General features: G+C 51.0%; 3 protein-coding genes across 3 annotated transcripts; 1 reads left to right on the forward strand and 2 right to left on the reverse strand.

Moving 5' to 3' along the window:
- CEBPA (CCAAT/enhancer binding protein alpha) lies at nt 30,475-33,097 on the reverse strand. Its single transcript, XM_018062278.1, has one exon. It carries the CDS (start codon nt 32,928-32,930, stop codon nt 31,869-31,871), a length of 1,062 nt encoding a protein of 353 aa, XP_017917767.1. The 5' UTR covers nt 32,931-33,097; the 3' UTR covers nt 30,475-31,868.
- CEBPG (CCAAT/enhancer binding protein gamma) lies at nt 104,683-114,218 on the forward strand. Its single transcript, XM_018062279.1, has 2 exons — nt 104,683-104,898; nt 110,699-114,218. The coding sequence occupies exon 2, from the start codon at nt 110,794-110,796 to the stop codon at nt 111,241-111,243; it is 450 nt and encodes a 149-aa protein (XP_017917768.1). The 5' UTR covers nt 104,683-104,898; nt 110,699-110,793; the 3' UTR covers nt 111,244-114,218.
- PEPD (peptidase D) lies at nt 117,557-235,857 on the reverse strand. The gene is made up of 15 exons (XM_018062280.1): nt 235,775-235,857; nt 227,388-227,571; nt 225,399-225,526; nt 217,792-217,855; nt 212,243-212,290; nt 210,847-210,908; nt 202,342-202,386; nt 192,106-192,181; nt 190,988-191,034; nt 142,438-142,506; nt 140,856-140,933; nt 130,151-130,299; nt 121,945-122,129; nt 118,524-118,715; nt 117,557-118,080 (listed from the first exon to the last, which is right to left on the reverse strand). The coding sequence occupies exons 1-15, from the start codon at nt 235,789-235,791 to the stop codon at nt 117,943-117,945; spliced, it is 1,482 nt and encodes a 493-aa protein (XP_017917769.1). The 5' UTR covers nt 235,792-235,857; the 3' UTR covers nt 117,557-117,942.

The raw sequence follows: 288,358 nt of genomic DNA on the forward strand, positions 1-288,358 counted from the left end.
CTTTTCAGGGAGTGATTCCTTGTGTCTCATCCACCTTTCACCAGACTGGGTGTGATGAGGTAGGGACTGAGTCTTCCACCCCCCATCCAGGACTTGGCCCAGGACCGGGCCCATTAGACAGTGGTTGCATGAGCAGAGAGGTGGATGCTTGCAGGCGCACACAGAAAATGACACAAACACACCCACAGGCAATGCCCAAGAACTGCCACATAGACAAACACCCAGGCAAATTCATAGACATGGGCCTGCAAACCCAAGTACAGAGAGACAAGAGGGATGGAGACACATATCTGTCCCCAGTGTCCCCTATGCATCTCATCAGCTGGTGGGCACCCCAGCCACCTGGCTCATGGGCACCCCCAACCTTGCCCCTCAGGTGGGACCCCCTGTCTGTGGGGACCTCCTGGATTCTGTTGCTGCCCTGGCCTTGGCTTTAGGGAACCCAGGTCACAGGCTCCCCAGGCAGGATTCTCTGGGCTCTGCCAGTGGACTGGAGGTATTAGTTCTTACATCAGGCAGCTTTCAGATCCTACACGTACTCCCACAGCCAGTATGACCTAGCATGGAGATGAACACTGGGAGCATGGCATCAGTTAACCTCTTATGTGGCGTTTTAAAGAGAGGTGAGAGTTCAGGGAGAGATCGGAGTAGCACGCACGAAGCTAAAGCTCATTCTTCTCAGCAATGTTTTGCTTTTGGAAATCACTGCTGAAGTTAATCCGGTTAGAGTTTCTGTCCCAGACTCAAGGAGGTTCCAGCTGGAAACAGGCGGCCGTGATGGCAGACAGGGGTGAAGGGTGGCAGGCCGTGTGGAGGGCAGGCCCTCGGGCAGGGGGTTGCTGGCAGCAGGAGGGGGGCAGTGGCACAGGGTGGGGTGGGGCCTCACCTGGCTTCCTCTGTGAGTGGGGGCGGGGTTGGGGTGGGGGCATCTGGCCCCAGGAAGGCAGCCGAGGTGGGGTGCAGAGACTAGCCTGCCTTCCTGCAGCAGGGACTGGGGCCTTGAGGCTTCGAGGCAGCCGTCTTCCAAAGCAGCTGCAGGGAGCTTCTCTCTCTCAGCTGGCTTTTGCCACCATCCCCACCCAGCAGAGAAAAGCAGGAAGGCCTTCTTGGGGTTCTGATGACTTCTGAGGGTCCCCATGTCAGTCTTTGCCTGACGAGAGGCTACTTCTCTGCTGTCACAGCCCCGACGAGAAAGAACTAGAACCATGTGCTCTGGGCCCCTGGTGGAGGAGGAAGACAGCAGGGGACACCGCTGGGACCTTCCTTCAGATAGAAGGGCATCTTCCCAGGTACCCACCGGCTAACCCTCTGCCAGCCAGACCCCTCCACCGTCCCCCACACTTAAGAGAAGGGTGCTCTCAAATTCTCTGTCCCTGGCAGCCTCTAGCAGCTTCAAGATGCCTCTGTCCGGATTTCCAGTCTCTTGCACCAGGCCCAGCCCTTGCCCCCAGCCCGGACCTCACGTTTCCAGACATACTGGCCGGAACGGAACAGTGCCCTGTGGGGAAGGGTGGAGGGGCTTCCGCAGCACCCTAGTCTCTTGCGCCCCGTTTCCTCGTCGCCCCCCTGGGGGCTGGCGGCTGGCCTGGCGTCTCTCGGATGGAAACACTGAAGACTCCTAGGCTGATCTGAGAAACGTGAGAACAGGGCTGGGAAAATCGGCCGTTTTTGTGGTTTGGGGGTTTGAAGCAAGTTTCACAACTGATCTCCCAAGAACACGGTCCAGTCAGAAGGGTTCCCTGCCCGGGGGCCCGTTTCCCTGCTGGCTCCGGTGCTGACCGCCTGCCCGGCTGGGCTGCGAGCAAGGGGAGGGCCGAGGCTGAGGCAGGGGGCTTTGCGCGCCCACCCCACCTGCTCCCCACGTTCCCTCTTTGGGGGATGAGCACGAAGAGCTGAGATGATGGAGCCAACTGGAGGGGGCTCATGTGGCTTCCACTTGGTCCTTTGGCGTGGGGAGAGGCATCCACGTGGCACCCACCCCTCTCCCATCCTGGAACTCTTTCTAGATGCCTCTGGGGGCAGGTGTGCCCTTTATAACCTTCATCTGTGGGGACAAGAAGGCCAATAATTTCCTTTGTTGCCAGGATCTTGGGTTGGAGCTGACCGGCATGGGGTACCAGAGGGACCTGCTCTGGCAGATCAGGGAGAGAGTGGGGACCCCAGGGAGCTCCACTCAGCCCACCCTGGATCCCCAGCACTTCCATCACTTCCTTTGCAGACGGTGCCCAGCTGGGGCGAGGAAGGGGTCCCCCTGCATCCAAGTGGCCTGGCCCCCCAGCTTGTCCTTCCACTCTGGGAAGTCCCAGGCTGCCTCAGGCTGGCCGGGGCAGAACTGAAATTGGTGACATCTGCCTTTCGGGGCCCCTGGGCTCCCGCCCCCGCCCACTCGCCCCAGAGTCTGCAGGCGCTCCCTCCAAAGCCGGGAGGAGGAGCAGCCGTGTGGTCCCTGAGTGAGCGCACCCTCCTGCTCTCCACACCCCCACCCCTGCCTGGGCCCTGGGAGAGCTGGGCACTCCCCAGGTCTGGAGGTTGGCACGTGATTCCGCACACTGCTGTGCCTCCATCAGGGGCACGGTGTTCTCAGACAGGCCTTCTCCCACCCCACATAGTGGAGGGGAGATGAAGGCCCCAGGCCCTCCCACTCAGGATGTAGGGTGAGGCAGGGGTGTTTGGGCGGCAGAAGCCCAGCTTCTCCCATTCTGCTGAGGAGGGGTCAGGACAGTGCTGTGCCCTGTTACCAAGTGAGGGTGTGGCTGGAGACTTGCCACGTCCCGCAAGGCAGCTGAGAAAACAGGCTGGGGCTGAGAGTCATCAGATCCATGGCCAGGAGACGGCAAGTCGCGTGCTTGGTCAGGGGAGTGGTCAGGTGGCCACACAGACGTGGTGGGCCAGCCCGGTGGAGAGTCCCACATGGCCACGAGCCGGGGCCAGGGAGAGATGGTGTGGCTAGACACAGAGCCTGGCTGGACAGGAAGCTTTGAGCAGACCCACGGAATCCTCTCGATCAGGACCAGATGAGCCTGAATGATTGAACACGCCCGGGTGGACAACTGGCCAGCATCTGAGGACCCCTCAGGGAGCCTGGCTCTGGGGTGGGGGCAGCCGGGCAGGTGAGCCCCATGGCCTTGCGATCAGGTGGAGACACCCAGACACGGCAGCTGGGCTGGGCCCAGGAAGGCTGGGGCTGTCCGTGTGCACCAGCAGAGTGCCCGTGTCCCCCTTCCCCGTTCCCTATCCATACACCCCCTCCCAGCTTCCTGTTCCTGTTTTGGGGCCTCAGGAACTTCCTCTTCTCATTATGGTTCAAAATGGCTGGCTGGTCTCAGCTGGAGGCCCAGCGGGAGGCTGGTCGCCCCAGACCAAGGCAAACGGACAGAGAGAGGGAGCAGGGGCTCTGTGCCGCTAGGGGTGGCGGTGCCCGCAGAGGCCAGCCCCCCAGCCCTGACAAGGCTCCATCCCCAGTTCCACGGGGTGTCTGCAGTGAGCCCTGCTCAAGGCCACAGTGGCCCGGGACATTGCATAGTCACTGCCGTCCCCTTCTTGCCTCAGACAGGGCACCAGAGGGCTTCTTGCCCTCCTCATCTTCCTGCTTCCTCCCAGGCACGCTTGCACTCGACACAGAAGCTTCATGGGCAGCACCACATCGGCCCACGCGCACACACGCACACACAGGCGCACACACACATGCAGATGGCCCCGCCAGGAGCTGAGCTGCTAAGGCCTGGCCTGGGGGATGTCCTCGTGTGTGCACGCCTTGGTGGGTGTGTAGGTATGTGGTGGGGATCACGTGTATGTGTGTGCAGGTCTCCCCGGGTGAACATGTGGGGGGTGCCATCTCCTCCCAAACGCATCCTTCATACTGAGCAGAGCCTCTCCCTCAAATGAGGCTGAGATGCATCCTGCCAAGTCCCCAAGCTTTCCCTCAAGGGGCACAGGGTGGGCTTCCCTCCCTGGGTGACTCCTAGGGGGTACCTAAGGTGAGGGTGGGGGGCATGGTACTGCACAGGGTATGGGGGGAGGGTGCCAGGAAGGGTACCCAGGGCAGGCCTCAAGTTGCCACCTTGGACCACCTTGATCCACTGGCGGTGTGAAATCACGGGCACCTGATGGGCACCTGGGCCTAGGGTGGGGCTTGGGGATAAGTGTGGGCAGAGCTGCTGGGGGCCGGGCTCACATCCACCTCCCTGTTCGTCCAACTGAGCGGGGATGGAGCTGAGAATTCAGAGGCTTCCTCCCAGGGGCTGTGGCAGGGGTCAATGTCAGGACAGTGCCTCTCCACTGCAGGTTCTGTCCAACATTTCCTGAGCACTTGCTGTGGGCCAGGGGTCTCCTTCACTGTCTGATGACTGTCACTGTCACTTACGGATGGGCAGGCTAAGGCCATGTAGTCAGGAGGCTGTGGCTCTGGGACCCAAAGCCGGTGGCCACCGTGCAGGGACGTGCATCATGCTCAGGGCCTGGCCACCCAGCTCCCTGGGGACAGCCCCACAGGGAGGCAGCATAGAGAACTCAGGAGCCCGGGGTCACCCGGTTCCTGCTTGGCACCTGGCTTGTGCTCCCCTGAGCACTGAGGGGAGGCAGAGAACAAGCTCTGGCTGATTGTTTATGCAGAGGTCTCGGGGCCATAATTAAGACTCCGAGAATCAGGCCTTTATCGGCCAGGTTATCTCGAGCAGCCTCCGAAGGGGAAACATCCCGGAGCATCTAATGAAGGAAAGTTGGACAGGTTTTAAGGCTTTTTTAAAGCATGAAGAATAGGCCTTTGTTGCCAGCTCCCCTCCTGTGGCAGCCTGCCTGGTCCCTGGACTTCAGCGTCTGCCCCGGGCCAGGGGCAGGGCCAGGCAGCTCCTGCAGCCCCCACCCTGCCGGGCTGAGCCCCCAGGCCCCAACCACTAGTGGTTCCTGTTCCAGTGGCGCTGCTGGCCGTGGGCAGGGCCCCAGGAGTGCAGTCCTGAGGATGCCCCTCCCTTGTCCGATCCTATGCACTGCCAGCCTGAAGCCAAACCCAGGTTGGGATGGGGTGGGGCTGGCGATGAGGGGTGACCTCTGATGGCCCAAAGCCCTGCATGACCTGGCTTCGTGCCACCTCCACCAGGTCTCGGCCTGCCCCTTTCGCAGCCTCTGTACCTTTGCTAAAGCTGTTCCCTCCACCCTCGATGCTTTTCCCTGCTCCTTTCCCCCTAGGAAATTTCTACCTGTATGTGAAGACTTAGCCTGAGCATCACCCCCCAGGAGCCTTCTCTGCACTCCGGGCCAGGTTCCCTTACCCTCCTCTGAACCTCCAGCTACATCGTCTCCGTGCCCCACGGTGTGTGTCCCTTGAGGGCAGGTCTTGGGTGTCAGACCAGCCCTGTGTCCGACTCGGAATTTTAAGCCCTCAGTTCCTTAAAGGGAAAAAGGAAAGGAAAAGTAAGGAGGGGCAGTGGCAGGCTGTAAACCCCCCAGTGCTCACTGCAACTGCCTGAGGGAAGAAGCTTCACCGCATGGAACAGAGAGGGAATCCGAGAGCTGGGCACAGAGCTGGCCTGCCCACGGCCCTTCGGATGGTGGGTGGGGAGTCTGGGCAGTGAACAGCAAACCTGTTTGGTAAAAGGTCAGATGGGAAACTCTTAGGCTCTGTGGCCTGTTTGGCTCCTATTCTGCTGCCACTGCAGGGCAAGAGCAGCCACAGACGGGGGGTTTGAGAAAGGCTGTGCTGTGCTTCAGTAAAATTTTCCTTATGCATTTCACATCATGTTCATATGTCGCAGAATAAGAGTTTTTTCTGTTGATTTTTTCCTACCTTTTAAAAAGTGTAAAAATCATTCGCCCACAGATTGTATTATGGGCTGGGGCTGATGCAAGACTAATCCAGGGTCCAGGGCGAGAACCAAGCCTCCCCACACTGAGACTGACCTGGTCGGTGGTCCCCGGGGGTCCCCGCTCAAACATGGTGTGTGCTCAACAAATGGAGGGCCAAACGAATGAGGGAGCTAACTAACCAACTAGCCAACTAACCAGTTAGCTAAGCCCTTATATTCTGGGTTCAGAGTAACCCCCTTCCTGAGTCTGGGCTTCATTAGACTTGACGGATCCCTTGTCCTCTGACCTGTCCCACTGACCTGTTGCCCAACCCTCATCTTTCTGACCTCTGACCAGGCCTCTCATCTACCTTCAAGCTGCCCAAGACGGTGGAGAGAAGCCTAGCAAATGTCCAGAAGCTTCTAATGGACACTCAGCACTGCTGGGCCAAGGGAGCCGCGTGGCAGAGGAGGACAGAGTGGCTGTGTGTGGGTGAAGGGTTTGGGGCTGAGAGGGGGTTCTGGCTGCACCTGGGGGTGGGGTAGGGTTGTCTGGGCAAGCAGGGGACAAAGGTTCCGGGAGCCGGACCTGCCAGAGTACACCACAGTAAACCCAGGGGGAGCTGATTTGAGGGGCTCCTCACCCACTCGGCTGGACCCGCCCGTGGGGTGTGAGTAAGCCAGGAGGCTCCCAGGAGGCCCCTCCTGTAAGCCTGCCTCCACACCTGACGCGAGGCTCTCCCTATTCCACACTCCTGAGTTTAGGTTCAGTATTGCCCTGTGTCCATCACTCATTCACTCAACAACCATTGGCACACCTCCCACCAACTACCTGCCAGACAGATCCCCTTCAGGTTTCAAGGCTCTTACTTCACGGGGCTGACAATCCAGCAGAGAAGACAGATACGGACAAGTGAGGCCAAGGACAGGGCCATTGCTAAGGGCACCAGGAACTGGGAGTCCAGCACGGTGGAGGCATGGCCAGTGTGTCCCTGGACAGTGACTGGGGGTCACTTCAGGAGGGGGTCCCTGGAGTGGGAGGCAGTAGAGCCTGAACCTGAGTGAGGAGAAGGGCCAGCCGAGCAAAGACCCAGAGGGAACCCCGGGGCAGGAGCAAGCTGCTTGAGAGACAGCCCAGAGAGATGGGCAGAGCAACAAGTATGGGGGCAGGGAGGCGGCCTTGCCACCTTGAACCCAACAGGACACTGGGGAGGAGGGCAGCAGATACAAGGGCCTGGAGCACCTTTGGGGGCCAGGCCAGGAACAGGGCCACACTGACATTTGCAAAGATCCCTGGGCGCTGTTGAGGGTGGGACCTGCAGAGGAAGATACCTGTCCCCAGGTACATGGTGGAGCTAGTGTGTGGATAGGACGCTGGGCTCTGGGGGGTCAGGGCTGTGTCTCGCGCTGGAGCAGGCGCAGAAGGCTGGGCGGGACGTGGGCGGTGGGCAGGCCCCGAGACTCTTGCTCTTGGCCTGGCTCTGGCGTTGGCTTGGCGTGCGGCCGCCAGGGAGCCGTGTGTGGGCATGTCCCAGGGCTGCCCGCCCGCCGCTCCGGAGACAGAAACCGTGGGCAAGATCTCAGTGCTGTGGAGTAAGCCGGGCGGTGGGAGGCAGGGGCCAGCCCAGGGGACAGAGAGCTTCTCCACCTTCACCCAGCTGTTGTCTGTCTGTCCAGCCAGTCCACGTCGAGGGCTCACTGCCAGGCACAGCCAGGCACAGCCCTGTCCCAGGGTCTGTCTAGCCAGGCAGACCTGCAGGAAGCGAGTGTCTGGTCTGATGAGAGTGCCATCTGCATCTGATGGGTGCCTCTCCCATGAAAGTGTCGCGGGCACCTCGAGCCCCAGTCTGGCCCCAGCTGCCTCTCCTCCTCTCTGTCCCTGTTTCTGCAGAGGTGCCAGGATGTCCTGGGCGGTATCTGCCCCCTAAGACAGAACCCTGAGTGAGATTCAGGTACTCGGTCCTGGTCTCAGACTTCCTAGGCTGCCAGGAGCAGGCTCCTGGGCACTGTGTGGCTAGCGGCTTCAAGCGAGGGCACCAAACAGTGTGAAGGCTGCCAGGCAAGCAGAATGGAATGGGGGGGTCTGGGTGTGTGGGCGTGTGTGGGAGCTCAGGGACAGGAAGGCCCGGGCATGTGTGTGCGTCTGTGTGTACATGTGTGACTCTGAGTGTGCGTGGGTGTGTGGGAGTGAATGATGAGGAAGTATGGGTGTGTCTGTGCGTGTGTGCCTATGTGTGCGTGGTGTCTTCATGTGTACAGGTGACTGAGCGTATGAGGAGGATCTGTGTGCACCTGTGTGCACATCTCTGTGAGTGTGTGTGCGTGTGTGTGCGCACGTGTGTGTGTGGTCTGCACTCCTGGGGCTGGTGTGGCTCAAAGCGCGTCCCCTGGCCTGTTTCCCTTCTCCCCCACCCTCCTTCTTAGCGAGTGTTGACTCAGGGAGGGACGGGCAGCCTTGGTTCAGGATTTCCTGGTTGGGCAGAAGTGGTGTCTCAAAAAGGGAACAATTGTATCCTGAAGTGGACGCTGAAGGGTCTGGGCTGGCAGTGCTCCTTGGGGCTCAAGGCCGTCTGGGCTGAGCTTCTAGAGGCAGCTACAGAAATGCTTTGCCCAGAGCTGGCCTGAAGGACTTGCCCAAAAGCCCTTCCAGATGCTCTGCACATGCTCAGGGGGCCACACAGGCTGGGGCTCTGGGCCTGGTTGCCCCCTTTACAGCCTGGAGGGAAGAGCACAGCCCGAGAGAAGGGGGACCTCCAGTGCCCCCAGGAACCCGCTGGCCCAGGGGCCCCACCGGGTGGGGCCAGGACGTCTGTGTTTCCCTGCCCATTTCTCCCTCCACAGGCCCCATCCACCACAGCCTCCGGAGACAAAAACGAAAATCTTCCAAGGCTGATGGTCCCAATCTAGGAGGGAGTAAAAAATCCCAGGAGAGTTCTGCCTCTTGGGGGCCCCTTCTGAAGCATTGCCTCTCTCGGGGGGGCCAGGAGCTCTGACCCCTCCATCATTACTGAGACAGGCAGAGTCCTGGGCTATGAATCTGCTGAGTCAGTCCCTGGTTCAACAAGGTCCCCTCCAGGTGTTGCTGCCCACCTTCCAAGAGGGGCCCTGGGGATGCTGATCTGCCCCACCACGCCCCATCACTCTAGTTCCCCTGTGAAACCTGTGTCTTGGGTTGGATGAGGGCAAGGCTGCCTGGGGTTGGGGTTGGGGAGGGCAGGCAAGATGCTGAGGGAGTGGGCTCTGGGAGGGAGGCTGGGCTGAGGCTGGAGAGGTGGGCGGCCAGCCCTGGCCCCTCAGGCTCCCTTCTTCAGCCCCGTAGAAGAGCCTAATCTGCAGGACAAAGCGGGGATTTGCAGCCCCAAAGCCGCTAATTTGGCCTCTGTCAGCACCTGCTCCGTGGGGAGGGAGGAAGCGTCCTCAGCACTCAGGGAGCCGCCTGTCCTGGCTCGTTTAGGATGGTCCGTACAACCAAGACTTCAGCTATCCCCGCTCAGGATCAACACAGGTGATGGCCCCTTTGGGGGTCCCCGGAGCACCTTCAATCCACCCCCACCCCCATGAGCTCAGGCTTGCGGTGCCTGTTCCCCCACAGATACTAGCACCACGGCTCTCCCCTGCCAGAAAAACAGGCCTCCCTCTGGCCAGAGTTGGGAAGGAGGGTGTCTGAACGACTCGGGGTGCGTTTGGAAGCCGAGGGAAGGAGAGCGCTCCGGGGCCCCTCTTTCACAGGGTGACCTGGGGGCGCGGTTCTGGGCCTCCAGTGTCCGGCCTCCACCACACCGGGCAGCCACAAGCCGGGTGGCTGTTAATAATTAACCCCGGGCTCGGGCCTTGACCTCGTGGGCCTCTGAGTAAACAGGCCTTTCTGGCCAAGCGTCCTCAACCTGCTGCAGCCCGCTGGGCCCATCACGGCCTCTCCACCCCTTGAGCTCTTCTGTCCTCGTGGTCCAGGCCTCCCTCCCCTCCTCAGCTGCGGCCTGGGGCAGTGGTTAGTGACCTGGATGTCTGGGTCTCTCTGACCCCCACACCTCTGCCTACCACCTATTCCTGCCCCAGCACTCAGGCTCTCAGCACCGTTCCCCGCTGCTCCTGGCCTTTGAGGTGGGGGGCCTCTTCCTGGACTAGGGTTTGCTGACGGATGTCTCGGGCCCAGCCTCAGCCCCCTGCATCAGCACTGCCAGGGCTCGTTGAGCTTGGAACCCCCAGCACAACCTGGGGGTTCAGTGCTAACTTTCTGTGATGTGATGCTTGTGGACACTGGCATTCGGGACCCGCATCCCAGGTCTGACCGGTTAATCTGGGATGGACATCCCAGGCCAATAAGTCAGACTCTCCCAGGCACACAGCAAGCAGCTTGGGCTGCATTGAATGCTCCCTGTGTAGACAGTTAGGGTCAGCTGTCAAAAGGCTCATGTTCTAGCTCTGGCTCCGCCCTAACTGATGGTGTGACCCTGACCCTCTGGGCCTCAGTTTCCCCATATGCACTGCAAGCAATGGCATACCGATCCCAGGCTTGCCAGCTCCAGGATTTTAGACTGTATCCTGGCTTGGAGTGAGACCCAGGGCAGGAATATTGCATGTCCGTCCCTGCCCCAGATCATCACTCGTGGATACAGTCACCTGAGCCCCAGTGTCTCTGGCTGCCAGCGTCAACTTCCTTCCTCTAGGGCTGTTCTGGGGAACCAGCTCTCTCCTGCTCTCCGACCATGTGGTTCAGGCAGGGCTGCCCCAGTCCTGGCCTCCGGAAGTTGGTCACGTGCCCTGGGCTTGCCCAATGGGTGTCAGCCCTGAGACTTCTGTTGGAAATACTGGGGAAAATCATTTCCTTTTCCCTAGGTGGCAAAGCAGGGGAATATGAGCCTGGAGGCTGTCCTGCTGGGAGCCTGTATTGGGGGTGGTGGGTGTGGGTGTGTGGGGATGGATGTGGAAGAGCACAGTGGGAAGTAGGGCTGGGAGAGGGACGTGGGTCTGCACAGCTGAGAACCAGCTGTGCCTGAAGTCAGTACCATCCTGGGCTTTTTCATCACAAGAGCTGAAGAATTTCCTTTCTGCTCAAAGCAGTGCAAATCAGGTTTCTTCCCCACTTTGCACATTCTCACACCAGACTCAGACCATGCAGAGGAGATGCCACACACACACGCTAGCTGCAAATATACATGCTGCTATACTTCTGCATAGAAAAAGTGAATGAAGACGAGGGTCACTGAGGGAACCAGCCTGGGTAGCCAGGGCTTGGAGGGAGGAATTAGCATGAAAGGAAGGGCCAGGCCAAGTTAGTGACAGAGAGCTTGGTACCCTGGGGTCTCGGGAGCCACTGGAGGTTCTGGGTGAGGAGATGATGGGCAAATGGGTGAGGCTAACCGGCTGGAGCTCACCAACAAGGGGACGAATATGAACGTTTGTCCCTGATGTCTGTGTGGAAGCATACACACACACGCACACACACACACACACACTCACACACACATTGATCCTCGCATGCAGCAAACATTCTGTGGCCCACTCTGGGAGTCTCTGAGTCTCTGTCCCTTGCAGAGGCCTGGAGCTGACTCTGCACCTGAGTCAGTCAGAGGCCTCTGGTCAGTAAGGCCCCCTCCACTTGGGGCTGCATGGCTCACAAGGACCTCTTGTGTAGAGGGAACCCAAGGAGAAGGGGCTGCTTCCTCTGTGTCCCTCACAGGGCAATTGAGACACCTGGGTGGGCCTCTGGAGGGGCAGAGACTCAGCCCCACCAAGGAGGCTGAACTCAGAGGGAGGCCTTGTCCTGGTGCTTAGGCTGTCCCCAAGACTCTGGGCAGGTAAGCGTCTTAGAGGCAGAGGGCTTCAGACACATGGTACGCACCATTCACATACACCACATACATGCCTATGACAGACACAGCACATGGATGACACACTTACAGATGGCCATCAAGTGTGAGCCTTGCAGGGCAGGGGGAGGTGTGGGGCTCTGTGGAAGGGAGCAAGGACTATAAACAGGGAGCCCCGCCTCCAAGGCTCCTGCCTGACCCCTGGGCTCTGGCCTGGAGAAGATCTCCTTACTAGCGCTGGGACTCCTGGCTGGGGGCCTCCTCTTTAAGCTGCTCCTCTGATACTCTTTTTCTGTTCCTTTTCCTTTCGCTACCTTAGTCTTGGCCTATTTCAGCCCCTTCCCCATTTTTGGCTTTCCTCCTCTGTCTCCCAGGCGGGCACCCAGGGGAGGAACCGAGCCTAGAACTTGGGCTCAGGCCCCTCGGCCACTCCGCCCAGCTCTCATCTTCATGCTGCTCCCTGCCCTGCTCCCTTACTCCAGCCAGAGCGTCTTGCCCTTTGTCCTGGAACTGCCAGCACCCGTGGGGGCCACTAGCCTCGCCTCCTCCCCCAGCCTCTGCAGCCCCTGCTCCTCCCCTGGGAGGTTGGCCAGCGGGCTGGACCGCGGGGAGGCCGCAGAACCTGGACACGTGTCCTGGCCCCAGGCAGAAGCCAAGCGCTGGCCACAGAGCCACACTGGCCAGGCCCAGCTCTGTCCCCTGAGGTTCCCGGAGCAAGTAGAGGGCAAGGCTCCTGCCTAGGCAGTGGACCCCCCACTCCACTCCAGGTTGGGAAACTGAGCCCAGTTGGTGAAGCAAGATGTGGGGTGACCTCCAGCAGAATCGAGGTCAGCCAGTGATGGCCCTGTCACCCCTCTCAGTGGGATCTCAGGGAAGAGCCTTTCCTGGGAGGGGCAGTGAGAAACAAGGACCCTCTCTCAGCTGTGGATCTTTCCAGGGTGGGAGCTGACTAGGGGATCTCCTTCGGGAGGATAGGGAGGAGCATCTTCCAGCCTGGGCAATCACTGTCCTGGAGGCCCTTATTGTGATCAGTGTTGTCATTCAGTTCAGAGCCTGCTGGCACCCACCTCCAGGAAGCCCACCGGGGCTGAACCAGAAGTGGGAGGACCTCAGATCAACTGGCCTTCTTCCTCACTAAGCACCTGGACCATGATGAGCACCTTGTCCTCATAATGTTCGTTAGGCTAGAAGTTGCAGGAACAGGGCTGGGCCCTCTGCTCTGGGAAGATCTTAGCAGTCACCTCCCATTCTTGGGCCTCAAGACTGGGCTGGTCACTGAGAGCCAGGGCTCCGCTGGAGATGCTCCTACCTGACATCTCAGAATCCAGGGCAAGGCCCAGCTTCTGATCGTTGATGGGCTGGAGTTTGAGCAGGACCCTTGCTGGGAAGCCCTCAGCCCTGACTGGGCCCAGAGCTGCAGGTTGCTATGGCAGATGAGCCTGGAAAATGTCAGGAGACACCAGCAGCTGGAGGAAGGGCAGGTGGGGGTGGTGATCAGTGTCTACTATGGCTGCCTGGGTTTGCATCTGACTCTGCTTTTCCATCCAGGAGTGGGTTGTGCCTCTATAACATGCACATGTGTCCAGCCTGCTGCCTGGCACAAACTTAGCCTTCAATCCACGGAGCCATTAGTCCTGTTCAGGTCAACACGTTCTGAGGGCTGGAAAATTCATCATTTCTGGAGACCTGGCCAAGACCTGTCTCTAGGCAAAGGGAAAAACTCCTGACTAGATCTCTTTCTGGGCCCCAGTGTCCTCAAGGCACAAACATGCAGTTGTGTATACACACACACACACACACACACACTCACACACACACTCACACACACACACACACACACACACACACACACACACACACACACACCTGGCTTCACTCCCCAGGACCCAACCACCTGCTGGAAAACCAAAAGCTGCTTTTTCAAAATAATGATTAAGAATCAGCATTGACTATTCAAATCGAAACTCCCTAAGCCCCTCTCTGGGGTATCAGCTCCTCTGGAGCCTGTGGGTAAAAAGCTCTTACCATAGTGGAAAAAGTAGTCTGCCGAAACGGAAATCTTCCTCAATTTAGCTGAGTCATTATCTTGTGGTTAAGGAAGTCCAGGTCGCCTCTGGCCCTTCCCCTGATGCTCAGGGCCCAGTCAGCCTGGAGGACCCCAATCCACTCCCCCATGCCTGCCTCTGGTTAACCCCAGGGTCTTCTCCGCAGAGCCCTTGACGGTAAGATACTCAGGCCCCCTGCTGCTTCCCACGGCTTGTTCCTGCTCCTGGGTGGGGACCCAGAGCCCTGGAGAACCAGGAACTCCGGTGGCACCCCAGTGTGGACTGTGGGCTACAATGGATGAGAAGTGGGCAGCTCTGGCGGGGAGTGTGCTCTGGGTGCCCTCTGGCCCACAGCCTCAGGCCCCAAGGAGGCTTGCTGCAGAGGGGCGGGAATGGGTGGCTCTGTCTCATCCTGAATCTGAGGAGCCTGAGCCCATGGGCTGAGATGCTCGGCCCAAGAGTGGCGGGTTCTTGCCCGGCTTGGGCTACTTGTTCAATGGAATCTCAGGCTGGTGGGTGCCCCTGCCTGGCTACAGGCTGCTGCCCATCCCTTGGAGACCCTTAGGAAGCTTCCAGAGGCCACCCTCTGGGAAGATCAGGAAGGTGTGGGCGGCCACCTGAGTGCTGTGTGGAGGGCCTTGAATGCACTAGTTGCCTGGCAAAGAGGGGAGGCTGGCTCTTGGGGTGGGTGTTCTCTAAGTACATCTGTGCCACATGCCGGAAACCAGGGGCCTTCCACCCAGCCCTGGCCTTTCGACCCTGGTGCACTTCCTTGGCTATCTGGGAGTCAGCAGGAACCATGAGGCTGCCCACTCGTCTGCCCTCAGGCTTTCCTCATCTGACAAGGGTCACGTGCTGTCTGGGGCTCTGTTTCCTGCCTGAGACATGGAGATACCGATGCCCACGGCTCGAGGTCATTGGGAAGTTAAAGCAATGGCAGGGTAAGAGGGAGCCGGGAGGCCAAGCCCCAGGGCGCCTGTGGGGTAATGGAAAGCCCTGATGTAGCTGGGGGAACAGAGGGCCCCGTGCTTCAGTTTTGGGGCCTCAGGGGCAGTCGGGCTCAGCACCACTCTTTGCTGGCTGCGGGAGGAGCCACATAGCAGAGAGGGCTGGGGCGAGTCCCCAGCTGGGTGTCTGAGATCACCTGGGAGCAACCCTTGGCCTAGAGATTCAGGGAAGGGAGGAACCAGCCAGACATTACCTGCGTCCCAGGAACTCTGGAGAGGGGCCCGGGCCTGGAGATACAGTAGGGCTGGAGTGGGTATTGGGGCCCACGGGGGACCCTAAACCAGAAGGATTGGGGCACCGCAGCAGATGCCAGGGAGGCCCGCCTCCCTGGAGGGCCCCTCGGCCCATCTCCATGCCCAGCAGACATTCTCTGGCCTGGACCTGGGGGCTGTGTTGCCCAGAGTCACCCACACCCACTTGGACCGGATCCTCCCGAGGCTCTGGAAGCCAGTGTTTGGGAAATTAGGTGAGGGGGGTCTGGGACGGGGGTGAGGAAGGGAACGATTTATGTCTAAAAGTCATCTTGAAATTTTCAACATATTTTTTAATTTTTCAAAACAAAAGCTCTACACGTGGTGGGGTGGCGGGGATGGGGGTTGAACCTAGCTTTGTGGGAAATGAGTCAGATGGCCATAAAACGTGTTTTTCTGAGCCGAGGGGATTATTTTACATCTTGCGGCATGAAGACACTGAGAGGAAGCCCTCCTCCTGGTCCCTGGAGGGGCTTCCCATGAGCCAGCCTGGGCTGCAGGGCCCCAATCTTCCTGAGCTGGGGGCTCTCACCCTCCCAGAGGAGATGAGTGCGTGCCCCTTCTGACGGCCTGCCTTCTCATCCCCCAGGCCTCAGCCTCTACCTCCCTGACCTCACACCCCATTCTTTTTGGCAGGAGGGAGGCTGGGAAGAGGGTGGCCGCATGGTGGGTACCGGTTTCACCGTGTACGGTCAGAGAATCTGGTTGAAGTCCAGTGGACCTCCGGAGCCTCCTACCCCCTCATCCCTTGGACAGGCTGGTGTGGGACCATCCCCAGAGCAGCCGAGGAACTTACAAAAGGACCTGCAGGTCATTGGTGCTCATTGAAAAAGACCTTCCTTCCCCACCATCAAGCAGCATCCAAGAATACAGGTGACAAGGGGCATGAGGGGCAACCTGTTCCTTTGGAGGTTCTTAAGGCCAGAAGGGCAGAAGTCCTCTCCTAACCTCCCCTACACAGTCAGCATCCCCACCTCACCGTGCTCCTCTGGCGTCCTCCAACTCTGGTCCCAGGGGCTGGAAGCAGAATTCCTGCCCACGGGTTGGAGGTCTCAGAAAGGCTTGCTGTTGTTGTGGTTAAGTCGCTCAGTCCTGTCCGACTCTTTGTGGCCTCATGGACTGTAGCCCACCAGGCTCCTCGGTCCATGGGATTCTCCAGGCAAGAAGACTGGTGTGGGTTGCTGTTTCCTTCTCCAGGGGATCCTCCTGACCCAGGGATTGAACCCATGTTTCTCCTGCCTTGGATGGTGGATTCTTTACCACTGAGCCACCTGGGAAGCCCTCAGAAAGGCTAGGATCAAGGTATTCCAGGTCAGGAAGATCCCTTGGAGAAGGGCTGGAGGGCAACCCACTCCAGTATTCTTGCTTGGAGAATCCCTTGGACAGAGGAGCCTGGTGAGCTATAGTCCATGGAGTCGCAAAGAGTCGGATACGACTGAGCGACTAACCCATGGGGGAATAGGACTGGGTGGCTCCAGAGGACTCAGGTTACAGCTTCCAATCCCAGGTAGGTGTTGAGTGGGAGCAGGAGGTGAGGCCGCTGCCTGGAGCCTCTGCTGGGGCAGCTGCCCATCACCATGTGTGCACCTTGCAGCCCCGCCTCCACTAGAGTCACAGGTCTCATGGATGGCCTGGGGCCCAGAGGATCTCTGCTGCCTGTGGGAAGAGGCTGCTGGCAGCCTGAGGTGGGGCAGAAGTCAGGAGTGGATCTGGGGCCCAAGTCGCAAGAGCTGATGCCAGAAGCCACCCCTACCCCCATCTTCCGCCCCCAGGGAAGGTGAATTTGCTTTTTGTTTGGAAGCAAGGAGTCACTCTCAGTTGTCCTCTCTCTCCATGGGCTCTGTTCTACCGGGGACAACACGGCAGTGGGCACGAGCTGGTTTGCTTGCCTCATTTTCTCTCATTCCAAACCCCTGGATTTTCCCTGGAGCACCTCCCACTCTGCCACTCTCAATCCATGCAGCGTGAGTGGGGCTGACCCCCTCCCAAAGGGTCTGTGGCAGGGGTCAGAACAGGACTCAGGATTGGCCAGTTAGGGTCGTCCATCTTCCTGGAGATAGTAACTGGTTCAGGAGCCTATGGTCCAAGAGAACCCAATTCTAGGACTTTTGACAGAACTAATAAAAAAAAATCAAAGCTCTCTTCTGGGTGGCTGGGTGGCTGTTTAGAAGTTTTGGGTCACTGGGAACTTCTTAAGGGAAACTGAAGGCAGCACGAAGGATGGCGAATCAGGAGACACAGTGAGAGAGGACTCTTGATGACCCAATCCAGCTGCTGGATCCAGCTGTGCCCGAAGACACATCTGCCCAAGTTTTCTCTTCCTCATTGGCTCCATGCCTGGCACAGAGGCAGGATTTGGGGTGAGGGGTACCAGTATCAAATGGTCCTTTCTGCTTAGACCACTCAAGCTAGGGTTCTGTAAGCGTTTATAAGCCTATTACCTAGAGCCAAGGACCAGCCTGGAGTGAGAGCCCTGTCAGAGCAAACCACACACAGCCAGGCTCACCAACCATGGAAACCTAGGTGTGTGGGTGAAAGGGGAGTCAAGGGCAAGCCATATTACAAGTGGCTCCCCATGGAAACCTCCCTCAGGGGCCAATTTGGGAGCAGACTTCATGGAAAGTAGCTTAGGATTTTCCAATGATTACATGTAGAAAACCAACCATCAGGACACTCATTTGGCTTCATCTTTCCATCTGTCCAATGGGCACCTCCAATTGTGGAGGGCATTGAGGGTGGAGAGTTAGTTCCTCTTGTTGGAAGTGTGTTGGCATTTCTAACAGTGGAATGTAAACTCCGTGAGGGCAGGTCTGCCAAGTGGAGCTCAGTGCTGTGCCCCAGAGCCGAGGAGGACAACTCGGTAAACATTTGGTGAATGAAGGAAAAAGCTTGGATTCTGTCCCTCCTCTGCTTGAAATCCTCTGGTGGCTTCCCATGGCCATTAAAATATGAAAAACCTAGATTTCTTTGCTCTATCCTGTAAGGAAGACCACCATGTCATTTCTTGAATAAGCAGGGGTACTTTGTGAGTCAAAGGGGTGGCATAAACAATTGTGTTGGAACAGCAGCTGGGATGTGGGGCAGCTCCACTCCAAAGCTACCAGCGGGCTGGTCTCTGCCTGGCTCTCCGGCTTTATCTTCTGCCCCTCCCCCCTCCCCACCACCACCCCAGCTCACTGGCCTTTCCCCAGACCTTTGCTCTGTTTCTCTACTTCTCAGAGGAGAAGTCCTCTGAGCGCCTGGATCTTTCTCATCACTTTGGTGTCCCCTGAACACTGCCTCCTCAGGGGTAGGGGGGGCCTTCCCTGACCACCCACCTCCACCCAGGCAACCTCTGCCATGAGGTTGAGTTTCATCTTTTCTCTTCTTGCCCTAGGCTCTCTGCCCTCAGCATAGACGGGGAGAGGGTGGGAATGAACCCACGATGTTTGGGAACACAGTTCTGATCAACCTCTGAGTGGAGGCTGGTGCTCCAAGCACACATCTCCAAAGTGAAAGTAAAGAGAGGGAGCTTCAGCTTGGGAGGGAGGCGGGCAAGCGGGAAGTGGAGAAGAGTGAGGAAGAGAGCAGGGAGCCAGGGAGCGGGGTCAGGATTCTTCCAGAACTAAGCTCAGCAGTAGGCCCATCACATTCACCCCAGAAATCAGATGCACCCTGACCCCAGCCGCTCGGACACTTCTTTTAAGAAGTGTCTGGAACCTGAATGTGACTGCGGATTGGGAAGCAACATCTTTGGAGCTCCCAGCAGCCGGACGGAAGACACCAGAAATGTTTATGATTTTCCTAATTGCTTCTGTCCTCTCTGATATGGGGGCTCTATAAAATTGTCACAGCCGTGGTTGTCACTGGGCTCTGGCTCGCCCTGCACGCACGCGGGTGTTTGTTTACGGAATGCAGATGGCGGCGGGGCCTTCATGTCGCTCTGACACCACCCTTTTGGCTGCCACGAGGGACTGGCCCTTCTCCAGGATTGCCAGACAGATTCGCTTCTCCAGATTCTTTAAAGCGAAAAAACCTGAGTCTTGGTGGTCACTCAAGGGTCCTTGGCAGAAAACCAAATTCAACCTTGCTACTTCCAGCAGAGGGATGTTAACAATGGGGGACCATTGTGGGGTGTGACCCAGGTTGAAGAAATCAAGGAGGCCCCCAGGCCGCAGCAGCAATAGGCACCCACACAGGCTCCAGAGGTGAGGCAAGCATTCGTGCTGCCAGAGCCCCAGGAGAACTGGACCCATGGGGCACAGAGCACTGGCCACCTGAGGGGGGCTGTAGTCTCCTCGATTTGCAGATGGGGTGCTGCAGCAGGAAGAGAACGGAGATAAAACGCCCCCCGTCTCTCTCTCCTTCCTCCATCTCATTTCTGGCTGGTACCTACCATTGGCCAAACCCGACAGGAAGCCAGAGGCCCAGGAGGCCCTTGGTGCAGCCCACCTAGGCCAGACTCACAGGGCAGACAGCAGACAGAGCAGGTATCAAGTTGATCTGAGGGCAAATGAAGAAAACCCAGCAGGACTGGGGAAGGCATTCTGGGATAACAAAATGGTCAAGCTTGGAGGAAATCCTTCTTCTCTTGTTCCCCTAACCATCCTTTGAATTTGTCCACCTCTGGGCTACCAAGCTCCCTCAGTGGCCTGACTGATGCCCGGTGCCCACCCCCCGCACTTCAGCAGAGGCACGGTAATAAGCAAGCCTGATCCTGATGTTCTCCATGACTCCTGCAGCTTTTGGCTTATTGACCAAATCCTTGCTTTCGAGAGCCTGATTGTCTGACCCAGCTGACCTCCGGCCTCACCTCTCATCCTCCAGCCCCTGTGCCAGGCCCTGTGGCTGCCACAGTGGATGATCTTCAGGACCTAGAAGGCCATGCTCCCTCCTACTGCAGCGACTGGTACATGCGTTTCCCTCCGTCTGGATGCTGTCCATCCAGCCCCCGACTATTTATAAATCCCACCAATTCTTCAGATCTCAGCTTAAAAACCGCATCCCTAGGAATGACTTCCCTGAGCCCACAGAGCCAGCAAGGGCTCCTTCTCGTCACTCCCAAATCTCCTTTCTTCGCAATATGCCTTACAACTATAGTTAACTAACCAATTGAGTAACTTTTTGTTTATTGTCTGTCTCCCTAGAGAGACAGTCGGTGAGTACCGCAAGAGCCCACTCTGTCTGTCTAGTTTTCTGCTCTGCCCGGCACGTGCTGGGCACACAGCGGACACTCACAACTGCTTGCTAAAGGACCGAAGGAGAACTTCCGGCTTCTAGTAATGTCAGGTTAGGTGATTTGGGCCCATCCTTGCACTGAAAACAACTAAACATGCTGGATAACATTTTGAAATGTATCAAAGGCACTGAAGCATTGGCAGTATCAAAGGGAATTGCCAGGCCAAAACCGGGTGAGAAAGGAATCCAGACAGGTAAGCAAGAGGAGAAGCCACTTTTTTCCCTTGAGGCCTTGTCTGATCCCAACCAATTTGAATTTTATTTTGACAGCCTCATGAATGAGAGAGACAGAAATCAAATCTCAGAGCTCACACAGGTGGGCCCAGATAATAAGACACCCCACCCCCATGCTGATATGGAACTCCAAGAGCTACACTCTCAGGATAAGGGTGAACCAGAAGTAGACCAGCCCTCACGCGAGTTTGCAATCTAAGTCTCTTCTCCTAGGTGAGCTAGGCTTACAGATGGAATAAGGTGGCCTTGAACTAGGCGTATTCCTCACTGTTTGGCAGGAGCAAATAAAAACGCTCTCTAGCAGAAGGGATTGTTGTGCTAAATCCAAGATTTTTCTTGCGAACAATTTTCTAAAACAATGATAGGCACGTGGTCAAAGAAGATTAGACACACAAGAAAATGAAGCACTAGAGCAAAAACCAGAAGACTCAACAGGAAACAGAAATAGACCCTTAAGACTTCAAATTATCGTCTATGAAAAAAGCTGTGCATGCGATGTTTAAAGAAATATGAGATGCTTACAGATAAATGCAGGGAATGAGAATCTATGAAAAGTAACATAGTTGATCTGCAAAAGAATCAAGTTGAGTCTCTAGGAGTAAAAACTGCAATAACTAAAATTAAGAACTCCATGGTCTAATAGCTGAGGAAACACCATTGAGAAGAGAATTGGGGAATTAGAAGAGAAGTCCAAAGAAATGATCACAAATGGGGCACGCAGAGACAAAAGGAAGGACCCATGGAGGAGATGATATGACGTAAAGAGGAAGAGAAGGTGCAGCATATGATTGATACTGTTCCCTAAGGAGAGGAGAGAAGTGGGGAAGAAGCAATGCTTTAAGGATTAATGGGCAAGGATTTTCTGGAACCAGTGAATGGACATGTGAGAAAGGCACTGACCCATTGAATGGTTAGTTGTGCTTTGGTGATATAGCTCCGTGTTTCAGACGAGCTCAGAGAATACTCATGAGAGATTCTGGACGCAGTTTGCTCTTGGCCAAGGGCCATGATGTTGTACAATGCCAAGTTCAATGCAGTAAAAGACACGAAAAAAGTGAAAAATCGACTCCTGCCTGTCCCTTGCCTCTGCAGTTCACCCCTGCCTTCTTAGGAACAATTGGGAAAGGCCTGAGATGACCCTAGCTTCAGCCTCCTGTCCCTTCTGCCCTCCTGCAGGCCTTGCTGACCCGTCACTGGGAGATGACAGAATGCCAGTCCCTAGGGTCCCTCCACGGTCACCTGGAGGTGCAGTGGCATGGGTGGGGGGCATTCTCATTCAGCGCTTATGCTGGCCTCCTTCTCCTAGACGCTGCGCCTCTTCTCTCCTCTGACCTGGGTCTCCTTGTGGCTGGACTCCCATCTTGGCTCTCAGAGGTGCTTGCTGGAGACTTACTGACTCGTTGGCTGATTTGATCTGATCCTGGCTGGGGAGGGGTGAAGGGGGCCTGGATCTAAAAGAGGAGGTGATGCTAGAGTGTTCTCTTGCCATAGCAAAGAAGCCTTGATGACGCCAGCCCCACTTGAGGGTCTTCAACCCCGGGTCCCACCAGGAGCCGTGGAGCACTGCTGTCTTCATTGTCACCAGGATCCTGAAGCTGGGCTGCAGAGGCAGGAGGGGAAATGCCCAACCCTTGATCCTGCCTCCCTCTGGCTTCTTAGCAAAGTGGGAAAGTGACCTGGCTGGCAGGCGGAGAGTTTGTTTCTTTCTTTTATTGTTAATTGGAGGATAATTGCTTTACAATGTTGTGTTAGATTCTGCTGTACAACAAGGTGAATGAGCTATAAGCATACACAGACCTCCTTCCTACTGAGCCTCCCTCCCACCCCACCATCCCACCCCTCTAGGTCATCACAGAGCCGAGCTGAGCACCCTGTTTTGCACAGCAGCTCCCCACTAGCTGTCTATTTCACACCTGGTAGTGCTTCTATGTCGATGCTAGTTTGTTTCTGACTCACCCTCTTGGCTGCCAGGTGGCCTGGTCCTTGTCCTCCTCAGTGTGACTCGTCCTGGGATCAGGTTCTTGTGGTTGCTCTGTTCTGCAGGGACACCCATTCATCATCTTGCCTCTGGGAATCCGGCACACCTCTTAGGCACGCTCAAACAGAGAGGCTGCCAAACCTGTGCTCGGTCACACAGCCGGTGTGTGATCAGGCAAGGACACTCACAGTCTCACGCCCCCGGTTGGGTGGCGACGCAGGCCCAGCCCTTGTGTAACCATCTCCCCACCCCCAGCAGCAGGTCTCTCCAAACCACTGTGCTTTTGGGGGTACCATCCCAGTGGCTTGTCTCATGGGGAAAGCCTATGATGCGTGAAGATGGTCGGGGAGGGGCGGGTGTGCCTGTGCAGGCCCCCACACCTGGCTCTGCGGTGTCTCAGACATGCCCTTCCAATTTCTGAAATCCTCAAAGATATTCCAAGCAACGTGCAGTTAATTTAATTTTTAAAATGAAAAACTCAAGTAGATTAAGTTGAGGAATGTTGGGCCGAGGCAGGGGAGGGAGAGGGTGTCATGGAGTATGGCCCGTAAGGAGAGACTTAGGAATACATGAGCATTTCACTCCCCTGGGTGGATCTGGGGGTGGAGAGGGTGAAACTCTCCCACTGGATGCAGAGCATAGGGGCCCCGGTGGTGATACTGCCTCTGCCCTGGGTCTCATCGCCGGTCCTGGCAGATCGGGCTCCTTGGCGAGCATCTGGGGCCCCGGGGAGACTGGGATACAGCTCCGCTGGTGAGTAGAGGACCCGAGAGCGCTGCTGCCCTTTCCAGCTCGCCTCACACACACCCTGGGCAGCGCTGCCCACATAATTACATAAACCACACATCACTCAAGATGCTCATCTCGCCTCTGACATACTTCAGGCTCGGAGCCATTGTCCCCACCTCCCCTCCTCGGCTCAGGGGCCTGGCCCATGACTCACATACCCTCCCAGGTGAGATCGTTCCCCGAATAGAGGTCAGGCCTTGGTGAACTTGGGAATTGCTCTTGGGAGTACCCGCCACTCCTCCTGGGCCTGAAAGTGCCTCCAGCCGGAGGTTCGGAATCAGCCGAATCTATGTGTCCACAGCATGCTCTTGCACCCCTGCCTGCACCCCACGGCCACGCTCACCCCAGGGAATTGCCCGCTCTCCTTTCCAGCCTGAGCCGGCTGTGGAGGAGCCAATGGTTGAGGGCCTCCCGGCCCCTCTGCTTCCCTGCTGCCCTCCCTTGACAAAGTGAAAGTCACTCAGTCGTGTCTGACTCTTTGTGACTCCATGGACTATTGCAGACCATGGCATTCTCCAGGCCAGAATACTGGAGGGGGTAGCCTTTCCCTTCTCCAGGGGACCTTCTCAACCCAGGGATCGAACCCAGGTCTCCCACGTTGCAGGCGGATTCTTTACCAACTGAGCCACAAGTGAAGCCCAAGGATACTGGAGTGGGCAGCCTAGCCCTTCCCCAGCCCTCCCTTGACAAGCGGCAGCCAACTGCTTCCTGTGTGGAGGTGCCCCAGAGGAAGGCCACCTGCCTCCCTCTCCTGAGGAGTTTGCTCATTAACTCAAGTTACTCTTACGGTGGCATTCCCAGGAGCCAAGGGAGAAGCAGGGTCAGTTCCAGAGCTCTTTCCTGTTGGGGGCCCCAGCTCTGGGGAAGGACTTCTCAGCCTCCTTGGACCCCAGGGGCTGCCTTGGTCGTGTGAGCCCAGCCTGGCCACCTCATAGGGCCCAGGGCAGCTTTTTCCCCTTACTTCCTGGGCTTGAGCTGGGTTGGCAAATGGGAACCAGCTGGTTGGCCAAGGGCTGCTGTGACCCAGTGGGGAGCTGAGGGAGGCAAAGGCGTGGGAGGTGTCCCCCCAACCCTGTGTCCCCGACACACTGGTGTACCCTCCACTCCCATCCAGCAGTAACGGAGGAGGCAAGGCCACCCTCCTAGCTGGGGTCTCAGCCCCCTAGATGGAAAGGAGTTAGTGAGGGAAGGACCAGGGGAGTGGGGAGGGAGTGTCTTTCAGGACTTGGGGAGGCTGACACCCCCCTAGTGTGAGAATGCTTGTCCTCACTAACCAGGAGTCATCCCGTGGGATTTTACACTAGTATCAAGAAACTTCTACTACGACACACACCGGGTGTTCTCATCCCGTGGAGGTGAGAGCAGTGGAGGAGGGTGTGACCTCTGCTCACCCTTCAAGATCACAGGGAAGAGGGTTCTGCATCCAGGAGGAACTCATTAAATGCTTCGTGAGCAAATGGAAGGTCTCCTGGGGAAAAAAAAATCTAAGTGACACTAAAGTGACTTCAGGAACTTGGTTATTCTGGGTACAAGGATTTCTGCCCTAAATTATTCAGATGACTGTCTCCTTCCAGGAGAGTTTTCAGGGACCGGGCGTGGCCTTTGCGCCCACTCTGCCTCCTGCCCTAACTCTCAGAGATGGCAATCTCATCAGCTTGAGCCAAGTGTCTCACAAGCTTTGCCTGCTTACCTTTCACAACAGCTCCATGATGTGGGACTTGTTTTGCATACATTTTGCATAAAAGGAAACTGAAGCCCAGAGAAATGAAAAGACTTGGTGAGGCCCCCACAGACATTAAGAGGCAAAGCCAGGAGTCCAGTGGTGCCAGTGCCTCAGACCCACCTCCACTGGCCCATTCCAACCCTAGGGAGTTGGGAGTTGGGAGCAAGACGAAACTGCTGTTCATCAAGTGTGAACAAAGTGCTTTCCTCTAGCACCCAGCTCAGCGGTGGGCGTATCATGCCAGGTCATCTGGGCTGGGTGCATCCACTCAACAAGGACTGTTGACCTACCGTGTGCCAGGGCTCTGCAGGAGAGTGGCAGCGACCTCCAGCCCACACTCGCTGGCCCCAGGTGAGAGGCACCTGCAAGGCTGAACTAGACGTAGAGTTAAGCAGCACAGACTCCTGTGCCTTCGAATTGTCCCAGGATACATCCTTCATCCTGTGGACTCTTGGATAAAGGCCAGTTAAACTGCTGCCAGGTAGGGCTTATTCCCTATAAATCAGTGGGAATGTGGTCACACGAATTTTAAATATCAGATTAAAATCAAATTAGTGGGAAAATTTGGAGCAAATTGCCTTCAAGTGCAGTGAGTGAGTCTATTTTTAAAATGTTGCCGCACCAGGCAAAATAGTGAAGGAAATGCATTTCCTAACAGTGCGTAGACACCGTGTTGGGAGTGATTTGTCATGCTGAGTCACTGTAATTGCTCTAGCAAAACTGAGGAATCAAATAAAACGTGTTTGCAAATTGTAAATCACTTGAGGAGGCTACCTGAGACGGGTCCGAACCTGATGTGGAAGGCCACAGCGGCTCCCTCTGGGGCAGGCACCCCAGCCCTGACACCTCTCCTCCCCGTTCTCGGGGACAGGGGCTGTCACATCCAGCTGAGACGAATGCCCAGTGTGCGAGCCGGAAGGGCAGCCATAAATCAGCCATGTTTCCTCACCAGCCGGAGCGGCCCGGATTCCCAGGGGCTCCAGGGAAAACACTTGTGTTGGCTGGGGGAAGGGGGTGGACTTGCTGAGCCCTCCCTGGCCAGGTAGGGTAGGGCCAGGGGCTGCTCCAGAAGGACAAGCTTACTTCCTGGTGAAAGCTTGGCTGCCACCTGCCAAGAAGCAAGAATATTTTCTTGCCACCCGCCAAGAAGTAGGCTTGGGTCAGGCTCTGATGATTCCCTTTCAACCCTGTCTTGGGTGACATGTTCTGACTCTAGGCCACCATATTTGGTCACTGATGCTTTCTGCTCCTGGGTCATAGTCTCTCAATAACGACTTTGCCAGTCACCCTAGAGAGACACAAAAGGGGAGATACAGGGCTGAAAGATCTTTCCTTCAGAAACACCATGACCCCAGCTGCCCCGGTGTCTCTGAGCAGCCCCCGCAGGCTTGGTGCATGCTGCCCCTCTCCAACCCTCTCCCCTTTCTCCTGGAATCCCACCTCCTCCCTGTATACTCCCCACCAGTATAACCATCTTGCTGGGGCCCAGCTAGACTTGGAGGTGAGCTAATCACACAGACGTGTTGAAGATTATCTAGAACTGGATAGGTTACCTTTCGTAGGATTCTTGCTTTTAAAAATTAACTTGGTAGAAGCAACAACTCACCTAGAGTGGGCCAGCCCGGTGGAGCCTTATCTCTGGTGCCCTTTTGTTGCCTCCCGACCCTCCAACCCCTGCTTGGTGAACCTCAGGCCAACTCCCCCTGCCCCAGACCCTGCATGGAGTGGAGAGGGTGTGGATGTTTTTTTTAAGGGTGAGAGATGAGTTGCGGAGAGATCCGTGCATTCAGACACACATGTTGAAGACCTGTTGTGGGCCAGACACTGGACGTCCATGGGGGCCAGATTCAGCCAGGGGCCAAGAAAGGCAGGATCCCAGGCAAGCTCGCGTGCTTTAGCTCTAGTGACCTGGAGGAGAACGGTTTCCAGGGAGGGTGACATTGGAGGGTAAGGATGGGGAAGGAGAAGATGAAGTTCAGAAAGTGGCTCTCTGGGTATGTAAGAATCACAAAGGATGCTTTTAATAACACCGATTCCCATCCCAACTTGATGGCTATAAGAAAACTACATCTTTAAGTTCACCCTGGGTAAAGCTCCAAACTATGGTCTGGAAAATGGGGCTACGGAAGTGTCTGCCTTGGCTCAGCCTAGAAAAGGCTTCAGAGCAGCGAAAATTTCTTTGCCTGTGGGGTTCATTCAGCCCCTTCTAGGCCCCACAAGGCAGCCAGGCAGCACAGACCCCCTGTGCTCTGCTGCTCTCCTAGCAATCATGCCAGCCTCTGAGAGCTTAGCTGGCCCTTCCAGGACCGCCTGCTGCTCTGCAATCTAAGGGGAGTGCCTGGGGTTCAGGCCCCATGGGGGTCCCCAACACCACCTCCTGCTGTCCTCAAGAATGGGCAGTAGGTTTGGACACAGCTAATGAAGAGAAAGGAAATCTTTGGGCGACACGCACCCAGGGAGGCCTGTTTCAGATGGGTGGGGCCAGAAGGCTAGAAAAATAATAAACAAAAACAAAAGTGAAGAGAAGCACAGCTCTTGGGTGCCAGAAAGGGGCTGGCCGAGGCTGTGGCTGCCTGAGTAATGGGTTCCACATTTGCCTGGCTCTCAGCGACCAGGATCCAGAATGCACAGTGGGCCCTGCAGGGGCCAGAGGGGACAGCACAGCTGTGGCCAGACCTAGGCCTAGACATATCCTTTGTGAAGGCCTCTTCCCCAGTTGGCCACAGCGAGCGGAGTCCTTGCTCTGAGCTCACACTCCAGCACCCAGCCTCTCCCCGCCCCCGCTCGCAGCTCCTGGGTCCCTGCCGGCCTGCACAGATTGTTCGTGTTATTAATGCCGTTTTCCCAGAGATTCCATCTGGCTTTTTAATTGCTCTGGGATGGGGCTAGGATGCTTTGATAGTGAATTGGTATCTTTCCTATGTCTCTGCTTGCGTCAAATCCTCCATCCGCAGAAAGGCGTTTGGGGGAGGGGGAGGGGCAGGGGGTGTCCTGAGAAGGGAGACAGCGAGAGACTTGCAGAGAAGCAAGAAAGACCTTGCGAAGGCAAGGCGTCTGTGGTTTAGCTTCATTTGAAGAAAAGTAAAGCCCTGCCCTTCCCGCCAGCGTAGGAAGGAACAGAAGGAACACTGCCTCGGCCCAGGCACGGACGCAGCCCCGTGTCCGTGGAAGGCCTGTGGGTGCCTGGAAGGTGAGCTTTGTGGCTGAGCAATGCCAGGGTTTCTGCTCCCCCTGGACCTGCTCCACGATCGGCCTCCTGCTTCCTCCCCGCTCCCCATTTCCTCCCAGGAGATAGGCAGCTTTCTGAGAGGAGATGCGGCAGGTTCCTGCCTGGGAAGGTGGAGCCGGGAGACCTGGGAGCGGCAGACACTCCTCAGCAGTCCCAGTGGCTCATCACAGGTGTAAGGGCCAAACCCCTGTTCACAGATTCCCAGGAGATCCAGGAGATAAGGGCCGCACGGTGACACTGCTCAACCGTCAGGAGGCGTCCAGTGCCAAGGGGCACCTCCCTTCTGCCTTCTGCCCTTGCTCCTTCCCTGGAGGCTGGCTCCCCCGAACAGCGCTCTCAGGGGACCTTGGGCTCCAGTGGCCTACTGCGGGGCCGAGGTCCCTGTCGCCCCTCATAGGAGAGGCAGCCAGGCATAGTGGACGTGGCCCATGGCCGGGTCTTGGTCAAAACTGCTGCCTCCGAGAAGCCTTCCCTGGGGGCCTCTGCTCCACTTTGAACTTCCCCTTATTGCCCTGTCGCCCTTGAAGCACATCTCGGGCCTACAGGACTGTGCGTGCCTCCCCCACCCCACCCCCCGCCAGCATACAGTAGGCATCCAATAAATACTTGGGGTGTGTTCTCGTGCCAGACTCTTGAAGTAAGTCTTCATGAAGGCGGCAGTCAGGAGGGGAACCATGAGGGCCCCTTCAGGAAGCAGTGGGTGGTAAGGACCAGCTCTCCGTGGGGTCCCCTCTGCCTTGGCACAGGGCATGTGCCAGGCAGGTTCACCCCATGCTCCCCCTCCCCCTAAGTGGGTTGCTCTGTCTACTAGGGACCCTACTGGGGGCCTCGTGGGACCCACCCTTTTCCTGGGGCTGTCTTGTTCCCAACAAACCTGCCTTGGACCTCAGGGTCTGTGACAGGAAGGGTGCCCTTTCGTGAGCAGACAGCTTTGAAAGAGGAAACCCCTGGAGTTGGGACAGTGGAACCGGAGAGAGAGGTGTGAGGCAGGAGGGGTGCCCCTCCCCCATTTGTCTTGGGATCTGTTCTGGGGGCAAAGGGGGAAGCCGAGGCTTGGCCCCCTCAAACAAGAAAAACTGGAATTAGCACTGAACTCAGAGAGGGTTTGCTGGGGCCTAGCAAGCTGTGGCCTGCCCCAGGCCTCTAGGCAGGCGGTGGGGCTCTGCCTCCTTGGTTCCCAGGCAGTGCGGCAGGCTGCCGCCTCCTCACCGGGGCTCCCGGCCTTTCCTCCACCAAGGGCGGCCAAGGGTGAGGAGGAGGCAAGACAGGGACCGAGAGATAGGGCTGCGGAGGGGGTGGGGGAGTGGGGTGGGAGGTGGCTAAGTCACCCCATTAACCACACAGGCAGGTGAAACGAAAATTTTCAGAATTTAAAAAGAATGTGTAATTTCTTGAAATGGTCACATCCCACGTTGGCATACGGCGTCAGCTGCTCAAGTGAACAGTCTCGGGGTGAAAACAGAAGGCAAAGAGTTTTGCCTTTTACCCTCAGAGAGAGTCAACTCTGAAAGCCCTGCTGGTCTCCTGGGTTACTTCCTGCTGGGCCCACTTCTTGCAGGCATGAGTGTGTGCCCTCCCTTGGTAGGCCAGCACTGCTGCCGGGGGTTCCTGAATACCTGTCCTCATGGGGCAGCTGTTGGAGTCAGGGGCTTGGTCCAGGGTGGGCGCAGTGGGGAGGCAAATGCTGGGCCTGTTCCTTGCCTTTCCCGCAGTGTGTGGGGAAGGGCCAGACATCCAGTGTAGGCCTGCTGTGGGTCCCTCTTCCTGGGTGGGCTGGGGCGGGGCAGGTGAGGAGGACTGGTGAAGGGCTCCTGTCAGGGCCCCCCGCTGGGAGAGGCAGCAGTCACGTGGGCCTGAGCAAGCGGGGAGGGGTGGAGGGTCCTTACCACTTGTGGCCTCTCCCTGCCCGCCCACGGTCCCGCCGGAGGGCTGGGGCAAAGGCAGGTGTGAGCAAGGCTTCCAGAGCTGGGGCTGTGAGTGATCTGGAAGTCAGTGTGGCCAAAGGGCCTCTGGAGCCTGGAGCTCCTGGGCTAGGCCTGCCCGCGTTCAGAGAGGCTGTGGCAACTTGAGGCAGAGGGCCCTCTCTCCAAGTCCCTCTTCTTCTCCCAGGGGCTGAGAGGCCACACCAAGGCCCCATGATACCTCGGCACACCCCTCTTCCCACCACATATTACCCAGATCCTCTCCAGGCTTTGGCCTTCTCAGCTTGGAGCCTTGTCTACCTTCTGCCACTTATTTGCCTTGGTTGGGAGAAGTCACCCCCTTAATGTAAAGAGGGGCACAGGATGGGTGGAGAGCTAATGAAAGTCAGGCTCTCAGCCAAAGAATATGCTGTGATTATTCACAAATGTGACCTGGCCCACAGAAAACCTTGGAAGTAGATTTTCTAGTTTTAAAAAGACACCAAAACTGACTTTGATATGTTTATATTATAGATATAATACATAAAACACCTAGCATGAAACTCTATGTCCTCCCCAAAGAAGGGAACCAAAGCCGCCCTCCCCGCTCCCAGGCCCAGCGATCGCATCGGTGAGTGAACGCTGGCTGAGGCCGCCTCCCTCCCAGACCCGGAGCCAGGGCCTCTTGGGGGACCAGGCTGTGGGCAGCCCAGGCCGGAGGGGACCGAGGCCCACAGCCACCCCCCCAGGGAGAGCTGAGGGGAAAGGGGAAGCCCACCTCGCCTCTTTGGTTCCCCTGGGAGCAAAACAATCCCAAAACCAAAAGGAAAGACAGCCGCAGACCCTCCCTGCAGCTGCTGACGAAGAGCCTCATTCTGGCAAGTTTCTGAGCAAAACCAAAACAAAACAAAAACCAAATAAAATGGTGGTTTAGCAGAGACGTGCACATTCACATTGCACAAGGCACCGCAGGGACACAGAGAGGCCAGATGCAAGTGTTGATGTCGGCTGATAAAGCAAAATATTTGGAAAGCTTCTCATAGCTCCGGTCCCTCTGGGATGGACTGATTGTGCTCCGTGTGCATATGGCAATGCTGGCGACATACAGTACAGACAAGGCTGATGGTCCCGGTGTCCCTTCACCACCCCCTCCTGACCCCCAGACCAGATCTCTAGGTTCCCCTCTTCCACCAGGCCACCAGTCCCATGAACATGTGTCCTCCTAGCTAACCCTCGACCTAGCTTTCTGATCTGCCTAGGGGTCGCAGGCTCCCACTGGTCACCTGGTGACATCCATCTCAGCGAGTTCTGCCTGGGAGAGCCCAGCCTCTTGCAGGCTGGGAGTTCAGAGGCAAGGAACTAGGGACCCTCCACCTTCACGTAGAACAAGGGGAACAACCTTAGGTTCAAAGCCCCAAGTCCCTGTGTTTCCTCCCCTCCAAGGACAGGCGCTCAGGAGCCGCCGCCAGGGCTGGCTTATCGGGATCTCAGCTCCCTGAACCTTGCTCCTGTCGGGGGCCTGCACCCCTCCTCTCGTGGGGGCAGGAACCCTCCAGATAAATTGACAAGGCACATATTTGCTCCCCCTACTCGGTAGGAATCGGAGCGGTGAGTTTGCGTTTCCAAGGCACAGGGTTATTCCTTTAATACTAGAGTTGCCGGGCTCCCGGCTCAGCCCCATGGCGCTTCTCCTCTCGGCCTGACCCCTCATCTTAGACGCACCGTGTTGGGCGCAGAGGAAGGCAAGGGGCACGCGCAGCAGGCCAGGCTCTCAGGCGGCACCGGAATCTCCTGGTCCTGGCTTACGCTGTTCTGTTCGGGCAGTCTTGAGATCCGGAGACCCGAAGCCACTCCCTGGGTCCCAGCCGGCGGCCAGCCCAGGGCGGTCCCGCCGCTTTGAGCCTCACGCGCAGTTGCCCATGGCCTTGACCAGGGAGCTCTCGGGCAGCTGACGGAAGATGCCCCGCAGTGTGTCCAGTTCGCGGCTCAGTTGTTCCACCCGCTTGCGCAGGCGGTCATTGTCACTGGTCAGCTCCAGCACCTTCTGTTGCGTCTCCACGTTGCGCTGCTTGGCCTTGTCCCGGCTCTTGCGCACCGCGATGTTGTTGCGCTCGCGCCGCACCCGGTATTCGTTGCTGTTCTTGTCCACGGACTTCTTGGCTTTGCCGCCGCCGCCGCCGCCCGCACGGAGGTCGGGGTGCGCGGCGGCCAGCCCCTTGAGCGCGCCGCCGGGGCCTGGCAGGCCAGCGGCGCCGAGCGCGGGCGCTGGGTGCGGGCTGGGCACGGGCGTGGGCGGCGGCGTGGGGTGGCCGGGCTGCAGGTGCATGGTGGTCTGGCCGCAGTGTGCGATCTGGAACTGCAGGTGCGGGGCGGCCAGGTGAGCGGGCGGCGGGTGCGAGTGCGGCGGCGGCGGCGGCGGCGGCGGCTGGTAGGGAAAGAGGCCGGCCAGCGCCAGCTGCTTCGCTTCGTCCTCCTCGCGCGGCTCCTGCTTGATCACCAGCGGCCGCAGCGCCGGCGCCCCGACCCGCTCGTACAGAGGCTCCAGCCTGCTGTCCAGGTAGCCGGCCGCCGCGCAGCCGTAGCCGGGAGGGGGACCGTGCGTCCCCCCGGGCATGACGGCGCCTCCGGGGCCCACGGGGGCGCCCGGGTAGTCAAAGTCGTTGCCGCCTCCTGCGGGGGCCGCGGCCGCCTTGGCCTTCTCCTGCTGCCGGCTGTGTTGGAACAGGTCGGCCAGGAACTCGTCGTTGAAGGCGGCCGGGTCGATGTAGGCGCTGATGTCGATGGACGTCTCGTGTTCGCAGATGCCCCCCAGAGGCTCCGGGGCGGCAGGTGGGGCGGGGGGCTGCGAGGGGCCCGCGCCCCGGGGAAAGCCGAAAGCGGCGCTGCTGGGCGCGTGTGCGGGGCTCTGGAGGTGGCTGCTCATCGGGGGCCGCGGCTCCGCCTCGTAGAAGTCGGCCGACTCCATGGGGGAGCTAAAGTCCTCCCGGCATGGCGAGCCTCGGCGGCCTCCAGCCTGCGCGGGGCGCCGCTGCTGCCGCCGCCCACCCAGAGCCCCTACTCGCTCGCGCCCGCTCAGCTCCCGGTCGCGAATGGCCAGGCCCGCGCGGGGCCCGCATTTATACCGGGGCGTTTGTCGCCCTCTAGTGTGCGAACGGTGACAACGGCGCAGCGCCTCCTGGGTCTTAGCGCCTGCGGGCTGCAGAGGGCGGTGAGTGGGGCTGGAGGTCAGAGCTGGCGGGGAGGGGCTGCGGGGCAACGCCTACTACCTCCCGCGTCGCCCGCCGAACCGAGACCGGCGCGCGGTGCCCCACCCTCGGTAGAGTTGTCGCCCCCGCGCACGAGTGGTCGACGGCAGGGCCCCCTCCTGTAGCCTCTCCAGGGGACCCACCTCCAACCAAAGACCGGGGAGCCCGGGAACACCCGACGCCACACAGGGGGTTAGGGTTGGTTGGGGTGGGCGGAGAGGCAGGTCTTGGTCTCTGAGCTTTCTTGGCGCGGACCCACTTTAAAAGCTGGAACCGGTTCCGTCCGGGTCCGGGTACTCTGCAAGGAGGTTGCGTAAAGAAGGGGTCAGGGGTAGGGGGCAGGGAACAGTTTCGGACGTGCGGCCCAGTGCACGCTGCCACTTGGAGAAGCCAAGGAGAACCGGGATTTTGCTTCTCTGATACCCAGGCACCCGCACAGATTCCGCGCAAAAGTACCTCTCCGCTCCGCTTGCCGCGTGCAAGTACTCCAGGGTCATACGGCCAGCAGTTTCAGGCGCTAGGACCCCGCGGGGAGCAGAGGAAAGGGGAGGCGGCCGCAGTCCGGGAGTCTAGAGGACTCGATTTGTCCACCCGCCCGGGCTGGGAAACTTTCTTGTAATTTACTTCTCCTTGCCCGAGCTCTAGGTGTTGCTAGGTGCACGGAGTTGGCGCTGCTACCCGGCGCGGGGCCGCCAGTTTTTTTCCCAGCGGGACGGGCCCAGCTGGATTCCGGGGCTGGGGTACCCGGGCGAGGGGAGACGCATAGGGGGAGGAGGCGAATTTGACTCCGAGACGGGGATCCCGAAGCGGGGCCGGCGATCAAAGGCCCACAACCTTCTCCCCTACTCCCCATTCAGGTGCTCTCCAAGGCGGGAGCGGGGCTGTGGAGAAAGCCGGGGCCTCCGAATCTCTGCGGCTCAGGGTCCGAGCACCTAATGAGAGAGCCCTGCGGGCTTGTTCACAGGGCGCTGGGTCCCTGGAATTCTGAGGAACAAGGTGGCCGGGCCCCGGTGACCCCTGGGCGCCGCGCCGCCTCCGCACTGGCTGCTGCTGGGGGAAGGGGTTTAAGGCAGCGCGTTTCCCCAGCCACGTGGCGCCTCGCGCGTTCTACTTAGGGATCGCGGGGACAGCCTACTCCCTTGGGGCTTTGAGAGCCGGCAAGTTGCTCCCGCTTCTAGTCCCCATTGCCCCTTATCGACTAAGTGCCCGGCTCTATTTGGAAGTTTGAGAATCCCTGGGGCTGAGCCGGTGACCACCCCTCCCTGACAGCGGGGTTCCAAATGCTGGCAAGACGCCACCACTCGTCCAGGAGCCCTCAAGGAGGCGCAGCGTGAAAGCAAGGCCGGGGAAGGCTAAACTTCCACTGTGGTCACAGCAAAGAAGCAGCTTCGTCTGGGGAACGCAGACTGTGCTTTAATCAAGTTCCTATTCAACATATTACCCATGATTAATAACCCAGTTGCTTCATGTTTTGGTCCAGAGCTCATACATAAGATATTTTCAGCTTGATACTTTTGGCCTGGGAGTAAAAGTGGATGTATTCAATAAATGCCTATATGAGGAGCTGCTGTCTGCCCCAGCGTTCAGGACCATTTATACACCATGCACCTCTGGAGACCTGGAGGGAAAACATGGAATGGGATTTTCATTTTTGCTGAGATGCTAAAAATAAGTCTGCCCCAGTGCAGGAACAAAGAGAGGGCTACTAACAATGACCTGTTCTAGCTTGTACATCTGCTGCCCTGTGTATACAGCAGACAAGTCTCCTCTTAGGATCCAGGAAAATTGCAGAGGCTCCTGGGCTGGGGGAGCATTGGAATAAGACCTTGTTAGTAAGACCTCACTGTGGGAGTGAGGGATACCAGGTGGGGCTCAGAGGCAGGGCTGTAGGTCTTCCCATAGCAGAAGCAGAAAGCTCCCCACCAGGCCAGCTCTGTGCAAGGTGTTTAGTGCCCAGAGGTGAGGGAGAAGCAGCTCCTGCCCTCTCAGAGCTCTGGTCACAGGTGGGGAGACAGACACATTGTCATATAAAGTCTGCTGAAAGACAGGGGGCTCCTCACAGAGGAAGCAGTGCTGAAGGAGCAGGAAATGGGACTGGGTAGACGCAACAAATCCATGACTTTGTCAGATGTATGTTGGGAGACATGGATTCAGAGGAAGGATGAGTGTGTTGTGGTAAAGGAACATCCTGCTCTGGCAGATATGGCTTTGGAGGAGGGTGCAACCAACTGAGGAGGTGCTACAGGCTAAATTGTGAAAGTGTTTGACATTCAGTCGTAAGTCCCACTCTTTGCAACCCCAGGGACATAGCCCACCAGGCTCCTCTGTCCATGAAAGTCTCCAGGCAAGAGTACTGCAGTGGGTTACCATTATATTTGCCTCAAATTCATATGCTGAAACCACAACCCCCAATGTAATTACATTTGGAGATGGATTTCTCAGGAGGTAGTTACAGTTCAGTTCAGTCGCTCAGTCGTGTCTGGCTCTTTGCGACCCCATGAATTGCAGCACGCCAGGCCTCCCTGTCCATCACCAGCTCCCGGAGTTCACTCAAACTCATGTCCATCAAGTCGGTGATGCTATCCAGCCTTCTCATCCTCTGTCATCCCCTACTCCTCCTGCCCCCAATCCCTCCCAGCATCAGAGTCTTTTCCAGTGAGTCAATTCTTCACATGAGGTGGCCAAAGTACTGGAGTTTCAGCTTTAGCATCAGTCCTTCCAAAGAATACCCAGGACTGATCTCCTTTAGAATAGACTGGTTGGATCTCCTTGCAGTCCAAGGGACTCTCAAGAGTCTTCTCCAACACCACACTTCAAAAGCATCAATTCTTTGGCGCTCAGCTTTCTTCACAGTCCAACTCTCACATCCATACATGACCACAGCCTTGACTAGACGGACCTTTGTTGGCAAAGTAATGTCTCTGCTTTTCAATATGCTATCTAGGTTGGTCGTAACTAGTTACAGTTCAATGAGGTCATAAATGTGGGGTCTTGGTCTGATAGGATTAGTGGCTTATTAAAAAAAAGGAAAAAAGGAAGTGTCTCCCCACCACTCATCACCCCGCATGTGAGGACCCAGGGAGAAGGTGGCATCAGTAAGCCAGGAGGAGAGCCCTCACCAGAGCCTGACCATGCTGGCACCCTGATCAAAGACTTCCAGTCTCCTGATCTGGGAGAAAACTCATTTTTGTGATTTAAGTCCTCAGTCTGTGGTTTTTGTTATGGTGGCTCAAGCTGACCTGGATGGGAGAGGGCTTCCTGTAGGAGTGGACCTTTGAGCTCCAACTTGAAGGATGAGCAGGAGTTTGCTAGAAGAGAGGTGCAGTTTGCAGGACAGCATGTTCAAAGGTGGAGCAGCTGCGAGTGCATGTCATGTTCTGGTGACAAAGGACAAGACGTTGGATGGACTGGAGTGCAGGTATTGCGGGGGAGGGGCCTAGATAAGGCTGGATCCACAGACGGGGCTGAGTCCATGGCCAGAGAGACTGCGGGGAAGGAGAGAGCCTCTCTTACAGGAGTTTTCTGTCCATTTTTTAGCAGTGGAGGGCCGTGATCCAATCTGGCTTTCTGAAAAGCCACTCTACCAGGGGCTGGAGAGGGGATGGTGGACCAGATGAGAGGTAAAGGAGGCCCGAGGCCCTGGAGGTGGGATAGAGGGCAGGGACTATCCGTTGATATGAATTAGATGAGATTTGAATGAGATGTCAGAACTTGGAGTCTGGGTGGATCTGAATGGCTGGCTTCTGGCTGGGGTCACCATCCCCCAAGATATGTAATGCAGGGAAAATAGAAGGTCTCCCCCCAAGCCCCGGGGGTTGTGGGGTCTCACCACCCACAGGACAACCCCTGCCTGATTTGCCAGGACCATGACCCAGGAACAGCCGCCAAGATCCACCTCCAGAGTCCAGTTTTTCCTTCGAGAGCCAAGAGAACACCCTGGGACGAAGAGGAAGGAGTTTAGAGGGCAGGTAGTGGCTTTGTGGGGGCTTCTCAGGTGGTGCTAGTGGTAAGGAACCTGCCTGCGAATGCAGAAGATGCAGGAGACCTGGGTTTAATCCCTGTGTTGGGAAGATCCCTTGGAGGAGGGTGTGGTCACTCACTCCAGCATTCATGTCTGTAGAATCTCCATGGACAGTGGAGCCTGGTGGGCTACAGTTCATAGGGTCACAAAGAGTCGGACATGACTGAAGCAACTGAGCGTGCATGCACGCACAGTGGATTGTGGCTAGGCAGCCCAGAGGTGAGGGGGAGTCGTGGGGCCATCTAAGACATGAAACAAGAAGTGGCTGCTGTACCTGGGGGAGAGCCCAGGGTCACTGGAGCCTCTTTCTAGGAGAGGCGCCCACAGATGGAAGGGGGCGTGGCCTGATGGGACATGTGGGCAGCCAGTGTTTGGTTGGAGTCACCTGGGAGGGAGATAGCCCTGTGGCTCACACTCAGTTGAGACAGGGCCAGTAATAAGAGAGGCTCATAAATCTGACCACCTTTACAATCCTTCTGCTTCATCTTAATTGATGGCACTTGGCTGTCCTCGAGGAGCGAGTGGAGGGAGGGCTTTCTGATGAGCCCTGACTGCAGTGTGCTTAGCCAGGGGACGTGGGGCAGGGACCCCGCGTCGACGCCACCAGCTCCTGGGACCTGACTTCTGCCACCACAGGGGTCCTGGGAGAGAAGAAGCATGCGCTGGCTCTGGTTCTACTTTTTACAAATTAGCAATAGAAGTGAAAATGCAGTTTGTAGGTGTGAATTATGCTCCAGACAGCTCAGGGGAGGAGGCTGTTGAGCTGGGGGCAGGCAGGCTGGGTGGGGAGAGGGTGGGTGAGAGCCAAACCCTCCCTTGAATCGTGGTCCTGAGTTTTGGGTGCTCTGTGAGTTTCAGAGTCACTCATAACACTGATCATTTTGAAAAGACAGAGTAAGGAAGTTCTTGCTTTACTTTGATTCAACCTTCCTAATGCAACGCCTACAAGAGAATTAGTACCTATGTTTGAAAATCAATCGAATTCTGAAGAACAAAGCCAGAATGAACCCTCCTGATTTAGTTTCTCACTTTGTGCTGTGCTGTGCTTAGGTGGTCAGTTGTGTCCGACTCTCGGCCACCCCATGGACTGTAGCCCACCAGGCTCCTCTGTCCATGGGATTCTTCAGGCAAGAATACTGGAGTGGGTTGCCATGCCCTCCTCCAGGGGATCTTCCCAACTCAGGGGTTGAACCCAGGTCTCCCGCACTGTGGGTGGACTCTTTACCAGCTGAGCCACCAACTTTATCTACGGCTAAACAGATGTAGGATTTATCACTCCAAAGCAGTACTGCTGCTGCTGCTAAGTTGCTTCAGTCGTGTCCGCCTCTGTGCGACCCCATAGACGGCAGCCCACCAGGCTCCCCCATCCCTGGGATTCTCCAGGCAAGAACACTGGAGTGGGTTGTCATTTCCTTCTCCAGTGCATGAAAGTGAAAAGTGAAAGTGAAGTTGCTCAGTCATGTCCGACTCTTAGCGACCCCATGGACTGCAGCCCACCAGGCTCCTCCGTCCATGGGATTTTCCAGGCAAGAGTACTGGAGTGGGGTGCCATTGCCTTCTCCGCCAAAGCAGTACTAGTTAAGATAATTAGTAAGCTCTAATTAAGATAGAAGACAAGAACTATAATTTTCCATCATGGTTTGCCCTCTGGCTAGTTTAGTATATCCAATATGACAATTCAATAAAATACTCTCAAAGACCTTCCTAAAATGGAGACAAACAAAACAAAATGCCAATTACTTTTTAATACAAGTGCATATGGTAAAACATATGAACTCAATGGACAGTCAACCTAAAGTCTAGTGTTTCTTTTTGTTTCTTTTTTAAAAAATTATTATTATTATTTTGCTTTATAATATTGTATTGGTTTTGCCATACATCAACATGAATCTGCCACGGGTGTACATGTGTTCCCAATCCTGAAACCCCCTCCCAGCTCCCCCTCAACTCCATCCCTCCAGGTCATCCCAGTGCACCAGCCCCAAGCATCCTGCACCCTGCATCGAACCTAGACTGGCGACTCATTTCTTATATGATATTATACATGTTTCAATGCCATTCTCCCAAATCATCCCACCCTCTCCCTCTCCCACAGAGTCCAAAAGACTGTTCTATACGTCTGTGTCTCTTTTGCTATCTCACATACAGGGTTATCGTTACCATCTTTCTAAATTCCATTTATATGCATTAGTATACTGTATTGGTATTTTTCTTTCTGGCTTACTTCACTCTGTATAGTAGGCTCCAGTTTCATCCACCTCATTAGAACTGATTCAAATGTATTCTTTTTAATGGCTGAGTAATACTCCATTGTGTATATGTACCACAGCTTTCTTATCCATTCATCTGCTGATGGACATCTAGGTTGCTTCCATGTCCTGGCTATTATAAACAGCGCTGCGATTATGAACAGAACCTGGGCACTTGGAGAAGACATTCATTTTTTTTTTAAGGCTCTGGTTTTTTTTTTTCCTTTTCTTTTTATTTATTTTTAATTTTTGCTGTGCTGGGTCTTTGTTGAAGCATGTGAGCTCTTCAGTTGCAGCATGAAGGCATAGTTGCCTCATGGCATGTGGGATCTTAGTTCCCAGACCAGGGATTGAACCCATGTTCCCTGCATTGGATCCCTGATAGCTCAGTTGGTAAAGAATCCTCCTGCAATGCAGGAGACCCCAGTTTGATTCCTGGGTCGGGAAGATCCCCTGGAGAAGGGATAGGCTACCCACTCCAGTATTCTTGGGCTTCCCTGGTGGCTCAGCTGGTAAAGAATCTGCCTGCAATGTGGGAGACTGGGTTCGACCCCTGGGTCGGGAACATCTCCTGGAGAAGGCAATATCCCCTGGAGAAGGGAACGGCTACCCACTCCAGTATTCTGGCCGAGAGAACTCCAGGGACAGTATAGTCCATGGTGTCTCAAAGAGTTGGACATGAGCGACTTTCACTTTCCCCTGCATTGGAAGGTGTATTCTTAACCACTAGGCCACCAGGGAAGTTCAGGAGAAGACATTCTTATTACCCTTAGACAAGGTGTTCTATCTCATCAAGAGGTCAGGTGGTGTGGAGGATTCCTCAGGCCTGTTACAACTCCTACTTCATCATTTATTAATACTAGGGTGACCTCAGGAAAGTTACTGAATTTCTCTTGGCCTTTTCTGTAAACTGAGGGCAGTAATTCACTAGAGCGCATTCTCAGCCTGTTCTAGGATAGAGCACTGAGAAGTCACACAGAATATGATAAGGCATAATTAATTCTGTCACCATGAGCTAGAAATGATTTAACTGTTAGGAAAGATGGCTATATTGACCATACAAAATCAAAACCATGAGTTACTCAGGTCCATAGAAGACCCACACTGTCAGGCTCAGCTGTTTCTAGTTTTCTCTCAATTTCTATCCCCTCTAATGTGTGTGTATGTTTTTTGTTATGTTTCCTGTTTAGGTGCTTGCAACTGCCAGCAGATAGGCAAAGATTGAAGAAAAAGAAAATTGAGTTAAAATTAAAAATTCAGAAAGTTCTCCATTATCTTAATTTTGTTTAGTAAATTAGGAAAAGTCCTTTATTTCGGTACAAAATTTCTTTGGTAGATAATGGGCCCCAGAACTGCCCATCCAGCATTTGGGGAACACTCCAGAAAGCAAGCTGTTGGATGTGGGTGGGGGGAGCCCACCCCACATTTTTGTGAGATCAGGGACAAGATTACAAGTAGCAGCCCCCACACCATCTGTTTAAACATTAGACGTTATCAATCCAATGAAGAAACTGTTAGATAAAATACGTTCTACCTTCCTGCCTTGACAAATAAATCTTCACAGGGTCCTAGAAGGTTAGATTTCAATTTAGAACTGGGACTCTGGAACATGGTTGTATCAGGACACCCCCTTCTCTTCCCACCCCTCGTGCCATCCCCCACCAGAGGGGTCCTTAGTCAGGTGGGTGTAGATACCCAGTGCAGGGCTCCAGCGTTATCCACCCCCCTTGAAAACTGCTCCCCTCCCGTCACCCCTTAATCTCGGTGTGTGCACACTGCAAGTGCCTGGTAAAGTGGTCCATGGCTGGGCTGTTTGGGCAGAAAATTGCTTGGCCTGTAGGGTCCTCACCCTGAGGGAAGGGAGCAGCCAGAGGAGGGTGTGAGTGGGGCCTTCTAATGTGGGGGGGGATCCCACTTGGGGGTCCAGCTCGGGGAGCCTGAGCTGAAGGACGCTATGCAGGATCCGCGAGGCAGGGTCTCAGCACTCTGGTGGGGCCAGCACCCTTCCGTACAAACAAGAGGGCGGTGATCCCACTGCTTCCGGCCCTGCTTCTGTGCAAGGACACGTCAGTCAGCAGTAATCCCAAGCCTGTAGCCCAGTTTATGTCTTCCCTCCAGCTCACCCTGCAGATATCCTGGTCCCACACTCCCATCTGGGCCATGCAGCAGTGTCTGAGTGTTTCCCCGCTGCCCTCCTTGCCCACTAACTGTCCCCAGGGAACGGCCTGAGTTACCCTCGGATCATGACGCTCACCTGCTTCACCCTCCTGGGACTGCCCATTGCCTGTGGAAGAGGACGGGCAGCGTCTCGGCCTGACCACACGGTCTCGCACGGTTTGGCCCTCACCTCTCCTCTCTTTACAGCTCAGACTCTCCTCGTCTGCCCCCTGGGCTCCCAGCCTTGGGCGCTGCACTGCCAGCTCCCTGGGGTTTCTTCCCAGATGTTGGCATGGCTCTTTCCTTCCTGTCGTTGGAGCCTCACCTTCTCCGTGAGGGTCCGCTCAGGGACGTGTTGTTCACGAGCCACCTCTCCCATCGCTCCTTTGGCCACTGTGCATTTTCTCTTCCTCACAGCGCTCTCTGGAAAATGATCTTGTTTACTCATTTGACTTGTTCCCTGTCTGGCATCCCCCACTTGGAATGCCAGCCCCACAAAGACAGGACCTCGTCTGTCCTGTTCTGCCTATTTTCAGAGCTACAACAGGCCTTGGCATATGGTAGGGCCTCAAATATTTGTTGAATGAACACAGAATGGATTCTATTCAAGAAAACTGCTACCCGGCCACCCTCCCAGAACTCAAGTTTCTTCCCAAGTAGGAGAGCAGCTCAAGGGTGGCCCCAAAGGATGCTGGGGAAGACCCAACCTCCTGGGTCAGGGCTGTCCCAGGCAGACCATCCGGAGCCTCCTGAAGCTGTGCCAGGCAAGACTGCCAGGGCCTGGAGCGTCTGGGCTGACTCGGAAGAAGGCCCCCCCCCCAACCCTAGGCACATGCAGCCCCCGGGGGCTTGGCTGAGCAGAAAGTGCCTTTGTTGGGAAGAAAAAGGGCCCCTTTCTCCGGAGAGAAGCAGCCCGGCCAGGACACAAGGCTCGGTGAGTGGAGGCCTTCTGCATTGGGCATGTTTGTATAAAGCAGACTTCTCCGCCCTGCATGACAACCCTGGAGCAGCCCCTCTACCTTCACTTCAGAGCACCCCCTACCTGTAGGCACCCCTTCCGGCTGGGGCCCTGGGAGAGCAGGACTCAGTCCTTGGAGGCGATGCACAGCAGATCCACCTGGGGGAACAGGCCAGCCTTCTGCAGGCGGAGCTGCTCCAGCGTGCAGAGCAGACAACCCCACTTCTGGAGAGATAGGGTGAGTCTCCTTGAAATCGACTTTTTAAATTAATTAATTTTTTAAATTGGAGGATAATTGCTTTACAATGTAGTGTTGGTTTCTGCCATACAACAATGTGAATCAGCCGTAAGTATGTCTATGTCCCCTTTCTCTTGAACCTCCTTCCCCCAACCCCATCCCACCCTCTAGGTTGTCGCAGAGCACTGGGTGGAGCTTCCTGTGTTATACAGCAACTTCCCACTAGCTAGCTGTTTCCCACATGGTAACGTACAGGTTTTAGCGCTGCTCTCTCAGTTCATCCCCGCCTCTCCTGCCCCCACTGTGTCTACACGCCTGCTCTCTATGTCTAAGCCTCTATTCCTGCCCTGCAAACAGAGGAACCCACTTCTGTCCACCCGCTGTTTTGACTCCACTCCTCTTTGCAGATTTATTCAAGGTTGCATCTTAAAAACAAAACAACAACAAAAAAAAACACCTTTAATTAGGTGAGAAGACAAATCTTTTGAAAGTCAAAATGAGTTTTCAGGTGCTGGCTCCTTTAAGGCCTCAATGTGAGCCCTCTTTCCTTGGGATTATTCTCAGCAACCTCCCCTTCAGTCGTAAGCTCCTCCAACTATGTATAAAACGTCCCCCAAGTGCAAGACCCTGGAGCTGCAGGAGAAATGATCTGCACAGAGTGAGCTACTTGATATGTCTCTAAAGGCCTTATCTGTTCTAGCCCATTAGTTGGGCCTGGATTACTCCCAAAGGAAGCCGTATCTATGGTGATATACTGTCAACTTACAGAGGTTAAAAAAACTGATTTGCAAAAGTTACCATTCTTAACAGCCAAGATTAATCCGTAACTGACAAAAATCAAGTTACAGAACAGTATGTAGCTTCCACTTTGGGGGGAAACATTATTTAAATACCTATTGTTGCTGTAGAGAAAGACGTTAGGAAGAATACACACCAAAACTGTTAACGGGGCTGCTGCTTTGGTAGAAACACAAGTAACTTGTACTTAAAATTTATGCACATATGCATTGGGTTGGCCAAAAGTTTGTCTGAGTTTCCCATAGGAGCTTACAGGAAAATCCGAATGAACTTTTTGGCCAACCCATATATTGGCCTTAAAACAGATGAGTGTATATTTATTGCTTTTCTAATTTTATAAACTATAAAAATGTTTTAGGCCGTGTACATTTTATAGTTTTATAATTTTTATAGTTTCATAAACTATACAATGTTTTAAAGTCACTTTGATTTACTCTGCAAATGTGTGATGCCAGAATGGATTGCATATTTCAGTAAATTACTTCAAAATGCTCTTTAATGACCACATTTTCCGAATAAAAAAATTTGGAAGCATGCTGTAAGAATGAATTGTTTCTGATTTATGAATTTGTTCATCTGCAGAGCCACACCTAGTTATAGACACTGAATCACATTTAATTCTACATTTGAGAAGCCATCTTTACTCTTTTTTTGCAGAGAATTCAACTTTTATTCTTTTTTAACTTTGTATTTTATATTGGAATATAGTTGATTAACAATGTTGTGATAGTTCAGGTATACAATAAAGTGATTCAGTACAGTGATTTGTTTGTACAGTAAAGTGATTTATGTGTACATTATACACATGTATTTTTTCTTCTTGAAATTCTTTTCCCATTTAGGTTGTTACATAATAAAGCCATCTTTACTTTAAAAGAGAAAAGCTCATTTGCATTAGAAATGCTAATTTATATGTAAGAAAATTCTACAAATCAATATGAAAAAGAATCACAGTCCAAAAAAAAATTAAGCATGGTTAGAGAGTTTATTAAACAAAAAAATGATAAGTACAAATGAATTTTAAACATGCTTGAAAGTGCTAATAATACTCTGAATAAAAGATACACAAATTAAAGCTATACCAGTTGGACAGGTGTAATGTGCCATACTGATAAGTGGGTAGGGCAAACAGGTAGGACTGTATATTGATACAATCTCTTTGGAGGCCAGTTTAGCAATACCTATCGAATTTGAAAGTGTTTTAACCTTTCACCTCGTAATTCCGCTTACAGAGATTCAATCCCATAAACTCTTCTATGTGCACAAAGAGGTAGGTACATGGATATTGACCCAAACACTGTATTGTTGCAAAAGACAGGAAACAATGGAATGTCTGTCTATGAATGGAAGACTAGTTAGATAACCATGGGATAGCTGGTTAGTGTCCTCTGTAGCTCTGTTAAGAAAAAGAAGGAAAATCTGCTCATGAACACAGAGAGCTCTGATATATTCATTCATATATGTATGCCTGCTCACTCAGTTGTGTCTGACTCATACGACCCCATGGACTGTAGCCTGCCAGGCTCCTCTGTCCATATGATTTTCCAGGCAAGAATACTGGAGTGGGTTGCCATTTCCTCTTCCAGGGGATCTTCCTGACCCAAGGATCAAACTTGCATCTCCTGCTTGGCAGGCAGATTCTTTACCACTGAGCCATCTAGGAAGCCCTCATTTACATATCCACATGTGTAAAACACAATTGTAAAAATGAATGCATGTGTGATCAGTTGCTCAGTCATGTCCAACTGTGTGACCCCATGGCTCCTCTGCCCATGGAATTTTCCAGGCAAGAATACTGGAGTGGGTTGCCATTTCCTTCTCCAGGGGATATACATGAATATATACAAATACATACACACACGGTACAGTAAATGTGCTTCCATTAGTGCAAAAGTAGGAGGGTCTACACTTATGCTATCTCTGTCTGGAACATCTCAGGAAGAGCACATACAGTCTCTTTGGAGGCCAGTTTAGCAGGGAAAGTAGAGAGGGAATTGCAAGTGCATGACAATTTTTAATACACATACAGATATATGAAAGATTCAAACAGTTACTAAATAATAAGGAATTGGGACTGCTCCCAAAATCCCAAATCATATGACTGCTGAATATACCCTGAAAACACTAGCCTTAGGATGATGAGACAGGGTTTTAGTTTAGTTTTCATATAGTTGAACAGAACTAAATGACTGTAAAAGCACAAACAATACTTTATTTTCACTGGTGTCCCAACGAAAATCTATGAACCAGTCAGTTACAGTAAAACTTTTATACCACCCGAGCCCATTTCCCCTAAATGTGGAACTGAACTTCCTGTCTGTATTGATTTAGCAGTTGAGGGACAGCAGGCAGCACAGGGTTATCCCTTCCCATCCTTCCAACTGCTTCTGTCTCTACCATTTTCAGTCAAAATTCCAAAGGTCACTTGAAAAGTACATAACCCACTAAGCTTTCCAGACACTCCCTTTTGGCTAGATAACTGCCCCCCACCCCCACCCCCGAGGCTCAGATCCCAGTGCAGAGTCCTGGGAACCGAAGCGACACTGTTAACAATCCTTGTCTACTTGACCAACAACTGGAGATGACACTGAGCAAATCAAGAGTTTCCACAGGTATACGTTTAGAATCCAATTTTTATTCTAATAGCTAGAAGATCTAGCTTACATTCCAAATGCAGTTAGTTTATCATCATCAAGGTGCAATAACAGTTAAACGAAAACCAGTATGAGTCATGCTCCCATAAAACCATCTGCTTGCAGAGTTTGGCTTTCGAGTTGGAGAGAAACTCAGAGTTGGGCAGCATAGAAAGGGGTTGCTCTAAGGCCTCTTACTGGGAGAAATTAATGTAAGAAAAGCAGGTCACACAGAATCTGCCCAGGGGCCCACTGACATGGAATGTGCACACCAATTGAACTCTTTGGTTGCCCAGCAGCATCTGAACACCCTTCTAGCGTTCAGGGATGGCCCATCTCCCCACACAGAAGCCAGAAATGCCTTCTCTCTGCCTCCTTCACAGTGAGGACGAAGTATGCAGGAAGAACCTGACAACAAGCACACTGCTGATAGTCGTCTGGGCTTAAGGAGTTTCACCTTCGCGGGGAGCTAAGAGACAGCCAGCGTCCCGGATGCCGTGGGCAGTATAAGTGGCTGCACGGCCCCCGTACTCTGTCCCCTGGCTCTTCTAGAGGTGTTGCCAACTTCCTAACATCCTCTTGAACTCTTCTTGGACTTCATTCCCGTTAACGAGAGTGGATGCTGTTGGTTGTGCCCTGCTGGGATGAGCCTTTGACTGGATGACTAACAAGGACTGGGCCAAGATCAAAGTCATAGATGACTCCTCCCACCTTCTCCCTCCAGCTATGGCCTTGGTCCTGAAAACTTGCCCTCTGTGTAAGCTGTGTCTCATAGCCGGATTGAGAAAGAAAACGGGCTGTAGAGTGAGCAGCCCATTTGGATATTCATGCACAGCGACTTTAATGAGCAACTAAATCTCTCTTGCTCAATGTTCTCATCTGTAAAATGGGGATAATAAAGTCATCTTCCCTATAGAGGAGTTGTGAGAATTAAATAAAATAACCCAAGCATTTCAAAGCACTTGGATAAATGTTGAGGACTAGCAGTCCCAGTAAGGAAATAAAATGAGATTAAATATGGGGAGTTAGAAAGCCATATTATATAGGATAAAAATAACTGTCCCTTTAACAATGAGATCAGGGATTCTGAGCCATATTTTTTTCTGCCCATAGACTTCTTAAGAATCAGTCAAGAACATCCAATGACATCCAGCTATGCACTCTAGACAAAATCTAAACATCAACTATCTGAAGATACTGGAGAATGAAGAAAGCAGGCAGATGCTGGAAAGAAGTTGGCACTTGGAAGAAAAGGACACCACAGAGTTTCTGTTTCAGTAGCCTGAAGGCAGGCCCCAGTGTGTGCATGAAAGAGAAAGTCATTCAGTTGTGTCCGACTCTTTGTGACCCCATGGACTATACATACAGTCCATGGAATTCTCCAGGCCAGAATACTGGAGTGGATGGCTGTTCCCTTCTCAACCTGGGTCTCCCACATTGCAGGTGGATTCTTTACCAGCTGAGCCACCAGGGAAGCCCAAGAATACTGGAGTGGGTAGCTTATCCCTTCTCTAGCAGATCTTTCCCACCCAGGAATCAAACCAGGGTCTCCTGCATTGCAGGTGGATTCTTTACCAGCTGAGCTACCAGGGAAACCCAGTGTGTGCATGAAGGGTAGCTAAAAGTCTGCCAGAAGAACCTGGATTATTATTGGCTTGATGAACCAGAGGACACATTTTAGGGCTCCACAGTCACTGGAGAGTGAGGAGACAGGAATCCGAGAAAGGGGAGAGAGAGTCTAAATCTCCAGTTGACCCTTAAGCTGCACAGAAATGGGGCAGACACCGAGCAGCCAGCTAAGGCTAAGAGAATTGCACTTGAATTTGAGCTGCCACTCACTACAGAGGGGAGACAAAATTTACAGTTTGAATTTAGTCAAGTTAATTGCAAGCGCAAATCTAAACCAATTTTCTTAAGAGAAACATAACAGAAGCCAGAGACTCTACAGTGTATCATTCGTAACATCCAGGATACACTCAAGATTCCCTGATACATCAAAACAAACACAAGAAAACAAAACAGTCTAAGAAAAAAGATAGCCAATGAAGACCAGCTCCAAGATGATTCAGATATGAGAACAGCAGACAAGGATATAAAAGCAGCTATTACAACTACGCCCAAAAGGACATAAAAAAATGTTTTTGCCATAAATAATAGAAAATCTCAGCAGAATAGTAACTATAAAAAGAGAATGAAACGGAAATTCTCAAAATTTCTCTGAAAATTCAGTATCAGAAATGAAAATTTCAGTATCATAAATTTTAAAATATCACTAGGAGGTTTTAAGAGCAGAAGAAATATTACAGAAGAGTCAGTGAAGTTGAAGGTAAATCAATAGAAATTATCCATTCCGAAGAACATACGCATTGAAAAAACTGAACAGTACTTCAAGGACGAGTGGGACAATATCAAAATGTCTGCATGCATGCTAAGTTGCTTCAGTCGTGTCTAACTCTTAGCGACCCTAAGGACTGTAGCCACCAGGCTCCTCTGTCCATAGGATTCTCCAAGCAAGAATACCGAAGTGGGTTGCCATGCCCTCCTCCAGGGATCTTCCTGAGCCAGGGATCGAACCCACGTCCCTTATGTCTCCTGCATTGGCAGGTAGGTATCTAACCACTGCTGCCACCTGGGAAGCCCATCAAAATGTCTAGCATACTTGTAATCAGAGTCTTAGAAGGAAAAGAGAGGAAAAAAGGGACAGAAAATGTTCGAAAAAAAGAGTTTTAAGAAAATGGCTACCTAGTGAATATAGCCTTCAAGAAGGGCTTCCCTGGTGGCTCGTTGTAAAGAATCCGCCTGCCAGTGTAGGAGACTCGAGTTCGATCCCTAGGTCAGGAAGATCCCCTGGAAGAGGAAATGGCAATCCACTCCAGTATTCTTGCCCTGGGAAATCCCACAGACAGAGGGGCCTGGCAGGCTACAGTCCACAGGATGTCAAAGAGCCCGGCATAACTGAGCAACTAACGCAACAACTGAAGAGAATCTGTCAGCAGCAGCTTTGCATTACAAGAAATGCTAAAGGAAGTTCTTCAGGTAGAAGGAAAATGAAACCAGATCAAAACTCAACTCTACAGGATGGAATGAAGATCACTGAAAATGGTAAATAGGTGGCTAACTAAAAGAGTTTATTTTTGTCATCTTTATTTCTTTAAAATACAAATAATGTTGAAAATGATAACATTATATTATGGGGTTTATAATGTGTGTGGATATAATAATTATAACAACTATACATGAAGGACAGGGATGTAAATGGACCTCCATGGTTGCAAACTTTCCTACATTTCGTGTGAAGTGTGATATAAAACAAACTCTGAGCAGATTGTGAAAAGTTAAGGATGCACCTTGTAACTTTAGAGCAGAGATGGAGAAGGAAGCATGGTTTTGAAAGCTATGTAGGAAACTATACGGTGAGAATTTGGCAACTCTAGACCAAGATGATGACACACACTGACATTTATTAACTCCCTTATGTCGAGTCTCATGAAACCTCTTAGTCAAATGCGACTTTATTCTTCTTTCTTGTAAAATAATAACATAACGATATCTACCACTTTAAAAGTTCATTTTATTCAATGCCCTCCCTAGCAGAATCTCAGGGACTTCCCTGGTGGTCCAGTGGTGAAGACTTCAGCTTCCAGTGCAGAGGGTGTGGGTTCGATCCCTGGGATCCCAGCTAAGATCCCACAGGCCTCGTGGTCAAAGACCAATACATAAAAGAAAAAACAATATCATAACAAATTCAATAAAGACTTAACGATGGTCCACATCAGAAAAATCTTTTAAAGAATAAAGAATCTCAAATGAACTTACTTATAAAAGAGTCATAGACTTAGAGAAAGAACTTATGGTTGCTGGGGGAAGGGTTGGGGAAGGATACGTGCATGTGTGTGGCTGAGTCTCCTTCACCGTTCACCTGAAACTATCACAGTATTGTTCATCGGTTATAACCCAATACGAGCTTATTTGTTCTTTGGTCGCTAAGTCGTGTCCAGCTCTTTGCAACCCATGGACTGCAGCATACCAGGCTCCCCTGTCCTTCACTATCTCCCAGACTTTGCTCAGATTCACGTCCACTGAGTCACTCATGCAGTCTAACTATGTCGTCCTCTGCCACCCCCTTGTTTAACAAAAACCCCAAACCAAAGAACCTCAGCTGGTTTCTTTGTAGAAATTGATGCACTGATCATAAAAATCACATGAAACCCAAGGAACCCAGAATAGCCAAAGTAATCCTGAAAAGAAGAACAATGTTTAGAGAACTTACCGCTTTTTGATTTCAAAACTCACTACAAAGCAAAAGTAATCAAGACAGTGTGATATTGGCATGCAATATTTAGATCGAAAGAACAGAAGTGAGAGTCCAAAAATAAACCCATATCTTTATGGTAAATCAATTTTTGATAATGATGTCAAGACTATTCAGTTGGGGAAAAATTTCTCTTCAATGAATGAAGCTGAGACAACTGGATATCTATACGCCAACGAATGAACCTGGACCCCTCTCTCACATCATGTGCAAAGATTAACTCAAAATGGATCAAAGACCTAAATATAAGAGGAAAAACTAGAAAACTCTTAGAAGATAACACAGGAGTAAATCTTTGTGACCTTAGACAAGGCAATGGTTTCTTAGATATGACACCAAAAGTACAAGCAGCAAGATGAATTTTGACTTCATCAAAATTAAAAACCTTGTGTTTCACATGGCACTATTTAGAAAGTAAAAATCTAATCTACGCAATGAAAGAAAATATGTGCAAATCATACATCTGATAAAGGACTTGTATCTGGAATGTATGAAAAACTCTCAACAACTCAACAATAAAACTAATCTAATTGTATTAACTAGATTAATATTAATGGGCAATTGTTAACTGTTATTCAGATTAAACATTTCTCCAGAGAAGATATACAAAGGGCCAAGAAGTACATGAAAAGAGGCTCAACATATTAGTCATCGGGGAAAACAAATCAAAACCACAATGAGATATTACATCATACCCACTAGAAATCAGAAGACAAATAACTCAAGTGTTACTGAGAATGTGGAGAAATTGGAACCCTTATACACTGCTGGGAGGAGTGTAAAATGGTACAGCCACTTTTTCTGGCAGTTACTCAACTAGTTGAGCATAGGTCTCCCATCTGACCCAACCTACCTGGATTTATACCTAAGAGAAATGAAAATATATGTACACACAAAAACTTATGCACGCATGTGTATAGTTTAGTAGCATTATTGATAACAGCCAAAATGTAGAACCAAGGTGGCAACAGTGGCTGCCAACCCGCCTGCCAATGCAGGAGGTGTAAGAGATGCAGGTTCGATCCCTGGGTCGGGAAGATGCCCTGGAGAAGGGCATGGCAACCCACTCCACTGTTCTTGCCTGGAGAATCCCACGGACAGGGAAGCCTGGCAGGCTACAGTCCGCAGCGTCGCACAGAGTTGAACACAACTGAAGCGACTGACCGTGCACGCACACATGCAGAAGCAACTTAAATGCCCACCACCTGCTGAATGGATAGAGCAAACAGGGCGCATATATCCGTCCAGTGGTATATTACTGGGCTATAACAAGGAATGAAGTATTGAAACACACTACAACACAGATAAACCTTGGAAACATTATGCTCAGTGAAAGAAGCCAGTTACAAACGATAACGTATTTCATGGTTCTGTTTATATGAAGTGTCCTAAAAGGCAACTCTGTGGAAACAGAGAATGGATTAGTGGTTGCTTAGGACTGAGGGGGATGGGAAGATTGGAGGGCAGGTGTAGATAAAGGGTATTTTTGAGGCTGAAGAAAATGTTCTAAAATTGATTATAATGATGGCTGCACAACTCTGTGAATATACTAAAAACCAATAAATTGCACACTGTGAGTGAACTGTATGGCAAATTATAAACATTTTTAAAAGCTCATTTTGTGTCTAATTTTTAAAGTTATACAGTTAGTACATGTATATTTTATGTTTAAGAAATCCAAAATACAGCAGGATATAAAGGAAAAAAATTTTAATTACCTTTAAAAATGTTTTTTATGTTGGAGTAGAGTTGATTAACAATATTGTATTAATTTCAATATGATTGAAAATGATTGTTTTTAATTACCTTCTTATTCCAGACTTTTAACACTACTTTTAACCCAGAGAGGAAGCCTCTGTTACCAGTTTAATACAAATCTTTCTTTACACTTTTCTTTGTGTTTGCGTATTATGGACATAAATTGTAGATATATTTAGTTCTGTAATTTGAAAAATAAGAAGTCTTGAGCTCTATATATTCTGCTGCTTGCTTTTTTCACTTAATGTTGTGTTTTGTAAATCTTCATATTATTACATACAGATATTACTTTTAAAAAATACTGCATAGTATTTACATAGCGCTGCATCAGTAAAAATGTATGTAGGCTGAATATTTAAGAGTAAAATTGTTGGGTCAAAGGGTGTGGGGCTTAAAATGAATAGATACTGCAAATAGTCCCCCCAAAAGGGTGTACAGTTTCACATACCTAACAATAGAGAATAAATACATCCCCCTATATCCCCTGGAGAAGGACATGGCAACCCACTCCAGTATCCTTGCCTGGAAAATCTCATGGACAGAGAAACCTGGTGGGCTGCAGTCCATGGGGTCGCAAAGAGTCGGGCATGACTGAGTGACTAACACTATACCCTGGCAAGCAGTGGACATTATTAGTACTTTAAAAATTTGATATCTCATTGTTGTTTTAACTTCTATTTTCTTGGCTACTTATAAGTTTAGTGAATATGAAATTCCCTAACATTTTCACCCTGAATTATTTTTTTAGGCTATCTGGTATATTTGTTACATCCATTTTAAAAGTTTTAAAATATCATTTATTTTGATTTTTATTTTGTTTTGTCCATGTGTCAAATAGCTAGGTTTTCTTGATGGTAAATCTAATAGAATTTACCTGATCTGAGTTGAAAAAAGGGAACTTGAAAAACCCAAAGAGTTTATTGACAAATCGCCAAGACTAATGTTCTTTAAGAGTCTGTCTGTGTAGCTGTATATTATCTTTGATAAGTACATCATCATATTTTGCTGTTGAATCGAAGTTTTAAAGTTTGTTTATATAGTGCATTCTTGGTTTTATCACGAAGAATTCCACTTGGTTATTATGATGGCTTTAAAACATGCCCACAAATTCTTGGACCCTTCTCTCATGAGAGGTGGAGCCTGATTTCTCCTCCCCTGGAGTATGCGCTGGCCTTTGTGACTCACCTCTAGCAAACAGAATGGAGTGAGGCTGTGAGACTTCCAGCTCCCACTTGGTTCCTTTTCTGTTGGGATGCTTGCCCTTGGCACCCAGCCACCATGTTGTGAGGAAGCCCAGGCCACAAGGAGAGGCCCAGGCAACAGCCAGCTCCAACTGCCAGACGTGAGTGAAAAACTTTCAGCTGAGGCTCCAAACATCGGGAGCAAAGACAGGCCACCTCCCTCCACTGTACCCGGCCCCGATTCCTGCTCCACAGAATCCACGAGCAAAAGAAATCACTGTTTCGTGCCAGCCTGTTTTGGGTAACATCACCTTCTAGTTGGGGTGGAAAAGAGAAGATAGTCTTGATCAGACATTTAATCTTTTTTCTAATAACTCATTCTTCAATTTCTCAGTGAGATACATTTAGCACTGTTCACCCCATCTTTGTTTAGATTTTCTGTTTCTGCACAGAAGGATTTCTTTTCTGTTGCCTTTCTCCCCCTCTCCTCTTTTAAGAAAGTTGTCTTTTCTTTGAATTACCAGGTTTTGTTGTTGTTCCATTCTTTCCTTCTGGGGATTAGAATATATAGGCTGTATACATCTTCTGTTCTTTTTAGGATTATGATTACAGTAACTAGAGCTAATAACTAGATTTAACTAGATTTCAGTAACTAGAGGTAATCAGTATCTATTTCCTCCTCTGAAGGAGAGGAAGAACTTAGTGGACTTTCACTTCCCTCCTCTCTCTCTCTGCCACCTCCTCTTATGTTGATAAGCAGCTGAACTTGAGTTTCAGATGGCCCTAAAAAAAAACAAAACAAAACAAAAAAAAACAGCCAGCAATTAGTTATACTTAATTATAAGCACATCCTCTACTCTCATTTCTTTGCTTGGCATTGTTTTTAGTATCCCATATATTTCTCATGGATTTATTGTCTGACTTGCTGCGAGATTTTCAGGGATGTGTCTGGGAGTGTAAACTTTATGAATCTTCGGGTGACTGAAAATATCTTTATTTTGTCCTTTCTATTCGAATGTTGGTATAGAGCTCTGAGTTCAAAAGTTAAACTTCTCTCGAAACTCTCTTTATGGCATTCCGTTGTTTTCTAGCTTTCGGGTTACCAATGATAGATATGGTGCTAACAGGCTCAACATTTCCTCGTGTGTGATCTGGTTCTCTCTCTCTCGGATAATTTTCTCTTTATTTTTGGTATTCTGAAATTTCATAAAATGGGCCTTTTCTTCACTCTTCTTAGCAATCTAAGGGCTGGTTTCTTTTTTCGGCTCTGTAAATATTTCTGTTTCTCCATTCCCCTCCTGCTTCGCTTTCTGCCAGCACCCTCCACCCCCACTCCACTCTCACCAAACAGGATCCCTTCCTATGTCTAATCTACAGGCTTCTCACATTCTCATCTTCTCCTTCACCTCCTTCTATTGTGTGGGGGAGGTGACCTCCTCCTGCCCTAAGTCAAGACTTTTCTCATGCTCTGGACCCATTCCTCTCCCCTTTTCAGCACCTCCCTGATCTGATCCTTGTTCAGCACTCAGCCAAGCTCTCATATCCTCCACTTAAGAAAACAAAACACCTCCCCTTTAAAATTTTTTAAAAATATTTTTTCTATGTAGACCATTTTTAAAAAGTCTTTATAGAATTTGTTATAATATTGTTTCTATTTTCTGTTCTGGGTTTTATTTATTTATTTATTTTTGGCCACAGAGCATGTGAGATCTTAGTTCCCCAGCCAGGGATTGAACTGGCACCTCCTGCTTTGGATGATGAAGCTTGGACCCACCAGGGAAGTCCCAACCCTGTTCTTAACTCCACACCCTTTCTACCCACCTCCCCATTTCTCAACTCTTTATCCACAACTGAGCTCCTTGACAGAGTTGTCTCCATATGCCATTTCTACTTGCTCACCTTTTATGAATTTTCCAACTCAGTCCAATATACTTACCACGTCCCACCTACTTACTGAAACCACTTTTGGTCATGTGCCTTCCAGGCTCCCAGATTTGGTAGTCTCCTTTATTGGCACCTCCTTTCCCTGGCTTTAAATACCATCTATTTGCTGCTTATTTCCAAATCTATATCTCCAACCCAAACACCAAGTCTGAGCTCCATCTTCCAACATCTCACCTCTTCATCGGGTTTCACAGGTGGCTCTGAGTTGACAAACTAAGACTGAATCTCATTTTCCTTCTGAACTCCCCTCCCAATCAGAGCCTCCTACCCAGTGATTTAAGCCAGAATCTCAAGAGTTAATCTCTACATCTCTATCTCATGCTTCGTGTCTTAGCATAATCTATTGACCACATTAACCCTTCATTATGTGCCTATCAACCTCTGCTACAACCATAGCCAGTACCCTAGTCCAAACCACCACTGCCTCTCGCCTGGACCACAATCATATCCTCCTAACTGGGCTCCTTGCTTTTAGTCTTGCTCCTTTAGTGCATTTTCCACCCAGCAACTACAGGCATCCTTTCAAAAACATAACCTAGCTCATATCTTCCCTTCGCACTTGAATCTTACAAGGCCTGTGTGACCCGTGTCTGCTTCATCTCTCCAATCACGTTTTACATCATTCCTCAACCCCACCTCCATCCCTATTCAGTCAAGGACTCTGGCCTTTCCTTTCCAGCCTTTCACACTAACAAAGACAATTATACATCACTCTATTTTGAAGGGAATTAGCCTGTTGGGGAGGAGGTGAACGGTGAGGCAAAGTGCCCAAGGAGGCAGCAAATTGGATGCATTCTCCTGTGACATGACAAATGACATTTCATTTTCTGATTCAGGACTAAGAGGGTGGGGCTGAGAGATCTATAATGGGAAAGAACTTGCAGTACACATGGCAGATGAAGGGTTAAAGTCTTCAATACACAAATACCCTCAACTTGGGAAGAAAAATAATCCAACAGATAAATAGCGAAGGGATTTAACAGACTTTTCAGAGGAAGAGAAATTCAAAGAGAGAATAAACGTGAAGAAACTGAAGTACATTTCTTTGATAGAAAACAGCTCATCAGATTGTCAAAAATGAGAAAGAGTAACTGGTAAGAATACATGAAATTAGATATTCTTACACATTGTTAGTAGAAATGTGAATTGCAGCAATGCTTTGGGGAAATGATCTGGCAACATTACTAACAAAATAGAAAATTACTCCCTACATCATGTTATGTAAAATCAGATAGAAAATTCCATCAACATTACTGCAAGTCTGTAAACATGGACTGAGTATATGGACAAGGACCAGAGGATACCATTAAGTCAAGTGAAAGCTGCTCAGTCATGTCGGACTCTGCAATCCTATGGACTGTAGCCCACCAGGCTCCTCTGTTCATGGGATTCTCCAAGCAAGAATACTTGAGTGGGTGGCTGTTCCTTTCTTCAGGGGGTCTTCCTGACCCAGGGATCAAATCCAGGTCTCCTGCATTGCAGGCATATTCTTTACCATCTGCAACACCAGGGAACCCTGAGGATACCATGGATGTATGCAAACTGATGAGACTGGGAAATTTTGTCTGGAATTTTTGCTGTTAAAATAATATTATTTTTCCAATATTGTAACTTTTTAAAAACTTTTTATTTTATATTGAAGTATATATGATTTACAATGTGGTAATACTGTAGCTTAAAAAACCACATGTGGTGAATCCAGGAAGCAGTGATTGTTTATAGGGTGGAGGTTAATTTGCCTTGAAGGTCATTTAAAAATTTTCAGGCTATTCTTATGGGAAACCAGGAGTCAAGGATGGGTTGGGGCTTGACCAGCTGTAGAGCAGTGTATGGTGGGGTGGCCTTGGGCTTTGAGAGTGCTGGATAAATGGGGGATGGAGACTAGAGGTGAGCTGGGAAGTTGTTGGCATGCTCTGTGGATAAGCCTGCTCAATGGATAAGCCATGATCTATACATAACCTGCGATCAGGGCTGGGGCAGTGGAGAATGATGCAAGTTCAGAACGCAAGTCAGAAGAAACCCCTGACTGGGTCAGTGAAGGAAGGAGGCATGACGGTGATTCCAAAGCGCAAGAGGGGTGGCAGGGGAAACTGTGGTGTCAGGGGAATTCTTCAAAGAGGTGGAGTGGGAAAGAAGGAAGAATATAAACTGGATTTCAGACGCGCTGGATTTGAATTTTGAGAGTTTTCTGACATCAACTGGGAAGAGGGAAATGGGAACCTGACCAAGCTTTAAAAATATACATATATATCAGAGAATCCAGAGACTGAACATTCTTCTGCTACTTGATTGATCTGTGGAAAGATAGAACTTTCCCTCCAATAAGACACATGCTTTCAGCAGGAGTTCCAAAAATAGCACTTCCTCACTTTGTGGTGAAACCATTCCTCATTTTGTATAACTTTATCTTAATTTTTTTTTTTTTTTGGTCTAATATTGAACTCAAATTCTCCTTTTTAAGTCTTTGTCGTATTGCTAGTACATTTCCCCTGTTTTAAACATCCTTTTCCTTAAAAAAATTTTCCCTTGCTGCTTTTGCCCATCACATACGTGTAAAAAGTGGACGCTGATGACCCAAGCTACCCCCTTGGAGCTTTAGCCTTTGTTCTGGACCAATTCCTCCATTCTTTTAATAGCTTTGGTTCCTCTTTGTCCGCTGCCAGCCTTTGCTCTACACACTTGTGGTGGAAAGCAGCCCTAAGTGAGCACAGTTTTCTGGGTGTGGCTCCACTGTTCTTCCCTCATCTGGGCGGCCTGGCCTCCTGCTGCTTTCACGTTCTCTGATATTAGCTGGTCGGTGACCTTCTCCCGCTGAGACCTCTTTGATTCCTACCACCAACTGTGGTTACTATCATTACCCTCTGCCACAGGTTACAGGTCTATATGCTCCAAATCAGATGCGAGCATTAAAACCTCCAAGTTTACCTATTGGGATAGCTTTAATATTAAAGGAAAATATGAAGCATTCTTGAGGATGTGGAGGAGTTGGAACACTCATGCATTGCTGATGGGACAGAAAACTGGCGCAGCTACTGTGAAAAATAGGATGGTAGTCTCTCAAAAACGTGAAAATAGGGCTTCCGTGATGGCTCAGTGGTAAGGAATCCACCTGCCAGTGCAGGAGATACGGGTTCAATCCCTGGTCTGGGAGGACCCCACAGGCCATGGAAAAACTAAGCCCACGCGACACAGCGACTGAGACTGGGCTCTAGAGCCTGTGCGTGCGCGCTAAGTCGCTTCAGTCGTGTCCCACTCTTTGAGACCCTATGGAGCCCTTCCAGCTCCTCTGTCCATGAGGATTCTCCAGGCAAGAATACTGGAGTGGGTTGGATGCCCTCCTCCAGGGGATCTTCCCAACCCAGGGATCGAACCTGCATCTCTTAAGTCTCCTGCATTGGCAGGCAGGTTCTTTATCAGTAGCTCCACCTGGGAAATCCCAAGCCTGGGGGCCATAGCTACTGAGCCCAAGTGCTGCCCCCACTGAAGCCAGTACGCCCTAAAGCCCATGCTCTGCCACAAGAGAAGCCACCGCAGTGAGAAGTCCATGCAACACAGCTGGAGAGCGGCCCCCCACTTGCCTCAAGTAGATAAAAGCCTGTGCAGCAACGAAGACCCAACACAGCCAAGAAAGAAAGAAAACAAAAAAATTTAAAAAGAGAACTGCTATACGATCCAGCAATTCCACTTAGGGGTATATAATTGAAAGAGCTGAAAGCAGGGTCTCAAAGAGATAGTTCTACACCCATGTTTATAGCAACGTTATTCATAATAGCCAAAAGGTGGAAACAACCCAAGTATCCATCCATGGATGAATGGGCAACAATGTGGATGAATGTGGCGTCTCCATACAATGGAATATTAACTCAGCCTTGAAAAAGGAGGAAATTCTGACACATGTTAACCTTGGATGAACCCTGAGGATGTTATGCTAAATGAAATAAGCCCGTCATAAAAAGACAAATGATGTATGATTCCACCTATGTGAGTTACCTAATAATAGAGTAGTCAAATTTAGAGAAACAGAAAGTAGAAAGGTGGTTGCCAGGGCCTGGGAGGAAGAGGGAGTCAGGAGTTATTTAATGGGCACAGAGTTTCAGTTTTGCAAGATGAAAGACTTCTGGAGATAGATTGCACAACAGCGTGAATGTACCACCGAACTGTACACTTAAAAATAGTAAAAATAGCACATTTTACATTATGTGTATTTTACCAAAAAAAAAAAAAGTTTTGAAAATTTTTAAAAAGAAAAAAAAGAAGTAGTGAAGCCAAGATCTGAATCCAGATTGTCTGATGACAATGCCTGCTTTCAAACACTAGGCTACGCCAGTCCTGCAGGTAATGGGATCCATGTGCCTTAGAGGGCAGACTATCCGTCACCCACTCGTGCCAGAGCATGCCCCATGGAGGTCTCAATCCCCAACCCAAGCAGTTTATCAGTGGATTCTTTATATGTACATTCGGAGCACCTCCCCTACCCCACCCCTGCCTGGAGGTGTTCTGGCAAACATGTTTCTCTATTTGTCTTCTCGTGATTGGTGCCCCAGCAGCCAGCTGGCTGGGCCACTCAATCAGATGTCTTAAAAGTAGCACCAGTACTGCCTGGAAAATTCCATGGACAGAGGAGCTTGGTGGGCTACAGTCCAAGGGGTCATAAAGAGTCAGAAACGACTGAGCAACTGAGTGCATACACACACTCACACACACACACAGCACATCCTCTAACAGTCTTAAAGTTGAAGCTTTGCAAGTGGCTAGGACTCACCTTGGTGCCCACCTCATGGAGTTCACACATCTTTACCACTCTGTGCTCATTTCGCTCCCTGATGTCAGTATAAGTTTATCTGCATCTGAGGGATCTTTGTTCCACATTTGTGCTCACAAAAGCTTTTCTACATGGACCGAGAGTTCTGTATTTTCGTTCTTTTACCGAATACACTCCATAAAAGTAGAACTTTGTCTTGTATTCCCATAGTATTGCTACCCTGTTATACATATGCTGCTGCTGCTGAGTCGCTTCAGTCCTGTCTGACTCTGTGCAACCCCATAGACGGCAGCCCACCAGGCTCCCCCATCCATGGGATTTGCCAGGCAAGAGTACTGGAGTGGGGTGCCATTGCCTTTCCGGTTATACATGTGAGAGGTATTTTAAAAAGAGAGCGGGAACTAACTGGCCATCTTAAACATGAGAGATATTTTTTTCAAACTTTACAAAAGTAGAGAAAAGAGTATAATGAATGCCCTTGTAGTTATCCCTCTGCATTGACATGTTGCCATTCTTGTTACCTAATAAACATGTAATAAATCCATAATTAAATAATAGCATTAAATGGATATAGTTGAGAATTGAGAATTTAAAATTAGATGTAAGGAAGAACTTCTTGGGAGAACTTCTTAGTAGACACTCAGTTTTTTAGTAGGTGACATTACGGAATATACTATTTCTGTTTAGCTAAGCCGGATTTGACCCTTTCTGAGATCATTTCTGCCTAATGATGGTCTACAGATGGGCTAAATTACCTCCTAATGTATTTTCGCATTGTGTTAAGTCCAGAATGCAGCAAGGTCTTTGTTTATAAGCAACGGAAACTAAGTCTGGTTAACTTAAACGTTTGGTTGGAAGGATTTGGGGCTCACGGAATCCAAGGAAAAAGAGAACAGCATTGTAAAGGAGACCATCCAGGGGAAGTCCAGAACTCCAGAGAGCAGGAGCTGACGACCGTCCGTTCCAGGTGCCGCTGCTGCTAAGGTGAATCAGTTCCAGCCACTTTCTGACCTTCTCACTCCTGTCGCCACTCTAATTCCCAACAGATGACGCTAATTGCTCTAGCCTGGGTCACGTGATCATGGCATATGTTCACCCAATCACTATGGCTCTGATTTGGCCAGGCCACGCTGGTCTTTCAAAAAAGAATCTTGTACTAATACCAAAAGAATAAACAAGTAATAGGGGCTTCTCTTGCGGTCCAGTGGTTACGAATCTGCCTGCTAATGCAGGGACAGGGGTTCGATCCCTGATCTGGGAAGATTCCACATGCCACAGGGCAACTAAGCTCCTGTGCCGCAACTCCTAAAGACAGCATGTCGAAAGCCTGCGCTCCAGAACAAGAGAAGCCACTGCAATGAGAAGCCTGGGCACCGCAACTAGAGAAAAGCCTGCACGGCAATAAAGACCCAGCACAGCTCAAAACAATAAAGATTAAACAAGGGATAACAAAGATGAGCAAAGTCCACCCCAAATACCCACTAGCACTTCTGCTTGGCAGCACCTTCCAGCTCAGTGTCTTGTGAACTTGTCTTATGTAACTTCAGATGTGGCTTTAATTTTTTTTAATGATAAGTAGTTTTAAATTAATCCCTAAACACTATCACCTTCTGTGATATTGCCTCTCTGTCTACCTGGACCTCTTAGAGAATGAAGTGTTCAAAAGAGTAAAAATACACTTCACCCATGTTAACCCCAGCTTCAGTTTAAATGGTAAAGGATCTGCCTGTAATGTGGGAGACCTGGATTGGGAAGATCCCCTGGAGAAGGTAAACTTGTGGGCTTCCCTAGTGGCTCAGTTAGTAAAGAATCTGCCTGCAATGCAGGAGACCTGGGTTCGATCCCTGGGTAAGGAAGATCCCCTGGAGAAAGAAGTGGCAACCCACTCCAGTATTCTTGCCTGGAGAATTCCATAGACAGAGGAGCCAGGCAGGCTAGAGTCCGTGGGATTGCAAAGAGTCAGACACAACTGAACAACTTTCACTTTTCAGTTTATTTATGCTTCCCAGGTGGCGTTAGTAGTAAAGAATCCACCTGCCAATGCAGGTAGGTGTAAGAGATGCAGGTCTGATCCCTGGGTGGGGAAAATCCCCTGGAGGAGGGCATGGCAACCCACTCAAGTATTCTTTCCTGGAGAATCCCACGGGCAGAGGAGCCTGATGGGCTACGGTTCATAGGGTTACAAAGAGTCAGGCATGACTGCAGTGACTTAGCACATGTGCATGTATTGATAAATGGATTCCATATCAAATAAGTTTCTTTTGGGCGAATCAAGTTATATTTTCCTATTATCTTATTTATAATATCAAAGTTTTGTCATCTTCGTATTCTTTAGTTATGAGGATGACAAAACTTTGGTGGTCATGACAATGGGATTTTCTTTACGAGTTAAGTGATGCTCTATTCAAAAACTACTCTGTGTGAGATCCTAAGATAAATACTTAGCAAAGAAAATTTCTGTAAAGTGAAACATTTTTCACACTCTTTTTCCAAAAAAAGTATTTATTTGAGCTTAATGCATGGACAGAGGAGCCTGGTGGGCTGCAGTCCATGGGGTCACAAAAGTGGGACATGACGGTGACTCAGCATGCACGCAAGCATGCATGTTTAAAAAGAACATAAATAGTTCTTTTAGGGACAGGAAGCAGAGGAAACTCAATTAGCAGCATAATTATAAATAATTTCCATTTTCTTTTTCTATGTCATTACTCAATTTAAATTTAGTCCTCTGGTTTCTGAACTTAGATGGTCTTCAAGTCAGACGTTTGTGGGCTGGCTTAAACACACACCTCCGATTATGACAGACATGCATTTATCCCATCAGTTAAAGGGCTGTCCCAAAGAAGATTCCAGGTTGCTGGTAGAATCTGTTCCTCAGCATCCCCTCCTGCTGTTTCTTTTCCTTTTCATGCTTTTATTTTTTTCTTCTTTGCTTATAGATGTTTACTTTCAAAGTTTTTCAAATCTTCTGATTGAAGAACGTTCTCAATGAACATTTTCTCTATTCTCCTGGCTTCAGGCAAGGCATCTAAACTCACCTGATCCTTCATTACGTTATTCAGCACTCACTAGGCTCAGTATTTCCAGGATGGTCTAGACTGACTCATTACACGAAAAAAGACTACACTGAAATGCACAGCATTAAAGCATCTGTTCCATGAAGGGCGAGAATACTGCGCCTCTGGTGAGAACGATGGATTCTGGAGCGAAGGGGTACAGAGTTCCTTACCCACCCAAGAATCTCGGGAAAAATGCATAATTTTTCAACAAATTGTTAAATTCTTTACCTTTTCCATGAGCTAGCTTCTCTTGTGCCTCCCACACCCTGGCTGATAAAACCTGGTTCCTTTGCCTGACGCATGCATTCAGAAACACAGGCCTCGGCCACTCTAGACCAGTGCTGTCCTACAGAAAGAGAACATGAGCCATGTATGTAATGTAAAGTTTTCGGATAGCTGGATGAAAAAAGTGAAAGGAAGTAATTATTCATTTAAGTTTAACCAAATATATTAACATATTTTGGCATATAATCAATATAAAAAGTTATAAGACTGTACTTTACAGTCTTTCCTTCCTAGTTTTATTGAGATGTAACTGACATAAAACTCTGGATACATGTAAGGTGAGCAATATAATGATTTGATATATGAATATGTTGCAAAATTTTACAGTCTTTTTTCATACAAAGTATTCAAAATCTAGTGTCCATTTTACACTTAGATCACACCTCAATTAGGACACTAAATTTTTATTGGAAATAATTGATATGTATTTAAATTTCACAAAATTAAGAATAGAGTCCACATACCAACGTATTTAAGATTTCTAGTCGCTAAATCAAGTATTAGCTTTAAATTTTAAATACAAATTAATTGAATGAAATAAAACAAAAAACATAGTTCTTTAGTTGCACTAGCCACATTGCAAGTGTTAGTTTTTTGAACAGTGCAGCTCTAGAGCCTTGTTACTCAGAGTATGGTCCAGGGATCAGCAGCATTCCTTGGGATCTTGTTAGAGCTGTAGCCCCACTCTAGATCTCAGAAGCTCGTTTCCAGGATTCAAATGCACATCAAAGCTAAAATATGATGCTCTAGACCCGCGGTCAGGAAACTTTTCCCATAATGGGCCATATAGTAAATATTTACGCTTTGTGGGTCACAGACGGTCTCAGCTGCACGTTCATCTCTGATTTTTTTTAACAAATCCTTAAAAATGTCAGTCATTCTTAGCTCATGGACCATATAAGAACAGTCTGTAGGCCATGTGTGGCAAAAGCAGGCTACAGGCCACATTTGACCCACAGGCCATAGTTTGCTAATCCATGTCCTGACCACATGTTTTAAAAGAACAAAAGAATCCTTAGCCCTTTCTGGTGGCCTAGTTACCTGGAATATTCTCATTAGAACAAACAAATATAATTTAAAAAATATCATGGGAATCTCTGGTGGTCCAGTGGTTAAGACTTCAGCTTCCAATGCAAGGTTCATGGGTTCAATCCCTGGTCCAAGGACTAGGATCCCACATGCTGACATCACAGCCAAAAAAACATATTGTGAATTTTACAAAGCATATTTGCCACTGTCCACTTAAATGAAGGACACACACACCCTCTGACCCACACATTTTCACTTCTAGACATCTATTCTACAGAAACATATAATTACACACATACACAGAAAACATAGAAATTGTATATAATCAAAGATACCGCAGCATTGTTTGTAAAAGGAAAATACTGGGAATACTGTAAATGTCCATTAGTAAATGTTCTAATAAATTGTGATGTCTCCTTTACCACAAAACACTGTAAAGTTGTTGAAAGAAATAAGTAGATCTACCTACAATGACATGGATGTATGTTCAGGATATGTTGCTAATTGAAAATAAAACGAGTTGCAGGGATTTCCTTGGTGGTTCAATGGTTAAGAATCCACTGTGCAATCCAGGGGAAGTGGGTTCGATCTCTGGTCAGAGAACTAGGCTCCCACAAGCTGTGGAAAAACTAACCCCCCACCTCGAAACTAGTGAGCCACAACCAGAGTCCACATGCCACCAATGAAAGTTCCTACATGCCACAACCAAGACCTGATAGTAGCCAAATAAATAAATATTTTAAAAAAGAACTGCAAAACAGTGTTCTTATTTTAAAAATTGAAAACACACCTGTGCACACACAGCCCAGATTAATTCAGTGATTATCCCTGTGGAGGGAAGAGTTGGGAGAAGGAGGTAGAAGGGACAGTGAACTTTCACTTTTTGCTTTAAATCTTTCTGTATTATGATGATATTCAATAGGCATGTACTATCTCTGTAAAGCTCCTATGTGTGCCCTGAAGGAGGACCTTAACTCCTGTACCTGCAGGTCTGAGGTTGAAAATCAAACTCCAAATCTTATCCTGTGATTGGCCGGATTACCACTGTGATTGGCTGAACTCTCAGCCTGCACCTATGGCCTCAAGGGAAGATCCCTATCCTCAGCTGAGAGAAGACTTAGGCTTGGTTTATGGAAGGTTCTCCATGATATGCTGGTACCACCCGGAAGTGGCCAGCTGCAGTGCTAAGGCCCCTCGCTGCGACATCCTGACGAAATAGTGAAAAGAATTTTTCCCAGTGGACAGAACTTTCACCTGTGCACCTGATTCACTGTTCATGGAAGGAGAAATGGCCAGACATGTGGTTTTATACTGATTCATGAGCCATGGCCATGGCTATATGGATGGGAACTTGGAAGGAACATAATAAGAAAAATTGGTAACAAGGATATTTGGGGCAGAGCTGTGTGGACAGACCTCTCCAAATGGGTAAAAAATATGAAGATTTTTTTTTATCGCATGTGAATGTTCACCAAAGGATGACCTCAGAGGAGATTTTAATAATTAAGTAGATAAGATGATGGGTTCTTTGGGGACCACTCAGCCTCTGTGGAGACCCCTAGCCACTCCTGTCATCACCCAATGGCCTTACAAACAAAGCAGCCATACTGGCAGGGATGGAGTTATACATGGGCTTCCACTCACCAAGGCTAGACTAGGTACGGTTGCCACTGATCGCAACTCTCTGGTTGCAACTCACTGGTTGCAACTCACTGGTTGCAACTGAGACCAACTCTCAGTCCTGGGTATGGCCCTGTTCCACGAGGTGATCAGTCAGCTACCTGATGGCAGGTTGATTGCACTGACCAGCTTCTGTTGTGTAAGGGGTGATGTTTTGTTCCTACTATAATAGACACTTTATGTTTATTTCATTCCCTGCACACAATACTTGGGCCCAAACTCCCATCTGTGGACTGAATATCTTATTCATCATTCATGCAGTGTTTCTTCTTTTTTGTTTCAGATACACTGTACAGCAGGTGGGATCTTAGTTCCCTGACCAGGGATTGAACCTGCACCCCCAGCATGGAGCATGGAGTCTTAACCACTGGACTGCCAGGGAAATCCCAGGAACACATTTCACAGCAAAAGTGTAGCAATGGGTTCACGGTCCTGGATTTCTCTGGTCTTACCATGCTTTTCACCATCCTGAAGCAACTGGTTGGTAGAATGGTGGAACAGCCTTTTGTAGATTTAATGACAGCATTGGCTAGGTAGCAGTTATCTTGCTGTATTGAGCCCAGGTTCGCAAGAAGGGTATATATGCTCTGAAACAACATCCAAAACGTCATGCTGTTTCCCCCAGAGCCAGGATTCACAGGTCTAGGAATCAAGAGGCAGAAATGGGAGTGGCACCACTCACTATTACCCCTGCTGACCCACCAGCACAATGCGTGCTTCCTGTTCCTACATGGGTATGCTCTGCTGGCCTGGAGGTCTTAATTCCATGGGAGGAATGCTTCTCCCAGAAGTCACAACAATGATTCTATTGAGCTGGAAGTTAGGACTGCCACCTGGTCATTTTGGACTCCTCATGCCTCTGAATCAACAGGCAAAGAAAGAAGTTGCTGTGCTGGCGATGACAGGGGTGACTGATCCTGACTACCAAGGGGAAACTGAAGCTGCTACTCCACAACAGAGGCAAGGAAGAGTAGGTCTGGAATACAGGAGATGCCCGAAGGCATCTCTTAGCATTACCATGCCCTGTGATTAAGGCCAATGGAAAATGACAATGACCCAGTCCAGATAGGACTGCTAATGGTCCAGACCCTTCAGGAATAAAGCTTTGGGCCATCCTACCAGCTAGAGAACTACGACCAGCTGAGCTGATTCCCGAAGGCAGAAGGAATATCAAAAGAGCAGTTCAGTTCAGTTCAGTCGCTCAGTCGTGTCCGACTCTTTGCGACCCCATGAATCGCAGCACGCCAGGCCTCCCTGTCCATCACCAACTCCCGGAGTTCACTCAGACTCACGTCCATCGAGTCGGTGATGCCATCCAGCCATCTCATCCTCTGTCGTCCCCTTCTCCTCCTGCCCCCAATCCCTCCCAGCATCAGAGTCTTTTCCAATGAGTCAACTCTTCGCATCAGGTGGCCAAAGTATTGGAGTTTCAGCTTTAGCATCATTCCTTCCAAAGAACACCCAGGGCTGATCTCCTTTAGAATGGACTGGTTGGATCTCCTTGCAGTCCAAGGGACTCTCAAGAGTCTTCTCCAACACCACACTTCAAAAGCATCAATTCTTTGGCGCTCAGCTTTCTTCACAATCCAACTCTCACATCCATACATGACCACTGGAAAAACCATAGCCTTGACTAGACGGACCTTTGTTGGCAAAGTAATGTCTCTGCTTTTCAATATGCTATCTAGTTTGGTCTTAACTTTTCTTCCAAGGAGTAAGCGTCTTTTAATTTCATGGCTGCAGTCACCATCTGCAGTGATTTTGGAGCCCCCCAAAATAAAGTCTGACACTGTTTCCACTGTTTCCCCATCTATTTGCCATGAAGTGATGGGACAAGATGCCATGATCTTCGTTTTCATGAGTATTTCCTTATATTATTATGAATATATTTGTCTCTGTGGGTATAACAAATGTCTTTATTTTCTTCCCTCTCTTATTCTTTTATTGTGCAACACAAGTATTGACTTTACATTATAGGATTTAAGTATTGTTAGTTTTTAAATCGTATTTTCAAGTTAAAGGTTATCAGGAAAAGAGTAAACATCACTCAAGGACTTCACCTCTTCTCAGGAAGGAGTTAGTGTATTTTTCATTGTTTGCAGAATTGTTGTACCATATTTGGTGGAATTATGGCCCTGATATTGTCTTTATTTGGAGATTAAGCATGGTTTAAGAGATACTTTGGGGTGTCAAGTTGACAAAGGGTGTACTTGTGATTGTTGATTTTATGTGTATGGGAAAAGGGAAACACAGAAAATACTGAAAAAGACATTTTGTTTAAAGTGTTTAACATTATATAATTGGGGTCCCAAAACAAGAGGAGAGAGAGAATGAATCCCAAGCTAGACGTAGACAAAGAAAGCCATAGCTAGGCAAATCATAGCGAAGATGTTAAAAATTTAAAACAAAGAGAAATCTTAAAAGTACCCAGAGGAAAAAGACTCATTTTCTCCAAAAGAAACAAAGAAATTGATGACTGAGTTTTTGCTCGAAAGGATAGAAGACTGAAGGAAACAGAATAAGACCTTTAATGGGATGAAAGAAAATAATTGCCAGCTTGGAATTCCACAACCAGTGAAAGTATGCTTCAGAAAAGATGGTGAAATGAAGAACTATTTAGACAATGAATAAGAAATGTTTGGGCAAACAAACATTTAGAGAGAATTAGCTACTCTATAGTCGCTCTAGGAGAATGGCTAAAAGGAGTTCTTTAACCATCAGAAAAATAATTCCAGAGTTAAGGGTGGAAATTCAGGAAGGATTAAAGAATGGCCGAGAGACATGTGTGTGTAAATCTCAAGTGAAGACTGATTCCATAAAACAAAAATAACAATGACTTACGAGTTTTACAGACACACAAAATTAAAAAATAATGGCACAGTATCACGTGTCATTGGTGATGGTGGAAGGGGAGATTACCAGAGCAGATCCTGGAACAAAGATCAAATAATTCATCTGGGGAGTTAACACAGGTTGTATCAGTATGGGGCTGGGGAAGTGAGGTCTGGAAGGGAGGGGACCAATGAAAAGCGTATAATCTAACAAACTCTCACTAGGGGTAAGTGGAGCTTAATCCTGCCTGGAACCTTTGGGACCAGAGGAGATCAGGCACCTCAGAGCTAATCTCACCTGAAGGGCAAAGAAGCTGGGATGTTTATGCACCATTTTTGATAGGCAATTCATTGAGGACTACTTCAGGCAGTTTTACATTTCTAGGCACTCTTCTCACCTGCCTGACACACAGCATCCGAAGAAGCCCTCAGGCCAATCGAGTCACAGATGCTGGGAGTTGTAAACTGGGTCAACATGCATGGAAATGGTGCCAAGGAGGTTTAAGTGGGGCACAGAAAGCACCCACCATGGGAAAAAAGGGGGAGTTAAAAAATTAAAAATTTAGTTTTAATCAACGAGGAAGAAATAAATGTACTAATTTATATTAGGCTCTAAAAAATAGAAGACACATATTGTAATCTCCAGATTTTTAAGAGTGAAATAATGTGTATTTGACAAATCAGTAGAGGGAGGAAAAAAATTGGTAAAAATGACTCATTAATCCAAAAAAATGTTAAAAAGTTTAAAAAAATGAACACGAGATGAAATCAGTGGAAGAGAAATACTAAGATGGTAGATTTTAATCTTGATGTATCATTAATTGTGGGCTTCCAAGATGGTGCTAGTGGTAAAGAACCCGCCTGCCAACACAGGAGACGTAAGAGACGTGAGTTTGATCCCTGGATTGGAAAGATCCCCTAGAAGAGGAAATGACAACCCACTCCACTATTTTTGCCTGGAGAATCCCATGGACAGAGGAGTCTGGCGGACTACGGTCCACAGGGTCGCAAAGAGTCGGACACAGCTGAAGCGACTTAGCACACATCATTAATTGTGCAAATGTAAAAGGAAGAAATATTCCAATTAAAGGACAAAGATTAGCAGATTGAATAATAAAACACAGTACAACTCAATGTTGCTAATAAGACATTTTCAATATAGGATATAGAAAAACAAAAATAAAAAGATGGGAAACATAGATAAGACAAAGCAAAACAAAGTGGAGGCAGTTATATAAATGTCATACAAAAATATGTTAAGATAGGAAGCATTACTAGGGCTAAAGAAAGATTAATGAGAAAGGTGTCAATAGCCAAGAAGGTATGACAATTTAAATTTATATGTATTTAATAACACAGCCTCACTATGGATAAAGCCAATGAGTAGAACTAAAATGTGAAACAGACAAACTCACATTCATCGAGAAGGGCTTAGCAGATTTCTTTCAGTAACTGATAAGACTTACAGAACAATAAGGACATATCAATATAAGATGTAAATAAGATTAACGAACTAAACAGATATAAACATTGTTTTTAACATCTGCAGAATACACATTCTTTTCAAGAATACTGCAACATTCATGAAAATTGGCCAGTTCTTGGGCCATAAAGCAAGTCTGGGCACATTTTTAAGGATTGAAATTGTACAGAATATGTTTTCTTATTATAATAGAATTAAGCTAGAAATCAATACTTAGAACCAAATCCTCAAATGCTAAAAATTAAGAAACACTTTTAAAAAATCTAATGAGTGAAAGAAGAAGTTGCAATAAAAGTTAGAGAGTATTTTGAACTAAATGATAATAAATACATGATGATGAAAGTATGGATGCAGATAAAAATGTTTATGTTAGAAAAGAAGGCTGAAAATTAATGACACCAGTATCCATTTTAAATGCTAGGAAAAGAAAAGCAAGTGAGTATACCCAAAGAAAATAAAGATTAGAATAGAAACCAGTAAAAACAGATGTATATTAAAGAAACAGACGCCTTCCTGGCAGTCCAGCGGTTGAGACTCTGCACTTCCAATGCAGGGGCCTTGGGTTCAATCCCAGGTTGGGGAACTAAGATCCCACATGCAATATGGTACAGCCAAAAAGGAAAAAAAAACAAACAAACACAACAACAAGAAACAAAGACAAAGATTATTTCTTTGAAAACAATATTGAAGTCTATAAACACCTGGTAAGACAAATCGAGAAAAGAGAGAAAAATCACAAGGTACCAGTATGAGACTGACAAAGAGGACATCATAGTCAATCTTCATATGTTAAAAAGATAAGATGATAATAAATTTTTTATGCTAATGAATTTGGAAATTTAGGGGGTAAAAACCCCTCAACCTATCAAAACTGAAAAGCAGAAACAGAAAAATCTGAGTAATCTTATACCTATTTAATGAATTGAATCCATGATTAAAAATCATACCACAAATGAAACTCCAAGTATAGATGGTTTCACTAGTGAATTTAACTGAACATTTATGGAGAATAAATATTTATTTGGTCGGGGGGGACTACTTAAAGAGGGAGCACTCCCCAACTTGTTTTATGAGGCCAGAATAACCTGGATCCCAAAACTGACAAGGATAGTATAGGAAAAGAAAAAGCCAATCTTTCCCATGAATTTAGATGTAACATTATTAAACTAAATCAAGGATCATAGAAAAAGGATAATATACAAAGACCAAGAAATGAAAGGTTGGTGTGATCAACTAATGTAATTGCATACCATCAGCACTCCCTGGTGGTCCAGTGGTTAAGACTCCAAGCTCCCAATTCAGGGACCCACGTTCAATCCCTGGTCAGGGAACTAGATCCACATGCTCCAAGGAAGAGCCCAAGAGCTCCAGCTAAGACCGGGTGCAGTCAAATTAGAAAAAGAAAGAGAAAAAAAATCAATCAAAATAAAGAGTGAAAAAATGATTTCATGCAATCATTAAAGGAGAACACCATGGAATCATACCAATAGATGCAGAAGAATCATATAATGAAATTGAACACACTCATTGTAAAAATTCTCAGCACACTAAGAAGAAATGGAAACTTCCTTCTGCAGGGTATTTGAAAACACCAGAAGAAAAGTGAAATACTGAAACCCCTATCAGGAGGTGGTAACAAGAAAAATACAGACCTTCCTTGATTTATGAAGGGGTTATATCCCAGTAAACTCATTGTAAGTTGAAAATGAATTTAATATAGCTCACCTACCAAACATTGTAGCTTTAGCTGAATCTGCCTAAAACACACTCAGAATGCTTAGATCAGGCTACAGTTGGGCAAAATCATCTAACACATTTAAAAATAGAATTGGGAGTATCTCATGTAATTTATTGACTTCTTGTACTGAAAGTGGGGCTCCTCCATGGCTCAGCAGTAAAGAATCTGCCTACCAACCAATGCAGGAGATATGAGTTCGATCCCTGAGTCAGAAAGATCCCTTGAAGAAGGAAATGACAACCCATCAACCCATTCCAGTATCTTTGCCTGAGAAATCGCATGGACAGAGGAGCCTGGCAGGAGTCAGACACGACTTAGCTACTAAACAGCAACAAAGTGATAAACATAGAATGGTTGTAAGCATGTTGTTATTTACCCTTGTGATTGCGTGGCTGATGGGGATAACTCCTGTGGTTACGCTAATACTGCCCAGCATAACAAAATAGTGTGCATATCGCTAGCCTGGAAAAAGACAAAAATTCAAAATACAGTTCCCACTAAGTGTGTATCACTTTCACACCTTCATAAAGTATAAAAATCATAAGCGGGGCCATAGTAAGTCAGGGGCCATCTGTGTATTGGTTATTACCACTTACATTCACCATTGTACCAGAGGGCATAAGCAATGCAAAAAGGCAAGAAAGGAAAACAAAAGGCATATGGATTCAAAAGGAAGAAATAAAACTGCTATTATTGACAAACAATATGACTGTATACCCAAAGGAAACCCAAAGAATAGGAAGCTCAAAGCATCACAGACAAATTGTTGAAATCAATGTCTGACAAAGTTATGGAATATGAAGTCAGCAAACAAAACTTAATTATATTTCTATGTTCGGCAACAGACAATTAGACAATAAAATTGTAACAGATAAGTAACATTTATAATGGTATAAAATAGCCAATAATTGGGTATAAATCAAAAGAAAGAGAAGACCTCTGCAGTGACAGCAAAAAAAATCATAATTGAGATTTAAAAAAAATATCTCAAGTACATTTAGGGGATATGCCATGTTCATGAACTGGAAAACTCAATTTTGTAAATGTCGATTCTTTCCAAATTCAATGCAATCCAAATAAAAATCCCAGTAGATGTATAGGAACTTGGCAAGCTGATTTTAAATTTATGTAATGCAAAGTGCTAAAAATAGTAGAGCACGCCTTGAAGAAGAATGAATGAATTTGGAGGATTTATACTGCCAGATATGAAGACTTACTATAAGGTTAAAATAATATGACAGTGTGATATTAGCTCAAGGATAGACCAGTGAACAGTACAAAGAGTCTGGAAATAAATCCACACGCATATAGATATCTAATTTATGATAGAGATGACAAATGCAGAGCAGGAAGGGGAAAAAATGGCTTTTTCAATAAATGGTGCCAATCAACTGGATGTCTTCAGGTGGAAAAGGAATCTTGACCACTACCTCAGATCACTCATAAAAATGAAGTCCTGTCATATCAGTGATCTAGGTGTCAAAGTCAGAACAGATAAAGAAAAAGATTGACAGATTGGATTATATTAAAGTTAGAAACTTCTTCTCATCAAAAGACACTATGAAAAGAATACTAAGACAAGCCACAGAATGGGAGAAGATGTTTGCTGACATATGTCTGACAAAGGACTTATACACAGAATATGAAAGAACTCTTGCAAATCAAAAAAATAGATATCCCAATAGGAAAAGACTTGAATTGGCAGTTCACCGAAAAGAACGTCCAAACGTTCAGTTTGTTGTGGTGCAGTCCCTCAGTCATGTCCGACTCTTTGCGAGCCCATGGACTGCGGGCTTCCCTGTCCTTCACTGTCTCCCAGAGTTTGCTCAGATTCATTTCCATTGAGCTGATGATGCCATCCAACTGTCTCATCCTCAGGCATCCCCTTCGCCTCTTGCCCTCAGTCTTTCCCAGCATCAGGGCCTTTTCCAATGAGTCGGTTCTTTGCATCAGGTGGCCAATAAATATAGGAAAATGTGCTCTATTTCATTAGGTCTCAGGGAAATGCAGATTAATAGAACAATACAATATCACTGCACCCTTGAACCAGAATGGTTAACACAAAAATGACTGATAATACCATGTGTTGGTGACGGGATGGAGTGGAGTGTTTTCTAGGGCTGCCATAACAACGTAGCAGAGTCTGGGTGGCTTAAACAACAGAAATTCATTTCCCCACAGTCCTGGAGACTAGAAGTCCAAGATCAAGGAGTCAGCAGGTTGGTTTCTCCTGAAGGCGTCTCTCCTTGGCTTGTAGTTAACCATCTTCTCCCTCAGTCTTCACATGCTCCTTCTTCTGTGTGTATTTGTGTCCCAATTGCTTCTTCTTATAAGGACACCAATCATATTGAATTATAGACCACCCTCCTTACTACTTTAAAAAATTAATTTATTTTAATTATAAATTACTTTGCAAGATTGTAGTGGGTTTTGCCATACACCAACATGAATCAGCCATGCGTGTACATGTATCCCCCATCCTGAACCCCCCTCCCACCTCCCTCCCCATCCCATCCCTCAGGGTCATCCCAGTGCACCAGCCCTGAGCACCCTGTCTCATGTATCGAAGCTGCACTGGTGGTCTATTTCACATATGGTAATATACATGTTTCAATGCTAATCTCTCAAATCATCTCACCCTCGCCTTCTCCCATAGAGTCCAAAAGTCTTTTCTTTACATCTGTGTCTCTTTTGCTGTCTTGCATATAGGGTCATTGTTACCATCTTTCTAAATTCCATGTATATGCGTTAATATACTGTATTGGACACTCTGTATAATAGGTTCCAGTTTCATCCACCTCATTAGAACTGATTCAAATGCATTCTTTTTAATAGCTGAGCAATAGTCCATTGTGTGTGTGTACCACAGCTTTCTCGTCTGCTGATGGACATCTAGGTTGCTTCCACGTCCTAGCTATTGTAAACAGTACTGCAATGAACACTGGGGTACATGGACTCTAACTACTTTTTAAAGACCTTGTCTCCAAATATAGTCCCATTCTGAAGTACTGGAGTTAGGACCTCAACATATTAATTTTAGGAAGATACAATTCAGCTCATAATCTGGGGAAACTAGACCTCTCATATACCAGAAGTGTGTGTGTGTGTGTGTGCGTGTGTGCTAAATCACTTTAGTTGTGTCCGACTCTTTTTTGACCTCAGAGACTGTAGCCCGCCAGGCTCCTCTGTCCATGGGATTCTCTAGGCAAGAATACTGGAGTGGGTTGCTGTGCCCTCCTCCAGGGGATCTTTCTGACCCAGCAATGGAACTCATGTCTCTTTATGTCTCCTGCATTGGCAGGTGGGTTCCTTACCACTAGTGCCACCTGGGAAGCCCATCCCGCAAGTATAAATTAACATAACTGCTTTGGAAAGTGGTGGACAACATTGAGTACAGTCGAGCAGACACACCTCTTGTGCCCCAGAGATGACTCATTTCTAGGTGGATATACAGCAGAAACACAGACATTCACACATCAAAAGGCATGTACCAGAATGTTCATGGAGGGCTTCCTTGGTTGCCCAATGGTTAAGAATCTGCCTTGCAATGCAGGGGACAACAGTTCAATCCCTGGTCCAGGAAGATCCCACATGCTGTGGGGCAACTAAGCCTGTTCACCAGAATTACTGAAGTCTGTACACCCTGAGCCCTTGCTCTGCAACAGAAGAAGCCCACACCCTGCAACTGGAAAGTAGCCCCAACTCACTGCAGCTAGAGAAAGCCATTGGCAGCAACAAAGCCCAGCAGGGCCCGAATAAAATTAAAAAGAGAGAGAGAGAGAATGTTCATGAGGTTTTCATAATCACCCCAACCGGAAACAAACCAAATATCCCGTGGATAACTGGATAGATAAACTTTGGTATATTATTCCTTGTTGTTTAGCCTCTAAGTCACGTCTGACTTTCTGCAACCCCTTGGACTGTAGCCCACCAGGCTCCTCTGATCATAGGATTTCCCAGGCAAAAATACTGGAGTGGGCTGCCATTTTCTTCTCCAGGGGATCTTCCCAACTCAGAGATCAAACCTGCGTCTTCTGCATTGGCAGGCAGATTCTTCACCACAGAGCCACTAGGGAAGTGCCAAATTTTGGTGTGGGCATGCAACAGAATTCTATAGAAAAATAAAAACCAACTGTCTCTTGCTACTCCCAACATGCGTGGATCTCATGAACGCAATGTTGAGTGAAAGGAGCCAGATATGAAAATGTACATTCTGTGTAATCTGTAGAATTGCATTAACTTCAAAACTAGGCAAACTACTCCATGGCATTTAGAGGAAGAATTAGGACAGTGACTGTGGGGAGGGAACCATGAAGGGGGGCTTCTGTTCCTTGACCTGGGTCCTTACTTTGTGCAACCTTTCTTAGTATCTCAGTTTATCAAAGAAAGCAAAGCAGGGACTCCCTTGGTAGTCGAGTGGTTAAGACTTCACCTTCTATTACAGGGAATGCAGGTTCAATCCCTGGTCAGGGAGCTAAGATCCCTGCACCTAAGGCAGGTAACTAAGCCTGCACCCCTCAACTAGGAAACCTGGGGGCCACAATAAAGATCCAGCAGAGCCAAAATAAAACGTTTTAAAAGTAAGGAAGGCAAAGCACCTTGAGCGAGTCTGACACAGGTCTGCAATTGATTTTTAAATCACTACTTAGGCCAGGAAAATTGCAGTGTCCCTATTGTCTGTCCACACCAGGTAGGAGGTAACAAATAACAAATCTGGGTTAGGCTCTCCAAGCTGCTGACAGCATTTGTAATCCAGCTCCTCAGCAACAGTTTGGAAAATGTTTCCCCCAAAGACTGAACTTCCCATGGTCAAAAGAACAATTACATTGATTATTCTTAGAAAGAGGAGTTCAGATAAAGGACTGCTTTTTATTATAGAACTGAGGAGGAATTCGGGAAAGAAAACAACTTGCTTAAACAGAACAAGAATAGAGTCCAGCACATTTTACCCAGACACTGTCTTGATCCCAGCAGGATCAAAAATGAATTTTCAGAACAGATCCCTCTTAAGGACTTAATTTCTTTATTCCCAACTGATTATTTAGCTGCACTGGGGCATTCAGTGTCCCAAAGCTAGTTGAGCCTGCAGTCACCATTCCCAAACCCCTCTCTTTCTCCTCTCTCCTCCTGGATACCATGGAGACTCAAAAGCCAGGTGGCCCCTCCTCTTCCGTATCCCAAGGGACAGAGTTGAGCACTCAGAGCTGCAGCTTTAGATTTCTCTAGTTTTGATGTAACAGGACAAAAAAATTGAGCCAACTGAAGAGTTATCCTTGGAACTCTGAAGATCTGGCATCTGTGTGCCTCATGTGATTCTGGGAGAACTCTGCACCAAAAACAGAATTTTTTTCATGACAATCTCAGTTTTATGAATATCCCAGTAATTGCAAGTGGGGATTTCCTCCTAGTCTGGTGCTTTGGTGCCTTGTTGGCCCAATGCCATGACTCTTTTTGCTCTTCCAGGCTCAGGAGAGCAAAATCCTGGCAAGTCTCAAGGGAGCTTTTGGAAAGAGGAGTGGTGGTTACTAAATCCATACACAGGAGTACAAACTCTATTCCCAGGTGTGTCCCACTAGCTCTTGTTTGGATCTGTTTTGGATCGATAGGCTCCTTTAAGAAAAATAATTCACTTGGTATATAGCTTGGGTGGGTTTTGCTTAAATTTCAAATTAAAAAATATCTCCCTGTTAAAAGAAAGGAACTTACTTTTTCTCCCAGCATACATATGGCTGCCTCTCTGAAATCCTATATATAATCCTTAAAAAGAAAGGTGGGGAAGAGGGGCGAAGACATTTCCCAAAAGAATGACTATGATCATGTCTACAATAGCATGCCCTAAGAGAAAAGAAATGAACCTGGCAGTTTTCAGAGTAATATGACACCTGTAGAAAACTATTCTAGATAATTCTGTCCTCAAGGCATATTTTGGGGGCTTTTAGAGTCTGATCCCCCACGGAGCTCCTCACCCAGGTCTACGCTGACCATCCTATTTGATTAACTTTTGAGAATATTTATTTATTTGGCTGCACTGGGTATTAGGTGCAGGATGTAGGATCTAGTTCCCTGACCAGGGACCAAACCAAGGTCCCCTGCACTGGGAGTGCACAGTGTTAGCCACTGGACTACAGGGAAGTCCCCTGACCATGCTATTTAAATATACTCAATCCTACGCCCAGGGCTTTCCAGATGGCTCTGTGGTAAAGAATCTGCCTGCCACTGCAGGGTTTGATCTCTGAATTTGGAGAATCCTCTGGAGGAGGGCATGGTAACCCACTCCAGTATTCTTGTCTGGAAATTCCATGGACAGAGGAGCCTGGCAGGCTACAGTCCGTGGGGTCTCAAAACAGCTGAACACGACTAAGCACGCAGGCAATCCTGTGCCCAGTCACCCTTTTACTCCTCCACTTCCCCCCGCCCACAATGCTTAGCACCTTTTAATACAGTGTTCAGTTTATCTCTGTTTTCCATTGTTGGTAGCCTGTCTCCCCCTGCTAGAAGATGATCCCAAGAAAGGAGAGCTCTCCCTCTGGTTTGTTCCCTGGTACATACTAAATGCTGAGGACTGTCTCTTGTACCCAGTGAGCACTCAATGCTTGCTGACAACTTGAAACTTTACCACCTTAATTAACCAAGTGCCAAGGTTTTTCACCTTCTTGCCTCAAATCAAACTAAAAACTTTGAATACAAGATCTTTGCTGTTATCCAAAATGTTAACATATTTTCCAGACACAGGACTGGGTTGCCCTATCTCTTTTCATCATACTATTTAAAACAAGTTATTAACGAATGTTGATCTTCTAATATCAAGGTCCAAAAATTCCAGAAATTTTTAAAAAGTGTGCATGTAATATATACATATTCTATAATGTAAAGCAAATTGGCAATTAATCTAAGATTCTCTAAAGAAGAACTTAAAGGCACAACACATTTGTCTTTAATCAAGGCATGAAATATCAGTGTAAGGAACAGCCCATGACAAATCCATGTCCAATTACAATTAGTTAAAACTTGTATGTTAGAGCCTGCTATGTGCCAGGCACAAAGCTTTGCCTGCACTATCTCTGATTATCCCAACAATCCTTCAAGGTAGGTGTTATCATCCATACCCATAGATGAGGAAACTGAAGCCTGGAAAGGAGAAAAACACTAGCTCAAGGTCACACGGATCTCAGATGAGAACATGGGTTTGCTCAGCCCCAGGGTTTATCCCGACACTTGGCTATTTCTCCAGAAAACAGTGTAATACGACTTCATGTGATACTCACATATGTCATTGGTTTCAATATTCTTAGTCAACACATATGTTTCGAGTAATTGTTATGTTCATAGCACTGTGCAGGCTTCCTGGGAGACGGCTGTGAGAAGCTTGCCGTCTCGCTGGGAGGTACTCATGAACCTGGACATGGGATGTGACGTCACCAGTGAGTGGAATCCACGGAGATGCTGTGGGAGCTTGGAAGAGGGAGAAGCCCTCCTGGGTCAGGCTCCCGCAGCCCAAGCACACGCTGGTCCTCTACTTTTTCAGCCAGGCTGGGATTCGGCCCAACTCCTATTTGTACTGTTCTCAGTTGTCGCGAGAAGTGACTTTCCCCCTACCGCGTGATCTATGCACAGGGATATAACTATAGGTTGCTGCCTCGCTCTGCGTCCCAGTCCCCATGGTAGCTGAAGAGGTGAGTGCTTCTTTGCTTGAAATGATGGGGGGAAGCAGGGAGGTGTGGGACCCACACGCTGGCCAATTGCAGGCCTGTTGCTGTGACCTTGGCTATTGAATAAATGACGCAAGGATGGTGGACTATCTGCTGGCAGCAAAGACCATGGTGGACAGAGGCCAAACTGAAGCAGCCACATCTTGATTGGGCTGCTCCAGGGTTGAGGAAGTGACACACATCCCTGAGAGCAGGTCTGTCTTCCATCAGAGCTGGGACCCCACAAGAGCTTCCCATTAGAGCTTCTCATTAAACCTCATACTTGATACAGTCCTAAGTTTATTGTCTGGCCTTTACTGGAAAAAAAAAAAAAAACTTTTACTTTACCCTTTTCCCCCTGCATTTCACATTGTTGGATATAGTTTGTGAGAAAAATGGAAACAAACAAAAGGTCCTAGGGCCAATCATCAATGAATCAGAAAGTGAAATCTACTTTCGGTAAATTGTTTACATGCTCTGATGGTCTCTCTGCAGGCTGAAGAGTGTCTGTGTGCATGCTCAGTGGTGTCCAACTCTTTGCGACCCCATGGGCTATATAGCCTGCCAGGCTCCTCTGTTCATGAAATTTTCCAGGCAAGAATACTGGAGTGGGTTGCCATTTCCCATTGTCCCAGAGTGTCTGATGCTTACCTAATAAAGTTGAAACATTTCAGTGTTTTCTTCATTACTCTGAAGTTATCTGAAGCTTAGTAATCCCACAAGAAGCCACCTGGAATCATGGAGGCCTGGGAGACATGGAGCCGTCCGGGTAGAGGGGGCTCTGGCTGAGGTGTGGAGGAGGGTGATGCCAGGGCATTGGGTGCCCTGCTGGCTTTGCTCTGCGGGATGGTGCAGGGAGAGGCTATATTTTGGCTCAGAACACAGGCAAGATCTCATCTGCAAAACCACAACACTGTGCCTGGTCCAGAAACCATGAAAGAATGAAGCCTGGAATGACCCACTCACTGGGTGAATGCTATACATCTCAGCACTGTTCATTACCTTCCATAGTGCAATGCACTAATTCACAGAGCATATTTTCAGAGCACATCTGCCCCTTTAAACTCTGCACCCAGAGTTACAGTGCAGAACTGGAACTTGAATCCATCAAAGCCAATTATCCCAGTTCCTTTTTTTTTCAGCTTGGAGTTTTTCATTTAAAAGTTGTCATGGGAAAATAACTCTTAATAAATCCCTTTAAGCACAGGGAACTAGGGCAATTACTGACATTTTAAGAATTATTGAAACATTTTAAAGTTTTTTTGATTTATGTTCTGAAGGACATAAGTAATCCTTTTTTCTTTTTGGAAGACCTTCAATTAATTTCAAGGACAGACATTGGCACTCAGACTGTTCAAATCTAATTAATTATCTGGCTGTGCCCACAACAGTCACACCTTCAAAACACTGTGGTTGTAGCTAATCATCTTGAGATTCTCCCACACTGAAATAATTGCACACACCCTTCTAGTCCATGACAGATATATGTATGGGGTGAATTACAAGAAGGGACGGTGCATTCCCAGAGGGAAATCAAGTTTTGTGTGTTTATTAGTGACTCATCTATTTAGTCATGCATTAAATATTCAACATCTGATGTAAAACATTTAAAATCCTGAGGTAATTTCTTAAAGCAAAACTATACAGGTCAGGTTAACTAATCACATGAGTAGCTTTGTACCATAAATTAAATCAGAAAATCCCACAGCTGGGAAAAGCAATGAGGGAAAGATCCCAGGGATGATGTGGCTCAGACATCTATGGGTGAACAAACCCAGTGAGGCTGGGTGGTGAGTTTTCTTTCAGTTCGTGATCAACAGGAAGCTGAAGGCCAGTCACCTTCGGGCACTGGAGACAACCACCCTTACCCAGTGGCGTTCACCTGGAGTTGATTTACTGCTTCAGGGTGAGCATCCAAAAAGGAGCAGAGAGCTTAAAATTCATTCTCACATTTAACCTAAAAACTTAATTTTTCCACACATTGCTAAACTTTAAAAAGTAGGAGAAGAGAAAAAAAATACTTGATTCTGAAACTTCTCTTGGAAAAGTTACTCAGGTTACTTGTAGTGAAGCAAAAGATAAAATGTGGCAGCCACATGTCCCTCACTGCTGAGACCAAACTCTTTTCTTTTTCCCCATAAAAAGACATATTACACTATGTCTTTATTATTTTTCTTTTAAAATATTTTATAATTAAAAAAATTACTTCTCTGTGTATTTCTGGTTGCACTGGGTCTTCACTGTTACACACAGGCTTTCTTTAGTTGTGGTATGCCAGCTTCTCATTATGGTGGCTTCTCTTGTGGAGCAGGGGCTTTAAGCTCTCGGGCTCAGTAGTTGTCCGGCATGGGCTTAGTTGCCCCTTCACATGTGGGATCTTCCCAGACCAGAGATCAGACCTGTGTGCCCTTCACTGGCAGGTGGATTCTCAACCACTGGACCTACAAGGAAGTCAAACACCACGTTTAAAAAAGAAAAAATACCATAAGCTTTATCAGAGTCACGGTTGAGTAGTGGTATGTAGGTCTGGCATATGAATACAAAAGTAAGTGCTAGAACACGCCACGACATGCCACCTGCCCCATCAGAAGCTCGTTTTGTTGCCTACAGAAGTTTGGAATTCACCACTCCAGGGAATTTGTCTGGACACCTATACCCGGGGCCAGCTGAATGATAAGTTCCACTTGTGACTCGAGTGGTTTCTAAAAGACGAGGGAGCATCCCTGTGAGGCTCAGGTGCTGTTGCCCTGTACAGGTATTGGCAATGATCAAGAGAAGCTGGTTTCTTCAGAGGAGTACGCCCTTTGTGAGGCCAGAGAGAGGCGAGTGGCTGAACAGAGCAGGCCAAAAGATGGACCTCCATACGGTTTTTGTTGACGATTCAAGGGAAATTGGTGTTTGGGCCCGAATGTCTGAGAATTAGTGCTCTTCTGTCAACACAGCCTGTGTCTTGTTGAGGGCCCATCTTCTGTTTTCCAGTACCTGATGCACCAGGCAAAACTGAAGTTGACAGTGTGTGCTCCCTACCTGGAGGACTCCTCCAGCACCAACTCCATCTCTGAGTTGTTCTAGTTAGTTCCAAAATGCTCCCCCCTGTTTTTTTTTTTTTCCTTCACATTTTCAGCCATCAGAAAAAGATATTCACACTAAAGAACTAACTGCTAATGAAATGTTAATTTGGGGGAAGAGGGAGGCCACATTATCCTAGGGAAAAAATAGCACCAAAAGTTAACGGAGGGGAACTGGAGTGAATCCATTTAAAACAGGAGCCAAAATTTCATAGTACAGTGAAAAAAAATATGATTAGGGCTTTGCCTTGAAAATTGAATAAGCATTACAAAAAGTTTTGTGTTTCAGAAAATGGGCTTAACTGCAATCATGGGCAATCCTTAAATATGAACAAAGAATGCATCAGGTGATGTTGGGGGAGGTTTTGTTTACTGTGTGTGCAAATCCTCTGTGGATTTCCCTTTAGACTGTCACAGTGAGAGGACAAAGAAGGTGACTTTATTAATTATCCCAAGAGCCTCCCTTTGCTATTCAGCTCATTCTTTTTCATGTCAGTATCCTTTAGCCATCGATTTCCCCTCCTCGGTTGTTGACCTGTCTGAATCGTGCCCCATCCACCTCTAACAATGGCTTTGCTTGTGATACAAGAAATCAATATGTCTTACACAGACTGTGAGGAATCTGGGCTGTTTTTTTTTTTTTTTCTCACTTTGTGGTGATCTGTGGTATGTGTATCCCATTCATTTGCCACAAAGAGACTGATCCCTCAAAATGGTAACATGAAGGGCAAAATGGCTCTGCTGTTGGGTCGGGAAATTTGAGTTTATTTTAACCATAGGCAATCCTTTTACCATGGCCATAAATATTTCCATGTTATGATTACCTAGGATTCCCTGAGCAACTTCCTAAATATTGGATTTCGGATAAAGAAATCCCCCGTCTACTTCCCCAAACTACGTGATTGCTCCTTTATTCTTTTCCAATAATACAAGCCTTTAGGGACTTCCTCGGCAGTCCGGAAGATAAGACTCCAAGCCTCCAAAGCAAGGGGTGCAGGTTTGATCCCTGATGGGGGAACAAAGACCTCTTGTAGCCAAAAAAAAATCCAAAAACAAAGCCTTTAAAACTGAATTTTCTTGAGTAGATAAATCCCCTCAAAAGTTAATATATACTGTTTTCATAATATTTTTTTTAAACATAAGGAAATTGCCATTTTTATTATTCCAAAGATTTATTCAAAATATTTTAAAGATTATTTTATTTTGATTTATACATTTATTATGTTGATCCTTTTTATCATCTAGCTTTATTGCATTATGGATAAGTGAAAGTTCTGCTTTTGGGGAATATATTCACATTGTTTTTATTGCTTAATGTAAACTTCTTTTGTGTGTGTGACTATTCCATGGGTATTTGGAAAGACTCCATGTACTTTGGCCAGCAGAGCATTGATATGTTTTATCTATTAGATTGCAGTTCTATGTTATTATTCAGATCTTCCATGTCTTTTTAAATGACACATTTATTGAGGTATAATTTTACATACCATACAATTCACAGATTTAAGGTAGACAATTCAGTATTTCTTGATATATTCAGAGCTGTACAGAAACCCCTGTACTCTTAAATTTTAGCTTACCTTATCAAAATATACTTCAGATTTATAATGACTTAGTTACAGGGAAACATAGGAACTTTACTCCTAAAAAGCTCCATTCCACCTGTTCTGTATGCTATTATTGTTATAAAGTTTATGTCTTTTGTTGACCTGAAACAAACAGGCTACTAGAAATTTCTTCAGCAAAGATGGATTTATTTGAGATTGGCAGAGAATTGTAATTTGGGGTCTGTAGCCATGGGAAGCCACATGCAAGTCCCCACACAGCAAGGAAAGGAGAACCTTTTTATGGGGGGAGGGTCGAGGGGTGGAGGAAGTTGGCAGGGCGCTTGTAATAGAGTCCATGCCTTTCTGTTGTCTGAGTCCTTGCCAGGAAAGAAGAGGAGTCTTACTTCTTCCTGTTGGCTTCTGCTATTGTCACAGGACATGAGAGCTCCCCCTTCTGGTCTCCTGACTCTATGTAACTGAGTTTTCTGAATATTAATTTTTTACATTTTATATGTTAAAACCCAGCAATACATGATTATAATTGATCTTATGTAGTATCACGTGTTTTAAAGAAACAGAGAAGAAAGGAAAGCAAATATATATTTATAGAGTTTTTCTATTACCTTCTTACCTGTTCTTTTCTCTTCATCTATTACTGTAGATTTGAGTTATCACCTTTATGCCTTCCTTGCCCCGATATAGGTTTGCTCCCACCTTCCTTCTAGGTAATGTCATTGTCAAATATAGTGTATGTCTATATGTTATAAACTCAACAATACAACAATATACCATAGTTTTATAATTCAGTTTAGGGAATACAGGAGGAGAAATACACACTTAAGTATTATTTTACAACTGCCCCGTACTTGCTTTTACCAATGCTCTCTGAGTGTGTGTGTGTGTGTATGTGTGTGTTTTCAAATGACTGTCTGCAGTTACTTGCTTTCTGCCCGAATATTTCTTGTCATACAGGTGTGCTATCAATAAATTCTTTCAGGCTTTGTTTACCTGGGGATGTCTGTATTTTATTTTCATTTTTGTAGAGATAATCTTACTGGGTATAAGACTCGTGTTTGAGAATATTTTACTCAGCACTTTGAATATATCATCCCAGTGCCTTTTGTTCTCCATTGTTTCTTACGAAAAGTCTGCTGTTGATCCTACCAGGGAGTCTGCGTGTGATGAGTTGTTTTCTTTTGGTACTTTCATGATTTTATCTTTGTCTTTGCCTCAAAACATTTTAACTCTGATATGTCTGGATGTGAATCTCTTTTTATATCATGCTTGGAGTTGGTTCAGTTTCTTGGCAATATAGGTTAATGTTTTTCATCAAATCTGGAAAATTTTAGCCATTGTTTCTTTGAGTACTTTTAATGCTCCTTTCTCTCTCCTTTATTTCTGCAAATTCCTTTATGTATGTGTATATATGCTTATAAAGGTGGCTCACATTTTTCTGAGGCTCTGTCAATTTTTTCTTCTTTATTTTATTTCTACTTTGTATTTCTGTTGGATAGTCAATACTGACCCATCTTAAGTTTCACTGATTTTAATTCTCCCAGCTTCCATCTTTTGTTGAATCCTTCTAGTGAAATTTGTACTTTTGATTATTGTACTTTTCAACTCCAGAATTTCTGTGTTGCTGTTTGAGTAATGTTATCTCTTTGTCAGTGTTCTCTATTTGATGAAACAATATTATCTTTCTCTTTAATTTTTACAGCATGATTTTTTTTCATTCTTTGAACATATTTATACTAGCTGTTTTGGAGTTTTTGTTTGCTGTTTTACCATCTGTGCCCCTTCAATTCCATGTATTTTTCCTTGGTCTGTCAAAGAATAAAGGTATATTAAATTATTCTACAAAAATGTGGTTTTTTACATTTTTCCCTTTTGTTTTTAATTTTTGACTCTATAAAATTTAATGCTATTACTATAAGCACATAAAAGGTTTTTTATTAAGTGTTATGAAGTATTAAGCAGCTATAAATTAATATTTGTAAAATATGAGTTATAAGTAACAACTACTATAACGAGTATCAGAGTGTGTACCCATCAAATTTAAGAAGAAGAATATTGTCACCAATTTTTCAGTTTGTATTTTGAAGAATGATTTTGGAGAATTTATACTATTAGATGTAAAAACTGATTATTTTACCATAATATGACAGTGATCACATTAGCGCAAGGGTAGACAAACAGACTAATGGAAGAGAACAGAGAGTTTGAAAATAAACCAATACATATGTAGATACAATTTGTGATAAATGTCACAAATGCAGAGAGTACATTTTGATCTATAGAAACTCATATAGTCACAAATATTTCCTCCCAGTTTGTAGCTTATCCTTTAATCATTTAAAATTTTCCTTTTTTTCTTTTCTGGTTTTTTTTTTTCTGTCATACAAGATATTTTATGTTTTGCTTTTTAATTTGTAACTAGTCAAATCTGTTTATATTTTCTCCTCTGGATTTCAGGTCTTATCAATTATTTAGGAAACTTCTGCAGTCCAAGTGCATAGAAATATTTTCCTTTAATGATTTGGAAATATAGATATGTGTGTGTGTTTGTATGTGAGTGTGTGTGTGTCTGACTTTTTGTGACCCCATGAACTGTAGCTCACCAGGCTCCTCTATCCTTGGAATTATCCAGGCAAGAATACTGGAGTGGGTTGCCATTCCCTTGTCCAGGATATCTTCCTAACCCAGGGATTGAGCTCAGCTCTGCCTCATTGCAGGCAGATTAATTCATCCAGAACTCCATATATATATATATAACCCCTAATTCATCCAGAAATTATTTTCATGTGTAGTATATGATAAACATCTAATGGATAGTTACTTGTCACTTTCCTATTTGTTGACTGATCTTTTCTTTCCCCAGTAATTTAAAGGGCCACATTTTATATCTTCTAAATTTCTGCTTTGGGGTTCTTTGTCTAATCTTGGGCCAGTATCACACTGTTCTAATAGCTATAACTTAATAGGATATTTTGATTTCTGGTAAGACAAGTATCTCTTCAGTGTTTTTCCCCAAGCCTGTAGTGAATTCGGAGGGTACCATTTAAGGTCCTCTGAGTCTAGATAGACAGGCTGAGGTCAGGCAGAGCATACAGATCAGATTCTAGAGAAATATCTTTAGTTTCATGCTCTATAGAAACAACCATAAAACACAATGAACAGAATTATGATCTTCAGCACCTACTGGGCCCCATGTTGTTCTGAAGTCTCACTTTTCCAGAGTCAATTCTCTTTCCTATTCTTCTTAGCTCCAGTTGTACACCTAAACCATCCCTGCATTTATTCCTCCAGGATGAACTTCCCATCTTTGTTCCAAAATAAAAACAAACCGTAACATGGGATATTAAAATGGAGAGAGAGCCCCACCCTCTTTCTACCAAGCTCTATTTAGTGAGATCTGGTCCCATGCCCTCCCATGCCCTTAGGGAATAGCTCCTTTTTGCCCTGTGTTTAAACATGCCTATCTGCGCACGCGCATGCACACACACACACACACGCACGCCCCCTTTCACTCCACATTTCCTTGCAGCTGCTTTGCTATCTCTTCTTGTTCAAAGCCACATTTCTAGAAAAAGTTGTGCCAACTCATCATTTCTTCTCCTCCCACTCATTTCTCATTCTACTCAAAGGTCACCTGTCACTTCCTTATTGTTAAATCTTTGCTAATATTCTTGCTTCTGGTCTTGTTCCTCATCAATCTGTTTCTCACTGCAGCTGCCAGAATAATCCTTTTAAGATGCCAATTTGAACACATGATTCCCCTCCTCAAAAAGCTTTCCTGGCTTCTTACTGATCTCAAGATGAGATCCAAACTCCTTCAGGAGGCCACCATTTTCAGTCTCCTCAGCCTTCTCCAACCCTAAACTCCGGTCACACCATGCTTCTCACTGTCCCTGGCTTCCTCACTATGCCTTCACCTATTCTTTCCTTCTGCACATTTGCATGGCTGATGCATACTTACCTTCATTACTCCATTATTTCATTACTCAGGAAAGAAGATGGGAAGGCTTTCCTGACCACCACACCTAGGCCAGAGGAAGCTCCCTTACTTTGTGTTTCCTTGGCACCTGTACTATGTGGAGCCCATATCACACTGTTTATTTCTCTCTGTCTCCAACTGGGCTGAAAACTCTTGAGAGCAGAGATCATTTCTTAATCACCGTCTAACCCCAACATTAAGCAAAGTGCCTGGCACATAGCAGATAAGATGTAGATATTGAAATCAATGAATACATATCTCCTCTATTAGCTCGAGAGCTCAACATCATCTTTTTTTTTTTTAACTAAAGAGTGTTGTTTGTTTATATTATGGTAAAAAATCACATGGGGCTTCCCAGGTGTCACAATCATAAAGAATCCACCTGCCAATGTAAGAGACACAGGTTTCATCCCTGGGTTGGGAAGATCCCCTGGAGTAGGAAGTGGTAACCCACTCCAGTATTCTTGCCTGAAAAACTCCATGGACAGAGGAGTCTGTCAGGCTGTGTCCATGGGGTCACAAAGAGTTGGACACAACTGAACAATAAAGCACAAAAAACCACATATCATTTAATGTATCCTCTTAACTGTTTTTTAAATGTACAGTTCAGTAATGTTAAGTGTATTTATATTGTTGTGAAACAGATCTCTGGAATGTTTTCTCTTGCAAAACTGGAACTCTATATCCATTAAACAATAGTTCCTCTTGGCTTCTTATCCCTAGCTCCTGGTAACCACCATTCTACTTCCCATAGCTATAAATTTGACTACTTTAGATACCTCATATAGTGGAATTGTATACTACCTGTCCTTTATATAGTATTGTATAGTATTTGTCCTTGACTGGCTAATTTCACTTGGCATAATGTCTTCAATGTTTATGCATGTAAGAGGAAGGAACACTTCTGAGCTCATTCTAGAGATCACAATCACTCTGATAACAAAACTAGACAAAGCTATCACACGCACAAAAAAATTACAGGCCAGTAGAGCCAGTATCACTGATGAACATAGATCCAAAAATTCTCAGCAAAATATTAACAAACCAAATCCAGCAGCATATTAAGAAGGATCATATACCATGATTAAGTGGGATTTATTCCAGGGATTCAATATCTGCAAATCAGTCAATCAGTGTGTTATACCATAATAACAAATTGAAGAATAAAACCCTTATGATCATATCAATAGATACAGAAAAAACTATTGATAACCATTTAACATCCATTTATGATGAAAACTCTCCAGAAAATGGACATGGAGGGAACATACCTCAACATAATAAAGGCCATATATGATAAACCCATAGCTAATGTCATACTCTCTGATAAACCCAAAGCTAATGTCATACTCAATTGTGAAAAGCTGAAAGCATTCCCTCAAGATTAGGAGCAAGACAAGAGTGCCCACTCTCACCCACTTTTTTCAATATGGTTTTGGAAGTCCTAGTCACAACATTCAGAGAAGAAAAACAAATAGAAAGAATCCAACTTGAAAAGAAAGAAGTAAAACTGTTACTATTTGTAGATGTCATGATATCATACACAGAAAATCCTAAAGATGCCACCAGAAAACTACTAGAGATCATCAATGAATTTGGTAAAGCCTCAGGATACAAAGTTCATATACAGAAATCTATTGCATTTCTATGCACTAACAATGAAATATCAGAAAGAAATTAAGGAAACAATCCCATTTATCACCACCTCAAAAAGAATAAAATAGCTAGGTATAAACCTACCTACAGAGGCAAAAGATGTGTACTCTGAAAACTATAAAGACACTGATGAAAAACATTGAAGAGAACATAAACAGATGGAAATATACACTGTGTTTTTGGATTGGAATAACCAATATTGTTAAAATGACCCTGCTACCCAAGGCCCTGGTGGCTCAGTTGGTAAAGAATCCACCTGCAATGCAGTTGACCTGGGTTTGATCCCTGGGTTGGGAAGATCCACTGGAGAAGGAAATGGCAACCCACTCCAGGATTCTTGCGTGGGAAAATTCCATGGACAGAGGAGCCTGGTGGGCTACAGTCCATGGGGTCACAAAGAGTTGGACACAACTTAGCAACTAACCCACCACCACCACCACTCCCCAAGGCAATCTACAGATTCAGTGCAATCGCTATCGAAATACCTATGGCATTTTTCACAGAGCTAGAACAAGTAATTTCAAAATTTGTATGGAAACACAAAAGACTCCAAATAGCAGAAACAATCTTCAGAAAGAAGAATCGAGCTGGAGGAATCATGTTTCCCGACCTCAGATTGTACTGCAAAGCTATAGTGATCAAAACAGTATGGTACTGGCATGAAAACAGACACATAGATCAATGCAACAAGATAGAAAGCCCAGAAATAAACCCACACTGTTACAGTCAATTTATCTACAACACAAGAGGCAAGAATATGTAATGGGTAAAAGACAGTATCTTCTATTTAAGTGGTGCTGGGAAAACTGAAAAGTTACATGTAAAAGAATGAAATTAGAATATGATCTAACATTGTACACAAAAATAAGCTTAAAATGGCTTAAAGACCTAAATGTAAGACCAGATACTATAACACTCCTAGAAGAACACTTAGGCAGGACATTCTTTGACATAAATTAAACCAGTCTTTTTTGTGTCCATCTCCTAAAGTCAAAGAAATAAAAATGAAAATAAATGGGATATAATTAAACTTGAAAGTTTTTGCACAGCAAAGGAAACCACCAACAAAATGAAAAGAAATATACTGAATGAGAGAAAATATTTGCAAATGATATGGCTGAAAAGCAATGAATATCAAATATATATAAACAGCTTGTACAACTCAACATCAAAAAATGACCCAATTTAAATAAAGGCAGAAGAACTGAATAGACATTTTTCTAAAGAGGAAATGCAAATGACCAACAGGCACAGGAAATATGTCTAACATTACTGTCAGGAAGATGCATATCAAAAGTATACAATTTCAGCTCATACTTGTCAGAATGGCTAAGAGCAACAAATATCAGTGAGGATGTGGAGAAAGGAAAGAAAGGGAATACATTGTCGGTGGGAATGTAAATTAGGATAGCCACTGTGGAAAACAGTATGGAGACTTCTCAAAGAACTAAAAATAGAACTACCATATGACCCAGTGATTCCACTCCCTGGGTATGTATATATGTGAAAAAACCCCACTAATTCAAAAAGATACATGCACCCAGTGTCCATAGAAGCATTATTTTTAATTGCCAAGACACAAAAACAACCTAAATGTCCATTAAAGGTGAATGGATAAAGAAGCTGTGGAATATATATACATGTATACATTTTAATATGTATTCCACTGTATAAATCCTCATTAAAAATAAGAAATGCTTATGCATAATTTGGTATCAGTTTATACAGAAGAATGACTCGAATGACACTGATCTTTCTAAGGTCAATTTTTAAACTTGTGTGTTTGTTGCTTAGTCATGTCTGATTCTTTGTGACCCCAGGGACTGTGCCCGCCAGGTTCCTCTATCCATGGGATTCTCTAGGCAAGAATACTGGAGTGGGTTGCCATTTCCTTCTCCAGGGGATCTTCCCGACCCAGGGGTCGAACCCAGGTCTCCCTCATTGAGGGCAGATTCTTTACCATCTGAGCCACCAGGGAAGCCCAACTTAGAAGTGTACAAATCTTGAGAGTCTGAGAATGAATATATATATTCATGAATGAATATTCACATATATATAGATATAGATATATATTCCAAAGCTAAGTTTGCTTAAGATAAGCAAACTTCTAAAAGAGAGAACACAAGTCATTAATCTTGGTTCTCTTCAACCACCAGGCAGCCCACAGGAGTACATTTTTAATCAACACCTGAGATCAGGTGGGATGGATATAATTCTCTGCCCTAATGGTCAAATTACAGTGCAATCCATAAAAACAGGCATTCAGTTCCTCAAGGGATAAGAAGACAAAAGAAAGAAAGGTTACCAAAAAAATCCAATAATAGTGCCAGTTATAATCCTGTTATTTTAAGTCAATAACCCATGTTAGACATATCTTTTCTTCCATTTCTTCATTCCTTTTTGCTGATTTTGAGAATTGGGGTCACCACTCACTGGGACTCATTCAGATGTACATTTAGATAAATTCTCTCTCTTTCTCTGCTTATTGTAAATAATGATACAATGTAACTCCTTGTGTTTTCGCATGCACATATGATGATCTTTTTGGAATAAATGACTAAATTGGAATGGCTGGGTCAAACAGTATACCACACACTTCTAGGAGAATATACGTATATATGTATATCACATGATGTGATCACTCACCTAGAGCCAGATATCCTGGAGTGTGAAGTCAAGAGGGCCTTAGGAAGCATCACTATGAACAAAGGTAGTGGAGGTGATGGAATTCCAGCTGGGCTATTTCAAGTCCTAAAAGATAATGCTGTGAAAGTGCTGCACTCAATATGCCAGAAAATTTGGAAAACTCAACAGTGGCCAGAAGCCTGGAAAAGGTCAGTTTTCATTCCGATTTCAAAGAAAGGCAATACCAAAGAATGTTTAAACTACTGCAAAATTGCTCTCGTTTCACACGTTAGCAAAGTAATGCTCAAAAGTCTCAAAACTAGGTTTCAACAGTACGTGAACCGAGAACTTCCAGATTGCAGAAAAAGCAAGAGAATTCCAGAAATATCAATAACCTCAGATATGCAGATGACACCACCCTTATGGCCAAAAATAAAGTACCTCTTGATGAAAGTGAAAGAGGGGAATGAAAAAGCTGGCTTAGAACTCAACATTCAAAAAACGAAGATCACGGCATCTGGTCCCATCACTTCATGGCAAATGATGGGAAACAATGGAAACAGTGACAGACTTTATTTTCTTGGGCTCCAAAATCACTGCAGATGGTGACTGCAGCCATGAAATTAAAAGATGCTTGCTCCTTGAAAGAAAAGCTATGACGAACCTAGGCAGCATATTAAAAAGTAGAGATATTACTTGGCCAACAAAGGTCTGTATAGTCAAAGCAATGGTTTTTCCAGTTTTCACATATGGATGTGAGAGTTCGACCATAAAGAAAGCTGAGCGCCAAAGAATTGATGCTTTTGGACTGTGGTGTTGGAGAAAACTCTTGAGGTCCCTTGGACTGCAAGGAAACCAATCAATCGTAAAGGAAATCAGTCCTGAATATTCATTGGAAGGACTGATGCTGAAGCTGAAACTCCAACATTTTGGCCACCTGATGCAAAGAACTGACTCATTCGAAAAGATCCTGATGCTGGGCAAGAATGAAGGCAGGGGAGAAGGGGACGACAGAGGATGAGATGATTGGATGGCATCACTGACTCGATGGACATGAGGTTGAGCAAGCTCCAGGAGTTGGTGATGACAGGGAAGCCTGGCATGCTGCAGTCCATGGGGTCACAAAGAGTTGGATGCAACTGAGTGACTGAACAACAACGGATAGGGAGAGAGAGAATATATATATTCTCTCACACATGCCTACACATATATGTGTATTTATTTCTAGATCTATCAGTCGATGAATATACAGCAAATCATGAGTTCATTCTGCTAATCTCTGATTCCAGTCCAAAAACACAGGGTTCATTCTAGCCTTGCTCTTTTCCTATTTGTAACTCCTTTCTCCAAAGTGAGAAACTTGCTTTCATTCTCCAAATGTATTTACTTAATTGCTCAATCCTAGCACTTACTTTGGGCTTCCCTGGTGGCTCAGAGGTTAAAGCGTCTGCCTCCAATGCGGGAGACCCGGGTCCGATCCCTGGGTCGGGAAGGTCCCCTGGAAAAGGAAATGGTAACCCACTCCAGTATTCTTGCCTGGAGAATCCCATGGACAGAGGAGCCTGGTGGGCTGCTGTCCATGGGGCACAGAGTCAGACACGACTGAAGCGACTTAGCATGCTTGCATGCATTGTAGAAGGAAATGGCAACCCACTCCAGTATTTTTGCCTGGAGAATCCCAGGGACAGAGGAGCCTGGTGGGCTGCCATCTATGGGGTAGCACAGAGTCGGACATGACTGAAATGACTTAGCAGCGGCAGCAGCACTTACACAGGGCTTCCTTGGTGGCTCAGATGGTAAAGAATCTGCCTGCAATTCAGGAGACAAGAGATGCAGGGATCCCAAGATGTATGGGATCACAAACAGTCAGACACGACTGAGCAACTAACACACAGCACATACATAAAATAGATTCAGAACTGCTAACCTATACTCCTTTGAATAACCTAGTAACTAGTGCATATTGTTTGTGTACAGTTCTTTTTGTATTTTGCCTATCCATTCAAAATATTATGTTCTGAAGCTACTCAGGTTAGTTCCTTTCTTTGCCACAGTGTGGTTATATTGTTCGTTTGTAGTACGGTTAGGTTATTGGTTATTATTTGTGTTTCATTTTGGGTTCCCCCCACATCCTGGTTCGTGTTAACTATTTGTTCCTGGGGTTTGTGAAACCACACCTCAGTTCTCAGAGTCAGAGCTGTACAAAAAGGATACTCACGGATCAAACCAGTCAATCGTAAAGGAAATCAATACTGACTATTCATTGAAAGGGCTGATGCTGAAGTTGAAGCTCCAATACTTTGGCCACCTGATGAAGAGCCAACTCATTGGAAAAGACCCTGATGCTGGGGAAGACTGAGGGCAGGAGAAGCAGGGGGCGACAGAGGATGAGACTGTTGGATGACATCATCGACTCAATGGACGTGAGTTTGAGCAAGCTCCAGGAGATAGTGAAGGACAGGGCAGCCTGGCTTGTTGCAGTCCGTGGGACTGCAAAGAGTTGACACAGCCGAGCGGCTGACAACAACAGCGTACTCACAGAGGTCTCAGCCCCTCCCTTATCCGTTCTACCCACTTCCCACTCTCCCATTCTGTCTCTCTCTGTCCCATCGACCCCTCATAAGTAATTTGTACTGTTCGTTTCTGGTTTATCGTACTGTGTTTCCTTTACGTGACCGACTACCCTGCTGGTCTTGATGATAAATGGACAAGTGCTGTGTTGTGTTTGTCGCTCAGTCGTCTCTGACTCTGCGACCCATGGACTGCAGCCTGCCAGGCTCCTCTGTCCATGGGGTTGTGGATTGCCATGCCCTCCTCCAGGGGATCTTCCCAACCCAGGGATTAAACCCAGGTCTCCCACATCGCAGACAGATTCATACTGACCGAGCCACCTGGGAAGACCTAAATGGACAAAAACAGCAGTCAAAGCCTTAGAAGGACGTGGAAATAAAGGGTATAGATTTCTTAAGGTTGGTGCTTACCCTACCAAGTAAGTCTTTTAGGCCAGGAGATAGGCTGGCCAAGGCTAAGGAGACTTTAGAAGAGGTACTGATAAATTTGATACAATATCAAATAAAGTCCATACTCTATTCTTGTTTCCGTAGTTTTTACCCAATGTCCTCTCTCTGTTCCAGGATCCTCCCAAGGAACCACGTTACATTTGGCTGTCATGTCTCCTTAGGATTCTCCAGACTGTGACACTTCATCTGACTTTCCTTGTTTCAATGACCTTGACCGTTTTGAGGAGTACCGTTCAGACACTTTGCAGCATGCATATCTACTGGGATTTGTCTGGTGTTTTTAGTTCCTAGGCTTCCCTGATAGCTCAGCTGGTAAAGAATCTGCCTGCAATGCAGGAGACCCCGGTTCGATTCCTGGGTCGAGAAGACCCACTAGAGAAGGGATAGGTGCCCACTCCAGGACTCTGGCCTGCAGAATTCCATGGAATGTACAGTCATGGGATCGCAAAGAGTAGGACATGACTGAGTGACTTTCACTCTTAATTCCTAAGTGATCAATGCAAAGAAACAGAGGAAAACAATAAAATGGGAAAGAGAAGAGATCTCTTCAAGAAAATTAGAGATACCAAGGGAACGTTTCCTGCAGAGATGGGCACAATAAAGGACAGAAATGGTATGGACCGAACAGAAACAGAGGATATTAAGAAGAGGTGGCAAGAATACACAGAACTGTACAAAGAAGATCTTAATGACCCAGATAACCACGATGGTGTGACCACTCACCTAGAGCCAGACTTCCTGAAGGGCAAAGTCAAGCAGGCCTTAGGAAGCATCACTACGAACAAAGCTAGTGGAGGTGACGGAATTCCAGCTGAGCTATTTTAAATCTTAAAAGATCATGCTGTTAAAGTGCTGCACTCAATGTGCCAGCAAATTTGGAAAACTCAGCAGTGGCCTGAGAACTGGAAAAGGTCAGTTTTCATTCCAATTCCAAAGGGCAATGCCAAAGAATGTTCAAACTATCACATAATTGCACTCATCTCACACACTAGCAAAGAAATGCTCAAAATTCTCCAAGCCAGGCTTCAACAGTAGGTGAACTGAGAACTTCCAGATGTTCAAGCTGAATTTAGAAAAGGCAGAGGAACCAGAGATCAAATTGCCATCATCCATTGGATCATAGAAAAAGCAAGAGAATTCCAGAAAAACATCTGCTTCGTTGACTATGCTAAAGCCTTTGACTTTGTGGATCACAATAAACTGTGAAAAATTCTTAAAGAGAGGGGAATATCAGACCACCTTACCTGCCTCCTGAGAAATCTGTATGCAGGCCAAGAAGCAACAGTTAGAACTGGACATGAAACAACGGACTGGTTCCAAATTGGGTTAGAACATCAAGTACAATATACTCTGTATATTGTCACCTTACTTATTTAACTTATGTGGAGAGTACATCATGTGAAATGCCAGACTGGAAGAAGTACAAGCTGGAAGCAAGACTGCAGGGACAAATATCAATAACCTCATATATGCAGATGACACCACCCTATGGCAGAAAGCAAAGAGGAACTAAAGAGCCTCTTTGATGACAGTGAAAGAGGAGAGTAAAAAAGCTGGCTTTAAACTCAATATTCGAAAAATGAGATCATGGCATCTGGTCTCATCACTTCATGGCAAACAGATGGGGAAACAATGGAAATAGTGACAGACTTTATTTTGGGGGGGTCCAAAATCACTGCAGATGGCGACTGCAACCGTGAAATTAAAAAACGCTTGCTCCTTGGAAGAAAAGCTATGGCAAACCTAGATAGCATATTAAAGAGCAGAGACATTGCTTTACTGGCAAAGGTCTGTATAGTCAAAGCTATGGTTTTTCCAGTACTCATGTATGGATGTGAGAGTCGGACCGTAAAGAAAGCTGAGTGCTGAAGAATTGATGCTTTTGAACTGTGGTGTTGGAGAAGACTCTTGAGAGTCCCTTGGACAGCAAGGAGATCAAACCAGTCAATCCTAAAGGAAATCAGTCCTGGATATTCATTGGAAGGACTGATGCTGAAGCTGAAACTCCAATACTTTGCTCACCTGACAGGATGAACTGACCCATTAGAAAAGACCCTGAAGCTGGGAAAAATTGAAGGCGGGAAGAGAAAGGGACAACAGAGGATAAGATGGTTGGGTGGCATCACTGACTCAACGGACATGAGTTTGAGCAAGCTCTGGGAGTTGGAGATGGACAGGGAAGACTGTTGTACTGCAGTCGATGGGGTCCCAAAGAGTTGGACACGATTCAGCAATTGAACAGAACTTTCTCATAGTTAGACTACCATGAATTCTCGGGCGTCAAGTGGCATTTTCAATTCCTTATAGCAATGAGATGCTAAGGTTGGATGGCATCATTAACTCAGTGGACATGAATTTTAGCAAACTCAGGGAGACAGTGAAGGACAGGGAGGCATAGCATGTTTCAGTTCATGGGGCCGCAGAGAGTTGGACATGATTGGTGACTGAGCAACAGCAACATAGCAGCATGGTTTATGTCTGATTTATGTTGACCTGAATCGACTGAGGTCGTGTCATCAGGTTTCTCCGCTATAAAGCTTCTCTTTATTTTTCCCTTTCAGGCTCTGCTCTTCAGAAGAAAGTCTCTTTGTGCAGTTTTTCAATAAGGAGTGAAGAATTATGATCCCCCATCTGAGGGCAGAGTATCTACATAAATTCTTCATGGGAGACCCATCTCTTTTCTGACATTTATTTATTTACATCAACATGGACTCTTGGGACTTTCCTGTGGTCCAGTGGTTTAATCTCTACCCTTCCAATGCAAGGGGCACAGGTTTGATCCCTGGCTGGGGAACTAAGGTCGCATATGTCTCATGGGGTGGCCAAAATTAAAAAAAAAAGATAACATGAACTCTTGGGCATTTGTTTTATATCCTGGGTTATAATTCAACTCTACGTTACTTATTTTGCTACTCACATTGGCATTGGGGTTCTTTGGTTCCTGTGCCCTCTTGACACATTATTTTGGACTAAATGTTTGTGTCTCACAGTTGCCCCTCCATATTCACGTGTTGAAGCCTTAATCACAAACATGTTGGTATTTAGAGATGGGCATTTGGACATTAGGGTTAGATGAGGCCATGAGGGCCCTCAGAATAGGATCAGTGCCTTTATAAGAAGAGACACTGGAGAGCATGTTTCTCTCCTGTATCCCATACACGGATCACATGAGCACACAGTGAGCCGATGTCTGACTTCATACTAAGAAAAGAGGCCTTGGAATAAAATCGACCTTGTTGGCACTTTGATCTTGGATTTGCCAGCCTCCAGGGCTGTGAGAGAAAAACCTCTGTTGTTTAAGCCACGCAGTCTATGATGCTTCATTATGGCAGCCTGAGCGAAGACACACACCTCATTGTTTTGCTTTTTGAGTACTTCCTCTCTTTCTGGCATTGCAAGATGCTCCAGGCTCATCTTGTGTATTTCCTGCCTCAGTCCTAGAATCAGCCATTTTTCCAAGGCGCCTCATTGCTGTTACTGGAGAATGTTATTAGACACCAGGAACCGGATCTTAGGTAGCAAATTCTCTGTGGATGGACAGGTTATTTTGCGCCTGCCATGTTGCATGCTAGGTCTATGCTAGCTTCTTTTCATGGCAGTTTACTTGATTCTCATAACAGCTCTATGAGGAATTTACTGTTAACCCTCTCTCTAAACCCTAGATTTAGCTAGGTAAATGCTAGCCAACATCACCTTGTTCTGTTTCCCAAACCCATCATACCACTATGATGGAGACTGGTGTCACATATCCCACAAATGAACAAATCCCAAACAACCCTCTGTTTATCTGCAGTTTTGTACTTCATAGGCTCTAGAGTAATTTGCATTACAATCAACATGTAACAGGTAATCAGTGCTTTTTCAGAGGAGTGAAGATATAAGACACTCCCGGATCCACAAGTAGATACAAGTTACCTCTCCTGGTATGTACAGATGTCACACCCCTCTTATGAACACAGCTCTCATGTATGCACACAGTCTGACCTATTTTCATGTGTTTACACAGTACACACCACAGCACACACCAATCCTTGTGTGCACAGATAATATGTACTATTCTAAAATGCATGGATGACATGTCCTTTTTAAATATTTATTTTTAATTGAAGGATAATTGCTTTACAGAATTTTGCTGTTTTCTGCCAAATATCAACATGAATCAGGCATAGGTATACACATGTCCCCTCCCTCCCATCTCCCTCTCCACTCTACCCCTCGAGGTTGTTACAGAGCCCCTGTTTGAGTTCCCCGAGTTATACAGCAAATTCTCATTGGCTGTCTATTTTACATACGGCAATGTGAGTTTCCCTGTTAGTCTCTCCATACATCTCACTCTCTCCATCCACCTCCCCTGCCTACTCCGTGTCCATAAGTCTTCTATGTCTGTTTATCCATCGCTGCCCTGGAGATAGATTCATCAGTTCCATCTTTCTAGATTCCACGTATATGCATTCAGTTCAGTTCAGTTCAGACTCTTTGTGACCCCATGAATCGCAGCACACCAGGCCTCCCTGTCCATCACCATCTCCCGGAGCTCACTCAGACTCACGTCCATCGAGTCCGTGATGCCATCCAGCCATCTCATCCTGGGTCATCCCCTTCTCCTCCTGCCCCCAATCCCTCCCAGCATCAGAGTCTTTTCTAATGAGTCAACTCTTCGCATGAGGTGGCCAAAGTACTGGAGTTTCAGCTTTAGCATCATTCCTTCCAAAGAAATCCCAGGGCTGATCTCCTTCAGAATGGACTGGTTGGATCTCCTTGCAGTCCAAGGGACTCTTAAGAGTCTTCTCCAACACCACAGTTTAAAAGCATGTCTGACTTACTTCATTCTGTATAATAGGTTCTAGGTATGGATGACATCTTAACTGACAGAATAATGAAATCTCACATGTGGAAAAGTGCTTTATAACAGACATTGACACTATTCTAGTTTAAACTATGTCAGATTTTTCTCTTTCACACTTAGGGCCAACTTATGAAATTTGGGGATGTCCTAAGACAATCATTGAGCATCTTAGCTGTTATTCCAAATAGTGCTTCTGAAGGTAAAATTGGAGGTTTAAATCTTGTCCTCAAGGATAGGGATCATATGATACAGGAAAGAACAAATCAGACAATCAGAGTGATTAAGGCTCCATCAGAATGGCCATGGTGTGAGCTGGCATTTGAAGTGGACATCAGTGGATTCATCTGCTCAGCGTCCCCTTTCCCTCTGGGAGCTGCCTCTGCCTTATCATCCACAGCTGCCATGTTAGTACAAGGTGACCTGCTCCAAGCCATTTGATCATTCCAGGGAAGAGCACGTGACCCAGCTGGACCAGCCCCCAAGTCCTTATCTAGGACTTTTATAACAGGAACTGGTAAGGTGAGTGGGCCTTTCTTTGTGAACTTTGAGGCTGTCAGTGGCTGTGTGAAGAAGGAATAATGTGGGCAGTGCCCTAAAATCTTTGACCAAATCCTTGTTTGTGCTAAGCATACTCAGGATTGGGTTTTAGTTATTTCCTATCAAAAGAGCCCCAACCAATGAGGAATAATTGCCAGTCACTGTCATGTGAAAACCATCTATTGAGACTCAAACCTGTGACAGACATTATCTCAATCCTCAGAATATTATAGCTGTGGTCCAGATCTGTTAAAGGTGGTTAATTTGGTATATTAATTTTCCAGAAACTTTACAGATACACATTTATCATACTTAAATATTATTCTGAGTACTTAAGATACATTTATGGTAAATACTTGTTTCCATGGCAAACTTCTATTGATCTGGCTTTCAAATTCTAAGAGATTTCAAATTACTAAACTTTTTTCCACTCTGTGGAAGAAATGATAAAATGTGGTAACTAAGGGAATTATCCTTTAAAAAATGCCTTTTGAGGTACACTATCGGGTCAACATCATCTTCAATATTGTGAATATTTCAGTGCTCGAATCATCAAAGTAATATTAAGCACAGTGTGACCTTGTTTTGAAGTGTTTACTATAATTCTGTGGATATAATTGTTTTATAATTCAGTTATGAGCATCATGGTAATAATAGCTGATACTTCTGAGCTCCTACCATGTATCAGGGGTTTCCCTGGTGACTCAGTGGTAAAGAATCCACCTGCCAGTGTAGGAGATGCAGGCTCAATCTCTGGGTTGGGAAGATCCCTTGGAGAAGGAAATGGCACCCACTCCAGTATTCTTGCCTGGGAAATCCCATAGACAGAGGAGCTTGGTGGGCTAAAGTCTTTGTGGCTGCAAAAGTCGGACATGACTTAGCAACTAAACAACACTAACAACAACGTTGTATCATCCAGGCTGTTCTAGGGCCCTAACTTTTATCAACTCTAATTCTCACAGCAGTTCTATTGGATAGACATCGTTGGTCTTCCCCTTTGCAGATGAGACAGAGGTTAAGTAATTGGCCTGAGGTCACACAACCAGTAAGAGGTGCAGCTGTGAACAGAACAGCCTGACACCAGAGTCCATACCTGTTAGGTAACTAAGTAGTTAATCGCAGTTGCTCTCAGGTAATTAGCCTATTCAATTATAGGAGGTCTTACTTCTCAAGTCCTTTGGAGGGGATTTTAAGGTACTACTTGTTTACAAGTTCTCTGGATTTGTAGACTGTGTATTGAGTATCAGTGAGGCAGAGATCTATGCAGGAAAATTTTCTCTGATTGTAGTGGCTTGGGTCCCTGTGACATGCAAGAAATAGTATGGTGGATCTCCTCAAACTAAAGATAGCTCCACCAGGCTCTCCTCATTTCCTTACGATGAGAGCAAGTCTTTCAGAGGATTCCCATCTCTTTTAGGGTAAGAATCAGATCCCTTCCCAGGCCACAAGGTCCTGTCCATCTCATCACTCTTCTCTAGGGCACTGTGCCTTAGCCACTCTGGCTTTAAATTTCTCCCATCTCAAGACCTTTGGGGCTTCCTTGGTGGCTCAGAGGGTAAAGAGTCTGCTAGCAATACGAGAGACCAGGGTTTCATCCCTGGGTCAGGAAGATCCCCTGGAGAAGGATATGACAACCCACTCTAGCATTTTAGCCTGAAGAATTACATGGACAGAGGAGCCTGGCGGGTACAGTCCATGGGGTCTCAAAGAGTCAGACACGACTGAGCGAATTCATAAGACCTTTCAAATAAGCGAGATCCTCTAACTTGAAGACACATTCTCTTTATCTGCACCAGTTGGCAAATCCTACTCATCATACAGGGTTTCCCTAACCCATAGACCAGGTTTGATTCCCTTCTCATAATCTCTTGCAGCATCATGTACTTCTTTCTTAAAATAACAGTGAAAACAGTCATTAGAAAATTGTGTGATTACTGAATGTTTCTAAGTGTAAGCTTCGTGTAGACAGGGATTGTTTGTTGCTGATTCCCGACAGCTTAGCACATAGTTGGCACCAAATAAATATGTGTAAACTGAGTAGAAGAAAGCATTACCAGCTACCAGCTGAGGAGGAAATAAATAGTCTCCTTGGCATTGACTAGATCTGCTGAATGTGGAAGAAGGCCTGCCCAGACAGACACGTAGAATGCTGGAGCAGCTTGGCAGAGAGGTTAGCAAACCAGAGACTACATGAACCTACCTATACTTTATTTTTTATACAGTTTTTTAAGTGATTAGGACCGAGTGGGTGCCAAGTTATGATTTTGTGAGCAACAAAATCGAATCCAGTTTTAACAGTGCTAAACTCTTGATCAAAGAAATTTCAACTCAGAACACTAAGGGCCAAAGTGAAAGAACACAGTGTTTTTGATGATTCTGTGTCATTCTACCAAGTGTACTTCTGTGGTTATCATTTGCAGTTGCCCCCCTTTTGATTTTTATTATTTTTATTTTTTTGCAAATATTTTATCATCTCTTCACTGATTCCTCGAAACAGTCTTATGCGATGAGCTGGTGCCACGGCTTGGGTGATGAAGAAACGTTTCCTCTTTCAAAGACTCCAGGTTTTGGACGATAAGAAGTGCTAAAGAGGAAGCAATCAAACCTATCTGACTTCACCCTGTGCACTGCTTCCTGGTCGTGATACGCTTTCAGATTCTCCTGTGGATTGTCTTAGATAAATAAAGATGGACTGCCATCCATTTTTTGAGATCACGTCTCTGTTCACTTGGAGGACAGTACAGCACGAGGGAACGGATCGTGGAAATGCATTCCCCCATAACCACAGTCTGCACTAATGTGACATCAACACTAATCCTACGTTGGGAATATTTTGCTCCCTTCGTCTTTCAACAAGTTTGCAGCTGCCTTCACCGCCTTGAGGTCCAGGTCTTCTCTCCAGGCTCCCTCCGAGTGGTGCTGGCAGTTGGCGGAGAGGCGTCCGTCGGGCGCCCAGCGTCCCAGGAGGCGAGCCTGGTGGGTCTTTCCGGGAAACTATTCCCGGGAGCGACGCCGAGGCGGGGCTCCCCGAGGACGAGGTGAAACTAAAACAGAAATCGATGATTCAAAACTTCATCTCAGGAAATTTCCAAAGACAGGTGTTCCCTTCTCGAGGCTACTAACTGGTTCCCCAATTTGCACCGAACCTTCCCAGCTGCCGGCCGCCCACCCCTCGGTGGGCCGCCCGGCGCGCTCGTCCGGGGAACCCCGGGCAGCCTCTCCCGCCGGCCCCGCCCGCCCCGCCGAGCCGTGGGATACGCCTCCGCCACGTGCCCGCCTCCCGCGCCTAGACCTCCCGCAATTGGCTGGGGGCCCTGCCCGTCGCGGGGGGGAGGGCGTGCCACCGCAAGGCGGCGCTCCCATTGGCCACGACGGCGGCGGCCGCGCGCGCGGACCCGGCGAGGAGGGGAAGCCGGTGGTGGTGGCAGCTGCGGCGGCTGCGGCGGCGGAACGGGCGGAGGCTGCCGGTTTCGTAACCGTCGCTCCTCCTGGCTGACTCTCGGGCTGCGAGGCCTGGGTCGGGTCGGGCCGCGCCGTGCGGGGCCGCTTGGAGTGGAGGCCGCCTGGGAGCAGGCGGGCTGGAGGGGCCAGGTAAGGAGGCCGCAGGCGGGCTGAGGGAGGAGGAGGCCGCGGCGCCGCCGGCCGCTCGCGTGGGCGCGGCCCCAGCCCGAGGAAACCCGGCCTGGCCCTGGGCGGCCGGCTTGCTGGGAAGGCCCCGCGCGGCCCGCGGCGCGGGCGGCGGCCCCGCGCGGCGTCTGATGCAACCTGCCGGCAACACTCGGCGGGGCCGCTGAGCTCATCCCTGGCCCCGGCCCAGCGCCGCGGCGCCACCCGCCGACCCCCACGCTCCCCCGGCGCCCCTGCTGCCGGCCCGGAACGGGATGCGAGCCTGGCTGTGCCCCACTCCAGAACCCGGCCCTCTGTTTCTGCAGTGTGACTAGCCAGGCTCGTATTGGCCCCTGGGGATAAAGGGTGTTCCCAGAATAGCAGAAGGTGGATCGCGTCCTTTGAGCGCCACCTGGGATTATTTCCTGCACGTCCTAAATGGCTCGGTGTCGGGCAGTCGGGAATCCTGTTCAGAAGTTGGTAGAAAAGTAGGCAGGGAAAGCAGTTGATTTTTAAATATATGACTTTACTCAAATAATATTGTGTTTCCTTATGGAGCTGTACTTCGAATATGTATCCTGTGTTGACTGTTGAGCGCAGGTTCGATGAACGTGCAGCCACCAAGAGTTGAATAGGAAAGAGGAGGGCAAGAAATGAAGCACTTCATTAGCGTGTTTGGAGGGAACACAGTAAGGAAAACTGCCAGCGGAGGTGTCTAGGTGGAGAGGATGGAACCATGCATGTTTGAGGGGAAGGAGAATCTGTTCTTCGAATTAAGCTTGTGGGTTTTTATTCTTCAGAAGCTTTAATTGCTTAGCTTTCCTCTGATCTGAGGTTTGTGCTGTCATATAGCATCTTACATAAAATGTGTCCGTTTCAGAAAGGTGTTTAACATTGGTGGGTTACCCAAAAGTTGGTAGTTCTCACTCCCAGGATACACTGTCAGTTAATTCTTGTTTGAAGAGATTATCCTTTAATTCAGGTAGGATATAGGATGCTCAGAGACACATTTGAAATAAAATACTATGGAGGCTTGCTTTACTAAGAAATTTAGTCTTTAAAAGCCCTTGATAACTAAAAGTTAAAATCTGGTCAGCTGTTACTCCTTGAGTAGTATTTGGGATAAGCTGTTCTTAAAGTTGATTCACTGTTTTGGAAAAACTTAGTGTAAACAAGGCTGAATAATTACAGGATGCTAGTGAGCTGAAGAACTTTTCAGTTTCTTGAGTCCTACTTCTGGTGGGCACACTTGGCAGATTCAGCCATTTTAATACCTGCCTGAAAAGCATAGGTGGAACCTAAACTTCTTTTTTTTTTTTTTTTTACCCCCAGTATATCCTCTTAACTTCTCAAGATCATGTCATAACCCTCGGCAAAGTTGTCTGATCTTGGACAGGTAGTTTCATCCCTAGGGATTTAAACAGCACCTGGTGAGTCTTAGGTAAAGATGAATAGGGCAGAATTCATGTGGCTGAATTTGGTGTTATGCCCTAAGATTGCACCACCTGATCACAGAAATGGTAAACACAGGTAGTCACAATTCCATGTTTATTGTGTGTTCTTAGGCTGGGGGTAGGGGATGCTTCTGTCGGTTCTTATGCTGATAGGTACATTGGTCTCCTACCTTTTTGGTTTTCCAGACCTATCAGTAAAAAGAAAAAGAAAAAAGAGCATGATTCTAAAAGATGTATATTTATAATCAGTGTGGTGTGTTACTAATAGTTCCTGTGTGTTGTAAATGACACCAAAACTAGAGTAAAAAGATGACATTAAAAAAAGACAAAAGATATTTTCTTCTCCTACTCCAGTGGACCACTTATCTACTCCCTGAAGGAGTATGCTCGTTTGTGGATCCGTTTTGGGTCATGAAGCCAGCATAGCAAATATGTAGAAATCCTGCTCATTTGGGTGTGTGTTAAGTTTGACGGCTTAACTTCACTTCATTTGTAGTACTGAGTTGCCAATCCCTGGGAACAAATGCCTAAGAACTTGAGGTTGTGGAAAAACGTAACTGGACAAAGTGGAAAATAAAGGTTCTCAGCTGAAAGAAGCAAAGACCAGACATGAATGACCTTCACTGTATAGGCTGGAGACAAGAGTAGCAAATGTTTTTATTTTCCTGTATACCTTTAAGACAGACCAAGAACTTTGGATCGTAAGACTGTGTGTATCTTAGTAACACTCAATTTAATTATGGTTGTTTTAAGAGATTTTAATGCTAGAGAATCTTATTTTTATATAAGACACTTAAATAAATAAGTGTTTTCTCTGAGCCTTTTGAGACTGTATTCAACAAATGTTTCTTGAGCACCACCACTGGATGCTGGGCGGATGATGATAAAGATGGAGGCCTGCCTCTAGCTTATTCTACAGGGAGCCACACTGTGGAGCTGGCATTGACAGGTAAACTAGGGGGACAAATTTGACAAAAGCACAAAGAACAAAGTGCAGACTATTTAGGGGAGTGATGTTGGCTTCCAGTATTGTTGAGGGGTGATGAGAAAGGGAGCTGGGCCTGAAGAGATTTGATCTGTATGTTGAAGCTACAGAAGAATTTTCAGAGAGAGGCTGCAACACACTCAGGTTTGAACGTTAGATTGCTCTGGAGACAGTGGTTGGGGGGAGCACTGCTGAAGCGGGGCAGGCTGTGCCCCTGAGAGACGATGCCAGCCTGAGGTGACTGTGGCATAGAAGGGAGAGAGGTGGTGGAGTGAGGTGTTTTGGGGGAGATGGGTGGGTAGAATACCAGTAATACCAATGATTTGAACAGATTGTGAACAAGGGACACATATCTGAATATTTTGGAGTGTAGATCTTCATTGGGGAAATTGGAATTAAACACTTATTTGGAAAGGAGAGGAGGGATATCTCATTGTATATATATGAAAAAAAATGACAAGAGGGCTAGGAAAATGCTTGAGACATTTATTGTCCCAAGTGAAACTTGAGAAAGTTTTGATTTTGCCGTACTCATTCTAGCATTTAGAGTTTTCAGTGTATCCCTGATTTGAATGAATGTCATTTGATTTAAGAAATTTGAATTTAAAAAATGGTACCCACTCAGCCCATCTTTCTGAAGATTGTGGTTGGTTTGTGGCAGTGGCTGTCAAACGTCAGTGTCATCAGAGTTGCTTGGGGGTCCTGTCAAGACGAGGGCTTAGCCCTGTTCCGAGAGCTGCTGCTGCCTACATCTGGGGCAGCCTGAGCATTTGCATGTCTGCCGAGGGGATGCTGATGCCGCTGGTTCAGGGGCCCTGCTTTTGGGAACTGCTGCTTTTCAGCTTTTCTCCTGCTTCCTGCTGGAGGGGTTCACAGCAAGGAAACAAGGTGCCACGCTGCTTCCTGTGGCTGAACTTTGGAACTGCATTTGTCCACGTAGGAGCCAGACTTTCGTTTAGGGTTGAACATCCAGGTTGAAATAAGCGTGTTTTCCATTGTAGGTGCTCAATAAATGTTTGTGAAAGAAACAAAGGCACAGATAACAGTGTAAACTGCAGAACTGTAAACTGTGTGTAGCATTTCGAGGTAGCTGCTTTACTCAGTGTGAAAAATGAAATTGGTAATCTGTCTGGAGTAAGTCTTAGCCCCAGTTAGCCCTTTGACCCCCTTTCCATGGTGGATAACTGCACCTTGAGCAATACTTTCTTGGCTTGTCTTTGGTTGGGGAACTTACCCTTTTTTTTTTTTTAAATCTCCCAGTTTCCTTTTCTTACATTTTTTTACCACTTTGATGATTACTGTTTGTTTTACAAGCCGAGGACTCATTTTCAAAACCTTGTCTGCTGTGTTCAGTACCTTGGCAAGATGAGTCAGATGGAGGTGAAAGCGCCCTTCCTTGTTCTGGTGTCTTTGAGAACAAAAACGGGCATGAACTTCACTAAGTTTGGAGCCTGTAATAAGTGTTTTTGGTGACTGAAGTTCATGGTGTATTGTCAGCATCAGAGGACATTTTACATCCCTCCTTTGCAGAGGGGGAAATGGAGGCCCAGAGAGGGAAGGGGTGTGTCCAGAGTGGGACAGGGGATGTCCGAGCCAGGATGAGAATCAACTTGGTTCCTGGTCTCTACTTCTTTGGATTGTTGTTATCTCTGAGTTTATTAGGGATCAGCTTTAAAGACTAACAACCCAATTGGTATATAGAAGATAAATAAGATGCACATAATCATTGATTGTTGAGACAGTCCCAGGAGAGGTGTTAAACAAGTTCTTAAAAATTGAGTAAACTCTTCACTTTAGTAGATAAGCAATAGTATAGATGGCCAGTAGCACTATTAATGCTAAGTGTGGTGCAAATTATACCGAACTGCCACTTTTCAACTGGAAGAAAAAATAGGCAACGTGATAAATTATCAAGGGAAATTGTGAAATATTCATTACTGAAGATAAACTTGGAGTAGATATCCATCATGGTTTGGAAGGAAGCTTTTGGTGTTTCCTTAGTACTGAAGTGAGAACAGATGACCCCTCTGGCTCAGGACTGCCTGTGTGGCCTGATAAACAATGGAGAGCAATGATATATGGCCTTTTGAAAAACAGGCCAATACAGAAATGACTCGCTAAAGGTTTGGGCGAAGCTCTTCTTAAGAATTGTGAGGTGTACTCATTCGAAGCTGTTCATAATTGTGGCTTCAGGTTTTTTCCACTGATGCAGTTTTGTGGAAAGAGAATGGGGTGGCTTTATGGCTCCTGCTCTGCTTCTTCCGTTTCCAGCAGCGCTGTGACTTCTTGGTGGGCATAATTCACTCAGCTTAGATAGTTTGTCTTGAAGTGGCCTCGTGATGATAGGCTAGGTCTGCTTTTGACACATCTTGAGGCAGTTTTAGGACCAGCTCGGATACAGAGTAATCCGAATATGACTGGTTTCTGAAAGAGTGACTTTGTTTCTCGCGGCAGCACTGCAGATTTGGCCTGTCCTCTGCGATGCTGGAGCAGCGTCAGGTGGCTGCAGGCCTGCTGCTGCCCTGGCTCTCGGTCCAGCCTGACTCCCAGCTTGCACCTCCTTGGATGCATCATCAGGGCCTTTGTTGCTCTCCTTGTGGTATCAGGTTGACAGTGTTTAGATGTGTTTACTAGTTATGTCAAGAATTAGGAAAACACTAGAAGCTTGATGAGATGGGGAAGCAAACTGGGTGTCTCAGAGCTCCTCAATGAGCCAAGAAACTAACTTAGGAAATCTCTGTAAACTACCGTCATTTGAGGTCATTAGGAAAATAAAAACAAGCCAGAAAACACATTTTCAAAATATCCCATACAGATAGGCTTTGGGAGAAGAGTTAGGTTCGTGATGGCTCAGCCTGCACGTTAGAGTAAGGGCCACGCAGAGACGGCAGTGCAGCATCCTGAGGACGTCAGGACGCCTTCTGATTTCACGGGAACCAACAGTTGGAACTTTGTCCCTCTTTTATTGCACCCTGTTTCTCCGGTTGTAATTGTTTAAAGGAAACACCTCACATTTCTCTCTTGCAGATTGCCAAGTGCTGTCATTCATATGTGCTACCTTATTAGTGATACTGTTTTGTTTTTTCCTCCCATTTTTGATAACAATCACAGATGGGCAGTCCCCTCAGGGATTCAGGTGGGTTAAATTTGGCCGTATGGTGCGTATGTATTAACTTACTCCTCTAAATTACGTGACTTAGACTTCTGAAACATGGGAACAGTTGGCAATTGTTGTAGACGCTTCTCAGCATAGCAGTTACTATTGGCCTGCTGTTAAGTACATGTGAATTTGATCTCATTTGATCTTGTCATTTCCAATATTTTAATGCAGTTTTTTCTTAAAAAGGTACATGTGAAGATTTCTTGGCAGTTCAGTGTGGAAACCATTGATCACCTTGTCTTCATTCTGCTTGTCCTGTGTTGAAAAGGGAGCGTGCCCAAATGAGCAAGGTATCGCCGCAGAACAGCACCCCGGGCGTGAACGGAATAAGTGTCATCCATACTCAGGCTCATGCCAGCGGCTTACAGCAGGTTCCTCAGCTGGTGCCCGCCGGCCCCGGGGGCGGAGGCAAAGCTGTGCCTCCCAGCAAGCAGAGCAAGAAGAGCTCCCCCGTGGATCGCGACAGTGACGAGTATCGGCAGCGCAGGCAGAGGAACAACATGGCCGTGAAAAAGAGCCGGCTGAAAAGCAAGCAGAAGGCGCAGGATACGCTGCAGAGGGTCAGTCAGCTCAAGGAAGAGAATGAGCGGTTGGAGGCAAAAATTAAATTGCTGACTAAGGAATTAAGTGTACTGAAAGATTTGTTTCTTGAGCACGCACACAACCTCGCAGATAACGTGCAACCCAGTAGCACTGAAAGTACGGCAAATCCTGATAAGGCAGGACAGTAGAGCTCACCCCTTGCAAACTTCACACTTTGTGGCTTGAACATTTAAGGTGTGACTACCTACACCTCTCGTATCAGCGGCTGAACCGCCATTATTCAGAGACCATTGAAGGCTGTTTTCTAGGGTCCGCCCTGAAGAGCTGATTAGCTAAAAATGTTAGACGTGTAACTTGAATATCTGGTTTTAAATGATAAGAGTTTTTGTGGGGATAAAAAACACTTTTAAAGGTATATGGTTTAAAAAAAAACAAAACTGCCCTGGAACCTTGATGTTCTTAATAAATGCTGACTTCCCAAGAAAATGTTTCTTTTTTAGGTTGACAAAAGGAATGGGGAACTGGCAAGTCGTATGGAAGAGTCTTGGTTTTAATGGATATGGTTAATTGGATGAAAGAAAGCTGAATGCCATCTCTGTTCATCTATTTGTGACTCGTTTCTAAATTTTGTATTAAAAATGCTTAGGGCTATAGAAACCAATCACTTTATTATTTGGAGTGATTTTATGTATAGCATAAACCCTGTTTCAGCATAACTAGTACTGTTTTACCCAACAAATACTCGTTTTTTGAATAGTGATGACAAGTTACGTAAAGAAACCCCATTGCATTTTAAAGGCAGTATGCAGCCAATTGGCTTAAAAATAGAAATAGCATTTAGGAAGCAAATAGGTTTTTTAAAAGTAAAAGCAAAGCATATTAGAATTACACTCTTGGGATACCTTTGGGTTATTGGATTGGCATTATTTTGTTAAAATTAAAAAAAACATGGTTTAGAGAAACTCCGTATCAGTTTTAATTTGTGCAGATGCTAGTAAGCTTTTTTTTCCTTTTATACCATTTGCACAGCCTAGTTAGTAAATCAAAGCATCTTAACAGTTTATGTCCACTCAAATTGCAGGTTAGGATTTTGAATATTAATTTCAGCAGGTAGTTTCTCCTGTGTTCAGATACATTGCAGTGGGGCTGAGGATTTTGAAAGCAAAAATTTCTTGTGAAGGATCACTTATATTTGATCATAACCAGCTGGTTCTTAGAAAAATACACTGTCAACTCCATGCCATTTCCCAAAATAATAGCCTAAGAAAACTTGAAAGTGTAAGGTTAAACAGTTAATTTATTTCACTTAAACACATCTTTTTATATTATTTTTGTGACATTTCTTAGTGGGCTGTATTCTTCCAGACTTTTGTACCACTTTTTATTCATTTGTATGCATTTATGTCCCATAAATTATTTTAGCAAGAAAATACTGATATAACTCAGGATATTGATATTTCTGTTGAGACTAAAAAGTGGAGTCACTAGAATGGGAATCTCTAGGATCTGGATTATATCAGTGTTGGTAGTTTTGATTGCCCTTGTTTTTCTTTTAATGCAGTTCTAGCTCAGATTTGTTGGAGTCTGTTTTTTTCTTCCAGTGTGTGTTTTTGGATGACCCAGGGTGGTGACAAGAGGCTGAGTCACATCGGACTCACAAAGTCGCCAGCGGTCTTATTTGAACATGGTCATTTTAGGCTGCATTGCTGTTGCATACCAGAACCTGGGGCTTTGTAACCAGGATGCAATTTAAGTTGCACCCTCAGGTGGATGGAATAGTGGTGTCTGTGAAGACATCACAGTGTCCTGCAGCTCAGCAAAGCCATTAACAAAGGCCAAGAGTCCCTTCTGCATGTGACATGAGCCCGGTATTGTCCCACGAGAGCCACCGTCCCAGGGTGGTTAATTCCCGATAGAGCCAGGAGAGAGGATAGGGGTTGCCGTTAGGGTCCAACGTTGGTTACCTTGGTTGGAGTATCGATCAACTTGTAGGTTGATGGAGGTTTTAAATAACTAGGAGATGCCCCGGAATCCTGCTCAGTCTTCAGTAGCACCTCACTGGGGATGCAGTTAGTTCTCCTGAATCTTCAAGCATCTATAAGAGGTGCTACAGACGTTTTAATCTCTTTATTTACTAAACAGTATCTTTCAGAAATGGATGTCCACATGGAATTCATCATTACCCATGATATGAAGTGACCTAACTATCTTGGAAAAGAAGCTTTAGGGGAATCATCAGGAATGTACTTGGTTATTTCAAAGAAGAAAATGAGACTGGAACTTTTGGAACAATTGATTCAAACTTTCCTTTTACCTCTGCAGATCAGAACTAGCACAAGCAGTCGTGCCGTTCTATGCGTAGCGTACAAAAATGTTAACCATGGTCTTGACTGTCTTACTGAAGTGTTTGGGAATGAAAGTTTTTCATTTGATAGGTTTATCAGTGTAAAATGGAGGGAAACCAAGTATGGGAAATGGGCAAATGTAGAGCTTTGGGAATTGTAAATGACTTGTAACTTTTTTGTTCTGTAGGTTTCGTATGAACCATTAGGATATGATCCGCCTTTGCTGGCAGGTCTAGTGGTTTAGGAATTAGGCTTCAGTATAAACTTCTAGCTGCATCTGAGTCTTCCGGGGTGGGTGCTTTCTGACTGGTCTTGGCCGCAGGTGGTGCCAGTGTGCAGTGCTTCCTGCTGTCTGGCCCCTTTGAGTTACTGGGATGTGAGCTCAGACTTTGGACATTCTTACCAAGAAGTAGTAAGATTTTAATAAAATATGACCAGAATTTTGAAAGTCAGGTCATGAGTGTGAAATTCTCAAACTTAGGTAAGAAGTATGTACACTTTAATGTTTGGGGTTAAAAGGAAGGAAATCATAGCAGCTTTTGATGTTTCTTAATCCCCATTAGAAGGTTTGAAGCTTTGTACCTGAACAACCCAGTTAAAGCACTCGGATTGTTTTCAATGCCTTAGAAATAGAAAATTTTTGTCTGACAAAAGCTAGGAAGGAATAAAGTCCATTCTATAGCTGTTAGATCTGCTCTCAGGAAAAAGTACTTGTTCTTTTTGTTCCTGGCTTCCCTCAGTTTGTGAGATAACTCTATTTTTTTAAATATAATTTTATTTCTTTCAATGGATTTGAAATAAAAAAAAAAACTTTGGAATAATGCCTGTATTTCATTGTGAGTTTCTTTGTTAGATGCCAAGAAAGTAATCCAAGTTTGTTCGCCAGCTCTCAGGAGCAGGCAGATAGATGCCTGCGGCCTTTATGTGCTCAGCCCAAGGCAGGGGTGAGGCGGGTGTGGGGGGCAAGCAGAGGCTCTTTTGTCCCAAGGCTTTGCTGTGCTCAGTTGTGTCCAACTCTTTGCAACTCCATGGACTGTAGCCCTCCAGGCACTGTCCATGGGATTTTCCAGGCAAGAATACTAGAGTGGATTACCATTTCCTTCTGCAGGGGATCTTCCTGACCCAGGGATCAAACCCATGTCTCTTGGACCTCCTGCATTGGCAGGCGGAGTCTTTACTGTTGAGCAACCAAGTCTAGGCTTCCCTTAATGACAGGAACATAGTTGTCTCTGAATTTAGAGCGCCTCTTATGTTACATTCTTTGTCACCTAGTCTAATGTAAAAGTATATACCAGAAGAGAGGAAGCAGAAACTCGCATCCTGCTTGGACACCTAGTGTCTCAAGAGGGTGGCCTCCGCCTTCAGGGTAGTGTATAGTACATGCACTGTCTTCATCTGAGTGTCTGTAAAAAGGAATTCATAAGTACAAGCCTGAGAAAAGCTGAGTGTTTCAAGGGAAGGCACCATCTAGATCCTTGTCTTCTACGATCCTTCAGTTATTTTCATGTCTTGGGAAATAGATTTCTACTCACTGCATCTTAATGAAAACTGTAGTGCAGTAATGATTTCTGCGGGTAGTACGTCCCATTTCATTTTTATGAATTAGTTGTAAGTTAGCATCCAATAACTTGTCAGGAAATTCTTTATCAGGATGGTTGTAAGGGTGCCAGCCCTATTTCAATAAAAGCACTCTAGACCTACTGCTCGGTGGCTGCCTGGGAGTGAAGAGCTCATGTACCTTTTACACGTCCTCAGGGGAGAACAGCAACCCCGAATGCCCTTTGACTGCAAAGTCCCCGCTCCTCCCAGCACTCCAGACCTGAAGGTTATGCAGGGCTGTCCAGAGAACAGGGCTTGGAAGAGAATGGAGTTGTTAGCCTGTCACACGTCACACTTGTTTGCAGCCCATTTACCCAAGTCTTGCTTCCTGAGAAGCAGCTATTGGACCAGCTGCCTTTGTACATTGCCACCTTTCAGTTCTGCCTCCTGAGTCTCCGGACTTCCCCGGCGTCACCTCCCCTGCCCCACCTTCTGCAGGACACATCGCCTCTCTGGCCTGGCTTTGGTCTCCCCGGAACCTTCCACGCTTTCCAGATCATCGTGGCTCCCCAGTACACTCTGGGTGAGACCCAGCCTCCCTGGGATGTGGCTCTGCTCTTGCCTTCACCACCACCCGGGCCCACCTCTCCCGCATCATCGCATCCCTCCGCTTTGGCGGCAAGGCTTTTCTCAGCACTCTACCCCAGGGCCGGCCGCCTTAGCACAGCTCTGGAATGGCTTCATCCCTCTTACTTTTCACTTTACACCCTTCCGTCTCAGGCCCCTGGCTTTCTAGGCAAAGTCAATCTTGTTTTACTTTCCTTCTTGGCACTTTTCAGCGTTTGAGACAATCTGTGCATGTTTAAGGAGAAGTCTCAGGAGACTCCAGGCTCTGAGAGCTGGGGTCTTGTTTTTATGCCAACATTGGTGTATAGGAGATACTCATTTCTTGAATGAATACCTAGACTTTTCCTGGATTTTGGAAAGGATTTTTGGCACTGTATGGCTTTCTGGAATGGTCTCTGATGAATTTCTGAAGCTGTACAAATTTCTGCAAAACTTGGAGACCTAGGACTTGAACGCAGCCTCTGAAACATGGGGCAAAGTAGGTGACTACTGTGTTCCTGAGTCCTACCTGCAAAGAACGCACTTTGAGTCACCCGCCTGGGTCCAAGCAGCCATTTCTGTCCCCACTGTCCCTCTGGGATGAAGAGCACTTAGTTACTGAGATTTCTCCTTGAACTTTTTTGTTGACTTGCTTGATAATCAGAGCAAACCTTATGTGAAATGGGCAGTTTTGGTATTAAAACATCTAAAGGAGAGGATGGAGAAAGATGTAATTTTCAGTTAACACAACTAAAGTGTCCACTTAAGAGTTCCAAACAAATTTTAACTGGTTTTATCCTGGGGGTGGGGGGAACTTGAAACCCTGTGTATAGAACGTGGCTTGCAGGTACAGCTGGGGGTGAGCGATTTGGCGAACTCAAACTGACCCTCAGAAAGACAGCCATTACTCAAAATGCTCAATATCATGAATAATCATTATTAGGGGACATATCTGCTTGTCAGCAGGAAACCTTAAAAACTGGATGTTACAAATCTTATAACATAAAAAAGAGTGATTTGAAACGAATACTGCTTCATTTCAATGAGGCCACATCACAAGCCCTTTCGTATTATTGGCATAGAAGGAATCAGTCTGTACTCCTCTCCTCAGTAACTTAAAAACAGCCTCTGGCGTGGGCTATGGTTTCTCCATCCTGTCAAGGTTTCATCTGTGACATCTGTCCTCACCTGCCCTTCACCTTGGCTCAGAAATTCCCAGATGTGCAGAGACAACCCTGGGATGGTGTGCAGGATTCTAGAAGCTGGCTGCAGAGTGGGGGTGGGTCTGGGGGACCGTGGGAAGGCTGAGCAAGCAGAGGAAGGCCAGGTGTCCAGCCACTGGCAGGGACTGAGCCAGAGGGCCCGGGCGGCTCCAGTGCCTCCAAGTGGAGCTCGGCCCAGTGGGCTTCCACTCGTGGGAGAGAAGTGGACTCAGCAAGCGTGGAAGGAGCGCGAGAGCCCACCTTTGCCACGGTGCTGCCTGCCGCGGGAGTCTCTCTCAAACAGATGCTGGCTTTACTAGCATACCTACAGGAAAAGGAGACGAAGGACAAGGAGTCGGCAAGTCTCAGGTTTTCAGGTCACTGTGCTTTAAGTGCTGCGCAGTTCTGGCCACGTTGGGAACCCAGCTTTGAGGCGGTGCCTCGTGCGTGTTCAGTCACGTCTGTGCCCCATGGGTTGTAGTCCACCGGGCTCCTCCGTCCATGGGATTTTCCAGGCAAGAATACCAGAGTGGGTTGCTGTTCCCTTCTCTGGAGAATCTTCCCAACCCCAGGATCGAACCCGCATCTCCTGCGTCCCCTGCATTGCCAGGTGGATTCTTTACCACTGAGTCACCCATATCAAAAAGGCTTCTTACTCTACGGTCCGCCTTTGCACCTGTGTGGAGGCAAAAAAACCCCACCTACACATTTGGGCCCCCAGAGGGCTCTGCAGGGTCACTTCCCAGGTCCAAGCATGTGTTCATCTGCAAAGGGAAAAAGAATGGGGGGTGGGGGGATGGGCACAAAGGTCCATTTTAGAAAACCTTTTATTGCAAATTCCATTCTGTGTATTGACTTGAGAGAAAACATCCTGAGCAGAATACAAATGACAGCAAAATACACATTTAGTTGCTAGTAAAGAACGGGATTATTGAAAATGACATGATAATTAAAAATTAGCATTCTAAAAGCCGCTGTCACTCAAGCAAAGTAAAGACGTTTAGATGAAGGGTGTGATCCCACAGAAGAGGAGTAAGAAAGTTTCTTCAGGGAAACAGCATATTGGGCTTGATCAAAGGCCGATGATGTCATGTGTGATTTCTGAGCACCACTGGGGCTGACCAGCAGGCCTCCCTTCACGAAGCAACTTTCGAGGCCGGGGCCCAGCCCCCTACCCTGGGGCACACCCGTGGCTCTACTTGGGGCCAGAGAAGGGAGCAAAGGCCTTGTCCTGGCCCGCCATGCACGCTTCTACCTCCTCCACCGTGCGGGGCACGCAGGTCAGCAGCTCCACGCCAGTGTCAGTCACCACAACGTCCTCCTCGATCCGGACCTGGTCAGACGGACGGACACTCGTTATCTCTGAGCTGCCCTTGTGTGCTTAGTTGGAGCATCAGGCCCCACAGCTCCAGGCTGAGTGGGAAGAGCGCTTTCTGCGGAGTGGGCTGCATGGCCCGGGATGGGGAGCTGGCCTCAAGGCCACTGTGGGCAGCTGCTGGACAGAAGGCGCCTCCCACAGGACATCCGCTGCTCCACCCCTCTACCCTGGCTTGCCCCCTGCCAGGTGGTCCCTGCCAGGCAGTCCCTGGAGCGGGCAGGAGTTTTGTAGCAATCTGTGTCACTTGTGTTGAGGGCCGGTGACAGACCATGAGAAAGGGTGGGCCAGGTGTCTCTCAAGTGAGAAGAGTCAAGATTGTGCCTCCTGTCCTGGAGGACAAAGAGGTGACAGGTGTAGAGGGAAGGGAAGGGGGTGTTCTGGGAGCAATCAGCACTTACCCCACCAAAACCACGGAAGCGCTGCAGGACCTCGCGGTTAAAGAAGCAGGCACGGGCAGGGTCAGCCAGGGCCTCATCCAGGAGGTGGTCGATGAAGTAGATGCCTGGCTCCACGGTGAGCACCATGCGTGGTTCCAGGTGCCGGGCGGTGCGCAGGCGACGCAGGCCGGGCTCGTCAATCCGGTCCACACCCTGGGGGGGGTGGTGCGGGGAGAGGGCAGTGAGGGGGTACCCAGGAGGGCGCAGCCCCAGGCCAGGGCCACCACCTCAAGAGTAGGCAGACAGAAACGGGCAAGCGTGCAGGGCATCCGCCCGTCTGTGCAGGCATCTATCTACACGTGGGGCCTGGCTCCGGCCCCTTGGGTCCCCCTGGAGTCGCAGGAGGCTCTGTGACCTCGGGGGTCTCCAGCTCACACTCGGACTTGCTGGGCAGTCCACGGTCCTTCAGGTAAAGCCCTCTGCTCTCTGCACGCTCCCCTAGATTTCTCGTGTCCCTGCCCCTTGTCACCCCTAGAACTGTGCCCCATGGACACTCGTGCACACACCCAAGGCACTCTGCCCCTGCTGACCCAGGGGGCTGGCTGGGGGTCTGGTTGCCTCACCCAGGCCCTCTCCCCGCCAGGGAAGCAGCTGAAGCCAAACCTGTGAAGCCAAAAAAGCTCTTAGGAGGCTGCAGGGCCTCCCAGGCTGCATCTTTCTTCCAGGCAGCTGGTTTCCAGGCAGAGTGGAAACCAGCCCTGAAGCGCTGGGCCTGGCTCCCTACAAGCTGAGGCCCAGGTCTTCCATGTGGCTTTCCAGGAGAGGGACAGGTGCTGTCAGCGGGACACCAGCCCTGGCTCGTGTGCACAGATGCACCCACCCCGTGTGCATGGCCTGGGGGTGCGGCCTGCGAGGAGCACACGGGGCAGCTCCGCACCACGCCCGTGGGCTGGGCCTCCGCTGGGCCACAGGGGACTGGCTCTCAGCTGTCCCCCAGCGCTCACATGGGCGTGGCCGATGGGGCAGGTGGCACCTAGGACACTTGCAGAAATCTCCCTGCTTCCCCAAGTCCTGGAGGCATCCGTCCGGCCCTCGGCCAAGGCCTGGGAGCAAGCGGGCAGCAGGCATGCTTTCTGGTCGGCCTCTGGGCTTGCCCTGCCCTGCTCGTGGCTCTATACTGGAAGCCCAGCTGCTGGAGATGGAACTGTCATTTCTGACTGTTTGGGGGCCAAGAACATCAGACTTCAATTAGCGGTTCATGTAAGGTAACCAGAAACGGGCTGGCTCAGCCTCCATCCATGGCTGGGCACAGCAGGGAAGGCTGTGACCGTGATTCCACGAGGCCGGGGACAGCGGGGCCCTGTGTGCACGGCCACCCTGGCCAGGTGTGAGCTAGGCTGGGATGGAGGTGACGAGGGGACACCAAGGTCCTGTGACCCCTGGGCACAGACGCCCGTCTGGTGTGGTACCTGACCCATAGTACTATGTGCCTGGAGCATCTGGGCAGGAGGGCAGGGGGCGCAGGAGGGCACAGTCTGGGATGACCGTCCCTGTGCTCAGGTGAGAGGTGCGGGGGGTTCGGTAGTAGGGGCCTATCTTCTGCTATCTGAAGCCTGCGTCTGCCCCCTGGGCAGCCCCTACCCTCCCTTCCCTTCATGCTGCCCCCAAAAGCCAACCCTTTCTTTCCAAGGCTGTCAAAGTCAGGGGCCTGGCGGAGGGAGAGAGCTGATGAGGTCTTGCCTCCCTCATCTCCTTGCTGGCTGTGGGGCTGCGCCAAGGGTTGGGGGTTTGCTCAAACTTGTACAGACGGCCTTTTCTCCAGAAGATTTCAGGACCACCGCTCAGACTGGGGGTGAGGGATGAATGGAATGGATCCTGGGGGGCACAGGAGGATGTGCCTGCCCTCACCCACTGACTATGACCCCTGCAGAGCACTCGCTCCCAGGAGTGTGCCCTATAGGCCTCACCAAGGACGGCCAGATCAGGGCTGGGAGAAGGATGGAGGCAGGGCTGAGTAGGGAGAAGACCCCATGAAGGGGAGAGGCCGAGCCCCTCAGGCCTGGGGACTTCAGCTTTGTTGGGGGTGGGGGGACCATGCCCACGCCGGGTCCGCGCCGGCTTCCACTTGGGCTCAGGGCTTGACGGGGCCTCCGCTGCACTGGGCTCCAGGCAGAGGAGACCCAGATGTGTCTGTAAGCCTGAAATAAAACAAATGACTTTTATAGGAAAAGCCATATTTTTTCCACAATGTTTATCTGTCAGAAGAATAGACTCCGTGAGCACAAAGGGCCGCTTACTGGAAAAGATGAAAACAGTTTGCTGCCAATTTTCTCTGGTGGAAAAAAAAGCGCTTTGGCGACTAATGAATAACGAACCTCAGTTAACAATGTCTGGAAGGCTCTGCTCTTGGCTCCCTGCGTGCAGTGTGATGGATAGAAATTAGGAAATTAAAACTGATTTTGTTTCTCCAAATTTAACTGTTTACACTTGAGGAAAAAAATAATTGAATAATAATGCTTCTCTTGAGCAATTTCCCCCCCAAAAAATCGTTCTTAGAGCTTTCAAAATACCCTGCAGCTAAGGGGCCAAGCCATCTTGGCTAACTGGCTGGTGGGCCCCAGGGCGTGCACCGATTGCGTAATCCACCCCCCTGTGCTTCGGGCACCCGGCCAGACGGCAGGGCCGGCTCACCCCCACCCAGCGGCTGGTGGAGGCTGCAGCCACCTGCCCAGCAGAGCCTCCTGAAGCCTCAAGCTTTGTCTGGGTGGTCCTTTCAAGGGTCGGGCAGTAGGAGGGGGAGGGGAAGGCCTGGCCTGGAGATGCCCACACAAGCCTCCCTGTCCCGCTGAGCATGCCTCCTGGCAACGAGGAGGCCATGGGGGCCCTGTTGGCCCAGGCATCAGGGGGGACAGAAGCTGTACCAGGAGAGGGTGGGGTTAGGACTTGCAAGGGGCGCTGGGCTCAGCTTGTCCCAGGATGGACCGGCCACCAGCCTGAGGAGCCTCGTCACACTTGATGAATGAAGCCAGAGGCAGGACATCACTGAGACGCAGCTTTGGGGCTCCCACGGCCCACTGGGGACCCTGTGCACTGCACACTTTCAGGACAGGTACTGCCCCCAGCATGCAGCCCTGGGCCCTGTGCAGAGCACACCCACTGCCTGCCAAGTTCTGTGGAGGCGGCCACCAGGGGAGACGCCTTCATGTAAGGACCAGGGCCCTTGGGCATAGGGGGCGGGGACCAGGGCAGTAACCTGGGTCGGGATCAACCCCTGGATGAAGGGGGAGGAGAGGTAGCAGGCCTTGCCAAAACCCCAGTCCTTCTCATCCTGCCTGTCCCCTACACTGCGGCCATGTCCCAGAGCCCCACCCCACCCCCAGGGAGGGCCAGGCTCAGCTCCAGCTCACAGGCAGGCCGCTTGGGCCGACGCGCCCACACTGACCTCGGGGTAACCTCCCACGTCGTGCACGTCGAGGCCCAGAAAGTGGCCAAGCCCGTGAGGCATGAACACGGCTCCCAGGTGGACCTGGACCATGGCGTCCACGCTGCCGGTCAGGAGGCCAATGCGGGTCAGCTCTTCCAGGTGGATGCGGTCGGCCAGGCGGTGCATGTCGGGCCACCAGACACCTGGGGCTCAGGAGGAGGCTGCAATGAGCTGCGGCCTCTGGCAGCCTGGCCAGAGCTTCCCAGGGCAAGGTTGTGGAGGACACAGGAAGCCCTTGCACTGACTGAGGCCAGGGAGCCTGAGGCAAGGGGCAAGAGCGATGTGGCCCAGGCGGCCCCCTGGCAGGGCTCTCTTAGTGCAGCTCTGGACTCGAGACCCCTCCTCTCTCTCCACTGTGCCCTCGGGGCCAGCCTCCTCTCACCCACGGTCACCCACAGGGGCCCAGCTCCTGTTGTGTCTGCTCCTAGGGCCAGGGGAGACCAGTAAAATCTTTGGCATCAGGAAGAGAAAAGCATGTGTCCCCAAGAGCCGATGTGGGGCCGCCTCGGTGAGCCTCAGATGGAGGCTCAGGTGGGGGTGGGGGAGGGGCGTCCTTGCACACCCCCACATGGGGGGCTGAATCATCCTTGGAGCTGCTCTGGGGAGCAAAGGTCTCTGGGGTGAAGGTGCAGCCAGCACAGCCTCACCGGCAAACTGGCAGGGGTCTGTGGCCCTGTGGCTACCAGCACCAAGTGACCATATCTGTGGTAGCCCAGATGTCCAAACCCTGGGCTCTAATCCAGCTCATCAAGGCCCCATGTTTCTGGGGCAAAAGTCACCATGAAGAGCGTCCCCAGGCACCGAGTTCTGAGGACTGCAGGCTCTTCGGAGCTGCCTGGCCCTCAGGGAGGCCCTGAGGGGCTGGAGCCTCAGGCCCTCAGGAAGCGGCCTCCAGGAGCCTCGCTGTCACTGGGGCGCGGCCGCCATGCCCACTGGGCCTCCACGGAGCGAGGGCACCATGTGCTCAGACTGAGCACAAGAAGCAAGGCTGGCAATGCTCCCTGCCCTGCCTTACGAGGGCGGAGTTGGGGACAGGCCATGTGCCAGCCAAGGCCAGCGGCCATGGGACGAACAGGGCCAGGAGGACAGAGTGGGACCTGCACCCAGAGAGGGTGGCCAGGGCTAGGCCCTGTGGCCCCTCCATGTGGGGGGTTACCCTGGCTCTCAAGGGGCTGCTCAGCCATGCCCTGATGATCTTGGCTGCAAGAGGGGAGCACTGGGATTCCACACCCCAAGGGGCCTTGCTGGACCCTGCACTGGTGAGGGGTGGGCCACCAGGATCTGAGCCTCTGGGGCTGACAAGGAGCAGATGATGGGCCCAAGGGGTAGAGGGAGATGAGACACAAGCCCTCCCCTTTCAGACACTTGCTGGGCACCAGTCCCCCAGGTGTCCCCCTACCCTGCCAGAGATAGTGGGGTCATGTTTGGGATCTTGAGCTGGCTAGAGGCCCAGGGCTGATCCAACCTCCTGAACCCCCAGGACCCAGGGTCTGAGCTGGTGGTGCTGTATCCTGATCACCAGGCAGTGGCTAGTCCCCGGCACAAGATACAGGGAGGCCAAGGGTGGAGGAAGCCCAGTCTTGTCCAGATACACAGCCTCCCTGGAGTCCAGCCCTGTTCTATCTGCCCCAGCCCATGAAGTGGGTGTGGCATCCTGGGGTCTGGAGTCTGGTTACGACAACCACATGGCTGGGTCTGCACTCCTGGGGGTGGAGCCAGCGTGGGGAGCTTTTCTCTGATGGTTTGGCATCCTGAAATAGAGACCTGGTTAACCAGGTCCCAGCTAGGCTGCTCACATGCTGTGTGGCCTAGGCAGGCCTTCACCTCCAGGAGCCTCAGACACTTCCTTTGTCAAAGAACCACGACACTGGCTGCAGAAGCTGGCTGTAGAGGCTCTGGCATCTACTGGAGACCGGCTCACTAAGCTCCCCCAAACCGCCACTGTTCATCCATCACTTGTGGCCAGTCAGACTGTAGGTTCGACACTTTATGATCAGTGCGTCCCTGGGGCAGAAGCCAAGCCTGCCCAGCCTCGGCCACCGCTCTTTTCCTAAGATTGACTCACCCACCTTGCCCTCCTCAGGCCAGGGACCGCTACTTCAGAAGCATACCGAGGTCCCTGCACAGAGCCGGCTGGCCTGTGACCCTCCTGCTCGAGGTCTCAGTGTACACATCAGCCCCTCCCGGAGTGACCTCCCCCATCACAACCGCTCTGCTGTCCCGGCCACTACTGTCTGCACCTTGTTCCGGGCACAAGTACGCTGACTTGCTTCTCGGGTCTCTCCACCAGGAGGGCGGCTGCCTCTCCAGGGCACACCACGGCCTGGCAGAGCGGGTGCTGGTCCAGGGGTGGGCATGCAGCGTGCTCTTTCCTAAGGCCCGCCCCTGCCCACGGCCTCTGGGCCTAAGAGTAAGCCCCCAAGTAGCCCTGCAAACTCTCCGATCACTTGGCCTGGACCCTGGGACCCGGGAAGGGCCGATGCCCCAGGGCAGCTCCATCTCTCTTGGGCAGGGCCTTTTCAGGTCGCCAAGCGAGAGGCCTGGGAAGCAGGCTGACTTCAAACCTGGCTACCTTCCACGGTGCGGGGCTGTGGTCTCCGCTGGGCCCAGGCAGCGGGTGGGAATCAGGTATAAATCAAGCTCCGTGCTGGCAGCTCGGCTCCCCTCTTGTCCTCGCAGCCCCTTATGGGGGCCGGACGTGCAGGCCCCGGCGGTCCCCGCGGCGCCTCTAGTCTTCCTCGCCTGTGCGCCCTTGGGGAAGGCCGTGCACACGGCTCTCTTGGCCGGGAGTGGGAGTTTCTGCCTGTGTGTGGTTAGGGTTGTGACAGTGATTAAACCTCCAGCAACTTGGCCCCAGTGTCTGGCCTGGATGGTGGTTACGACACCCACGGCCAGGGCAGGGGCCCCTGAGATGAGTGGAGGTTACTGTCCTCGGGCTAGGCTGCAGGGGTGGGCATAGGCCAGAGGGTCTCCCTGCCTGCCTAAGGCCCCAACGCCCCAGCTCCTCGACCTCTGCAGCCCGTGGGCACCTCTAAGCCCACAGGTCTGGCCAGGAGCATCGGGGTTCCCCCGAGCCTACTCACACTGGGGATAATGCACAGAGATCACGCTGCAGAGACCGGGTCATTGGCCCTGCCTGCCCTCCCACCACCAGCAAGCACCAAATCTCATCCTCTCTTCCCAAAACCTCTTCTGACCCCGATGCCTCCATGGGCCCCCACCTCTCCTGGACCCCTGCCTGGTTCCTCTCCACTCCTCACCCCCACTGCCTCCTGTACACAGCCGGGACGCTGGGCCATCTCTTTGGAGCACGGGTCAGACCAGGCCAGTTCCCGCCCCAAGGACTGAGCCCCAAGCTCCTTGGCCTGGCTTCCCTCTCCAGCTTCATCCCCACCCACTCCTGAGGTGCCCCTGTGCCTCCCACCTGCCATTCTCTCAGCTGGGACACCTCATCTTCCCAGTCTCACTCCCCTGCCTCCTGTGGGCCTGTGTTGAGGCTTTCTCCAGGAAGCCCTCCCTGATTGCCTCTTCCTTTGCTGCCCGAGCTAGGCAGGGGACGGTCTCTGAAACCTGAGAAGGCGGGGCCCATGCCCTGCTCCGAGTCTGACAACCACGTGGCCTGACCGGGAGCCCAGCCTCCCTGTGGCTCTCTTGCAGCCAGTGTGGTGACTTGATGGGCCCAGGATTCGCCTGTGCCCCCAACCCCACTCCTCTGTGCTCTCAGACCCAGGGTAGCATGGCGGCATCTGCGTTTTGCACTGTACCACCTGCCTTTTGGGTCAGAGGAACCTGAGTCCTGGTGCCCAGGTCCCACTATGTACCCCGAGCAGCCTCAAGTCACCGACTGGTCTTTGTGCCCACCTGGCCCCATCGGACCACACCTTCCCCTGATGGGCTGGGAGCCTGCTGGGCCTGCTGCCTGGGCTGGCTCCTGGGAGCCTCAGCAGCATCCATCATGGCCTTGAGGCCTCCTGCCCAGAGCGTGACAGCCCTGGGGGCTCCGAGGCCCGGAGCCGAGCCGGGAAGGCAGCGGAAGGCCCCTTGAGCTACATCCTCACAGCCCATCCAGACAAAGAGCTCACTTCATCTGAAGACAATGGCCCTCGGGGGATGACCGCGCGCCAGGCCCTGGGGGTGCAGGAGGGAAGGCTCAGGGCTGGGGTCCCAGGGCAGGCCCCGCGGGCTGCAGGGAAGTGTCTGGCAGGCCACACTGGCGCAGGGAGGAGGGCTTCCAGCCCACCCCGCCACACAGCCCTGCCTGCTGCCAAGACCTCGGGGGACTCACTCACCCTGCAGGAGGGCAGGGGCAGCACGCGCCTGGGCAGCAGGCGCCACGATGCTGAGTTAAGCATGACTGCCCCATGCGGTCCCTGTGTGGTCCCCCACCCCAAACCCTGGCAGAGAGGCCAGGGGGGCGGGAACTCACCCACTGCCCTTTGGCCAGCAGAGGGGCCTCTCTCAGGCCAGAGGGGGGACACAGGGCCTTTACCAAGCACAGTCCTGGCTGTGCTGGTTTCTGCCCTAGGGCACTCCTGGTCTGCATGGCATGCTGTCCCACCGGCTCTGCCTGCTGGGCCTCTGTGTCCCGCACCATCTCTAAGGCGAGGCCTCAGGGGAGTCCAGACACTGCAGCCCCTGCCCCCACCAGGGAGGGAGGCAAAGCTGGCAAAGGGACCCTGACCAGAGTCTGCAGAATGACCAGCCTTGCCCTGTCCGGCGGCCAGCTCGGGCACTGGCTCTGGTCCCCGCCCTGCCCACAGCACCTCCTCCTCTCATGGGGGCCGGGTGTTCCATCAGCAAGCCCATGGGAGCCCATGGAGACAGGTGGCCGGCCCAGGATGGGCACCTGCCCTGACGAGGAAGCCTTGGAGAGATTTGCTTGCATGGGCCAGAAGCCCGCACGTGGCCTCTGCACCTACCCCCCACCTTGCCAAGGGGCCAGTGAGGCTGGTGTTTCCCCCAGGTGCCCCCACTGCCTGGCTGGCCCTGCTGCTTTCTCATGCAGCCTCTGGGTGAGCTCAGCCCTCCTTCCCAGGCTGCGTCTGAGTGGGGGCGGGACACTCCCCCGCCCCTGCCGCCGACCCCAGGCCTGCTTCCCTGTCCTGGAGCTGTACCCCGGGACCCCTGTGTGCCCTAAGCACTGGCCCCTGCCTCTCCTCTGGGCATCTCACTGTGACCCTGGCTGTCTCTACTCACTAGTCCCTGGAAGGTGCAGGAAGCAGTCACACAGTCTCTGAGGGTGTTTGTCTTGGCCCAGGAGCCAAGCCCACAAACCAGGGGCATTTCCGCTAGGACTGGGCACGGGGCTGACCTGGCCACGGCCTTTGTGCTACTATGGGGACCTACCCCCATCTGAGGGCAACTCTGTGAGCACAGGACCCCTGGCCTGCCAGGCCTGCCTGGCACGCGGCCCCCAGGGAACAGTGTGTCGCAGTCTTGAAGTATGGCGTAGGGGGCTCGCTGGGGGCTCTGCTTCATCCCTACCGCCCCCCGCCCACGGGAACCTCGAGGCCCCAGTGCAGGCCAGGCCTGTGCCCTGCTGTGTGCTGGGGGAGGCCTGCCTCACAGTCCCCAGGGACCATCTCGGCTGAGTCTGGCCTGGCAGGGCCTGAAGGCTTGTAACCGCCCCCAAAGTCACATGGCTAGGCAGTCCCATAGGACCCTGGTGCTGGGACTGTGCACCAGACCCTTTTCAGTGCAATGTGTGGCCCCAGGCACGTGTCTGTGGACCTGGCCACTTTCTGAGCAGAAGTGGGGTTGCTTTGTTGGTCGACTGAGCCGGCCAGGACACACAGATCCTGCCCAGGACCCAGCAGGTTTGCCTGTGGGTGGGTGGGGTCTCCCTGGCCCCGTCCCAGCACAGGTATGGGTCTAAGCTGGGCCAGGAGTGTGAAGCCTGGAGCTCCCAGGTAAGCAGAGTCCCAGGGGAGACATTGTCCTTCCAAATCCCTACCTGCTCAACATCCCGCCAACCTTCCCCTGCAACCACCGCCATGCCTCAGCCTCACTGCCTGCCCCAGTCTCCAGTGTGGAGTTTGGCAGCAGCCTTCCACCCTCTGTATCACAGCCTGGAGCCAGGCTCAGGTCCACGCAGGTCCCTCTATGCTCCTGGAGGGATCTGCCATGGGCTATGGGCGCACCAGGGTCTTGGGGCCGTGCACCTCCATGCGTGCTCACTGGCCCAAGCCTTTTGCTGCAAGAGAAGCGCTTATCACTTAAACAACCGATGTTCAAAGCTGAACAGAACCTTCTACTCCTTCTCTCCCTGGGGTAACACAAGGATATAAGGGGAGGAGAAGATGGTGCCCCTTACTTGGGGTGACAGCTCCACACAGGCAGAGTTTTACAGGTAACAGGTGCCATGTACCGGGGTTTAAAGGTCAGAAAGTATAAAAGGCTCCCGGTGAGCACCCTCCCTCCTCGCCGCGCCCCACCCCTCTGTCTGTCTGGCTCCCTTCCTGCCCCTCCCCCCGTGGATTTACAAGCACTTGTGAATCCATGTTCTCACTGCCCTCGCCCTCTTCTTTATCACCTTTGGTGAATTCACCCCCTCCTGCACTGCTCTGTCTTTATGCAACAGTCCGCCCTGGAAGTGTCCACATTAACCCCTACCTAGAGAGAACTGCGGCCTTTTAAACAGCGCAAGATGCTGTTTCCTTCTGCAGCTGCTATACCGGGCCAGTCCTGTGGATGCTGTCGCCTGTAAGGAGCTGAGCTTTCAGGCTTCCTTCCTCGGCTCCTTTCTCGGGTGTGTCTGAGTTCCTCATCTTTGGACTCATCTGATCACCAGGCTTTGTTCCTGCTGGACCAGTGAGAGTGCGGGCCCGTCACCCCTGCCTGGCTGCCTGGCCTCTGGTGGCCCCAGCACTGGATGGGGGCATCTGGAAAGCCCTGCTCACAGTTTGCCTCCTCTGAAGGCGGCAGCCGCTGACGAACCCTCACAAGCAGCACCTGAGCCGTCAGATTCTGGGCCCTCAAGGGGCTACACTTGGGCCTTTATAGTTTAGGGGCTCAGGATCTTTCCTTCTTTTTCCCTTTGTAAATACAGTAAATTTCCTACATACAAATGAGTTCAGTTCTGATGTGTTCGTGAAGTCCAACCAAGTTAGCCCAGGTACCTGACTTTTACAGACCATGCCAGACACGTGAACTAATTTGTGTGACTGGACATGTGCACACACACTGGCATCTTTGAGAGCTTGCGACTTGAAGGTTCGTGTGTTGGGGACTGCCTGTAAAAGTTCCATGGAGAAATACAAGTCTGACCGCCACAGTCCCCCTGATTCCAGTATGAACTCAAGAATCCAGCCTTCAAGGCCTGTCAGGCCAGGTCCTCAGATGGCCCCACAGCCTCTGCTCATCACTCCCCACACACTGGAGAGACACTCTGCTCCTGCTCACCCAGGCGCAGCCGCAAGTGAGGGTGCTCCACGTGCAACCAGAGGCGAGTGTCCACACTGCCAAGACCTCGCTGGAGCAGCCGCTGCTGGGCGACAGGGCAGAGGACATGCTGACACCCCAGCGGCCAGTGTGGGCAGGAAAACGTGCAGGGGGAGGAGGTCGGAGGGGACGGGGGGTGGCACCCTGATAGCGCCACCCTGAAGCGCTGATAGCGCCCCTCCGCAAGGGCCATCCTGCCCCACATCACAGCTGCAGCCCACCATGCTCATGGGCCGGATGGGACTCAGGACGATGCCCCTGCTGACAGGGCGTGGCTGAGGCGCAGCGCCCGCTCTCACCGCCCCAGACCCCAGCGACCCAGCCAACGACTCGCTCTAGTCTGAGGTCCCTTGTCCAAGGAGCGTGGTCCTCTCCTTGCTGGGTGGTGGCGGGGAGGGCGCTGCTGGGCGACAGGCAGAGGACATGCTGACCCCAGCGGCAGTGTGGGCAGGAAAACGTGCAGGGGGAGGAGGTCGGAGGGACGGGGGGTGGCCTTGGGCTGAGCTCCCCAAACCCCTCGGCCGTCTCTGCTTGGTGGCCAGCCCCCTTTTCCAGGAGTGATGCTGGGGACCTGCTAGCGTCTGGAGCCTTACTGAGCATAAGAGGCGGGGACAGAGCTGGGCTGCTGCAGAGCGCCGGCCCTGCTTCTCAGAGGTGCCCCGCCCCTGGCCACGGCATCCCCATGCCAGGTGGTCCTCCCCCCAGGCCCTGCCCCTGCCCTCACCTGGCTTCATGGCGCTCATGACGGCCCGGCAGCTCCGCAGCACCGCCTCATAGATGGCCTTCTGGTCTGGGGTGAACTTGCCGTTGGCGGGGAAGGAGCACGTGATGTCAGAAGCGAAGCAGTAATATTCACCGCCCATGTCGAACACGCTGCCAGGAGAGTGGGGCATGAGGCCGGTGGGACACTGGGGGACACCTGGGGGCACCTGCGCCCCCTCAGCCACGCTTCCCTCCTGCCTGGCACTTAAGGCTGCTGAACCAGAGACTTCTTGCAACACGGCCTGTTAGAGCAGTGTGGGGCCCTCCTACCCGCTGTCTCCTCACGGTGCGCAAGGAGTAAAGGACCCAGGGGCACCCCGGGAGGCTCCCGCTCCAGAGCAGGAAGGTTGGGGGGAATGTGGCTGCCCACACACCACACCCTCACGGCCCCTGCTGACCAGGTCCCTGGATGCCTGGCTGTGGGACTCCCTGAGGGAGGCGTGGAGGTATCCCCAGGCCCCCATCTGCCACCTAGCCTCCACACAGGCACCCTGATAGCGCCACCTCCGCAAGGGGCCATCCTGCACCCAGCATGGGCACAGCTGCAGCCCACAGGGCAATGCTCATGGGAGCCGGATGGGACCTCAGGACAGATGCCCCTGCCTGACAGAAGGCGTGGGCTGAGGCGCAGCGCCCGGCTCTCACCGCCCCAAGGACCCCAGCGAAAACCCAGCCAACGACTCTGCTCTAGTTCTGAGGTCCCCTTGGTCCAAGGAGCGTGGTCCTCTCCTTGCTGGGTGGTGGTCGGGGGCAGTGTGCTCTGCCAGGGCGTGGCCAGCCAAGTGCCCGACTTGGGGGCTGCCTGGCCTCCAGCATCCCTGGGTCACAGAGCAGAGACCTGGAGGCACAGAGGCAGGCATGGAGAGTGTGGGAGGAAGGGAGAAGCGGGAGCTGGGAGCCCCTGCCATCAGAGGCAGGGCGGCGCTGGGACAGACAGCAGGCTGCTGAGTCAGGAGGCCGGGCTGCTGGGCTGCCCTCTGGACACCCCGTGACAGGGCCCTGAGTCGCGGGGCTGGGCCGGAGGGCGGGGAGCCAGGCTCCCACACCCTCACCACCTGGCCCTACTGTCAAGGGCAGGTGAGAATCCTGCTTCACGCACCCTCCACACGGAGATAAGATAAAGTGAGGGAGGGGTTGCTGGGTCCAAGCTTGGCTCTCACCAGGGCACCCACAGAGAGGAGTGGGGTGCCCAGAACGAGCAGCCTCCCTGTCCTGTCCCCTCACCAGCAGGACGCTGGACAGTGGGCCCAGAGCTGGCCCATCATGGGGTCAGGGTCAAGTCATAATGCTGATGGTGACAAGACAGACAGGGGGACAACAGTTCAGCCTCAGGCCCAGGCCCCTGCCGTACCTTCGGAACTAGGGACCAGGAGACGGGAGGGGTGGAGGGGGTGGCGCTGCCCTCTGTGCCTGGCTCCGCCCCGTGGGGAGCAGTCTGCAGCCACTGTCGGAAAATTGGAGCCCCAGGGCAGAGCCACACCTGCCATGCAAAGAGCCTCTCAACCCCAATTCTGAGCTTCCCTGATAGCTCAGTGGTGAAGAGTCTGCCTGCCAACGCAGGAGACACGGGTACGATCCCTGGTCTGGGAAGATCCCACATGCCTCGGAGCAGCTAAGCCCGTGCGCCGCGACTACCGAGTCTGTGCTCTAGAATCCAGGAGTCAGAACTGCCTAAGTCGGTGGGCCCTAAAGCCCGTGCTCTGAAACAAGAGAAGCCACCGCAATGAGAGGTCCTCACATAGCAACTAGAGAGTAGACCCCGCTTGTCACAACTCGAGAAAAGCCCACAAAGCAATGAAGACCCAGCGCAGCCAAAAATAAAGAAACAAAATTATTTGTTTGAAACCCTCAAATTTCAGTGGTGAACATGACAGCTCCACCTGCATTCCAGGAGCTGCCTGCGTGCCTGTCTCAGGGGACCTCCACCCCGAGCAACTGGCCCTACAGGTGGAGCCAGGGGCCGGCCATGCGGCCTGACAGCAGCAATAGGGAATCCATAGAAACAGGATTGTTTCTAAAGGAAGATCATGAATGCTCGGGATCTCAAGACGCTCTGCTGAAAGTCGAAGTCCCCAGTCGGGCACTTTTTAATCTCCTGTCTTTTTCCAACAGTGGCAAAACACCATAAACAGTGTCAACAGTGCAAGAAGCACCGGATAACAACTCAGGTGATTCTCAGGTGGTGGTGGGGACAGCCCACCAGAGCGGCAGAGGGACCTCGGATTGGGTCAAGGTCAGAGACTCTGGGGGGCCCACCCTGGGGTGGGCCAGTGTGTGTGTGGGGGGGACTTGGGGCTCACTAGAGGGGACCCGCCCAGCCCGGGTGTGGGAGCCAAGGATCCCAGGGCGAGAGGCCCCAGCAGACACACCCAGCATCTGCTCCCCAGGATGCTCTGATGCACCAGGGGGTTGGGGTGACAGCTGTCTGCAGGTTTACTTGTGCCCCGGGGCACATTCCCCCTCCCACCAGCTGGCCAGGAGGGCGGAGCACATCAGAACCCTAAACTGCAGGAAACCGAGGCTCTGAACACTGGCCTGGCAAAGTCTCAAGTCGGGGCCAGCAGCTCAGAGCCCAGAGATGGGCTCTCCTGTCCTCGCTCCGGCACTCGGCCTCAAGCGCCTCAGGGTTGTCCCACTTGTACCATGTGGCTGCCGCCACTGCTGTGGGTTTGCGTCTTCTGCGGCCAGCGTGCAGGCAGGCCTGGGAGTGGAACCGCGTGGGGCCGTGGCCCAGCTTCACCCGGGGAGCAGAGCATTCTTACTTGGGGTCCTTGGAGGCAACAAAGGAAAATGGTCTGTGGTTTGTTGATTCAGAAGGACCAGGACTGGCCTGAGCAGACGGGACAGAGTCAGGGGCGTGGGGACCGATTCCTGGGGGCCACCACATCAGAAAGAGACCTGCAGCAGCAACCCCCAGGCAGAAAGTTCTATGGGGCTGTGCAGAACTCAAAGGAAAACAGAAATTAAACTATTTAAAAAGCCAGGAAGCCCACAAGAGCACACCAAACGCTGGAGTCATCCGGAGCAGTGAAAACAGGCCCCTTCCCCGGGGCAGGCAAGACTCCTGACCAAGTTCTCAAAAACAAAAACGTGGGAGGCGGGGTGAGCTCCTCGGCCAGTCTGGCTTTATTGTTCAGCTTCTAGAAACCTTCGGCTGTATTTTTTTGTTTTAAAATCATCCACTTTCTGGAGAAGGAAGTGTACACCCAGCCGGCCAGTTCCATCCTGCCCAGCGATGCTCAGGCAAGGGGTTGACGTCTATTTTTGTGCTCTCAGTTCCCTATCTTTCTCTGCCTCTTTTTTTTTTTTTTTTTTTTTAATCTCCCTCAGAGAGTTCCTACATGTATTAGTTATTCAGATTTCAAGTCGTTTTGGAATCCAGGGATGAAAGCCATCGCTTTTATAAATCATCTTCCCCAGCTCCTCTGTGTCCACTCCGTCCTTCCTCTGAACACAGGCTGATGACGGAGAATTCGCTCATACTTTGGCTCAACAGAGAACACGAGGAGCCCTCCTCCCAGCTGCCTGGGGACACCCACCGGGGACCCTACCATCTCTGGCCGAGTGAACGCGTGTGATAATCTAAGCCATCTGGGGAGGTATTACACATCTCCAAGCAACATGCTGGTGGCTCAGTCCTCACATGTGTTCATCTGGTTCTATTTCTGGCTTGGAGGAGAGGTTCTGTCTTCCGTTGGCTCCTCCCGGGCAACTTTAGGCCTGGGCTACCTGCCACCATCAGCCCACTCAGGCCCTCCTCAGGTCCCCTCCGTCCCCTCCGCCCAATGTCCCACCGCAGCCAGAAGGCCTACGAGATGGTTCGGCCTCTGATATGAGGCCTGGGAAGAGTTTTGGGGGGAACTCTGTGGTCTTTATGGCAAGGTCACTGTGTACACAGGCTGCAGCTCTGGTTTACTCCCCAGGGCTGTGGCCTTGCTCTCAGCTACCTCTCACCCCAGACAGGTGCGGTACACGTGCCTACACGTGTGCACTCACTCACAGATCTATTCACCGCAGCGCACCATTTCACACCCCGACTTGCACCCGCCCGTCGGCGTTCTGGACCAGGCTGGGGGATTTCTGAGCTGCAGGAATCTCCTGCTTCCCCTCCAGACCTCAGCCTGAGACAGAGAGGAAGGTGAACTGATGACTTTCCCGCTGGTGGTGGCCACACAAGGCCCACAGGCCACCCACCGGCTCCCAGCCAGACCTTCCGTACGGTGCCGAGCCCTGGGATGAAGGCCTCTACTTGGAGCCCTGGGGCTGACACCCCAAGCCGACCTCTTCCCACTGCCTTCTGGGCATCCCTGCTCCTCATCCCAACCATGGGACAGCTGCTCCTGTGGGGCCCAGGGAAGTCATCCAGGCAGCCAGCCCCAGGAGCCCCGAGCCGAGTCGGCACGTGCTGCGGGCCTCCCGTGTGGATGGAACTGCTGTCACCTTGCTGCAGAGGACGTGGGGAGACGCAGAGCCCCAGTGTGGGCCACGACCCCAGGAAGGACGCGGCCCCCGGCCCCATGTGTGGGTGCGACCCCGGGGCTTGCTGTAGCCACAGGCAGCAGCCTCCCCAAAGCCGGGGCGGCAGTGAGTCGGTGTCACACGCGCAGCACATGCTTCGTTCCACTTTTTGGTAAGCAGTGTCCCATGGTGTCTGCGAGCACCCCGGCTGACCGGACTGGGGCTTCCACGCTGTGGGTTGTGACGTCAACCATGTGGGATGCGGGGGCAGCGGTGTAAGCAGACAGCACGGGGCGGACCCCATGGCGAGAGCGCTTGCTTACTGCCCGGGCGTATCTGCTTGTGTGGTACTGGGTTACAATGCAAAGGCCGCTTCAACCCAGACGGCAGGTTGAAGGCCACGGCCACTGGTCTGGACAGATAGCTGACCAGGGCCTGTGCCCTTCTGAGAGTGTTCTCTTGCTCCCAGGACTGGGGCACGTCCCAAAGACCATCAACTCCTCAGGATGGGGCTGGCTGGTGACTGTATAGCCCACCAGGCTCCTCTGTCCATGGGATTCTCCAGGCAAGAATACTGGAGTGGGTTGCCATTTCCTTCTCCAGAGGTGTCCTCTAAGGAGACAGCAAAGTCGGGGGAGTGGTTCCCTGGGCTGGGCTTGGAGGAAACACTTTTTCTCTGAAGCTGACCAAGGCTTCAGGCACCAAGACAAGGGAGGACTTGGGGAACCCTCACTGCGGCCCCTCACTAGCTGGGGAGGAGACCCAGGCATGACTTGTCTGCCCCCCAGGAAGCAGCACACAGATGCCAGACAGATATCAGACCGAGGGGTCCCCAGAAACAGGCAAAACTGTTCCCACTCCTGCCAGAGGAGCCCCAGAAGTGCCAAGGGGACTGTTCGGGCCCCAAGTGAGCAGCAGGCACCCCAAAGCCTGTGGGGGGGGGCGCGGCGGATGTCTGTGATGGAGATGTAGGCTGTAGCCCCAGGCGCGGTGTGATGGAGGGGCAGGTGGTGGGGGGAGTTCCCCAAGCAGTTTGAACTAATGTCTGCTAAGTCGCTTCAGTCGTGTCAGACTCTGTGCAACCCCACAGACAGCAGCCCGCCAGGCTCCCCCGTCCCTGGGATTCTCCAGGCAAGAACACTGGAGTGGGTTTCTCCAATGCAGGAAAGCGAAAAGTGAAAGTGAAGTTGCTCAGTCGTGTCCGACTCTTTGCGACCCCACGGACTGCAGCCCACCAGGCTCCTCCATCCATGGGATTTTCCAGGCAAGGGTACTGGAGTGGGTCGCCAGTGTCTTCTCCGAAACTAATGTCTAGTCCACATCAAACCTGTGGAATGATCAGGGGACTAACTGGAGAGCAGGGCAGACAACCCACTCTAGTGTTCCTGCCTGGAGAATCCCACAGACGGAGGAGCCTGGTGGGCTATACAGTCCATGGGGTCGCAAAGAGTCGGACACGTTTGAAGCGGCTTAGCACGCTGCGTGGCTGCTGAGTGGGGCTGGGACAGGCCTCTCCCCAACTAACCGGGAGGGCCACCAGCTCCCAGGCCCCCGAACACAGAACACAGCCAGCAGGGACGAGCCTGGCCGGCTGGCACGTCCTAAAACAACGCTGCCCTCTTCTGGTCAGTGCTGGGAGTCCAGCTTGCCACTCACCAGCCACATCCTGCCTGCAGCTGGGCAACCCAGGCCCGAGCATGCTTGACTGGGGCATCTAGAAGGTTCTGAGGGTGGCCAGCGGGCTCCCTACCCCAGGAACCAACCCCCTTCCATCTGATAAAATGGTGGGAGAGGGAGGCAGTGACAGGTGAGGAAGGGGTGTCCCAGCTGTTTTTCAAATCAGAGCCCAGTGGAGGCAGATCCTGGACCCTCCCCACCTCTGCCACCTGGGGTGTGCCTACTGCGCCCAGGGGCAGGCGGGGAGTCTAGCACAAGATAGGGTCCAAGGGTGGGTACATGGCTTCCTTGGGGACAGTGGTGCTCCCTGGCTCATGGGCAGGGCACTAGCCCTGGGTGCCTCCACCCACCCACCCACCATGGAGACTCTGGGAGGGAAAGCCCAGGCGGGTTCCGGGAGGACGGGGCAGTGCTTGAGGACTCAAGATGATGACGACCTCGGCCACAGACAAGGACGATGAACATGGTGAGGACTATGGCCTCACCGCCACAGGCTCAGGGCTGATCTGGCGGGGAGGGGTCCTCCCGGGCTTCCACCTAGGAAGGCTTCTGATGGCTTCAGACACGGCCCCCTGTGTGAGCTTGGGAAGGGTATTCATCAGAAGTGCACCACACTTCTGGGACCATGTTTTAGAAGGTCTGCTTGCTTTTGCCTTAAAACAAAAACAGAAAGCAACTAAAGGCTTAGGAGGGCAGTGACTTGATGGGGTTCATGGTGAGCCCTGAGGACCACAGCAGGAAAAGGGCTCTCAGAGGCGACAGCAAAGCCCCGCGCGGCCCCACAGGAGGCTGTGCGCCTCTGAACCAGCGAAGAGGGAGGCCCGTGGGGACCCGAGGCCACATCAAAGTCCAGTCATTGTCCCCCTAACACCCTCGGATCCACGCAGAGCAAGTCTGGCAGCAGCCAGCTGAAATAAATGGGGGTGGGCGGGGCTGGTATGGTGTCAGGAGTGGTCCTCAAAATCCCCTTTTCAGCTCTTGGGTGATGCGTCTGACATGGAGTAAGAACCAGCGCATCTAACATACAGGCCCCGATTTCCCAGCCCAGCTCCCAGGCAGCACCTGGTATCGGAAGGGCAGAGGAGCGGAATGCAGCCCTGGCCAGCTACACGCCCCACACGGCACACGCCTCGAGGACAGTTTAGGGGCTGAAAACACGGAGCAGGCAACCACGTGACCTGAGGGTTGTGTGAATAAACCGGGCTGTCTTGTGCTCTGCCGGGGCCTCTTGCCTCCAGTCTCTGTCCGGAAGCGCTGCTGGGAGGCGGGCCTCGGGGCACAGGCGCGCTGCTGGCTCTGGGAATTCTGGTGAGTAGCAGCAATCCCACCAGGGGCCCCCTGTGCAGGCTCCTTGCTCACCCTTATGATCAGTGAGTCCTCCCGGAGCTGGGTGCTCTCACCCACAAAGACAGATGGAGAAACTGAGGCTCAGAGGGGTGATCACTCAGCTGAGGGGGAGCAGGGATTTGAACCAGGGACCTTCTGTGCTCATCACCACAAGTCTGGAGCTGGAGGGAGAGGAATGCCCTTCGGCTTCCACTCCCCACCTTCTCCAGCAGAGTCTGACTGCCCTGGATCAGCTGCTGCCCCCCAAACAGCCCCATTCCTAAATGTTAAATATTTCTGGGGCATTTTCGCCTGACATCAAGGAACTGAGACCCAGAGCGTACCACACTGACGGGCACCTGAAGAACAGTCACGGCTGAGAGAGACACTCGGGTTCAGGAAAAATTCTACACCAGGCTCATATTTTGGTTTTGTACCTTGTGATGAAGTGCTGTGACTTTTATGTTGGGATAACAGAGTGATTTATTATTTACCGAACACAGTAGGCGCTCGGCAGATCAATTTCAATAAAACAATGGATTATAAATGCCGCCAGCAATCTGGCAGTAGCAGTAATCAACAAAACATGTTGTTCTAAATGCTGCATAATAAATTGACTATAATAAACTCGTAATTATTCTACTGGCTACATTTCAAAGTTGGCACTAGAAAAATAAAATCGCCCATTTGGGCTTGGCATTAACATCCGTGGGATTCTCTGGATCACTCAGGACACTTGAGCGGCAGGCGGCTCGGGTGCCACACGCTGCCCAGGAGGGTCGGGGACACAGCGTCTGGACGCGTGGAGGCCTGATGCATGGTGCCCCAGTGCGCCAGGCACCCCCAGAACCCAGCTGGAACAAGCCTCTCATGGGTGAGGGCTCTCTCGGGACAGAAAGAGAGAGAGGAGAAGCAACCACTTCCTCTGGGCTGTGTGCGCTCACAGAGAAGACAGACTCGGAGCCACATGGCCCTGGCGCAGGACCCTCCGCAGGGACAGCTGTGGCTGCTCGTGTGACCGGGGCTCTGCCTGCCTGGGGCCTGGGTTCCCACGTCCTGGCTCGGCCAGAACAGGCCGCAGAGTCAAAAGCATTAGGACATGTTCCAGGAGGCGTGAGTCCCTGAAGACACACCAGTTGGTCTCCCTTTGGGGCCACCAGTGACCCAGAGGGCAGGCCCCCCGCCCCCGCGTTTCCTTAGTCTCCAGCTGAGTCAAGCTGGAGGCAGCTGACCCCCTCCCCAAATCCCTCTGGCTTTGCACCTGGACGCTCCTTGTGTCTCAGTGGCTCAGCTACACATGGTGGTGGCGGGGGAGGGGGAGACACCCACTTCATGGCAGCAGAGTGAGCGTATCTACATCACGAGCGGCACCTTGCGTCAGGCAGGGTCAGAACCCCATCCAGGTTGCTGCATGCCCTTGACCCCCACGCCAGGAAGGGCTTTAGACTCTCCGGGGGTGGAGTGAGCAGTGAGCAGGGCTGCAGTGACCTTTGTGACCACGCTGGTGTCCCCCTCTGCCTGCTCCTGTCCCTGTCTGTGGGCTCAGGCCCCTGGGAGCGTGTGTCCCCAGCACTTGTGGTCCTGACGTGTCCCCGCCACTACCCTGAGCAGGGCCAAGTGCTGCCTGCCGTCCCCACCGACAGACAGTAAACTGAGAGAGGGAACCCGGGGGCTTTGCTTCCTCGCAGAAGCCTGAGGGGGGCTCCTGCCAACAGGGTCCCGAGCCAGAACATCCCATCCAGCTACTGACCCCGGGCGAGCGGACACCGCAGCCAGTGGCACTGGGGCGCCCTGGGGCAGGGGGCACCCTGGGCTTGGGTGGGTTTCTGAGAACACTGGGCAGTGACATCTTGGAATGGGGTGTTTCTTGGCTCATGTCCCCTGATGGCTGTGGGCAAGGGCCCCCATGCGCAGGTTCCCCAACTCCCCGCCTGAGGGTGAGTCCTGGCCAGCGTGCAGGCATGACCAGAATACCAGTGTGGGGCCAAAACCTCGCAGGGTGGCACTTGCAAACCGAGGTGGATAAGGTGCTGGTGGGAAGTGGTGGGGAGGGGCTCAGCTGCCTTAGCAGCAAGAGGGAAAAGACCAAAGGACCAGATAGGGCAATGTGCCACCTGATGCAAAGGACTGCCTCATTGGAAAAGACCCTGATGCTGGGAAAGATTGAAGGCGGGAGGAGAAGGGGATGATAGAGGATGAGATGGTTGGATGGCATCACCGACTCAATGGACTTGAGTTTGGGTGAACTCCGGGACTGGGTGATGGACAGGGAGGCCTGGCACGCGGCAGTCCGTGGGGTCGCAGAGAGACACGATTGAGCTACTGAACTGAACTGAGGTCAATGTGCACCAGCTCTCCGGCTCGCACCTGCGGGTTGGTGGCCATAGCGAGATGTCTCAAGGACAAGACAGGAGGCCCCATGGAACTTGTGGCCTCTGGGTGGCTCTCAGCCTCTGGCAGCCTGGACTGGCCCTGCCCGATGTCTGGGTGGTGGAGAGTACAGGCGGGGAATACAAGTGCCCATGAGCTGAGGACAGGGACACTTCAGGTCAGTAGGGTGCCCACGGCCCCTGCCAAGGCCAGAGGGACCGCCCAGAGTGGAGGGGTGTATGCCCAGGGGGAGCCCTACACACTGGGGGTCTGGAAGCAGAACCACTGGAGGGTTGGAGGCTGCGGGTCCTGCCCACATCTGCTCAGTCAGGAATCCACAAGGAGCAGTGAGCACATGGGTAAGCAGTCCTGAGGGCCAAGCACCCCCTCTAACTTCCTGAGCAAGTGGCCGCTCATGCCAAGGAGTCGTGAGGCAGGTTCAGAGGGCGGGGGACTCCCTAGGGGTCTCCCTTGCTCCAAACTGACGTGCCCACCCCACCCCCCCAGCACCAAGCCGGAGATGCGAGCGTGGCGGGTGCGAGTGTGGCGGGTGTTGGGTCACAGGGCAGGTCCTCCTCTGAGGTGGGGCCTTACCCTCATAGCATTTGGCCCCCGCTCCCCTCTCAGGGCCTCCTTGGTCCTGGAGAGGAGACGATATGGAGGACAAAGCTTTGGCAGAGACGTCTAGACCCACAGCAGGACCAGGGACCGTGCTGTGGCCAGCCTTCCCGGGCTGGGACCAAGGGGCCCCCATCAGCCACGCCTGGGGTTGGGTCCGTGGGCCCCGCCATTCACACGCCAGCCAGGGAGGGCATCTCGGGGCTGGCCCCACTCACCACATGTCTCCGTCCTGGATGGTCTTGTCGTTGGGGGCCCCAGCGTGTCCGTAGTGCAACACGGCCGAGTTCTCACCACTGCAGAGCATCAGGGGCAGGTCAAGAGCCCGTTCTCACCCAGCAGGCCCCGGGGGCTGGTGGCCTAACCTCCTGCCCCATGAGCAGTACCATCCACCCTGCAGCAGAGGTCTAGGGCCAGGTGGACCCGGCCCATAGCCTGAGATGGGGTGAGGGGCACAGTAGCCCTGGTGTCCTGCAGCCACAAAGCTGGTGGCCGGCCTCTGGGCTCAGGACAGGGCCACCTCAGCTGAGTGCTGCTCAGGTAGGTGCCCTTGGGGCTGAGGATGTGGGCCTGATGTGGGAGCAAGGGCCTGCAGGCCAGGGGAAGGGACCCCAGGGAAGCCGGGTGTCTTGGTGGCTGAAGGGGGAGGGGAGGCCCAGTGGGAAGGGCCGGGACTGTGTCGGGGCTGCATGGAGATTGGCCGGGCCGGGCCAGGGCCACAGCCAGCGAGCCAGCGGCTCCCCACTCGGCAGCTTCAGAGCGCTTCCCTAATGAGCGATACCTTTAAGAAAAAAGGACTTTTAAGTCTGTCCAAAGAAAAAAAAACCCCAACCACCTGGGTATAATATTTAAGGCCCCGTTCAGGAGTCTCAGGAATCATAAAAGTAGAAATAATGATTTTTCTCTCTATCCACCAGAGAAGAACATTTCCAAGGACTGAGATGTTCACATGTATTATTCATGTGCCAGGGACGTGCACGCCAGCAGAGCTGCCGGCTCCATCCTGGCTGGGCAGAGGCCTGACCTTCTGACCCAAGGGGAGAACACAGGGAGATGAGATGGGGTGAGCCTGGGGGACTGGGGGCCCCCACAGTCAGGACGTGTCCCTCAAAGACACACAAGCCCACATGCTCACAGCTATGACCTGCCCCATACACATGATCACTTCTACGTTGGGCCTGCAAGCACACCAGTCAAGTGCAGGTCACACACACACACACACACACACACACACACACAGAACCCCCTACCCCCAGCCACATGTCACACATAAACGCACCTACAGTAACAGCCCCCATGGCAGAGCCCCAGACCCAACCATGGCTGTGCTGTTCCCACACAGCCACACACTCATGCACAACCACACACACACACACACGCATGCACACACAGCCACACACACACACAACCACAGCCTCCTGCCCTGATATAGCTCCCTCCACACACCCTGCACACGGAAGCCATCACAGTCTGAGGTCATGGCCTGGTCCCCACATGCTGAGAGCTGCCAGTGTGGAGGGGGCAAGGAAGGCCGGCCCCAGGAGGAGCTGCCAGCAGGAGATGGGATGGTAGGGCAAGGCAGTGGTGGGCTGGCTTCCCTCTGCACCCCGAACTGCCCAGGGCAGGCAGGAAGCAACCGCCGCTCCCAGAGCCTTAGGAGTGGGGAGTGACTCCCAGGCTTATGAGGTGCCGTGGGCAGGGGAGCAAACAGGTGCATCTAAGCTGGAGGATGGTGGGGTCCCCTCCCCTCCCCCAACCCCCTCCCTCCACCATCCCCACGTGGTCCAGGTGGCCGCTTACCTGCCGCAGATGCAGGTGTAGGAGCTATGGCGCATGCCGCCCCGGGAGTAGCAGTAGTGCTCGAAGAGGCTGCAGGTGAAGGAAGATGGGTCAGAGTGGGGTCATCGGAGTACGTGCGCCCCCCACCCCCGTGCAAATCCTCAGCCCAGGCCTTGCTTGGCCACGCCCACAGGAAGGCCTGAGCTCCCCAGTGTGAGTCAGTGGCTAGCAGCCTGGAGGCCACGGGCCACTGAAGCACAGAGGTCAGCACAGAGAGGGAGCAAGGCTGGGGGAGCCGGCCACTTCCAGTGCCAGCCTTTCAGGCCCATTGGGAGGACAGGTCTGGTCCTGTGGGGAGATGGGCTGGGGTGGGCATGTCCCTGCCCCCACCAGGAGGGGCTGGGTGCACAGCCAGGGAGGGATGAGAGCTCTCTGGGTCCCAGTGCAGGAGCTGCCCGGGACCCCGAGCCTGACCCTGGGGAGGGGTGTGGGGGAAGGAGAACAGGGGCTGCTGGGCTCTGGCCTGGGGGCTGGGGCTGGGAGGCAGGTGGGTGTGTAGATGAGCAGGGCCGGGTGGGCTCCAGGGAGGGGAAGAGAGGCAGAGTCTGGGGGCAGGCGCCGACCAGTTGGTCCCCTAGACAAGCTCCCTCCCTGAGCTGGGGAGGCCAGGAGCAAGGTCTGGAGGGAAGATGAGAGCCCAGATCAGGTCGCTGGCAACTGGGAGCCTGCCTCTAGGCTGCGCCCAGACACATTCAGAGCCAGTGGAGGCCTCCGGGAGCTCGGCTGTCAGCAGAGCCCAGCAAGCACAGGAGTGGAGGGTGAGGGAGGTCAGAGGATGAGCCAGGCTCACCCTGTCCCCCTGGGGCAGATCCTGGGGGTGACTGGTGGACCAGACTCGCCACATCAACAAACGTGAGCAGTGTTTGAAACCCTCGGGAGACCGTGCTGCCCAGGGCTCTGCAGAGGCCAGGCCCCTGCCCCTTCCCCCTCACCACACACCCCAGGACCTGAGTGGGTGAGAAATTGTCTGGGCAGGGGCCTCAGTGTGCCAAGGGCCCTGCCTCTGCAGAACCCAGCTGGGGAAGGGGGTGACACTGGGAGGCTGCCCTCGCCCCCTCCCTGAGGCCTCGCCAGAGCTTGGGCCCAGCCTTCTGGATGGCCCCAGTTGAGAAGCAGGTCCAGGCGGACCCCACCCCACCCACTGACCACCAGTGCGGGGGAGATCGACCACAGGGCTGTGCTCAGAGCCCCAAGGCCGCCTGTGGGCACGCTAAGTGGCAGTTCTGCCCTGCATGTTCTGGGCCTGTTTAAGAGAACGTCTGTACGGAGGAGTCTAATCTTCAGGCACTGTAAACACAAATTATGTGTAATTGTTATGATTGGGTATAAAATAGTTGTTATGCAGGAAGGGTTCTGCTCTATTCAGTCAGCTTGCAGACTTGCTTTACAAATCTCACAGGATAATTGGGTATCTGCAAGTGAAATATTTCCTCAACACAAAAGAATCCAGGAACTGCCAGGGAGGTGAGGAAAGCCGTGTGAGGTACCAGCTGCCCCCGCAGTCATGGTGGGAGCGCCCAGGCGGCTGCCGCCAACCTCAGCCTTGGTTACTGAAGCCACAGGACAGCCGGGCCAAGCCTGGGACCCACGGCGGCTCCACACGGCCTGCCAAGATGCTGGGGCCCCAGACACCGGGACTCCGTGAAGCTGCCCCCCAGAGACTGGGGGATGCTGACCAGCCATGGAGCCGCACGGTTCCCTGAGCCTTGGGGGACAAGGCCCTGCCCAGACAGAAGCAGGTCAGGGGGCAGCAGCTGCTCTCCGGGTGATGGGGACAGACGGGGGCAGGCAGAAGGGCGGCAGATGAACAAACCGAACCTGCTAGAGCAGCCTGGGGGGATGGGGTGGCACTGGCTCCCACCTGCTCCCATTCTCAGCAGCGGGCACTGTCCTGCCCTGTAATCTACTCGATAGAAACAGCCTTCATCGCGTGCTCGGGCTCCCGCTAAAGTAAAGAAGCCTTTTAGAGTAAATGCACGGCTCACGGAAGTGCCAGACTAAGGAGCAGCCGACCAAGTTTCCATCTGCTAACTGCAGCCGGGGTTGCCTCTGCCAGTCACACGATCCCACGCCTGCAAGAAGAGCTGCAAACACCAATGCTGGAAATCCAGTCTCCCGCAAAAGGGCTCCAGTCCTTCACATTGGACTTCAGCACCTGATCTAGTTCCAGATGAACTTGTCTGAAGCGACACAAGAACCACCCCAAGCTCTGGGGGCACAACAGATACAATGGGCCCTACTTTTGCTCACACCCCTCAGGGACCCCTCTCCCCAGGACCTCGGCCCTGGGCTGTGGACACGCAAAGGTGCCCACATTCTGGGGCACTGTGGCCCAGGGCCCGAGTCTTAACAATTTTCTGATTTTCAAGGGGTGGGGGTGCGAGGATGCTCCAAACTGGGGCTACAGGCTCGACGTGAGGCTCCTGAATGGCCCGGTCAGAGCTTGGCGGGAACGGGTCTGGAGGACGGATCGCAGCAACAGCAGAGCCACCTTGGTCCCCACGGATGGCTCCCAGACCAGGCGGCAATGGGAGGATGCTCCGTAAAGACCCACTCGATCTTTACAGAAAAGATGGCAAACTGTGAGCCGAAGAGGGGCCAGCTGCCGCGGAACAGGAGGGGCCGACTGCTGATGATACACGTCCACGGCTGAATTCAGCTGTGAGCTACCACCGAGCCCCTCCGGTGCCACGATGAGATGAAGGCAGAGTCCGCAGCCAGAAACCCTCCAACCCGCAACCTGCAGAGCTGAAGATTAAATGTGATAAGCAGAGCCATGTCCACAGGACAAGCAGGGAGGTGAGGCCAGAAGAAGAAGCTGCCAGTCTTGCGAGCTTGGAGGGCTTGGCATTCGTTGCCACATGGGGACAGCGAGGAGACCTCAGGCCACCAGAGCTCAGGGCCAGAACTGAGCTCTCCCCTGACATAACGCTGGGGGCGGGGCAAGGACGCACCCTCTGTGAAAGGATGGATTTGGAGAAAATTCACCAGCATCACAGGATGCAATGCAGAAGCGTTCCTGGGCTCTGGGGGAAAAACAGTGAAGGTTTCCTCAGAACTCGCAGCATAGGTCTGTCCTCCACGGGGTTCAAGTTCAAAAGTGAAGGACGTGCATGATTTTGGAAACCCTGAAGCCACGAAATCAACAAAAAACTTAGTCCCTGACCAGTGACACCTGGAGCCAAACCTACAAAGCCAAACTGGTTGGCCGCACCTCTACCCAGGCAGGAGAGCACACATGTATGGACATGCGTGTACATACATGTACATACATGTACCCACACATATACTCACACACAGGTACATGTACACAATGTACACACTGAAGAGGAACTTGGGATCTGAAAACAGTCCACAGGAGCCGTCAGACACTGCAAGCAGCAGGCTGAGAAGCAGCCCCCCCAAACTTCCAATAAGACAGCAAACAGCAGGCTAAGACCTCCCCTGGCACCGACGCAGCACCACCAGGGACAGAGGACAAGCCCTGACCAGGCTGGGGCCGCTGCTACCTTCCCACCATGACCCGGCGCAGGCCCGGCCGGCGAGAAAGACCCAGTAGCCTCCTGTAGCCTTCGGTGTTTACGACCATCCTTCGGGGGGAGGAGAGGGTTTCCGACTTTGCCGATGAGGAACACTGCGGGTCAGCGTGGTGGCATGCTGGGGTCCGAGAACCTCTTGAAGGAGTGCTGTGAGCCTCTAAACCTCAGGTCTGTCAGTGATGGGGGTGCTAGGACAGCAGCTGCCCGGGCGGGGCAAGGCCCTCTGCTCCCCAGACACCACTGGTGGGTGATGCTGTGCTGGGCCTTCCAGGGCTCTGGATGCGTCTGTGCAGGGAGCCCAGATGGAGTGGGAACGGGTCGGCCGGGACACACGGCCCACCAACCCCAGGGACAGCGCCTGAGGCCGGCCAGTGGGAAGCAGGAGCTGGCGCTCTGGAAGAGGCCCCTGGGGTGCGGAGACCTTGGAAGAGGAGAACCCGCCGACTAGAGGCAAGGGCGGTTGCAAAGATGGCTGTGGTCAGGGCAGGAAGCAGGGCTGCATCAGGGAGAGGCCGCTCTTTCTCCTCCGGAGAGAGTAGCCTTATCAAGGTACGAGATAATTAGCATTTTAATTGGGTAACTGGGAGTTCTGAATTGCCTATCTTGTATGAGGCGTGACTGAAGACATAACATGACATTCAATTAACAAATATTCCCTTTTATTCTTGACATGCTCGATTAGTTGGAGTTTCTGAGTTCCTTGACATCAATTCCTGGATAACGCACTATATCCTCTCAGCTGTCAAGGCCCTGGCTGCCTCAGACTGCTAATCATCAACATATATATAGAGCTGGCATACACATATATGTGATTTTGGACATTTTCTACACAAAAGAAAAAGAGAATGACAATTGCCCATAATCTTCCTCCAAAATCATCTCTATCACATTTTTTTTTCTATCACGTATTTTGTTGAACATTTTTTCAGACACTTTTAAACACAGAAACACAGATTTTTAAAATAAAAATTAACTTCCACCTGCAGTGGAGCAGACCCCAGTTCAATTCCTCAGGCGGGAAGATCTGCTGGAGAAGGGATAGGCTACCCACTCCAGTATTCTAGGGCTTCTTCCCTTGTGGCTCTGCTGGTAAAGGATCTGCCTGCAATGCGGGAGACCAGGGTTTGATCCCTGGGTTGTAAAGATCCCCTGGAGAAGGGAAAGGCTATCCACCCCAGTATTCTGGCCTGGAGAATTCCATGGACTGTATAGTCCATGGGGTTGCAAAGAGTCGGACACGACTGAGTGACTTTCACTTTCAAACTTTATAAAAAAAAGCCACCTTTTGACTGAAGTCTGACACACACACAGAAAAGGACAATCATAAGGGCTGGGCACAATGGCCAGTCACAAAGTGAGCATCACTGTGCCCAGCACCCAGAGGGCCTGCCCCGTCAGTCTTCACACCCATGGGAAGCCTGACTTCCAAGACTGTGGGTTAGCTTCTCCTGTTTCTGAACTTGATGTAAATGGAATCAACAACAAGACCTCTGAGTCTGGCCTCCCCAGCTGCTCCATGTCACACGGGTGAACCGACCCCCAGCAATGAGTCACAACGAGTCACGGCCACCTGCTCCTTCTCCTCGAGGGCAGTGTTCCGCCAGGTGAATGTGCCCCACTCTGTTGTTGGGCATTCCTGTTTTTTCCAGATCATGGCCGTTGTGAATAGTGCTGCTGAGGACATTCTCATGCGGCCTTTTGGGGCACATGCACGCATCCCCGTCAAGCACATAGCCAGGAGTAGAAATGCTGTGTGTTGCTGGATGCTGTGCAGGTCCGGTTTGAGTAGATAAAGCCAGTCTTTCCAGGCAGCTGGATCCGTGTGTTCACTGGTCTTTTCCACTTCATACCCGTGCATGGAGCCCAACCGACCTGAAGAGGATCCCAGTGGCCCGACTCAGGCCAGGATGAGGGCTGCAGTGTCGTTCCCGGTCAACAGATACACGTCTTCACGACTGTCTCCGTGACAAGAACCTGACACTTCCCCCAGGGCTCGCCCCTGGTGCACCTTCTCTTGCCTGGTCCACGGTGACAGTGGTGGAGCTGGAGCCCCTGCGTCAGCCCTCACCCCTGGAGTGTGTCCCTTTAACAACGTAAATGGGCTCGCAGGACTCCTCTGATCAGACCCCACCTTCCCAGGAGCAATCCACTTCCCTTTCGTTCCTGGGTCTCGGCTCCTGTTCTCAATATGCCTCCTTGCTACTCATGGGACCACCAGCCGAGCTCCCACCGCAGGACCACCAGCTGAGCCCTGTTTTTCCTGCCTGGAACATCTGGCCCAGAGGGCTACAGCTTGCTGTCTCTCCTTTAGGCTTCTTCACGTCTCCTCCTTAAGGACACCTGTCCTGAGCTCCCTGGGGAAAGAACACTCCTTCACCAGTATCCATTCCTTCATCCATCTAGGCATCCCTCCATCCTCTCTCGCCTCCTGCTAGGCCAGCTTTTGTCTGTTCTGTTCACTGTGGAACCCCCAGAGCCTGGAACAGTGCCTGGAACACAGGAGATTTTCAGTATAGCTGTTGAATGACTGAATAAGTAAGTGGCTGTGTGAGCAGGACCACAGCCTATAATTTACTTAACTCACTTCACGCTGTTAGATATCTAGGTCACTTCCACCTCCGTGTTATGATGGGTACCCATGCCCATATGCCTTTTTACTATCTTCGGGCTAAATTCCTAGAATTCCTGATCATACGCACAGTAGTTTTGATCTTAGGGAATGTTCTGCCAAACGGGCCCCAGAAAGCTCACAAGGATTTCCAGGGTCCTGAGCCGTGTACCATGGGGCCTGTCGGCCACTGGGCTGAGAGTCTGGCAGGCAAAACAAACAGGATTTCGCCATCTCATTAGCTGGCAAGTTTGAGCATGTTTACATGCTTATTTACTCATATTTATTCCTTCCATTCATTTAGAAAACTGAATGTTGGGCTTCCCTGGCGGCTGGCTCAGGGGTAAAGAATCCGCCTGCCAATGCAGGAGTCATGGGTTTGATTCCTGGTTTGGGAAGATCCCACAGGCCACAGGGCAACTAAGCCCGTGTGCCACAACTACTGAGCCTGTGCTCTAGTGACCAGAAGCTTGAACTGCTGAGCCCACAGGCTACAACTACTGAGGCCCGTGCACCTAGGGCCTGTGCTCACAACAAGAAAAGCCACTGCAATGAGAAGCTCGTGCATCCCAACTAGAGGGTAGCCCCCACTTGCTGCGACTAGAGAAAAGGCCGTGCAGCAACAAAGACCCAGCCACAGCCAATCAATCAATAAATAATTTTAAAATAAAATTATTTTTAAAAATAAAAAAAGAAAACTGAATGTTCACCTTTTCCTTACTGACCTTCAAGGGATTTACATGTGAAGATTTGGACCATCATCTACGTGGCAAGGGGCTGGCCTGTTCTGACCCTTTCCAGCACCTTCTTTGTCAGGGAGAATACGGTGCCTGGGGCAGGACGTGACTGGTTTCCAGGATGGTGACAACACAGAGGAGGAAGAAACCCTGGATCCCCACACCACATGGCTCAAGTGGAATAGTCCAGATCTATAAATCCAGTAGCCCTCATCATCAACAAAAGAGCCCAAAATGCAGTACTTGGGTGCAATCTCAAAAATGACAGAATGATCTCTGTTCATTTCCAAGGCAAACCATTCAATATCACAGTAACCCAAGTCTATGCCAAATACCAAAGAAGCTGAAGTTGAAGTTGGTCCTATGATGACCTACAAGACCATCTAGAACTAACACCATAAAAAGATGTCGTTTTCATCAAAGGGGACAGTAACGCCAAAGTAGGGTCAAGAGACGCCTGGAGTGACAGGCAACTTTGGCCTTGGAGTACAAAATGAAGCTGGGTAAAGGCTAACAGAGTTTTGCCAAGAGAATGCACTGGTCATAGCAAACACCCTCTTCCAGCAACACAAGAGACGACTCTATTGGACATCACCAGATGGTCAATACCAAAATCAGATTGATTATATTCTTTCCAATCAAAGATGGAGAAGCTCTACAAAAGCAAGATTGGGAGCTGACTGTGGTTCAGATCATGAACTCCTTATTGCAAAATTCAGACTTATATTGAAGAAAGTAAGGAAAACCACTAGACAATTCATGTATGAGGTAAATCAAATCTCTTACAATTATACAGTGGAAATGGCAAATAGGTTTAAGGGATTAGATCTGGTAGATAGAGTGTCTGAAGAACTATGGACGGAGGTTCGTGACATTGTACAGGATGGCAGTGATCAAGACCATCTCGAAGAAAAAGAAATGCAAAAGGCAAAATAGTTGACTGAGTAGGCCTTACAAATAGCTGTGCAAAGAAGAGAAGCAAAAGGCAAAGGAGAAAAGGAAAGATATACCGAACTGAATGCAGAGTTCCAAAGAACAGCAAGGAGAGATAAGAAAGCCTTCCTCAGTGATCAACGCAAAAAACATAGGAAAACAATAGAATGGAAAAGATCAGAGATCTTTTCAAGAAAATCAGAGATAACAAGGAAACATTTCATGGAAATATGGGCACAATAAAGGACAGAAACAGTTTGGACCTAACAGAAGCAGAAGATATTAGAGGTGGCAAGAAAACACAGAAGAACTATACAAAACAGACCTTCATGACCTAGAAAACCACAATGGTGTGATCACTCACCTAGAGCCAGACATCCTGGAATATGAAGTCAGGTGAGCCTTAGGAAGCATCACTATGAACAAAGCTAGTCGAGGTGATGGAATTCCAGCTGAGCTACTTCAAATCCTAAAAGATGATCCTGCTAAAGTGTTGCACTCAATATGCCAGCAAATTTGGAAAACTCAGCAATGGCTACAGGACTAGAAAAGGTCAGTTTTCATTTCAATCCCAAAGAAAGGCAATGCCAAAGAATGCTCAACCTACCCCTCAATTGCATTCATCTCACACCCTAGCAAATGCTCAAAATTCTCCAAGCTAGGCTTCAACAGTACATGAACCAAGAACTTCCAGATGTTCAAGCTGGATTTGGAAAAGCCAGAGGAACCAGAGATCAAATTGCCAACATCTGTTGGATCATAGAGAAAGCAAGAGAGTTACAGAAAAACATCTGCTTTATTGATTCTGCCAAAGCCTTTGACTGTGTGGATTGCAACAAACTGGAAAATTCCTAAAGAGATGAGAATATCAGAACACCTTATCTGCCTCCTGAGAAACCTATATGTATGCAGGTCAAGAAGCAATAGTTAGAACTGGACATGGAACAATGGAGTGGTTCCAAATTGGGAAAGGAGTACGTCAAGGCTGTATATTGTCACCCTACTTATTTAACTTCCATGCAGAGTACCTAATATAAAATGCCAGGCTGGATGAAGCATAAGCTGGAATCACGACTGCCAGGAGAAACAGCAATAGCCTCAGATATGCAGATGACACCACCCCGATGGCAGAAAATGAAGAGGAACTAAAGAGCCTCTTAATGAAAGTGAAAGAGGAGAGTGAAAAAGCTGGCCTAAAACTCAACATTCAAAAAACAAAGATCATGGCGTCAGGTCCCATCACTTCATAGCAAATAGATGGGGAAACAGTGGAAACAGTGACAGAGTTTATTTTGGGGGGCTCCAAAATCACTGCAGACAATGACGGCTGCCATGAAATTAAAAGACGCTTGCTCCTTGGAAGAAAAGCTATGACAAACCTAGATAGCACATTAAAAAGCAGAGACATTACTTTGCCAACAGAGGTTCATCTAGTCAAAGCTACAGTTTTTCCAGTAGTCATATATGGATGTGAGAGTTGGACCATAAAAAAAGCTGACTGCTGAAGAATTGATGCTTTTGAACTGTGGTGTTGGAGAAGACTCTTGAGAGTCTCTTGGACTGCAAGGAGATTAAACCAGTCAATCCTAAAGGAAATCAGTCCTGAATATTCATTGAAAGGACTAATGCTGAAGCTGAAGCTCCAATACTTTGGCAACCTGAGGTGAAGAACTGACTCATTGGCAAAGACCCTGATTCTGGGAAAGGCTGAAGGCAGGAGGAGAAGGGGACGACAGAGGATGAGATGGTTGGGTGGCATCACTGACTCAATGGACATGAGTTCGAGCAAGTTCTGAGAGTTGGTGATGGACAGAGAAGCCTGGCGAGCTGCAGTGCATGGGGTTGTAAAGAGTTGGACACAACTGAGCGACTGAACTGAACTGAACTTGGGGCTGGCACTCTTGAGCAAGTGAGAGGCCCCAGCTCTGGAAGGCCTTGGAAGAGCCCTATAAACACAGGCACAATCTGCTAACTGTTCTCTGCCTTCCTCAGAGATCAATAGGGTCTGTTCTCATCTGACCCAATCTCACTAGTTTTTCCCCATGTCAGCAAGAATATCTTTCTTGGCCCCAAACCAAAAACTTCCCCTTTAAAAATGCACCAGGCCGCCCTAGGAATCAGGCAGGGAGGCTCAAATTGCATGACCGGAAGAGGTGGAGAGACAGGATCCTTGTTCACCAGGATCTAGAGGCTACTTTCCCTCTAAGGGAGGCCAGCAACCCCTCCTCTGCTCCCCAGAAAGGCGCAAGGCAGGGCCGGCCTTACACAGAGAGGGAGGGAAAGGATTTTCTTTCATCTGGTGTTTCCCAAAGCATGACAAGGGTCCATGAGATGACATTATGGGATGGGGTACACCGATAAACACGTTTTGCCCTAGGTTTTTATTTTAAAGTCACCTTCTACTTATGGCAAATTACACTGATAGGAATACAAAGCATTCTTTTAAAGTATATTTCAAGAAAGAAGTAAGTCAACTATTAAGCAAATAATATAAGAACGGGGCAGAAGTTTTCTGAGGAAAAGCCTGTTTTTAGTTCTGGGTGGGAGGACGCCGTCCAGATGCTCCCCGTTCCCAGGTGTCCCCCAAATCTGCAAGTCTTTGGAAAACAGCTAGTGGGATGGACTCCAACAGAACCCAGGCTCTCACCCATGCCCCCACCTGCTCCTGTGCCTCGCTCAGCAGCCTGGACACCAGGTCACTGTGGACCCCGTGGACAAAGGCCAAAGGACAAATGGGCCCTCTGTCCTTAGCACTGGGAGTACTGAGGGGGCTCAGGGAACAAAGCCACCTCCAGCAAACTTGACTGCCGAGGGCCTCAGACAAGCAGATGCCAAGCTCTTATCATAGTGCTCTGCTCCCGATCACGTGCAGGCTAGTGAGAACTTCCCTTCAGCCCAGGATCCTGGCTAGAGCCTTGCTTTCCACGTTCCTTTATTTGACAGCTCCTCATCAGGCCGGATCATTGACGGAGCCTGGTCAGGGCAATGACTGCCTCTCGGCGTGTCCACTCAGGACCATGGTTGCATGACATCTCACATGCCACCTGGAGGCTGCCCTACTCCACCCTGTGGTATCTCTGGGGCACCATTTGCCACAACTGTCCCTATTCCATGAGCTCTCCTCCCATCCCCAGCGGAAAACACAAAACCTGGAATCTTTCACCAAACAGGTGTTTCCTAAATACAAACCCTACAGGAGACGAGGGTCCTGGGTTCCACCCAGTGCAGTCGGGATAGCATGCCTATAGCAAGTCCTTCTTCCTGAAGCCCTCTGGGCTCTGCTTTCTGAATCCCTCTAGGGTGCTACAGAGCCCACTGCCACTTTATTTCCAAACATCAAATTTCTTTTTCAGCCTTACAATCTTAAAATATATCATAAGTGTCATTTCAAATAGAAGTTTCTCTGGAAAGCACCATTGTATGCCAATGCCTTTCTCATGTCAAGCGCTGGCTCCCTCTCCCACTCCCAGGCTCCCAGGAAGCACAGAGCCCAGCTTAAAGTCAAAAGAACCAGGAAGGGGGGCCCGGACACTAGCAGGACCCAGGCAGACCCTTGGGAGAAACAGCCCTTCCCAACCTGTGTGTGGCTGTGTTCTGGGGGAGCAGCATACTGACTATATCCCCTTCATGCATCACAGACTTGTCCTGGGGAAGGGGGTGCGTGACTCAATGAAGTTATGAGCCATGCCATGCAGGGCCACCCAAGACAGACAGGTCCCAGCGAGGAGTTCTGACAAATCACGGTCCCCTGGAGGAGGGAACGGTAAACTACTCCAGTATTTCTGCCACGAGACCCCCATGAGTCGTGTGAAAAGGCAGTAAGATGTGAGACTGGAAGATGCATCCCCCAGGTCGGAAGGTGTCAAGTGTGCGACTGGGGAAGAGCAGAGGGAAGCTACTAACAGCTTCGAAAAGAATGAAGCAGCAGAAACGATGCTCAGCTGTGGATGCGTCTGGTGCTGAAAGTAAACTCTGATGCTGTAAAGAACAATGCTGCATAGGAACCTGGAATGTTAGGTCCCTGAATCAAGGCAAATAAGTTGCGTCAAACAGGAGATGGCAAGATGGAACATGGACACGAACATCCAGAAGATGGAGAAGCTCTATACCATCAGCAAAAATTAGACCTAGAGCTGACTGTGGCTCAGATCGTGAGCTACCTATTGCAAAATTCAGGCTTGAATTAAAGAAAGTAGGGGAAACCACTAAGCTGTTCAGGTATGACCTAAATCAATCCCTTGTGATTATACAGTGGAGATGACAAATAGATTGGAGAGATTAGATCTGGTAGAGAGTGCGTGAAGAACTATGGATGGAGGTTCGTAACACTGTACAAGAGACAGTGACCAAACTATCCCAAAGAGAAAGAAATGCAAGAAGGCAAAGTGGTTATCTGAGAAGGCTTTACAAATAGCTGAGGGAAGAAGAGAAGCAGAAGACAAGAGGGAAAGGGATAGTTATACCCAACTGAATGCAGAGTTCCAGAGAATAACAAGCAGAGATAAGAAAGCTTTCTTAAATGAACAATGCAAAGAAACAGAGAAAAACAATAGATTGGGGAAGACTAGAGATCTCTTCAAGAAAATTGGAGATTTAAAGGAAACATTCCATGGCAGAATGGGAACAATAAAGGACAGAAATGGTAACGATCTAACAGAAGCGGAAGAGATTAAGAAGCGGTGGCAAGAATACACAGAAGCAAATAGAATGAAAGAAAAGTTCATACAGAAAAGGTCTTAATGACCCAAATAACCACAATGTGGGGGGTCACTCATCTAGAGCCAGACATCCTGGAGTGTGAAGTCAAGTGGACCTTAGGAAGCATTACTATGAACAAAGCTAGTGGAGGTGACTGAATTCCAGCTAAGCTATTTAAAATCCTAAAAGATGATGCTGTTAAAATGCTATACTTAGTATGTCCACAAATTTGGAAAACTACAGTGGCCACAGGACTGGAAAAGTCCTGTTATCATTCCAATCCCAAAGAAGGTCAATGCCAAAAAATATTCAAACTACTGTACAATCGTGTTCATTTCACATGCTAGTATGGCTATGTTCTAAATATCTCAAGGTAAGCTTCAGCAGTATGTGAACCAAGAAGTTTCAGATGTACAAGTTGGGTTTAGAAAAGGCAGAGGAATCAGAGATCAAATTGCCAACATCCGTTGGATCATGGAGAAAGCAAGGGAGTTCCAGAAAGACTTCTACATCACTGACTACTCAAAAGCCTTTGACTGTGTGTATTACAACAAACTGCGGAAAATTCTTAAAAAGACAGGAGTACCAGACCCCCTTAACGGTCTCCTGAGAAGCTAGAATGCAGGTCAAGATGCAATAGCTAGAACTGAACATGGAACAATGGACTGGTTCAAAACTGGGAAAGGAGTACTTCAAGGCTGTATACTGTCATCCTGATTAACTTATATTCAGAGTACATCATGTGAAATCCTGCGCTGGATGAATCACAAGCTGGAATCAAGATTGCCAGAGAAAACATCAAAACCTCAGATATGTAGATGATACCACTCTAATGGCAGAAAGTGAAAAGGAATGAAAGAGCATTTTGATGAGGGTGACAGAGGAGACTAAAAAAAAGCTGGCTTGAAACTCGACATTAAAAAAACCCTAAGATCATAGCATCTGGTCCCATCACTTCATGGCAAATAGAAGGGGAAGAAGTGGAAGCAATGGCAGATTTTATTTTCTTGGGTTCCAAAATCACTGCGGATGGTGACTGGAGCCATGAAATTAATAGACTTCTTCTCCTTGGAAGGAAAGCTACGACAAACCTAGACAGTGGATTAAAAAGATCACTTTGTTAGTCCCTCTGGTTTTTCCAGCAGCCATGTATGGATGTGAGAGTTGGACCATAAAGAAAGCTGAGTGCCAAAGAATTGATGCTTTTGAATTGTGGTGTTGGATGGAGAAGACTCTTATGAGTCCCTTGGACAGTAAGGAGATCAAACCAGTCAATCCTAAAGGAAATCAACCCTGAATATTCACTGGAAGGACTGAGGCTGATGCTGAAACTCCAATACTTTGGCCACCTGATACTTCGGACTGATTCACTGAAAAAGACCCTGATGCTGGGAAAGACTGAGGGCAGGAGGAGAAGGAGGCGACAGAGGATGAGATGGTTAAATAGCATCACCTACTCAATGGACATGAATCTGAGCCAACTCCAGGAGACAGTGGAGGACAGAGGAGACTGGTGTACTGCAGTCCACGGAGTCGCAAGAGTTGGACACATCTTAGGAACTGAAGTTGACTATTTGGTGTGAGCTGCCGAGACCCCTCTTCCTGTGACCCTTTCCACCCTCACTCGGGACTCCGAACGTTATTTTAGGCACACTCAGCTGAAGGAACAAAGGAGGATGTTATGCATCACTTCGAAAGTCATCATCTGCTTAAGATGACAAATGGGAGCCACACTTACGCTCTCCTTATAAAATGATCAGCCCTGGAAAGAGGAGATGCTGCCTGTGGGGACGCTCGGCAAGCATGGGGTGTGGCTGGCGGGGCAAAGGGGCTGGAGGTTTGGCCCGCGCACGGCAGGGGCCACATAGATGCTCCCTCGGAAAATGATCAGTGGGGCCGCGGCCACAGTTCAGCACAGTGAGGACGCGGCCGTCTTCTACCACTACAGCGCTCCCCGCTGTTCCCAACTTGCTCTGGGATGTCTGCTCAGCGTCCATGGGGACAGGAGAGGTGACTGAAGAAGTCACTCCTGGGGCAAATAAGCCTGTGCAGCTCGGCAACTGAGCCTGCACTCTAGAGCCTACAGCCACAACTACCTGAAGTCCGAGCACCCCAGGGCTCACGCTCCACCACAAGAAGCCACTGCAGTGAGTCGCCTGTTTGCCACAAGCAGAAAAAGCCTGCTCAGCAACAAAGACCCAGCACAGCCAAAAATAAATAAAATAAAAATATTACACCCATAAAGAACACACACAAAAAAAGAACTCACTCTTATGCTCTGAACCTTCCTCCTGCTGATGCCATCCCAGAGCTGCAGGGTAGGCTCCTAAAAGCGGTCCTCTAAGCCCCATGAATTAAATATTTTGGTAACTGGAACCTATTTATCAATAGCTAGTTAATAAGGTCCAAGTCCTGTGATGACAGAGTGATTGAAGTGTTTTCGAAATAATCCATTTTTAATTAAAATGCTGCCCCTCTCTTGGTTTCTGGATAGATTCAAAAGAAAACCTTAACAGATGTCTCGTTTTTAAATATACATTATATAAAGCCAGTAATTAGAAGAATTCATGCTTTTAATTATATCTTAATTATTCTTTGCCTATTGATGCAAAGTTAAATGATCTTTTTTCACGGTACTAATGCTGCTAACCAAAGCCGGTAGACGAGTAGCTGGTGTGAAATCCCCTTGCAGGGAGCTGGAGTGCAGCAGAGGTGCTTAAAGGAACTCTTATGCCCTGGTCCTGGCAGACGGTAGTCTAATTCCAGCAAACCGCCTGGTGTGGAAGTGCTCTCTTGGTTCTGGGTCTGAGTGAGGCAGACATGCCAGTTATGTGATAAAGGTCAGGGTTTCCCCTTCTGCTGTGCAGTCACGAGGCAGAAAAGCCCCTTGATGTCTCCGCTCCCTTCCCGGCACACCCTGCAAAGCATCTCACTGGAGCAAACTGCACGAGCCACCAGATTAGTCACCAAAATTCAGAAAAACTCACGAGAGCCTGGAGCATGAGGAAGAGGGGGCCACTCTGAGAGGTGTGCTTCCCCGCCGCCCAGCATGCTGACCACCGCAGGCAGCATCACCCTGCCCGGCCTGCCCCGAGCTCTCCTTCCTGGGCTCCACCTCCAGCACTGCCCCCTGCCAGCCCCTCGGCCCCCGCCAGGTCCCCTCTCCCCAGCACCACTGCAGCCCCTCCTCGTGGTTCCCTCCAGGCCACCTGGCTGCCCTGCTAGCCTTAGCCAGGTTCTCTCCGGGCCCATCTGCCCACTCTGCAGCCTCTCCCCCCGCCCCATCACAAGCCCTTCACCGGTGAGCCCTCTCCTCCTCCCCGACGCCCCGCTCCCCAGCACGCCCTCATGGCTGGTAGTCTTGCACATGCCTGTGTTGTGGTGCCTGTCCTTCCCCCTCTAAGGCTCAGGGGGCGCTCCCAGAGGCAGGCCCAGGTCACCATGTCCCCAAGGCTGGGCACAGTGAAGAGCACGCGGTCAGTCCTCATCTAGGAGAAAGGGTAGCACGGATGGTTGGCCTGCACACGCCTAATGACCAAAACAGAACATGCACACACGTGAGTACACACTCACAGCCTTAAGCCTGCCTGGGTGGAGACCTGGCCACGTGCTCACCACTCCACTTCTTCTTTCTAGGCACGTTTTTCAGATTCCCTGCAGTTAGGCTGGGACCGAGGGCTGACTCTTGTCAACGGCAGCAGGAAGGGAAAGGACATTTTAAGACTTTGAAGTGGATGCACGCTCTCCATGCTTTCTCTCTCCCCTCTCAGAGGGGACAGAGCCGGACAATGCAACTGACCCAACACTTCTGGAGGAAGGCCACGGGGCCTGATCAGACCTCAGCGTAAGCCAGAAACAAACTGTTCCTGGGCTAAGTCACTGAGATCTGGGGTTTTATTGTTACTGCAGCAAAGGCTATCCTATGCTGACTAGCACACACGGGAGTTTAGAACACGGTAAAGGTGAAATTAGGGCATCACTGATTCAGTGGACATGAAACTGGGCAAACTCCAGGAGATGGTGAGGGACAGGGAGGCCTGGCGTGCTGCAGTCCATGGGGTCACAAAGAGTTGGAGACGACTTGGCAACGGAACGACAACAGCACCAAAGGTGAAATTGTAAGTCAATAGGAAAAGACATTATTCCAAAGACAGCAGATCAACTAGTCACTTTGTGAGGGCACAATGGCCAGGATCCTCACTTGCTCATCACTCTTAAACACACTTTAAATAAAAAGTTAAAAGTAAAAAATGAAATCACACGGATACATGGATATGTGAAACTACACATACCAGTGTCAAGATATTTCACAACCATACAGAAAATATTGTTAAAAGAAAATCGTAAAATCATAAAGATAGATGAAAACATAGGCAAACAACTGAACTGTGCTGAGGTGGCAGAAATGATTTAACTATGCAAAAGGCAAAAACTATACAAGAAAAGCTCAATTTGACTATTATATTTAAATTTTCTGTATATCAAACTAGGAAAAATATTTTAACGGGTGGAACAGTAACACAAAGAGCCCTATTATAAAGTGTTCTTGTAGAAAGTTAACCTACAAATATATCCCTAGGGCAAACTGTGCCAAGGACAGACAAGCCACAAAACCAAATGCTCAGGAAATATTTTTAAGAGAAGTTTAATCTCACCAGTAAACAAAGAAGTACAAATAAAGGTGGAATACTTTTATCAGGCTGGTAAGATGGTTAATAATAAAAACAATACTAATTAACTTTGAAGCCCAAGAGGGCACACGGGCACTTAAGGATGGATGGTCGCATGTGTGTGTCCAGCTCGGTAGGTGAGAACTTGGTCTCTGAACAGAGGCCACCTGGCTCCTCTAAGACCCATCTGTCTGCTGTGGGATCTTGGGCCAGTTCCTTAAAGCTCTGCATGCTATAAAGTTCAGAGGATGCCATCCCCACCTTACAGGATTAAATGAGAAAATCCCCAGGAAGCATGTAGCGTGTGCTCACCAGATACTGACATTAAGGTCACCCAAGCTGTGTGGGAGAACAGCTTTGAGAAGGCAGTTACGCTTTGCACGTCAAAATCCTACCCCCGCCCCAACCCCAGAATTTACCCCTGAAGAGATTATCAGTTAAACACCCAAGAGGGGGATAGATAAGGCTGATCATCACAGTGTCATTCACACCGTAAAGTCGGAAAGCACCTGGCTGCCCCAGCGGAGGGCTGGATAAGCGGATTATGACACAGCCTGGCAGGTGCAGCAGGTCCCGGCTCACTGATGGGAGAGATTTCCACCTCTCAGAAGGAGGAGGGAAAACTCTGCCCCGTGTGATCCCAGCAGACCTGAGTCTGTGTATCTGTGCCCCCGGAGAGACCCACAACACATTTACTGAAGCAACAGGGGTGAGTGAACCTTTGCATCACAGGAGCTTTTTCATAGCTTGCCTCTAATGTTTTGTGCTGACTGAATTTCCTGCTGGCACAAGCAATATCTCTTCATCTTTTCATCCGAGAAAGCTGTTTTCATTTTGACAATATTTTCTGGAAGAAATGAAAGCTACTTATTAAACACCAGCTCCCCTGCAGCCAGCTTTGCTGCACCAGCCCCAGTGGGCCTCTTGAAAGACCCATGTGCCGGGCTCAGTGGACACGACCCGCAAAGCCTCCAACTAGGACGATGCTATGAAGCTGCCACAAGGGGTCGCTAGTGCACACTGCGTGCTGCCCATACTGAGTACCTTGAGAAACCTTCCGTCTGGCTTGAGGGACCCACGGTTCAGAAACAAACTCTGCAGGAACTCTTGGGTATGGGGTGTGAAGAATTCAAGCCACAAGAATGTCTGCTCAGTCTTGCTTCAAAAGCCCACTTATTTGTCTTCTCTGGAACAGGATTCTGTCTGCATGAGGAGGCACCCCACTGCAGTGTGAGCTGGGAACGTCAGGACCCCCTCTGTCTGCCCCCAACGTGCACATTGCCCTTCCTGGACCACCTGCCCACCCCCTCGGGAAACACACAGGGCTTGGCTTCCCTCTGGGTGGAGGGAGCTGCTGGGAAACCCCAGCTCTCTCTCTCTCTCTCCTGGGAGGAGAAGGAAGCTTCTCTGCCCTGGGGACTGGGCTGTCCCGTGGAGGCAAGCCTGCTACTGTAAACAGACTGCGCAGGTTCAGGTCAAACCCTACCCAGGACGCGTTAGGGATGAAAGTGAAAAAAACAAGTTGAAGTGATAGTTGCTCGGTCGCGTCAGACTCTTTGCAATCCTATGGACTGTAGCCTGCCAGCTCCTCTGTCCATGGAATTCTCCAGACAAGAGTACTGGAGTGGGTTAGCATGCCCTCCTCCAGGGGCTCTTCCTGACCCAGGGATCGAACCTACGTCTCCTGCACTGCAGGCAGATTCTTTACTGTCCGAGCCACCAGGGAAGACCTGACGTTCACCAAATGCCCCTGGAAGGAGCACTTGAATTCAGCAAGTAGCTCGGAGTCAAACGGATTTCCATTCATAGCTTCTAAATCCCCAATGCAACACACTACTGCACGGCACAGGTGGGAAGCTGGGGCTCCCTGCACATTGTAGCCTGGAGATGGTCCCCCGACATTGCCTGAGTCAAATGCACACACGTCTCCCAGAGGCCCCTGGTCCCTCTCTGCTGTACCAGCTGCTGCTGTGGCTGGGAGCATGGCATCAGACCCTCCCGCCGGCCTGCCAGCAGCAGGGCGTGCTGGGGGAGGATACTTTAAGGGAATTGTTTCTGCCTACACCTCCCACCCCAGTTCTGAGACAACTGGTGGTCCCCAGGGATTGGGGAGCTTCACAAACACTTGTATGTGGCTTCCAACCAATTCTACCACTTGAATCTGGTCGTCTCTCCCAGCCTTCCTCGCTCGGGCATAGGACAGGCTTGGTGAGGCCACAAAATGCCAGCCTCCCCAGAAACTTCACCAACTAGAGAAGAGATTTCTCTATGAAATGTCTGCGGTCTGGCTGCTCGTTCTCGCCTCTTCCAGGGTAAGCAGGGGTTTTATACCTAAGTACGGAGATGGAGTGCTCCCATCCTGGCTGGGCATTCCCACTCCACACACACACACACACACACACACACACACACACACAACACACAGACACACAGACACACACACACACACACACACACACACAGCACATGGAGGCCCTTCAGACGGTCTTAGAATAATGATGCCCACTTGGTACCTCCAGGGGACTTAACTAATTTATAAGGCAATTTTAATAATAACTATATATTAATTTTACATTCCCTTTTTACCTATTTCAGTGACTACGAACTGATAGGAATTAGGTAATATATTACAATAGGCTTCTGGGGACTTTTTATTAACTAATGTCCCATATTTAAAAACCTTCCTGTCAAACGAGAAACATTAAAAAAAATGCTGTCCCTTTTATAATTGCTTCTAATAGACTCAATATTCAGGTCCTGGCCTTAGTAGACAGACCGGGTTGTGCTTCCCCAAATTACACTTAACTTTTCATTTTCTCCCTGTCACTGGCCAACAGAATCATTCTGGAAGCACACAAATGGTCATCCTACTGTGTCAGCCTGTGGCTCCCGAAACGCCTATAAATTTAGAAGGTACGAGGGCCACTCAGGACCAGAGACATGCAGCAGCCTTCTTGCCTAGTTACTGCAGCAGCCTGCCTTGTGTAGAGTTGTTCAGTATTTCTTTCTTTTTGGCAACCCTATTTATTGAAATAGAACATACATACAGTAAAATGCCTGCAATGCAGGAGACCCAGGTTCAATTTCTGGGTCGGGAAGATCTCCCGGAGAAGGAAATGGTAACCCATTTCAGTATTCATACCTGGGAAATCCCATGGACAGAGGAATTTGGCAGGCTACAGTCCATGGGGTTATAAGAGTTGGACATGACTTAGCGAATAAACCACCACCACAGAAAAGAAATGCACACACTGTAGGGGTCCAGACAGATGAGACTTTACACACCTACCCTTTAGATCAAGACACAGAACGCTTCTAGTCCCCTGGCAGGGAACACGCTGCCCCCTCTCCTTGGCCCCTGCTTCTCCATCACCTGAGTTTTGCCTGTTGGGGAACCTGAGGGAAAGGAATGGTTCTCCTTTCTCTCGACATTGCCCCCATGGGAGCTGCCCGACCCTGGTCTTGTGTGCAGAGACCTTTTGGTTCTTACTACGCAATGGTATTCATCGTGTAGTACCATATCGTGAACATACCATAGTCTATCCACCTCCACAGGCAGGCTTTGGGTCCCCCTGGTTTTAGGGAACTCCCAGCCCATACACACAGCGTCCTCGCGTGCGGCTCTAGGCGTGTCTGCTGCGAGCCGAGTGGGCCTGCTAGTCACCAGGTAAGGAACGCTCAGCTTCCATGGACGCTGCCAACAGTCCTCCAGTGTCTCTGTTTTTCACGTTTGCTACTTTTTCCCTGGCACAGAAGCAGCTTTCAAGCCCATCACTTTATGAACTAGAGGAATGAACCCAAGGGTGGAGCCTGAGCACCTCACCAGGGCTGGGTCCTGCCTCCCTTGGTCATTTTGGGTAAAGCTGGAAGAAACTGCCTTCTCTGAAAGCCAGACCTGGGCTTCCCAGGTGGTGCTAGTGGTAAAGAAACCACCTGCCAAAGCAGGAGACACAAGAGACTCGTGTTCCATCCCTGGTTCAGGAAGATCCCCTGAGAAGGAAATGGCAACCTGCCCCAGTGTTCTCGCCTGGAGAACCCCATGGGCAGAGGAGCCTGGCGGGCTACAGTCCACGGGGTCACAAAAGCGGGACACGACTGAGCAATTTAGGACGCAAAGCCAGACCCACCCACGGGATGATGGCATGACTGGCCTGCCCCCAAGCCCAGAGGCAGGACCGCACGTTCCTGAGAAACAGGGCTGCAGGTGGACTCTGGGGCCCCCTCATCTGCAAGTAGAGACCTCTGCAGACACGGACACCTGATCCAGAACAAGGCAGAGGGAGTGAACAGCACACACCCGTCCAACTAGGAGAGAAAGGTGTCCGCTGGGGGCATCCAGAAGTGGCTGGGAAAGGTCACGTCTTTTGAGGGGCCACTCAGTCTTGGGAACAGAATCAGAAAGGCGCAGGAGGAAGCCCAGTAAGTAACATGCGAGGTCCAGCCCTCCCTGCTCTGAACGATGGACTGAGACAGGGCGGGCGTGGGGGTGGCGTGCAGACCCTGGACAGGCAAACGTATGAGGACAAGCCGGGGAGAGGAAGCAGAGAGGCACCAGCTTCCCTGGGAAGGAGCCTCAGGACGCAGGCCCGCTGCAGCATGAGGGAACAGGGACAACTAGAGCACGGGCCAGAACAGATGCTGAGGGATGACGTGGGACGGTGGAGGTGGCGGAGAGCCCTGGGCGCTGCGGGCGGCCAAGTGCAGGCGGCTGAGGTGACAGCTCCTTATTCACCCTGCACTTCCAGGCAGAGGAGAGGAGAGGCCCAGCCTCCCAGGGCTGCCGGAAAGACGCCAAGCTGGGGGTCCTTTGTTTTCCTTTCCCAATTCAAAGGGCCCTGGGCTGGCGTCAGCCAGTGTCTGATCTTGACTCAAAGCCACAGCAGATCCCTGGTGAGCTCCAACACAGAGGCTCAGCTGTGCCAGCGGGTGTCGGGGCAAGGGGAGGTTGGAAAATTAAGGCCCCAGAGGCCAGTTTTAGAAGTTTATGAATAATAAATGCAATTAATGTGATGGAAAACAGAAGCCAAGCGGAGGCCTCAGGGCGGGTGACTCAGCAGGTGGCCTCCCTTGCCACTTCCGGCTGCCCAGTCCCGCACAAAGGACAGGCAGTCAGGAGGCGGGGGCGCTGGGCCCCTCCTTCACCTGGCCTCAGCCCAGGACAAAGAACAACCAGGGTCTGGGTCTGGGTGGGAGACACAGGACCCCAGAACCTTCCCCCTGGTTCAGTGGCAGGCCGGGCCCGCCCTGGTTGTAGCAGGGGTCCTGGCTCCTGAGCGCACCTCTCAGGCCCAGGTCCCCTCAGCCGTGAACCAGAATGAGGACCACACTTAGACTGGATGTCGTCACCCCAGTGCTGATCCTGTGACCCTCCACTCTCACTCGCATCAGCATCCTGGGGTCAGAACGGCCACGGGCTGCAAGGTGAGGGCTGCCCCGGGGGTCCCCACACCACATGCCCACGGTGGCCCCTGCCTGGCCTCCAACGCCGGCCCAGGGAGGTGCTCCCACTAGTCCGAGCTCCCGCCAGCCTGCAGGTGGGTACCCCGCCCCGCCCTGGGCTCTCAGGAGCTCCTCTGCTTTCCCAGGGCCTGGCACCCAGTACCCTTCAACGAGTGTCGCCGGAAGGCAGAGCAGGTGTAGAGGAGGAGAGAGGCCAGCCTCCAGGAGCAGCGAAGAGTGGGAAAGGTGGGTGGAGCTGGGGACGGCGAGGAGAAGCCTGAGGTCAAGGTGGCTCAGAGCTCCTCCAGACTTATGGGCTCCCAACTTGGTTTCCGGTTCCTTCTGGTGAGAGGACCAGGAGAGGGGAAGGGAAGGGAGGGGCAGGAGGGCTCAGACTGGAGCCTTCCCAGCGGGCCCCCAGCGCCCCACCTGCAGGCTAGACTTAGCCTTCGCCAGCATCTCCGCTGGCCCAGCCCAGGCTGCTCCTGCCTGACCGAGACCAGCCCAGGCCAGAACACCAGTGCACTTGCACGCTGAGGAGACACCTTCCCCTGGCGTGGGCCGTGAGCCGAGTGTCCATCGCAGGGCGGGGGCGGTCTTAGTGGCTGCCCACAATGAGGTCAGCTGAGAGACGGTCCACTCCCCCCGGAAGGCCTCGGGGCCCACTGGTGAGGAATTGCCAGGAAACTCCTCTTACTTACTATAAATTGTACCTTTATGGGAAAATCAATGATACTGTCTCCTAGATCTTCCACACTTGTTGCTGGTCTAAAGTAATTTCTCCGCAAGGCAACAGGCCAAAACCAGGCCAGTGCTCCCCGGAGCGCCTGCCTGCCCCCGCCCCTGCATCCCAGGAGGGCCCGGGATGGGAAGCTGCCAGAAGAGACTCACCACGCCCAGCTCCCATGCTTGTGCAGTAGGTCTGTGGACAATACTGCTGCACACCTACTATATGCCAGCTGTGACACACTGTGACCATAGGATGAGGGAGACCCAGGCCCTCATCCACAGAGAGGTGGACGTTACTTCATTAACCGTGGCAATGGGAAGTTGAACAAAGCACAGCCCAAGGGATGGAACCCACTGGAGGACTTCCTGGAGGAGGGGGCAGAGCAAGTGGGAAATCCAGAGGCAGAGGGAAACAGAACACGTGAGGGGTCAGCAACAAGGCCCAGGAGGCAGCCAGAGCTCAGGGGGCGAAGGGGACGGGGTCTGACCCTCACAACATGTGTGCTGCCTGCCCTTGGCACTCTGAACACCAACTTCTCAAAACAGTCTACTTTTTCCTCTTTCAAGGTTTTTTGAAACGATAGTGTGTTTAACTAGCAACATCAATTGGCTAGCCATTCCATGAACAAATGGCTCTCTGCTTATCTCTGAGTTCAATCACTTTTATTTGTCCCCGAGTATTTGGCAGGAACCAGTTACATCAATAAAGAAACGTCAATTTTTAACAGCCACACGAGATGCAAAAGCTTCAGATGGATTTTCCTTCAGCAAACAGGGCGCCTGGAGGACTGTTATTAACAGCCATTAGAGACACGCGGGCGGGCCTGGGAGACAGGGCTCTAGATCTAGACTGGATTAAGGAGATACCATAGACCCGGGACTTCTCAGCATCATAAATAATGCTGAAATTTTAGACGGTGGCTGCACTCTCTGTTGTCACAATCGTTTAGGCCACCATGTGTCTGATGCTGTATAGCAAAATGACAAATATCTTTCTCAACTGCTAAGTGCACAGAGCCCAACGGAATAAATCCAACCAAATTCTCCACTACAGTGGAGTAAGCAGGCAGTGACGGGGGTTGGGGGGGGGGGTGGCGGTGGTATCAGAAGTGACTCAGACAGTGATTTCTGGAGGTGTGTGGGCCATGCAGAGAGAGGCCTGCTTTCTTGCTGACTCTCACCACTTCCTGTCATGTCATGTCATGTCAGTTTCCAACCCTCGATAACACGTGGGGTCCGATACTCAGCTCTCGCCAACAACCACCACATCATAGCAGAGCCAGTGAAATGGGAAGAAAAAAATAAATAAATACAGAGAATGATGGAGTGCAGTGTCCAACCGTGAAATATAAGGAGAGACATGCATTAAAGCAATGGCTGATGCTTCTGGACAGCTGGAAATCTCCCTCCACGTCCCACTGTCAGACCCACTGCCAGGAGGCAAGCCCTCAAGGGTGTCGCCAACCAGTGAGACTTTGTGCAACATCCAGGAACTGGGGTGGGTGCTCAGAGGGCAGCTCACCCCCCCCACCACCCCGGGGCACATGGGCTTCTGGTATAGACACCGGTGCATGGTGAACACGGCCATCTGCCCCCAGGTCTGGGAAAGAACTGTCAGAGACAAGGATGCCACACCCCAACTCATGTGCTGTGCCCGTCCCGCGGGAGAAACAACACCTGTCTTAGGATCCTGCCCCAGCTCAGAGCTTCAGCCAGCCCACTGGGCTGCTCCATTCTCTGGCCCCAGGTCAGCATGATTTAGTGGTTGCCAGAAAATGGAGCCTGCGGGGTTCGAGAGAAGAGGCAGGTCAAAGGGTCCCTTTAGTCATTTCCTGCAAGGCCAAGACCTCCCTCCACCAGGACCCACTGTGCCCCCAGCCCTGCTGGATGGGAGCTCTTCCACTGCACAGCTGGCCAGGCCAAACTGGAGTGGTCCCTGGGAGACGGAGGTGGGAACGCCAGGGTCCTGCTCTCATCAACAGCTGGCCCTGGCAGAGCAGCAACACTGAAGGGAAATGTGCTCCCAGCACTGGCTGCTCTCCCCGGAGCAGAACTTCCACAGCCCGACCAAAGACACCTCTGGGATTGAGGCGTTTTGCTCCAAGGACGTCAGCTGCTTTCTAACCAAGAGGAGCCTGTGCTCCAGGACAGGCCGGTGACACAGTTCTCCTCCCTGGCAGTGCAAAAGTGGCTGCTCTTTTGGGACTTCCGTGGCAGTCCGGTGGTCAGGACTCTGCTGCCACTGCAGGGGGCATGGGTTCGATTCCTGGTCGGGGAACTAAGATCCTGCATGTCATGTGGCATGGCCAGAAATTTAAAAAGTGGCTGCTCTTGGAGGGGAACTGGAGGGGAGGTTGGAGGGGCTGCTCCAGACAGGTCACAGTCCAGGGAGGGAAAATCATGACCTGGCCGGGGCTCGCATAACCTGCCTCGTCTCATATGCACCCACAGGTCCCAGGGGGCACCGACACCTCCTGCAACCCCCAGCCCCACCTCTGCCGGCTAGGCACCCAAGACAAGGGCCCCCAGCTGTTGGTGGCCGTGACTTCTGTCGGGACTGGGGCCCAGAGCCTCCAATTTCTCTCATGGAGGAGCCAAAGCCTCAGGAAAAGGCTTGCTCCCCTGCGCACAGGGGCGCTAGGCTGGGGGGCAGGACACAGAACAGGCTGGCAAGCCTCCCCAAGCAGCTGGGGCTCTGGCGGGGGTTCAGTGGGGAGACCCAGCAGGGCTCCTGGGCCCAGGCAGTTGTGTTAGCTTCCTGGGGGCTCTTCGAAAACACCAGCCAGTGAGAGGCCTCGGCCACGAGATGCCCACCACAGCTGGCTCGTCAGGGGCCTGCTGGCCACACAGCCTGGCGCCATCCTTGTGAAGGGTGGCTGGTGACCCCAACTGTCAGCGCCTGCGATTAAATCAGACCATAGCCTCTCAGGCACCGCCGCCCTTGGACCTTGCTGAATGCCTTTCATATGCTCCCCAGAGAAAATACCAAGCTTCACAAGAAAACGGTTCCAAGAGATGTTCTGAATAACTTTATGCTGGCTTCTCCTGAAGCACAGCAATGGTTCAATTATAAAGATTCTAAGTGACGTCTAGCGGGACCTGTCACAGGCCGGGTGACCCCGGCTAGAGATGAACTTTTCCCCTCGGTTGCCTCCATCTCCGCAGGGATAGGCGGTCTGGCCTCTCCCAGCCAGACCTCCCCCTCCCATCATTCATTATTTTTTTCTTTTAAGTTTTTATTGTTTAAATACCCATACTAGAGCAAAAGTCCCTGAAAATATCAGATAGATTTTTTTCCCCTTTATTCAGTAAATTAGAAGTAATGGGAATTTCTACACAATAGCTGCTATGAGCCTGATTCTCTTTTCTAACGTTTTTCCTCTCCATCGTTTAATAGCAACTCTGTCCTTCCAGATACTCATGTCAAAAACCCTTTAGCCAACCTTGATCTGACAACAAACCCTGCTGGTCTCTACCTTCCAATAAGACAGGGTTCCTCGATAACCTCTGAGCTTTCGGGTTCACCAGGTCCGGCGTAAGGTATGCCCAGAACCTGCCCGCTTCTCCCCTTGAACGTTCTGACCCTGGACTGAGGCCCTGCCACCTCTCACCACTGCAGGGGCCTCCTCTCCAGGCCCCTACTGGTGCCCTCGCCCCACTGCAGTCTCGGCTCAGCACAGCTGCCCAAGGCTACTCTTTGCCATCAGACTCTCCCTGTTCTGCCCAACCCATCGCCTCTCGGCCCTCACCCCCAGCCTTCTCCTCCCTGCCACTCTGCTGTGGCCAGGGGCCCCTCTGGGTCCTACGCAACCTCTCTGCAAGGCTGTGATGCCACCCTACTCAAAACTGCAAATCAATCCTAGAAGGGGCTTCCCTGGCGGTCCAGTGGTGAAGACTCCCCCTTCATTGGAAGGGGGTGCAGGTTTGATCCCTGGTTGGGGAACTAAGATCCCACATGCCTCGGGGTGCCGTCAAAAATAAAAATACAAAAAACAAACACACAAAATCACTCCCAGGACTCCCTCTATCACTCTCTATGGTTTTCCATTTTCCGTAGAATCTGTCACCATCAAATATTCTGTACATTTTACTTATTTATCTTCCTTCCAGAGCTCCACAGACAGGTTTCCCTTTCTTCTATCTCTCTGCTCCTAGAACACTACTTGGCACCTGTGGTTCCCCAATAAAGGTCTATAATCCAACCAACTGGCACAGCAAGCTGAGGCTGAGCCAGTACTTGCTGGCCACTGGGCAGGATGGGCCCAGGGGTGGCCTGCTTGCCAAGGACGGGCAGTATGTGGGGGGGCATCTGTCAACCTGCTCGGCCAAGACAGGTGAGAGGGTCAGAAAGCTTCGCTGCCCTTCCAGTGAAGCCTCTGCGTGGTCACAGCACCTCCCTGCCGTGCACAACGCTGAAGGTAGTTTCGAGACACCCCCACTACATCTGGAAATGACTTTGGAAAATCCTGGTGTTGAAAGGACAGTGAGCCTGGCTTGGCAGATTCCACCAAACCCAGAGAGGTCAGCTCTGGCTCTCCTGGGCCCCTGGAGATGGCCTCGTCAGCCTGAACATCCTTCCGATGAGGCTGGCCTTTGCCTGGCCCTGAGACCACCTCTGAACGACTGCCACACGTGCCTTGTTGCGACACCATCAGGCCTCTTATCTGCCAGCCCAGGGGCGCGGACCCGATTCCTTGATAACCTCTGGGCTGTCAGGTTCGCCAGGCCAGAGACCACATCCACAGGAAGCGAGGCGCCTGGAAGAGTGCGTGGCTGCGGGCGGGGTGGGGGTGGCGTGTGACCTTGCCCTGACAGGCACGACTTCAGCCCCATCCAGCCTGGACACTCCTTGGACCTTGAATCTTCCAAAAGTTAAGTGAGGAGCCTGAGGAGTCCTCCTCCTCCTCCTCCTCAGGAACACTTACTGAGCACCTGCTGTGTACCAGGCCTTGACCCTGACTAAGTGTGAGTGGGTAGGGGGTGTTTTGAATGCCCTGCCATTTCTTAGGCAATCTCTTTCCAATTTAGGGGGCAGAAGTTTCTTCCATACCTACAGCTGGCTCCAGATCCCACCCCTCCCCCACTCTGGCATTAGGTTATATGTCATCATAATTAATTCATAAAGTGATAGGTATTATCATTTTTAATTTACATATTTAAACAAGAACTCCCACAGAAGAGAAGTGGGCCTTTCCGGTCCCTTGCACTGTGCAGTGATCACTGACAGGGTGAAAGAAGCAGCCTCCATCCACCAGGCAGAGGTTGCCTCGGCCAAGCAGCAAAGGCTGCGGGCTCTAGAGCCATCAGCTGGGGCTCCAGTCCTGGCTCCTCTGCGTGTCAATGGTAGGGCCTTGGAAAAGTTTCCCAGCCTCTCTGTTCCTCGCTTTCCTTGCCTATGAAAGAGGCAACACTCCCTACATGCAGAAGGCTGCTGGAAGGACGAAACGCACTGGACCCTCCTCATTCAATATGGGAGTGCAAAAGGGCCCAGGCCTCTGGAAACACCTGCGGGACTGCTGCTGCCGCCACCCCACATATCACACGCCACACACACACACACACACACACCCCACCACCACCACACACACACCCCCCCCACACACACCCCACCACCACCACACAAACACACACACACACCCCCCCACACACACACCCCACCACCACCTTACACACACACCACACACAACCCCCCCACACCCCACCACCACCACACAAACACGCACACACTCACACCCCCCCCACCACCACACACACACACACCCCCCACACCCCCCCCCACCACACCCCCCCCCCCCCCACCACACACATCAACACACACCCCACCACCACACAGACACACTCACATCCCATCACACACACACTCACGCACACCCCAACACCACCACATACACAAACACACACCATCACCACCACACACACACTCACACACCCCCACACACACCCCACCACCACCACACAAACACGTACACACTCACACCCCACCACCACCACACACATCAACACATACCCCACCACCACACACACTCACATCCCACCACACACACATACACCATCACCACCACACACACACACACACACATACCCCCCCACCACCACCCACCACCCCACCCACCACCACACACATATACACTCACCCCACCACCACACACACACTCACCCCACCACACACACTCACACACATACCCCCCACACACACCCCCCCACCACCACACAAACACACACACACTCACACCCCCCCACCACCACACACACATCAACACACACCCCACCGCCACACAGACACACTCACATCCCACCACATACACACACACACCCCAACACCACCACATACACACACACACCATCACCACCACACACACACTCACACACATACCCCCCACACCCCCCCCACGACCACACACACACACACCCCCACACACATCCCACCACCACCACACACACACACACATACCCCACCACACACACACACTCACACCCCTCACACCATACACACTCACATCCCATCACCACATACACACACACACACCCTACCACCACCACCACACACACACACACCCCACCACCACACACACATCCCACCACCACCACATACACACACACTCACACCCTATCACCACCACCACACACACACATACACCACTACACACACCGTACCACATACACACACCCCACCATCACCACCACACACATTCACACACATATCCCACCACCACACACACAGACACAGTTACACCCCACCACTACCACACACACACACACCACCATACATACCGTCCCACATACACACCCACGCACATATCTGACCACCACACACACACACACTCACACCCCACCACCACACACACTCACACAGATATCCATCACACACACACACTCACACCCCACCACCACACACACACACACACACATATCCGACCACCACATACACACACACTCACACCCCACCACTGCCACACACACACACCCCCACCATACACACACACCACCATACACACCATACCACATATACACACCCCACCACCACACACACCCACACACACCCCAGCACCACCATACACACACTCACTCTCAGACACACCACACCACACACACACACAAACCACCACACATAAACACATACACCCCCGTACACACACACACACACCCATCACCACACCCACACACCCACACACACCCCACCACCACCACACACAAACACACACACTCTCTTTCACACACCACACTCAAGGCAGACGTGAAATGCAGCCAGGCCCTGAATGAAAGTGGAGTTCCCGGTCCCAACTGAGTCTCTCTCCCATCCAAACTCAGGATGTCATAAAAGCACAGCCTGAAGGCAGAGCCTCTGCATTCCGGGGGCCTAAACTACAATGCCTGGGAGGCAGGAGGCAGGAGATAGAAGAGCAGGCGTCTGGGGGAGTAGCATCTGCAGCTACCTGGACCAGACTCAGCTGTAAGACAGGTGAGGGACGTCGGGGAGGCGTGACTCGGCCTGCCCAATCTGGCCTGGGACCACCAGGCGGCAAGTCAGGAGCCTGGGACTCCACCACTCCTTCCCCCTCACCCTCATGTGCCACTCGTCAGCAAGCCCTCAGCTCCAGCCCCAAATATCCTCCAACCCACCTTCTCCTCCCGCTGCCCCGCTGCCCAGCCTGGCCCCACGGCAGCCCCGTCACTGCTCTGTGGTGGCCGCCTCTGTCTGCTCGCCACCCAAAGCCACAGCCTCAGCAGGCCACATCACCCACTCACAGACACCCCCGCGGGGCGTCTCACTGAGGCCTGGCCCACCGCCGCTCTCTCACGCCCACCGGGCCCTAGTCCCTGCGGCCCTCACCACGCGGTCAGTGCCAGGTCGGCTCCTCAGCCCTTCTCGGCCTCAATACAACTATCGTGCTGGGCCCTCGGCTCCTTGTTCCTTCCTAGATTCCAAATTGTCACCACGTACAATTCTCCTGCTTGTCTGTCTTCTCTGGAATGTCAGCGGTGCACTCTTAGGGGCTAAGCTGTGTGCCCCCTAAATTCCTATGCTGAAGCCCAAACCCCAGTGCCTCAGAACGTGACTGTATGGAGATAGGGCCTTTGGAGGGGTGATTAAACTAAACTGAGGCCATCATGGGGCTCTAATCCAATCTGACTGACAGTCTTAGAGGAGGGGATTAGGGCACAGAGAGACAGCAGGGACATCTGCCCACTGAGGAGAGACCACGTGAGCACACAGGGAGAGGGTGGCCGTCGGCAAGCCAAGGAGAGAGGCCTCAGAAGAAACTAAACCTGCCCACACCTTGATGGTGGTCTCTCGCAGCTTACAAGGCTGTAAGAGCACAGATTTCTGTGGCTGAAGCCCCAGTCTGGGATATTTTGTTATGGCAGTGCCAGCAAACCACAACAGGGAAGGCAGAAGGCTGAGTGGTCCCCAGAAGCTCTCTGGGAAGCTGTGGACACAGAGAACCAGGGCCTGAATTGCCCATGTCCTGAAAGCTGAACCAGAGTCCCATCAGGGTCAGAGCCAAGACCTCAGAGGCCAGAGAGAGGACGCGACAAGCCCAGCCCGCAGGCGAGCTCCAGCCACAGCTTTGTTGCCTGCCAGTAGGGGCCTGTGTCTCCACAGCAGAAGAGGGAAGCAGACCCGCCCCCTCACCCAGCTGGCCCCTGGCTGGCATTCTGGCAACCCCCTCCACTCCCACCCCAAGGAAGGGCGGCCACTCTGAACCATCCAGACTGCAGCCTCTCAGAGATTCATTTCTTTCCTCTTCAAAGCATTACGGATTGATTGCCAAGTCTTGCTGTAAATCAAAAGAAAGTCACTACTCATTACCTACTTAGAATTCCCCGAGTTCTTCCTGGGAAACCATTTCTCAGCTGTTTGATCTCTGAGCCACCAGCACTATCTCCAGGCATGCCACCCATCACGGCAGCCACCAGACACTTTCTTCTTCCGGGCTCCTTTCTCCGCACCTAGATGAATTTTTACCTCTCTCCAGTTTCAAGAAGAGCTGCCAAGATAAATGATTCAAAGACTCCAGCTCGTGCTGAAAATATATGGACTGCGTAGAGCCTATTCAGAATAACCCCACGCTGGGGGAAAAGGCTCCGACCACACTCATCCCACGGGCAATGCTGGCAGGCGGGCCCCTGCACATTGTTTCCTGTGTCTTTTCACCTGCAGGACAGTGACACTTGTCCACCTGCAGCCAGGGCCAGCTGCCCATGCCTCGGTCAAGTCCCTCCTACCCCCCAGCAGAATGTCACCCGTGGCCCTAGGGACGTACGCAATCTGTGGCTAGTGGGAACAAGGAGGTATCCCATTTTTCAAACTGTGAATGCAGGACCCTGTTTCCCCGGTCCTGCAGCTGGTAACTCTTTCCCAAGAGACCCCTACTACTAAAGGGCTGCTCATCATCCAAGGGGGCAGGGCCCAGCCGACAGCAGCCTCCCCCACCCAGGGTACCCATCTCCACAGCCACCAGCCTAGCTCTCGATCAAGCAGTCCAACCCCACTTCTCTTGCTGGGATGAACATCAAGACAAAGCAGAACAGAAGAAGCAAGCCCAGCAGGCCCCGACCCCAAAAGCTACCAGGCGCCTGCCTCTGCAGGAGGCTGGATGGGCTGGAATGTCCACCAAGAAGCCATGGTCACGCCAGGCTGGAGGGACAGGTACAGCACGCCCAGCCCTGGCCGGGACACCCAGGCCACTGTGCTGCTCCTGAAGGTCAGGATGTGAGAAGAGCCGTACCCCAGGCCTGGACACAGAAGGCAGGGCACTGTCACTCAGCAAGCGAGGGGACCCAAGGAGCAGTCAGGAGTGCAGCCCGGTGCTGTGGGTGGGACACATTCGAGGAGGATGCCGGGGAGGGGGTGGTGGCGGGAAGCACAGAGGCAGGATGCTGGAGCAGAGGGGGATGAGGTGTGGCCGCCGCAGAACTGCCCTTTCCAGCAAAACGGTGGAATTAACATAAATGCAGCCCGCTGAGTCTGGGGGCAGCGGTAACCACACCAGGTTCCTGCAGGTGCTGGCTGGGGGACACCAACCTTTTGCCCAGGGCTGTGACTGAGGGCAGAGCCATTGTCTTATTCTCCTTGGAGAAGTAAGGGACAGAGGGAACCTGAGTCGTGGCAGTGCAGGGGCCTGAAGGAACCCAGCACGCTCCACAGGGACAACAGGTGAGCCCAGAGCCCTGGCCTGAGGTCGATCACCAACACTGGCCTGGCCCCCAGCCAGGCAGTGGCAGTCTGGTTCCCAGACATCCTCATGTTCTCCAAGCCTCAAGCACAGCATGCGCAAAGTCCCAGGTCCATGGGAGCTGCAAGAGCCCATCTCCTGACTGTCCACCCAATCCTGCACCCTTTCCCCCTGTTCTGGGGCAGCTGTGGGAGGAGAGGCCACGGCAGGACTTTCCACAACCGGAGAAGCTCAGAGGTGCACCTGCCCACCCTCCAGGCCAGGGACCAAGGGGAGCCCGGGCGCAGGGCACAGAGGCCGGCCTGGCCCAGGGTGGGTGGAGGTGGGGGTACTCCTACATGGCACCTGATGTTGGAACCTCTAAGTGGGAAAACCTCTCTGTGGTTCCACCATCAATTACCTCTGGGTTTTAAAAGCACACAAGTCAGCTGGCAGATATAGAAACGGGCTTTCAGAGTTCCTGGATTAAACCCTTCATGACATCTACAGAATTCAGAGCTGGCAGGGAAAAACTCCCAGCCCAGAATAATTGCTCCCACAGGGAGCATCTTTCTGCACCAGAATGTAATAGGTCTGGATGAGAATATTCTAAAAACCGGCACCAAACCTTGCAGCAAAATCATAACTTTTGCTTGTTTGGGGAGCCAAACCGAAATAATGGCTCCTGCAGGGTAACTTCTCACCGGACATTCCTGAGACCCTGAGTGATTGTTCTGATCATCAGACCCAGGCAGGGAAGACTGCCCTCCAAGATGGGCCCCTGGCCCACACATTGCACCCCTCCCCATTCCTATCTATCTGCCATGGGGTTCCTCCTATATGGAAAAGCAGAAAAGCTACTCCCAGGTGTGCTTGAGGGCCAGGACCTGCTCAGAGGCCTGGGGGCACCTGCCTGGTAACTTGAAAAGGAGTGAAGTTGACCAGAGATTTATACACAAAATGAGAGCGGCCTTTTTTTTTCCCCCCATAGTATTCCCATTTTTCTTGAAATACATGACCCCTTTGACTATCTTCTCTCTTCCCGTGTCTTCATAGAGACACTGATATCTGAGAAATCTTTCTCAGCTATGAAAGAACCAGTGGCATGAGAGCCGCGAGGAAAGGCGGGGGCGGGGTCTGCCTTAGTGCTGGGGGAGGCAGCAGGGCTCTGCCCTACCGGGGGCTGCTGCTCTGTGGGAGCTCCCGCCCCAAAATACTATTGATTTCAACGTCTAGGGAAACCCAGAGAAGTTTCCCGATTTTTAATTGTTGAATTAGAATGACCAAAACAAAACAAAATCTCATTGTGTGAGCTTAACTAATTCTGCCTATGCCCTGGGTCCAGCCCAAAGGGCTACCCACTAGTGTAAACCTCTGGATTTGGTCTTGGTAGAAAATAGTGGGGGCACCAGAGGTTCTAACCCCTCTCCTATAAGACCTTAACCTGACAGAAGTTTCTGGAAGCCCACAGGGGCTGCAGGCCAATCTCACCAGGGCCCCAGGGGGAGGCAGGCCAGCTCAGGGGGTATGGCCTGAACCAACTCCAGCAGCGGCCAGGGCTGGGGATATGTCCCCCACCGTCAGAGGGCGGAAGCCCGCTGCACCCATGCTGCGGCTCACGCCCTCCTCAGCACCTCTGAGTGGCTCATCTTGACAGTGGATCCACAGGCAACCCTAACCTTCCTCTCCTTTTCTTCTGGGCCTTAGCCATTTCAATAGCACCCAGCATCTCAGGGTCAATCAGATGGCTCTCAGCTGTGCAGCAGGAGCCAGAGCGAATCTCCCTGTGGGAAATGGGAGGAAATTGAAAGCGAGTCCCGAGCCCATGTTTTTATGGGATCCACAAGGACAGCACATCCGAAGAGCAAGAGCCGACAGTCCTGGATGGAGAAGGGGCCGTAATAGGGAGGGGCTCTCCAAGACCACAGGCATAGTGGCCAGGTTATAAAATGGGTGTATTTGGGAGGAGCAAAGCTTCTGGAAGGGGGTGGCAGGAAGTGAACGGGAAGACAAGCCTGCAAACTTTCCACCAATGCAGAAGCGCAAGAGAAAAGATGAGAGCCCCAAGACAATGGCCAGTGACCCAATACCTGTGGAATGAAGGCCCTAAATGAAGGCCCTGAGGAGAAGAACAGTTTCATTGTTCAGATTAGAGAATCAGTTTCTAGACCATTCGGGAGCTCGTAGGGACAACCCCAGGCCTGTCTACACAGCTGTTGGCACCCAATGGGTCACCACGTTAGCGCCTATTACTAAGAAGAAAGGAAACCACAGAAAGACGGGGGCATGAAACCTGTCCAGGGTGACATGATAAATAATTCCATCAGAGGTCTCAGATAACATGACCTGGGGGGTAAATGCCTGGGCCTGGGTAGTGACCAGCGGGATAACAGACAGGAAATACAGAGCGCGTGACACGCTCACTCGAGAGTGCGTGGGGCCACTGCCTCTGGCCTGTCCTTGCTGGTGGCCCAGCTGTTCCTGCTGCTGACATCACCGGACCTGTCACCCGGATCACAGCTGACAGGCTGTGTCCTCCAGCACCTTGTCTGGTCTGTGTGCAGGTGTGACTGCTTCCTTGCTCGACCGTTCCCTGGCCTAAGTCAGAAGACACCTGACCGGAGTCCTGCCACTTGAGCTGTGCTGCCCTCTGCACACACACACGCCGCCTGGCTAGAGAGCGGTCAGCTAACACGAAGCCCACTCACACCTCTTCTCCAGGCGCTGCCTACAGGGCTCCCACCCAGCTGGCGAGGCTGGCGGAACGGTGACTCCTGGAGTCTGGCTGAAGCACAGAGCGGCGCCGAGACCGATCCCTGGGAGATACTGCTGCACTCAAGAATCCTGTAAGCCGGACTCCCCTGGTGGCTCAGTGGTGAAGAGTCTGCCTGCCAATGCAGGAAACGTGGGTTCAATCCCCGATCCAGGAAGATCCCACATGTTGTGGAGCAACTAAGCCCGTGGGCCACTTTTGAGCCGGTGCTCTAGTGCCCGAGAGATGCAACGAGTGAAGCCCGTGCGCTCTGGGGTTCCTGCTCCACAATAAGAGCCACCACAGTGAGAAGCCTGTGTACCACAAGCAGATAAAAGCCCGCACAGCAACGAAGACCCAGCACAGCCAAAAATAAATAAACAGAAAATTAAAAAAAAAAAAAAAAAAAAAGAATCCTGCACGCGTCGGGCAAGAAAATTAACAGCTCCCTAGAAAGGAAGAGCATATGATCTGTCTAAGGTCTTCAGCAACAATGAAGGGAATGTGTTCAAAGAACAGAGATTCAATACCTGGGAAGCCATCCCTCACATAGGAGGCAAGGAAAGGATCCTCTGACGTTCAAGGGTAAACTAAATGCTTTAAAGCAGGGGTCCCCAACCTCCGAGATCTAACGCCTGATGATCTGAGGTGGAGCTGATGTAGTAATAATAAAGAGCCCAATACATCTAATGTGCCTGAATCATCCCCAAACCATTCCCCCACCCTGGTCTGTAGAAAAATTCTTTCCCATGAAACTGGTCCCTCGTGGCAGAAAGGTTGGGGACTGCTGCTTTAGAGGAAAGGGGGAACGCAGGGCAAAATACGGGTCCACACTGGATTCGGTAACACCATGACAACTAAATACTTATTAACCTAATTAACTTTTTAACAGAGGTAGAGAATGGAGAGAAATACAGGCCATTTTTTCTTAATTTGAAGATAAATTCTACAACAAAAGTGGAATGCATAAAAAAGAACAAAGGAAATTTCACCAACTTTCCAAAGACAAAAAAAAATTTTTTCCCAAAGCCAGAACAGAAACCAGAATGTGCCAAAGGAAACTCTGATGAGAAATCAAACATATTGGTCATCACCACAGATGCCACTGGCTCTCCTAACACTAGAGGGGCTCCATTTGGAACAGGTAAACTGCAACCCATGAACAAAGTTTAAAATAAAGGAGTAAGCAGATATATTAGGCAGATTTCACAAAGAAAACATTTAATAGCAAAACCAGTATCAGTTAAAGTCAGATTTAAGATGAAAAGGATTAATTAGGTCAAAATGGCTCTTAAAAGCCATAAAAAGGTAAAATATCACAATAATGTCATAATCATCAACCTTTATGCATCAAGCTTGGGATGGAAATGAACAAAACAAGCGCTACTAAGAATCACAAAGAGAATCCTAAAACCATTTGTCTTAATTTTAAATATAAAAAAATAAGGACGGAGGCAGAGGATTGGAATAAGATAAGAAATCTGATTTAATGTACACCAAAGTAAAAAAAATAGTTTCTAGTATTCCATAAAATACTGACCAAAAAGATGTCTACACAGGCCACAAAGAAAAATCTCAAAATTTACACAGACCACAATCTGTCACTACAATGGTGATAAAACCAGAAACTAATAACAAAAAGTTAACAAACCACATTTACCTAAAAATTAAAAGAAATGCTTTTAGTTCATTTCTGGGGTTAAAACATGAGTCAATCAAAACCTCTTAGGATATGGTCAAGACAGTATTTAAAAACATATTAGCTAAAAGTCACATATTATTAAAGAAGAAAAAACAAAAAACTAAGATTCAACTAAACAAGTTAAAAGATGGACGTTCAAAACAAGGTGAGCAAGTGGGGGGAGAAAGGAACCAATAATGAAATTAGGAATCCGTGAGTTAGACAAGCAGAACCAATAAATATGTTTAATAGCTGGTTTATGACAATACCAATAAAACTGATACAATTTCAGCAGTGCTAATTAACAGAAAAAGAACTAGAATGAGAAAGGAAATACAACTACAGTCACGGAGAATCTGGGGGTGGGGGTGGGGGCCACACTCTGCGGCAAGCAGGATCTTAGTTCCCCAATCAGAGATTGAACCTGGGCCCTGGCAGTGAATCCACTGTGTCTGAACCACTGGACCACCACAGAATTCCCTAGAAAATGTAGTTTTTAAAGTTAAGAGAATAAAACTGATAACTGGCTTCTAAGAAGTTCAAAATTCTTGATGAAAACAAAAACTTTCCAGGAAAATGTACTGTATTGACTTTAAGAGGGATAAAGTCAGAATAAAACATCCTCTGCGAGAAACTTAAAAAGGTATCAGAGAAATTCTCCCCAAAGAAACAATGGATTCTGACAGCATCAAAAGACTTCTTTATACCTTCAAGGAGCAGACAGCCCCGATGCTTTCTAAATTGTTAAGTTGGATCAATTTAGAAAGTGGAGAGCTTCCCAAATCATGATCTCAAAAAAACAACACAGCTAAAGAAAAAATAGAAGTATACCTCAATCCTCTATTTTGGAACCTACATACAATGCTAGTAAAAGAATATCATCAAAACAACCATTATGACGCTCAGTACCTACACTGTTCTATATAGTGCACATGTATCAATCAACTCACCAAATCCTCCCAACCATCCTATGAAGTGCTATTATTATCCTTTCTTTCAGATGAGGAAACCGTGGCACAACTGTGACCCAAACCCAGGACCCCAGTCTGCAGAGACCATGCCCTAATCACCGAAGTACACTGCTTCCCCTTTCAGTCCTGCAGCTTATTAAAACAGGAATCCACCACAAGAAAGTAAGGCGTACCAGGGATCCCAAGCTGGCTCTGCACTGGGAAGTCTGCTCACAAAATTCATCTAAGGGACACTCAGTGCCTGGTCTTGTTATTGATACTGTGCTCCAATAAAAGCAACCAGGGCTTCTCAGAGAAATGGCTGATTTGAGAGCAGAAAATATACAAGATGAGCCTGGAGCATCCTGCAGGGCCAAAAAGTGAGGAAGTACTCAAGAAGCAAAATTATGGGGTATATCAGAGGGACAAACCCCCAGTGACCAAGCTGGAACGATTTAAGCAATAAAATGGTGCAATACTGGTTTATAACCCAAGGTATAAAACACATTATCTATGAATCCATACAGACAGAAGCAAATAAGCCATTGAATAAACAGGAAACAAGAGACAAATCTCCCCTACAGAAGAATTATGAACAGTGTATGTAGATAACTCCCCACTCAAAGAGACAGAGCATAACGCCCCTCTCCTTAAGCATGAGCATACTGTGACTTCTTCTGAAGAATACAGTATGGAAAGGGGGAAAACAAGTACGTTTACAGTGGAAACACGTGACAAACACTAGCTCAGTTAGGTGATCAAGGTCAGTATCAGTGATGAGTCAGGTCGCTAGCATGTACTCTCACAATGATGAGATATAAAAGTGGCCCTTTACCTTTGGGGTCCTCCTCCCAATGACACATACCTCCAGTCTAACCAGGGGAAAAACATCAGAAAAACTAAAACTGAGGGACGTTCTGCAAAACACCTGGCCACTCAAAACTTTCGGTCACTGAACACAGGGGAAGTTGTAGAAATTGCCACAAGCCAGGGGAGCCTACGGAGAAGGCAATGGGACCCCACTCCAGTACTCTTTGCCTGGAGAATCCCATGGACGGAGGAGCCTGGTGGGCTATAGTCCATAGGGTCGCGAAGAGTCGGACAAGACTGAGTGACTTCACTTTCACTTTTCACTTTCATGCATTGGAGAAGGAAATGGCACCCCACTCCAGCGTTCTTGCCTGGAGAATCCCAGGGACAGGGCAGCCTGGTGGGTTGCCGTCTATGGGGTCGCACAGAGTCAGATACGACTGAAGCAGCCCACCAGGCTCCTCCACCCATGGGAGTTCCCAGGCAAAGAGTACTGGAGTGGGTTGCCATTGCCTTTTCCAAGCAGCAGCAGCAGCGGAGCCTAAATGTAATCTGGGATCCTGGAACAGAAGAAAGTTATTAGGTAAAAGCTAAGGAAGGAATTCCCTGGCGGTTCAGTAGTTAGGACTCAGGGCTTCCACTGCAGGGGGCACGGGTTCGATCCTTGGTCAGGAACTAAGATCCCGCATGCTGTACAAGTGCAAATAAATAAAAGAAATAAAAGATATTACAGAAGTTGGAATAAAGTATGGACTTTCAATAATGATAATGTATCAACACTGTCCCTTAGTTGTGACAGTGTATCAAAAGCACATTAGTGATAGGGGAAAAAGAGAAATGTCTGTAATATTCCTGTAACTTTTCTGTGATCTAAAACTGTTCTGAAGTTAAAAGTTTATTAACTGCTTAAAACACAGAGACGAAAGGCTGATAAAATTCAACATCCTTTCCTGATAAAATCTCTTAGCAAGCCAGGAAGAAAACACTACTTCCTTACACTGATGATAAATATTTATCGAAAATCAACAGTCAGCACCAGCTTCAATGGTGACATACTAGAGGCAAATCCATAATGATGCCAACCAGCACTGCTGTTATTTAATGGGTTCTCCAGGGGCAATTCCCTGGGCATGTGAAAAGAAAATGCCTATTTCTGTTGGCTTTGCCCCCTAACCCTAATTAGGGTTGCATCAACCAGGGTGCATATTTGCAGAAGCCCTTCCCTCCAGTTCTTTGCTGAGCTTTCTGGCTGAATAGTAAGCAGTCTAGTTTCTGTCCTGAAAGTGAAAGTGTTAGTCACTCGCTCATGTCTGACTCTTTTCGACCCCATGGACTGTAGCCTACCAGGGTCCTCTGTCCACGGGATTTCCCAGGCAGGAATACTGAAGTAGATTGCCATTCCAATCTCTAGAGGATTTTCCCGACTCAGGGATCTAACCAGTGTCTCCTGCATTGCAGGGAGATTCTTTACAGTCTGAGCCACTTACCAGACACTTGGTTTATGTCCTAAATGTGCCCATTTCTCAGTTATTTTTCAAGCAAAATGAGCTATCCAGGCTTCAAGCCACAGATCCCCACAGCCTTCCAGCCTCAAGGGCCACCTACACTCCAGACTTTGCAGAGACACCGGACTTTGCAGAGACTCATAGTTCCCTTCTCTGATACTGGGTGGCTCAGGGTGAGGTCAAGTCTGTTCAGAATTCCAGGAATTCTCCACGCAAGACAGCTCTGACTTCTCAGAAAGGGCTCAGCTCGAACACCAAGGCGTGCACAGCTGGTGGGGGGGGCAGGACTCATGGACGGCCTTCCTGAGGGGTGCACTGAACAGATGGGGGTTTCCTGACCCCCTCGTGGTAGGCTGCGTGTGGTCCCTCTCCAACAGCCGAGGAAGTGCTGGCAGGAAACCCGCACTGCCTCACACAGCACAAGGCAAAGAGCCGGTTTGGCCACACCAGACGTGGGGGTCTCAGCGGGCCAGGCCACAGCCTCATCCCTCACGGTGGTGGGCGAGAGTGAGTGGTGTCTGCTGTGGAGGTGCGAGGTACTCACTGCTCGGACAGCAGCCAGGCCCACGGAGAGGGCCCATTACACCTGTACTTACCTAGCGGCTCTAGTCTCAGAGGTTGCCTGGACCCAGGCCTGCCCCAGAGGCCCCAGGCAAAAGTCTAGTACCTTCCCAGGGTAATAAACAGAGGGCAGTCTCACAGAGGCCCAAGCTCATCCAGGCTGAGACCACATGAGTTTGGATCACTCCAGGTGACGTCTCCAGACCCTCCAGGAAAGCAGGAAGCAATCAGGGCCTCTTGGTGATGTGCATCACCGATGAAGCCTGGATCTCCAGCGAGACCCATGGGGTGGCCAAAGACACACGGGGCCATGCCTGCCCTCCACGCCGGGCAGGGAGAGCCCTGGGGAAGACCCAGAGCAGGAGGAGGACCAGGCAGGCCCAAGAGTTTAGGAGATGGGCCCTCAGGGGCCACGAGGTGCACCACGAGGGATGGCAGAGAAAGAAGAGGGCCACAGGCCGAAAGCGGGAGACGCAGCTTCTGCAGGTCTGAGAAGCTGGTCCAGACCGGTGAGGGCGGGGTGGCACTGCAGAGAATTTGGGCGGCGGGGTGGGGGGAGTCAGGGTCAGCTGTGCCGGCAAGGCCTGGGTGGGAGACAGACCTCTCCACACCTGCCTACGCTCTCTGTGGCCACAATCACCATGGGTTCATAGGGTTGTGAGGCTTCCTGTAAACTCTCCCACCTTCCAATTATCCTCACGGGAGTAACACTTTCTAATCCTCAGGAAAAACAAACAACACAGGCCTTGTTTAACACGAACGCAGCAAGGGTTTTTGTTTTTGTTTTTGCAGCCTATTCCCTGGGGTGGGTAAGCTGAAAGCTCAATCGCCAGATCCGGCAACACATGGCTTGGAGGGGATTCATGTGTGAGTGTATGGTGTGGCGCGTGGTATATGTGTGGCATGCGTGTGCGGGGTGGGGTGTTTGGGTGTGGTATGAGCAGCGGGGGTGTGTGTGTATGACGGGATGTGAGTTTGTGAGGGAGTGTGTGTTGCAGTGCCAGTGTGTGGGAGAGTATGTGGTGGAGTGTGTGTGTGTGTGAGGTGTGTGACGTGATGTGAGAGCTGGGGGGGTGTGTGGTATGAGTGCTGGGTGTGTATGCATACGTGATGGGAAGTGAGTGTGTGGAATATACGGTGCGGGGTGTGTGTGTGTGTGTGGTGTGAGCGACGGGGAGTTTGTGGGAGGATGTGTTGCAGAGTACGTGGTGGAGCATGTGTGTGTGCATGTGTGGGATATGTGGTGTGAGTAGTGGGGAATGTGTGTGTGGTGTAAGTGGTGGGGTGCTTGTGAGACAGGACTTGTGATAAGTGTGTGTGTGTGTGTGTGTGTGTGTGTGTGTGAGATATGAGTGGTGCGGTGTCTCTGTGTGACGTGCATGTGCAGGGGTTGCATATGGGAGGGAGCCCCCCTGCACCCCTGGGGAGAAGCCCCTCAGGCCAGGTCCCATCTCCCCACCTCCAGTCCAGGCGCAGTGGGCACACAGAACACACAGAACTGTGACTTCCTCCCTCTGACCAAAGGGCAGGAAGAAGCAAGGCCACTCTGAGCACAGAGCAGCCTGGCCGGGCAGCTGGTCACCAACAAATGGCTGGAAGAAGACAGGAGACTCTTACTGTGGGCTGCCGTCTGCGGCGGAGCACAGGGAAAATCAGGCCCTGCCAGGGGTCTCCAGACAGGGTCGGGGGTCTGCCAAGAAGGACCCCAGCCAGGGGAGGAGGCCAGCACCGTGCTTGTCCCTTGTAGCCCTCACAGACCCCTCTGCCTAGTCAGTGACACCCACAACCCCCACAGAAGCTGCCGGGAAAGGGCCCGAAATGCCCCCATTCACCGCTTGGAGAGAAAGAGAGCGCAATTTCAATTAAGGCCCCAGACTGTCAAAAAACGTCAAGTTATTAATCTCCTCATGGCAAACGTGAACCCGGACCTGCTTACACAGCCAATTGAGCGTGCTCTAAATTAGTGTTTGCAGGTAATTGATTCAGCTGCCAGCCCCACGCCGGCCGCTACAAGCCGGTGACGCCACCAACATTAAATAATATGGGGCGGTAAAGCGTGCTGCCTGACTGGGCCTGCAGTCAGATGCCGTTAGCGCCCGATTTACCCAAACATTAACGTCTCATCAGTTTAACACAATTTACGACACCTCAATTGTGGAAACTGATTTTCATTTCCTCTGGAACCCTGCTCACAGGCACAGCGCGGAGGAGGGGGGAGTCTTACTAAATGGCAGCGGGTCGCTTCCATTTTTCTAATGTGCCCTGAAGATTTTATGACAAACCTTTGATGATGAAACAGAACAAGAAGATGAGGCTTAGAACCAGGTCTCCTGGCCAGCAGCCTATCTGGGTCTGAGTACCACTGTGCCAGGGGTGGTGTGCCCTCCTTCCGGAAAGTCAGTCCTGTCTCCTGCCCCTTCAATCCTGACATGCCAGAGGCCCTGTGCTTCTTGCCCTGAGTACCCCCTTCCATGGGGCTGGGGCTTGGCCACGCTCCCAGCAGAACGTCCAGAAGATTCTAGGGACACTTCCAACCCAGGGGTCGGTGGCCTGCAGGGAAGTCGCTGCCTTGGACCATCCCGGGCATTAGTCCAGCCTGTGTAATGACCACCACACCTCCAGGGGAACCTCCACCTGCTTCAGACGAGATCTCACACTCCCACTCAGTCAAGAGAAGAATGCTGAAGTTTACAGCCAGCAGAGAGGACAGGAGAAAAGTAGTTCAGGACGTTTTCTCCTCTTGCGCACCCATCCATCTAACTGACCCACGTGTATTTCCTGACACCGACTGAGGGGAGAACGCTGCAGATTAATGAGATGCTGGGGCCTCTAAGGGGAAGTTCCTAGGCTCCAAGGACACAGGCCACAAAACGGCATCCCGGGCCATGACAGAGACACGCCTGTGGGGAGAGTGAGCCTGAGGCAGAGATGTGTGCCCACCTCACTGCTGAAGACTGAGCGGTGGCACCAGCAGTAGGGGGTGCCCTCCTCAAATCTGGCCAGGGACACCCCAAGATGCGACAGTGTCCCAGGACAGCTCAGTTCAGTCGCTCAGTCGTGTCTGACTCTTTGCGACCCCATGGACTGCAGCATGCCAGGCTTCCCTGTCCATCACCAACTCCTGGAGCTTGTTCAAACTCACGTCCATCGAGTTGGTGATGCCATCCAACTGTCTCATCCTCTGTTGTCCCCTTCTCCTCCACCTTCAATCTTTCCCAGGACAACCACCTTCCCATTGCCTCTAGTTGCGGGGGCAACATCATCTGCTCCCCAGGGTCACCTGTCCTGCCTCCCCCATCCCGCATGCCCTTCAGGAACAGACTCCATCTCTTGTCCCCATCATCTCTGCCTCAGCTTTTCTCCAGGGGGAAAATCGCCCACACCCTCCACCCCAGGAAGCCCCTGCTCTCAGGGTCCAGGGACCCACAGATCAGATGCCCTCCTGCCCTGCCTGGCTGAGGCTGCGAGGGCAGGCACCACTTCCCATCTGTATCCCCCCACGGCCAGCTGCAGAGGGGGCACAGCACACAGTAGGTGCACAACAGCGCACCCACCTGGCACTTGAGCTGGACTAATGCCCCTCATCACCCTCAGGGCGGCTGCTTCTGGCCCAGAGCCTCAGGGTTATTTCTCAGAGGGCCGCCCCAATCCACAGAGGTGGCGGCAGTGGGGCCAGCCTGGCATAGGTAGGGGGTAGCAGAGACCAAGCAGTGCCCCGATCCACAGAGGAGGCGGCAGTGGGGCCAGCCTGGGACGGGTAGGGGGCAGGGCAGGGGCGGGGGGGGGGTGGAGACCAAGCAGTGTATAGACAGATGTAAGCTCTCACCAGAGCTCAGCTTGTCAAGAGGCTCTCCTTCAAACTGCAGCCAAATGCAACATGTAGACGCTGAATCCCACCTCACACAGACCAACTCGAAAAGGACAGCTTGAGACAATGCAACCTAGACACTTGTAATATTAAAGATGACTGTTAACTTACTTAGTGGTTATGTGAAAAGGAAAAAAGTACCCTCATCCACTGAGACACCCGCTGACATATTTACAGGTGAGATGACTCCAAGTCTGGGGTTTGGTTTTAAACACTCCAGCAAAACAGAACTAAACAAAAGCCCTGACAGGGCCTTGGGTGTTCATTACACCCCTCTGTAGCTCCTGTTGTTCAGTCGCTCAGTCGTGTCTGACTCTTCGGGACACCACGGATGGCAGCCCGCCAGGCTTCCCTGTCCTTCACTGTCTCCTGGAGTTTGCTCAAACTCATGTCCACTGAGTCGGTGATGCTATCTAACATCTCATCCTCTGCAGTCCTCTTCTCCTTTTGCCTTCAATCTTTCCCAGCATCAGGGTCTTTTCCAATGAGTCTACTTGGGGAGTATTTGAAATTTCTCATTAAAAGAAAAAAAAAAAAAACAGACCTCTATTGCCTGGGGTCAGGGAGTTAGGGAGCAGGAGTTATTTCAAGTGGCTGACCCCTGACCCAGGGCCTACACCCATAGGAATCCCAGGGCAGATACCATATTTCAGCAGAAGATCATGGGGAACCAAGAGTCCTCCTCTGGCAGGAGTGACAGAGCTGGGTCCCTGAAGACTCACCAGTTCTGTGCCCTCTTGTGGGAAGTCACAGCAGCGGAGCCTCTGAGGCCATGTTAACCTCTTATCTCCCAGGATAAAAAGAGAGGAAATACAGAGGACTCCTTTACAGGTTATTAAACTTCGGAAAAGAAGATGCCTAGCCCCAAAGCCCAGGATGAGGATGACCATGAATGTCCACGATGCCCACAACTGACTCTGTCTGCACCTCACCCTCACCCTGAACTGATGAGGTGGGCTGTCAGAATAGGCTAGGGGTGTGGAGGCAGGCCAACCCCGAGGGCACCTTGGGTAGACTTGGGCCCTGCAAGGGGGTATGGGGAGCAGCACCGAGCTCTTACAAGGCCAGGCAGGAAGGCACAGCCCAGGATGGATGGTAGAGGGTAAAACATTTTTTTGTGCTCACAATATTTCTGACATCAAATAAGTGGGTTTTCCACACTAAGCAATTCTCCAGTTCTCGGTGCACCTTCTGACACTGCCTGCCATAGTTAGTTGCAGACGCCACAGATTAAGGGCTCCATACCACAGAACTGGCCCCTCTGCAGGCACCAAGCCCAAGCCCAGGCCCCTTTTACCAAACTCTGATCAGCCTGAAATCAGGGGTTCCCAAGCCTCGCCTCGGGTTTCAGTCTGCCAGCATGGCTTGCAGAGCTCAGGAAAGTGCTTTACTTGCTACAACCACTTTATTATGAAGGATAAAACTCAGCAAGGGCTGAATGGGAGAGCAGCACAAGGCCAGGTGTCGGGGGAAGGGCAGAGCTTCCAAACCGTCTCCAGGGGCACCCCCCTCCCACAACCCCCACGTTCGCCAACCGAGATGCTTTCCGAACCCTGTGGTTTAGGGCTTTTACGGAAGTGCCATTACCTCCTTAGATACATGACTGATTAAATCACAGTCAGAACTCAGTCTCAATCTCTAGTGCCTCTCCTCCCACTCTGAGGGTCCTTCATTAATATAAGGGGCTTCCCTGAGGGCTCAGCTGGTAAAGAATCTGCCTGCAATGCAGGAGATCCTGGTTCGATTCCTGGGTCAGGAAGATCCGCTGGAGAAGGGATAGGCTACCTAATCTAGTATTCTTGGGCTTCCCTTGTGGCTCAGCTGGTAAAGAATCCGCCTGCAATGCAGGAAGCCTGGGTTTAATCCCTGGGTTGGGAAGATCCCCTGAAGAAGGGAAAGCCTACCCACTCTAGTGCCTGGAGAATTCCATGGACTGTGTAGTCCAGGGGGTCAGAGTCGGACATGACTGAGCAACTTTCACACTCACTCACTCATTAGTATAAACTCAGGTGTGGTGGAAAGGGGCTTATTGTAAATAACCATATGCTTCTCTCTATGAGGGGATTTTAAAGGTTGTACAGCTCTGTGCCAGGAACTGGTGGTAGAGACAAAGCACGCATTTCTTATCATGTCACTTGCGGAAAAGTGGCAGCCTCTTCAGTGTCTTCTCTGCATAGGATGGGGCTCCCAGGTGGTGTGGCCACTAGTGGGAGACTTGGGAATGGAGGCTTCCTGCCCCAGGAGCGGGGTAGGAGGGCAGCCACTGGGGCAGCTTGGGGCTGACTCCAGGGCTTCTTCATGCCCTGGGGAGCAGCCTGCTGACCTCTGGGTCCTGGAGTGGGGCTGAGGAACTGGCCAGGCCACACCCAGGATAGAGGGGCAGCCCCCACCCCACCTCAAGGCCCCCAGGTGGCAACAGGCTCAGCCTAATTGGAGCCACAGGACGACGGAGCTCTCCAGAACGCTTTATGAGCCACTTAACCATCCCTTGACCCAGTCGTCCAAGCACAGCAGACATAATGGCAGTGTTTACACATAAAAATGGCAAGCTGTTTTACTAGCGGCTTTCAGAGTCACAATAGCAGCTATTTGGTAAAGTTTCCCACAAATGGCAGAAAGTCCAAGAGTGGAATGCTGGGGCACTAAACCACCCTGAAAAGTAATCAAAGACCATTACCATCAAACACTCTGCCAAGAGGCAGGGAGGTGGCCCCAGTCAGGAGAGAAATCCTCTCTGCCCATGATGTTGAGTCTGCCCCTAATCCCCGCTCAGTCTGTGCGCCGGCCACAGTGCCTCATCTGTCACTCGCTTGGGGAACATCAATTACTGCTTTTTACATTTTAATCTTTACCCAGAGAAACACAGCAGCTTACCTTTCCATCTCATATTCTTTCATTCCCACTTTTACAGCCTTCATTACCTGGAGGACGGATATTAAGCAAAGACATTTGTATTGAGGAGATAAGTAACACTGCCTTATAAATAATGTAATAGCACTTTTTCCAAAGAATCACTTCTTTAAAAAAAAGAAAGATACGTGCACACAGTGGTGCAGAAATGTGACAAATTAGAACTTTTTTTTTAAAGCTCCAAAGTCATACAGTTTATTTAAACCACTCCGGAGCACTTCTATTCAGCAGTCAATAAACACCTCGGCAGGCGAGTGAAGATTTAACCAAGAAGTGTTGGGTGAATACTTAATGCTCAGGAGGCCATGGCAACTATCCTAGAAGGTTTCCCTCCTTATAAAACACAGACAACATGAACTGGAACAACAGATTCTGTTGCTCCCAAGGATCCCCATCCGTCTCCTGACACAAGGCTACAAAGGTCAGTGAGTAGGCACTGGGCTAGCCCACTCAACCAGACTCATTTTGGGAAATAAACTTCCTTCCGGGAAAGTGGAAAGGTTTGGGAAAAAACCATGTGAGAGGGTTTTCAGAAAATGTATGATGGTAATAAATGTGCTTTTATTCGTGGGTAAGGACCACAGATTTTTTTTTTAACAGGTTTTATTTATTTATTTAAACTTTTGGCCACACCCTGTGGCATGTGGGATCTTAGTTCCTCGACCAGGGAGCGAACCCACCCCCCTGCATTGGAAGGTGGTCTCTTAACCACCGGACCACCAGGAAGTCCCAAGGACCACAGATTCTTTCAAAGGAGCTGGGACGGCCAGGATGCCAGGAGGGAGAGTCCTATTCTCTCAGAAGGGGGTACTTCTTGTCGGGAAATTCTCTGAGAGTGGGAGTTTTAATGTGAGAAACGGCCAGAGCCTCTGCCCTGCATGTCCTGTCCCTACTGGGGAACAGTAAGAAGCCAGCACTGTGCATCCGGCCTGCAGAGGCACTTCCTGCCTGCTGGTGTGGCCTGGGGACCAGTGCCACCCCAAGACCATCTATCTCAACATTCCCCTCTCGGCCCACACCAAGCAAGGCTGCTTCCCTGGCCCTCCCGAATGGCAGGTCCAACGAGCCAGCGCCCAGCTTACCTCCCGGTGGGCCTCACTGGAGATTTTATTGGTGTAGCGCAAAACCTCCAGCTCCATGTCCGTCTTGAAGACTCGGCTGCAGAGAGGAGAGAAACAAAGGAGCAAGTCAGCGACGTCCAGTGGGAGCTGGCCGACCCCTCCAGGAGACCCTGCACCGCCTGAAGAGGAGCCTGGGGCTGCAGATGGGCTGCCTGGGCATGGAGGCGGGCAGAGGATGGGCCACCAAGCCTCAGGGATAATAAACTTGCCCTCCAGACCCAATGAAGCCTCAGGAGTGCGGGCTGTTTCCAGTGATGAGATTGGGAAGCCACTGTGGGTGGCCAGAGACAGCTTCCCTCATCTGGACTCAGCTTCCTCATCCATTAAATGGGAATACAGCTGCTGTTACTGCTAAGTCGCTTCAGTCGTGTCCGACTCTGTGTGACCCCATAGGCAGGGGCCCACTGTCTCTGGGATTCTCCAGGCAAGAACACTGGAATGGGTTGCCATTTCCTTCTCCAAATGGGAATACAGCCACTGTATTGTAAATGGGAATATGTGTGCAGGTAACACTGCACACATGCGCACTGAGTTCAGTCGTGTTTGACTCTTTGCGATCCTATGGGCCGTAGCCCGCCAGACGCCTCTCTCACGGCATTCTCCAGGCAAAAATATCAGAGTGGGTTGAAGGGCTCTCCTCCAGCATGGCAAGGCTGCTGGACCTGAATCTTAAGTGTGGTGACTCCTAGGACTCTGCCCAGATGGCCGAAGAGTTCTCCCATTTCCTCCTCACCTAGCCCGCAGGTCAGGCAGCCTTGGAAACACGTGACTCAGGCCCCTAGCGTGAGACAGGGTCATGGTGGGAACAGGGACGGGGCGGGCAACGCAACAAAGACACCCTGCTATGCCCTCAAGGCTCAACTGTGCCTTCTGCCAGCTGCACTCCAGGGGGGTCCTCCCAATAAACTCACGTTAGTTGCCCAAATTTGGTTCGGTTTCTGGTCTCTGCAACCAAACCCAAGCCTAAGTCAGACTCCTGCAGAGAAGCTAAATAAATATTCATTTTCTATTTCTACTCATTTGAAATAAGCAACTGTAGGTCATGAGCATTTAAACAGCAGCCCAGTCCAGCCCTTATGTGCGTTGAGTCCTTGGTGCATCCCTGATGGCGAAGTCTGCTCCCTTTATGAAAGGTGACCTGGCTTCACCAAAGGGCCCACAGAGCCACCTCTCTTCTCACAATGGGAACATGCTCAAGCCCCCTCAAGATCAGCACGGTAGGGGACTTCCCTGGTGGCCCAGGGGTTAAGAATCTGCTTTCCAATGCATGGGACATAGGTTCCATCCTTGGTGGGGGAACTAAGATCCCATGTGCCGCAGAGCAGCTAAGCCTGTGCACTGCAACGAGAGAGTCCAGTGTGCTGCAATGGAAGATCCCCCGTGCCGCAACTGAGACCCGACACGGCCAAAAATGAGATCAGCACAGAATACTGTCACGGTGATAGATTAACGCCTGCCCCTCCGTCCAGAATGCACCTGGTCTAACCACTGTCCTCCTCTGAAGCCTGGTGGCTCTGAGCTAGTCTCAGCCAAGGTGGCCGAGGATGGCATGGAGCACCCATCTCCACCAGATGCAATCCCCAACACACACTGTCTCCATGGTGCCCAGCTGGACAGCCACCAGTCATTTGTCACCAGGAAGGAAGGCAGGCATTGCACAGCATAGGGACACCTTCCTAAGCCTATAAAACCTTCTGGGGGAACGGGGGAAAGATCAACCACCCACCCACGAGACTCTGTCCAAACAAACACACCTTCTTTATTGGGGACCAGACCCGGAAGTCTCAGCCTGATCTTTATCATCATAAAGGTGCTCTGGCTCCACCTCCAGGTGCTGTGAGCAGTGCCACCTGGGGGAACCAAAAGCTGGCTCCTGTGCCCCGGAGGGTGAGGTCCAAATCCACTCGCAGGACAACCTAGCGGCCCCTGGTGCTTTGATCCTGCCCTACTTAGCACCAGCCCTAAGATCTGTGAGGGGGAGCGGACCTCTCTATTCTCCGATGCAGTAATGACCAGAGTGACAACACCCGTGGGGACCAGGCCCAGGCTGCCCAGCCTCTGACCCTTCACCTCTCTCTTCAGCCTGGTCCACTGCTCTAGCCACACTCTTGCTGCCGCTTAAACCCCTAGGCTCTGTGCCCTTCCATCAGCACGAGCTTGGCCAAAGCCCCTAGAGGCACCAGCCCTAGCCCAGGCCTGTGTGTGTAGGACAGGAGGAGTGAACGGAAACCACTCGGCCGGGCGGACAGATGGCGCCACTGCCACTGGCCTCCAATGCTCTAGCTCTGCCAGGATTCAGAGCAGAGCATGCAGGCTGCTCTCAACTTCCTCCACCACGGAGACCTCCCAGGGCTCCTTCTCACATGAATGAACTCACCTCCTACCTCCTGGAGAACGCAGAAGCCAGTAGGCAGGTGTGTTCTCACCTCTTCTCCAAACTCCCAAGCCATCCCCCCAACACGTGCCCCCACCCGGTAAAAGGGAAGGCGTGCCCTCTTACCAGTGAGGCTCAGCCCTGCAAGATGCAAACCTGGGCTCAGCACCTGCCGCTCTTCCTGGAAGCTCCATGGCTGCTCACCTCCTCCTCTGGCCAAGCTTTCTCCCCACCTCCTGGCCCCGTTTCCAGAAAGGAAACCTGGACAGTCCTTGCCCCGGGAGAAGAGGTTTTATGAGCCTCTTCCCTGGCTTGTCCCCTTCAGGACTCCACCACTCTCCCAGCTCTCCAACCACCAATGTGTGGGATGATGGCCTTCTCACAAGCCCAGAGGCATCAGTGACCTCCTGAAAGCAAGAGGCACCATGACACCTGCCTCCACTGGCCCATCCTCGGCCGCCTCACCTCCTCCATCTCTCTTGGGTCCTCCCCTCCCTACCGCCCCCCCACCCCGCTGCCCCCGAGCTTTGCCGCACAACCTGCTCCCAAACCCCTGGCTCGGGTATAGGCCTCTCAGCTGCACACTACCTGCAGGACTCCCAAGGCACTCCCAGCTCAGGGGGGGAGAGACTCCTACCATTCCTTGAACTCCCACCTACAGCCACAGCTCCCCATCCCCAATGCCTAACACACGGACCTGGGCGACCTCTCTCTCATCCGTTCATCACTCCCACATCCAACTGATGACCAAGGGCTATGATCCCACCTCCGCAACCTCTCGTGCCTCCCCTTTCTCTTTGCCCCACCCCACTCTCTCCAGCCAGGACCACCTCTCCTGGTTCTTCTGGCCTCCAGCCCTGTCTGCTTCCTGGACCACAGCTGTGGATCTTCAGACAGTGCAAATATGACCAGGCATTCCTGGGCTTAAAACCTTTAGTAGTCCCCAGATGTCCAGACGCAGTTAAAGCAAGGACCCATACTCAAGATTTTGTAATAACCTATGAGGGAATATATGTGTGTGTGGAAAATAACTGGATCACTGTGCTGCACGCCTGAAACTAACACGACACTGTAAGTCAACTATCGTCGTTCAGTCGCTCAGTCGTGTCCGACTCTTTGCAACCCTATGAACTGCTAGCATGCCAGGATTCCCTGTCCTTCACCATCTCCCAGAGCTTGCTCCAACTCATGTCCGTTGAGTCAGTGATGCCATCCAACCACCTCATCCTCTGTAGTCCCCTTCTCCTCCTGCCTTCAATCCTTCCCAGCATCAGGGTCTACTTCAGTTAAAAAACAACAACAACAAAACCTATCTGGTGACCCTGAGGCTCTCCGGTGCCCATCTGACCTATCTCCATCACCTAACTTCAGCCTCCTTCCCCGCCTCCCACCAGGGACCCCTCTGCCTGGAACTGCTTTTTGCCCTTTCATTCTCTGGCTTTCACTTGTAATGCCCCTTTCTCAGGGTTGGTTCCATCCAGTCCCTCACCAGGAAAAATCCCCTCCCTCTATCCCCTGTGCAGTAAGCGATCATGCTTGTAATTTCTTTTTCATTTAAGTCTCTCTTTAAAAGCCCACAGTCCCGGAGAGCAGGGTCCCAGAGCCAGAACAGTGACTGGCCCAGAGCAGACAGACAGGACGTGGGCATTAAAACCAAAGCTGGAAAACACCTTACTTCCAACCAGGAGAGAGAATGGCTCATCTGAAAAAGAAAAAGAGGCCTCCCCCATCTCGCCCACCCTGGGTTGTTCCCCAGGTCAGCGTGGGCTGTCACCCAGCCTGGCAGGTTCGGGGCGGGACAGGGAGAAACAGCCTCCCCAGGCCTCAGCAACCTAACCCCGCCCCACCACTGCCTGCCCCCTGCCACACAGGTAGGAAGAGGCAGCCTCAGTGATTGCGCCCCAGGAGCCCACCTCACAGGCTCTTACACTTGCTTCGGCAGCATAGATACGTCCCAGGCTCTCCACTCCCCTCCTCTCTGCAGCCTGGACACTCTCAGTCTTGAAATAAGCAGGGAAGAGACTCCACCAGCCAAGGAGAGAGGGCGCTGGGAGCCCAAAACCATGCTCCCTCCCAACAGAAGTGATAAGCATGTCGAGCCATCTGAGGCCCAGAGTCCTGTTTCCTTTTCCAGTTTCACTTTGGGGAAGATGACAAACTCGGCCTCTAGTTGATTTACTCAGGATTTATATTTTCAGTCGTGTTTAAAAAAAAAACAAAAAAAAAACCATCAAACAGAACCAGAGGGAACTGTCCCAAGAACGCAGTTCTCCAGTGAAGCCGGCCTGGTTGAGCCCAGGCCTGGCCCTGTTGAACCCAAGTTTTAAGGGCCCTGAAAGTAGACAGCTGCGTGTGCCGGCTAACCCGACTGCCCAGGGGTGCTCTAGGGCTGATGTCTCGCCTGGTGCCGGGGGTCTCAGCCTGGCCCTGTTAACTGCACAACACAAGCACGAGAAACCGTCTTTAGGATCGTGGCAGGAAGCAGTAATGCTTTCCCTGCTCTGCACAGTTTCTCCTCATCTGCAAGAAGACTTGCTGCCCTGAGACTGAGAAAGCTATTTCCTTTACTGCCGCGTACAAACAGGCAAGAAAGGGGATTCTGCCGTGGCCTGGCCTCTGTAGATCCAACAGCCTTGGAGTGACGAAGGATGCTGAGTGTCACACTGAGTCCCAGCTTTGCCCAGCCTGAGGATGTATGGGGTGGGGCTTAGAAACATCACCTGCGAGGTGTCTGTCCCCAGGAGAGGATGGAGGTCACCTCCTCCATGAAGCATCAGAGGACCAACAATGCTCAGGATAGGATGGCACTGATGCCCCTTCAGATGTCTGGGCAGAAGGCAGCTCAGGCTCTTCTAGCAGCAAGAGGAGGTGCTTGATGCGTGCAGGAGGTGAGGACACTCAGGCAGAGCCCCCTGCTCGTGGCCAAGCCTGTGAGTACCACCACATCAGGAGGCCACTCAAGGAGAAAAGTAGCCCCACATGAGAGGAGGGGAGAGGAGGGGAGAGGAGGGGAGAGGAGGGGAGTGGAGGGGAGAGGAGGGGAGAGGAGGGGAGAGGAGGGGAGAGGAGGGGAGAGGAGGGGAGAGGAGGGGGTGAAGGCCCAGAATCCCTGGCTACAGGTCTGAAACAACAATAACTGGACCAGGCTGAGATTCATTTGTGCAGTCTTTTTTTTTTTTTTTTTTTCTTTTCCTTAAATATTCACAGGTCACAAAACTGCCTCTGGGCATTAAACCCAGGATTAAGACATCAATTAAGCAAGGTCTGAATGCTCCACTGATTAAAACAGTAGCAAGACAGGATGAAGGATTTCCAAAATCAGTCTCTAAGCATCGAAGTGCCACAGTGTTGAACAAAAACCCATTTGAAAGGGACAGGAATTCCGTCTCTCCCAGAGATGGATGTGCAGAGGCAAGTTCTGCGGGAGCTGTGGGCAGGAGTTCAATACCCTGGGACCCCCACGGCCATTCCTTCCCTATGCCGCGACCCAGGGATGCAAAGGGTAAAAGCCGGGAACAACAGGAGGGAGGGAAAGGGAAAGAGCTGGTTGGAATTACATATTCTCAGGAGGCTCGATCAATACATCCTCTCAGAGAAACCAGAGCCACGAAGAAAGAAAACGGTGGCTGAGCTCAGCTGTGAGTTGAGAGTGCCTGAGAGCTGACCGGGGCCAGGCAGCTGTGGGCCCCGTGCGGGGAGGGCTGGGACCAGGCCCTAACACCCCCACACCCTGTGTCCAGCCTTCTGGCCCACAGTAAGCCAGGCTCTCCCTCTAATCTCAGGTTCCCACTTTCCACTCCGCATTCTGGCTGATTTAGGGCTAAATGCCTATTCACCGGGAGGCAAAGACAGCAATCCTACCGGAATACTATCCATATACACACCAGAGAATCTAGGTCATCATCCACGTACCCTTCCTAATTTGGGACACGTTACCCAGGATGCAGAATCCTGGTGCACGTCGGCCCCAAACCGTCCACACCTCACTGTCTCCTAGGCACAGACAGGCAGGGCAGTAGATACAGAAGGGTCGCCCCACTGCCTGATGAATACGCACCGGCCACCTATGCTGGGTGTCCAACACTGGCATGGGACTCAAGTTAGCGTGGCACCACTTAAAACCCGAGAAGGTGCGTGGCAGAGGCTGACATGCTTGCCCTTTTGTGATGCTTCCAGAGGTGCTGAACTGAAACCCACAGCACCGAGCTATTAGACAGCACAGAGGCATCTCCTTTTATTTCCTCACCCACCTTCAGATCAATTTAATCACCCGCCGAACAGGAAAGCAGAACCACAGTCTAAACTACAGAAGTGAGACGCCTGCTCTTATTAAGTTTCAACTTTTGACCTCCATGTTCCCACTGCAAAACCCAGTGCAAGGAAAGAAATGATCAGTTATGATCTCGTGTTTGTGGGGGAAGAAGAGTATGATTATAGAGGAATTTATAAGAAATCATAAACGTACTGCTCGAGTGAATAGAAAACAATAAAAGCAGTCACAGCAAGGAAGTGAATGACACCCAAACATAAATGGGAAGGGAAGCTTCTCCTGTGTTAGGAGAGGCCTCCGAATCAGACTGGCTCCAGGAAGGATCCCAGATCCCCAGGCCAGCTGCCATCTGGGAGCTGGGGTGCGCATGGGTGGCAGGGTGTGGTTCTTCCACCCCACCACACCCTAGCCTCACATGAGATCTATTCCAGGGGCTCCGAGGAGGTTAGGTGGGCAAGAATGAACCAACTGATAGCGGCTGACACGCAGGCACCCGCACAGCACAGGATGCTCCTCAGAGCCACAAGGGGCGGTATCTGAGCCTGGAGCCACTGGCCTGGGCTCAGCTCCGGGCTTTTTCTTGGGCAAATCACTTCCCTGTGCCTCAGTCTGCCCACCTGCAGCATGGGGATGATCAGAGTCCTACCTTATAACATAAATAAAATGTCTCTTCAAGTGAGGTGCTGGGTGTCGAGTGCTTTGCACAGCACCTGGCACACAGGAAGCCTCAAAAGGTGCCAGCTGGTGGTCCAGGGGTTAGGAATTCACCTTCCAATGCATCGGACGTGGACTCAATCCCTGGTCAGAGAACTAAGATTCCACATGTGCGTGTTCAGTTGCTCAGTCGTGTCTGGCTCTGTGCAACCCTATGGACTGGAGCCCACCAGGCTCCTCTGTCCATGGGGTTTCCCAGGCAAGAATGCTGGTCCGGGCCTTGGCCTTGAACCTCCATCTTCAGAGTTGCTTATAAGCCACTTGGTCTGTGGCAGTTGTCAGGCAGCAGGCATCTTCACGTCCATGCTGTTAGTTAGGCATTGTACCCCCATTTTACAGATGAAGCAGCTGAGGCTCACAAAAGTAACTTCCCGGGGGGCGAGGGGGCATATAGGGGTGGGCTGGGGATAGAATTTGGATATGCCTGACTGGACACTTTTCCCATCAACCCAGGTAACTTCTCTCCGTGGGGCCGAGAGAAAGAGGGTGGTGAAAGCAGCCAGGACAAAGAGCCCAAAGACACATCAGTGAGCCATAATTTAACACCACGGAAGGCCAGCCTCTCCTGTAAATGAGGGGCCTGCCAGCCGTCCCACCCAGAGTCCTTCCGTCAGTGACCAGAGAGGAGGGCGAGGGTGGTGACTCCCACAGAGCCCGCCAAGAATGACCGCAGTCACTACAGAGGCCGGAACCCACGCTGCTAAACACACCCCTGAGGCCGTAAGCATGGTGTGACATTTCTAAAATAGTTCCATGGCCATCAAATGCCAAGTAAGTCCTCTCTGCTAAAGGCTTTAATAAGACCGGGAAGTAGTTTATCAGTGCAGGATCTACCTCAGAGCACTGGAAATGTCACTAGAATTAAAGTGTGCTTGTTCCAAAATTACGAACTAATGACTTGTCCCTCGGGAGATGCGAGGTGCACAACCCAGCCCCGGCCTCCAAAGCATCCGGAGTGTCAGCAGCTGTGAGGGATGTCACAGGGAGGAGTGGATACGGTTCCTGGGCATCCAGGATTTATTCTTCTGCCAGCTGCGGGTTACAGAAGGGCCGGGCATGTTACTTCATAAAAACAAGAAGAGATGGGGACTTCTCTGGTGGCCCACTGGCTAAGACTCTGTGCTCCCAGTGCAGCCGGCCTGGGGTCAATTCCCAGTCAGGGAACTTGGTCCCACAGGCTGCAACTAAGAGTTCGCATGCTGCAACTGACAGGTCCTGCATGACGAAACTAAAGATTCCACATGCCATAAGGGAGATCCCGCCTGCCGCAACTAAGACCCGGCACTGCCAAATAAACACATAAATTTTTTAAAATAAATTAAAAAAAAAAAAACAAGAAGAGGTGGCTGTGAACTGGCAGGACACAGGCCCTCATGCTCCAAGTGTGCGGCCGGGCCGGGCACTGGGCCAGGGCTGCCAACAGAGCTGCTGGCCCGCCCGCCCCCAGGTCTCCCAAGGGTTGGTACCGATGCCAGTTGACAGCCCTCAGATCTTCGCCTCTGGCTCAGCTCTCTCCCACCGGCACCTGCCTCAAACTCAACACACCACAAACAAGTCCCTCAACTGCCACAGCACTGGCGCCCTCTCAGTGACACAACACCCAGAGCTAATCAGGACAAAAACCCAGAGTCACCTTCAACTGTGCCCTTCACTCGGGTATCAAGGCCAGTTCCTCTCAGGAGCGTTCTGTTTGCCTGCCCTTTACTTTCAACTCTGCCGCCTACCCGCCACCCTACCCCCCCAGCCACCTGGACCCTGCAGCAGCCTCCTAACTGACAGCCTGCTCCCATTCCTGCCCCATGACTTAAAAAAATGCAAACCTGATCCCACCACTTTCCTGGTTCTACTGTCTCAAGACAAAGTCTGGGCAGACAGCACGGGCCGCCCGGCCCCTGCCCGTCTCTCTGACCAACTTCAGGGGCCACTTCCACAGTCTGTGTCCCTAGGGTGGCCACACGGAGCCACCAAGCTTTCTCATCTCCAGCCTTTCAACAAGTGGCCCCTTGGCCTGGATCACGCTCTCCCTCCCCTCCGGCTCTACACTGCCCCCAGCCTCAGGAGCCAATCCGTGCTCACCCTCAGGCCACAGTGTGGCCAAGCCCCAAGACTAGATGAGCGCGGTCTCCCAGACAGACGGTGAACTTGACGAACGGCCTTAGGGTCAGACGGGAGGCAGCCACACACCTCGCAGTCAGGGGATGATGTGGCAAAGGCCCTGCCTCTCCTCTCTCCTACCTTCACGGTAAGTGCAGCCATATCACAAATAAAACAGGTTTTAGTGCTATCCAAGAGCAACTCGACAGCTTAGGAAAACTGGCAACAATCAGCGCTGAAGGGGCTCTTCTGGGACCCAAATGGAGGCACCTCGCCCTGCTGTGACCCCACAGAAAGAACACGGCAGGTAGGGGCTACCAGTACCAGCCAGGGAATAAAGCAGGCAACATAAGACCCATAGGAAGGAGGCCAACGAGTCAAGACATACATGTGATGTGAGGAAAGCATGTTTACCTTTTGGGTAATGGAATTATGTGTGATGTCTATTTTTATCCCTTTCACTATTGACTTCAACTGAGCTATGTAAGTTTGGCTCCTTTATGGTAGAATTTCTTTTTTAAAAAAGTTCTAAATAAAGAAAGCAAGAAATACAATTGACATTCAATGACTGTGCCCTTCTGGAAAAACAGACCAACTGACAAAAAGAACAAAGCAGAAGAGGCTGAGAGAAGAGTTTCTAGGGACCAGCTTGTCTGAGGGGCTCCCTGAGACAGGGTGGGTGGGAACAGCGGGGTCTCTCCCTTTCCTGGGCTGAGCACAACAAACAGCCACAAGCCATACTCACCACTCCACGATCTCCGGATGAAGAATGGTATTGTTGACATTGAACCTACAGAGAGAAAACAAGTCCATTAGTTCAATGGTCTACTCATCTCCCAGCAAGAAATACTTCATTCAAGACATATCAAGAGGGCTTCCCGGGTGGCTCAGTGGTAAAGAATCCACCTGCCAATGCAGGAGACACAGGTTTGATCCCTGATCCGGGAAGATCCCACATCCTCCGGAGCAGCTAAGCCTGTGTGTCACGACTATTAAACCTATGCTCTAGAGCCCGGGAGCTACAGCTAGCGAGCCTAAGTGTCCTAGAGCACATGCTCTGCAGCAAGAGAAGCCACCGTAATGAGGAGTCCGTGCACCACAACTAGAGAGTAGCTCCCGCTAGCCACAGCTGGAGAAAAGCCTGTGCAGCAACAAAGACACACCACAGCCAAAAATCAGCAAATAAGTGAGTAAAAGACGCGTCAAGAGAAGATCTGATCAAGAGAACTTTAACTTCATCACTCTCTGGACAACAGCAGGCCTGCTGCCCACTTCCTGCAGCAGACGTGGCAGCTCAGGCCACGCTCTCCAGGCGCAGTCAGCTAGAGAACAAGCTGCCTGGCTGCAGAACGCCATCTGCCACCCTCACAGACAGGTAGCATAGCCGCTTCCATCACATGTACCAACATATATATAACAGAAGTCCCAGAAGAAAAGGAGAGTGATAGTGAAGCAGAATATTTGAAAATATCATGGCCAAAACCTTTCCCAATTTAATGAAAAAACACCAGTGTTAATTTCCATAATGCTTAATGAATTCCAAGTAGGATAAACTCAAAGAGATCCACACCCAGACACATAATCAAATTGTCAAAAGAAAATCTTAAAAGCAGTAAGAGAAAATAAATGTATCACATACAAAGGATCTTCAATAAGATTAATGGCCGATTTCTCATCAGAAACTATGGAGGCCAGAAGACAAAATACAAGATGACAGAGAGAGAAAAAAAAAATCTGTCAATCAAGATTCCATATCCAGCAAAGCTATGCTTCAGAAACGAGAGAAATTAAAACAGCTCCAGATAAATGACAACTGAGAGGATTCATCACGGGAAGATCTAGCCTACAAGAAATATCAAAAGGGATCTTTCAGACTTTAGTGAAAGGAGTTACTAGAGAGTGACCAGGATCCAGATGAGAAGAAAAAAGGCAGGGGTAAAGTTAATTACATAGGTAAGTATAGAAACAGTGTAAATGCATTATTTGTTTTTAAGTCCTAGTTTTCTCCTATCTGATTTAAAGGACAGTTGCATAAAGCAACAATTATAAACCTGTGTAGATCACCACAAGATGTATAAAGATGCAATCTGCATGCAATAACAGCACAAAGGAAGAGAGCATAGTTTCTGTGTACTATTGAAACCAGCTGCTATTAATGTAAACTATATTATTATAAGCTTAAGAGGTCATTTGTAATCCTCTGGGTAACCACTGAGAAAATAACTAAAATATACAGAAAGCAAAATAAAAAAGGACTCAAAACTGAATAGTGCAAAAACCTCAAACACAAAGAATGAGAGTAATGGAAAAACTGAGAAATAAAAACAATATATGACACACAAAACTAAAAACAAAATGGCATAAAAAAGGTCTTCCTTGTCAGTAACTTAGATGTAAATGGATTAAAATTTCTAATTATAAGACTAGGATTGACAGAATAGATGCAAAAAATAACTATATGCCCTAAAGGGATACGTTAGACTCGAAGACACAAGATGAAAGGGAAAGGATAGGAAAAGATGTATTATGCAAACAGAAACCAATACATCCATAGACTGGAATATTTTTCAGCCATAAAAATGAGCAAAGTACTGATTCATGCTACAATATGGATGAATTCTGAAAACACAGTAAGTGAATGAAGCCAGATATAGAAGGCCATGTATTGCAGGATTCCATTTATATCAAATGCTAACGTAGGCAAATCTACAAAGACAGAAAGTAGATTAGTGGTGGGCAAGGGAATGATTGCTAATGGATATAGGGTTTCTTTATGGATGACGAAAATATTTTAAAGTTGACTGTGATGATGATTGCACAAATCTATATACATACAAAAAGCATTCAATTCTATAGTTTAAGTGAGTCAATTGGAAGGTATATGAATTATATCCTGACAAAGCTGTTTTTAAAAACGTACTGAATATATACACAATTAATTTTATTACATACAAATTTTATTCTAGTAAAACTGATTTATAAAACTTGTCAGAACAGAAATGGAAACAGATAAATCAACAAGAATGGTTTGAGATTTTCACATACCTCTTCTGAGAACAGAATAAGCAAACAGAGAAATCAGTAAAGATGCAGAGGATGTGAACAATACAATTAATCAACTTAACTTCATTGACATACACAGAACATTACAGCCTACGTGCTGTTGACTATGCTCTCTTTAAGTACACATGAAACATTTATTATAATGAACATATGTAGAAAGTTTTAACAAATTTCAAAGGGCTGAAACACAGAGAACATTCACTGATTACAACAGAATTAAACTAGAAATCAGTAACAGAAAGAAAAATATAAAATCAAAAATCGAGAATTAAGCAATAAACTTCTAAATATCTACTCTTCAAAGAAGAGATAATAATAAAATTAGAAAATAAAAACATGAAATATCATAACTGGTGAACTGCAGCTAAAGCAGTACTTAGAGGAAAATTTAAAGCTCTAAATGTAGATAGTAGAAAAGAACAATTGAAAACCAGTGGTCCAAGCTTCTATCCCAGAAATGCCTTCTTTCTCAAGAAGCTAGAGAAAGAACAAACAAAATGTAAAGAGATCAGAAACTTTTCAAAGCGAAAATCAATGAAATAGAAAGCAAACACATAATTGAGAAAAACCAAGCTGTTCTTTGGTAAAATGAACATAACTGGAAAGGGAGCCCGAGAAACAAAAAGATCAGGTTGGGGCAAATCCCTGACACTGGTGTCACATATGACTCAGAGCTCAAGCTGTCAGTGAGACAGCTGGGGAAGTGCAGTGTAGCCCAGCACAATGTATGGGCCTCAGCAGAGAAGCCTTGGCAGGCCTCCGACCCTTGGGATTCTGAGTCCTGCTCCATCTCAAGCTAGGAGGTTGCACACAGGGCATGCAGGATTGTGACCAATCAGGAATTCTCCGGGGCCTCAATGACCGGTGTTTGAAAGCACCTATCTAATGCCTTGGTTGTGTAGCTAGTAACCCACTCCTGGCTGAAGAAGGGAAAGGGGAGAGGAGCGAGAAGGAGGCACTAGCAGGCTGAGAGGTTTCCACAGTATGAAAGCTTTCAGGATCCCTAACTAGAAAAATAAGACTACTTTCTGGGAAGCGAAGCAAAATGTTGCAGAATCAAGCCCTACTTGTGAAATATCAAAGCAACCACAGACAGCCAATGCGGCGCAGAGTGAAGAACAGAGAAGCACATGACATAAATAAAGACGGCAATGGAGACTCCGTCTCCCATTGCGCCAAATGTCACTTCGATGCTGGGAAAAGCAAGGGCCTATCTCTTCAAAAGCCAAACATGCCAATAAAATCTCACATAACAAAACATACATACACATACACACGTGCTCACACACACATGTGAACAGCAAGGTGACCCAGCACAAAGACCCAGATGCAAACACACAGACACACTCAGGCAGGCTTTTGCTTAGCAAAGAGGCACACGCAGACACACAGACAGATGCATACTCACAGCCATGGGCAAATACACACAGACACACAAAGGCGTACACTCAGACTAACAAAGGTCCAAATATACACACATACTGAAATACACAGATTCGCACACAGGCGCACTCAGACACAAAAACACTCAGAGAAACACACTCAGACACACACATAAGAGTCCAAAAGACATTCACTAAAGTATCAATTTTTAACTCAGGGTCATGAAATTGGAACGCTCCTTGCTTTTGCCTCTGTGCTAGTTAGACCTTTCTATAAGGAATATGTAATTATTATGTTAAAAAAAAATGTCCACCAGAGTCCTTGAGGGTGAGGAGTATCCTAGAAGCAGAGGATACCTCCCTGGTGGGCTCCACCTGTGGGCTAGATGATGCAAGTGAGCAGTAGGGGCCCAGCCAGCCCCGCCCCAGCCCCCAGACTCCTCCCTACAGTTTCCAACTTGAGGATGGAGAGCAGGCCCCGAACAGGCCTCCCACTCCACCAACTCTCGGGGCTGGGACGGGCTCTTGCCTCTTCAGGAGACTCATGGAAATTCCACAAGCCGTAACCAGAACCTCAATCTGAACTGCTGCCTTGATACGTAAGTTAACAGGAGCCAGAAAGCCACTGGTCCCCACATCACAGACTGGCGTTTTATTGTTACTGTCAAGTTTTAATAATGTCCTTCTACTTCTTGGGTTTAAAAATTCACATCTCTGAACATTAATATTCCTGCATTAATGACCCCCGAATTCAGCAATTTCATATTTAACTACTTATTTAAATGGAATTAATTTGTAACCGATTGTCTTCAAGTACGCAAGGCAATTTAAGTAAATGCCAAAAGATAAGAAATATGCTTATCCACAACGACCAGCTGATATAAAATATCGACCATATTTCTCTGTCAGACAATGGCATGAAACAAAGCGCTCTGTACTCATGGCCCCCGCCCGGGGCTCCCGGGCAGCCTGCCTGCCTCAGAAGCAACGGTCTCCAGCCAAGAAGGTGGCCCCCCCACCACAGATAATCTCGTTCCCTTAACAGCTGGGGTCTGTTTCTCAGGAAAATCAAGTCTGCCCTCTCAGATTGCTAACACAGACTTACCATGTCTGCCTTGGCGCCCAGGGTGCAGGAACCCTCTAGGGCAGGCCACAGTGGTATGTGCGGCCCACGGGAAGAAGCCGTGTTTATTGCAGGGCTGTCCTCTCCACACACCAGCCTTGGCCCTGCCCTCACCAGCACCTGGCAATGAACGCTGGGCCCTCTCCTGTGTCCAGAACCCCCGCGGGGCCTGCTTCTCCTATACCTTCGTGGGAGCCATGGCCTGGGCCGGAGTCCAGCTCAGCAGGAGGCCTGCCCCCACCCTGCTCCCTTCAGCCCAGCACAGCACACCCTCCTCCCCAGGAAGGACAGAGCCCCACCTTGCTTTAGCCTCTGCATTAAGAGTTCTCTACATGAGCATGTCATAATTATGTAACAAAACAAAACAAAACAAAACAAAGCCCACCAGAGCCCATGAGGGTGGGGAGTGTCCCAGAAGCAGAGGGTACCTCCCTGATGAGTCCCAGGGGCCCCAGGCCATGGGGAGATCCCAGCACACGTCTACTACCCCCAACCCGCCTCTGCCTCCCTGAGCCCGGTCCTCTGCCAATGCCACCACTGTGATGCCTGCACAAACCCTGCTGTGGGCCGCAGGTGGCCTGGCCCTGACCTGGGAAGGCTGAGGGAGGCCTAAAGGCTCCCAGGATCAAACCCACAGCCCCCCACCCCCATCCCTACAAGGTGACAGGCCCGAGGCAGGCAACCCTGAGGAGCCACACCTGGAGACAAGGTCATAGGCCGACCACTCGGCTAGACCAGGGCCAGGAGGCTCGGGCAAGGGTGGACAGGTGAGGCTTCCGCCGCAAGCTCCCTCCTACCCCAAGTCAAGGGGTCAAGGTGGCAGCGGGTGGCCCATTAGGACAAATTGAGAGGCCAGATCCTGAACTTCTGCCAGAGGTCAAATAAGGATCTAAGGTGGGAGGGTTTACAGAGAAGTTCAAAATGGTTAAAAACAAAATTCCAGGAATGAGCCACTTCATTAGGGCGGTGAGAAGTGACCGAGGATAGAAGCAGCTTAATACTGGAAACTAGGACGACAGCAAGATTCATCTTGCTTAGGAAACAGGCTATTATTATCCCCAAAAACAGCTGGAGAGGCTCACAGCAGGCAGGTGAACTCGGTCACTGAGCTTTGGAGACAAGGGCCCCTCCAGCCTGGCAACAGGGTCCGAGAGGTGGAGGAACTAGAGTGCTGGCAGTGGGCTGGACTGCACCCAGACCCCAGGAAGATGAACATGACTTTTCCACAGGGAAGGCACTGGCAGGGGACCCGAGGTCGGTGACCACGGCGTGTGGGGTGAGGGCACCCAAATGGAGCAACCCCCTGAGGGCAGAGCTACATGAAGGGTGCCACACTGGGGTGTGGGGCCCAGAGGGAGGTGTGAGGGGACAGGACAAGGGTGAGCACTGCAGGTGGGCCTGGGGACCCCAAGGCAGGGAGGGCTCTCACCTGCAGCCAAGTCAGAAAACTCTGCTGCCACGTGGGCATGGGCATGAATCCCCTCAGCGTGGGGGTGGCACTCAGCCCGGCAGTGAGGGGCCTGGGGAGTAGCCCATAGTCAGCCTGTCTGGACTGGACCATGGGTTGGAGAGGGCCCACCTAGTGCCTGAGAGCATGTGCAAAGATAAGGCAGGTCCTGGCTCTCCAAAGAGAGTCCCACGGTGAGGTGGCCAAGCACAGGCTCCTCTGGGCTCTTGGCAGGGACTGTGGGGAATCCGGGGGCAGGAGGGAACAGAGGCTGGGTCTACTCCATGGAGGGAGGGGTTGGTCCACAGCGGGAATCCTCCCAGGGAGAGTGGGGAGGGGGCCTCAGCTTTCACTGCTCATTGACAGTGATGATGTTGCTAGGGTCCCCTGCCTCTCCCCCTAGAAAACTTTAGGGAGTAGCCAGGAGCCACTCCAGCCTTACCACCTGTGCCCAGGATGCTAAGGAGGCAATCTCCACAGCAGAGACCTCGGCTCAGGGGCTGGGCAAGCAAAGAGCCCACAGCCGAGAAGCCCGACAGCTCACTGACATCAGGGAATCCTGTCATCAGAGATTGTGAAGTCCACTGGCCCACTACACAGCTAGGGAAACTGAGGCTTGCAGAGGCACTGGGGCATGATGGGGTTTGCTCATGGGTAACTGTTTACTAAGCACTGGCTCCATGCCAGGCTCTGGATGAGTGGGGTCTCATTTCATCACGTGGCAAGCCCTCCCTCCTCCCAGCTTGGGGCCCTCCCCACGAGGGAGTGACCCACGCTGAGGCCAGAGGGGCCAGCCCGCGGGACCAGAGATATTCCATGGTGCTGGCAGAGGCAGGTGAACAGGGCATGGGAGCTCTGGCATCGGGCGGCGCTGGGGGAGCAGGGGAGGCTTGGGACGGGAAGCAGCCAGCTGCGCCCGCACTAACCCTCTCAAGGGCCCGGGGAAGAGACGGCGGCTCCGCGGCCAGCATCTCAATGAGCTGGGCTAATCACCGCTGGTGTGGGAGGAAGGCCGCTCTGGGGAACTCCCGAGAGGATGCGGAGATTCGTGCAATGAAAAGCAGCAAACCTGATACCCGCTCCCCCGACCCCGCCGCTCTCATCGTTGGGGGAAGTGATACATATTTATGAGCTCATAATCCCTGCTAATCACCTGACATCACACATACGCACACACTCCCATGGCTTGGGCTCATACATAGTTATAAGGCACTTCCTCTGCCGCTGCCGTGGTCCACCAAAGGACGACAGGGGACGCCCTGGTGCAGAGCACGGGAGGTGCAGGAGGGGCTGGGGCCCGAGGAACAGGCCAGCGACCCGGCCACACTCGGCAGCCCCGAGGGGTAGGTGCTCTCCTCAAGGGCTTGCTTGCTGCAGCCTAGGGCCCCACAGATACCCCCGTGCCAGGGCCGGCCAGCAGCCAGCCCAGAGACACAAGGGTGGCTGGCTGGCCACATTCTTTGGGGAGCCAGGGTGTGAGGGTGGTAAGGCGGGCTCTCTGTGCCCAACATCTGCCCTCCTGTGTGTAGAGGCCTAAAGAGGGGAGCAGGGCTCCAGGGCCCTGCCTGGGGCTACACTGCGAGTGAGGGCAGGAAAGGCAGGGGCCCCTGCCCAGGACTGGGGCAGCAGGCGGCACAGAAGAAACCTGTGAGCCAGACTGGGGGAGGTTCATCAGCCAGGAGTGAGCGGAGGGGGCTGATAAGAATGAAGAGAAGACCACAGGTCAGAGCAGGTCCCTGGAGGGAAAACAGCCGCCCACTGCGTGTGCTCCGCCCCGAGTGTGCACAGCCCCAAGTGTGCACGGCCCCCTGAGCGTGCCCGGAGGCCAGGGCTCCCTAAGCACTCGGTCGCTGGTGCTTTGATGATGGAGCTCCATGGGGAAGTAGCATCAGTCCTTAAAGTCAAACTTGAACTGAATGTAAGAAAATTTTTTTTCTAAGCATTTCCTCAAAAATACCAAATTGAGCCCCTTTCTATAAATATCCTCCTGGTTTTTGTTTTTTCTTTTTAACATTTTGGCCATGCTCTGCGGCATGTGGGATCTAGCTCCCTGATCAGGGACAGAACCCATGCCCTCTGCGCTGGAAGCAGGGAGTCTTAACCAATGGACCGCCAAGGGAAGTCCCCTGCTTGTGTGTTCTGCGTCTAGTTTATATAAATAGACTGGGTCAGGCCTGCGGGGAAAGATGTGAGCTGATGGAGTAGGAAGACGGTTCCTGGGGCCCCAGGACTCACTTGCTGATGCCCTCGAAGGAGGCCTCCCTGCAGATGCTGCCGCTGTCGGTGTTGACGCCGCGCTGGGGAGAGAGACGGAGAGTGAGGGCAAAGGCCTGCCACACGGGGCCTTGTGGGACTGGGTAAGGACCGGGAGCCCCCACCCTGGCCCAGCCAACCCATCCCTTCCTGAAAGGCCAGGCCCCAGCAGAAGGGCAACCCTCCTTTCTTCGCTGTAGCTTGAAAAGCAGAGGAAACCAAGGTCTCCTCAGTCCAAGCACTTTGCTGACCCCGGCTCGGGCTGCCTGGGACCACCTCCGACCACAAGCCCCCGCCCCCAAGCCTGGCCCATCTCCCTTGCACACGTGTGTGTGCACAAACACTCCTCACAGACAGTGTCCCGAGAACACTGTCAAATCTGACCCTGCCAGAGATGCCGGTGTGACCCGAATCGGGAGGGATGGGACTTTCCTGGTGACGCTGGGACTCTGCTACATTCCTCTCCTTTCCCTAATTGTAAGGAGACTCCAAGTAGAACTCAGACGGGGAAGGAGAGAAAACAAAAGACTCAGAGGAAAATGTGCTGTCCCCAGAGAGGCCAGGCCTTTTAAATCCCCCTTTAATTCTCCCTCAAGACCTTCAGGTGGATGTCTGATTGCGTCCCTCCAAATAAAACACACTGGACCCCCCCTGTGACCACAATCTTAACTTCTCTTCTCAGCCATCAAAACAGCAGCGTGGAAAAAAGAGACCATGCGAAGTGCTAACAAAAATAACCTAGAAAAAGCTGTTCCTGTAAAAATCAATTAACAAAGGAGAGAAGGGTCACTTTCTGTACACTCTTCATATTGGAAGCTCCCCAAGGCTGAAGAAGCGCATAAAGGCAGGCTTCTTCTCGGAGCCGTTTCACAGCCCCAGCATTCCCACCCCGCTGGGGGGCACTGTGCACTCCTGCCAGCCGCAGGCTGCCGCAGGTCCTCTATCATTCGGCCCCCCGGGTCCAAAATCTGATGCCACACAGCCCAGCACCTTCATGGGCTGATGCGAAGGGTGTGTTTTTCCAAATTCTATCAACAATGAGGGAGACACAGGGTGGAAGCAAATTGATAAACAAACCCTGAGAGCTCAACCTGACCCAACTACATCCTCTAGTCGGGTTTTAACTCTTGGAGCACGCACGGCGCCTCGTCCACAGTTGCCTCAGGACAGGACGCGGCCCAAGGCAACTGGAGAACAGAGGGTGTGATCCTGGACTCGACTGGTAACCCAGACCGAGGTGTCGCTACTGATCACCAGTGATTGCTGTTCTCGGGTTTCCATCCCACCCCAGGGCCCTGACCTCTGCAGAGTCAAGCGGCTCCCCAGAGCCCCTCTCCATACACAGACGCTGCCTGGTCCTTCAACACCAGCCACTTACCAAAGTGAGGAGCACAGAGGGGCTCCGGGATGTCAGAACACTGGCGATCTGAAAGGTCAGAAAGAAAACATCCACTTTAGTGCCACCGCATGAAGCCTAATGGAGGTGACGTACCGGGGTTATTAAGGGCTGACAACTCACACTGATGAAGCACATCCTTCAAACGGGAACCTTACAGAGAATAAGGACTTCAGAAAGCCACGGAGCTATCAGGGGGCAGAGAAGGGTTCAAGCTTAAACCTGGCATGCTTCCCCATGTGCTGCCCAGCTTCTGGGACCCACATGGACCCCAACTCCAAACAGCCAGACCCACCTACCTGCCAAGGGCAGCACCTCTGTTCATTTGCCTGGTTCCTTGCAAAAGACCCATTCCAGCCAGCTCTTAGGCACCAGACCCACCTGGCTCTGGTCCCCTGGGTGGACACCCGCCTCCCAGCCCCCATTCATCTCCTTGACCACATGGACTCAGCCACTCCCGACCCCACATCCTTGCACTCCATCCCCTCCATGGCCCACTCAGGCCCTTGGTTGCTGGCTGCTTCCAAACCAACCCCCTTGAACCACCCACCCCCATCCCTGCCATGTAGGCTCATCCCCATGCCTCTGCCTGGGCTCTCACCACTGCCTGGCACACTTTCCCCCATCTTAGCTGCTTCTGCAATTTGTACTCAAAACTTAGGTCCCTGCCCCCCTCCCAGGCAGAGCGGTTCACTCCCTCCTCTACTGCCCCCTAACAGCCCTCATTCCCCTGGCAACATGCCCATCACACTGCATCGGCCATGACATCCAAGGTGCCTGCCACTCTAGTGGGACCACCTGCTTCCTCTCCTGGCTCCACCCCAGTCCACTCTGCATCTTGGCCACGGCAGCTCCCACTGTATTTGAGCCCCCTCCCCATGCTCCCACCCTAAACTCTGACACTCTGACACAGGGTGAGAGGGATTTGCTTGTTGTTTCAACTGCTTTATGGAGCCATCACTGACATATTCTACACTGCACATTATTTGAAGCTCATGTTTTGATAAGCTTTGACATATGTAATATATATGCTTTTTAATACTGAGAGGCTCCCAGAGAAAATCTGGAAGATACTGAAAACTATAAAAAAAACATAAAATACACCTACAAAACCATCCCCTGAGACTTTTTTACCTCTGCACGTAAAAACAGATCTGTAATGACGTCTGGATCATATGAAGTTACACGCTTCGCTTATTTCCTGTCATTAAATATTCTTCAAACGTGCCATTTTTACCAGTCACTACCGAGGGGGGTGGTAAACGTCCAGGGAGACCTCGATTATGGCCTGCGACAGTCACTGCAGACTCATCTCATGTAACCTCCCATGAAGCTAGTGCTGCAAACTCAGGGTTCACTAGTGAAAAAGCTTAAGGGGTACTTCCTGGTGACCCCAGAACCTGCCTTGAAATGCAGGGGATGTGGGCTCAATCCCTGGTCAGGAAACTAAGATCCCACCCACATGCTGCAGAGCAACAAAGCCCATGACCCATAACTACTGGGCCTGCGCACTCCAGAGCCCTCGCGCCACAGCCAGAGGGTCCATGCACCGCAGAGAAGACTCTGCATGACACGGTGAGGATCCTGTGTGCTGCAACCAAGATCAGATGCAGCCAAATAAAGAAACGCTGCGCGCACACATGCTCAGTTGCTCAGTTGCTCAGTCGATTCCGACTCTCTGACCCCAGGGACTGTAGCCTGCCAGGCTCCTCTGGGATTTCCCAGGCAAGGATTCTTGAGTTGGTTGCCATTTCCTTCTGCAGGGGATCTTCCCGACCCCGGGATCAAACCCACATCTCTTCCCACATCTCTTGCATGGACACGTGGATGCTTTACCACTGAGCCTCCTGGGAAGCCCCAAAATAAACAGTAAAATACAATAAAAAACTTAAGACTTCATCTGCCCAGGTCCACCAGTTAAAAGACAGCAGAGCACAGAGCTGCGCCGTGTCCTAGTCTCTTAACAGAGCTGGCATAGTTTATTTACTCATTCCTCTGTGGGCACTTACATTATTTCTAATGATTATTATAAATCACGACGATGGACATCCTGGTATAGAGTCTTTATTTCTTTAAAATAAATTACCTTAAAAATAAGGCTTTCTTTAAAAAAAAAACAAAACTGATTTAGGGAAACTGCTGTCTGACAAGCCCCACGCTTTGTCAAGATTTTGACGAGTCCCAGATGTGTACCAACAACCCTCCCACCAACGCTCCATCTCCCCAGGCCCTCCTCATTTGCTCAGTAACTGCTCTGAGAATGACTGAAGCCCGGCCCTGGAGCTGCACGCCCCACAGCACGCTGAGTCACTGACACTCCCCAGGCCCTCCTTGAGGAGGGGGTGGCTCATTAGAAGGAACCGGAGCCGTGCTTGTCGGCCCTGCGTGTGTTGTTACGGCGACTGAAGGGTCTACATTCATCAGCGTGGAGCGGGTCTGTCAATTGCTGCGGCAGAGCCAGAGCGCAAGCAGGCACTTGGGGATTGTAGGCGCTATTGTCCTTGGGAGAGGGGAGGAGGATGACAAATGTGCCGGCTGCTGGTTTTCTTCTCAGCTACAACTCAGGATATGCCGGTGGGGGGGTAATGGAGGAAAAGGAGCAGACGGATGGAGGAGGTCTGACGTGGAGGGCCAGGCGTCTGATGGTCCTGGCAGGACAGCGTCTTTTATTGATCACGACCTCTTGAGTGGGCTCTGCTTACTTCTGCGGCTGCGAAACCTCCCCAAGCTGGGCAGTTGCATTCCCCCTTCCCCGTGGAGACCCATTACTGCTACACCCTCATCGGCACACCCTGATTCCACGCCTCTGAAATTAAGGTGGCGGGAGGCAGCTATGCGTCACCAGCCGGAAATGCCACTCCACATACAGGATGACACAGCTCCGGCCACACGGGGCCTCGTTTCCATGGAGCAGCGGTCACTGGGGACCCACCAGCTCTCACAAACCAGTGCTGTTAAACACCCCTGCCTTGCTTCATGCCACAGCACCTGTTTCCCAGGTAGCCTGGCCTCTCTGGCAGGTTGAGGTGGACAGCAAACACAGAATGCTTCAGAGCCCTGTGGACAAGGATCCTTCCCTGGGGACAGCCAGAGGCTTCCCTCTTGCACCCTCGCACCCAAGGCTTCCACCAGGCCTGCTGGCCACTCTTCAAGGGTGACAATCCAGAAAAGGGGGCTGGATGATCCTGGACCAGTGCTGTCAAAATAAGCTCCTCCTGCTCCAGGAAGCTGGGTTCACTGTGCAAAAAGCAAAGCTTTTTAAAAAAAAACCTTTTTCATGGCAGTCTGAAACAGGGCTGCACAACGGTTTTTCAATGCAGCAATGCCTTTAAAATTTTCAAATCGTTCCCAAAATTTAAATGTGGGGAATGACCACAAACAACGCGGATGTGCATCAACTCATGAACTAGGCATCTGGTAACCTGGGGCCAGCGGTCCCACAGAGCGATCAGGGGCACACCACTCCCTGATTCCTTTACCCACTGAGGTGGGGAGACGGGGGCTATCGCCACTGGGCTGCCACCAGGGTCTCTTATATCTGCGTCAGTGACCTTGGCAACACCCATCTGGTGCCACAAAAGAGGACACAAGACTTGCCCCCTGCCAGGCCAGCGCCCATCACCAGGGACACAGCCTCTGCACTGCACCTTGATGGCAATGCCTACCCCTTCTCGAGGTTTTCCTGAGCCCCACCCTCTCAGGGGAGCCACCGTTCACTCGACCTTCTCAATAATTAAACTCAGGATCACTGATAGGAGGAGGGGAACTAGGCAGCCAGGCTTGCTACATCGGCCACCTGCATGTGGTATCGAGTGACAGGCCATGGCCTGGGGTGGGGGCTTCCTGCCTTCTTGCAGAGGAGACAAGTGCCAGCTGCTTCCTGTCTGTGATTTGTGCAGACGGCCAAGGCTGTCTGAGGGCTAGATCGAGCCGAGCTTCATAGAACCGGCCCAACACAAAGGGCTTCCTGTCACTGTCCGTGACAGAGCAGCCCCGGGCACCTCGAGTGCCTCCCAGCTCAGGTGTCTGTACTTTGGTTGGGCTCCAACTCAAGCCACAGAAAATCCAAGGCACTTGGGAGCCTTGTCAGCTCTACAGGCGTGTCCAGCAGCACCTGCTCACTTCTGACAGGGCACAGGCGGGGGTGGAGGGTGCGCCTCTGGGGTCCACAGGCTCTAATGTCACATCCAAGTCTGGTACTCCACACTGGTGGGGCTGCAGATGAGGCCCTTCACTGCTTGGAGCCTTGGCCTCCTCCTCTAATCAGGGTGAGACTCTGGCCCCCACAGCACAGGGCGGAGGGAGGAGGGAATCTGTGTGAGCTACTGAGGTTCCTAGAACCCGCAGTTGCTGCCGCAGTGAAGCACCTGTCCCCCAGTCCACAGGAGCCCTCGTTTCCAGTAAGATCCACAGCAGTAACAGGCACGACAAAGCCGATGACACAGATGATGGGGGCCCCTGCAGAAAGCTCCCTGCTCTCAACTCCACTGACGCCTTCACTGAAGATTCTGCTTCCTAAACACAGACTCAGAATAAGCTGGTCTATGGGGCTGTAATCCTAGACCATCATTACAGGCTTCCCTGTCCTGACACTCGAGACCTCTTCTGTTTTACCTCATCAAGAGGCCAGTTCTCCTTCTCCCCAGAAATCACAGTGGAAGTGGGACTGAGTTCACCCTGTTCCTGCCACTGCCCACCTCCTGGTCATAGAAGCAAAACCATCAGATTGTGGCTGCGAGGCTCTAAGTCGGTGGGCTGAGCCCCAGGGCCCGACCCAGGCTGCCCACCTCCAGGTTTCACACCCAGGAGACCCAGAAGGTCAAGGTCCCAAAGGGCAATAATGTTACAGTGCAGTTTACAAAGGCAGGAGGGACACACCCACCAAAGGAGAGGATCTAAGCATCGGCACCTCCCCCTGCTCTAAGAGCAGTGACACACCCACCAAAGGAGAGGATCTAAGCACGGGCACCTCCGCCTGCTCTAAGAGCAGCGGAAGTTGGGGCAACCCCTTCCGATTGCCTGGACTGGGGACAGATTCAGAGCCCCGGGAAGACAGCTGCATCCCTATCCTGGCCACACACTCCTGGCCAAGCACACTGGGAAGAAGGTTAAAGCTGGGGGGAGTTCCCTGGTGGCCTAATGGTGAGGATTCCATGCTTTCACTGCCGTGACCCGGGTTCCATCCTTAGTTTGGGAACTAAGATCCCGCAAACTGTGTGACACAGCCAATAAATAAAAGTATAGCCAGGGGACCTCCAAGTCCACCCCGCCCCACAGGCCTCTCGCAGCCTAGGGCTTTTCTGATAGTAGCATCTGTAGCTAATGAGGGCCTGCGAGAGGGCCTCCCGACACGTGAAGGCCCAGCCAAGCCTGATCAGACCTTCGCAGTGATAGCCTCCCCCGAGCAGCTCAGCAGCCACCTCCCAGGTACCAGACGCTTCTGGCACTGCTAAGGGAGCTGGTAGCTGGACCATGCTGTCCCGAGATGTCAAGCCAGGCTGCGGCAGGGGGAGGAGTCGGCCACTACTTACCTCGTCTGTGTACTGGACGTCATTCACGGCGTACTTCTCCTTGAAGTGCTCCTTGGAGTGGATCCTCAAAAGAAGCACAAGGAAGGCCAGGGTCAGGGTTTGGCCTTGGCTGGGCCCCGGCTGCCTTCCCACCCCCAAGTCTAGGGCCCATTCCTACCCTATCCAGCACTTGGCACCAAGCCAGTCTGCCCAACATAGACTCGGGGAGCAGGGGCAAAGGACACTGGGCCACAGAGAGACCGCTGAACCCCGCCTGCCTCCCTCCACCTCTCCCAACCAACCTCTGCTCTTCATTTGAGTCTGTGACCCTCGCTGCTTGCAGCAAGTAGCTGCGGAAGGCCCTCCCTCCACCCGCCAGGAAGAGTCCATGGGGTAGCCCGCCAGCACACCCTACTCTTTGGAGAGTGAAATAAGCTGCCTCCCAGGCTCCCACGGAGCCTCTTTAAAGGAAAGTTTAAAAATTAAAAATTAACATTTTAAAGAAGTCAATAACAGTATTACTCACTGTGATGAGAAACACTCAAGCTTACTCATCGTCCCTAAAAAACCATCTGGTGAGAAGACAAAGACCCAGAGTGGAGGTAGCTGAGTCGCCCCTGCCTACCTCATGGTCACGTGTGTGCTGACTGTGGTCATGGCTGTGCTGGGCAGGGCTGGAGGGTCCAGCAAGCACCACCCCCACCCCCCAGCCTCTTGGTGGGAAAATGAATCAATGTCACTGCTGGTGACACAGCTCACATTAAGAGCATTAGCCACCCAGGAGAAGGGTGTCCAACCCAAGTCTAGTCTGACACACACACACTGTCCTGTGCCATCCCATGCCTGGGCACTGCACCAGCTTGGGGGGTTCACCCTTCTCCTGCCTTCGATGTGTGGTACTCTAGTCACCAAGTGTCAGATCCAAAGGAGGCCTCAGAGGAAGCAGCAGATGGCTTTTAGAGTGTGTTTCCTGGGCTCTCAAGGATGAGCAGACAGGCAGGGGGAGGTGCCAGGGACAGTGTGCCTGGGAGGATAAGGCACGGGGGATAAGGGAGAGAGGGCACTTGGAGACGACCGCCTCTGAGAGCAAGCCCCACAGACCTCCAAGGTACCAGCATCACTACCCAGAAAACAGACTCCCATCCCCTCTCTGAGTGAGAATTTTCCTTCCATCCAAACAGGCATCCCAGACCAGACTGTGGCCAGGAAACACAGAGCATGATCCAGGGACAGACAGGTGGCCTTGGGGATTAGCAGAAGGGCACTCACAGCCCCAGGGGGCCTGCTGGGCTGGGGAGACAGTGGTCCCTGGCAATGGGCAGCTCCATGTTCCAGAACCCTCTTTGCTTCACCTCCCTTCTGGCTTCTCTGACGTGGGCACTGGGTGTCAAGCTCCCATCATTAATTAAACTTGCACGATCCAATTGCATCAGCTTCTGTGGTTGAGACAGGACTCAAAGGTAAATGGCCAAAGTCTGGTGCCTCCATTAGCACCGACCATAGCAGCTACATGGGGCAGGAACTGATGACAAGCACCCTGCCTGGACACTGAAGGCCCTGATTCCAAGGCTTACTGCCAAGAGTTTGCTGACCCTTTGCTACCAAGGGGTGACACTCTTAGCACAGCTGACGCTGCAGCCACACACAGAAGCACAGGCCAGAAGGGCAAAGAGTAGGACCTTGGTGTTATCACCATGTTCCTGCTGACTGCTGTGACTCCAGCCCCAGCTAAGGACAGACACTCAACATCCTCGGTGGGTCCCCAGTTCACCCATGGGCCCCCATCACTCCATCTGCTCCAGCTGTGACAGGCATCAAAAGCAAACTCCCAAAAGAGTCAGGAAGAGCTAAGGGCCTGCTTCCAGGGCTGGCCTCGATGATCCGACAGAGGGGCGTCTCGGCCATTAGCCTGTACACCGACCTTCTCATCTCACCTCCTGTCGGGGACCCTAACCACCTCCCCCCCCCAGGTCTTCCAAGCCATCTTGCCAAGGGACACCTCAGGAACCGTGCTCCTGCTGGCCCTGCCCAGGTGTGGGGCTGGGGTGGGGTGGCTCTTGGCAATCGGGATTCAACAGAAACCCAGGGGACCTGAGACCTGGGAACATCTCCATGTATTCAGCCTGAGGTCAAGGTCTTAACAGGGAGGAACCGGTGGAGCAGGGCAGAGGAGGGAGTAGCACAAGGAGAGAGAAGGAGAGAGAAGCACAGGCAGCTGTGACCCCATGGGCGGCCCAGGGCTGTGTGCTTGCCTGTCCAGCCCTCACCTACCAGCGATGAGCCACTCCACTTGCCACGGGAGCCAAAGCCCCGAGGGGCCAGCCAGCCCACGGGAGAGCCAGACGCTGCTGCTCTCCGATGCCCAGGAGGAAGCGAGCCCGGGAGTCAGCCCCACCAAACGCTCTCAGCCCACCTCAACAAGCCCAGAGTGCACGTGGGCCTCAAGGGCCCCGAGTCACCCAACTGGCCACAGGCCTGGCTTTCAGCAGGAATAACCAACTGCATCTTCTCTGGCACTTAGCATGCCATTTCTTCCTAAAGGACAGGGATAGTTAAGTTTGAATAGTACTTATTTTTCATGTTTTGGGGCCAATTCTAGTAAAAATCATTTAAATTGCACAGTAAGAGATAAGCGTGCAGGCCACCATGTCAAGCCAGCCACCAGAGGGATTCATAGGAGAAGGATTGGCACATCCACACAAGCCCTGCAGGAGAGGTCATTGGGCAACTCCATGCCCACTGAGCGCCGGGCTGGCCGCGGCCACACAGAGAGGTGCTTGTTGCCCTGACTGCAGTCTGGAGCCCAGCAGAGCAGCTCTGGCCAGATCCCGTCATACGGGAGATCCAAGTGGCAGCAACTGGATGCGAGAGACTGGGCCAGCAAGGAAGCCAACCCCACCCCAGAAACTCTCCCTTCAAAAGGAAGGGGCAACCTGAATCTCCCACAATTGATTGTTAATATAGCTGATTGTTAATATAGCTGATTGTTAATATAGCTGATTGTTAATCAGCTATACCTCAATGCAAAATATTTTTGGTATTAAAAAATTAGTAATAAAAAATTAAAATTAAAAAAAATTTACAGAAAAGGAAGGGGAAGCTCTGGCAGGAGAGAGGAGGCAGGGCCCCCCTCAAAGGGGTTCACATCTTCAGGAAGGACCCGGTGTCTGCAGTCCCGGCCCATGCAGGCGTTCTCTTCTCCACTGGCAGCTGGGCCCAGCAGGCTACAGGGGAGGCCTCTCCTAGAACGCAGGGTCTGGGCGGGCATGGTGAGTGCCAACACCCTGTGCGGGGCCTCCCCTGAGAAGGAAAGTTTCAACTAACGCCCATGGGGCAGACACGGTGGAACCCTCTAGAAAATATAACTTCCAAGCACAGGTCTAGCTGGCAAGCGGACCACCTGCATGTGGCTAATGAACCAGTAACAGGGCCGAATTACAGCCGTCAGCATCCACATCCAGGGGCTGGAGCCTGCCTGCAGCTGTTCCCCTCCTGCTCACGGCCCAGCACCCCGCACCAGCTCCGGAACGAAGGGGGCAACCATGTCGGGGTTCTGTTAGCTTGAGAGAGAAGAGCAGGCCTCTCCAGAGTGCGGGTCACTGATCCTGGGGGCAGGGCGGCACTTCTCAGAGAGGCTGGTGTCGGGAGCAGAGGTGATGGAGAGGAGCCCGGCTGAGTGTCCCAGCAAAAGCCCTCGCCAGGCCTCAGGCTGCCTGGGGTCAGGTTCCTCACGAACCGCCTGGGGTCAGAGCCAAAGGAACTCCCTTGGTCTTCCTCCTCTGGGAGGCCTGCACCCGTCATCACTACCCTGAAGACAGGGGAGCCAGGACCAGGCCACCAGACAGGCTGAGGCAGCCATCATCCTGTGACCCAGCTGTATGTACGGGGTGGGGGGCAGGGGCTGTGAAAACACCCCACACACCCCACATACGCACCACACCACAACCACACAACACACACACACTGCACCACACATACTATGCCGCACCCCACTCCCACGACATCCACCCTACACACACATACACACACACCACCCCACACACATACTACACCACATATACCCCCTATACGCCCTGCACACAGACCCACACACATCACACACACCACACACGCTGCAGACACATCACATACGCCAGAGCACACAGCATACACACGTCAATTCCCACACCAGGAAGTGCCACGTGCAGAGCCTCAGCCCCAGACACAGCTCCCTCCTCCCTACAAAGCCCAGGCCAGCCACACTCTCTCACGTTCAAGCCGGAGGTCTCAGCCAGGGGTGGGAGCAGAACACAGCCAGGCTGCCGAGGTCCTAGAAGGGGTCCCCCAATCGGGACCAGAGTCGCTCACCCTTCATCCGTGCTGAAGCTTCCCCAGGGTGCCAATTTCCCACCTGCTCAGAGGACCCCAGACACCCCGGGGGCCAAAACTGCCATCAGCTGAGCCGGATTCTGACAGAAATGACAGGAAACACTTTCACATCAAAAAAACCCACCAGACTTGTACAAGCAAAAATGCCAAATAAAAACAAAATAGAAGCTACCACATTCCCGTCCCCACAACGGCCCGGGGTGAGGAACAGCCTGAGCCCCCAGCTCCCGTGGGCCCCTCACGTCTTGAAGCCTTGATGACAGGACAGGCTGTTTATACAGGAAGCAGCAAATGTGAAGATGGGGGTGCTGTTTCCCTGGGCGACTTTGGATTGCAGTATCTGCCAGCAGGATTTTCAAAAGCCATCAGAGAAAGACTCAGAAGGAAGCTGAGGAGCTGAAGGTCAAACGTTCAGGCTGGTGAGTTTTGATTTCAAAGGCCAGGTAATCCTGCCAGCCTCGCTCCTGCCCTATTGATCAGGAGTGTCTGATCAGCTCTGCACATCAGATCCAGTTGCTCCCCACTCCAGCCCCAGACAGCCCACCCCTTCCATTGCCCTGTCCCTGACTTGTCACCTTCTCTCCCAAAGGCTTGGGACACACAGACTAGTAGAAGGTCACGCCAGAGCAGGGGGAGGGAAAGGCCAGATGGGGTAGGCACAGAGGGGAGCCAGGTCTGCCAGAGACAAGGGGCTAGCTCTCTGCTGCGGAGCCAGAATGCCCCTGGAGACCGGCCTGCTCTGTCTGGCCTGCCCAGACCACCTGGAGCCTTCCCGACACGGAGATGCATCCTGCAGACCCATCTGTACCCTCCAAAATCCGCACCACACCGTCAGTTGCCCTGGCAAAGCAGGGACAGATTAGAGAAGAACTTCTTAACTGCAGCTCTGAAACGCGGCCATGGTCAAAGCGCAGAAGATCATTCCTGTATTACTAAAGACTATGCTCTAGAACAGGCAACCGCTAATGGCTGCACCCTGACCAGTCAGGTCCGGAGTTTTAAACCCTCATGCTGGGACGTCCCTGGTGGTCCAGTGGTTAAGACTTGGTGCTTCCACTTCAGGGGACAAGGGTTAGATCCCTAGTCGGGGAACTAGATCCCACATGTCACGCCAAGCAGCCGAAACAAAATCCCCCAAATGCCATTTGGCTGTGGGGAGGCAGGGTGAGACCTGCTCAGCTGTTTGGAGGATCCCCAGGGCAGGAGCCACGCCCTGGAGGATGTCCACCCTACCCTGTGGACAGGCACTCCCTGACTTCTGGCAAGAGTCAGCCCTGTGTAAGCAGCATCAGTGGTCAGAAGTGGGGACACCCTCAGAGCCCCGCCACGCTTCCTGATGGAAACTCACCACTGTCCACACCGATGTCTCATGGGGCTGCGTCTCTGACGCTATAGGCGTCTCAGCACACCTGGGGCCAGGAGGCAGGGCCACAGGGAGGCTGAGAGGGCGGGCAGGCCAAGGCCACGGGGGCTGCCCAGGCACAGGGGCCCCAGACATGCTACTGGCAGGAAGGGCTGAGGCTACAGCTCTGTGATCGCCTCAGGATGCAGGGAGGGCTCTGGGAGAATCTTCTCACCCAGACCGGATCTAAACTCTCACCAGGAAACTCCTGCAGTCCCCAGGGCTTTGTGACAAGCCACCCTGACCCGTAGGGGAGTAAAAAACCAGGTATCACACCCACAGACCCTGAAGGTCAGGGCTCGGGACAGAGTCCCAAGAGGGCCAAGGCTCCAGCGGGTGGTGCTGGCTGGCGGCCGGGCTCGGGGCCCTCCACACAGGTGAGTCTGGGTTCCTCACCACGTGGCAGCTGGGCTCGAGGAGCAGGAGCCTGGTGGAAACTACAGCATAATTTACAGTCTAGCCTCAGAAGTCACAGGCTTCCCTGGTGGCTCAGACGGTAAAGAATCCGCCTGCCATGCAGAAGACTTGGGTTCCACTCCTGGGTTGGGTAGATACCCTGGAGAAGGGAATGGCTACCCACTCTAGTACTCTCGCCTGGGAAATCCCGTGGACAGAGGAGTCTGGAGGGCTACAGTCCATGGGGTCACAAAAAGTCAGACACAACTGAGTAACTAACACTCACTTCACTCAGACGTCACACAGTGACCCAGCCACGTTTATGCATTGAGGCTGTAACCCAGGTCCTGACCAAGTCAGGCAGGAGGGAAACGAGTCCAACTCTCCATAGGGAATGGCCATAAATACTGTGGACATTACAAGCTGCCTGTCCCCAGCATCCTCACTGCCTCGCTCCAGTGTCACAGCGCAGTGATCATCCCACCGTGTAACCACCGCACAGTGGCTAACTGACTAAAGCCCTGGCGATGCCTCGTGAGTGGCCTCACGGCTGTTCCACAGATAAGGCATCAGAGGCGCCAACAGTGGTCAGACCTGCTTCCCAGAGAAGCCCACTGAGGCCAGGGGGCCCTCTGCACATATGCCTCGTCATTCAAACCAGCCACAGACTTGCCAGCCTACCTGACAATGAGCGTTGGGACCAGGGGGCAGCGAAGGCTGCAATTTGTAAATTAGCCCAGAATAAGCACTGTCCTGGCAGAAATGACACGCTAGAAGGTGGAGAGCATCTAGCGGAATCCTCTGATCGCCTCAAGCACTCCCAGGAGCCGGCAGGAATGGCTCCTCGGAGCAGGTGGATGTGGCCAAGGGTCCTGGCGCTGGCAGACACCCCAGATGATGAGTGTGGCAGCCTCTTAGCCTCACCCAGGCCTCTGGTCCCAAGAGCATGACCCTGCCTCCCAGCTAAGCCACCAGAGGCAGGGCCTACACCCTCGGCCCATCATGGCTTAGCCCAGAGGCCAGCACAAGGGAGGCATGCTGTGACAGCATGAGATCCGTAACAGGCCTCAGAGAAGGACCCCAGGCTGTCCTCCCTGACCAGAGCCAACCCCAGCACACCAGCGTGGGGCCACCTCCCATGGACGCTACGCAAGAGCGATGGTCCCCCCTACCCAGAGCCAAGGCCTCAGGCATCTCAACACAGCCGGGAATCCGGAATCTCAGTATTAACAAACAGCACCTCCAAACAAACGTGAAAATGGTCTGCGGCTCCGGCTCTGACACTCCTTCCCATCCAAGGGCACAGGGCTCTGGCCCAGAGCAGGCTGTTAATATGCTTGCCCACTAACCCTTGCCCCTCGCTAACCCTCTGCCATTGCCACTCATAGCAGGCCCTTCCCCCACCCCCAGCCAGCCAGCCAGTGGTCAGCAGGCATGGTCACAGCCCCAGACTGCTCCTTACTTTCCCATCCAGGTGGCATGGCTGGGAGGAAGCCTGGGCACGAACAGAGTCGACGTCCCGGTGTCCACATCGATCACGCCGTAGCAGCCTGGTTCAGTGACACCAAACGCCCAGTGAAAGAAGGACTCCTGTGGTGGGAACAAGAACCCAGGTCACCCAGTCGGCAGGACAGAAACTTAAAGCACAAGGAGAGAGGTGGAGGGTCTGACTGAGCGCCTTCCTTCCCATACCCCAGAGAGTCGGCTCGGGCTCACCGGCTCTTAAAATCTGACCTCAGTCTCACACCGCCCTGCACCTCAGCACTGTGCCCCCCTCCAACCAACTGCCGTCTTCTCCTTCCTCCTGGCTGGCTGCTCGGACCCCGCTTCATGCCCATGTCCCAGCCCTACCCCCCACCCCCACCTCCCCTGCCACATCCCTCAGGTCCCAGACGGGACAGGTTAAGACACAGGTGCCCACGAGCATCACAGATCTGGCAACGCCCTACCCGCATCCCCGTCCCTCCCCACCTCTCTGCCACCCCCACTGCCTGCAGGCAGGCAAGGTGCCACCTTGACTTAAGACGCCCAGGCCGGGCATCTGCTCAGAAGCGGATTCCTCCATTTAAGACTTCTTCCTTCCTTCTCCCGCCCCCGGGGCAGCTGATGACTCCAGTGTTTAGCATTAAACACGGAGCTAAAATATCGTTGTAAAGGTATGAAGTGGAGGAGGCGCTCTTCTAAAATTAATCTTGCATAAAACATCAGTAAGGAAGCCAACAGCTGAATTTAGGAGATTGGTTTTTAAACCGCAGACTATGGAAACCTCAAGAAGCATCAGGACGAGGCAGAGAAAACTTATTTAGACCTCCACCTCTCCAGCAACCCGGGGACGACAGGAACGAAGAGGCAGAGGGAAGCCCTCCGGTAGGAGACACTTCCCATGGAAGATGCTGTGTGTGCCACAGCTCCCAGCAGTGGGTCTAGGCCTGTGCCCCGCAGGGTGGACACTGTCTAGCTGCGGAGGCCACGCCTTGCTGCCCGCTCTCCATGCTCAGCTCCCTTCCCATTCCCCTGCTTGCTCCCTGACCTGGATGCTCGACAGCCATGTCCTCTAGGCCTTGCCTGGCCCCAGGGAGTTCCCAGTGCGTCAGACCTCTGCTCTGGGAGACTTGGAGTCAGCAGATGGGTTCTAATTAATCTCAGCTCCCCCTCTGGCATTTCCCTCTGAGTCTGTTTCCTCATCTGTAAAGTTGGGCCAGCCTAGGGCCCCCTGGGTGAGCCTCTGATGACTGTCCTGTTCCTGTCCCCGGGAACTGAGTGATGCCAGAGGCCATCCAGGCTGGCTTTCTACACCTTGGCCCCCACAGCCATCCCCCAGGGCTCTAGAACCTTGCGGAGGCCCTGGATCGCTTCCCAGAGGAGGAAACCAAACCCAAGGCATCAGCACTGGCGAAGCTGGGATGAATGCCGGGGCGCTGGACTCCTGCTAAGACCCTGCTCCCACGCCTCCTCCTCCCAGGACCTCTGCAGCGCCAGTCCATTCTTGCTGCGGGAAAATCTGGTGGCAGGAACTCAGCCCTCCCCATCAGCACCTCTCCCGGCCCAGGGAAGGCTGCCCAGCCCCACCTCTGGGGTCCAATCCGGTGGATACCATTCCCCCACCTAGAACACCCAACCCCAGCTCCACCTGTCAGAATGCATGCTGAGCTTCAGGATCCACACCCAATACTGCCTCCTCCAGGAAGCCTTGCCTGCTTGTTCCCCAGGAACATCATCCCTCTGTACTCTGATCTGAGAGAGCTGAGGCTGATTGGTGACAGCTCTGCCCTCTGGAGTGGGGGCCCCCTTGGGGACCTCAGCCTTGGCCTGCCTTCAGAGAACCTTCTCCGAGTCCCTCAGGAGGGCAGAGTTGCCCAGACCCACCGGGCCTGATGCTGGGGGAGGGCAGACGGCCCACAGGAGGCCCAGTGCACGCCCAGAGAGGCGGGAAGCTGCCGGCAGGGCTCACCTGACGGAAGAGCACCCCGGTGTCGGTGCAGTAGCGCTGCGTCTCCTCGCCGCCCTGCAGCACCACCACAGAGCCCGCCTGCACCGCTGGGTTCTTCCGCAGCCGCTCACACAGGCGCTGCCTGTTCAGCGCGAAGAGTGCCAGTGGCACCTTCAGAGTTTCGTTCCCCAGCCAAAATGAGGGTCTGCAAAGACACGAGCAGGCTTCTGTTAGCACTGCCAGGCACGCGCCCTATGCACAGTCTGGGGCGGCCGCAGGGCCCAGCCTCGCACCGGACCCCCATTAGTACGTGGCAGGCTGATCCAAGCTCGACCTGCGTGTGACCCGGAAACAGCTCCTCGCCGGGCTGCTGGCGGACCACAGGGGCTGTCAGCCGCACCCTCCCCTCCTGGCCCTGAGCGCCAGACAAGTGGGATGAGGGGCAGCTGGGTCTGCTTAACCAGTAGACAGATGAGCCCACAGAGGGCAATGCTATAATGGTGCCCAGACACATCCCCTACCCTCCAGTTCCTGCCCTCAAGGAGCTTCCCATCCATGTGAGATTTGGCCCAGGCGACACTAGAGCCCTGCCCACGTGTCTGCAGGCTGCATCTTCTCTGTAGGTCACAGACCCGGCAGCCCGGGCTGTTTCTCACCTGAGCTGGGACACCCTCCTGTCCTCAAAACACACACACACACACGGCACTCAGCACAGGACACACACACACACGTGCGGCACTCAGCACCAGGCACTGAGCTGAACCAGGCCTGTATGTGCCAAATGACTGAGGGAGAACCATGACCAGGTGGACCTGGAAGTTGTGGCCTTTGGGCTGAGGTGTCCCCTCCACCTGGGCGTAACCTGCACTACCCCTCATGTTTCTCCCCACCCTCCCAATCCCCTGAGTTGCTCCAGCATCAATTTTCCCCTCTGGGGACCATTCTCAGCATTCAGATGCACAGGAACCTCACCCATCTTTAAAATAAGTAAAAACACGCCCCTTGACCCCCACACCCACCAGCATCTACTTCTCTCTCTGTGCAACAAAATCCTCTGGAGAGTCGTTCCCCATGTCTGGCCACCCCAGCGCACTTAGAGCCCAGTGCAGACTTCCAGCCACAAGGTGCTGAGGTGGGCCACACAGGCATCATACTCTTCCCTAAACCCCAAGAACACTCCCACCTGGGACCTCTGTTCCCCGTAAGGAACACCCTCTCCCAGTGCTGACCAGGTTCATGTTCTCACTTCATCCAGGCCTCTGCTGAAATACCCCCTCTTCCCCGAAGCTTTTCCAACAACCCCACCCAAACCTATCCACTGCTCTCTTCCCACCTCTCCAGAGCACGCATCACTGTCTGACAGTATATGTTTACTTGCTGGTTGTCTCCCCGGGTAAGATGTAAGCTCCATGAGGGTGGGGACCGCCTCCTTCCAGGCCCCTACAACAGTGCTGCATGCGTGCTGAGTCACTTCAGTCGTGTCCGACTCTGTGACCCCGTGGACTGTAGCCCACCGGGCTCCTCTGTCCATGGGATTCTCCAAGCAAGAATACTGGAGAAGGGTTGCCACGCCCTCCTCCAGGGGATCTTCCACACCCAGGGATCGAGCCCAGGTCTGTTACATCTCCTGCATTGGCAGGTGGGTTTTTTTTATCACTGTCGTCACCTGGGAAGCCCCAAAACAGCGCTGTGTGAATGACTAAATGGAGGAAGGGCAGTCCCAGAGAGTGGGCTGGCGGCCAGCAAGGTCGGGGCCAGGGGGCAGGAGTTAGGCAGGGGCATGTGACCTGTGTGGAGGGAGGCCCTGCAGGCTCTCTGGCCAGTGGAGGTCCAGGAGGGCAGGGACAGCCCAGAGAGAGGGGGCACTGCCGGGGGCTGCAATGAGAGACGGTGCTCACGGGCGAAGTCCACCTCCGTCTGCTAGAACGGAAACCCCACGAGCCCAGAGAGCTGGGTCTGCCCTGGTCCGAGCCGCCCCACATCACGCTCTGTGCTGGGCATGTGGCAAGTGCTTAATAAAGATTTGCTGAGTGAGCACCTGTCACAGCATGGGGCCACCCACACAGCTGTGCGAAGTTGCCACATCAGCCCCAGAGGGGAAGGGAGCCCCACCCTTAGACCAGCCTGGCCGGGAAGGGTAGAGAGGTCCTGCCCACCCCAACATGCTGACGGGACTAGAGCCTCCCTGGGCACGGCCCTTCCTGACCCTCCCAGGAGGGTAGACACAAGGGGCCAGGGCTTCCTCCCAGCCAGACCACTTGCCTGCCATGCTCAGCACCAGGATGAAAGGAAGGGGTGACTGCTCACAAACAGGCCAGCATCCCAGCTGGCTGTGCCGTCAGGAACTGAAAGTGCAGCCGCCAGCACCCCTGCAGAGTCCCCTGTGCTCCCCCATTTTTTCCCCTCACTCAGCAAAGCCCATGGGGTGGGCTCAGGAAAGAGCCTCGTCTCTCTGGACTCCCCACAGCACAGAAGGGGCAGCACCGCTGCAGAGGCCCCGGCCAAAGCTGCCTAGACCCGTGCACAATCAACAGCACCAGTGCCTAAAAATGCCCAGCCTCGGCCCCCAGCCTGCACAGCCCACCCCCTCCCCCCCTCCCTCCTTAAACACACCAGGTACGAGTTCCCAGGGTGGCTCAGTGGTAAAGAATCCACCTGTGATACAGAAGACGTGAGCTCGATCCCTGGGTTGGGAAGCTCCCCTGGAGAAGGAAATGGCAACCCACTCCAGTATTCTTGCCTGGAAAATCCCGTGGACGGAGGAGCCTGGTGGGCTACAGTCCATGGGGTCGCTAAAGAGTCGGACATGACTTAGCAACGAAACAACAACAAAGCCAGCTGACTGCATCCCTGGATCCCTGGAACCTGGAAGGCTCTCAGAAGGGCTAGGCGTCATCTGATCTGGGCTTCCTTGGTGGCTCAAACGGTAAAGAATCCACCCACAATGTGGGAGACCTGGGTTCGATCCCTGGGTTGGGAAGATCCCCCTGGAGAATGGAACGGCTACCCACTCCAGTATTCTGGCCTGGAAAATTCCATGGACGGAGAAGCCTGTAAGGCTAGAAGAGTCGCACGCAACTGAGCGACTTTCACTTAATCTTATCCAGAACTTTCTGAGAGACCTAAACTCCTCAGGGCACCTGGACAGGAGTTTTCTGGCCCAAGGGCCGAGCAGTCCAGGTCAAGACAGGAAACTCGACAAGCTACCCTCCCTGGGAGCGTGAGCTGCTGCTGCAAAGGAAATCGACAATACTACCTAATCCCGCATGGGCTTAGCCAGAACAGACAAAGGCAGCCTGGCCAGAGCCCCCAGGCAGGCCAACGGCTGCAATCATTTATTACTGCAGGGCACCCCAGAATCCAGGGGTATAGAGACATGCCCTTTGATTTCTCATGGCATAAACCAACCCTCAGAGAGAACACTGGGCCCAGAGCCATCACAGGTGGCTTCTCCCTGCAAGTTCAGCAAAAGCAGCCTAATAAAATATCCCCACCTGGTTTCTGCTGGAGCTTTTGCTAACTGGCATCTTGAGTTTAAAAGGCAAAAGCCAGGTCATCTCCAAGTCCAAGTGTAAATAAGGCACACTTTACTGCAGGCAGCCAAGGGCACGGGCAATGCCCAGGGGAGATAGTAGGGGCTAGCAGATAAAAGACTTCAGGGTATCAAAGAGACCCACAGAACAAGCTTTAGCCCTCATGGGCCAGCCCTGTCAACAGCCAGAGACCTGCCCCCACGGAAGGTGTGACACTGATGCCCAGGAAAACCTCTCCTGTCCCCCAATTCAGTACCAAGCCACCTCTCCTTTCCCTCAGTGGCTACCTGCTGGGTTCTCACCCAAGAGATTAACACACAGAGTTTAGGGACTCCACCTACTTGAATGGGAAAAAAAAAAGTTATATATTTTCTCTAACCTCTCTTTCAAATTAACATTTTCTTCAGTTATTAACATAAGCAAAAAAAAAAAAAAACAGTATCAGCAGTGCATGAATCTATCAACAGAAATCAGAAGTATTTCCATGTCACCTTATTGATGTCACCATATCTCAAGAGTACCACTTTTACTCATCACTACTTCAACATTAAGGTTAGACCTGCTGCTTTTACTATTTAATATGTTAATAAAGAAGCATATATTACTATACCACAAATTTGTTTCCTAACATCTTAGTAACTGTGTTCCTATATAATTGGTTATCCTTGTGAAGTGAAGTCGCTCAGTCGTGCCCGACTTTTTGCGACCCCATGGACAGTAGCCTGCACCAAGCTCCTCCGTCCATGGGATTTTCAAGGCAAGAGTACTGGAGTGGGTTGCCATTTCCTTCTCCAGGGAATCTTCCCCACCCAGGGATCGAACCCTGGTCTCTCGCATTGCAGACAGACGCTTTACCGTCTGAGCCACCGGGGAAGTCCTCCTCTGTCATTTATTTCATCATGTTGTTGTTGTTTCGTCGCTCAGTCGTGTCCGACTCTTTGCAACCCCACGGACTACAGCATGCCAGGCTCCTATGATGATGGGATCTCCCAGGCAAGAATACTGGAGTAGCTTGCCATTTCCTTCTCCAGGGGACCTTCCCGACCCAGGGATTGAACCTGCATCTTCTGCACTGGCAGGCGGATTCTTCACTGAGCCACCTGGGAATCATGCTGGGAGGGATAAAAAGGTCTCATGGATGCCCATGGGGTCCATAGCATGGATGAGGACCACATCCTTGCCCTGTGATATGACACCACTTCTGAATGGGGCCATGCTGCTAAGCTCCCAGCAAGAGAGGCCAGCCAAAGACCAGCGTAATTCCTCAGCCACAGCCTCCGGCTCAGGCCAGACACTGAACCCTCTGGCTGACTGACAGCAAGGCCGGCCATCTCACCCTGGCTGAAGGGGCCTCCCAGCAGCAGGCCGGCATCTCCCACCCTGCCTACCCTTCTCCTGAGGAGGGTCAGCAGGACTAAGCACACCCAGGGACCTGTGTGGAGGCAGACCAGGCCTGAGAAAGGGCCTGGGAGGGCAAAGGGGCACTCATTGGCCAGTCTGCCTCCCACGGACCCACCCCTCACCCCAGCCCCCAAGGTCAGCCCATTGTCTCTTCTCCAAGAGCACAAGGTTCATATCAGGGTGGAGACAGGCTCTGATTCAGAATCTAACTCCTCCAGATACTTGCTCTCCAGAAATGCTGACTCCGGTGTGACCTATGAACCCACAGGGACACATCCAGGACGGCTCACCTGCTGCTCCTCGCTGGGCAAAAGCCTTCTGGGCAGCAGCCCCTCCACCCCAAGTGTTACTCACAGAGTTAAAGATATTCCTTCATCCTGTTCAGAGTTCTGTCCCCACTCCCACCCACGGCTCCCTTCCTCAATTTCTGAGGGCTCCATGGAACACAGGATGGCATCCTGGACCAATATAGAGAAATCATTAGGTACCATGTCACCCAGAACCAATCACAAGGTGGCCATAGGGCCCTAGAGACACACACTGAAGTAGTCCCTGGGCTTAAGGATGCCAGCAGAGGCATGAAGGGGGAGCAACCCTTCACCTGACCACTATGTGCAGGCATGCATATGCAGAAAAGCATCCTGCCAGCAGGGAAAAACTGGGATTCTCTGAAGTTCTGAGAAGGAAGCTTTGACTGGAGGTCCAAACTGGGGAGGTGGTGGGGGAAAGGAGGTCAGGAAAGGCTTCTGGGAGGTACCTCCTGAGCTGAGCCTGCAAGTATGAGAACAAAATGTGAGAGGATGAGGGCGGTCCAGGGCCAGCCAGTGAGTGGGCAGAGGGAGGAGGAGAAAGGAAAAAGCCATGAGGGGTAGGTACCGATACAGCAGCTCTGGCTACAGCGGAGCAGTTTCACCTCTGTCCATGCAAAGCTTGACTCAAGGAGAAGACACCTTCCACCAAGTGTCATGGGATTTGGGGGAGGGGGGTTGTGGAGGTGACTTCACAGCAGACCCTCTGGGGGCTGTGGAACCCTGTCTCAATCTTGAAGTCCTTGCCCAGGCTGGTAGGACAAACAAGATCAACCCTGAAACACTCCTCAGAGTAGCAGTTCAAGTTTCCAGCTGAACCTGAGATGCTAACTTAAGGCTTCCACTGATCCCCAAATCACATGGAGCACAAACAAGCACCTCAGCCTCCTGGCCTCCCCGGGCCCAGGATCTGGAAGGACTCTTGTTTAGTCGCTAAGTCGTGCCCAATCCTTTGAGACCCCATAGACTGTAGCCCACCAGGCTCCATGGGATTTCCCAGGCAAGAATACTGGAGTGGGTTGCTATTTCCTTCTCCAGGAGACCTTCCCAATGCAGGGAGCAAATCCACATCTCCTGCACTGGGAGGTGGATTCTTTACTACTGAGCCACCAGGGAAGCTCCATGTTCAGGGAGGACTCTATAGGCAACCAAATTCAACTCCTGGGGAGCCTGTGGCTATGACTTGGTGGTGCGGTGCCTCATTATGCCTGACGCTCTGATATGCCCTGAGTATGTCTGGGGACCTTGAAGAACTATAATGACAGCAGTAAAGCCATTCTTCAAGGTCCCCAGACATACTAGGACACAGCTTTGCTGGAAACGCACTCAAAGCCTCTTCCACCTAAGGAAGTTGCTGGGTTCCAAGTGTCCAGCAGGGCAACCAATACCAGCCTGGGGTGGTTCTTGCCAAGGAGGGCCTCTCGAGCTCTGGAAGCTACCTCTCAGGTCTCCCTTCCAATTACACACCTCTCCAAGCCCTCTGTCACTCAGTTTTTACTGCACATGGCCCAGAGAATCAGCTTTGCTATAAAGGCCTTCCCTCCAGGATTCAGCCACCTCTAGGCTCACGCCCATCCAATCACCAGCCTGGCTCATTGTACCTTTGGTAGCACAGCAGACCTCAAACCAGCATGGAGCCCTGAACCCAAATGTAGCAACTAGAACTCCCTGTGACCACATAGTGGCCCAGATACAGTGGTAATAGAACCACATCTGGGTGGCCTGCACCTACTGCTCACTCTGCTCTTTAAGACAGGGTCACAGGCTGGGTTCAAGGATCTGACCCTGGATTCCGTGATGTTCATGCGAGACTTAGCAAGCAGTTATCTGCCTGAGGGTTACTCAAGGACTAGCAAAAATGCCATCTGGGGAGTGAAGCCCACCCACACTCTCCCCTGAGCTCAGAACCCATGCCAGTCCAAGGCACTCATCAAGACTAGAGGCAGACAGATGGATGACATATACACGGGTGGCCTGTGAATGCCTAAGGGTAGGCTCAGTACACTTCCTGGAATACAGCAGGAGCCTATTACATGTTTGATTTGTATGCCCTAAGCTCTCCCAACCTCGAGGGCCAACTAAGGGGGCCATTTTCTGTTGCCATTCTCCCCACCTTCCAAAGAGAGACACCCATTTAGTCCACCATTCTGATCTCAGTTCTGGCCTAGCCTCTAAGGCAATGCCTTTGCTCTCTCTACCACACCCTCTTCCAGCCCCAGCACCTCCAGGCCCAGGTCTTACCCTGAACTCACACATAGCTCAGAAGATAGTTATCTAAAAGGCAGATCTGAGCAGATTAAAACCCTTGGAATGTTCCAGTCCCTTAGGACAAAGTCTAGAAAAGCCAGCTGGGACACCGTGCCTTCCAGTACAGGGACACACTCCATTGTCCCCTGTTCCCAGAACCCTCTCAACCTTTGGAATGTTCCTTCATCTGGGACACTCCTCAGTGCTTCAGTGGGCCCATCTGTCCACACTTCCTTCCACTAGGGCCACTCACCATTCTTCTATTGGGCAGAATTTATGAGGCATGTGTGCAAGGCAAATGAGGCCCAGTGGTGAAGGAGACAAAGGCCCTGACCTCACTCTAAATGGAGAGAAGACAAGAACAGTTTCGTTGGGTTTTTTGGGTTTTCTTTAAGGTACTATATTATTTACCAAGTGGTGCTAAGAGTGGGAAAGGTGCTTAAGAGAAGGCTTCTCTGAGGAGGTCCCATCTGAGCCCTGAAGGAAGAATGGAATTGCTAGTGGAATAGCTAGGGGAGAGGATTCCAAGGCCATCTCAAATGCTGCCTCTTCCCCGGATCCCCAGGTCCCCAGCACCCTGGCAACGCCGCCTTCCCATCGGAGTTCCGCGACAGAACGCGAGCGTGGATCCGAGACCCAACTCGGCCGCACAGTGGGGACGCCACACACGCGGGTGGGGCCTGAGCGCCACGGCGGCCCTGAGGGCAATGGGCAGCGGCCAGGGAGGGGACTCGCAGCCAGACGCCCAGCCCTCGGAGGACCGACCCGTGCAAAGAAGCGCGCTGCCCACGGCCACACTGCACGCCCGGCGGGGACGCGGCTTGGCAGCGCGGGGCTCTCAGCCGCTGTCCAATCGGCAGGCCCAAGGCCCCCCGCTCCGCGCCGCCGGCCAAGGGCCAGGGACAGCGGCAGCACTCACCCGGTGGCCGCCGCCATGCTTCCCCAGCTCCAGCGTCACGTGAAGTGGGAGGTCAGCTGAGCCGGACCAGGTGCCTCTCCGGGGGAGGCGGGACTGGATGGGCGGGGCCAGGGCGGGGCTGAATGGGCGGAGCCGGGAGCCCCTGTCCAGTCCCCTCCGGCGAAGCGCTCCCCACGACCCGGAGGGGCGGAGCCCTGGAGGAGGTGGAGAATCTGTCTGGTCGCCCGCCCCTTGCTGCCGGCGACGGGTGCGGCTGGGGTGCGGAGAGAGGACTTTTCAGGGTAGAAGCGAACATACCCAAGGCAGTGAATACCTTGATTCTGCCCTTGACCCGACGTCCCAGCCTGCCCAGGGGGAAAGACACCTTGAGAGAGGAGCCTCTGACCCAGTCTAGTAACAGGCAGAGGTGACGGTGGTTGGCTTAAGAAGGGAAATGGCTTGAGCAAAGGCCAGGGCAATTGAAGTAACCTAAAAGTTCAGTGTCCAGGAGAGAGGGGAGGTGCAGCCTCAGAGGTGAGCAAGGGTCAGATCTTGCACTGCCTTGAAAACGGGGCTAAGGAATTAGATCTGTTGGGACCTTTCTAAGCTCACTCAGCTGCAGGGTGGAGACGAACCTGAAGGCAGGGCGGCCAGTGAGCAGGGCTAGGGAGAAGTGGCCACAGGGAGGGCGCAGTTCAGGATGGAGAATCTACCAGAGGGTCACCCCCCTCCCTTTTGCCCTGCTGTGCCCTCTTGTTGGGTGCAGAGTCCTCCAGAGAGTTGAGAAGTGGGGCAGGAAGGGGGATGGTAAGTAGATATTCCAAGTGTTGACTAAAAAAGATGTACAGTTGAGAGTTACAAGTTAAGTTTTATTTGCGACAAAATGAGGACTGCAGCCCAGGAGGCAGCGTCTCAGATAGCTCTGAGACTGCTCCAAAGCAGAGAAGATGCAAGGATTGAGATTATAAAATCTGTTTCTAAGACCTGGGTTCGATCCCTGGGTTGGGAAGATCCCCTAGAGAAGGAAATGGCAACCCACTCCGGTATCCTTGCCTGGAAAATCTCATGGACAGAGGAACCTGGTGGATTGCAGTCCATGGGGTTGCAAAGAGTTGGGCATGACTGAGTGACTAACACACAACACACACAAAAACATCCAGCTATCTAAAGACTTATCCCACCAGATTCCCTGGAACAAGGAGTGCCTCACTCAAACCTGAACTCCCTCAGGGGTTGTTGAAGGTCAACAGCTGTGGCAGCACGGGGTTCAGTCTCCACAGAGGAAAATGGCAAATGCCTTTGTCATTCGGTTGTTGGCAACGCTCTTGTTAAGTGCCAATTTGTAGTTGACATAAGGCAGCTCCCTATGCTGCTGGTACCTTAGAATAATAGTAACACTGACAGGTATGGAGCACTTACTGTGCCCCAGTGCTTTGCAAATGTCAGTTCACTGAATATTCACAATAGCCATGTGGGGTGGGCTTTGTCCTTAATGCCATTTTACAGATGAGGAAACTGAGGCCCAGAGAGATAAATAACTCACCCAAGTTCACACAGGGGCTGAGCTCATGCAGTAGTGACTTGGGAGTGACTCGCGGAGAAGGCAATGGCACCCCACTCCAGTCCTCTTGCCTGGAAAATCCCATGGATGGAGGGGCCTGGTGGGCTGCAGTCCATGAGGTCGCTAGGAGTTGGACATGACTGAGCGACTTCACTTTCACTTTTCACTTTCATGTATTGGAGAAGGAAATGGCAACCCACTCCAGTATTCTTGCCTGGAGAATCCCAGGGATGGGGGGAGCCTGGTGGGCTGCTGTCTGTGGGGTCGCACAGAGTCGGACACGACTGAAGCAACTTAGCAGCAGTAGCAGCAGCACAGCCGGTCAGTAAAGGAAGGGGCCCAGGACTGGTGGGAAGGGGTACCCCTTGAGTCCTGGGCCACATGAGGCCGTGCAGATGTGGGTGGACAGGAGAAGGGGCCCAGCACATGCCCACAGCCCCTAGCTATCTCACAGCTGGAAGTAGCTTCTGTTTGAAGACCTGGCATTTGGGGTGCCTCTTGTTTCTTTGTCAGGATGAGGGTGTGGGTCACTGTGGCTGAGCTAAGGAACCACCAGGGACTGTGAGACAGAGAAACAGCTGCTGTTTGCCCCCACAAAGCTGGGAAGAGAGCAGCAGCTTAAACAGGCAGGGAGGGCGAGTCAAAGCATAAGTAGGGTGGGTGACTTGAAGCGTGTCTGCTTCAAGTCCCAGGGCCACCCCTGGTTTCCTCATCCGTCAGGTGGGAGCTAATGGTTCTTGCCTCATGGGGCTGCTGTTGGACTTCACAAGCAAACATCCAGGCCCCTTCAGCTGTGGCACAGCTGAAATGGCCAAAGTCATAAGGAGGACAGCGGCTCCTCCAGACAGCCCTCCTCACCTCCCTGACCCAGATAAAGCCAAGGAGACTTGATGGAAGGAGGGGACCCCCATCCTTCCTCCCGCTTCCCACTTCCTCCGGGCAGGACCCCAGAGAGGATCTATCTGCTCTCTTGCCAGTTTCCAGGGAGTTGAGCAGAGGTACAAGCCCCACGCCCCACTGCCCAGCCCAGTGCCCTGAGAACTTGGACTCCCCCACCCTCTTTCCCATTAAGCAGTTTTCTACCTTCAGCTGGAGAAACTTGATTCTCTAATAAGAGACAGTTTTTAAAAACAACAAAGAGTGAGCAGAATGAGCTTCTCATGCTCTTTTGTGGAAGGAAAACCTGCCCCGGAGCTAATCACCATCCCTCCACCTTTTCTTCTAACAGAAAATATGTCAGAATTAAGCCAGCTGCCAGTTCTGAATGTTTATTAATATGAAAAAGAAGTAATTATCCTAAACAGTCACAAAATAATAGGGGGAGGGCACCTACCGACTGAGTGGAGTGCCCTTGTTTGCGGGCAGTGCTGGAGAGGGAGGGCTGCCCCTAATTCCTGCCCACCCAGATCTGTCTGGATAGTGGGCTTGCCCTGCCAGTGAGCCTGGCACAGAGGGCTGCTCACCACTGCTCACCCCTCCCCATCAGAGGCTCTGGCAGGGCTGTCCCCACTCCCACCCCGTCCTTATCAGGGCTCTGGCAGGGGCTCCAAGAGAAGCAGCCCTGGGAACGGGAGAAGATTGCATAGTTACTCATGCAGGGCCGACCCTGAACGCTGCTGGGAGCCAGGAGGCAATTGGGGAAAGATTGATTTTAGAGGGTTGAAGCGAGAGTGTATAAATCAGCGAGGGAGAGCTCCAGCCAGCACTCTCAGGCCTCACACAGCATCCCCTCTGAGGTCACAGACCCTTGGCTGAAATAGTCGCCCCTCGTCGTGACCTACAAGTGGCTGAGAAGTTTTTGCTCTCAGCCGGTCTGGTGGCCAGGGCATTGTGACTCTCGAGAAGTCCCCCGCCCTGGCCAGAGCCCACAAAGGAACTTGGTCCCAGGAAACCTTCTCCCTGGAGCTCCCAGGGCCCCCTTTGTCCCTGTGAGAGCATGTCCTACCAGGTTCCCCTGCTCTGCCCACCCTGCCTGACCCAGGCACCATGCTCCTGCAGCTCCATGGACAGTACTGACAGCTGGCTGCCTGGAGATGGTGGCCCGGAGGTGGCCACCAGCCAGACTCTGACTCGGGGCCTCACAGGGGCATCGCTGGAAGAGCCAGGACTTGGGCACCTTCCATCTTCTAGTACATACTGAGGACACTGGTCTGCCAGAAGGCTCTGTGTCTCCACACTGGATGCTGGCTCTGCCCCCACTATCAAGCTGTCCCACACGCAGATCCTGGGGGTCTGGGAGCAGAGGAGGAAGAGGGGCCCCCAGCATCATTCCCAAGGAGCTCACCGTCTGGGAGGGCCTAGAGCAGGGGTGTGTGATGAGTGGGGGGTTACTGAGGGCTTCTGAGCAGAAGAGCAGTGGGGTCCGAGTCCATGTCTGGGGTGGGAGGAGCTGGCAAGAGGCTCTGTGCCAGCTGTATGGGGGCGCCAGCCTCAGAGGGTGACACCCCACACGGGGTGGCATGTGAGGTTTCTGTGACTTTTTGCTTTTTCTGACAATGGAAGATGGGGCTCAGGAAACCAGCAGTAAACAGACTGAACAGAAAGAAGAGAGGGGTGTGAAAAGGGAAGGCGGGGATGGTATAGTCTAATCCAACCTCTTCCTGAGTAGGGGAGGAAGGCGTGTGATGGAAATGAAATGCCCAGGAGGCCACCTCTCCATCACGGTTCCGGCAGATCCCAGCCCTCAGCCTTTGTAACATCAGCAGCAGCAGCAGTCATAGCTCTCTGACTCCTGGGGCCAGCCTGGCCAGCTGCCTCTTCCAGGCCATGCCACAACTGTCACCACCACCCCTCAGCCCCCAGAGGAGCCCCCACACCACCTCACACTCCTCTTGGCCTCACTGGCCCCGCCCGGTCCACCTGGGTATCCATCTTCCTGCAGAAAAGAGGCAGGCAGCAGCCCCAGGGGCCTTCCCTAGGAAGCCCCGTCACCGGCTCAGATGAAGTGGTCCCTTCTGAGTGCTCTGCCAGGGTCTACGAGGCAATTCAAGATGAGAAATGGCACGGTGCCTTCGGAAAGGCAAATCATTCCAACAGCACCTTAAAAACAGCGGAGGAAACAAGCTGTGTGTGCGTGTGTGTGTGTATGTGCGTGTGTGTGAAAATGGGGGATATATTGTTTTTCACTGTTTGGAAGACTGTTTTCTCATCTTGAAATCACAAGCTGTTTTCTTCCAGAGAGACTTATAAATACATCCAATTATCAACATTCGATATAGGAAATAAACTTCTGAAATGGTTTTCTTTCGCGCACGAGGAACAGGCTGGCCAGGTTGTGCAGGTGATAATTACTTTTATTTCTTGGGAGTCGCATCGGTGCCTAGTGGCTGGTCTCTCCACCTTTTATTGCTTTCACCTTTATTGCACTTGCCATGTTGCGTGAGGCTATTCATTGGTGTAACTTTATTTACCACATTTCAAAATCTTGATAAAATGAACAAAATTCAGAAGTAGGAGTGTTGCGTCCCAGCGCAGGGAAATTGGTTTCTGTGGCTTGTGGCCTGGAGAGAAATCTCCTGGGGGGATGGGTTCTCCCTCTACCCAGCTGCAAGCTACTGAACCCTCTCTGATGTTCACAACTGCCTGTCTCATGGGTTACTGTCAGGGAGTTGCTTTCAGCCCTTCATGAAATCACCCACAGACCAGGTCCCCAGCGGCCACCCAGCCTGGCCTCGCCACCTGCAAGACTGGAGGGACATGTGACTGCTCACTCTCCTGACCTCACCCCTGTCTACCCTTCCTCCTCAGTGCCTTGTCTACCCCGTCCCTCCCACCTTTCCCTTCTGGCAGCCCCTTCCCACCCCCCTCCTGTGACTGCCAAGTCTCCCAGGCTGGCCGGCTGCCTACCTCTTCCCACTCTCTTCCCCTTTTAAGCTCCATGCTCATCAGGGTTCTTGGTAGGCAAGAGTCCCTGAGTCTGGCCAACCTCAAGTAGAGGAGGATGTGTCAGGGGGATGTCAGGAAACTATATGGAGGAGAGGCAGATTCAGGAAACAGAAGGGGACCAGGTAGGCTGGTGGCTAAGTGCACAAGCCACGCCATACCACACACTGCTGCCCCAAATTGTTGCCACTACCCCTGTTCTTGGACATCACCCTGGACTGTCACAGCATCCTGGCTTCACTCTCTGCACAATCAAAGCTCTTGGAAGGCAACGTGGCCACTGATCGAGCCCGAGACTCATGCCCACACTCTAGCCACCTCGCTCCTCTGGATTTCTGCGATGGGGAGGGAAGGGATGAGTGCCTGGCATCTCACTGAGTCCCATTCTCCAAGCAGGTGATGGTTAAGATGCTAGGAGATGCACATAAGTCCCTGCGACACACAGTACTGCAGGTCCCAATGGGCCGGCCACTGCCCCCGAATAGCATCTTGAAAAGTTCAACTTGGACAGACTAGTCCTGATGTTGCAGTTTAAAAGTCTAGAAGGCAGCAATTTTCATTTCAACACAGCAGTGAGTTTCTTGTTTCATGGTTGTTTTTTTTTTTTCAGTTTACATGAGAGGATACATCATTTTTTCATTTCTTCAACTCTAAAGGCCTTAGCTGGTCCTGCCTCTGTAACATTGCCAAGCAAATATCCCCAAGCATGAACAGCCCGTTAGAAATCGCGCAGTGAAGAAAGAAAAGAAGTACATGTGGACTTCAAAATCAGAAGCCTAGGTCCCCTGACTTCCCCATTTTGAGACAAAAGGTGCTTTTGTTTAACGAGGCAGTTCCAAGGGGCAGAGGAAGACATGAGCTCTGGGGCCCTTGGGGGACTATTTGCTGTGCCGTGCTTAGTCGCTAAGTCATGTCCGACTCTTTGTGACCCCATAGACTGTAGCCCGACAGGCTCCTCTGTCCACGGGGATTCTCCAGGCAAGAATACTGGAGTGGGTCGCCGTGCCCTCCTTCAGAGAATCTTCCCAACCTAGGGATCGAACCCAGGTCTCCCGCATTTTAGGCAGATTCTTTACCATCTGAGCCACCTGGGAAGCCCATGAATACTGGTGTGGGTAGCGTATCCCTTCTCCAGGGGATCTTCCCAACCCAGGAACCAAACCGGGGTCTCCTGCATTGCAGGCAGATTCTTTACCAGCTGAGCTACCAGGGAAGCCCGGGGAACAGTTTAGCACTATACAAATGTGGCGGGGGTCACTTATGATGTTTATTATGGTGCTTATTATCCAAGAGCATGTATATAGAGATTGGGAATGTGGATGCAGACGTCTAGGTTCCATTCCTGGCTTTCTTAAACTTGACTCACTATGTGGCACTGGGCAAGTTATCCAACCTCTCTGAGCCTCAACTTCCTCCTCAATAAACTGTGGGTGATGGGTCTTAGCTCAGAAGATTGTTGAAGAGATTAGTTGGGTGATGCTATGAGACACTCAGCACAGTCCCCAACTCAGAATGGCTGTCGTCCTTATTTCAGTGGTCATATGAGAAGTAGGGGCAACAGGAAAGCACCGGGACCCTGATCCTTAAGGCATGAAGGTGGGCGAGATGCCCTGTGAGGTTACGGTCAGCCCTGCCCACCTACAGAGCAACTTTGACGCAAATGGCTGAGTCCATATCCTCAAGCCAAGGTGGTAAGCGCTTATCCCCTTCCAGAGGACTCGCTGGGTCCTGGGGCTGCCTAGCCGTGGTGAGCCAGTCCAGCTCCCTGTACATGAGCTGGCAGTCCAGCCAAACACAGAGATGCTTAAGAGATGCAGGGAAATAGATGAGCAAGGAAGGCTGCAGAGAGGGCCTCCCTGGCTGGACCTAGGGTTTTTGGTCCTGCCTGTAAAGCCAGCAGGGCTCTGCCTGTAGGCATGGATTTGCATGTAGGGAAGAGGGGCTGCAAGGAGGTTTGTGAGAGGGGTTAGGAACACACAGTAGATTGCAAAATCAGTCTCAAATTCTCCTTGCTGTGTCCTCGTCCTTGCTTAGTGATGCTTAGCCCCTCCCATCCAGAAGCAGAGTCTATTTCACCAGCCCTTGAATCTGGAGTGGCCACGTGACTTACTTTGGACAATAAGACATCCGCAAAAGCTGGGGCCTCAGAGGGGGTTCACCCACTGGAGCCAAATCCTCTTGCTGCTCTTGGGAGCCCCGCCACTGGGTGACAATGCCCTGGTCAGCCTGCCAGAATGTAAGATGCCCATTGGATAGCCTGCTGACCAGCAGACTCACAGGCGAGGCTGGCTTGGATTATCAGCTCCCGGCCAACCTGAGAACTGACTGTAGACTCATGAATGAGTCCAACAGAAACCTGCTGAGCCGGCTCCTGAATCCAGAATCTAACTGGTTGTTTGGAGCCTTTTTACTGGGTGGTTTGTTATGCTGGGTTATCACACAGGGCAGAGGGAGGGGAGCCTGGGACTCCCACCCCAGAGGGAGGCTGGGGACAGCTGCTGGAGGGGCTGTTTCCACACAGAGCTCTGGAAAGTGCAGGGTTCCAGCAGTACCCACTGTGGGGCCCTGGGGAGAAAGTGTGACCATCACCTCAGCCCTACCTGGAGCATAGTCTGGCTGCAGGGACCTTGGCACCCAGAGGTGGTCACCGCACCACGTGGTTGCACCCCCACATGGCTCTGTTGCCGCACAAGGCAGACTGGGCAGTGGTGGTGCAGACATGAGGACACCGGTGGGTCTTCCTGGGCAACCAACTTAAAGCACAGGAAGTGGGAGGTCTCTGAGTTTCTGTAAGACTCTCTCTGGGGACCCCCCAGGAATGCCTAAAAGAGACTTTTAAGGGGGCTGGAGGAGTCCTGTCATAGGGATGGTACTGGAACCAGTTAAATCCAAATGATTAAGTTGATGGAGCTTTTTGTAAGCCAAAAACCAGTGAGCCCGGCCTGGGAACTTGGCCAGCACTGTCATACCCCAAAGCAAGGCTAGTGTGGGGCGCATATAGCCTGGGGTTGTAGCTGAGTAGTCTGGAGGGGTAGCTAAGAGGTGACAGTCAGCAGGAAGTTCACCCCTAGGTTAGCCTTGCTCACGTGTGCGTGCAAAGTTGCTTCAGTCATGTCTGACTCTTTGGAACCCTATGGACTGTACCCTGAAGCCCACCAGGCTCCTCTCTCCGTGGGATTCTCCAGGCAAGAGTATGAAGCGTGTTGCTGTGCCCTTCTCCAGGGGATCTTCCTAACCCAGGGATCGAACCCATGTCTCTATGTCTCTTGCATTGGCAGGTGGATTCCTTACCACTAGCGCACCTGGGAAGCCCCCAGGCTACCCTTGCTCAGACAGACCCAAACCTCTAGGGAGGCCGAGCACAGGACACGAGGTGAGCTCTGCTCTTTCCAAAGCGAAGCACCTTCTCCCGTGGATGAAAACCAGCCTCCTGCTGCAGAGACTCCTGCCTGTGTCCAAGGCTCAGACGGTCCAAGCTGAACACCTGCCCCACTTCCAAGTGCTGGCCATTCTATCTGGAGTATCAGTTGAGAAGATTAACAGAGGGACTTCCCTGGTGGTCTAGTGGCTAAGACTCTGCACTTTCAAAGCAAGGGCCCTGGGTTCAATACCTGGTCAGAGAACTAGATCCCGCATGCCGCAACTAAGATCTCAAGTGCCTCAACTCAGACCTGGCACAGCCAAATAAACAAGTAAAATTAAAAAAAAAAAAGACTAACAGATACCCAAGATGTTGCTTCCACTGTGTTCACAGTCTCACGGTGCATGCTGCTGCTGCTGCTAAGTCGATTCAGTCATGTCCGACTCTGTGTGACCCCATAGACGGCAGCCCACCAGGCTCCCCCGTCCCTGGGATTCTCTAGGCAAGACCACTGGAGTGGGTTGCCATTTCCTTCTTCAACGCATGAAAGTGAAAAGTGAAAGTGAAGTCACTTAGTCATGTCTGACTCTTAGCATCCCCATGGACCGCAGTCTACCAGGCTCCTCCATCCATGGAATTTTCCAGGCAAGAGTACTGGAGTGGGTGCCATTGCCTTCTCCGCAGACGGTGCATAACTGATGCCAAATTCACCGGCAGCTTCAAGAGCCGGCAGGGGTCTCACTCGCTTCCTCATCCTGCCTGGATGTTCTGTTCAAACTGTCTTTGGGAAAATTACAATTTTATTTCCAGAGCTTGGAGATCAATATTTAGGGCTTGAGGGAGAATTTACTGAAAATCATCTCACAGTGGAAATGCTGGAGGCAGGAGCTTCTGCGCATGCGGCCCCTCCCAGACCACGAATCCACCCAGAGGGCCAGCTGCCCGCCCAGCCTGGGGCCTCTGCCAGCTTCCTCCCAGGGAGACTGGGCGGTGACCAGGGCAGCAGGGCTGGTCAGGGGTGGGCAGCCAGGCCTTCTTTAAAGGGGCCTGAGAGGAGAAATGACCTAGCATCTACGCAGGACACCATCTCTGCTTGGAGGAGAAAGTGAACGTGTTAATTGCTCAATCATATCCGACTCTGTGACTTCACGGACTGTAGCCCACAAGGCTCCTCTGTCCATGGAATTCTCCAGGCAAGAATACTGGAGTGGGTATTTCCTTCTCCAGGGAATCTTCCCGATCCAGGGTTTGAATCCAGGTCTCCTGCATTGCAGGTGAATTCTTTACCATCTGAACCATCAGGGAGGCCCAAACTGGGCTGAGAAGAGCTCCCAGAATCTTTACAGATGCTGCTTGAACCCGTCGGCGGAACTGGCTGTAGGGAGAACCAGTTTTAGTTTTGGGTCTGCTACCAACAGCAGACTCTGACCCTTCTATCACCAAGGGCACTAGCCGTGTGAAGACTACGACAACCCCTTCTAAAGGGTTCCAAGTCCCCTGGGGAAGGCCCGCCCAGCACAGGACAGGCTCCAAGCTCTCTCAGTATGGTTATTGAGGGCAGTGAAGGGTAGGGCAGACGTGCAGCCCACCCCTCAGAGATCTGGACTTGGTGGGCTGAGGTGTGGCCCAGGCACGTGGACTTTTAATCAGCTCTCCAATCACTGGTGGCTTGTGGCCAACTTGGGGCTTATTGTGTGGATGGCAACCCAAGGCGGCTCAGCCTGTCTTGTACCCTCAGGTCATGTGCACTCCTATGCCGGGCCTGTTCACTGCCTCTTCAGGTATGAGGCACGGGCACTGGGCATTGGTCTTGAGCTCATCACCTCCATCATCCACACATTTATTTCCTCCCTTCCCCTCAGTGAGGGCCCTTTCACGCCCCACTTTCCTGTGAGGCCCCTCTTCCTGCCCTCCCCATGGCCCAATGAGAAAAGCACACTGAACTAGCCAAGGGACCTTTGGTGCCCATGGATCCCCTGTTCCCATTGCCTAAAGAACCTGTAACCCATCAAGTGTTCTAAGGCTGTGAGAAAATAAACTGGCACACCCACTTTGGTGCTGTGTGCTGTGCTTAGTCAGTCAGTCGTGTTGATTCTTTAAGACCCCATGGACTATAGCATGCCAGACTCCTCTATCCATGGGGATTCTCCAGGTAAAAATACTGGAGTCGGTTGCCATGCCCTCTTCCAGGGGATCTTCCCAACCCAGGGATCGAACCCAGGTCTCCCACATTGCAGGCAAATTCTTTACCAGCTGAGCTACCAGGGAAGCCCCTTGCAAATAGCTATAACTTGCCCCTCTCCCAAATTTAAAACAAAGCCTTCTGGGCTTCCCTGGTGGCTCAGTGGTAAAGAATCTCCCTGCATTCAGGAGACGCAAGTTAGATCCTTAATCCAGGAAGACCCCATGTGCCGTGGAGCATAACTACTGAGCCTGTGCTCCAGAGCCCAGGAAGTGCAGCTGTTGAACCCCTCATACCCTAGAGCCTGTGCTCTGCGGCTGGAGAAGCGAGGAGTCCATGAACTGTAGCCAAGAGCAGCCCCCGCTCTCTGCGACAAGGGAAAAGGGCACGCAGCAACAAAGACTCCGCACAGTCAAAAATAAACAAACAACATTAAAAAAAAAATAAAACAAAGCCTTTTGACCTATAGTCACAATTCTCATTATCTATCCTACAGAAATTCTGCCTCATAAAAGGGAGAAGCCATAAGCCAGCAAGCTCACTGAAGGATTATTTGTGATAGCGAAAAACTAGAAGCCGGCTGGCACGTTCATTCACACGTGAACCCTCTTCCGCTCTCACGTTTGAGACGCATTAAGAGGAATGTCCTAGATCTACAGGTATCGACTTGGAAAAATCTCTGCAGCATTTTGTTGGGTGAAAAGTTGAAGAACAGTGAATCCTGTGTTATATCATTATGTTTACAAGCCCGTAAAACAATAGACAGTTCTATGAATTCACTGCGGACATGTGTTTATGTTGTAAAAGTGGTTAAGAGGTCTGGAACAAGATAAACCGGTGCTGTCTTCAGGGATGGCAGAAGGGGCTGTGAGGCAACTTGGAGGGGCTGTGCCTCTCTCCAATGGCCGAATTTTTGTTTTTAAGGAGAATATATTCAGGCATTGGTGTCATTAGAAAGTAGTAGGGGCCTCCCTGGAGGTCCAGTGGTTCAGACTTTGCCTTTCAATCCAGGGGGTCCAGGTTTTGATCCCTGGTTGGGGAGCTGAGATCCCACATACCTTGCAGCCAGAAAACCAAAACATCAAACAGAAGCAAGATTGTCACAAATTCAATAAAAGCTTTCAAAAAAAGGGTGCACATTAAATAAAATAAAATCCCTTTAAAAGAGAAAATCTCTATCTTAGTTGTACTCTGTGGAGCTCCTTTGAAAACTGGGGAGCTTGTTTTTAGGTGGGGCCACGGGTTCTGCTGGAGCTGCCCCCAACACCCGCTGCAGCTCCTAGCCTGGTCCAACCCCACCTCCCAGTTCCTGGGGCCCCAGTCGCACAGTCAGACTCTGGGAGGGGAGGCAGGTGGTTCATCTGTGTTTTGCAGGAAGAGGTCTGGTTATTAATATTATTGATGAGGATCACAGACAGCACTCCAGAGCAGTGCCAGAGGACAGCTGGAAAGTTGGGGCCATTGGACAGGGGGACGACTCTGGCTCACGGGAGCCCAAACGCTATATGACCAACCTCATGTCTCCACCTGCCGACGTCCCAACTCCCATCCTTACCTCCGCAGCTCTGCCTCTCTCCACTCCTGAACCCCGTTTCCCAACTTGCCAGCCCTAGAGCCCTGAGCCCTGACCCCCACCTCCACATACCCACCACGGCCTGATCCACAGTCCCCCCAACACCTGCTCCCCAGGCCCTCCTCCCCTCCCCTGACCCATCTCCCCACCCTCCTGACCTACTGGCTCTTCCCAGAGCAGCAATCCCCCTCTTGTCCTTCCTGTGCCCCAGGTGAGAAAGGGGAGCCAGTCCATCCTGATGGGGTGACTGCCAGGGAGAAAAATGTGGTGTTTCAGGCTTTAACTAATGAGGAAAGGACTGTTTCCCCTCTCCCTCCCAGGATTTGCAAGACAGTGCTCAGCGCCCTCCCCCTTTCTGATTTCTGTCTCCTGTGTGGTTTCCATGGATTCAGAGATTGCTCCCAGCACCTGAGCCCACAGTGAGAGGGAGGGAAGTGAGGGAAGTGGCCCAGTCCGTGGAGGGTGGGGGTTTGGAGCTGCTCCACAGGCCCCCCTGCCGGCCCCCCTCTTCTTCCCAGAGACCTCAGAGGTTGGAGGGGCACTGGGCTTCCAGAGGGCTTTCTGGGGACTCCCTGGGGACCTGACACATTTCATCCTCCTGGGTGGCCCCAGGGGGAAACATGCTCTACCCTGATTCATCTCAAAGCCAGCTCACCCTCAGCCAGCAAATGCCACCAGTGACCACAGCAAGAGGGGAAACCATTCAAACTGCTGGTAAAGGTCACGCTGTTGGTGAGAAGAGCAGGATAGTTTAGGGAAGGGGCCACGGACACCGCTGTTCAGTCTCTGTTCTGTTGGACCCAGGGGCCCAGGCAAGAGTTCAGTTGGGTCCTGTGTGTCTAGGGCTTTAGTGCTGCTGCTGAATCCAGACCACTAGAGAGAGGGTGAGAAAGGTCCACAGTGGGGGGCCACTGACCATCATGCACCAGGGAGTGTCCATCCTGCCCAGTTTAGCCCCTTCCAGAATAGGCAGAGCATTCTCCACCCCTCCCCGACACTGCCAGGGCCCCTGGGCACTGTCACTGGGGCTGCCCTGCTCCCCCACACCCTTTCAAGGGCTGCTGGGTGTGCAGGCCCCAAGCACAACCTGGCCACTGTCCTGGCCACTGTTCTGAAGCTCAGGTAGAAAAGGTTCACAGAGGCTGCAGGAGAGCTGCCGTCAGAGCCAGAGCAGGCAGCTGGGCAGGCTGGGAAGGGAGTAGTCTCCAAGGCGGCCCGCCATGGGTTCCTCTCCAGCCCAGGTCCCAGGAGGTTCTGAGAGCAGCCTCACACCCTCCCAAGGACATCCTTTTAGCATACACTTTCTTAAGTCCAGTCTTGTTGTTTATATCCGGGAGTTCTGCCCAACACAAAGTTTGCCAGTGGGTGGGTGGTCTTCAGTGGGCAGGTAGATTCTTGGGGACCATCTGTGATCTTAGGGACTGCTACTACATGAGGCCCGGTGGTCCTCTTTTCTGGCTTCCCTGGAATCTCCCAGACAGTCTTTAAAAGCTGCTAGTGCCTGCAGTTCACTACACAACAGGTGAATCAGAATTTCCAGGAATGGAGGCAGAACATTTGGGATTTTTGAAAATCTCGGTTGGTTCTCCTGGCAGCCAGGATCAAGGAAACTTCAAGACAGTCTTCCCCAGCACTGTTGGCAGGGACAGTAGGGTCCCACGAGAGGGAAGGCAAGGGTGGTCCCCAGGCAGGATCTTCTGTCTCCCAACCAACTTCATACCAGTTCTCCACTGACTCCCCACCCATCCACTCTGCTCCTGTCTCCTGAGGGCTGCCCACGGGCCCTGCTCTCTCACCCTCTCTGTCCCTCCACCAGTCATGGCAAATTCTGTCTCCATCTTCACATTCAGCTTGGATGATTTAGGAAGCTGTTCATCTGAAACCTTAAAATGGAGTGCCCACTTCTGACCCAGCAACTCCATTCCTGGGTGTTCGTCCAGCAGAAACATGAGCATCTGTCAACTGGCAGACCTAGGCATGACTGCTCATAGCTGCCCTGTCCAGAAAAGCCCCAAACTGGGACTACCCAAACACTCATCAGCGGTGGCTTGGATAAATACAGTGATACTCTCTTGCAGTGGAATCTATGCCACGGGGAGGATGAATCTCAGAAACATGATGGTGAACGAGATCAGTCTGACAGAAGACCACGTGCTGTGTGATTCTTTGGCTGCTTTTCCATGACAACGGCAGAACTGAGTCACTGCAACAGAGCGCGCGGGGACTGCAAGCCTAAAATATTGATTCTTTGGCCCTTTTCAGAAAAAGTTTGCCAACTCGTGGTCTGCAAGGTAGGGGGAATGGAAAAGAACAGGGATAGAAGCCAGAATTTTCAGTAGACACACTCTTTTATATCACTTTGGGTTTTTCACTTTTTTTCTTTTTTTGAGGCCAAAATGGAGTCACTTATGCTAAGCCCCAGCATCAACAAACTAAGACAATGCCTAACCTAGTTGCAGTTTCAGCCTCTCCCAGGAAGGTGACCTTTGACAAGTCAATCTGGAATTACTTGGCCAGCACTCCTGAGACTGGGGTCCCCTCCCCAACAGGAAGGTGACCTTGCCTACAAATAACTCGCCTTTTGCTAGAATAACTTCCCTGCCTGCCTCCTTCTGCCTATAAAAGTCTTCCATTTTGTGCAGCTCCTCGGAGCTCCTTTTTATCTGCTGGACGGGATGCTGCCTGGTCCATGTTTCATCGAATTAAGCCAGTTAGATCTCTAAACTTACTTGGTAGAATTTTTCTTTTCTCAGAGAACTTAGGGAGGAATGTGTTACCTGTTCATAAGAAAATAAAAACAAAATCAGCAAAAAAGAAAAAAGTTAAAAAGAACACTGGAAAAACTCATTAAATTGTTGGAAGTCAAAATCATGGTAACCTGTGGCCAGTAGTGCCTGGAGAGACGTCTGAGGCTACAGAGGTTTTGGACTCATCTGGGTAGCTCCATGGGCATATTCATTTTGTGAAATTGCACAGAGCTGCACATTTAGGAAGTGTTCATTTTTCAGTCTGTACGTGACACTTGATTGAAAGTTTGCTATAATTAATCAGGCTGCCCTGAAAGAGGACATGAAGATGAGGGGGGAAATTGCATTCCCTCTTCCTAAGGCAGGAAAGGAGAAGAAACCTGACCTCTGAAGTTCTTGTTTTAAAGCCAGCTGAGCATTTACGTCCTGCTGGAAATCTCTTCCTGTGAGCCCCCAAAACTGCATTCTCCCCTGACACCTGGGCTGCCTGGAGCTCCAAGTAGAGGGCAAGCCTCAGCCTGGGGACCAGGAGAAGGAGACAGGAGGAGAGTCAGCCCAACCCGGTCCAGCCCAGGCTCTTTGTCCCTCCAGATCCACTGGGCATCTTTAAGCCTCATCCTACCCGGCTTCTTGGCATCTTAGGGACCTGGGGATGACTCCCTCCTTCCTGAAACTCTCTCTTGCTTTGTCTCCCAGCTGCCCACCTTCTCCTGATTTCCTTCTGCCTCTCTTTTGTCCTTCTCCAACTGCCGAGACTCAAGCCATTCCTCAAAAAATGAAACCCCCCAAGATGCTATTGCAGGTCCTCCATCTCTAAATGCTGCCCACGTGCTGGCAACTACTGCAGCTTCATCTCAGGTCAGACTCCCTTTGGCTCTATTTCCGTATCTCTCAGCAGCACCATTCAGGTATGCAGGACAAATAGCCTCACACAGTCACTCCTTGATGGCCCCTCTGCCCATCGTGATTCTCTGTCTTAGTAGCCATGCAGTTAGCTGTCCACAAAGAAATCTGGTGTCACTTTGATCCTGAGCGACCTCAGCCTGCAGCAGCTTGAAGTGGGGCTTCGGTTCCCGGCCAGATATTGAGGTCAGGTCTCAGTGGTGAGAGCACCACCGAACACCAATGGTCAGGAACAAGACTCTGGCCCTGCAGCTTTGCAGAAAAAGAATTCCTACAAAGATGGAAAGTAGTGAAACAAGTAAGGTATTTATTAGAAGGGAAAAAGAGCACAATACATGTAGACAGACACATGGGCAGACTCAGAAGGAGAGTCCCTGAACTCCACACTTGTGGAAGTTTGAATCCCTTTTCTAGGGGCATTCCTTCCAGGTCTCCTGTGGCCAATCATTTTGATCTGCCTGGTTCAAGGTCCATATTTGTTATATCTCGGGATCCTCCCATGTGTGTGTACGCATCTCTTAGCCAAGATGGCTTCTACCAAAGAGGGCTATGGGTAGAGCGTCTCTTAGCATCACTCCTCGTTTGACTTCCAAGGAGCCTTTCTGCACATGTATAGTCAGGGAGGTCTCCTGACTTCGAGAATGAGAAATAGTGATCTTCTATCTGGGCAGGGCACAGTTTCCTCTCTCAATTGTCCTGCTATTGATATTTTAGAGTTTCGTTCCACAGGGAATGATCTCCAATCGCTTTACTCCGGGCAGAGGTCGGGGGAGGGGCATCTACCTCCTACCTCAACCTCACCTTCACAGGCACATCCCATGTCACCAAATGCTGCCAGTTCTCCAAGTACCACTGGAATCCCTCCCCGCTCCCACGCCCACTGCCCTGGACCAGGCTTCCTCTTCTCTTCCTAGGTCATAGGCTTCCTCTTCTCTCCCTAGGTCATTGCCAGAACCTTCAACGAGACTCTCCCAGCTTCTGCCCAGGGATCCTCTAAATAAGAGATCTGATCTCTTCCCTCTCAGCTGCTCACAGCTGTTCAGGGAGGCACATTCCCCTTAGGATAAATCAGTCAAGTCTCAAGCAGGGCTACATCTTAGCATCACCTAGAGAGGGTTTAACGATGCTCTATTTGGTCCCAACATGGGGACCCCAGATGTTGGTACTACTCCACCTGCTCACCGTGGTCAGCCCAGGTCCCATATTTCAAGGTCCCCGCTCACCTCTCCTAATTCCACATTCCTGATTCACTTGCTCCTCTGCTTCCAAGGCTCACACATCAGATATATTGCTCCCCAGCCATTTTCCCTGCTGGCTCTGGCTTCACCATCTTCAGGTCCAGTCTGGACTTTCCTTCCTTCCCTGACAGCTCTGCCCCCTGTCTGCTCAGATGTCCTTCCTTCTAACTCACCCCACTCTCTCCAGAGGCCTATTGACTTGTCTTCCCTCCATGCTGAGAGGATGGGGCTCGCATCTGCCTCTATCTCCTTGACAAAGACTCTCTCTTTGACCAAACTCAGCCTACTCTGAGCCCTCGTCCACCTTGGTCTGTAAGGAATGCGACCTCTTAGCACAATTTCATGCACTTCCCACACCAGTGGGAGAGGATGAGAAAAAACCCGCTCAAGGCTGTATCCCTGGAACAGCCCAGCCCTTCCTCAAGCTCCTGCCTGGGAAAGCTCAAGACTGCCAAATAAATTTACTGCCTGTTCCAGTTGATGGTGAAGATGGGACCCGGGTCTCCTGGTCTCTGGGGGAGGATAGGAGCTGACTCCCATAAGCTCCAATGAGCAAACCCAGGGGCCTCATCACTCTGACTAGCTCCCGCCTGTTTTTTGCAGTTTTTCGCTTCCCTGACTCTCTCCCCGCCCCTGCCAGTTCCCCTTTCCTACTCCCTCACGTGAGCGTACCTTCATGCTCAGTTGCTTTTGTAGTGTCCAACTCTTAGCTATGGACAGTAGCCCACAGCCCCCTTGGTCCATGAGATTCTCTGGACAGGAACACTGGAGTGGGTTGCCATGCCCTCCTCCAGGGAATCTTCCTGGCACAGGGATCTAACCCTTGCCTCTTACATCTCTCACGTTGGTTGGCGGGTTCTTTGCCACTAGCGCCACCTGGGAAGCCCTCCCTACCCCTTCATCCTCCCTCTAAAACGCCCCGTGGCCTCTGCATGGAGGACTCAAGCTCAGCTTTACACTGGACTCCCTTTCTCCTACTGCAGTGCTTCCTGAGGATCTGGCTTTCCTGCCTTTATCTACTGTCTGGCTTTGCATTTCTTGGACAACCTCTAGAACTCACGCTTGAGTGGAAGGCAGGCAGGATGTGAGTGAGCTCATCCCCACCTCTACCAGAATGAAGCTCCTGCCCTTGACCAAGCCCACCCAGGAGTAGCTGGGCTGGCTGAGACCCTGCCCTCAGCTGGACTCCCCGGATGTATTGACTTCCTAGGTCTGCGGTGTCATATTACCTTCTTAGGTCTTATTACCACACACTGGGTAGCTTAGAACAACAGAAATTTATTCTTTCATGGTTTGGAAGCTAGAAGTTTGAAACTGAGCTGTCTGCAGGGCTGGTTCCTTCCATAGTCTCTGAGAGGGCACGGTTCCCTGCCTCTCTCCTAGCTGGAAGGCCTTGGTGTCCCTTGGTTTTCCATGGTCTTCTCCCTCAGGCTCTCTGTCTTCTCTTTTTCTGTCCTCCTAAGCATATTCATCATTGGGTTTATGATCTCATCTTGAGATCCTTAACAAGATCCACAAAGATCTTTATTCCAAATCAGGTTGCATTCCAAGATTCCAGGTGGACATATCTCTGGGGGAACCACCACTCAACCCACTACCTCTGGGCTCAGCAGGCACCCACCCTCTTCCCTGGCACTCATGCTGGCATCTCCAGGGTGATAAGACAGATTACAGGGAAGAGGGCCATCCAGGGAAGTCTCAGGAGTGTGGAAGGAACCTGAGAGTCCCCTCCCAATTCTAGCCAACACACCCTCCTTGTCTTTGTCAACTCTTCCCAAAGATAAGCACTTGGCTTAGGGTCAGGAGGCCTGGATTCAAGGCCTGGCTCTGCCCCCTCGACTTGTGTGATCTCTGGCTAGCAAGTCCCTTCTCTAGGCAGAGACAATGCTCCAGCCCCTCCTGTAGCCTGGGTTCTGGGACTATAGGATCTCCTGTTCACATCTCAGAGAACCTGGAATCCTGCACAGACCCCAGCCTAGGAAGGTATTGAATGAGCGGCCTTGTGTGCTTGGGCGTGGTACATGCCTGAATTGGGCACGCAGCAGGCTTTATGAAGCCCCTGAGCTTCCTAAATCATAGTGCCCCCATGGTGGCTGTGTGTAAATAGTTTCTCCCAGCATCAGTTAAGTTCCCTGCAGACAGTGAAGGCTGACACATGGTGACCAGGTGCAGAGCAGGATGCAGTCAGCCAGGCACCATGAGGAGTTCAGTTTCTCTGGTAACAAGGGTGGGACTGTGAGCCCTCATAGCTGGGCCTCCTGAAAAGCCACACATGGGAGATGCTGTCCATATCAGTATATCAGGGGCTTTGCCTTCAAAGGAGCCTGTAGGCAGCAGGGACCCAGGAGGAAACAGAAGATTCATCCCTGACATTTGCTTTGACCCCAGACCGATCCTAAAGTGTGCAGAGAGAATGAGAGAGCACACACCTGTCCGCCACATCCCTACATGAGATAGGCAGCCTTTCCTTATGGAGGTGACATCCCCCCGATACCCCATCAGTGGCTCTTGCTGGAGGACTCAGGATATGGTGCACAGCTAGGACCAGAGGTCTGTGGCCATGCACATGCAGTGGCTAAGGCAGAGGGGCAAGGAGAGGACCAGTATTTCTCAGTTCCATCTCACTTCAGTTTCCTGATATATTGATGAAATAGGTACTATTATTATCCCTATTTTATAGATGAAGAAATTGAGGCTCAGAGAAGCTAAGCAACTTGCCCAGACAACACAGTTCTTAAGCAAATAGAAAATGAAAGTGTTAGTAACTCAGTCGTGTCCAACTCTTTGAGACACCATGGACTGGTGCCACCCTCCAGGCTCCTCTGTCCGAGGGATTTTCCAAGCAAGAATATTGGAGTGGGTTGCCATGCCGTCCTTCAGAGAGTCTTCCCGACCCAGGAATCAAACCCAAATCTCCAGCGTTGGAGATACATAGGGCAGGACTCAAACCCGGTGGGTCTGACCTCAGAGTCACTCTACCACCCTACCCTCACCTCTGAGGCCAGGCCTGGGGCCCAGAGTGAGCCAAGAATGGAATAATGAGTACACCACACTGGCCCATCAACCACACCAAAGTCTCTACCATCATATTCTCCAAATAATGGAGTCACAGGACTGGAAAACGTCAGTTTTCATTCTAATCCCAAAGAAAGACAATGCCAAATAATGCTCAAACTACCGCACAATTGCACTCATCTCACACGCTACTAAAGTAATGCTCAAAATTCTCCAAGCCAGGCTTCAGCAATACGTGAACCATGAACTTCCAGATGTTCAAGCTGGTTTTAGAAAAAGCAGAGGAACCAGAGATCGAATTGCCAACATCCGCTGGATCATGGAAAAAGCAAGAGAGTTCCAGAAAAATATCAATTTCTGCTTTATTGGCTATGCCAAAGCCTTTGACTGTGTGGATCACAATAAACTGTGGAAAATTCTGAAAGAGATGGGAATACCAGACCACCTGATCTGCCTCTTGAGAAACCTGTATGCAAGTCAGGAAGCAACAGTTAGAGCTGGACATGGAACAACAGAGTGGTTCCAAATAGGAAAAGGAGTACGTCAAGGCTGTATATTGTCACCCTGCTTATTTAACTTCTATGCAGAGTACATCATGGGAAACGCTGGGCTGGAAGAAGCACAAGCTGAATCAAGATTGCCAGGAGAAATATCAATAACCTCAGATATGCAGATGACACCACCCTTATGGCAGAAAGTGAAGAAGAACGAAAAAGCCTCTTGATGAAAGTGAAAGAGGAGAGTGAAAAAGTTGGCTTAAAGCTCAACATTCAGAAAACTAAGATCATGGCCTCCGGTCCCATCACTTCATGGCAACTAGATGGGGAAACAGTGGAAACAGTGACTGACTTTATTTTTCTGAGCTCCAAAATCACTGCAGATGATGACTGCAGCCATGAAATTAAAAGACGCTTACTCCTTGGAAGAAAAGTTATGACCAATCTAGACAGCATATTGAAAAGCAGAGACATTACTTTGCCAACAAAGGTCTGTCTAGTCAAGGCTATGGTTTTTCCTGTGGTCATGTATGGATGTGAGAGTTGGACTATAAAGAAAGCTGAGCCCCAAAGAATTGATGCTTTTGAACTGTGGTGTTGGAGAAGACTCTTGAGAGTCCCTTGGACCGCAAGGATATCCAACCAGTCCATCCTAAAGGAGATCAGTCCTGGGTGTTCATTGGAAGGACTGATGTTGAAGCTGAAACTCCAGTACTTTGGCCACCTCATGTGAAGAACTGATTCATTTGAAAAGACCCTGATGCTGGGAAAGATTGAAGGCAGGAGGAGAAGGGGACGACAGAGGATGAGATGGTTGGATGGCATCACCGACTCAATGGATGTGGGTTTGGGTGGACTCCAGGAGCTGGTGATGGACAGGGAAGCCTGGCGTGCTGCGATTCATGGGGTCACAAAGAGTCAGACACAACTGAGCAACTGAACTGAACTGAACTGAACCACAGCTGTGTTAGGACTGTGGGCTTAAAAGGGATATTTTTCTGGGTTCCAAATTTGTGTTAGTATGCTTATATTATCTGCATAGGATAATCATCATTCAGAAGAGCTGGCACAGAGGACAAGCCAACCAATCACAGATTCTCTAGGCCCTGAAAAGTCACACACCAGCTCTGTTTCTCTGCTTTCAGACAGAACTGTTTTTAAACTACATCTCATTTCATTCCCTTAGTTTCTTGCATTTCCATAAGCCTGCTCTTCACGGACACTATCTGCTCTGTTGTTCACAACTGTCTCAAAGATTCAATTGACAAGCTCCGGTTAGATTCATAGCTTGGATAAACACTCTCTAGATCCACTTGTAAGCTTCTGAAGAGCTCTGCCACGTCTGTTGGCTCTCGTGTTCTTCCCACTGTGCGCAGTACAGTACTGGACATTTACTAAGCACTCAAGTATTGTTGCATGAAAAAAGGAACTGACTGACTTGCACAACTGGGAAGTCCAAGGCATGCCTTTCTTCAGGTATAGCAGGATCTAGAGGTTCTAGCAGTCTCATCAGGTGTCTACCCTCCCTCTTTGGGCTCTGCTTCCTTGTGTTATCAGTTTCATTCTCAGGCATGCTGACTCCCTTCAGCAGCCAACATAGCCACAGGTGTTTTCAAAATCACTTCCACATCCCAGCTTCTGACCACAGAGAAAGCCTCATCCCATGAAGTCTTGGGGAAGACTCTGGTTGGCTGACTTGGATCACATGTCCATCACTGAGCCAATCAGAGTGGCCTAGGGAATGAGGTATTCTCATTGGTCAGGTCTAGGTCCATCCCCTCAAGCCAGGGCTAGGAATCAGCCTCACCCCACTCCAAAGCCCATCAAGGACAGGCTCTGTCATCAGAAGAGGATGCAGAAAGAACAATGCTGAGCAAACTTCTAGATACCGATGCTGCCCTAGTCCCTAGAATGTCCCAACCCAGACTCTGGATTTTGCCCCGTCTAACCTACACTTGCCCATCCTGATGAATGGGATACCCACCAACTACTCTGTTCTTAGAGCCAGGAAGTTACAGGTTATTATTTTCCTAAGTTCTTTTCTCTCCCTTCCCCATGTACCAATGGAAACTTAATGCATGTGGCTACTAAGCCCAGCGACCCAGCAGTCCAGCTCCAGCCAAGCAACTGCTTGACCCCCAGATCCTTCACGACACTCACCATAGCTCTCAGAACCCTGGAATAAAGAAGGCATTATGCCTGTTTCATGGATAAATACACTGAAGCCGATGAATTATGATGTCTCTCCTAAGGACTCATAGGAAGCTGACGGCAGAACCAGGGCAGAGCCCAGGTCTGAGACCTTTTAGGAAATATACCCACTGTGGGACCACCCCATGGTTTATGGCCCTGTGCCCAGCAGATCACCAGCACCAACAAGCCAGGCACCCCCATCCAACTCCCCTGCTGTAGCCAGCCAGGGTCCAGGGTCCAGGGCTTAGGGATAGCAAGCTTCCTAAGCAGGGGAGGGTTGGCGGCAAGACTCCTGTATAGACAGAGACCTACTGGCCACTGCTGAGACAGCATTGAAAACATCTTTCTTATACCAAATTGTTTGATCCTCCCACTTTAGAGATTCTTTTTTTGGGGGGTGTCCTGGGTCTTTGTCAAGGTGCACAGGCTTTTCATTGTGGTGGGGGTATGGGGGCCTTCTGTAGTTGTGCACAGACTCTAGAGTGAATGGGTTCATTAGTTGCGGCCAGGAGGATTCTCTAGTGGCCCCAAGGCATGTGGGATCTTAATTCCCTAATCAGGGATGGAACCAGTGTCCGCTGACTTGGAAGGCGGATTCTTAACCACTGAACCACCAGGAAAGTCCCCTACTCCTGAGATTCTTGGTAATTTTTATCTTTGAACTTGCGCTTTGTAAAGTGAAGTTCAAAGGGATAATGGAACATGTTTTGGGGCTCAGAGTCACCTGCTTCCACCACCTCCCACATCCCAACCACCTAATCTGTGCCCTACCTGGCGACTGCTGTCACCCTCCACTCCTGGGGGTCTGAGCATAGGCAGGAGGCCAGATTAAGCTCTGAATTTCAGGGTGGCATGCTGGGTGCCCATGAGGATCTGCATTCACCCCACAAGTTTCCCCATGCCCAAGGTAGAGCAGCATTAAGTAGCAAATTTTAAAACCCCATGACAGGTAGCTAGAGAGATTGTGAAAGCATGGAAAAGGTTTTTCCCTGCTCTCTGAACAAGGGGCCCAGTGTTTTCATTCCCTACCAGGCCCTGCAATTATGTAGCCATCCTGCCTCCAGGAGCCACTGATGGTGCTGGTTGCAGACTCTCCAGAACTCCATCCTGGGCTTCCTACTGGCCCCACCGCGACCCCTTCCCCAAGACTTCCTCTAGGGGAGGGTGGGGGCTTCCCTTCTGGGGCAACCTCACCCCCAGCTTCAGGAGACCACTCTCAGCCCCCACCAACCTCTCTGAGCTCACACCCTCCACTTTCCCCTCACCCCCACCCCCCACCTCCTTCCCATCCTCTCCAACCCTTCCCTGTTCCTTTTGCTTGATCTGTTCCTCCCAGCCTTTTCCTGGCTGGATCCTTGGCTCCCGCTTCCTATGCTGCCTTCCAGGGCCCTCCTGAGTCCTGTCACATTTCCTCTTTAGCTCCTCTATCTCTGAAGGTCTATCTCTGAAGTTCCTTTCCTGTCGATTGATTATGTGTCTGCGTGGCCCTTCCCCTCATGCTCCCTCCCACTTCCTGAGGGCAGGGATCTTTCCATTTATTTGGTTCACTGAGGTGTCCCCAGAACAGTGTCAGACACACAGTAGGAGCCCAGGAAATATTGGGAGAGGGTGAGAGCAGAGGTGTGGCTTAGCATCTGGGCTGTGGGTCTCATCTAAGGGGTGACTTACAAGATGCTGGCCCTTACTGAGACCCTCATTGAGTCTGACTGAGCACTGCTGCTGCTAAGTCACTTCAGTCGTGTCCGACTCTGTGTGACCCCATAGACGGCAGCCCACCAGGCTCCCCCATCCCTGGGATTTTCCAGGCAAGAACACTGGAGTGGGTTGCCATTTCCTTCTCCAGTGCATGAAAGTGAGAACTGAAAGGGAAGTTGCTCAGTCATATCCGACTCTTAGCAACCGCCTGGACTGCAGCCTACCAGGCTCCTCCATCCATGGGATTTTCCAGGCAAGAGTACTGGAGTGGGGTGCCATTGCCTTCTCTGCTGACTGAGCACAGCAGGGTGCTATGTGAGCTGACAGGACTCACTGCAAAATGCCCACCTCCTTCTGTAACCCACTCTCGGCAAGGTGGTAGCAAACACCAGCAGCCCAGAGAGAAAACCAGCGCTGTTTCAGCTTGAATGACGAGGGAGGAGGTGAGGTGTTCGACACACTCAATTATCACCCCAAACCCTATCATCGCTCATAATCTGCTGGAGATAAATCACAGGCAGGTAATTATTATGTCAGGCCAGGTAGCAGAGAGAAGTTTTAAAATAGCAGTCAAAGAACTTCCTGGTTAATTCAAATCCATCCTGACTCCCTCCAGGGGACGAAAGTGCTTTGGCTGTAGAATTGACCAGGCGTAGAGAAATGGGATTGCTCCATGCAGAATGGGGACTCCTGGACTTAATGTTTCTCTCTGTCAAGTTTCAGAATAGCACACCTGTCAGGAGTTCTAAATCAATGATCACCCATCTGGAGTAAATCATACCGCCATGATGTCCTATTTCCTGGGTGTCAAACCCAGACTCCCCAGCCTGCTTGCCAGACTGCACCCACCTCCACACAGCCCAGGCCTCAAGACCCAGGCCTCCTCACTTAGTCTTGCCTCCGGCCCTTGGCCCCTGGGTGTCCCACACCAACATGCTCGCCTTCATTCCAAGTGCCACCAAGGCCCAGCTCAAGCCACTTTGCCCCAGGCTATCCTGTACCCCAGGTGACCTTGAGGCCCATCCCAGGGTCTATCTTAGGAGGATTTCCCCCAAAAGACAACACCAGGTTTATCTGTTCCTATACTGGGGCCAGCTCCAGGGCCTTCCTAGAGCTAGGTCTTCCCATCATTTCTTTCTTTGTTTTTTTTTTTTAATATTTTTATTCATTTACTTATTTGATTGCACCAGGCCTTAGTAGAGGCATGTGAACTCTTAGCTGAGGCATGGGAAATCCAGTTCCCTGACCAGGGACTGAACCCAGGCCCCCTACTTTGGGAGCATGGAGTCTTAGATACTGGACCACAGGGAGGTCCTAGGGTCTCCGCATTCTTGTAAACTTGAACAAAGCTGTCCTCTGGAGCTCGATTTTCTACCCAGCAGCTGAAACCCCTTTGGGCTAACTTAAGCCAGAGAAGTGGAGGAAGGGGTTGCTGGAGGGATGCTGGGCATGGGGAGGTCTCTCGGGGTGGCACTTGGCAGGACACCCAGTCCACTATGAGCTTAGCAGACCCTGTCCTGGGCAGAGTAGCCTCAGGCGGGGCTTGATTCAGCCACTATCACCGGAATATGGATTCTGGGCTCTGGTTGACCCCATTGAGGACCTTCATGGGCTCCAGGTGGTGCTCAGGTAGTTCCAGGTGTAGATCCATTGGGTTACGGTAGGCACTGCATCCCAGTGGCTCAGACAAAAACCCCGGGGTTAGTTCTAATGGTGCCTGACCACGTGGCCAGAGTCACACACAGAGCACAGGACACATCACAGAGGAACAGCATTCTGCCGGGTTTGGGTCCTGGGTCACAAGCCGGCCCCATGTAGGGCACAGCTCCAGCCATGCAGGCTGAGAACACAGGAGGAATCAAGACCCCGAGAGGAGGGAAAGGTGCTGGACAGTCCCTCACCAATACCACGAAGGTGGTCCCTGGATCTAAGAGGGGGCAGAGCAAAATTAGGGTGGCCCAAAGGCCTGGGGGCCAGAGTTCCAGGCTCCTCCTCCCCTGGGGCTGGCTGTGAACAGGGCACTCAGCTTCACCACCTCTGTTTCCCAGGAAAGAAGATCCACTTGGCCAGGCCTGAGTCCAGAGCGTGGTTGCCAGGACATGGCTGGCTGAGTACCAAGGATTTCCTAGAGAAAGTGCAGGACTTTGAGAGGAGAGACGTCCTGCCAGCAGCTGCTAAAATGTCGGTGCTGCTACCGTTGCAATCTGGGTCACCCTAAATTTCTTACCCTAATTAATAGTTGCACACTTTTCCTTTTAATATCCCTAGTATATGATGCAAGTCAATGATGAAGGTTTATCTGAGCAGACAACTGCCCTTGTGCTGTATCCTCCCCTGACCTCTGGAAGCCAGAGCTAAGCCAAAGCCGGGGCTGTCATTGTTTCCCTTCCCTTAGTGTGGTGGGAACCAAATCACCTGACTTCATCTCAGATTTCTAACTGGTCAAATCAAAATGCCTTTGGGGCTTCTCTGGTGGCTCAGTGGTAAAGAATCTACCTGCCAATGCAGGAGACACGAGTTCGATTCCTGATCCGGGAAGATCCCACACACTGTGGAGCAACTAAGCCTGCGTGCCACCGCTGTCGAGTCTGTGCTCTAGAGCCCAGAGACGGCAACTATTGAGCCTACATGCCGCAACTTCTGAAGCCCGTTTGCCTAGAGCCCACGCTCTGCAACAAGAGAAGCCACTGCAATGAGAGGCCCACGCACCACAACCAGAGAGTAGCCCCCAGTCTCTGAAACTAGAGGAAAACCCAAGCAGCAATGAAGACCCAGTGCAACCAAAAATAAATCAGTGAAATTACTTTCTTAAATACCATTAGCTTAGGGATGGTGGAGAATCCTCCAGCATGTCCTCTGTCTCCCTTTCCCCTCAGCTGTGATCTTTCTTACGTGGGCTCCTCAGCCTCAGAATGATACCCTCCAGATGAAGTTCAAGCTCATTACCTTAAGCCTCCCTGCCCAAACTCCCATCTGCCCACAGCCTCAAGTCCTCTCCCGTCCAACCTGGAATCCTGTGGGACCTGGGATTTGGGGAGTCGGTGTTTCTTTCACACTCTGGGCTTTTGTCTGCCCACCTGTAACCCCCCCCACCTCCCCCCAGGGTGCTTCACCCAACTGCAAAGCCAAGAAGGAGGGGCTGCTCTTACCTTCAAGCCCAACAGCTTCCCCCACCATTCTTAAACCATGTACCCAGCCAATCTCATTGTGCAGAGGGCGAGTCTCCTCCCCCATCCTTCTCTGGTTTTCCCTGGACCCCCAGTCGCTGTGCTGGGTGTGGCCAGCAATGAGTGCCCACTAACACGTGTTGGACGGAGGATCAGACAGCACAGTTGGGAGGAGGGACCATGGTTCAATGGCCAGGATCATGAAGCCCCCTGGCCTGCCAGCTCTTGTATGGAGATACCCAGATTAGTCTTAAGACAGGAAAGAAGTTCATCCCTGTGGTCAGCACTGTGGTGCCCAGGGGCCGTGGGTCCTCAAGAAGAGGCACGCGTGGGGACAAGCCAGGAAAATCTCCTTTGGAGTCTCCAGCACAAGGGGCTGGAAGGATTGCCCACCTCCACCCCCAGCCTGAGGCTTTCCTGGTGGCTCAGAGGGTAAAGAATCCTCCGGCAATGCAGGAGACTAGAGTTTGATCCCTGGATCAGGAAGATCCCCTGGAGGAGGGCATGGCAACCCACTCCAGTATTCTTGCCTGGAGAATTCCATGGATGGAGGAGCCTGGTAGGCTACAGTTCATGGGGTCACAGAGAGTCGGACACTACTGAGTGACTAACACACGCACACATACTCACTCCCAGCCTGATCCCCCCTGAGAAGATAGAGAGAGTCTGGGGCAAGTGAAGTGAAGTGAAGTCGCTCAGTCGTGTCTGACTCTTTGCAACCCCACGGACTGTAGCCTACCAGGCTTCTCAGTCCATGGGATTTTCCAGGCAAGAGTACTGGAGTGGGTTGCCATTTCTTTCTCCAGGGGATCTTCCCAACCCAGGAATCGAACCCGGGTCTCCCGCATTAGAGGCAGACGCTTTACCCACTGAGCCACCAGGGAAGCCAGGCATTTGAAACTGTTGATGTGCTGAAAAGGGCAGCCCTGGGCAATGCTGACAGGGCTCTTAAGGGTCCATCTCCAGGGCCTCACTGAGAAGCTGGAGGCTAGTCCTTTATCCATGAGGTTTTCTGGGGGAAGTGAGTATAGCATAGCTGCTTTATGACGTTGTATTAGTTTCTGGTATACAGCAAAGTTAATCAGCTATGAAAAGTGAAGAAAGCAAAAGTGTTAGTTGCTCAGTCGTGTCCAGCTCTGAGACCCCATGGTCTGTAGCCCACCAGGCTCCTCTGTCCATGGGATTCTCCAGGCAGGAATACTGGAGTAGATTGCCATGCCCTTCTCCAGGGGATCTTCCTGACTCAGGGACTGATCCCGAGTCTCCCACATTGCAAGCAGATTCTTTATCGTCCGAGCCACCAGCTATATGTTTACATATATTCTGTGTTTGGGGGATTTCCTTCCCATTGAGGCTGCCACGGAGCACTGGGGAGAGTTCCCTATGCTGCACAGTTGGATCTCATTAGTTATCTGTTTTATACTTAGCCGTGTATATAAACAAGGATATTTAGCCAACACAATAAAATTGAAAATGGAGAGAAAACAAAACCCCCAAATTAGAAAAGAAGACGATATTCTCATTGTTGGCAGACAATATGTTTATGTTTACTGAAAAGATCCAAAAACGTTAATTGCAAAACAATTTGATTCAGGGAGAAAGCCTGGAAAAGTGGACTGAGGGAGGGTACATGGAGGAAAAACCATAAGTTTCCCAGTATCAGGGAGTAGCTGCCTGGGAAATGAAATGGGAGGGGAAAAAAAAAAAGGAGTGTCATTCACAACATCAATAAAGCTACAAATTATATAAACTGAACAGGAAGCGCACAAGGCCCAGATGAAGAAACTCCTGAAACACTAAAAGGACAAACAACAGACACCCGGGTTAGAGAGAAATGATCCTTTCTGGGATGGGAAACGGAGAAGGCAATGGCACCCCACTCCAGTACTCTTGCCTGGCAAATCCCATGGATGGAGGAGCCTGGTAGGCTGCAGTTCATGGGGTCGCTAAGAGTCGGACACGACTGAGCGACTTCACTTTCATGCATTGGAGAAGGAAATAGCAACCCACTCCAGTGTTCTTGCCCGGATAATCCCAGGAACGGGGGAGCCTGGTGGGCTGCCGTCTCAGGGATGGGAAAAGTCGCTTTGTGAAGATCTCAGTTCCCTCCCAATTCATCTGTGTTCCTACTACAGTTTCCGATTTAAAAAATCCCCAACACATTTTCACAGACGTTTGAGAGAAAGAGGTTCAAGTTCCTCAGACAGAGCGGGCGGGACGGGGTGAGGGGCACTGCTCTCTGCACGCATCAGACACCCCTTCCCTGCCGCAGCCCCGCAGAAGCCGCACGGCCACACACAGCCAGTGTCGCCGCGGGAAGGGAGTGCGCCAGCTCTCCACAGGCCTTGATGCTGTTCCCTGGATGGGTGGCTCCGGTCAGGTGGGATCTCCCGCTGTATATACTGAATCTGCAATACGCAAGTGAGAGTCTTCTGAGGGGAGAGGCGGTGCGCCCAGGGCTGGGGGCTCCATGGCTGAGCCCAGCTCACAGTCTCGGTCTGCGACGATGGCTGCGTGATGAGGTCTCCTCCGTCTTGACTGCGTAGAAGGGGCTGGGTTGGGCTCTCCAGGCTATCAGTGGCCATGCCGATTCTCAGAGGAGAGGGATGGAGGCTGCCTGGTCAGCCACGTCTTTTGCTGTGTGACCCTGGCCCATTCTTCCCCTTGATGTCTCAGTTTCTCCATCTGCAATGTGTGTGGGGTGGGGGTGGTGTGGTGGGGTTGGCTGGATCTCAGGGCCTGGGCCTCTCCAACAGGGCTGCCTTTGGAGGCAGAAGGTGGAAATTGCTGTCTTGTAAAAGGGAAGCTGGGAGTCAGGCTGGCTGGGAGGGCTAGGGGGGGCCAGACAAGAGCTAAAGGCCTAGGAGAGCCTGGGAGTAAGGTCCAGAGTGGGGCTAGTCCAAGCCCTGTAACAGGCTCTCAGGCTGTAACTGAGGGACAGACAGTCAGGCTGCAGGGTGGGGGTGTGGACCCGTAAACAGACTGGAGTCCTTAGCCCGGCATGCAGCCTTCCTGCAGGGCTGAAGACCTTCCCTGTCTCGGTCCAGCAGTGGGAGTCCAGGCTTTGCGCAGGTGACCCAGGTACCCTCCATCCCCGCTCCTCCCGGCCTGCAGAGCCCACTCTGGAATCGGGAACATTTTGCCGCAGGATTCATGGCAGGGGCAGGCAGGAGCTTTCCTGTCTCAGAACTGAGGTTGCTCTCAGATTCATGTGAGCCATAAACCCGTGCCCTATTTCTGCTCTAATTGAGGCTATTTGTATTGTGACTAAAATAATCAGAGACAATTTTATTGGTATATTTAAAAAAATAATGACATCCCATATACTTAAGTTATGTAACTGCAGTGACAATTCGATGGGACTCCCTGGGGCCTTGGCTTGGACGGCCTGCGTTAGATGACGCTGTCCCGCCCCAGCCTCCTGCACCTCCCAGAATAGAGAGCAGAAAAGATGCTGACAGAAACAGGTCCCCAAGGCCTGGGCCACAGTCAGGGGCCAAATAGTAAAGATCTAGGGGCTTCCCTGGTTGCTCAGTGGTAAAGAATCTGCCTGCCAATGCAGGACACGCGGGTTTGATCCCTGGTCTGGAAGATCCCCTGGAGAAGGGCACGGCAACCCCCTCCAGTATTCTTGCCTGGAGAATCCCCATAAAGAGACGAGTCTGGTCAGCTACAGTCCATGCGGTCACAGAAGAGTCAGGCATGACTTAGCAATTAGACAGCAGCAACAACGAATGCCAGCCCGGTGAGCCCAGAACACCTTAGGAAATTGGAGCAGTGGGGCTTTCTGGAGCTGCCCAAGCCTTAGCTCACATCTGGCTTCCATGGCGGGCTTTGCCACCCAGCTGGAGTCATCTGCCTTCTGGTCACTCATTCTTCTCTGGGGATGCTCCACCCTTTGTTGTCCTGCTGCTGGAGCAGGTGGTGGCCCCTACCGACCCTTGTTGTTGCTCAGTCACCAAGTTGCGTCCGACTCTTCATGACCCCATGGACTACAGCGCGCCAGGCTTCCCTCACCATCTCCTGGAGTCTGCCCAATTCATGTCCATTGAATCGGTGATGCCAACTCTGGAGTGACCAATCAGAGTGTCACACTCCCCAGCCACTGGGATTGGTTCAGGGCCAAGCATGTGTCCATTCACAGCCCTAGAGCTAGGGCTGTGCCCAGTCGTTAGGAGGCAGGAACCAGCACATCCCACTTTTGTTTAAGCCTATTTGAGCCAGGCTTTAGTCCCTAAGATCTAAAGAATTATAGTTGATGTAACTTCTATGAAGGCGGAGGGCAGTAGCACCCATCTCTTGGGTGTGTTACAAGGATGCAGAGGGAAGTGCTTACCCAGCACCAAGCACAGCGTCCCCTGATCAGTGGCCGTGGCTGTTGTCAGGAGCAGCATAAAACGCAGATGATTGCTTGTTTACCAACTTTTTGATATATATTTCAGATATTTTTATTTCTTCCAATATGTTATCTATCAGAAGTGACTGAAAGGAAAAATGTAATTGGGCCCCATTATTGTCACAGAAACGGCTTTAAGAGAACACTGGTCAGGTGAATATCATTATTTCCCACTGTCAACCAGTAAATAGTTGCCATTGATAAATAGGCAGCCAACAGTCTGTCAGAAGACTCAAACTATGTTACATAATACAACATGCCTGTTCATAGATGGGGGGAAAAATAGAAAATAACTTATGTGAGAGGAGAGAGCAGGGAGGGTCTAGCAGAAGACTTCGAAGCCCAGGAGGGGCCTGGGTCTTACTGGGAGGCTCGTGGGTGGTAGGAGCAGCTTTCTCCTGGTGTGGAAGGCTCACTCTCCTCCATCAGGGCCCCTCCTGGGGGCGTCTAACACAACTGATGGTGCTCAGCCTGAGTCGCTCCTCAGCATCTTCTGAGTCTCAGCTGAGTGGATGGACCTCAGCATCCCTTCCACATCACAAAGCCTCCAGGCCCTGCATAGAGAGCCCAGCAGGTCTGAGTGCCCACCAGCCCTGCAACACCATCAGCCACTGTGGCCAGAAGTAAGTGTGAACACCTCCCACCTACTCTGAGCAAGTGTTCTCTCCTAAATCAGCCTTCTGCCCCAGGATGCCGCATCTGTCCAAGTTGCTAACAGGCAGTGGGAGCCTAACCACCCTGCCCCAAGGAAGCCTTCTCTCTTTGCTGGATTCAGGCCCTAAGTGAAGTCGCTCAGTTATGTCCGACTCTTTGTGACCCCGTGGACTGTAGCCCACCAGGCTCCTCCACCCATGGGATTCTCCAGGCAAGAACACTGGAGTGGGTTGCCATTTCCTTCTCCAGGGGCTCTTCCCAACCCAGGGATTGAACCCAGATCTCCCGCATTGCAGGCAGATGTTTTAACCTCTGAGTCATGCCCCGTCTTGGTCCTAAATGGCAGTGGGGGCTGCAGGGAAAGCCTCAGTGTCTACCTGGGGTGGGTTGGGAGAAGCTATGCTTTCCCTTCCCAGAGCTTATCCGATGGGTCCACTGCTCTGGAAGGAAGGACCAAGAGCGATGCTGGGGCCAGAACATCCAGCTGGCTCCTGGGACTCCTGGCTCTCCAGACTGTCTGGTTCAGTGGAGACACACACAGTCACACTGGTACACAATACTGCACACATATATACTCTCACATGCCTCAGAGCCCTTGCTTTTCCTTCTTTTTTTCCTATATACAGTTTGTGACTGATTTAATTGCAGTAAAATTCCCTGGTGGTTCAGATGGTAAAGAATCCACTTGCAGTGTAGGAGATCTGGGTCTCTGATCCTTGGGTCGAGAAGATCTCCTAGAGGAAGGGCACAGCTACCCACTCCAGTATTCTGGCCTGGAGAATTCCATGGAGAGAGGAGCCTAGCGGGCTACAGTCCATGGGGTCACAAAGAGTCAGACTGAGCGGCTAACCCTTTCCCTTTCTCACTTCATAGAGTATTGTGATAGTTTCACTTTCACGCATAACATAAAATCTATCACTTTAACCATTTTTTCCATTTTAACCATTTTTAAGTGCACGATTCAGCAGCACTCAGTGTTACATTCACCATGTTGTGCCACCATCTCCGCTATTTTTGTCCAGAACAGTCTCATCATCCCAAGTGGAAACTCTACATTACCTAACAGCTCTCCATCTCCTTTCCCCCAGCACCTGGTAACCACTATTCTATTTGGTTTCTACTAATTTATCTATCCTAGGAACCTCATATGCCAGGGTCCAGCGCTGGTGGATCCAGGGAATTCGAAGGGGAGACGGAGTTGGTGTCCTAAGAAAGAACTATTTTATTAGAAATGTAAAGAGAGATTAGAAAAGGATAGTATAGTAGGAAATATTAGGGGAGAAAAGGGGCTGAATAACTTGGTTTACGTGGAAAACCAATACAACTCCAAGACAAGGAATTTTCACCATCTACGTAGGCCACCGGTGCCTGCTTGAATAGTGGAGGGTGCCCCGCCTTGGACTCTCTCTCACGTGGGTCTTAGAAGCCAGGGCAAGTAAGTATACATGGTGAGCCGCCATGCTCCAGATGGGAATTCAGCCAGAAAAGAAGAGAAAAGACCACATGGGGGAAACCAGTCTTTCTAGGAACTGGTCCGACTTCTTTATTTTCCAGGTTTGCTTATATACTTTTTGTTATACATAGAGATAGAATACAAAGTCACGTGGGGTCAGCAGACCTGACCTTTATCAAAATCAGGTGCTTCATATAACTGTATACAAAAGTCTTAGGGGCTTTACATCATCTTATGGCCATGAGGCCTGCTGACATATTATGGCCCTTTCTTTCTGATAACGGTCAGTCAACCAGAAAACTTATTCTTCCAGGGGTGAATTTTCTTAAACCAGGCACCACCCTCCAAAGGCACCAGATAAAGTTGCATTCCTATAGGGTGAAGGTGCAGTGGGTTACAATCGAGAAAGGAATTTACCCTAAGGTTTAACATGGTTAATCTTAAAGGTTAATACTTATTTCTCCTATATGCTAGTTGTATTCATTAATGTGTATAAGGGCAGGGGATATGGAGACTTAGCAGCAAATATTGGCCCAACAAATGAAAAACCTTTCACCAATATAATTCCTAATCAACCCACTATACTATACTAATAATTTTCTAACCTCTCAAAAGAATCTGTATTTAGAAAGTTTAAAGCATCTTGTGCCTCTCACTGTTGGGAGGCTGTGAACAATCACATGTGGCCGGACAAGCCTGTCAAGCAGACTAGAGAACTTTCAGAGGAGTTTGTGAACTGAAACACTCTTGTCATGCCCAGGAATTTTATTAGCTGGAGCCCTAACTCCTTCTCTGAGAGAGGTGGGGGGGGGGCACAGCCCCCTGTAAAGTCAGAGGTGAAGGTGAGAGCATAAAACAGTAAAGTAGGCAGACTCTGGTTTTGGGGTAGATGCTCGGGAACAGGGGGTCTCCTGAGGCTCGATCCTGCCTTAGCATATGCCGAGCCTCCTTCCTCATGACCTTTGCCATGGGCGGAGTTCCTCACGCTGGCTCCCGGCACTCATATAAGTGCAGTTATACAAGATTTGTTCTTTTGTGTCTGGCTTGTTTCACTTAGTAGACTGTTTTTGAGGTCCATCCGTGTAGTTATGTATCAGTACTTCATTCCTATTTATGGCTGAATAATATTCCATTATATGCATACACCACATTTCCTTTATTCATTTACCTGTTGATGGGCATGTGGGCTATTTCCACCTGTTGGCTATTGTGAAGAATGCTGCTGTAAACACTGTTATATACATATCTGTGTGAGTCCCTGTTTTCAGTTCTTTTTCACTTGCTTTTTCTGTCTATACCAGGGTCCACTCTGTGCACCTCTGCAGTAGCCAAAAACCTCAGGTATGTGGGATATCGGCCCGGGAGACCCCCTTTCCTGGATGACCAGACCATGTCCTCCTAGTCCTCAGGGTCTCTGGCCTCAAGGGTAGGTAGCATCCAGCATTCACTGGTCCTTGTGAACATGGGCCCCACCTACCCAGTGGGGCATTCTCTCCACCCACCCCAGGAGCCTCACCAAAGGTCCCTGACTTCAAACATTCTTTTCTGTCATCAGCCCTCAGGTGGTCCAGATGGGTATGAAAATCCAGCCATCGTCACAGGCCCAGACATGAAGGTACAGACGACACCAGGCCCAGCAGGACCTAAAATCCTTGCAGCCACAGGGAGATACCCAGACATGCCTCCAAGGCTCAGTGTGAGTCCGACAGAGGCACCTTCTGCCCCTGGGTCTGGGTTATAGGCCTCCCCTTCTTTGGGTTCTGCCAAAAGGTACAGCCTGGCAATGGGCACACCCCTCTCTCCCCCAGCAATGACCTGGCAATCCTCACCCCACAGTGGTGGCCTAAGAGATTCCCAGCTACCTTCCTTTCCCTCCTGATCACACCCCCCAAGCTCCCACAAGCCATAGTCCAGACAGATGGACCCATGGACACTTCCCATCACCGTCCGTACACCCATGACAGATGATGCCCCACACGGTGGCACTGAGTGGAGTCCTCTCTGCCCACTCTTGTCACTGGATACAGGGCATGAGTATGTCTGATCTCAGGCCACAGTCAGCACCTGCCTGTCCACTCCCAGAAGACCTCTCCTCTCTACCCCGGTGCAGCTGGGGTGGCTGGCTAGACTTTGGAAGGGATGGCCTTGTGTCTCCTGCCACAGTCTGGCCAGTTAATCTGCTCAGTGCTTCCCTGACTCCAGTCCGGCGGTAGTCAAGAAAGACAAGAGTGCGCCAGGGACTGGACAGGCCAAGAATCCCTCATGGAGGACGGCCCTCTTCCCTTGGGCTCCAGAGCAGCAGGAGGCCTGGGTCAGGATGGTCAGCAGGCCTCTGGTGGTGGGAAGGAGCTCGGTCTGTAGGAGTGTGGGTCCTGCTTTCAGACCCCTGATGTGAGCTCCTCGGGGGGCTCTGGGAGACATCATCCATGCCCACTGTGACTGAGGGTGCGTGACATACACAACTGGAAGTGCCTGGCAGAGAGAGAGAGAGGGAGGGAGAGACAGGGAGACCCTCAGAGAAGCCAGTGTGCAGACTACCGCATATTGGAGATGCCTGCACATTGGAGAAGTATAAGGGTGGGACTCCTAGAAGGACAGACAGACAGCAAACTGTACTACCACACCTGGCTCCCCATCTTGGCCCCCATGAGAAATAAATAAGTCCATCCCAAAAAGGACTCTCTTCCCAGATATCTTTGCTGACAGCCCTAAAGACCCATTCCCCCATCCTACTCCTTGTTCAGAGGAGGAAATGGAGACCCAGAGGGAGGCAGAACTGCTCTGGGTTCCACTGTGGGTATCTACAACCCAGACCTACAGACCCCTAGTCCTGCACTGGGCTCTACCAGTGACTTGAGGTGCCCCAAACCTCTGTGCCTTCCCACCCCTCAGTTGTCCTCATCTGCAAAATGGGAGCATTGGGTCAGAAGGTTGCAGATACCCCTTCTGGCTTTGATACCTAAAGACTTAGGACCCAGCCCTCCAAGCCTCCAGGAAATCCAGAGTCCCTTCCCTTCCTGTGCTCTTACCACTCAGCACCTTTTTAAAAATCACCTCTGTCAACTACAAAAGTCATCTCCCGCTGGCCTGTTAGCCTATTTCAAACAGCACAGAAGTTATAGGGTCGAAGCTAGAAGCGCCTCCCACCCCAGTCCATCTCCACTAGGAGCCCCAAGGTCTGTGCAAATGCAAGCATGCCCTCAACTATCTCTCTAAGCCCTTCTTCCTGTAGAGTCAAGGAGGGGAGCCTGGAATGGGTGAGCCTGGGGAAAGCCCTGAGCCCAGCCCAGCCCAGCGATCCAGCACACCCCAGCCCCTGCCCACACCAGCCCCTCGCTGCACACCCCTCTCCTCCCATGTCTGTCCCCTGCGTGGAGCCCAGGGACAGGGGCTCATTATCCCATCCTGTCTGCCTTGGATGCCGCAGAGTGACAGCTGTTCCACGTTTAATTACTGATGGGCTGCGGCTATGCCAACCCATGAATAAAATTACAGTTGTTCTGCAATGCAAATACCGCGGCGTTGGTCTGTGAGGTGCTTGTTTTGATTGGCTGGCTTTTTTAATGAGAAAAGTTTTATTACATTTTAAAGAACATTAGTAATGATGAAACTCGCACACCTAAAGATTTATATAGCGCTGCAAACAAGTAGCAGGGAGAAGGGATGTTATTTATAACTTCAAATACTGCTCCTGCTGTCTGATTGCATTGTTTTTGGAAACAGGGCATTTTTAGCTGATAATTGTTTTAATGATAAATGTGGAAACTCAAGAACCAAAATATCTGTAGTGTCTTTAAATGGCAAAAACCTCAGCTAAGATCAGGGTGAGGTGACCTTACTTAGGGGAGAGTGGGAGGGCTAACCTAGTGGCTCAGCGGTAAAGAATCAGCACACAATGCAGAAAACGTGGGTTCAATCTCTGTGCCTGAAAGAGCCCCCGGAGGAGGAAATGGCAACCCACTCCAGCATTCTTGCCTGGAGAATCCCACGGACAGAGAAGCCTGGCGGGCTACAGTCCATAGGGTCACTAAGAGATGGACCAGACTGAGTGATTTAGCAGCAGCAGCAGGGGAGGGCGTGAAGGAAGGGGAGCTTAACTTTACCGGGGCACGTGGGGATAAGAAGACGTTATGGGACTTCCCTTGTGGTCCAGTGGTTAAAAATCCATACGTGTAATGCAGGGGACATAGTTTTGATCCCCGGTCAGAGAACTAAGATCCCACATGAGGCAGGGCGCGGCCCCCAAACAAAAAGAAGATGACGTCCGGACGTTGGGCTTTGAGAGAAGTTAGTCATCTGCAGGTGTCCGCTGGGCACAGGTTCAGCCTATGGAAGTGGGAACAGACTGACCTCCTTCTGTTGGAGCCGCCACCAGGGGACATCTGTCCTCTGCTGTGGAGGAACGTTTCCCTTCAGGGTGACTGATGTATCTGTGCTCTTTGTGACTGGAAATTTCATCTGAGCCACAGCTGGGTGATAATACAAAGTTTTGGGTCAAGAATCTGGATTCATATAGGTTTGAACACAGACCATCTGATTCTACTTCCTCTTTTACCTAGAGAATGGAGTTTCCCGGGGAAGGCGGGCATTTGCAGATGAATTAACCTGGGAAATGGCACTTACCTTGCTGAGTTTTCTGTGCAGATCCTTCCCCCTGGGGACACAGCTGAACTCCAAACAGCAGAGCAGAGAGGGAGGGTTCTGCAGCTGGCCCAGGTAAGCGTCTCCACGCAGAGCAGAACTGACTTCAATTCTGCACCCTTGGTGTCTTCATTTGTTGCTTCATTCTGCCAACTTATATTTATTGAGGATTTGCCGCCAGCCAGGCTCTTGGCACATTCAGACGAGGACGATGGAGCCAGTGCTACCAAAGGGGATTTTTCGAGTATGGCAGAGAGCACAGAACCGAGCTACATGACAGTGTGAGCAGGACAGTCATGGAGATATGGATGCCCAGCTTAGGGACAGCGGAGGATAGGGGCCCGGCTCTGCCTGGTGGGGGCAGTGGGCATCACAGAATGGGCCATCCAAGCCAGCCTGGAGAGGTACATCAGAATCTGAAGCAGGCACCCACAGCCTTGAGATCTGGGGAGGGAGGAGGAAGTGGAGTCCCTAGTGGAATCCCTGTAGTATGGGAGTTGGGGAGTGGGGAAGGTGTCCATGAGAGGGGCAATTTAGGGTGAGGTAGGCAACCCACTCCAGTGTTCTTGCCTGGAGAATCCCGGGGATGGGGGAGCCTGGTGGGCTGCTGTCTATGGGGTCGCACAGAGTCGAACACGACTGAAGCGACTTAGCAGCAGCAGCAGCAGCAGCAGCAGGCATCAGGCTAAGGTGCCTGGGCTTGTGAGGCAGGCATCAGGCTAAGGTGCCTGGGCTTGTTCCTGAGAGCACCTCTGCGGCTCCAAACTGGGGTTTAGATTACTCCTATGGGGGAGAGGTTGGGGAGGTAGGGATCCTGGAAAGAGGGTGTTTTGCCAAAAGTAAACTTTTGTTTTAGGTGAGAAGGATTCCTTAACAAAAGAAACCACTTGTTACACACAAATAGTCAATTTCCATTTTTCACAGAAGATGGGTTGACTTAGTTTCAATATAGGGTCATCAAGAGAAAAGAAACAGTAGAAGTAACAGCGCACACGTCTCCATATCGAACTGACACCTACATCCAGGCTTGAACAGCACTAGGCATGGCATCCGGTCCCATCACTTCATGGGAAATAGATGGGGAAACAGTGGAAACAGTGTCAGACTTTATTTTGGGGGGCTCCAAAATCACTGCAGATGGTGACTGCAGCCATGAAATTAAAAGACGCTTACTCCTTGGAAGAAAAGTTATGACCAACCTAGACAGCATATTCAAAAGCAGAGACATTGCTTTGCCGACTAAGGTCCGTCTAGTCAAGGTTATGGTTTTTCCAGTAGTCATGTATGGATATGATAGTTGGACTGTGAAGAAGGCTGAGCGCCGAAGACTTGATGCTTTTGAACTGTGGTGTTGGAGAAGACTCTTGAGAGTCCCTTGGACTGCAAGGAGATCCAACCAGTCCATTCTGAAGGAGATCAACCCTGGGATTTCTTTGGAAGGAATGATGCTAAAGCTGAAACTCGAGTACTTTGGCCACCTCATGCGAAGAGTTGACTCATTGGAAAAGACTTTGATGCTGGGAGGGATTGGGGGCAGGAGGAGAAGGGGACGACAGAGGATGAGATGGCTGGATGGCATCACTGATTCGATGGGCGTGAATCTGAGTGAACTCCGGGAGTTGGTGATGGACAGGGAGGCCTGGCGTGCTGCGATTCATGGGGTCACAAAGAGTCGGACACGACTGAGCGACTGAACTGAACTGAACTGAACTGAGGAAGTCCCACAATAACAGCTATGTGGAGCCCCAGTTGGGAAAGTGTCCCAGGCAGTGCATCTACCCTACAGACAAGACTTCAAATTGCAGTTTTACGGGCTCCGCCTTAAAATCCTAGGTGGCAAACTGATATCACCATCAGTTTGAATGTAAAACTGCAGCTCTGGTTTCTCTTTAACTTTTACAGTGCTGTTTGTTTCACTTTGTGAGTGAACTTCTTAGACCCCTGGGGGTTGGCCAGACCTCCAGTGGCTCAAGAATTCCAAGACCCACTTCCTCTCTTATCTAAAGTGCCACCTAACTTGCTAGTAACAATTGCTGTGCTTGTAGGCAGGCAGGGAGTCCAGGCAGTGTCCAGGCAGGTCAGAAGCAGGTCAGAGGCTTGCTCTCCTGCTCTGAAGCCTGAATAGGACTTCCTCCATTTTAATTTCCCTAACAGAGGGCCTGTGTGTGAAAAGTGGTTAGAAGGGAGAGCCGGTGTTTTCTGTCCCTTCTCTTGGAGGTCAGGGTTTCCCTGGTGGCTCAGACAGTAAAGAATCTGCCTGCAATGCAGGAGACCTGAGCTTGATCCCTGGATCAGGAAGATCTCCTGGAGAAGGGAATGGCTACCCACGCCAGTATTCTTGCCTGGAGAATCCCACGGACTGCGGAGCCTGGAGGGCTACAGGTTACAGTCCATGGGGTTGCAAAGAGTCAGACTCAACTGAGCAACTGACACCTTTTGGAGGTCAGCTGGGTTAGTGTGTCTCCTGTCCACTCAGCCAAGGATCCCATCCTGGAATGAGAGGGCAGAGGAAGACAGGGAAGGAATCCCAAACCAGATTTGGTATGTGTGTGCGTGCAACCTGGCTCGTGTGCATGTGCTTATCTGCGTGCTTGTCGCTCTACGTGTATGCGTGTGCATGCCTGCGCTTGCTTGTGTCTGTGCTGTGCATGGTGCATGAGTGAAAATGTGTATGGGGCGCTTGCATCTGTGTAAGCTCATGCATATGTGTTGGTGTGTGAATTTCTCATGTGTGAGCATGCAAGCTTCTGAGTGTGCTTATGTGTGCCATTGAGGATTAGTGTGTGTAAATGTGTGTGTGTATGTGTGCACGAGTATCCATCAGAGAGGATCCATGTCTAGTCCAGACAGTTTTCCTTTTTTTAAATAAAGTCTGACACTGTGGATTTGACACAGTCTGACGCCACCACCACCGCTGGAGCTTCTCGAATGAATCTCCTGCAGCTCTGCACACTGCTCATACCCTTGGGCAGCTCATGTTGCAGAGGCCTCCTTGGTGAGAAGAAGAAAATGGAAAATGGAATAGCAGCACGGCCTCCTGGGACTGCTTAGGCCAGGCTTGGGAGGCTGTGGGGGAGGGAGAGAGCATCTAAAGACAGTCAGGTGCCCCATAGACAGGAAAGGTACCCAGATGCCTGTGTGTTTGTGTATGTGCACGTGGGTGTGTGTGGTCCTGGTATGTGTACAGGGTGTGTATGCACAAGGCACGTGCACATAGATTAGCATATTGGTGCCTGTATTTGTGTGTGCTCACAATCTGTGTTTCCTGATCCAGGGACTCTGGTCTCTCATGTCCAACTCTTTGAGACCCCTTGGACTGTAGCCCGGCAGGATCCTCTGTCCCTGGCAATTCTCCAGGCAAGAAAACTGGAGTGGGTTGCCATTCCCTTTTCAAGGAATCTTCCCAACCCAGGGATTGAACCCAGGTTTCCTGCATTGCAGGCAGATTCTTTACTGTTTGAGCCACCAAGGAAGCCCCTTTGTTGATCACAGAGTTACCCAAAGTTGCAGCCAAGGAGGGTGGGGGTGGGGGAGGGACGGGTACATGTCTTCCCCTTACCCCCACCCCCATGCTGGCCCTCTTACCCACCAGCCTCAGTGCTATGCAGGGAACAGACTGGGCTAAGTGCTGGAGAGCCTGCCCAGAGGATGGGGTGCAAGGCATCCCCCAGCACCTCACCCCCAGGTCGCAGTGGGATGGGAACTCACTGCCTGCCCTGGAGGCCTGTTCTCTTCTTAAAGCCACTGCTGGGCATACATACCGAGGAAACCAGAACTGAAAGAGACACGTGTACCCCAATGTTCATCACAGAACTGTTTACAATAGCCAGGACATGGAAGCAACCTAGATGTCCCTCAGCAGATGAATGGATAAGAAAGCTGTGGTACATATGCACAATGGAGTATTACTCAGCCATTAAAAAGAATATATTTGAATCAGTTCTAATGAGGTGGATGAAACTGGAGCCCATTATACAGAGTGAAGTAAGCCAGAAAGAAAAACACCAATACAGTATACTAACACATATATGTGGAATTTAGAAAGATGGTAACGATAACTCTGTATGCAAGACAGCAAAAGACATGTATAGAACAGACTTTTGGACTCTGTGGGAGAGGGAGAGGGTGGGATAATTTGGGAGAATGGCATTGAAACATGTATACTATCATATAAGAAGCAAATCACCAGTCCAGGTTTGATGCAGGATTCAGGATGCTTGGGGCTGGTGCATTGGGATGACCCAGAGGGATGGTATGGGGAGGGAAGTGGGAGGGGGGTTCAGGATGGGGAACACCTGTACACCCGTGGTGGATTCATGTTGATGTATGGCAAAACCAATACAATATTGTAAAGTAATAAGCCTCCAATTAAAATAAATAAATTTAAATTAAAAAAAAAAGTCTTATTGGTGATTAGCTGATGGCAGAGCCTCCAGGTTCAGGGTCATTACCAGGTCTAAGGACTCTTCCTTGGGCGGCCGAGTCACTCGAGCCCTGTTTCACTTCCTTCCTTCAAGCTGAAGGAGGGGGCGGGGCTGGGAACAGGAGGGTGGTAAGGGATTTGGTGACTGAGTGGAATCTGCCACTTTGGTGACACCAGTCGGGCTGTGACACAGCAGCCTAGTGAGCCAGGCGATATTTGGGAGGGGAGTCAGAGAGACACGAGTGTGCCAGCTCGTCAGGCAGCTGGGCCAGAGGCAGAGGACTGACAGAGGGGGTCCATCTGCAGAGCACGTCTCCCCACAGGTGCCCTCTTTACGCATGATGGGTGCTGTGAGCTCAGTTCCCGGACCAAGGAACCAAAGCTCAGGGAGGTTATGTTGCTGCCTGTGACCTGCACTGAGGTCAGCTGAGCCCACAACACCAACTCCTCCATGCAGTCCTCCTCTCCTGCCACTCCAGCCAGACAGCAGGGCCAGACCAAGACCTCAGAGTCCTGAGACCTTCCATCTCAGGGTCCAGAGATGGGGAAATATCCCGGTGCAGACACTGAGTGGCTGTGGTATCAGCTCATGTGCAAGGTTTTCCTTTGATCTCAGGCCCAGGCCACACATCCTTGTTGGCAGAGTTGTCTGCATTTGTTAATTTTGCTCTGAGAGGAAAAAAGAAAAGTCCTTTATTTTGAATTTTAGGAAAAGGGTGGAACACTGGGCTTGCATTCCAGGATTCAGAGGCTCTGAGGGAAGAAGGGCCTGACTCTGGGCCCCAAAGAAGAGCCTAAATTACATTCAATATGGTTGTAAAGGGCTACAAAATTAGGTATAAATTAGTCCCTAAAAGTCGTTATTGTGTGTGTATGTGCATATGGGCCAATCATGGACCACTGAGGGCTTCCCAGGTGATGCTAGTGGTAAAGAACCCGTCTGCCAATGCAGAAGACAGATGCAGGTTCGATCCCTGGGTTGGAAGATGCCCTGGAGGAGGGCAGGGCGACCCACTCCATTACTCTTACCTGGAGAATCCCTTAGACAGAGGAGCCTGGTGGGCTGCAGTCCACAGGGTCGCAAAGAGTTGGACAGAACTGAAGCGACTTAGCACACATGCTTGTGTGTGCATGTATAATATGTTAATATACACCTACATATATTTTAATATAATGTGTGCATGTACATATACATATATATTTATGTATATATACACATATTTTTCATACATATATATAAAATACATACGCATGTATATGTGTGTTTATCCGGGTGTGTGTATAACGTGTGTGTGTGTGTATATAATTTATTATCCCTACATGAGTCTGGGACAAGACTATGAAATAAACTTAAACAGCACAGTGGTCTTTTATTTCCCTTTGTGAGAGGTATACTTATCTACCGATGTTCTTTAGTAAAAGCTTGAATTTGAGGTAAGAAGATAATCCCAGCCTCAGGCCATCTGTATTCTGAAGACACACACCACACATCACGTAAACACAGAATGTGATTTCGGCATAACATAGTGATCTAACCCACGGAGGTCGTGTTGGAACAGGAGTCAGAGTGACGATTTTGATTATAATAAATAAGGCCTAAGCACCACTTATTGATCACTTCCACATGCCAGGCCCTCTTCTAAGTGCTTCACAGATATTGATTGTCTTAATTAATTCAAGTCATAAACCAGAAGTAGGTTGCTGTTATTTTCCTGCCTTCAGATAAAGAAGCGGAGCTTTCTTTATCTCCACATTTTCCCAGAGACACACCATCCACCTCATTACAAAACAAATTTCTTTGTCCCTTAGGAAAGTTTCACTGGAGTAATGATGATTCATTAAACTCTTTAGCCATTGACACGTGTGATTAAAAAGCATCTAGACCACATCTTTGGCGTGAGATGGTGTGAAGGGCAAGTAAGGGAAAGGTCTCAGCTCTCCCTCCCCGAAATGAAAACATGCAAAAGGGAGAACAAAAATCAGGAAAGTCCTGCTGAAACTCAAGGAAAGCAGCAGCCACATTTTATAGGCTTCAGGGAGTTTCTGCCAGGGGCGAGGCAGCTGAGACCAGGCTGTGGTGGTGGCCTGACATAGACCCACGGCCCTCTTTCCTGGGTATCGTAAGAAGCGAAAAGAAGTGTGGTGTTGGGACTCCTTGGTGGTCCGGTGGTTAAGACTTTGTCTTCCAATGCAGGGCGTGCAGGTTCGATCCCTTCTTGGGGAACTAAGATCCCGCATGCCTCACGGCCAAAAAAAACAAAACATAAAGCAGAAGCAATATTGTAACAAATTCAATAAAGATTAAAAATGGTCCATATCAAAAAACTTAAAAAAAAAATCAATTGAAAAAAAGTGCTGTGTCAGGAAAGTAAGTAACGGAGCGGATGATGAAGCGGCACACACACACTTTCCTCTCCGGGTGAGGCATGCCGTGAGCGCACTCACGGGGACAGTGGGGGCCTGTGCCCACCATGTCTCAAAGGCCTGCAGAGACCCCAGCTGCAGGGCCGTGAGCATGGTCCTGATTGCACCAAGAAGCAGCCCTGGGGTGCTCAAAGCTTTCTCTGACCTGGCCATCCACTAGTGTGGGAGAACTCCTTCCTGAACCCTCTAACTTGGAGGGGTACCCGAGAGCCACGAGCCCTTTTTGTCTCCAGGGACCACCAGCCAAGAGGAGATAGTGCTGAGCCTAGAAAGCCTGAGTCTTTGTGCCAGGCAGAACTCTGTGGTCAAGGCTCTTTTCCAACTGTCCCTTCACCACTGCAGTGGGCTCAGTTGGCCCTCAGGGACCCTGCCCTGAGCACGAGGGATACACCACACTCACGAGATGGAACACGCCCAACTTGGCAGGTAGAAGTCCAGGTGTGAGAGTGAACTCAGCCCTACAGCAAGCACCTGAAGCAAAGGTGAACAGAACAGAAAATCATATTTTTCATACTATCAAGGAAGATGAAAAAACATGAATTTTGAAGATACTTATTCTGAGAAACAGACGAAGATTTTTTTTTTTTCCAAAATGAAACTATTGACCCTGAAAACCAAGAGGTAGAGAAAGAATGACAAACTATAACCAAAATGGAGCTGGAAGTTGGGCAAACTATTGAAGGACACAAATATCACTGCAGCAGACTTTTTTGTCTCTTAAATTTTATTTAATTAATTAATTTTTAACTGAAGGATGATTGCTTTACAATATTGTGTGGGTTTCTGCCATACATCAACATGAATCAGCCATAGGTGTACATATGTCTCCTCCCTCTTGAACCCCCCTCCCACCTCCCACCCCATCCCACCCCTCTAGGTTATTACAGAGCCCTGGTTTGAGTTCCCTAAGTCATACAGCAAATTCCCACTGGCTATCACTTTATATATGGTAGTGCATCTGTTTCCACGCCAATCTCTCCATTTGTCCCACCCTCTCCTTCCCGCCACCTGGCAGGTCCATAAGTTTGTTCTCTATATCTGTGTCTCTACTGCTGCTCAGCAAATAGGTTCATCAGTACCATCTTTCTCGATTTTATGCGTGGGTGCGTGCTAAGTTGCCTCAATCGTGTCCGACTCTTTGCGACCCTATGGACTGTAGCCCTCCAGGTCCCTCTGTCCATGGGATTCTCCAGTGGGTTGCCATGCCCTCCTCCAGGAGATCTTCCCAACCCAGGGATGGAACCCACATCTCATATGTCTCCTGTACTGGCAGGTGGATTCTTTACTACTAGAGCCACCTGGGAAGTCCCTAGATTCCATATACATGCATTAACATATGCTATTTTTGTTCTCTTTCTGACTTACTACACTCTGTATAATTGGCTCTCAGTTCCTGCAGCAGACTTTTAAAAGGCATCAGAGACAGCAAAAGCCTGGAGAGGGCCTATGGACAATTGACTCAGTAACACGGGAGAATGAGTTTGAGAGGCTTTTTCAGGATGTAGGGGGAAAAAAGAACAAGGGAAGTTGGAGGTAATCAGAGAGAAGACAACACCTTTGGAGACAGGATATTGAAAATCCATAAAGAGTAAAGGATTTGATGAAACACAGAACACAGTGAGCAGAAAAGAAAAAACATACCAAAATTAAATAGAGGGAAATCTTGCTGAACTGAAGATGCACAGATGTAGATCTCTGGTTGAAATGGTTCACTTCATACCAAGCAAAGCAAATGAGCATCAAAAGAGAGCTGGTGGGACTTCCCTGGTGGTCCAGTGATTAAGAATCTGCCTTGCAATGCAGAGGACAAAAGTTCAATCCCTGTTCGGGGAACTAAGATCCCACATGTTGCAGAGCAACGAAGTCCACGTGGCGCGACTAATGAGCCCTGCACTCCAGAGTCCACACACCACAACTAGAGAGTCAGTGTGCCACAGTGAAGGGTCCTGTGTGCTGCAACTAAGACCTGACACAGCCAAAGAAACAAATCAATATTCTAAAGAAAGAGCGAGAGCTGGCAAAATGATCTAATCTCCTGGATTCAAGAACAAGTACCCACAAAGACATCAGCACCGATCTGGCCATAAATTTTCTCCCTCCACCCCTCCCACGCTGGCCTTCTGGAGAGGAGCCTTATCTTGAACTTTCAGTCTCTTTCTCTGCTTTCTTGATGATCCCTCCCTGCCCCTGTTCTGGGTCCATCATCTCGTTAATCCCAGGTGAGATATATGAGGGCTTTCCTGGTGGCTCAGACAGTGAAGATTCCACCTGCAATGCAGGAGACCCGGGTTCAGTCCCTGGCATGGGAAGATTTCCTGGAGAAGGGAATAGCAACCTACTCCAGTATTCTTGCCTGGAGAATTCCATGGACAGAGGATCCTGGTGGGCTACAGTCCATGGGGTCTCAGCGGCCCTGATCTTAGGCTGCTCAGCTGCTCCAGAGAGTAGGAGGGTCCTTAGGGAGTCAGAGGCTGGCAATGCCCAGAAGTTTTCTCAGAAGAGGGGTTCCTATCTTCAAGTGGGGTTGAGATAGACAGAGGGGAGATCCTATCCTCTTGCAAATTCAGGCCAATCAGTAAGATAAGCCCTGATCAGCAGGAGCTAGAGATGATGCTGTGAAAGTGCTACACTCAATATGCCAGCAAATTTGGAAAACTCAGCAATGGCTACAGGACTGGAAAAGGTCAGTTTCCATTCCTATCCCAAAGAAAAGGAATACCAAAGAATGCTCAAACTACTGCACAATTGCACTCATCTCATTCGGTAGTAAAGTAATGTTCAAAATTCTCCAAGCCAGGCTTCAACAATACGTGAACCATGAACTACCAGATGTTCAAGCTGGTTTTAGAACAGGCAGAGGAACCAGAGATCAAATTGCCAACATCCGCTGGATCATGGAAAAAGCAAGAGAGTTCCAGAAAAACATCAATTTCTCCTTTATTGACTATGCCAAAGACTTTGACTGTGTGGATCACAATAAACTGTGGAAAATTCTGAAAGAGATGGGAATACCAGACCACCTGACCTGCCTCTTGAGAAATCTGTATGCAGGTCAGGAAGCAACAGTTAGAACTGGACATGGAACAACAGACTGGCTCCAAATAGGAAAAGGAGTCCATCAAGGCTGTATATTGTCACCCTGCCTATTTAACTTCTATGCAGAGTACATCATGAGAAACGCTGGGCTGGATGAAGCACAAGCTGAAATCAAGATGGCTGGGAGAAATATCAATAACCTCAGATAGTGAAAGAAGAACTAAAAAGTGAAAGTAAAGAAGAACTAAAAAGCCTCTTGATGAAAGTGAAAGCAGAGAGTGAAAAAGTTCACTTAAAGCTCAACATTCAGAAAACGAAGATCATGGCATCCGGTCCCATCACTTCATGGGAGATAGATGGGGAAACAGTGGAAACAGTGTCAGACTTTATTTTTTAGGCTCCAAAATCACTGCAGATGGTGATTGCAGCCAATTAAAAGACACTTACTCCTTGGAAGAAAAGTTATGACCAACCTAGACAGCATATTAAAAACCAGAGACGTAACTTTGCCAACAAAGGTCTGTCTAGTCAAGGCTGTGGTTTTTCCAGTAGTCAAGTATGGATGTGAGAGCTGGGCTATAAAGAAAGCTGAGCACCGAAGACTTGATGCTTTTGAATTGTGGTGTTGGAGAAGACTATTGAGAGTCTCTTGGACTGCAAGGAGAGCCAACCAGTCCATTCAAAAGGAGATTAGTCCTGAATGTTTACTGGAAGGACTGATGTTGAAGCTGAAACTCCAATATTTTGGCCACCTAATGTGAAGAACTGACTCATTTGGAAAGACCCTGATACTGGGAAAGTTTGAAGGTGGGAGGAGATGGGGATGACAGAGGATGAGATGGTTGGATGGCATCACCGACTCAATGGACATGAGTTTGAGTAAATTCCAGGAGTTGGTGATGGACAGAGAGGCCTGGTGTGCTACAGTCCATGGAATTGCAAAGAGTTGGGGACAACTGAGAACTGAACTGAACTGAAGCAGAAGCCATGTAAGTATTGGGCCACATTTTAGACTGAATGGGTATCCTGCTTTCCTGAGCCAGGAAGGCCCACTGAGAACATGTCCAGGCTAAGCTGGATGACACCTAGTAGGGCTGCCAAGTCCCTGACCACCTACCTACCCTGTGACCCAGGTAGAAACCAACTGGTCTCCCCTGCAACAACTGTTGCCTGGAAAGATGAGAAACATAATCAAAATCTCAGGTGTTTGTTCCCAACGGTCATTCCAGCTGGAGAGCCTAAATATCACACTGGGTCTGAAAGTGCTGCATTCATTAGTTTCACCATGGAGACGTCCAAGAAAATTGACCTTTTCAGCTTCAATAAAAACGGATTTTCCTGTAGGTCCTCTGACAGCAGCTGTGATCACGAGCGGGTCTGAAACTCAATATTAAACACCAACGAACAGAAAAAGGAGGTGCTTTCTCTTCGCCTGTGAGGATATTGCTACCTGTTTGCAGTTAGATATGGGCAAGTGTGTGGGGGCCTGAGCCTTGCTCAGAGGAGAGGCCTCTTACTCCTCTTAAACACTAAAGACTCAGGCACCCTCCTAGCATCAGTGAAAGTGAAGGTATTGTTATTCACACAGTCGTGTGCAACTCTTTTTATCCTATGGACCATACACAGCCCACCAGGCTCCTCCACCCATGGACTTCTCCAGGCAAGAATACTGCAGTGGGTAGCCAGGGATGGAACCCCGGTCTCCAGCACTGCAGGCAGATTCTTCATCATCTGAGCCACTAGGGAAGCCCTGCTTATTCTGCTTGAATGAACTTTTGCTGATGGATATGTTTATGAACAAATTTGGTATGTATATTCAAACTGAGTTTTTTTTTTCTCAACTACATATTTAAAGATATATGAATAGCATCAGAGGTGCCTGTTTTTCATGCATTCAGTTCAAGGGCAGATTAGACTCAGAACAAAGCCAAAGTAGCAGGCTGCTTTGGAATTCATCAAGACTGTATACTGGCATGCTTAAGATTCAGTGTCCCCTCCTGTAATATTCCCAGGAACCCCCACTTTGACTCATCTTTCCCTAAATGCAACCCAGGACTGACTGTCTTGCCATTACTTGGTGGACAAACTCTTGCAAACTTCCTGTTCCACCATTTCTTCCGACCATGATAGTCAGTACACAAAGGGAAACAATGGCAGTCAAATAATAACATTGCTTCCTTGCACTGGAACAAGGGGTTTCAGTTCAGTTCAGTCACTCAGTCGTGTCTGACTCTTTGCGACCCTATGAATCGCAGCACGCCAGGCCTCCCTGTTCATCACCAACTCCCGGAGTTCACTCAGACTCATGTCCATCAAGCCGGTGATGCCATCAAGCCACCTCATCCTTCATTGTCCCCTTCTCCTCCTGCCCCCAATCCCTCCCAGCATCAGAGTCTTTTCCAATGAGTCAACTCTTCGCATCAGGTGGCCAAAGTACTGGAGTTTCAGCTTTAGCATCATTCCTTCCAAAAAAATCCCAGGGTTGATCTCCTTCAGAATGGACTGGTTGGATCTCCTTGCAGTCCAAGGGACTCTCAAGAGTCTTCTTCAACACCACAGTTCAAACGCATCAATTCTTCGCCGCTCAGCTTTCTTCACAGTCCAACTCTTACATCCATACATGACCACAGGAAAAACCATAGCCTTGACTAGACGGACCTTTGTTGGCAAAGTAATGTCTCTGCTTTTCAATATGCAAAGTAATGTCCCTGCTTTTCAATATGCTGTCTAGATTGGTCATAACTTTTCTTCCAAGGAGTAAGCATCTTTTAATTTCATGGCTGCAGTTTCCACTGTTTCCCCATCTATCTCCCATGAAGTGATGGGACCGGATGCCATGATCTTTGTTTTCTGAATGTTGAGTTTTAAGCCAACTTTTTCACTCTCCTCTTTTACTTTCATCAAGAGGCTTTTTCGTTCTTCTTCACTTTCTGCCATAAGGCTAATGTCATCTGCATATCTGAGGTTATTGATATTTCTCCTGGCAATCTTGATTCCAGCTTGGGCTTCTTCCAGGTCAGCATTTCTCATGATGTACTCTGCATAGAAGTTAAATAAGCAGGGTGACAATGTACAGCCTTGATGGATTCCTTTTCCTACTTGGAACCGGTCTGTTGTTCCATGTCCAGTTCTAACTGTTGCTTCCTGACCTGCATATAGGTTTCTCAAGAGGCAGATCAGGTGGTCTGGTATTCCCATCTCTTTTGGAATTTTCCACAGTCTATTGTGATCCACACAGTCAAAGGCTTTGGCATAGTCAATAAAGCAGAAATTGATGTTTTTCTGGAACTCTCTTGCTTTTTCTATAACCCAGCAGATGTTGGCAATTTGATCTCTGGTTCCTTTGCCTTTTCTAAAACCAGCTTGAACATCTGGAAGTTCACGGTTCACGTATCCCTGAAGCCTGGCTTGGAGAATTTTGAGCATTACTTTACTAGCGTGTGAGATGAGTGCAATTGTGCAGTAGTTTGAGCATTCTTTGGCATTGTCTTTCTTTGGGATTGGAATGAAAACTGACCTTTTCCAGTCCTGTGGCCACTGCTGAGTTTTCCAAATTTGCTGGCG

The sequence above is a fragment of the Capra hircus genome, chromosome 18 (assembly GCF_001704415.2).
Source record: "Capra hircus breed San Clemente chromosome 18, ASM170441v1, whole genome shotgun sequence".
In the NCBI taxonomy this organism is placed as follows: domain Eukaryota; kingdom Metazoa; phylum Chordata; class Mammalia; order Artiodactyla; family Bovidae; genus Capra; species Capra hircus.

Coding starts and splice junctions, on each gene's coding strand:
- CEBPA (XM_018062278.1), bottom strand. CDS start 32,930: ATGGAGTCGGCCGACTTCTACGAGGCGGAGCCGCGGCCCCCGATGAGC.
- CEBPG (XM_018062279.1), top strand. CDS start 110,794: ATGAGCAAGGTATCGCCGCAGAACAGCACCCCGGGCGTGAACGGAATA.
- PEPD (XM_018062280.1), bottom strand. Junction 210,909..212,242: donor CCTCTGTGCTCCTCACTTTG/GTAAGTGGCTGG, acceptor CTCTCTCCCCAG/CGCGGCGTCAACACCGACAG. Junction 191,035..192,105: donor CCAGTGAGGCCCACCGGGAG/GTAAGCTGGGCG, acceptor TCCGTCCTCCAG/GTAATGAAGGCTGTAAAAGT.